Raw genomic sequence first — 249,287 nt, 5'->3', positions numbered from 1 at the left:
TTTAGATTTTAGGCCCATATTGATAGGATAGCATCTTGCAGTTGACGGAGACTTGTGGGATGCACATCCAGGGCTAAAAGGTGACTTTGTTCCACCACATCCCAAAGATGCTCTATTGGCTTAAGATCTGGTGGCTGTGGAGTCCATTTTAGTACAGTGAACTAATTGTTCATGAGTTCTTGTCATGTTCAAGAAACCAATTTGAAATGATTTGAGCTTTGTGACATGGTGCATTATCCTGCTGGAAGTAGCCATCAGAGGATGGGTACGTGGTGGTCATAAAGGGATGGACATGGTCAGAAACAATGCTCAGGTAGGCCGTGGCCTTTAAACGATGCCTAACTGGCACTAAGGGGCCCAAAGTGTGCCAAGAAAATATCCCCCACACCATTACACCACCACCACCAGCCTGCACAGTGGTAACAAGGCATGATGGATCCATGTTCTGATTCTGTTTACACCAAATTCTGAAATCAACAGAAATCGAGACTCATCAGACCAGGTAACATTTTTCCAGTCTTCAACTGTCCAATTTTGGTGAGCTTGTGCAAATTGTAGCGTCTTTTTCCTATTTGTAGTGGAGATGAGTGGTACCCGGTGGGGTCTTCTGTTGTTGTAGCCCATCCGCCTCAAGGTTGTGCGTGTTGTGGCTTCACAAATGCTTTGCTCCATACCTCGGTTGTAACGATTGGTTATTTCAGTCAAAGTTGCTCTTCTATCAGCTTGAATCAGTCGGACCATTCTCCTCTGACCTCTAGCATCAACAAGGCATTTTCGCCCACAGGACGGGTGCATACTGGATGTTTTTCCCTTTTCACAACATTCTTTTTAAACCCTAGAAATGATTGTGCGTGAAAATCCCAGTAACTGAGCAGATCGTGAAATACTCAGACCGGCAAAAACAGAGCATTACATCCTAAGGACAATTTATAGGGTTGTAAATGGACCTGTAAAACTGTATCTGGACAATTTTTGCCCTTAAATAAGCCACATACCCTCTATGTAGATATCAGAGAACAATTTGACATCTTGTTTCATCTCATTCTAGGGCACCTTTAAGCAACTGTAGGAAGGCATTCTAAAATGTTTACATGCGCATCAGAATTAATGCATCAGCGCGCACATGGGGCAACAAAGCATGCGTTACACAGGGTTTAATCAGTGAAATTAAATAAACAAAAGACATAAACAAGTTTTCGCACACAGGAAGATGAATTAGGGTAATCTTTTAAATTTATTTTAATCAGAAAAACAAACCATTGCATCAAGTTAAACAGGCCCATTGATTACTTACATAATAAACTGTTTTAAATTTAAAAGTTTCAATGCCTTATCGCGGTGACGTGACCGAGCCCGACCCGAACCCGAACGTCATTTCTAAATATCTGTCTGAACCTGGTGTTCTGACGGAACACCACACCCATTAGAATGGGATACCTTCGGTTAATGCGCATGCGCAGCAGTGAAATTTGTGGAATTGCGTATGTTATATTTAAACCATCATTTCAGCATACGTAAGATTACAAGCAGTAAGTGTTGATGTATTATATTGCATATTATATATACATTACCTAATTGCATGCCTTGTACAATCACAAGAAATGTTGACAGACGTTTTAAATACATTATTTTTTGCAAGTGGAGTCGTAAAATCGCGTAATGTTGTGTTAAAACAGGATACCCCTTTATAAACTGTATTTTTGTTATTAAACAATGTTAACATGTGGTACAGTAGCCTTTGTTTGCAAATACAGAGGTCAAACTTTTCCTGTAGTTTTCCACCAGGTTTGCACACACTGCAGAAGGGATTTTGGCCCACTCCTCCACACAGATCTTCTCTATGGGTGCTTTCACATCTCTAGTTCGGTTCATTTGGTCCGAACCAAGGGCAAACAATTATACATTGTTGCATTTTTCAGATTTTTTGGTTCCTTTTCACACCACACTGATTGCTTTGGTCCGAACCAGTTGAAACGAACCAAAACGCAGGCACGTGACAACATCCACATCACTCATTGGCCATGGCGTATTTCCTAAACTGCTTTTCGATTGGTCAGAATATACATGTGGGAAAATTCCAACAGGAGAGGCAAAGCCAGCAAACTATAATAACACTATGGAGAGACGACTGCACGGGCCAGTTTTGTCCCTGGCCATAATCTACTACACTCTGTATATTTACCACAGTATGCAAACAATACATTTCTATAATGAAGCGCCGATGCGACATGAAAACAACGTTCTAATGCACTGCAGACGGCGAGCGCGCATCGCTCGTCACTTCAAGAGGGGGCGTGCATTAATTATTAACTCCTGACATGCTTCCATCTTCCGAAAATATTGCCAACGATCTATCAGGTAATAATATCATGCACACAATGTCAGCGCAGCTAACTACGGCAGCTGGTTCAGTCCAAAAATGATCAGTACTTTTGCAGTTGGTTCTGTTCGAGGTCGGATCACGTTCTCACCACAAACAAACCGCTCCAGAGTTCGTTTGATATCGGGGGTGTAAATGTTAACGTTAAGTTGGAATTTCCCCCACTCTTCAAGGAGGTCTCGGTACGCTTGTTTGGTCCGCTTTTGGTGCGCACCCAAGTGCGATTGCTGCTTTCAGACCTGACCAAACGAACCGCACCAAAGAGGGAAACGAACTCTAGTACGATTCAACCGAACTAAATGAGGCAGGTGTGAAAGCACCCTAGATCTATCAGGTTTCAGTCTAGGCCACGCCAGAACCTTGATATGCTTCTTACAGAGCCACTCCTTGGTTATCCTGGCTGTGTGCTTCGGGTCAGTGTCATGTTGGAAGACCCAGCCTCGGCCCATCTTCAATGCTCTAACTGAGGGAAGGAGGTTGTTCCCCAAAATCTTGCAATACATGGCCCCGGTCATCCTCTCCTTAATACAGTGCAGTCACCCTGTCCCATGTGCAGAAAAACATCCCCCAAAGCATGATGCTACCAACCCCATGCTTCACAGTAGGGATGGTGTTCTTGGGATGGTACTTATCATTCTTCTTCCTCCAAACACGTTTAGTGGAATTATGACCAAAAAGTTCTATTTTGGTCTCATCTGACCACGACTTTCTTCCATGACTCCTCTGAATCATCCAAATGGTCATTGGCAAACTTTAGACGGGCCTGGACATGTGCTGGTTTAAGCAGGGGAACCTTCCGTGCCATGCATGATTTCAGGTCTTTGAGGGTCAGAATTCTAGATGATAGACAGGTGTTCAAATACTTATTTACAGCTGTATTATACAAATAAATCATACAATTAAATAGTTAAAAAATCATACATTATGATTTCTGGATTTTTTTTTTTGATTATGTCTCTTATGTCTTGATTATGTCTCTTTTTTTGATTATGACATGCACCTCCCCTCCATGATTTCCAAGTGGGAGAACTTGCAAAATAGCAGTGTTCAAATACTTATTTTTCTCACTGTATGTATGTATATATATATATATATATATATATATATATATATATATATATATATATATATATATATATATATATATATATATATATATATATATATATATATATATATATATATATATATATAGTAGACTGAGTACAATTCGGTTAGTTCCAGTTGTGGCCACTAGGGGGGTGTAAATGTTAACGTTAAGTTGGAATTTCCCGCACGCTCTGGGAAGTGTGTCTGGCTTGTGACAGAACCAGTGTGTGTATGTCAACCCTGTGCCATACACACACTGGTTGTTGTTAGTAAACTCACTTCCCTGCATTCTCCTTCCCTGTGTGGTTCTTCCGGTGACAAGTTACCAGTGAAGGGGGGATTCTGAAATCCACTGCCGCTTCAATATACCTGTATATATTTATCTCCTAATTAACTTCATAATCAAAACTTTAATTAATATTTATCTTCCTATATTACCTATATTATTATAATGATTCTATCCAGTTATGATTTTGCTTTTAGTTTCTTGTTTTCTAAAGTGTGTATTTGGTCTCTGAGGAGTGACTGAGGGTCTGGCCTAGAGATGTGTGATGTGTCACTAAACACTGGCAACAAGGTCATGTGTTTGGATTTTGGAGGTATCACACACCCCTAACATGTCAGGAGTGCAGTAACAGCATTTGCTCACTTAGCCCGGCTTCCAGATATGAAATATGGATTTGCCTTTCATTTAATTTATTATGTTTTATTCCTTTTATATTTCCTTTTACTAAAACACTAAAAAGTCAAGATGAATATTGCCTGTACTATTGTGTGTTCCTCTCACTAAAAGAAAGCACATGTTTGTAGTATGCAGTATGTTTTGGTAAGAACTAGTTAGAACTGGAGCTTAATCAGCTCCAACCTTGGAGAGACTGTATCTGTGTATGTGCGCAATATTCTATGTTACAGATCAGTGTTGAGAATGGTGTACAGTGGGCACCCTAAGAGATGGGTGGACTTGTTGTTCTGGGCAAGCTGGCGCCTGCTTCAGATCTGGAAGGTCACTACGGGCCTAATTCTGGGGTGAAAGCGTTAACAAGTGACACGTCAGTGGAAATGTGCATCAGATTAACTGAGTGGAAATTGACCATGACTGTGCATTGTCTCTGAGCCAATCAGAACCATCCACATTGCAGTAATGACGTGGATAGACCTTGAAAACGGTATAACTGTTGGGACAATTGTATGTACGATAGGGCAAGGCAACGAAACGGTGAGAGAGGGAGCGCAGCCTACGAACTCCTTGTGAGACTTGAAGCTGGCTTCTGCTTTTGAAACTGCAAACTATTCTTAAGTAAATTTTTCTTTTAATTAATTGCAATCCTGACTCTGTCTTCATTTCTTCACTACTGGTCCTGGGTCATAAGCTGTTAACCCCTAACACCACATATTTTGGCAACGAGGATATCTGGTAAACATGTGAGAGTTGTATAATGCAGTAAGGGAAGAGGACAGTGACAGTGACAGTGACTACCGAGGTGAAACATGGCAACTATTAGGACAGTAGCGGCATTTGATGAGAAAACACAAACACAGTCCTGGGAAGAGTACTGTGAAATTTTGGATTTTTTTTGTGTGAAGCGGCACCTGCTCACAGTGCCAAAATCACTAGTAAATGGTTTACTGACCAATGGTATTACTGTGCTCAATTGGCCTGCCAACTCTCCTTACCTGAACCCCATGGAGAATCTGTGGGATATTGTGAAGAGAAAGTTGAGAGACACAAGACCCAACACTCTGGATGAGCTTAAGGCTGCTATCGAAGCATCCTGGACCTCCATAACACCTCAGCAGTGCCACAGGCTGATCGCCTCCATGCCACGCCGCACTGAAGCAGTCATTTCTGCAAAAGGATTCCCGACCAAGTATTGAGTGCATAACTGAACATAATTATTTGAAGGTTGACTTTTTTTGTATTAAAAACACTTTTCTTTTATTGGTCGGATGAAATATGCTAATTTTTTGAGATAGGAATTTTGGGTTTTCATGAGCTGTATGCCAAAATCATCAGTATTAAAACAATAAAAGACCTGAAATATTTCAGTTGGTGTGTAATGAATCTAAAATATATTTTAGATTCATTGTTATATTCAAAATATAAATATATATATGTTTATCATTACATTAAGGAAAATAATGAACTTTAACACAATAATTTTTTGAGAAGGACATGCCAAGAGGGGACCTGACATATATATATATATATATATATATATATATATATATATATATATATATATATATATATATATATATATATATATATATATATACATATAAAATAAAATAAAAAAGTATATATATATATATATATATATATATATATATATATATATATATATATATATATATATATATATAGTCAACAGATATAATTACATTTATGATAGGCCTACAGACTAAAAAAAAGGCTCATGTGGGCTGTGTTTTTTATTTTTATTTTATTAATATTATAACATGGCCTATACGCCTATAGCTTTTAGGAGTAAGAACATCAGCATGATATAGAAGTGATAGGCTATTGATTATACAGAATTCAAAAACAAGACGTTAGCCTATGAAATGACTTAGCCTAGACCAGGGGTTTTCAAACTGGGGTCCGGGGGTCCCCCAGAAGGGGTCCCCAGAAAATAGCAGGGACTAAAAAGACAAAGCAAATGGTTAGAAGAAAATAGAAAAAAAGTGAAAATATGTGACCCTGGATTTTTTTTTAAAGTGATCCTTATGACTGGTTTAGTGGTGCTGGGTCACATATATAGATGGATTTTAGGAAGGGGGTCCCATAAAAGGTTTATCATATATTTGGGTTGGTCCTTGGCATCATAAAGTTTAAAAGCCCCTGGCCTAGACTTTGCTCTCACCAACTTCTTTAAACTAGCTATTATTTCCACTATAATGTATTAAAAATGGATTTCAGATGCTGAAAATTTTAATTCAGCTTTCCATCCTAGTTAATGAAAATCAACAATTAATAATTAAATTGCCCTCCGGTGGTGCAGGTTATGAAAATATTTTTTCATAACATTTCTTTTACAGTAGGCTAAACTTAGAGAGTAGCCTATAGCCTATCTGTTGGTGCTTGAGACCATAGATACATAACTGTGCTTGAGAGACTGTTGTCATTCTGTGAAAAAAGACTATAACAATAATGAGGCTAAGAATAGGTTAAAAATACTAGGCTAAATGTAAAATTTGTATCTCTATTTAACAGCATTAGGCTGCCTGTCTTACAACAGTGAAAGACGCCTTCCCTTGTACTTCATGGCTGGATGTTCGGCTCATGAACAATAATAACATCAGCTGTGCTGAAAGCCACCTATACGGTTTTAAAAACATCCAGTTAGATATAATAACCAGCGCACAAGTTAGATTAAAACATTAAAGTCTGTTAGTGTCTGTCATTGTTCTGGTAAATTATTATCCAAAACACGTGAGCCTAACAGCACTGTTGAAGATGGACCAATCAGTGTAATTATTGCATGAAGTGTTCTTTGTGCTCTAGTTAATGAGGGGGGTACATTTCCAAAATCTTTGTAGTTTGTACATAAACGACTCCAACAGTAATAAAAAAAGGGATTTCTAGTGGTTTCTGTCACTGTGTGTTCTGGCCAGCAGATGGCGCCTTTTCTCTTCTTCCCCTTCTTCCGCACTTCTGCTCCTTTGGAGACCAGCAAAGTAGCCACAATCTTTGCCTGTCTCCGTTTGCGGAAATGTATCAGTAATTTTTAAGTTGTAAGAATAAAATACAAATGATCAAATGTATACAGTAAATACCAGCTCTTAATACAATCTTGAATGAACACAAACAATCTTTTTTTTCTGGCCCAGTTTTTTTTTTTTTTTTTACTTTTAGGCGGTTAAACCATCGCGTCTTAGGACCCAATTTTAAGTGGCACATTTCAAATTTCAAAACAAACTCGTCGCGCTTGTCAACATTGAGAATGGATGCGGTGGACTGAACGCAGGACTGTCCTATTCAAACTATCACAGTTTGAATGCATGTAGCGTTTAAAAGCTTTTGTGGTAATATGTGTTTGATTTTGAACACAATAATCGCCATACCATTGTTTTTATGCGTCTCTGAATGAGACAACTGACTGTACGGTGAGACGACCGACTGCACGGCAAGTGTTCTAGTTGGAATACATTTATATTTGAAGGGATGGAAGCTCATGGATCTTCATCCGAAGGCTCAAACAGTGCAGTGAAAGCTCCCTCCATCGAGGACTTTGTGCTGGTCAAACCGATCAGTCGAGGAGCCTTCGGGAAAGTTTACCTCGCTAGAAAGACATGCAATTCCAAACTCTTTGCAGTCAAGGTAAGTTATACATACGTTACATTTACTTGTTTGCTCTTTAGTTTTCTATTTACAATACGTATTTATACTTATTACAGTTATTGTAATTCATAATTATAATGATATAATTATTTTATAATTTCATTATATTCGATTAAAGTATTTATCAATTTATCTTTACTCATTTGATGTGATTCAACACACACACACACACACACACACACACACACACACACACACACACACACACACACACACACACACACACACACACACACACACACACACACATGTTGGTCTATGTGGTTTACAGGGACTCTCCATAGGCGTAATGGTTTTTATACAGTACAAACCGTATTTTCTATCCCCTTACACTGCCCCTGCCCCTAAACCTACCCATCGCAGGAAACATTCTGCATTTTTACTTTCTCAAAAAAACATCATTTAGTATGTTTTTAAGGCCATTTGAATTATGAGGACATTTGATATGTCCTCATAAACCACATTTATAGTGTAATACCAGTGTAATACCCATGTAGTTATACAAATTTGTGTCCTCATAAACCACATAAACAGGCTCACACACACACACACACACACACACACACACACACACACACACACACAGATCAGGCATAACATTATGAGTACCTTCCTAATATTGTGTTGGTCCCCTTTTGCTGCCAAAACAGCTCTGACCCATCGAGTCATGGACTCCACTAGACCCCTTAAGGGGTGCTGTGGTATCTGGCATCAAGATGTTAGTTGCGAGTTTGGGTCCCATGGATCGGACTTGTCTGTTCAGCACATCCCACAGATGCTCGATTGGATTTAGATCTGGTCAATTTGAAGGCCAAGTCAACACCTCATTGTTGTGCTTATCGAACATTGATTCCATTGCTGAACCATTTTTGCTTTGCGGCAGGGGGCATTATCCTGCTGAAGAGGCCAGAGCCACCAGGGAATAACGTTCAAGGAAAGGCCACCTTTTTCCTTTGCTCCGTGGCCCAGTTCTGATGCTCAAGTGCCCACTGTTACTGCTTTCGGTGGTGGACAGGGGTCAGGGGGCACCTTGACTGGTCTGTGGCTAAGCAGCCCCATACACAACAAACTGCGATGCACTGTGTATTCTGACATCTTTCTATCAGAACCAGCATTAACTTATTGAGCAGTCTGAGCTACAGTAGCTCGTCAGTAGCTCGTCTGTTTGATCAGACCACACGGGCCAGCGTTCGCTCCCCCAGGTGCATCAATGAGCCTTGGCTGCCCATGACCCTGCTGCTGGTACAGAACTGTTCCTTCCTTGGACCAGTTTTAATTAGGGCTGTGCGATATTGAAGAAAAATGCGATATGCGATAGCTTGTTAAAAAATGCGATATTCGATATGTGATACGATATTGCAATTAGTGTGTAAAATCTATTTAAATTACATTAAAAAACATTTAAAAACTGAGAATACCATTTATGTGTTTCACATTCTTTCTGGGAAAAGAAAGCATTGCTACTACTTTTGAAAGGGACCAGCAGCATTTTAGAAAAAATGAATGTCAAAAATCTGACAATATAATTTTAACATCAATGTAAACAAACAAAAAACGTAATTGCAAATGTAATCCAGACACGAAACTGAACTGAATGGATCGCACTCTTTCAGAGAGGCGACTTGTGCACGTTTCGGTATGTGCGTGTGTGTCAGACAGTGCGAGATAATCATTTATAGGAAATACTGCAATGTTAAAAACAAGAATTTTTGATTTCATGGTGGCTTTAACTATGTCATCAAAATGTTCATTTAAAGGGGTACTTTAGCACTGGGTAGATGAATCTGTATTTAAACTGGGTCATCAATGTAGTAGAAATGTGAAATTATTTTTAAATTTGGTGCTTTCGAGACTGAGAAAAGACAGAAAATGTATTTTTGTCTCATGGGGATGAAAGACTACAATTCCCAGAATGCTTCGCTGCCCTGTGAGGCCATTCCCAAAGCCACCTACTGGATTACTATGATTGAGTTGGAGAAGACACTACAATTAAAAACCGAACGTGTCTGTTCAATATAATGAGTGAGTCACCGCACGAGTATCACAGCACTGAGCACTAACTGCAGGAGTCAGATAAATGAGCTGAATGAGCTCTCATGATGAGAGCTGAGGTAATCGCGACTACATTCGCGGCATACATTCACAACGCGAGTTCAGTCTGGCGCGTTTCAGTTCATGCCTTTGCAAGCTTAACTTTCATAGAAATTAATTTGAGAAGTTAAAAAGCTTACATTGCTCACCATAGCTCCATTTAAATGAGTGCCTGTAGCTGCGAGTTGAGCTCTGAGTGTGATCTCCATCCCTCATGCGCGGGTTCAAAACATGCAGAAATGGCTCCCTCTGCTGGCTGTAGTCTTTAGCCTTTGGCCAAACATTCCTCCTATGATGCAAATATCGTCAATTTGCATCATAGGAGGAATTTTTCCAGAAATAAAATGCATAAATCTCTTGTCTCAGGGAGATATGAGGGGGGAAAGCACAATCATTTGAATATACTCCAGGGTTTCTACTGATACAAAGCCATATGCTAATCGCTGAAGTAACCATTTGATCAACTGGGAAAATATGGTGATATCTATTATTGATATTACCATTTTGAAATTATTAGCATTGCTTAACAAAATGTTGCTTTTGTCTGGCAGGTGGTGAAGAAAGCAGACATGGTGGATAAGAACATGACTGATCAGATGAAAGCTGAGAGAGATGCTCTGGCTCTCAGTAAAAGTCCTTTCATTGTGCACCTGTTTTACTCCCTTCAAACTGCAACTAAAGTCTATCTGGTATGTATAAGAGTGACTCGCATGAGTGTAAAGGTTGCATTTAAAAAAGATTTGATGTGTAAAATGTTGTATTGTAATAAAAAACATTGTCAAAAACATCCTAAAACAGTCTTCACATATCTGTATTTGATTTTGGCAGGTTTTATGAAGTTCACCTCGGCATTAATGTGAAACTTTAACTTGTTCATGCATGTTTGATGCTTTCATAGGTAATGGAGTATCTGATTGGAGGAGATGTGAAATCACTTCTTCATATTTATGGGTACTTTGATGAGGACATGTCTCTGAAATACATCTCAGAGGTGGCGCTCGCTCTCGATTACCTTCACAGACACCGCATTATTCACAGGTAGGTCTGAAACTGTGAAACAGCGTAGTTTTTAGTGTTTTATTGCTCAAACTGAGTTCCTGTTTTATTTCAGGGACTTAAAACCAGACAACATGCTCATCTCGAATGAGGGTCACATTAAGCTCACTGACTTTGGGCTATCCAAGGTTAAACTTGACAGGGGTATGCTTTTCTTTTCTTTCTTTTTTCTTCTAGTTATTCTTTCTTTCTTTTTTTACAATAACAAAATGATAAAATGCTTGTGATTTATGATTTTTTTGTGTAATATTAACAAAGCTTTCCTTTCTCACTCCCCAGAACTTAACCTGATGGACATTTTAACCACACCCTCTTTAGTGAAACCTGAAAAAGGTTATTTCAGGACACCTGGTCAAGTTCTGTCACTGATCAGCTCTCTTGGTCTTGTGAGTAGATTTGCAGATTCATATAGTGGTTATGTATGTGTGTGTTGTTTTAATACATTATCATTTTTTTTTACATTTTACATTATTTTATTTATAATTGGCTCAACAATTCTGTGTGTATGTATGTACAGGTCCTTCTAAAAAAATTAGCATATTGTAATAAAAGTTCATTATTTTCCATAATGTAATGATACAAATTAAACTTTCATATATTTTAGATTCATTGCACAACAACTGAAATATTTCAGGTCTTTTATTGTTTTAATACTGATGATTTTGGCATACAGTTCATGAAAACCCAAAATTCAAAATCTCAAAAAATTAGCATATAATGAAAAGGTTCTTTAAACGAGCTATTAACGTAATCATCTGAATCAACTAATTAACTCTAAACCCCTGCAAAAGATTCCTGAGGCTTTTAAAGGGATACTTCACTGCCTTTTCATATTAAACTGTTATTCCCTTAACTTAAACGAGTTGATACATACCTCTCTCGTCTCAGTGTGTGCACTTAAAGGGATACTTTACCGTTTTTTCATATTAAACTATGTTATTCCCTTAACTAAGATGAGTTGATACATACCTCTGTCGTCTGAGTGTGTGCACTTAATCTCTCTGACGCGGGGTGACGATCTGATAGCATTTAGCTTAGCACACTAATCACAGTTCATTCCTATGGAACCAAACAGAGATCAAGTTAGAAGCAACCAATCAACTCCACGTTTCCCCTATTTAAATACAGTTACACGAATAGTTGGACGACCAAGTATGGTGACACAAAATAAAACGTGGCGCTTTTTTAACCAAGTTAAAAAGGAGAACTATAATGTATGGCGGAATAGCACTTCTGAGAGTACTTCAACTCGGCGCAGTAAAAAGTCCCGGCCGAAACATCCTCCGTCACATCTCCCCCTCCCTCTCTCATTTCCGTAAATAGAACCAACGTGACCTGCACGCCTGCATCAGTAGAAGTAGTTTGAGCAGAGTTGACGGAGTACCAGTTTGTAGGAAGATAGTTTGAACAATCATGGTTATAATGTGCGTCGTAAAAAGGTTTGTGAGAACAAGGCGAAGGTATTTAGTGCCGTCATGTTTCACCGATTTCCCATTCACCACATACGGCGGAAAGCTTGGTTAGCTGCTTTGAACATTGATGCAAGAATCTAACTGGGCCAAAACTTTTGAATGGTGTTGGAAATAGTTTATCAATTATTGATTGAATTATCTGAAGTAGTTGGTTTGACGGAAGCCCTGTATGAATATGCTTCAGCAGTACCTGATCAGGCATGTTGTGTGTGAACAGCCTCTAAGAAACGTGTGCTTGTTTAAAAATGGCTTGGAGTGCAACAGAACAGTGAGGTCTTGGTACAATTTTAAACCTTCCCGCTGTTTTAATTCAACATTCACACCACAAGATATTCAAAATAGCAGTGAGACTCAACAGAGACATCCATCTGCATGTGTATGTTACAAAAAGTAGAGCAGACTGAATATAAAAAGAATGTGTAGCCCTTCGACAGACTGATTCCACAAATAATATATATATACACACACACACATCCCCCCCCCCCTTAAAGCTAAAACATTCCCAAATTTGTCAACTGTTAATCCCCTCCACGCCTTTATGTAATAATGTAATTACATTTATATAATATATCTTCTATTACACAAGTTTCTGAATTACATTTTTGAACTAAAAACTTGTGAATTTATCACATTACAACACAAATTTTACAAGATAAAAAAATCATAAACCCGATGTCAGTGACAACACTGTACAAGTCTTTTTGTTTTTTTTGTCTTCAACCTGTTTGTAACAGCTTGTATAATACATCATATTTTGACTTGAAATGGCAGAATACCCCAGTGAATGAGGACAAGCGTCAAAGAAGCACAGTGTTGGGCAGTCCCAAATCCTGTGGGAAACTCAATCAGAGGAATACTTCTCTGTGTTCACCTCTGCTGAAGAGACGGGCTGAGTACCTGAATTCCCCAGTAGGCAAAAATCGAGCTTTAGGTATATATCAGAATGAGTTTGTCATTAGTGTTATTAAGAATGACGTGTCATTTTGGTTTTGCTGTAAATGTATAATGTAAAGCCTAACATGAGTTATTCTCTAGGATCCAACAGTGTGTTCAGTCCTGGCCTGCTGGCTATGAGTTTGACACCAAGGCTAATGAAATCGAGGAAGAGATTCGGGACGCTGAGTGTTGGAAGCACCCACTCATGCCAAATACCATCCACTACTGACTCTGAAGACTGTGTCAGCCCAATGTGGGAAGATGAGCAGGTTTGTTTCATAGGTTCATTGGTTCATAGCACATTGAGTATACTATATTGTCTGAGTAAGATAAGAAGTATTCACTATAATCAGTGAATTTATTTTTATACTGTTTATTATAATGTTCAGTATGGAATTTATTCATTTTGGCATTTTCTCAACATTTGACAGTGTTAAGAAATTCGTTTTTTTTTAAATATTAACTTTAATTTGAGCTAGCATTCATTTCTTTACAAAATAAGTTATTTTTATTATTTAAAAAAAAATCAACCTAACAATATCATGCAATTCTAGAATTTACAAGATGGCGAGAACCTTCCTCAGGTAAACAGAAGAGAAGTGGGCAATAGAAGGTCGAGAAACCTTCCCTTGACACCTCTGGAAAGAAAGATGTTTCCAGCACAAGCTCAGGATCACAACAATGTTTTGACTCCGCTCAATAACCAAGTGGACAATAACAGAAATATTAAACCAGATATTTCTGTCAAGAGGCTCCAGTTCAATGCAACCGACCACTGTGCAACTTCACTGGGTACGGCTGTTCCCCATCAGTCAGTTGGGAACAGTTTTATGAAACCAGAGCCGCCACTAGAGCTCAAATCCTCAGTAAAGAGAGCGTTTGAAGAAGTAGAGAAAAGCCCAGGTCAGGCTGAGATCCACTTCAAGAAAAACGATGCTGTGTACAAAAGGTCCTTCCATATTCCTGAGGGTAACTCAATAGCCCACACAGGCTTGACAGGAATTTTCTCAATTGTTGGGCTTGATGATGTTAAAACTGCACCGACATGTCAACAGTTCAGTGAGAGAATGGGCCCAAAGCAATCTAGTCCCATAGCCGTGGCCAAAAATCTATTCTGTGAACTCGAAGATCAAGGTGAGGGGATAGCTTTGCTTAAAGCAGAGACCAGCTTGAGCTCCCCAACCTCACGTGGCGATGACCGAAATTTTAGACGAAGCCTTAGTTTAGAATCGGACGGCTCAGCCCATGAGATGTCACTGGTTGCTAACACGTCACAAAAATCGACAGATTTCAAACATGAGTCTTTGTCATCCTCTTTCGAGGAGCTGAATGAAAATATTTCCATCAAACCGACAGCTCAGCTCCCATTAGCTACACCAAAGCTTAGCAGCTCAAAGCAACATTGGGGTGATTCTAAGCATTCTTTTCTTGAGCATCCTCATGGGTTATCTGACACTATGATCAAATCACCCGGCTTCCTCAAACCAAAGAACGTGGTTGCGTTCAGGAGCTACTGCAGCTCCATAAACCGGTCTTGTACGTCACATCTCAGCCTAGCCTCTTTGGATTCCATGGAGATGTCTGCGGCAAACTCCTTCCACAATGCCCAGTCTGCAGTGACTCCAGTTCAGAAGAAAAGGCCCAGTTTGAGCAGCTCACTTTACCAGGTGAGGATTCTTTTGGAGTATGGAATAAATTTGGATTTGAATTGGAATTGAAGGATTTTTCATTTAGTTATGATAAATTCATTGGTGGGCTAACCTTTTCAAATTAATTAGTCACATTTTATTTTTCTTTTCTAGACTCCACAGGAGATGGTTGTGTCTCACACTCCCTACAGAACACCGAAAAGTGTCCGTAGAGGTCCAGAACGTGTAGAAGGGGCTCCTATTATGGGAACCCCTGACTACTTGGCACCAGAACTTTTATTAGGCAAACCTCATGGTAAGAGTTTGAGTGGTCAGTATGTGAAATCTTGTGCTGTTGTGTGCTAGACTGGGTAAACCCAGCCTGATCTGCCAGTGATTTGATTTAGCCCTGCATTTCAGTCTGGAAACCTGTGCATTAATTAATCACTTTTGCGGGAACCAATCACAGACTGGCTTATCCATCTGGCACGCTATTAGCGGATTGAACACGATGACAGATAGAGAAATGATCATGCATTTTGTGGTCTGATTGGTTAAGGGCTATCCAATTTAGTACAGAGTTATTCAAATAATGCCAGCTGATCACGCCTCTTGTGCAGTAGAATATACTGAGCAGACTTCCCAGAACAATGTTCAATTTTAAATTCCCTTACCTCCTTAAAGGTGGTGTAAGCGCTATCTGGTAACTGATGTTGATATTTCAAATCACCAAAACAAGCACGCACCTACCCCAAAAGAGTCTCGCCCCATTTTGATAGCTCCGCCCCACATATGTGTACGACTATGGCAGAATCTGCTGTGCCAGCCGGCTGAGGGTATGATATCATCAATAAGTGAAAGGAATGTGTGTTACTATGGTAATCCAGGTTGAATGTTCAATGAAAGCGTCATCCCTTACATCCCAAAAACACAAACACCGTTCTCATGAACAACTCGATAGCATGAGCACGACTATAGTCCAACTAACGAACATATTACAATCATGACAAGATTAGACCGTTATATCGATCACGAAAAGAGGAACCAAAGGAAACAAACATATATTAGGAGTTTATTAGGCCATCCTTCATTTTTTTGTTTGTTGCAGTAACAGTTAAAAAAAAGTGTCGGTAGGTAGGTCTAATTTTTTATCCCCCCCAAAAAAAATAATTAAAAAATACAATTTTGGTGATTTTGTAGGTATGATTTTAAACAAATTGGCATATCATGACGTCACTGACTGAGTCTTCAAACCGTGCCTTTGGGCGCGTCATTGAAAACCTCATTTTGATGCAGGCTATATAGACCACAAACAAATTGAAATCTGTCAAAAGCATGTTTATTTCATGAATTTCAGATTCATTAAAAACAGGTTCCAACCAGCAGCTAGCTGTCATTGTAAGCACAACTCCGACCCGATGTAAGAGTAGCATAAGCTTAGGTGAGAGTAGACGGCTCTCACGGTTCAAACCAATAGGACTGAGCAACCAACTCAAGCTCCTCTGACATATTTTCTTTAACAATTCTTGTTTTAAACTTCTTCCACGTTTTGTTTTGCTATATCCTCTGCGCTTCACGTTCATCAAGACGTCATGTGTCGGGTCAGAGAGGTCACTCTTCCGTTGGATCATGACTTGCGTACGGCTGTTCCCAATACAATACAACAATTATGCAATACAACACAAACCGAATAAGAATGTTGTACCTGACAATTCATTTTTTGTTTAATAGTCCACATACATACATATAAATCGGGAATGAATCTTGTACTTTGCTTCATTAACAGATGTTATGTTTTAGTTTCAGGGTCTGTACATTATGGTAAGTATGCTAAAAAAGTATTCAGTTCAGATTGTAAGCCATGGAGATGTTGGTGCATGTGCGGGCCGCTTGCGCATTAGTGGCTGACTAATTCCATAATGGTTTGCAGCTTTTGTGATTTGCGGCTCCTGATTCATCACTCTTAATGCTTCAGTAATGCTGTCTGTCTCAGCTGTTGGGATGTTATGACGGTGCTTGGGAATTCTGGGGCAATCAAAAAAAAAAAATCTAAATTTAAAATATTTTTTATCATCCCAGTTTGTGCAGACAAGTTAAAGTAATTTGTGGCTTGACTTCCTGAAAAGTATGAAGTTAGTGTCAGTGACAACTTCACTCAGAGAAGACGTCGATCTCAGCTGTTAATCATGACGTCACCCCCCCCCCCCCCCCCCCCCCCAAAAAAAAGCTAAACTTAATATTTAACAAATACTAAAACTAAACTTATTTTAAAAACGAACCCTTGAAATGAAATCATCGTGATGATAACTGCCTTCAATGACATAAACTAACTTTGGGGAAAAATATTTGAGGTGTAATTTTATTGTTTTGTTTGCCTCACGTCCATTAGAAAACTCAGAGAGGCAACTATACTGAGACCGGTCACCGGGGGGCGATAGAGGCGCGAAAGCTTCAGTTTCTGAGAGGGATACTGCCATAGATATCCATAATAAAGGCTAGATTTCTCGTGCGCGCTGTTGGCCAATGGAGCTCGCCGTCCGCAACTGGCGGCCATCTTGTCACAGGCAGCTCGCTCACTCGTAACAGTGTGTTTTAATGGTGCATGTACTTTTACATAGCCATAACTTGCTCAATTTTCAACCGATTTTCAAACTGTTTCGTTTGTTATAAACGTCAGAGATGTAGTTATGACACTACATACTTATGAATAATTATAACCATGGACTTCAATATGAAAGTAACATTGAACAGAACAGATAGGTGTAATAAAAACAGGAATTTATGTTAAATCAATAAATAGGCTGCTAAAACTGTGTACCGAATGGCAACATGAGAAATGTATTAATTATATCACACACACACACACACACACACACACACACACAGCTCTGAATTTTTTTCCAGAGCTAGCTTATATATATATATATATATATATATATATATATATATATATATATATATATATATATATATATATATATATATATATATATATATATATATATCGCTATTATAATAAAAAAAAATTTTTTAAATAAAACTTTTGCGCAACTCACTGTTGGAGAGATGAGATGAGCGAGAAGGCGCAGCTGGTATTGTGTATCTATTCTGTGGAAAATTACATTTGGAAGCGTTTCTGATATTTCTGTATCTCAAAATCTATATTTGGACAGCACAGAGTTGTGTGCATCTCTTAACACAATACACACTCTTGGCATAAAACGGAAGTTGCAATAGTCTTTTCTTCCCCTATTGTGATGCATATCTGAGTGAAAACATGTACAGTACTTGCATACTTGTGTTCAATGGTGATTATGAAATGTGTTGCACACTCTATGGATAGCCTAGTGTGTGCGTAAAACTGATGTATACTTTAGACGCCCTATAGGAAAAACAAAAGTATACTTTGGGTTTAAAAATTGTATGTGTACAGTTCATGTTGCAAATTTCAAAAAACAGCTCTGCAATTGGACAAAAATGAAACTGTGCATGTGTTGACCTTCTGTGTTTGTGCATGCTTTTAAATGGAGCATGCATTTGAGTGTACACATGCTACGTTTGCATTAAAACTGAAGAATACTTACGTTTTATCAATTTGAACAAACTGCGGCATTCAATTAGTCCTGCTCTGTTTGTCCTGTAGCCATAAAAGACAGACAGCGGCTATTTGCAAATAGCAAAAAAAAGTACACAATGCGTCAAACTCAGGTCAGTTTCATCAAAAGCTAACGCCCGCTTTGATTTACTCCTACTATTACTCCATTACTTTTCTAAACAAACAGTTAAACGGGTGAAATCAGCTTTAGACTTTCATTGAAGAAGGGATTGAGTCAAATCTACAGACTTGAGGTGGTGGACTCTTTATTCTGTATTTTTGACCACTAAGGATCCTCTAGTCACTGCATAGCAACACTGGCCACCACCCGACTCATCCTGGGCAGTTGTTTTTTCGCCTTTGTTTGCGCTATACTGGCACAGTATACTTCCATGCTGATAAACTTAAAGCTGAAAAAGGTGAATGTATATACGTCTTAACTTTAAACATCCTCATTTCAGATTCATGAGATTATTTTTCAACATTTGATGACACTGCTACTCAGTTTTGTAATGTAACATCATAAGCTATCATGGTACTCGAATTGGTGTCGAGCTGATTTTGTGTTTCTGCTGTTTCCTTTTCCCCTAAAAATCAACTTACGACTGCTGCGTTCACCGCTTTTATAATAGTGGTCACATTTCTAACACATTTTGAGCCATGTTGTATGTTTGCACTTCTAAAACCGTGTGCCTGTATAAGTGGGTTTTGTTGTCCTGTGACAGATTTCATGGTGGATTGGTGGGCGTTAGGTGTCTGTTTGTTCGAGTTCCTCACAGGAATCCCGCCCTTCAACGATGAGACTCCACAGCTGGTGTTCCAGAACATTCTCAACAGAGGTAAGTTAGTCAAAGGTGATAGTTATGTACTCCTATCTGGATACAACGAATGGATCTCCTGGGTTTTTTTCTCAGCAAAATGTGAAGAAAGCTGTGCTGACCGTTTCTGATCTTCATGTTTTTCATTGAATGTGTTCAGATATACCGTGGCCAGATGGAGACGAAGAGTTAACCAAGAATGCAAGAAATGCCATTGAGATTCTTCTCACCATGGACACAAACAAGCGAGCTGGCTTTAAAGGTGAATCATGCTAAATACATGTATATCTTCAAGTCAAGGCAACTTTATTTATAAGTGTTAAACGGGAAAATATTGCAACATAATTTGATTTGGCTGTACAGTCGTTCTGGAGAAAATGATGTCATCAGCTCATTTCCATTTATCATATAGCAACAATGTGGGCAGATCGGTGATATAGTTGATACAATGAATTTAGTAATTCATTTAATTTGGAAATGTAGTTGAAAAATTTGATCAAAAATTTAGTGTCCCCAACACTGAGCAAGCAAGCCAAAGGTGACAGTGGCAAGAAACCAAAACTCCATCAGGGCATGATGGAGAAAAATAAACCTTGGGAGAAACCAGACTCAGTCGGAAAACCAGTTCTCCTCTGGCCTATTATCACACCGTGTATGATTATTATTCTGGCAACCTTACAGGACCGAAATCATATTAGATCGGAATATTCGAAAGTTCGGGGTATCACGCAAGAGACTGGTGTATTAAGGATGGTGCGTCGATTACACAAGAATATGAATATTTGAAAGTTTGGAGTCGTCGCGCCGGAGACGTATTTATTGAGGATGACGAGCCGGTGAGGCAAATTCAGAGAAACCGCGAATTGACACTCATTGGACTCAATTGGTCTCAGCAGACAATCCAGGATGCGCTAGTCATGTCTGGGCGCAGGTCCACCATCCGATCTGGACACGGCCTGGATCTGGCTGACTGCAGTAAACCTCGGGATTAACAGAGAGACTTCTTCACACTAGTAGTTCGGTTAGTTTGGTTCGATTGGTCCGGACCATAACATATAGTCCTGGTCCGCTTGGCAGTCACACTGGCATTTTTAACAGCGAACCTAAAGTTACTGAACCAAAGGCACAGAGAGACGGTCACAACCTGATTGGTCGGGTTTTATGATGTAGGGGCTTGCTTACCGAACATTTAAAACAATGCTGGATTAAACGTGATTATTTTATGCGTGTACATATGGCATTATTTTTTACCAGCTGAGAACTCATGAAGAGCTCATAAAATGTTCAAAACATTCAAAACAGCAGCCGGATTTCCTCCGCTGTATGCAGAAACGAAGATCTACTTCAAAAGAGACAGCAGTTCAGTCGTCTGTACTGACTAATGGGCAACACGGGTCCTTTGAGAAGAACCAGACATGCTTTTTGTGCGTTTTTTTCTATAATTTTCGTCGGACCAAATATTGATGAGGCACTTCCCCCTCGTTGCTCCATGTTTGCCCTCTAATGTTAAAGGAACTGTATGTAAGAAATGTATTTCAATGAATCATTAAATGGCCCTGATATGCCACTAGACATTAAGAAATCATGTTAATTTCAAATACTTAAATCACCGACAACAGTAGTCCGGCCAAGATATTGTCATTTAAAAGTTGTTGTTGCAGCCTCAACTGATGTTGATGTTGACATGTTGTGTTCTGGCCTGAAGCTCCGCCCTCCACCTATCTGCCAATCACAGAGTCAGTAGTGTTTCGGCATCCGGGTTGCCAGCTCTGTTCTAGTTAAGACAGCTGAAGCTACAAACGTTCCTGCTGGATCCTGCAGCCGATCTGGCAACCTCGAGTCAGGGGGGAGGGGGGTTAGTGATTGCAGTACCAGTTTTGGCCACAATCTTACATACACTTCCTTTAATGTTACTCATTTTGGATACACCAATCGATCTTTCCGCGTCGTCAAACCAGCTGACTTCGTTGCATCTTGTGACATTACGTCCTGTTTTTGGTTTGTTTACATGTCTTTGGTCCGTGTTGCGTTTTAGATTAAATGGATACCTTACCAACTTTTCATATTAAACTGTTATTCCCTTAACTAAGACGAGTTGATACATCCCTCTCTCGTCTCAGTGTGTGCTCTTAATCTCTCTGACGTGCGGTGACGATCTGATAGCTTTTAGCTTAGCCCACTAAGCCCAGTTCATTCACTATGGTACCAAACAGAGATCAAGTCAGAAGCGACCAAACACCTCCACATTTCCCTATTTAAATACAGTTACACGAATAGTTGAACGATCAAGTATGATGACATTAAATAAAACGTGGCACTTTTCTAAGCGGATTAAAAAGGATAACTATAATGTATGGCGGAATAGATCTTCTGAGAGTACTTCGACTCGGCGCAGTAAAAAGTCCCGCCTGAAACCTCCTCCCTCACATCTCACCCTCCCCCCTTTTGACAGAAATTAGAGAGGGAGGGGGAGATGTCTTAAAAAAAAATCGTAAAATGATCTTAATACTGGCATGTTTTCATCTTGTGTCTTTCTGTAGAACTGAAGGATCATGCGTTCTTTGAGGGTGTGGACTGGGAAAACCTTCACCATCAGAGTATGCCCTTCATCCCTCAGCCTGATGATGAGACCGACACCTCGTACTTTGAGGCGAGAAACACAGCCCAACATCTCACTGTATCCGGCTTCAGTCTGTAAACACACACGCACACGCTGTAGCACAATAGACTCACACAGTATGTTCAAGAACAGCCGTTGTAGAAGCTCTAATGAATTCAGATCCCACCGTACTCTTGTCTGGCCTTCTTCCTTCTGTCTGTTATTCATGTCAGATGTTCTTATGTTCTTAATATGCAGAATGATTTGGTGTCGGAAAGCGTTCTGAAATGCAGTAAACATGTAAATGCCGCAAAACTCGTGGTGTAAAATCTTTAGTTATCTTTGGTTGGGGAAAAAAAGTAATATATTTTGCAACACTACTCTTTCTACTTGACTCAGTGGTCAGTTTTTAAACTGTTTTCTTGAAATCTATACTTGTCTGTATTTTTAACATGCTAAATGTTTTAACTAGTTGTCTACAGCAAGTATGATTCGGAACATGGTTGCTGCTTCAAAAACATATTTTTTGTTCATTTGTAATTGTTTAATACTACATGCACAATGCCTTCAAACATTTGTGGATTATAACCATAACTTGTGGAAGTCACTTGCTTATTTTTAAGATGATTGTGGAAATGTTAAAACTGTTGTATTAATAAATGAGCATTATTTCTGCATTATTTTCTCTTTTAATCTTAAAGCCTGTGCTGGGAAGAAAGACATCTCCATAATATTAATATCAGGAAGGAAAATAATTTATTTTACGTTTTGAACTGAAGGTACACATTATTCGTATTGTTCATCCATCTGGCGTGTACCTGGCTGCGCACTTTTTGTTGGCAGGAGTGGGACAAGGTTTTGTAGAACTGAGACCGCCATACAAGAGGCTGGACGTCATGGATTGATTTTTCAGTTACATAATAGTCACGTCCACAAATGTCTTGGAATTTTTTTAATATACAGATCCCTGGACATGAGAATAAAAAAATAGATATTGGCTTGTTTTTTACTTTGTTTCCATCATTTTTGTGAAAGGGATATTCCACCTAGTGTTGTAGTCAAGACCACCTAAACCGAGACCAAGACAAGACCAAGACTTTGAAGGGCCGAGACCAAGACAAGACCAAGACTTTGAAGGGCCGAGACCGAGTCAAGACCGAGACCAATGCATGTCCCCACACTTATGATAAAATGTGGAATATGCATATGATTGGCACTTCTCTCGTTTGTGTGGGTGTGTAAGTGTACCATGAGAGAAGTTTTGATCAAATTATCAAAAGGCATTGCAGCTTTGTGGGAATTAATCTTTTTCTTTTATAAGCAAATAACACTTAACTTCTCGTCAATGGAAGGCACTGAAGACGACGTGTCCATATTGTTTACAGTCTATGGCTGACACAAACACCAAACTGACACTAACAGAGTTTTGTGTTTTGTTTTGTGAAAAGTTCCATTTTAAAACTCAAAGTTCCCTAAGAATGCTAATCTGGATGAGGTATTAATCTCAGACACAGTCCATTATGTCTTAAATGAATTTGAATAACAGGAGGTGGAATATGTATCATCCAGATATGCATTAGTATGCTGCTTAAGCTAATTATTTTATATATGTACATATTTTCATTTACAAATTGAAAATGTTATTGTGCAGCTTTATTGTGCAACAACAAGGAAAAGAAACCCTGTACTTGCATTATTATGTATGATCTCTTATCTTGATGTTTCTTTTGTTCCAACAGGTTGAATTGTTTTGGTATATAATCATATCAATATTAGAAATAGCATTAACAGTTAACAAATAGCCACATTTTCTGCCATATACAATTTAATAAAATGATCAGCTAGCTAACAAACAACTTTGTTCTGTTTTCACCTCACTCCAGTCTAAACTAAATGATTTTAGACTATTTATTTTACTACACATTCAACACACATAAGCTGAAATACTGTGGATAGTTAAAACTAATAAATCTTACTCTCCACTCTTGCTAAATTGGGTAAGCACACTTGTGTTCTCATTTCTGAGGTGTTCTGAGTAAATGATTAAACTGATTCGTTCAGTTCATTGTTGAACAGATCAGTTCTTATTACCGTCGTTAAAATGATTCGGTTCAAATGAGTCATTTGGTCGTGAATCGGACATTAGCAGACCCGTTGTGTGTGAATCACGGCTGTCAGAACATCGCGGAAGGTTTTTCACACAGAAAACACTTCATAACTGGATAGAAATTGTTTCCTGTTTATTTAATGTATGATTTATGTCAGCTGTTTAGCTGGTCAAACGTTTTTTGAGCGCAATTCACACCGAGCGGTACTTCAAAACAGTTGTCCGAACGCGCAACGTTCAACATGGATTCGGTTTTCTGAACTTTTGATTTAGCTTAATATGTGAAGTATCAGAGAGAGCTTATGTGCTTATTTTGAAGACAGAGAGAGTGCGCGCAGGGTGGAGTTCTCTGCTCTTTATATGCCTTCAGCTGTGGTCTTGACCGGTCTTGAGACAAAATCCCGAGTCATCTTCGCCCGAGACCGAGACGAGACCGAGTAAAAATGCGGTCGATACCGAGACGAGACCAAGACCTTTAAAAAGTGGTCTCGAGACCGGTCTCAAGTCCGAGACCGATCTCGAGTACTACAACACTAATTCCACCCATAAAGTAATTGTTAGAGGATCCCCAAATGACACTTGAAAAAGCACACAAAACAAACGCAATGGTAATCCATACAACCAGCTACAGATGATGAAGTGAAACTGGTCTAAGAATAAATAAAAGTTTTCACAACTAGAAAAGTATTTAAACCAGAATGTGAGTAATAATTAAATGAAAGGGATCATACAAAATGCATGTTTAATATAGTCCACAAGACAACAAAATTGCTGAATTTATTAAAAAAGACCCCGTTCAAAAGTTTATGAACCACTGACTCTCAATACTGGGTCGTTCCCTGGATGATCCACTGCTGTTTTTTTTCTTTCTGATGGTTGTTCTCGAGTCTGGTTTGTCCTGAGCAGTTAACCTGCCCAATGTTCATCAGAATAATCCCCCAGGTCATGTCAACTTTATTTATAAAGCACTTTTACAATGACGATTGTTTCAAAGCAGCTTCACAGTGTGTAATGAGGCGTCGATTACACAAGAGTATGAATCGGGTCCCCAATCTCGGTCCTGGAGGGCCGCTGTCCTGCAGAGTTTAGCTCTATCCCCAATCAAACATTCCTGAAACAGATAATCAATGTCTTTATAGGCCCTAGTAAGACATTGATTATCTGTTTCAGGTGTGTTTGATTGGGGATGGAGCTAAATTCTGCAGGACAGCGGCCCTCCAGGACCAAGTTTGGGGATCCCTGGAATACCCCCTGGAGTCCTGCACATTCTTCAGTTTTCCAGCATCTTTTGCATATTTGAACCCTCTTGAGCAGTGACTGTATGGATTTGAGATTAATCTTTCCACACTGAGGACAATTGAGGAACTTGAACACAAGTATTAAAAAAAGGTTCAAGTATTCATTGACGCTCTAGAAGGAAACCCAATGCATTACGAGCCAGGGAGTGAAAACTTTTTATGTAATTTGGTAAATTACATAGGTAAATTCTACTTAATTTTCATCTGTTGCTGTTGAGGAGCAGTACTAAATGAAATTTTATATATATATATATATATAAAATGAATTTTTGAATTGTGTTTATATATATATATATATATATATATATATATATATATATATATATATAAACACAATTCAAAAATTCAGATATCTTCATCCTGTTCAGAAGTTTCCCCGGGCTCTTAATGCGTCATGTTTCTTTCCTACATTTTAAATATCTAAACCTAAGAGAAAATCAAAACCATACATCTAAAGTTGTGATCCAAATTTGCGGTTGTCTTATCTTAAAATTAGTTTTCACTAAGATTTTGTTTGGGCACAGTACCAAACTTTTCCATTCTTGATTTGCGCAAGTTTGACAAAGGCCAAATTGTGATGGATAGGCAACTGGGTCAGAGCATCTCCAAAACTGCAGCTCTTGTAGGGTGTTCCCGGTCTGCAGTGGTCAGTATCTATCAAAAGGAAGGAACAGTGGTGAAGCACAGGGTCATGGGCGGCCAAGGCTCATTGATGCACGTGGGGAGCGAAGGCTGGCCCGTGGGTTCCGATCAAATAGACGAGCTACTGTAGCTCAAACTGCTCCAGAAGTTAATGCTGGTTCTGAAAGAGGTGTCAGAATACACAGTGCCTCACAGTTTTTTGCATATGGGGCGGCATAGCCGAAGACCAGTCAGGGTGCCAATGATGAATCATGTTTTCTTTTATATCACATGGATGGCCAGTTGCATGTGCGTTACTTACCTTGGGAACACATGGCACCAGGATGCACTATTAGAAGAAGACAAGCCAGAGGAGGCAGTGTGATCCTTTGGGCAATGTTCTACTGAGAAGCTTTGGGTCTTGCCATCCATATGAATGTTACTTTGACATGTAGCACCTACCTAGGTATTGTAGCAGACCATGAACACCCTTTCGTGGAAACGGTATTCCCTGAGGCTGTGGCCTCTTTCAGCAGGATAACGCGCCCTCCCACAAAGCAAAAATAGTTTGGAATTGTTTGAGGAGCACATCAACAAGTTTGAGGTGTTGACATGGCCTCCAAAGTTCTCCAGATCTCAATCCATTCGAGCATCTCTGGAATGAGCTGAACAGACAAGTTCAATCCCACCTCGCAACTAACAGGACTTAAAGGATCTGCTGCTAATATCTTTGTTAGATACCACAGCACACCTTCAGGGGTCTAGTGGAGTCCATGTTTCAATGGGTCAGGGCTGTCATAATGTTATGCCTAATCACTGTATAATACAATAAAACAGCTACAAAAGATATACATTTGATAATGGAAGTGCAAATATAGCATTACAGTGCAAGATGGGAATAAAAACATTGAGTTTTTCAAAAGCTTTTAATAATGCTCAAGTCTAACATATTGAATGACATTGGTGAACATGCGCTGATCATACTTATGTTGTTTTAATAGGAACATAATTAGAACAAAAGCATCAAATGAAGAACCTCCTGCTCTACAGATGATTCAAAGTAGTACAGACATGAGTAATATATGCAAATGCTACATTACAGTATAGTTCAATTAAAATATAGCCGTGTATATATTTTCACACATTTCTAATATACAGTTTTTAAAAGGAATTATTAACATTGACTAATTTACACAAACTACATTGAAACAAACCAGCTGTACTTCTTAGTTTTAAAAACACAGCCTATGTAAATGATTGATCAGATTTCAGCCTTGTATTAATTTTAGGGTTCTAAACATTAGATATTAGGTCAATCTTCACATTTATTCAAAGTGCTTTATATTTCAACTGGATCGTTTTCAATCTCCACCCTGCAAACGCTGAAAGGTTTAAGATTTCTCATGCACACAGACCTCGCAGTAACATTTCAAAAAATTCACCAAATGTGTGTAAATGTGTCGGCATTGACAAACTACAGCGGACCCAAAAAGTATTTGCCTATACGTCCGAATGTCTCTGTATCTAATGCAGTGACGTTCAGATATTTAGTAATATGTGTGGATCAGCGTCTACATAATTTTCAAGAATCATGATGGGATATTGAGCGAATGAAGAACATAAATATCTATATTACCTTCTGACCCTTTCTATAAATTTGCAAAGCAAAGGGTCACTTAAATGTGCATGAGTTTTTTATTATGGCTTTGATAAGCACCACAAGTGACTTGAGCAAATGTCAAGTCTAGATATTAACATATAATAAAAATGTTACTTAAACAGATTAGCAGGTCCTGATTTGTTCCCATCACGGTTCAAAGCCCTTGATGTGGGCTGATTTCTCCTAAACGTGCCAGGGTTCAGAGAAATCATCAGTGCATCTTCCTCTTTGCTACAGTATTAATGACAGTTAGCAGCTATGAGCACAACACTGAATGATATATAAGTGACATAAAGGTTATCCGTAACTACTATTAAAGAGTAATTCTACTATAATTACCCAAATCAGGGATTCCTCACTTCGTAAATTGTTACGTAAAAAAAAAAAAAAGTACAAAATAAATTCTTGTGATACGCTGCAATGCTGTACATTCACTCAGTCTTTCGGTTCGCTAATTCTTAAGAGTCGTCATCATCGTAGTGCAAAAGCAGGAGTTAGAGATCACGGGACAGGCAGAGAAACGTCCTCCTCCTCCTAAACGCGCAGCACGGCTCTCCTCTGCATCCAACCATCGCTTCTGGCCTTTCAGTTGATTCTTCTGCAACGAGATCATCTAATCTTAGTCACCATGGAATCATTGTTTGTTTTAATGAAATATTGCAGTATTTATTATGAATGATTTATCTGTGCACATAATTCATGCGCTATTAAATCTTTAAGGGGGGGGGGGGGGACACTCAGTTTCAGTCAATCTCATGTCAATCTTGAGTACCTATAGAGTAGTATTGCATCCTTCATATATCCGAAAAGTCTTTAATTTTATTATATTTGTAAAAGAAATATGGGCTGTACCGAGTCTTTCTGGAAAAAAACGAGCGTCTGGAGGCGTATCGTGTGGGCGGAGCTAAATAATGACGAATGCGCAAAGAGGTGACGTCCTCAAGCGTGGAGAAACTCTTGCTATCGACCTCAGCTAATAGATATGATTCGGAGGCTGAAATAGAAACAGCAACAGCAGGACGTCCGTCTCTTTGGTATGTACTGTATTTAGTAGCCTGTCAACATTTGTCTTTACTCTCAGATTATGAGGACATGATTCGGTTTATGGACTATTGTATGCGACCAAACCTTAGCAGTAGCAAGCAAAACGGTTTTGCACGTCAGACTAGTGTAACGTTATAACGTTACATAGAACAGCAATGAAGTCCGTTAGCGCATTTGAATGACGAAGTTTCGTTTACTGATGTTTACTCATGCGACGATAAGCAACAGCACAGACATTTGAAGCAGTTTTACTCACCGGCTGCTTCCAAAGAAGGACCGAACCTTTATCGCTGGGACGGCTCCGTCAAAAACACACTTCTTGGAGTGTGGAGATCCACTTTGCGATGCGACTGAAGCATTTCTGCGTTCAAATCAGTTCAAATGCAGCGCTGCCTTCCCGGAATGCTGTGCTGAAGCGTGCATGCCATGGCGTGCATTTCCTCTCTCGCTCTAGTCACGCGCGTGCGCACCCTACCGGGAGAAGAGCCCGTACGGCCCATACAAGGACCTTCCTCTCTTATTAACGTCAAGCCGACCCATACTCGAAAAAAACTCTCCGAAACTTGTGAGAAACCGGAAGGAGTATTTGTGACACAGAAATACTCTATCAAACGTCCAACATTAGTTTTTGAAACTTTGTCTATGTTTAGGATGGGAATCCAAGTCTTTAACAGTGTAAAAAGCTCAGTATGCATGAAACAGCATTTCACCGCCCCTTTAATCAAAATAACTCCCCCTCCCTCTCTTTCTAATGACGTTTACTGTCACTTACATGAGATTCACCAATAGCAAGCCACAACTATCCAATCAACTTCCAATGAAAAATCAACTCAAGTCCCGCCCTACATTTTTTCTTGTTTGAGAAGACTATCGCAATTTGTTTCATGCCAACTTTAAAGCAGCACCAGGTAACTTTTCAACCTTCATAATATATTTTCAAGACTCTTGTGATGATAAATCGACTTACAATAGGTTGAATGACACGTCTGCCATAGCCTGATGGGGTCTGTATCGTTTTTAATCGTACTTTTAACCTTTGAGTTTCGGATAGTAACCCGAGAACAAAAAGAACTACAAAATTCGACTGCTTTACGGCATATACGTCACTTCCACCAACACCCACACTTCCTTAAAGGGGTACTTCAGCGCTGGGAAGATGAATCTGTATTTAAACTGGGTCATCAATGTAGTAGAAATGTGAAATTATTTTTGAATTTGGTGTCTTCTAGACTGAGAAAAGACAGAAAATGTATTTTTGTCCCATGGGGATGAAAGACTACAATTCCCAGAATGCTTTGCTGCACTGTGCCATTCCCAACGCCACCAACTTGATTACAGTGACTGAGTTAGAGAAGACACTACAATTAAAAACTGAACGTGTCTGTTCAATATAATGAGTGAGTCACGCGCCAGTATCACAGCACTGAGCACTAACTGCAGAGTGATGAGAGCTGAGGCAATCGCGACTACACTCGCGGCATACATTCACAACGCGAGTTCAGTCTGGCGCGTTTCAGTTCATGCCTTTACAAGCTTAACTTTCATAGAAATTAATTTGACAAGTTAAAAGACTTACATTGCGCACCATAGCTCCATTTAAATGAGTGCCTGTAGCTGCAAGCTGAGCTCTCCCTGCAAGCTGAGTGTAATCTCCCATCCCCCATGCACGGAATCAAAACATGAGGAAATGGCTCCCTCTGCTGGCTGTAGTCTTTAGCCTTTGAGCAAACATTCCTCCTGTGATGCAAAAATCGTCAATTTGCATCATAGGAGGAATTTTTCCAGAAATAAAATGCATAAATCTCTTGTCTCAGGGAGATATGAGGGGGAAAAGCACAATCATTTGAATATACTCCAGGGTTTCTACTGATACAAAGCCATATGCTAATCGCTGAAGTAACCCTTTAAATTCGGACGTGCAAGCCCAACTATTGTTTGTTTGTCGGATGTTATAGTCGTGTCTGAAGCAGCACGGAAAAATACGAAAGCAAAGGTTTTGTTGGAGGAAAGCAATAAGAGGAAACGAAAAAGTGATTGGATTAAAGGCAGGACGAGGATCAACATTGGGCCAGCGTTTGCTCGTTGGCGTGAGCTGAAGGAGGCGTGCCCGACCGATCCTGACTAGGGTGTCATGATTGTTATGGTTATTACCTACCACTCAAACACTGAATTGAAGTATCATAAGATTCTGTCAAACGGTAACCAATAGACTAGGCTACTATAATGACGCTGGCTTGTAAACGTGAGCATCGCGATCATTTGGCGTTTGAAAAACCCCCCATGAAATTATATTCATATAACATGCTGAAACATATGCCACTATACCTGGGATGAAGACAATTCACACGCGACGCAAGCAGAACACCTGCATGTGAACAGTGTTCAGGGGTAACTGTTAGTGTTGGGTCCTGCTTTTATGAAATTATTTGGCCCGCCCCGCACCACTGTATATATTTTTGCAACCCGCCCCGCACCCGCGACCATTAAATAGACATACGGGGTCCGCGGGTTATGAGACGACCCGGGCATCACTAGTTCAAGGCTATCATGGTTGTCATGTCAACAAATGCACGCGCACATCCCCTGATATAGGATGACAATGTAGGGGGACCCCGAGGGCAAAAGTTACCTAGTGCTGATTTAAACAAAGCAAATTTGCCAACTTGATCTTATTTTTTTAAATACCTAAGCTATGATCAGACTATGCAGTGTTCACTGTATGCTGGCTATAAACAATTTTAAATACTATGAAAGAGGTTTTAAATATGTGAGTGTTATGTGTCAAAATGTGGCATCTAAGTATTGTATTTGTCCAGGAAATTTGCACAGTAATCATTACCGTTCAAAAGTTTGGGGTCAGCAAGATTTTTTAAATGTGTTTGAATATATATATATATATATATATATATATATATATATATATATATATATATATATATATAATATTGAATATATATAGTCAGTCAGCAAAAAACTTGTATGGCCCCCATAATATTTTGTTGTATGTATATCTGAATATGCAATATTGAGCCTCTGCTTTAAACAAACAAAAAAGTATCACGCTACTAGGGGTGACCCCTAATAGTCGAAGATTCGATGCATCGATATGCAGGACCGGATTCGACCACTGATCTCATGGGTGAATCTTCGCGGGGGTTATGAAACGAGGATCATACCATTTTGGCAATATGGGGGTGATCAATATTAGTGTTATAAAGACGTGTCGCGGCGCTGAGGGATCTGAGCTTCGCACCGGACGTGCCCCGCCTTTAAAATTCGATCACATATACACCGACGGCGGCATTCGACGCCTGTCAGCGGCGATTAAATGTATATTTCCCTCAAATCGTGACTGTAGATACTGATTTCACCCTGTGCTACAAGATACACTCATCGTGCAGCTCTTCTGTCAGAAGTCGATTCAAAATTGAGCTCGCGCTTATATAATGTTCACGTCTGCCTGGTGTGAGATACCTGAGACACGGCGCTGAGCTTCAGTCCGGAGGTGTGACCCCCTTTAGGCACAATTGGCTTAAGAACGTGCATATGAACGCACTCAAAGTGTTCTTTTCCTCTCTAGGCAGGTATATTTTTTTTAGGTTTATTTATCAAAATGTTCTTTTATATATTTGTGTGATGTTCTGTGTTTCGATAGCGGCTTTTAAATGTTATGAGAGAACGGTTAATTTACGAATGTGTAGTGTAGCCTAGTTTTGATCACTTTATTAAAAGTGGTGGCTATGTGCCGTTTGTAAAGTAAAATAAAAATAGTCTTAGCCTCCTGCTGACTAGTGTCCTGCCCTTTGTTTATAACGTTTATTTTTTTCCGGTCTATGGTTTACACACACATAGATGATTCGACTATTGGTCGACCATAGAGAGATTCGAAAATTCTGATTCGAACGTGTAAATCCTTAGTCAGGGACACCCCTACACGCTACAATACGTTTTTTTTTTTTTTAATTAACAATTGAATTAAGTTTAAAACTGAAGAAAAAACAACAACTGAGAAAGGCAAAAAAGGAGCAGAAACAATTGCTAAAAGCATTGCATAGTGTCATGCTTTGCTAAAAACAAGTCCCTTTTTTGATCCGGAGATTCTGTACCCTTTCAGAAGATGTGTAATAGCGCCCCCTACCATAAAACATTTAAAGGGGGGGTGAAATGCTGTTTCATGCATACTGATCTTTTTACACTGTTAAAGACTTGGAATCCCATACTAAACATAGACAAAGTTTCAAAAGTTAAGGTGGACGTTTGATGGGAGTATTTCTTTGTCAAAAATACTACTTCCGGTTAGTCATAAGTTTCGGCAAGTTTTTTGAGATCATGCGTCCCCTTTGACGTTAACGGGGGCGGAATTTCCTTGTATGGGCCTTACGGACAATTCTACCGGAAGCGCGTGAGAGAGAGCGAGGGAGAGAGCGAAAGCAACAGGCTACGCCCATCAAAGCGCTGGCTTGTAGGATGCTAAACAGGTGATATAACCAGTAGCTACTGACTTACCCACTGATAGGCCGGCGGTCGATCTGTATTAGCACTTTCCTCACGCGACGGGCGAATCACTTTCCTCACAGAGCGACTCACTTTCCTCACGCGGCAGGCGAATCACTTTCCTCACAGAGCGACTCACTTTCCTCACGCGGCGGGCGAATCACTTTCCTCACTGAGCGACTCACTTTCCTCACGCGGCGGGCGAATCACTTTCCTCACTGAGCGAATCACTTTCCTCACAGAGCGAATCACTTTCCTCACAGAGCGACTCACTTTCCTCACAGAGCGACTCACTTTCCTCACAGAGCGACTCACTTTCCTCACGCGGCGGGCGAATCACTTTCCTCACTGAGCGAATCACTTTCCTCACAGAGCGAATCACTTTCCTCACGCGGCGGGCGAATCACTTTCCTCACTGAGCGAATCACTTTCCTCACAGAGCGAATCACTTTCCTCACAGAGCGAATCACTTTCCTCACAGAGCGACTCACTTTCCTCACTGCAGCGCGCTGCTGCACACGTCATTATTTAGCTCCGCTCACATGACACGCCCCCACCCGCTCGGCTTTTTTCGGAAAGACTCGGAACAGCGCATCTTTCTTATATAATTATAAAAAAAATAAAGACTTTTCGGAGATATGCAGGATGCAATGCTACTCTATAGGTACTCAAGATTGACATGACACTGACTGAAACTGAGTGTTTCACCCCCCCTTTAAAACATGGATTGCTGGAAAATTCCGTCAATGGCGGGGGAAAGTGTTTGTTGTGCCAAGTTCATATATTTGTAGAAATTGTGAAAAAAGGAGTTTATTTTTAACGAATCGAATGGCATTCATTTGAAATAGAAATTTTACTTAATTTTTCATCAATTTTCATACATCCTTGTTAAATAAAATTATTAATTTAAAAAATATATATTTTTTAACAGTAGTGTACATAATAAAAACAGTATTTAAAGGGAATGAGTATTTCATGCATTCTGACTTATTTACACTGAGTTGATTCTCAAGCTAAACATGGACAAAAGTGTGGACGCAGCATTTTTATGCCTAATACACTACATCAGGGCTCTTTTTTTCCAAGTATAGGCCTGTATGATGTCATAAAGGGCAGAATTCCTTGTATGGGCACTTCTCCCGGATGATCCCGCCATTGGCCGCGCTGTCATTTTGTTTTTAGACCACAAGATTCAACAATGTAACTAAAGAAGTGTTTTTTTTTGGATGTGTGGGAAAGACAACCAAATCCCAAATAATCCAGCGTTATGGGAACAGTGGATGCAGTTTGTTTTTCCAGAGCAGCAATAGAGTTCTGCAAGTGTGTTTGTTTGTTCCCCGCATTTCGATGATGAATGTTTAATAAACAAGGCCCAGTTCTACACCGATTTGCCGATCGTTTAAAACTGAAGGATGGAGAGGTCCCAGTGTTAGAAAATCCTGGTCACGAGTCGAAACCCCAGGCAGTGAGTGAAACTGTATCAAATGTCTGTGTTTTGTTGGCAATCGGCGCATAAGTGTATATAATGTAAACAATGCAAAAAGTTATCCAGGGATTATGCCATGATGCAGTGTGTTATGTGTGTGTGTGTGTGTGTGTGTGCTCGTGACTCTTTAGCTCCGCCCGCTGCATGCCTCCAAGAACTGGTTTTGGAAAGAATCGGTACAGCGTATTTGTCTTTTATAAATATGATAAAACGAAAGACTCTTCGGAGATATGAAGGATGTAATACTACTCTAGATTTACTCAAGATTAACATGAGACTCTGTTTGTGTTATGTGCCCTTTAAGTGTTACATAGCAAACGTGACAGCACTTACCTTCTCCTGCGCTGCAAAAACAGACGAATGAGCCACTGCACCACAAATGGCCAGATGACGGCAAAGGCCACAGTTCCAGGAGACACATCAAAAGGCCACCAGGATGGCCTCTGTAAAGTGTAAGTAACGAGAATAAATAATAATATTAATAATATAAAATAAAAATGCAAATATTATGTCAGCACTAATTATATGGCAATGGCATAGAAATTAATACAAATGATCAGGGACATGATCAGTTACTGGCCGTTTCAATGAAAACGGTAAAAATTAACATTTATATATATGCATTGTGCAGAAATATGATCAGTTCATGCATTCACTGAGAAGTGAACCCATGACCTTGTCTGTTTGAACTATAGGAATGCTCTCCTCTTTAGTCTTTAAACTCTTAAAAAATACATCCCATCATCAGTTTGTTATAATGACTCTACCTTTTTAGTTTTATTTACAGGTGGTGACAGGTAGTCTGATGGCAGCGCTAAGGATCGGGCCTGAGAAGTGGCACAGGACAAATCAAAAATGTTACATTTCAGATTTAATCTGTGTTATCTTGATCTGATAAAGGTGACGGTTTGTCACCTGCACAGCTGTCAGAGCTTCTAGCGTGTGCAGCCTCTCTAACACGCTCTGCATGTCTTCCTGCAGCCTGGCCAGAGCACAGATTATCTGTTCGTTTAGATTCTCCATCACAGGTCCACCCGTCCCCCAGCGGTCCCCGTCTCCCCCACTGCCTTGCTGCGGCCCTGCTGACCCGGAGCCGGAGGCAGGTGACCTGGAGCCTGAAACACAGGAGAACCAGCTGCTCAAACAACATTCTGAAGATCATTAACAGATTAAAAAAACAAGTTTACTTGAGGACGTCAGCTCTATTCCAAAACAACTGAAGGTGTCATATGTGCACACTCTCAATGCAAAGGTCATTTTTTTTTGCCAGGAAAAGCTTGTTAGAATATTTCATTTGAAACTGACTATTTTAACCCAATATATGTGTGTGCCATGGATTTATATGCTTGTAAAGACCCGGATATATCTACAAAAGTTCCGCAATATATCCGCAAAGTTCATTTTTGTTCTTCGCTTAGGGGTAAAAAAAATGTATGTATTGTTTTATGATGTTTCTTGGGGTGCACTTATAATGTTAGAATGCTTTTAACATCAAAAATGTTCTTAATTTAAAAATAAAATGCATTTTTCCTACTCTGATTTTAGCCTCTGCTCTGAACGCTCTGTTTGAAGGGGCGTGTCTGCTGTGAGACTTCAGTGTAAACGCTCACTGCTGTGATTGGCTAACGTCTTTCCATTTGAAATAGCTAAGTATTATTTTCTCTTTTAGTGCGTTTTTACTATTACAGTTTTCATGGTTAACTAATCATGAAAAGTGTTGCATTACATTTAGATCTATGGCATTATATTCAGATCGTGGCATGAAAGGTTGCAGTGATGATCATTTTACTTTCACAATTCATCATGCCTTTAAATCCTTTTGCAGCAATATACTATTAGTCCGGTGACACACTGCAAGCGTGCCGTGAGCGTCTCGGCTGCGTGGCGTATCCGTTTTTATTTCGGCTCCCATGTTAACTGGTTGGAGCTTGCTCGGGCGCATGCTAGAAATAGAAGAGACGCCTATTTTTCACGTGTTTTGGAAGAGTTTCCAGGCAAAATAGAATAGGAAAAGATATTTATATGTCATTTTGACACAAATACATATTAATAGATGACATTTTCATGTTTGAAAGTCTGTAGGTTAACATTAATGCAGATATAGGCCTCTTTAATAAATGACATATTACTCTGAAAATTAAGTCGGCCTGATTATTGAGAGTGTTTAGGCTTTTTGAGGATAAAAAAAAGCAGTGAATGGATTTGTATCATTGTAGTTGTGTCCACTCACTGCAAAAAAACATTTATATGCAAACACCTTACAAAAGTGAATTTTGGGTCCGATGATCCCATGGAAAAAATGGAAATATGCTAAAATTACCTCTTCCCCTCCTGACCACAGAACTATTACTTCTGTTCACAGGAAGTCCGTGTCTCTGAGAACCTCCTCTGCTGCCCCGTCCGTCTTCTCCCCCATGCTGTACACCTTCCTCCCGCCCCTGCAGTTCCTCCTGTGATCGGACCTCCTCAGCGGAGGACAGCCGGCTGTGGCTCTCCTCAGCCCCGTCCAGTGAGTGGTTGACGTGTATCTCAGATCCCTGGTGTCCAGGAACAAAAGCACATGCATTGCTGGAATCCTGGCAAACAATTGCAGAGGTTCTTAGCAGAATTAAGGTGCGGTCACATTAACATTGTTCCAGTCATTTCAATAGGAATCCATGCGATTGGGATTTTCACTTGAGGGTAAAATATTTCCCAACACATATTTCGAAACATATTCAAGTTTGGCCAACCGAAAGCTGCCTTAAAAAAAAAAAAAACATTGTTAGACTATAGACTAGGGATGCTCATATTGACCGTAAGAATTAGAATTTTTAACCATTAACACTATCACTAAACGGTTTAAAGGTTTTATTTATTTATGTATTTATTTATTTTTACTCACAGGGCGTGTCAACACATGCAACAAACCACACGTGCCGACACATGTAAATGAAGCAATGGGAAAGAAGCATACTGTGTGAGACCATTTCGACAGAAAGGGTTATGAAGTTACGTGCAAAATAAACGATGCGGTATTACAAAACAGCAGTAGTACAAGCTCCTGACTGGTGGAGGAAAGCTAATGAATGGCGCTTCCCAAGGCTGGCCGCTCTAGCGAGACGTCTCTTCCCCGGGCATCAGTGCCATCTGAAGCCTTGTTTAATGCTTTTCGTAGTGTGGTATTGTCCAACAGCTTATCACAAATCTCGGGCTGAGTCCGACTGGAGCCTGTGTTTTTTGGCTTACATTGTTGCAGCCATTAAAATAGTTCAGTTTTGTTTTTAATGTCAAAGTAGTTATATTTTGTTTTGTTTATTTGTTGAAAAATGTTTAGAGCAATTTTTTGTTTGTTAAAGTTTTAATTTTTTTAAGTGATGATCAAGCGACCAGCAGCCGACAGTGAGTTAACCGTCTGTTTAATCAATTTAGCCTCTCAAATCAACTCTTGACTTGTCTTGCCTATAATAAAATTCATAGATATAAAACACTTCAAGCATCACAATGTTAGTTAATTTAGCCTACTATAATATTACCTCCACAGTAAAAGGCATTTTTGACGAGCTGAGGCAGGCTGATACTACAGCTCGCAACGGCGCTCGCAAACGAAATGAGCTAAACAAATAGTAAAAAAAGAACGTGCAGTTTGTCTTGTCTACCTTACACCTCTGCATAATGAATAGTCTAATAAATCCGATCTTCAATTCCTGCAGTATAGCCTATATCTAACGGAGTTTACATCAACGAAAGCAAAAGGTTCTAGCATTTTATTCAGCAGCTCATTTCAAATTCAAAGACTTTAATATGAGAGAGAGCGACCTAAGCACTGGTAAGATCATGTATTCATTTTTATTGAAGATCATTGTGTTTTGAGCACCTAAGACTTATTTTAAGTTTCATTTAGGGCCATTTGCGTTAGCTTGCTTTACTCATTTGGGGCGATGCGTGTTGCAGTAGCACCATCATATCTATCTGACTACAACATAACACACTCACACACGTTTATTTTTTAACCATTTGCCAGGAGTAAAATTTACACATGTGGTTTAAACAACCAGATACATTTACATTTGTCTGGTTTTGTCTGAAATGCTTTCAGACGACCTTCTGAATTGGTTTGTTTGAGTCATCAGAATTAAATACGTCTCAAAAGAATCTCGGAAGGCATTTAGGCCTACTCCTGGTCATTTCCTAATTAGATAGATACCTGGTCAGAGAAAACAAATGAAGGAACCAGTTGTAAAAAGGCCATAGCTCTAGCAGCTGAAGAATGCGCGCTGCTGCTGGACTCTATGTGCGAGTCATGTCTTGACAGTCTCGTAAGCTATTAGGGTCCCATGTTGTTTCCACCAGTGCAGCACATTGTTTCTTTTAATTAATAAAATAAATATAAAACGAAGGAGAAGCCTAAAAAAAAGATCTGAAGCCTGGCCTGCGCTTAGGTATGACGTGAAAATTGGCCCGAAGCCCGGCCCTAAAGGGGCGTAAAAAAGTCGGGTCCCGTGGGGCTTGGGCATAAATGCAGGGCTCTATTGTGAATCTAGGTTCTGTTGTTGAACTGTTCTGTATTCTGCTGTTTGCACAATAAAATAAACACTCGAAAAAAATATTTTTAAAGGGTCACAGACATGTCAATTATTTTTATGTAATGCCAATTCAATATTATAATCTTACCAGTTAACGGTTAATAATTGATTAATGAGCATCGGTTGTGAACATTACCTGAAATGAGCATCCCTACTATTAGTGTTGGGCGATATGCCTAATTTTCCAATCGTCATATCGTCAGCCTGTGAGATCACCGTTACACGATCTTATCGCGTCGGGGAGGAGCATTCAGTGGCGTATAAATAGTACGAGTGTGCAATCTCGTGGAATGTATCCGTCAAAATGAGCTTTGGCTTACAAATGGTAGGCTACGCAGTTTTTTGTGTGCATATGATACACACTTTATGGCGTATTATAAGGGGATGCATTTAAACACAATATAGCGTGTCCAGATTTTTCACGTGAATAAAGGCATAGATTTGCACACTTTAAATCCTCGTATTTTTTTCTCATTAAAACCGAATATCTCCATCAGGCTCCATCAGTTCCGCCTGACAATGAACATGTTCGGACAGATGCAAATATTGGGGGCGTGCATATAAATGATCCCCAACGCTTGCGTCACAGTTGGCCTTATGTTTAGAGTCACTTATTTTTCAGTTTTTTTTTTATTCATGAGATTTACATATGAAGGAGGAGGCAATGGTGTTTGAGACTCAAAGTATGTGATGTCCATGTACTGAACTTTTATTATTTCACTATGGCAAGGTTAATTAAGTTTTCATTCTAGGGCACCTTTAATGATTTTACCCGCGCTGGAAAGAGAACTGTGCCGCTGCATGTCATGCCCTCGCTCTCACAGCAGGTGCGCGTCTTTATGTTCAGCATGAGATCGGCCTTTTTAGAGACCGCTGATCAATCATCCCAAAGTGATTATCGGCTGATTGAGATCGGTTGGCGATCAATCAGAGCACCCCTACTATAGACCTTATTCACAGCAGCGCCATCTTTAATTTTTAATGGAAATGAAAGCGAGGCTGTGAGATAGACTGTAGGTCTCTTTAGTTGGTTCTACTATTATTTAAAATGTTTTTGGATTGTTCTGCTGATGAAACACTGCAAAAATATCATGAGCCGTGTAAAATTAAAAGTGATCTAGGAGCTTTATACAGCTTTTTATAGCAGATGCCATTGTAAGCACGGTAAGTCTATCCCTCACAGCCTCGCTTTCATACCTGTCATAGATTAACAATAGATAATGGCAACCTTTGTCCACATCATTTTTGCCAAAACGTCCCTAACATTAACACACCTGTATCTTAAGTTATCAGCATCAAGTAAATTATGGTTGGGATATGATAAAAGCGTAAACTGAAATCGGCTTACTTCTCCACCAAACTGGTCCACAGAGTCACAGTACACCTCGCTGTCCGAATCACTGGCCACATGGTGAGAACTGGATACATCTTCTGTTTCATATGCAAGACATTGAGCCGTTAAGAATTGAAGTTCAGATATCTAATGATAGTGTGTTCAAGATTATGCATCAAGTTATGTTGGTGTAAATGATTACCTTTCAAGTCCTTTTCCTCACCTCTGAGGTGTCTGTTCAGCTCTATGAGGTCTCCGTCATAGTTAATGCTTTCAGGGTCTTCTTCTGGCTCATGCCTGTTCGGATCAGAGTTTGACCCGTGTGTTCCATTGGTAAGGACTTTATTTTGACTGATATTGCCATTGGACACCGGTCCTTTGAGTCTCCCTGCAGAAGCCCTTTTCTTCGGTTGTGAGGCTAAAAACAACAGTTGTTGACAAAGTAAATGTATTATTATTGCATGTATTAAGAAATGTTGCTTACCAACGAAAAACTGCTCACAATGTTATATGGTTGCCAAGGACCTGCTAGGTAGTTTCTAGGGCAAAATAGCATCTAGAAATAGTCTCAGATTTACAGATGGGCCAGATTTACAAAATCTGTTTTATTAACGTGAGAACGCAATCCAATAAAAGCGCCAATGTGAGTGGAAAGTTCTGCGTGTCATCTACTGATGACGTGCAAATTAAAGAACAGGCACAGCCGGATCATTTCCATAATGAAATGCAATCTACCGAGAGAAGTGCAAATTAGCGTCTGGTTTAAGACATGCTTTTTTGGGTGGTAAATAATGGCATGAATACTAGTAAATTGACAAGCGTAAACCTTAGTAAATCACCTTGCATGATACATTTAAATACTCTCCTCCCATAAATTTTACGTTTGAAAGGGAATTATCCTACAAATGCACATGCAATAAGGTCAGCCACAAAAATAACCCCGCCCATGCCTTTTCAGTGCTAATATCTCACTGTGTGTCTTTAGTAAATCCTGACAGTAGTTCTTCAACGACAAAACTGGGTTTGCGCTGAAGCAAGCGGTCATTAAATCCCTGGCCCTAGATATGACTCAAGTCCCTCCTTTAATGTATGACTATTCAAGACTATTCAACTTTTAAAGTGCCCCGATTATGCTATTTTAAAGGTTCTTCATTTTGTCTTCTACAATAGGTTTAAATGCATTTTTTTTTTAAGTAAAAAAAAACCCTACGAGATCTTTACTCTCACTCTTTCCTCACAGTATCTGAGGCCCTGTTTACACCTGGTATTAAGAGGTCCTGATTTCTTCAGGGGAGTGTCTATGCACGTGTCTTTTTAGATATTTGATCTTATAGACTAAAAAGCTCACACAATTTACAAATTAAGTGCATGGAGATTACGAAAAACATATGGAGAGCAGCCGAATGCTGTGAGAAGACACCAGAAATGGTGAGAGAACATTGTGCTTGGTACGTTTCTGCTGGAAGTTAGTTATTTTAGTCTATAAAGATTTAAATATGGATATTTTTCTTACACAAAAGCACCACTTCACTTCCGGAGGCCTTTATTAACGCCTCGGAGCCGCGTGGAGCAGTTTTATGATAGATAGATGCACTTTTATGGACTTTTCACTGCCATTATAAAGCTTGGAAAAGCCAGGACTTTTTTTTTTTTTTTTATATATTCCGATTTTATTCGTCTTAAAAGCAGAATGTCATATACATCTAGGATGACTTGAGGGTGAGTAAATGATGGGTTAATTTTCATTTTTGGGTGAACTTACCTTTTAATACCAGGTACTAAAGTACTAGTAATAATAATCTTCGGCTCAATGGATGGAAATGTTAAATTCGTAACTTTAGATGGAAACATAGCTGATAACTGATAACTAATTTGTCAAGCGCTTTTTATATTCACAAACAGCTATATTATATTTGTAGGTTTATCACCCACATAACTTTAAGATAAGCTGCAACCTCATGTTAGAATGTACAAGTAGATTGTCTAATCATATTCTTTTGAATATTCCCCATAAGAAAAGTGTTTGTGGCCATTCCGCTTTCAGTTTTGCTACACCAAATGATTGGAACACAAAAATCCCTGAAAATAGAGACACATATTTCAGTCTCTGCTTGTTATTCTCCTGCCAGGCTGCTATTGTTAATAAGAATTTGTTCTTAAATGTCTTTTCTGGTTAAATAAAGGTTAAAAAAATTATAAATAAATAAATACCCTAAACACTACACAAAAGGTAATATCCGAAAAAGCATAATAGGGGCACTTTTAATGTTTCTTATGAACAAAATTTCAGCAGCACTTTATTTTACAGTTCATGCACTTTCAATGTACATAAAGTGCACTTACCCACAAAAGAAGTGAGTAAAAACCACATGAGTACCTCATTATTACCCAGTTAGTGTCATTACTACAATAATTACACAATATATTAATGCGAAACAGGACTGTAAAATAAAGTACTGCCAAAATGTTTGTGAAATTTTGCGAGCACAAAAGATATATTGTTTATTGTCAATAGTTTAGCAAAGCATGAAGCACAGCTCACACGAAAGTCACTTTAAAACCAAGCAGCTTTCTGTTGGTTAATGAGGCAAATCCGCATGAACAGTTGCGAAATGTGCATGAGGAAATTCCTGATTGTGTGGATTCCTATTAAAACGACTGTTCTGATGTTCAATTATTATTCTGCGTCAAGTGTACGCCGTAGGCTGTGTGTAGCTCGCGTAAGCCTACGACGTATCCTGACGTGCACCGCTCCAAAAATGTAACAACGCATCAATTGTACGCGCAATCGCAGTGATTGGTCTGCCAGAACCCCCTCCCTCAGGGGTTATCATGGATATCTCTGCATGTGTAATTGCACGTGGATGCGGACAAAGACGCAGAAATATAAATAAAAATCGACGCTTAGCCTACGGCGTAGAGGCTATGGAGCAGATCTGACGCAGAAGTATAAATCAGCCTTGAGTATGAACAGTAGTGATAATGATGTTTACCTTTTTTCACCTCTTTAACCTCCTCTTCTTCATTTTTCTCCTCTTCTTCCACCTCATTATCATCATCTCCATCTTCCAGCTCTAATAATTTAGTCTTTGGCATTTCTGCTGTTCTGACGGAGAAACTTTCCAGGCTGCCGTTCATCTCCATCGTCCTGATGATGCTTTTCGTGACACTTTTGGGTGGTGATGTTAGCAGACTCCCAAATCCTGGCGAAAAACAACAATACGTATTTGTATAGATAATATGTGATATAGATGATGCTTTAGGGATATGTTCTGAAACACTTTCTTAAAGGTCTGTTCCATCAGGGCTGTTTCACAGAAAGTAAATCTGCACTAGTAACACTACAACCCTGTACAGAAGCCAGCAATCTACACTAATAATAGCAGTGAGTGAACATGTTCAAAGGAAACACCTGGACTATGGCACTATTGGCTAAGGGCACGGGCCACTGGGAGAACACACTGATATTTACTTGCCTTCAAGTTTCCTAGCAAATCTTTCCAAGCGGGCTGAGCATGAAACAAAGTGGTAATTAGTTAATTAAATGTAAAAAAAGATGTTATAATTATTTACATAAATACTACCGTTCGTATGTTTTGGGTCGATTTTTTTTTAATGTTTTTGAAGGAAGTCCATTATGCTCATCAAGGTTCCATTTATTTATTAAACCACATTGATAAATTAATATATTTAAAATTAAAATGGATGTTCAGCATCATGACTCAAGTATTCTGTGTCATGATCCTTCAGAAATCATTCTGATGTGCTGATTTGCTGCTCTAGAAATATTTCTTTATATTATTAATGTTGAAAAGAGCTCGCACCCCTCGTGGGTCAAAATGACCAGAAGCCCTAAAATTATACTTATTTTTTTCTTTGTCCAGAAAGCTTATTTAATTTCATTTTGATAATATTTTTAAAACATTTTAAAGGAATTTTTTTTATTTTATTTTTTTTATTTTATTTATCTTTAAATTACTATTTATAATAAATTAATAGTATAGGCACATTCTTTCAACTTCAGATCATTGATAACCCTTTTAATTCAGCTCAGAATATCTTGCATTGGGTGTCTTTGTCAACCTCTTCTGGAATGATGATAATATAACATGATATTTTTTGACGTTGACCTTATAACTCTAAGGAGCAAATAAGCTGTTCCGCTGGGTCCTAAAGTCTTTTCACTTCAGTATGCATTCAGATACACATATAGACATTATAAAATATATAATTTTTTGTAAATTTTGAGCATTTTTAGGTTTTTCTATGCATACGGAAGCATTCCAAGCATTCCATACATTCCGTGAGGAAAGGATTTGCTCCTTTTTCAACCACAAAACTCCTCGAATCCAGTCAATTATTTTATACATTCATGGTTCACAAAAGTTGTAGGGTCTTTGAGGTCAAAATTACCTGAGGGAAGGATTAATTAGTGTTAATTGATTTTTTTTTATTTTTTTATGTGTCATCAGTTATCAATTTAATGTGTCCATACTGAATAACATAATTTTCATATCATATCCTATTAAACATATGCGTATTAGTGTAAGCAAATATAGAATATAAGAATAAAATATATATAAGTTTATAAGTAAATATATATATATATATATATATATATATAGTCGTATGTATTAATTTCTAATGAGGTTTGTCTCAAAAAAGACCTTTGAGATTGACTGAACAAACCGATTTGACAAGAAATCTGAGGTACATTTTTACAGACTGCTGAAAGCTACAGAAAAGAGAAGCAAATAGATCACTGCAATTCCCAGAAACAACTGGACTCCAGTCAGCGATGTCTCAATATGTTGAATTGTTGGGTAAATTCGTACCCAATAAATTGTATCGTTGACTCTTCAATTAAATATTTACCATCATAATCTGACTAATTCTATGTTTTTAAATAAACACTGACAAGAATGAATGATATGACAATATATAGCATTTATAATATAAATAATCACACAGTATATAAAGCCTAATTTAGGACTATATTTTTTGGCATTATGACATTTACATGACAGTTGGGCATATTTTCCTTGAAAAGTCTCATTTAAATAATCCAGCGAATAAAATGCTGAAAATGTTTGGAATTGACACCATTTTTTAAGTGCATAAATTATGCAATCAGTATTATTGTTCTTACCAATTTAAAACATTTAGAACAGAAATGATAAGGAATCTTAAATGATTTTTTGAGCAAAATACAACTTTTGTGAGATTCACCTGAGAGGGCACTGTTGATCATTTTACCTGTGCTCAAATCTGACACGTGCGTTATCCTCCTCTTTTCATCAACGAGCTCATAGAACGGTCCAATGATCTGCAGAAGCTCCTCTACCTCATTTGTTACAGGCATACTTTCCAGAATCTGTTCAGCAAATATAAAACCAAGTTACAACAAAGCTGAAACACAAACAATTACATTACACACTACATTCTCAAACGCTGCTAAAGAATACAAAACATAATACCAGTTTCAAGTCATCCACATAGGCTGCCATCGCCTCCTCTTTTGGCATTTCTCCAAGAGAATTCCACGCATCCCTAAACACAAACACCAGGAAGGGTCAGCGACAACTTTACACTGATAATCTCCATTTCAACACTGATGTTGTCATCTGTCACACAACCGTGCCTCTAGCAAGACGAGTGTATAAAAGATGGAGGATCAAAAAAACAGCATGAAACACAATAAAATGGTATGTGTGAGAAAAATTAAATATCTGACCAGGGCTCGCAAAATCGCCTGCCCGACGTCCCGGGGCTAACGTATTTTCCGGTCGGGTTACCAAAATGTATCATCGCCCTGCCCGATGAGCTATCTTAAATTGTGAAATAATTCCTTTTTTGATGTGTGTTGTTGACACTCTTGATTTGTTATCTAAAGGAAAAATATGATCGCAGAAGTTTAGATCCTGCTGATTTGAACGCAGTAAAGTTCTGCTGATCGGTTCCACATCGCACGCGCAGAAGCTGTGGAGAGCAGGAACAGCGCATGGCTGTTGTGCTTCACACAGGCAGCGTTTGTCACGCAGCTGAACCGTGGCGCCTGTACTGCAAATACACGTCCATTCTGTCACTTTTCCGGCTTTCTCCTCCGGCTGATGCCTGCCCGAAGGGCTACCAGGGATTTTTACATTTTGCGAGCCCCACTGACTCTATCGTTTACATTAGACTTACAATAGAGTTTAAAATAAGTTTTTGCAGAAGTATAAATGCGGAACTTTCAGTGTGGCATTTCAAAAAGTAATATTATGACTAAGATGTTACATACTGATACTGATCTGTTATCTCACAGAACTTTCAACAGACCAAAAGTTCACTTTCAGTAGGTCATTGACACTGGTCTAGATTATGTAGACTCATATTGGCATAGATCCTAAAATAACATTTACAAATTCTTGAATACTTTAGAGCACAGACTTAAGTTTGGTCTCTTTTGGTCAAGACTATTGTAATGTTGAAAAGAAAGTGAAATAAATAAACAAAAATGTTGTAGCAGTTTAATTTTTTGAAAATTTAAAATGTAGTTTTATTTATTTATATTTTTTTATATAGAATATATATTCCACAAAACAACTCTAAAAATGCAATAAAATGAAAGCCAAAAAAACAAATTTGAGATTGATATCTCAAAACATGTAGCCTGATGTGGTCATACTCAATTCTAGTCAGAATAGGAGTCTGAAACTGCTCCATTGGGCTGTGATTATGGGGCGTGTTTCAACCGAACCAGGAAAGACATCAATTAGATAGACCTACGACCAATCAGAGCAACGAAGCGACATCAACAGAGCTCTGCTGCACTGTGTTGCCAAGTCCGCGTTTTTTCCCGCTGGTTGTTTTCCACGGGTTTAAGCGACTATTATGTGATATATAGACCCATGAGTGCGAATTTTAGCAGGCAACCTTGCCAAAATAACACACATTTTACCCCCAAAACACCATTTTTTTTCCTGGAGAACATTATTAGTGTGTAGTATTTAGAATTAGTGTAGTAATTAAGGTTAAAATAGAGAATTCCAATTCAAAGAGGCAAATTAGAGTCATTTTGTGGCTAAAAAATACTAACGTTTATTTTTAATGGCATTACCCAGTAGGTGCCTTATGGCTGCGAGCACATGACCCAAGAAACGTTTAAAATAGTGCTAAGACAAACCAATTTTTCCTTATTATGTACAGTAGTACTACATAAATTGGTACTGAAAAAAAGATCGAAAGACCGGAACATTTGTCTCAGTCCAACCTGAACTTAAAAGTTGGCAACCCTGCAAATGATGTATAGTTTGTCAATAATTCTTTAGGTTTAGACTAAGATATTATTATTTTAAATGTATATAATGCAAATGTCCCACTGGTAGGATGGTGAGAGTTAAGGGGTTAAAGGTGTAGAAGGCCTTTCTGAGCAATCAGATTTCAACAAAAATATCTTCATTTGTGTTCTGAAGATGAACCGAGGTCTTACGGGTGTCGGACGACATTAGGGAAAGTAATTATTGACCGAATTTTCATTTTTGGGTGAACTAACCCTTTAACAGTCTATAACATTTATAACCAAACATGTCATTCAGCAGGTTCAGTACCATTTGGCTTTGCCAACGGGGTCCCAGAATCCTGGACGGGGGATATTGCAGGGGCCTTGTGTTGCTTGCTTGTAGTAGCTATAAAATTTCAGCATCATATCATTGGAAGGCTGAAATGAACCTGATAGAGAAAAAAAAAACTATATTAGAAATACGGAAGAAAAAAACATGATTTGTATATTTTTGATTATTATATTGCTATGCTATATGTGTATACTGTTTGACAACAGTTCTTCTAACCCTAGGTGATGGAGTGTGTTGCTTTTCATTTCTTTAAACAACCATGTAGGAAGACACATCATGACCATAATCCAGGATGACAATGTCAAGATTCATTATATTATACTGTAAAAGAATAGATGGGAGGAAGCATGGAGAATCTTTTTTACACATTTTGAAATGTTACAAAATGTTAAAAATTACACCTCCGAGTCCGAGTCTTAAATTCAGTGAACGCCTTTGGGATGTGCTGGAGGAGACTTTACAGAGCACTGGACTCTTGCATTGTCAATACCATAGACTGTAAAAAAATATGGATGACTCGACATCATCCGTTTCCGCTTGCCAGATTTGAAGCTTTCAGGCGGCCTGCACGGCGCTGACATCTTGGGACCGAGTCTGCGCAGTAGAGATTTCGTAAGTGATCGAGGCACGAAAGCTTCAGTTTCTGAGAGGGATACTGCAGGCTTGGTCAATACAAGATCTTGACCAAAAAATGTAAGCACCTCTTGATGGAAATAACGTCACAACATTTATTTCCATCAAGAGGTACATCAATGTTTGGTGTGGTCCTGGATTATGGTCATGATGTGTCTTCCTGTATTGTTGTTTAAGAATTGAAAAGCTACACACTCCATCACTTAGTTAGAAGAACTGTTGCCAAACAAATAGCATAGAAACTTAATCACTGCAATAATGATCCAGTCATAGACTCTTTAGCATTTGACTATTTATATCCAAACAGTGACTTTTTGGGGGGGCTGGGTGTGTTCAGTGTGATCCATTCTGAACCATGAATTCATTCCAAATTAAAGGATAAGTTCACTTTAAAATGAAAATTAGCCCATGATTTACTCACCCTCAAGCCATCCTCAATCAGAGTTATATCAATAAATATGACGCTTCCAAGCTTTATAACGGCAGTGATGAGGTCCACTGGGTTTGAAGCTCAAAAATGTGCATCTATCCATTATAAAAGTATTCTACACACTTCCGGGGGTAATAAAGGCCTTTTGAAGTGAATCGATTGAGTTTTGTATGAAAATTATCCATATTTATATCTATCGCCACTCAGTCCGTTTGTATCACTCCGCCTGTCATGGCGGTCAAGAAAATCCCCCAGTTAAAAAAAAAAAATATTACTGTTGTTGTCACGAAATGTAGTTAATTGGAAAATGTTGTTAATTGGACCTCAAATATGTGACTCATATATAAACATAGATTCTGTTTCCTGTTGTTCAGACACTTTCACAGATGTGAGCTCCAGGCCGTCAGTGACTCTTATGTAGATAGTGGGTAAACAGATATAATTAATTTGGGGTATATCAAACCGGCAGTATTTGGTCTTATTAATCTATAAATATTCTTCAATAAATATTTTTTTATATAAATATGCCGAATTTGGTGTTGAGAAAGGGTCCGTTAGTGATTGTGATTTTAAATTTAGTGACAATTACATTATTACATTTACATTTAATCATTTAGCAGACACTTTTATCCAAAGCGACTTACAAAAAGGGGAGAGCAATAGAACCAACGAAACAAACAAGGGGAACAACCTGTAAGAGCTGTAAGAAGTCTCAGTTAATCAAGCACACAAACTGTATTATTATTATTTTTATTTTTTAAGACAAACAAACTGAGTATTTTATTGGACAGTTAAGTGATAGTCTTTATTAGTCAGGTGCAGTTTGAAAAAAATGTGTCTTAATATGCTTTTTTAAAATGGCTAAAGACTCGGCTGCACGAATTGAGATCGGCAAGTCATTCCACCAGGTGGGAACGGTCCAGGAAAAGGTCCGTGAGAGAGATTTCATGCCTCTTTGGGATGGAACCACGAGGCGTCGTTCACTTGCAGAACGCAAGCTTCTGGAGGGTGTGTAAGTCTGAACAAGCGAGTCTAGGTATACTGGTGCAGAGCCAGTGGTTGCTTTGTAGGCGAGCGCCAGTGTCTTGAATTTGATGCGAGCAGCCTTTGTCAACCAGTGCAGTCTGATGAAGAGAGAGTGACATGCGCTCTCTTGGGCTCGTTAAAGAACACTCTCGCCGCTGCATTCTGGATCAGTTGCAACGCTAGATGACGGCTTTATGAGTGACTGGTTGTAAACAAGAAAGTTGTTTTAGGGCTGTCTTTGGAAATATTTTAAAAGGACAAAGATATCGCTTTCCTCAGTGAACTGATTTTTTTATTATTATGGACATTAACCTGGAGAATGAATACTATATCAGATGCAGGTATTACACTCTTTTAGTCGATCTCTCTTTCATAATACCAAAATACCTCTACTCTACATAATATAATAAGCTTCAATGAAGCGACTCAAAATTCCTTCATTACTAGTTTTAGAAGTGACATTTTAAAATTAGTAACAAAGGCTTGGGCTCAACTGTTAACCTGTCAATTTGAGATATGAATCTGTGGTGGAAGAAATTAGTTCTGCACAAAAGAGTGTTTTTAAAAACACACTGTTGTTCCTTGTTTATTTAAATGCTGTCAAACAAAAAAAGCCATATCACATTGCTACTTGTGTAATATTGCTCATTTAAAACCTAGCTTCCGTCAGATGGTCTTCCGTATTCATTCAACTTGCGCATAAAGTGTAACGCCTATCGCAGTTCAAAGCGCTTACGCCACGTCCTTCGTTACATCAGCTACGCATTTTCTTTACGTTGAATATGGAAGGTGGTCTGGAAGAAGCTAGATATTTTACTTTATAAAGTTTTACCCATACCCCCCCAAACAAAGTCATATACACATAGGATGGCTTGAGGATGAGTAAATCATGGGGTAATTTTCATTTTAAAGTGAACCAATCCTTTAAGTGAATTCATATACAAAGAAAAATTGCTGTAATTTACACATCCTTGTGTTGTTTTAAAGAAGGCATCATTGATTCTTCAAAAATTATTATTTTGTGTTTCACAAATTAAATACACTATAAAAACAGCATATTGGTTTGGAGTAACCGAAGGCTCATTTTTGGGTGAAATATCCCTCTATATAAATTCCATTAGCATGTCTTTAGCATGTTGTTATATGTTAATAAATCCCATGATGCTCCTTCCCAAATCACTACACACACATTCTACAGGGCTAGTGGCACACGATCTATTTCAGCACCTAAACCAGCTCAATGTAGGCTAATCGCGTTGACCATGGAAGCCAGTGATAATTTGTAATTTGATTAAGAAACTGCGGCGATCAAATGAAAGTAGGTGAGGAGTCGCGTGTACTGCTGCAATAACACACAATACACTGTCTATGGCTGTGACCTATCTACTCACCGTTTGAAGGTAAACTTTGGATCACTTTGACAGCAGCATTGAACCTCTCTTCGTAGACTGGTTTGTTGTCACCCTCCATCATGACAATCTAACCGCTACAGCAAGATCTGAATCAAACCTACCAGCAAAGTTACATTACATATTAATTGATTTATGAAATGCAGTTGTCACAGCTACTCATTACAAGTTCATAATACTATTTATTATTCCAAAAAAAGTCAACAAAGCCAAAAGCAACACATTATGTCTCGCCGAATCCTGAAGGACAACCAAGACATGACTGAAAGTGCACCGAATACTATTTAATGTGATATTTCTTGGTCGACTTGCATTAGAAACGATCGAAACGACGTTAAAAGCACTAGCATTTGATACTTTACCATTTGCTGCTCTACCTGCTGTGCTGGAGAGACTACGACCTCATGAATACGTACCTGACAGCCAAAATACGAAAGCCTTCCTCGTGTGTTTAATGGGAATTGTAGTTTCTTTGGAGAACGACACTGCTGAGTGTCTTGCAACACCGGTATTTAAATCCTACAAATGCCATAATTCTTGACCTGCACGCGTAGCATTCTGGGTAATAGAGTTCACCGAGGTAAGCTTACCCTAGGGAGTTTTTGACATAAAAACCGTCCCTGACTACGAACTTTGAAACTGCCTAGCAATATTTTGACGCATATTTCTAATGAAACAAATACGATTCCTAATTCTATGCGCAAAAGACGCAAAGGTAACACTGTAGCACTTAATGAAACACCAACGCTCCCCCCCCCCCCGTTACTAAATTAATTGTAACACTACAAGTCCCAATGTCCCATTCGCTCACCAACAACGTATTAGCTGTGTTGATAGGTGACGCTGTGACGAAAGCGAGGCCATGGGAAATCAGAATCATTTCCAAGAATCGGTTGCTTTGAACAAATCTTTGCAACGAACCGTTTAAAAGAACAAGCAAATGATTCTTTTGCGTAGTTACGTCAGCACGTGTCCCTGATATCCTGGCATTGCATTTTAAATGCTCATTATAAAACCATATAAGCATCCTGTTCATTGTTTTGTTTGTTTGTTTGTTTTTTCATTAAGTTTAGGTTAAAGTTTTTTATTATTGTATATTGCAATTGAACTTGTCCTATTTTGCTTCGACTCTCATGTAATGTGATCCTAAATGTAGGCTAATACGGATTAAATTAAACTACTCATATTCATTGATATATCATGTTTTTGCAGGCTGTAAACAACTCATTTCCGTTTGCTTGAAGCTAAATCTGCCCTATAATCATGTCGTCAACACATTTCCAATGTGTTTTGTAATACCCGTGATTGCTACTCGTTCACTCCAAAGCTCATTACGAGTCGCGCATGTCTCGGTTCAATGATTCAGTGAGTCATTGACTCGAGATTCTGATTCCGTCATTCGAATCGTTTTAAGAAAACTGAATCGTTCATTCCTGTTTTGCGAACCGATTCATTGAAAAGATTCGACACAAAGGAACGACTCCGACATCGTTAGGGCTGAGCTTGAGCTCTCAATCAAATCCCAAAGACGAGGAGTAGGAAGCTCTGCGGAGACATGTAAGATGGCAGAGCTGCAGATGTTACTAGAGGAAGAAATTCCAGCCGGTAAACGAGCTCTCATAGAGAGTTATCAGAACCTCACGAGGGTCGCGGACTACTGTGAGAATAATTATGTTCAGGTAAGCGCGCGCGTGTTTCTCTGTTACTCGCTGATCTCCAACACTTCTGTGGGGATCGGACAGGAAATATGGTTGTAAAATGGAAAAGCTGGGGCAAACCGTTTGTGGTAGAACATTTGGAGCACATAAAGGGCGATACTTCAAAAAGCTTGATCCTATTTAAGTGGTTTGTACAGGAGATTTGTAATCGTGTACGGGATTTGTGTCGTTTACACTGAGGGTGTGTCTAGATACTGTTTAACTTTAGACATAAGAAGTTTACTCGTATCCACCAGAATTGTCTCAAACTTCTAAAAGGAGGATGTGAGATTTGTCTTGTCTTTAGAGCGACACATTATGGACTGTCTTGACTTCGATTTGAAACACGTTAAACGGATTGTGTTTTCTTAAACTTGATGTGAGAATTGAATTAATGTGTCAAATGTGAACATGAGAGAGTCAGCTTCAGTCATGTTTTATAGTAGATTTCTAGGCTAGTTTTATAGATATCTCCTCAAATGATTCCCCTTTTTAGTCAAACTTTAAAGTCACGTAACTTAGCTTACTCGAATTTGAGACATAAATCTGATTTAACATATCATTCCTATAATACAAATATGAGTAATTAATAATAATAAATATAATTGCTTTAAATATGCATGCTACTAGTATGCATTTGTTTCTTACAATTAGAATACTTATTAATTTTATTACAGACTACAAAATATGTATTTTTTATTTTAAAAATAACTTTAAATAAGTAAAAAAAAAAACATGGGACATTTTTATAGGAAAAAAAACTAAATAAACTTGTAAAATAAATCAAAGTAAATCCTTCTATTTTTTTTCATTTTTTTGCACTCATATAATACAAATATTTATATAATTGCTTTAAATATTAATTAGGATAAAGTACATCATATATTTTAATGAAATGTATTTTGATTTGTTCTATTTAACTCATAAATTTACATTTTAAAAAAGTAAGTAAAATTGAACAAACATCTATGAGAAACTGAATTTAAAAGAGAAGGATTTATGTATTTATGATGTGATTTATAATTCATTTGACTTCATTATGTTCGAAAAAAAGCCTTTTTTAAATGTAAGTACAAATAAGCAAACATGAAAAAAATGAACACATAAAGAGAAGGATTTATGTATTTATGATCTGACTAAATTATAATTTCTTTTAACATTTTTTGCATTAATACAATACACATATTTATATGTATGTAATTGCTTTATTTATTAGTATGCATAATGCATTTTAATTTAATTAATTTTATGTTGTTCATACTATTCTATTCAGTCAAATTGAATTATTTTATTAAACTTTTTGTGTTTATTAAACTCAAATGATATTCCTTTTTTATTTGCCTTTTAAAAAGTAAACAAACAGACGGGTTTATGCATTTATGATATGATCCGGCAATTACTAGTTTTATTTATGTTTATTGCATTCATATAATAAAAACATTTACATGTAATTGCTTTAAATATATTTTAGTATATAGTTCATCATTTAATTTATTTTGTTGTAATTAATTAAATTATTAACTTAAATGTATAGATTATATTAATTATTTATTAGAGGTTGTATGAAAAATGGAATCAAAAAGAGAAGGATTTATTTATTTGTGATCTAGCAAATAATTTGTTTGAGCATTTATCAGTATGACTCTGTTGAACAGCGCTAAATGTCCTCCTCCGGTCTCTTGATCTACAGCCTGTAAAGAACATTAAAAAAAGGGACTTCCTCAGTAATCATTAGCGTCAGATGTTTAACCTCTGTCTTTCTAACCAATATTTCTCTCGAGATACAAAACATCTGCTAGAGGTGTCTAAGATCGAGCCACAGGTGAGAAATGGAGCTATCAAGATGTTTATCAAGGCTTAATTGCTTTGCAATTCCTTTAGAAAAGTTGCTCGACAGGTAGCGCCACATTTAAAGGAAAAGCTGCCCGTCAGGTTTGATGTAAAATGGCAACCTTTTCCTCCACATGACCGAGCACGCTTCGAGTCGCACCGATACTAAAGCAGCCACCACAGAAGATGACTCAGATGGGAAGCCAATCACTAGGTCTAGTGTTCAAGTCCTGGCTTGACAGCACGGCCTGCAGGCTAGCATGTGGCTTTTTTTCCACCCTGCCTGTTGTTCCTCTACAACATCATGCCTGAGCGCAGGATGAAGGCACTTCCTGTGAATGACTGTGTCACTGCGGTGATGCAGCAGCAGATGGTGGGAGTGGGTCTTTGTAACCAGGACAGCCACTGTCCCACTTTCTCATGTTGTGTGTGTGTGTGTGTGTGTGTGTGTGTGTGTGTGTGTGTGTGTGTGCGCGTGTGTGTGTGTGTGTGTGTGTGTGCGTGCGCGTGCGAGAGAGAGAGAGAGAGAGAGGCATGTGAAGCATGTAAGGAGTGTCGTGTATTCGATCGTCTCCTCCAGGGCCAGGGCAGGTCGCGCTGCTGTTTCTAGCCTGCATGTGGAAATGTTGATCTTTCTCTGTCTGGATTTAATCATTTAGCTCATCCAGTACCCTTATGTTTTACCCAGAATCCAAAGAATGTGTCAAAAGACAAGTTGATTTACTCATCATGCTGTTCCAAAACCCTTATGACTTTCTTTTTAAAGTGGAACATGAAAAGAGAAGTTTAGCAGAGTGCTATTTTCGATTAAAGTAGAGCATGAGCAATGGCTGTCAAACTCTAAAAAGCACCATATGGTGTTTTGGTCATGTCAAAAAAACACAGAATACACCATAAAAGTACTCCATGGTGGACAAAGCAATCCAAACAATTGCTTGAGTAAAAGTTCAAATGCAAAGCGCCTTATATTGGTATATTACCTTTCATGTAGTTTGTATTATCGCTGTTTGTGAATGTAAAAAGTAGGGCTGTGCGATATTGAAGAAAAATGCGATATGCAATATCTTGTTAAATAATGCGATATTCAATATGCTATATGATATTGCTATTAGTGTGTAAAATCTATTTAAATTATATTAAATTTTTTTTAAACTGAGAATGAAACAACTTTTCACATTCTTTCTGGGGAAAGAAAGCATCACTTCATCTTCTGAAAGTGACCAGCAGTTTGTTAGCAAACATTTATGTCACAAATCGTTCATGTTTCGGTGTGTGTGTGTCAGACAGCGTGAAGAGTGCAAGTAATTGTTTTTCGCAAATTATTGCGTTTAATAACTCTTTTTAATGTCAAGCAAGTCCCATAATTAAAGGGGGGGTGAAACACTCAGTTTCAGTCAGTGTCATGTCAATCTTGAGTACCTATAGAGTAGCATTGCATCCTGCATATCTCCGAAAAGTCTTAATTTTTTTTATAATTATATAAGAAAGATGCGCTGTTCCGAGTCTTTCCGAAAAAAGCAGAGCGGGTGGGGGCGTGTCGTGTGAGCGGAGCTAAAGTGTGCGCGCCGCTGTTTTGTGTTGAGTGCGTCGTAAAGCTGTGTCATCCCTAACAGCGGGAAAAAACTTTATTCAAAATAAAAATATGGCTTTTAATCAGATACAGCCATACATCTATGATCCGGAATCAGACCCAGAGGCTGCAGTTGAACAGGAGCAGCAGCAAAAACGACTAGAGCAGGACGTCTGTATGTGGTACAAGTTATACACTAACTATATAATATGCTTAGCGGCTTGTGTTATTTACATATTTATACTTGAATTATATCGTCGTATTTTTGTCTTTGAAGGTGTACATGTGGGAAGTGCAGTTGTGCACGTGTGTGTGTGTGTTTACGCGTGGTTTGTGTAGACAAGTAAGCGGACTGGTTTTGCACGGCAGGCTAGTGTTTACATAGAAAGACACGGAATAGTAGCGCATTTGAATGAAGAAGCGTGCTTATTTAGTTCAACATATTTCCCCACTCTTTGTGTAATGTTGTTTGGAGTGCTTTTACAATACACAAACATAAAGTTACACATATAGTGGCCAGCTAAACAAATGTACACGCACTACACATCGCATGCTCCATTGATCAATTACCTATACGTGATCATGTTTGGGCTACTTGATGGGCATAGGCAAAAACACAGACATTTGAAGCAGTCTTACTCACCGCCTGCGGTTCTAACGTTGGGACCTTTATCGTTGGGACTGCTCCATCCTTCAGCATTAGGCGATCGGAAAATCCGGCGTCGAACTGGGCCTTGTTTATGAAACAGTCGGCACCGAAATGCAGTGAACAGACATAAACCTTTGCGCAACTCAGTTGCTGATCCGGAAAAGCAAATTACATCCACTGTTGCCTTAACGCGGGTTTTTTTGGCAATCTGTACAGGACTGTCTTGGTCTGGCAACCAAAAACGCACTTTTTTGGTGACATTGTTAATTTCTTGAAGTCACATCTCCTGTGCAGCGCAGCCTACGAGCCCCGCTTTGATGGGCATAGCCTGTTGCTTTCGCTCTCTCTCTCACGCTCTTCCGGTAGAATTGCCCATACGGCCCATACAAGGAAATTCCGAAACTTTAACGTCAAGTGGACCCATGATCGAAAAAAAATTGCCGAACCTTATGACTAACCGGAAGTAATATTTTTGACAAAGAAATACTCCCATCAAACGTCCACCTTAACTTTTGAAACTTTGTCTGTTTAGTATGGGATTCCAAGTCTTTAACAGTGTAAAAAGATCAGTATGCATGAAACAGCGTTTCACCCCCCCTTTAACAGTCGTGTACCCAGTCTATTCTCTGCTATGCGTCAACCTAAAACATAAACTTTTAACTGTTGAAGTAGCCTATTCAAATCATTTATATATTGCGTGTCGTTGCGATATGTACATTTGCGATATTTTGATATATTGCACAGCCCTAGTAAAAAGTCTGCAAAGTTTGGAGTGACGACACACCTTTACTCTCTTCCATTGAAGAAAAAAATCCTTGCGTCCCAATGGCCATACTATCCATCCTAAATAGTATGTGATTAATTGAGAAATCAACTTTCCCTTGAGCCTTTGATATATAAAAGTAAATTGTGATATGCTGAAAACTTCCTTGTTAGTCAAAGAAAAGCTGTTATTGACACCAGACCCAGAAAACAATCGATCTCAGAATATGTCGACCATTGACGTCAAAGAATGCAGAAATGCCGCCTCAACCGATAAATATGCACGCCTGCTTCTGTAGCCCCGCCCACTGACTCGTAGAGCTAAACAGGTTGCGGTACCCAGCATTAAACATGTTGAAGATGGCCAGATATTGCGCTGTGCCTGGTTGTGGAAGAACACATCCACTGCATAAGCTTCCTTCGGGTCCTAATATTAGGAATGTGTGGTTGAACTATGTTTTTAATGAAGATCCAGCTCACATGAGTAAGACATTGCACGTTTGCTTGCTTCATTTCCCCGCGTAATTGTTTGTAAATAAGACACAGGTCGAGACTGGATTTGCAGACATATTGAGATTAAAACTGTTAACCCCTAACAGTTTTAAACTGTTAGGGGTTAACAAAACACAATGCTGTGCCTTCTATTTTGGATCCGACAGTAATGGTGCAGCACACTTATGTGAGTAAAACATGTTTTTTAAATGTGATACAATTGTTAAAAGATCGTTTGATATAGATCTATTGATTGTGTGTAAGTGTCTAAAAGAACATACCTTACCATGCTGTCACAGGCTGGAGAATCCTTTATTTTGTTGGTTCATTGTGATTAGGGGTCAGACTCGGACATGTATAGGCCAGGACTCGCTAAGCTAAGCTTCTATGTGTTTTCCAGACGGGCTACCAAAATGTAAGCCTATTGTAAGATTTAAATAGTGAAATAACTTTCATTTCTTGATCTGCGTCGTTCACTCTCTTGACTTGAAATTTGAAAGGCACGCACGTGTGTGGGTTGTGATGCCCGGTCCGCGCTTATATCCATTGATCGGGTGGGCCAAGTTAATAAAATTATATTCCAATCAATCACGGAGTGGATGAGAAATAAATAATTGTGTTTGTTTGAGAAGTTTTGCAGGCACTGTGAGAGAATCATTCCGGTTGCCACTTTCAAAACAATCCCTCATGTGAACTGACAGGGGCATAGATATGATAAGGGAGCTGAAGCTCCGTGGGCGTTTACTTCCAAGTCTTCAGTACAGCACGCACATCAAAGGAGAGAGCGTTCAGGAGAGATCCTCAAAACCAGTCCAGAAAATAGCCTATAACTTATTAGTTATGATGTTTTTGAATGTAAAAACCACACAAACGTCATTAGTTAACAACAGTATAATTTTTTTTAAAGCCAGTTCATGACACCTTTAAAAGATTAGTTCCAAATTTCTCGATAATTTATTCACTCCTGTCTCATCAAAGATGTTTGTCTTTTTCTCTTTCGTTGGTTGCAAATAAATAAATAAATAAAAAAAATTTAGGAAAACATTTCAGGATTTTTCTCTTTATAATGGACTTCATTGGCAACCAAAATGTTGAAATCGATGCAGTTTCAAAAGGCTTTAAAGTACTTCAGAGGCTCTCCAAGATCCCAGCTGAGGAAAAGGTTCTTCTTATCTAGTGCAACCATCTGTCAATTTCAAGAAACAAATCTAAATGTGTATATTTTTTAACCTAAACTGCTTGTCTTGCGCTGCTCAGCGATTTGTTACGGGTTGCGCAATCATGTCGGAAACGTAACGCTATGCGTAGGCGGAAGTACCGCCCCACGTGAACGTGCAAAGACTAATACAAAAGCCCTAATACAAATTACTCAAATAAATAAAGTAGTTATACGCTGATTTGTGCATCTGTCCCAATTTCATTGTATAGAAATGAGCAGCTTGGATATTCTGCCAAACTTGTCTTTTTGTGTTCAACTAAAGAAATAAAGTCAGGATTTGGAATGACATGAGGGTGATTAAATGATAATGACAATATTTTATTTATTTTAACTGTTCCTTTGAGACACTTGTACATTTGACACAAGTTAGATGCATTAAGTAAAATCTCTGGTTTTTAATGGTTTGTGTAATAGGTTTAAAATACCCCAGAGCTTAATTTGCATGTTTTGGCCAGCAACTAGTCACTCTTTTGGAATGCAAGACAGCATGCTGCTTTAACCTCTGTGGACAGGTTGACTTCTGACAAGGATGCATTAATGAACACAAGCCACCTGGCTTAGCGAGAAAACGCACTTGAACAGGTGGTGGACCGCCACTGCTATGCGCACAAATATGAAATTGATACAAGAATAAGAGTGGAGAAGCGTGCTCTGGTACTAAAATGTTTTGAATTTCCTGCAGTCATTTTTAGTTTTCCCAACTCCTAGCTGGTTTGCTGTTGAGTTTAGGTGCCCCGCTCTTATTGAGCTTGGCCAGCTCAATGGCACTTGTTAATCTCTCAGCGTTCTGCCCTACTCAAGCACTGTCTTCAGCAAACCCAAGTGCACTGCAGACTTGGGTTTTCCTTATAATAGGACAAGTGTGAAGATTGCTGCCCACTGTTCCAGCATGGCTTCTCTGTGGAGGATGTTGGTATTGTGTACAGAACAATAAGTCTGATTTTATTGTGATATAAAAGGCCTACGGCAGAACTTGTGAAAAGACAAAAGACACTGAAAAATGTAGCACTAGATATGTCAAATATGAATTACTGTAGCGTTTCCTTGATATTTTGGGAATTGTCTGTAATCCCAATCATGAATCAGTACACTGATTCATAACCGTTTGAATCTTTGAGGTTTGACCAACCTAATGACATCAATTTAATTTTTGGGTGAAGTAATCCATTAAAATATTGAGCACCCCCATTTTGGCAAAATAGTATGATCCTCATTTCATAACACTTGCGAAGATTCGACTGTGAGAATGTTGGTTGAATCTGGCTCGGCATATTAATGCGTCGAATCTTCGACTATTCGGGGTCACCCCTAAAAAAATTTGATCAAAATTTTAGTGTCCCCAACTGAGCAAGCCAATCCAAAGGCGACCGTAGCAGGGAACCAAAACTCCAACAGGTGCATGATGAAGAAAAATAAACCTTTGGAGAAACCAGGCTCAGTCGGGGTGCCAGTTCTCCTCTGTCCTATTAAAAAACGGTGTATTTCTGATTATTATTCTGGAAACCTTACAGGTCAGAAATCATATTAGATCAGATATCCGAAAGTTCGGTGTATCCCTCAAATGACGGGTTTATAGTAACCTGGATTTTCTTTTTTTCATGCTACATTGGCCGATGTGGGTTTTAAATAAATTCCTGTGAGAAGGACCTCAGTGGCAGTGCTGTGAGAACATTCAGAGTTCCCATAGATACAAGTTGTAAAATACTTTAGAACCAGACTGAGGTAATGTGTGTTTTAGCTTTTCTAATCTAGCTGTTTGTCATGTGGCCTTCATAGGTGTGGCTTGTTACTCTTTGGATGAGTCAGTGAGTCTGGATAAGGGTGATGCCATCCAGGGCAGTGGTATCTTGGGCTGTCCTTCTCAGCTTGGAGCCTGGGCTTTTCTTTTGCAGAGCTTAATGTCATTTTTTTTATACAGCTTTGATACCTTCCTCATTACATTCCTAAACGTCTGGCCAGACCAATATGGACTGTTTTTTCATTGCACAAACATTACGTTCAGTAAACTTGCTTCTTTTTGAGACGGACCACACTGGAAGGAATGACATGCAGTTCATTGAGTGAGTCAGATGTTGATTCAGTAACCGCTTGATGGATTTAGTGAGTTCATTCAGTGAAGGGTATCTCTGAATCATTCAAATTGGTAATTGAGTTTGCCTAGTGATTCATGAAAAAAATACTTTTTTTCAGTGCTGTTTGATAGACAAATTAGTTTTCTTGCCGTTATTTGCAACCTATGCTCATGAAAAAATATACTCAGTACAGTAACCCCTACATTATATCTTACTGATAGTGTGATAAACAAAAATGCATTTGCTGAAATGCCATTTTATCTTGCTTTTACAAGTCTTCAAGCTCTTTTATGGTGACTCGTGGTAACTCCAGAAGAGAAGTGCAATGATGAACTTCAATGTCAGGAAAAGCCATGCGCATGTAGCTGTTTATGTGATGCAAATGTGAATATGTATTAATTTACAAACCATGCCCCATGGTAAAAGTGTTTTTAGGTCATAGTATTGCTCAAGGAACTTTGCTAAAAGGAGTGTTAATTAATTGATAATCTGTGAAAAATCATAATTAACATGTAATCATAATTTGACTTTTTTCCAATATGCACTCACCTAAAGGATTATAAGGAAGTTAGGAACACCATACTAATACTGTGTTTGACCCCCTTTCGCCTTCAGAACTGCCTTAATTCTACGTCACATTGATTCAACAAGGTGCTGAAAGCATTCTTTAGAAATGTTGGCCCATATTGATAAGATAGCATCTTGCAGTTAATGGAGATTTGTGGGATGCACATCCAGTGCACGAAGCTCCCGTTCCACCACATCCTAAAGATGCTCTATTGGGTTGAGATCTGGTGACTGTGGGGGCCATTTTAGTACAGTGAACTCATTGTCATGTTCAAGAAACCAATTTGAAATGATTCAAGCTTTGTGACATGGTGCATTATCCTGCTGAAAGTATCCATCAGAGGATGGGTACATGGTGGTCATAAAGGGATGGACATGGTCAGAAACAATGCTCAGGTAGGCCGTGGCATTTAAACGATGCCCAATTGGCCCTAAGGGGCTTAAAGTGTGCCAAGAAAACATCCCCCACACCATTACACCACCACCACCAGCCTGCACAGTGGTAACAAGGCATGAACATGATCCATGTTCTCATTCTGTTTACGCCAAATTCTGACTCTACCCAGTGTTGGGCAGTAGCGTCGCTACAAGTAGTGACGCTACTAGCTTAACTACATTTTTCAGTAGCGTGGTGGTAGCGTCGCTGTTTTCTCAATGAAATAGCTTTTCAGTAGCGAAGCTCTTCTGTTGATCAAGTAGTGCGGTAGCGTCCACACAAGCTAACGTTACATTTTCCCAAGCATTTCTGAGGATCAAGCTCAAATTGGAAACACAACTGATAAGAACACGGATACTTCACTTTCTACGTTCCTTTCTGCCTCGCGCAGACGCGCACAGATGCGCGCGCAAGCCTTTCAAAGTACTCCTTTGGCAGTGAGCGCGTAAAGACGGGATAGGCGCGTGCACATTCGCACTATCTAGTTGGCGGTTTTTTTCCTATAGCGCTCAATTCGCTGTTGCACGCGCATCGTCCGCACGGTGACAAAAGAGAAACTGCGGGGTTTTAAAATCTATTGTGTCTCTTGAATAAACAGCTCTTGTTAAAAGTATCGGGGTCCAGCCTGGCCACCTCTTGATATGAATGAATGAATGATTGAAACTTGTTTCATGTGTGTGGGAGACACACACACAGGCTTTTTTTTTTTTTTTTTTGCCATGTTGGTACTGTTTGGAGCAGGGCTTAATTATTTTGCTACTGTACATTCTGGACTGGACTTTTTTTGTACAAGTTGAGTTGTAAATTAACTTACAGTTTGTCCTGCAAAAGTGCCCAAGTCTAAATTGCGCATATATGCAAACACACAGTTGTGTATGCATATCATACACACATACACACATACACACACACACACACACACACACACACACACACACACACACACACACACACACACACACACACACACACACTCGACACCAGGGGCCTATTGCACAATACTAGGATAAGGGATGAAGCTGGGATATTTTGGTGATCCTGGCTCAATTTATCCACTATTATGCAGTTATCTTTCATTATCGCTATCGTTCTTGGTATGAGTTTGCCTTCAGGGTATGTTTACATGACAGCTGTGTACTAAATTTTGCATAAAAATGACAAGATCATCAAGATATCCCGGCTTAATCCCTTATCCTAGTTTAGTGCAATAGGCCCCTGGTTTTGTTAATATTATGGATCACATGTTTTTGTTGCCGAATTGATTTCAGACAGTTTTTGTATAACAAAAAAAAAAAAAATGTGTGTCTATATGCTTGACTTTTATTGATCACTGAAATAGCATTGATTGGAATGAAGTGGGTTCAATATAAAATTAAATAAATAAAAAGTAGCTTAGATGTAGTAAACTACTTTTGTCAAGTTGCTGTAGCTTAGCTTGCTACATTTCCCAGGGGCGTAGCTTTAGTGTAGTGGAGCTTAATTTAATGTAGAGTAACTGGTAGCTTAGCTCACTACATTTTCCAAGTAGCTTGCCCAACACTGACTCTACCATCTGAATGTGTCAACAGAAATCGAGACTCATCAGACCAGGCAACATTTTTCCAGTCTTCAACTGTCCGATTTTGGTGATCTTGTGCAAATTCTAGCCTCTTTTTCTATCTGTAGTGGAGATGAATGGTAACCGTGGGTAAACCGTCTTCTGCTGTTGTAGCCCCGCCGCCTCAAGGTTGTGCGAGTTGTGGCTTCACAAATGCTTTGCCGCATACCTTGGTTGTAACGAGTGGTTATTTCAGTCAAAGTTGCTCTTCTATCAGCTGGCATTGATAGATTGATAGCATTCTTTGTAAATCCTAGAAATGGTTGTGCGTGAAAATCCCAGTAATTTAGCAGATTGTGAAATACTCAGACAAGCCCGTCTGGCACCAACAACCATGCCATGCTAAAAATTGCTTAAATCACCTTTCTTTTCCATTCTGACATTCAGTTTGGAGTTCAGGAGATTGTCTTGACCAGGACCACACCCCTAAATGCATTGAAGCAACTGCCATTTGTTCGTTTAGATAATTGCATTAATGAGAAATTTAACAGATGTTCCTAATAATTCCTAATAAAAAACCAAGATTAGACTGCAGTTTCAAAACAGTTCTCTACTTCAATGATATTCATGCATTTAAATATTTAAATGTGGCTTAAGCATCCAACTACTTTTTAAGGCCACCGTATGTTTAAATTGTGCCTAGATGTCATTGAGGGTCGCCATGGAAATGGACACACTAACCCCCCAGATGTCTCTGTTTACGGAATCGAGGTCAGAGGATAGTGCAGTTATCATGGGAGAGATGAGACTTCACTACCAGTAGCTCAGCTCCTGCTAACATATGTCCTGGAAAGTGGCGTTAGTATTGCTCATGCCAGTACCTAGATTACACCACAAGACCATAATCCTGTTCTCGCTGGCATCCTTTAGCAAAGCCACAGCAGTAAATCCTACAAATACTCATTATTTTTCCTGGAGGAGATCCTCAGCTGTCCCTTCACCCAAGCAGTGTTGCGAACCAGCATGTGCTTGGGTGGGAAGCTCTCTAAAATGCCCCGTTCTGTGATCAGACAGGGCGATTACAGCAGCTATAACAGATTAAAGAGACATCAGAGGCCTGTAATTACAATGCTGCTTCTTTGGCCTTCACTTCCATCTGTTCTTTTGCTTGAAAGAATTGACACAACAGAGACACACTTTAAACTCTCTAGAAGGCTCTGAATTAGTCGTTCGCTCACCCAAAAGTGACAATTCTTCTCACTTTTTGAGTACTAATCATTTACTCACCGTCAGAGGTGTAGTGGTAAAAAAGAGGTGGGTAAACTATAAATTCTGGGTGACCGCATCGTGGTCACGGTAAAGTGGGCCACTGCCTACCGGTGTATGCAGCCCGATCTCACGGCAATTCGTACTAATTTTACGAGGTGGCTAATATGAGCACACACTAGCATATATTTACATTAAACAAGCTGAAATCCAATAATTTTACTTTTGTCTTAAAAAATTACTCAAGCCGACTAATCGATTATCAAAATAGTTGTCGATTACAGTTTTTGCCAATTGCTAATGAGGCTGGTGCAGATTAACGACAGAAGGATGAATTTGGTGCCACATATTTTAATTTAAAGAACTCAGTTTCTGTAATTAACAGAAGAAAGACAATAGAAGATGCACTGTAGTTTCCACAAGTGTTTAGCCTAATGGCTGCCGACATTAACAGACGATTTTGCTAAACTAAAAAAACAATAAAACCAAAAATTTTCCATTTGAACACAAAATACACTGCATCATTACAGCTTTTTTTACTGGGTTTCGACATGCTCTCTACATTAAACCAGCTGCCTGTGATTAATTAATATCACAACAATGTCCAGAGTGCCTCTTTGTCCACTTGAAAAGTGATCGAAAAGTGTCACAAGCTGATTAAATGTACTACAAATGGATAATTATGTCATTTTGAAATAGCCGGTTATCCAATTTTGAATCTTGGTTGCGTGTCGTTCATGAATGATTCGTTCATTTTGAACAAATCTTTAATATGACTCGGGACTACTGAGTTGTCTCAGAGAGTGATTCGTTCATTTTGTGTTGACCGCGCATGCGCATTACGCAACATATGGGTCTGATCGTTCTGATTCTGAATTGACAGGTGAGATCCGAGTCTTTTGTTCTTCCTGTCAGTCCCATAGAGACGGAAAGAGAAAAGATTGGTTCATTTTTCTGAACGAATCTCAAAGATCCGAGTCAGTAAAATGATCCGAACTTCCCTCTACTCTCACTGACAGTTGCAGCACAATATGAAAGACTTCGTCTAACTGTACAACAAACAACCAATGAAAATGAACAATATGAAACTAAAACGACATACCGGTAAGCTTAATTTAAAATGGCTTAGGAACTGTAGACTATTTAGAGGTGGATTTGAGTTTATCCACCTCTAAATAGTCTACAGTTTAGAGGTGGATAAACGCACTTTGGAGGTGGGTAAACGCTATTTCCGAATTTTGGGAGGTGCGTAAACGGCGTTTACGTCCGTTTAGCCTCCACTACATCCCTGCTCACCGTCATGTTGTTCCAAACCTGTATGAGTTTCTGTCTTCTGCTGAACTCAAATGAAGATATTTTGAAGAATGTGAGGAACTAAAAATTTGATGGGCCCCATTGACTTCCATTGTAGGGATAAAACACTATGGAGGTCATTGTGGTCTGTCAACTGTTAGGCTACTGATTATTCTTTAAAATATCTTTGTTTGTGTTAAGAACGAAACTCACACAGGTTAGTAACAACATGAGGGTTAGTAAATAATGACAGAATTGTCACTTTTGGGTGAACAAACCCTTTAATTGCTTCAAAATGTTGAGAAGTTGAAAAATGTCTCTGTTTATTTAAGTTGAATGCAAGACCAAATATTCACGATAGGGTTTAAATCTGGACTCTGACCAAGACCAAAACATGAGCCTGGTTGATTTGTTCTCGAGCCACTTCTTGGTTATCTTTGCAGTTTGGGCAGGAGCATTATCTTGTTAAAAAATAACATCTAATCATTACTCTTTAGATAACTTGAGTAGGGCTGCACGATTAATCAACGAACCGCAATCACGATTTGGATGATGTGCGATTATGAAAGCTTAAAAGGCTGCGATTTTAATTAAATAAATAAATACCCAGTGTGTGAAGAGCGGCTCTGTGAAAAACGCTGCTCCGTCTGAAAGACTGCGAGTTTGAGTCGCTTATAACGTGCGTTTGAAAAAGCAACACGAGTAAAACATCTTCACAAACTAGTGAAGTGTTCATAAGCCTGTTCAACAAAAGACAACGTTTAATAACATGTTTTACCTCACTTCATATCGTCAGTCGAGTGTTTGTGAGCTAATGTGGCTTCTCATCACAGAGGAAGGCAGACGATGCATTATTTTATAGTATTCTACGTCAATCAGCACTGCATTATACTTTATTATTATGAAAATACTCTAGACGGCTTGAAGAACTCAAATAAACCATATTTTGCTGCAGTCGTGTTTATTGTCATCATGTTTAATCAAAGCGTTTCTATCTTCTGTTTACAGCGTTAGCTTCACATAAGGGGTTTCCTGAAAATGAACGTCATCATATCACTTCTCTGAGGCAAATGTGGCTTTTCCGTTTGAGGGCGCTCTCTGGCTTTCAGTATGAATTAAACGTTTGGGTAATAAATTATAAATAAGAAAAATAATACATAAGAAATTAAAAAACTTAACAAACTTAAAAAATAATACATTTAAAGGACAATCCATGTTTTCAATCCATGTACAGGAGTTTTTTCCCTCACAGTGGTTGCGCATAGGGATGCACCGAAATGAAATTCTTGGCCGAAGCCGAAACCGAATAATAATGAAATGCTTGGCCGAAGACCGAAGGCCGAATACCGAAACGCGGTGTTTCGCATTTTTTCCATTTATTTGGCAATTTTTTTTACCGTTACAATTATTAAATAGTAAAAATTTGCTTTTTACTATTTTGTGTTGCTTTTCTGAGAAATAAATCAAATAACAAAAATACAATTTCAAAATATTTATTTAACACTGAATTTTTTTTAACATTCCAGCAGATATTATACAAACTTACCACAACATAACTTAAAATAAATAATTAGTATGTAGAATGTAACTCTGTATGTCTACAACAACAAATGTGCATTGAATAGTGCAAAAAATGTGGATGAACCCACAACAAATAAATAACTGTCCTAGACATAAGCCTACTTAGCCTACTTCTTCAGGAAAAGTGGCAGGTTCTTCTTTATGAAAAGTAGCTTCTCTGCTTTCTCACATGAAAGTCAGTTCCTCTTCTCATCGATGACATGAGATCCAGCACTAAACAGTGCTTCCACACTGCTGACATGTTTGCTGCATAAAGCACACGGCTCTCACTCTACGTGGGTTACTTTTTGATCGCTTCATTAAAAACGTCATTGTTCGGCAAAAATTATTCGGCCTTTTTACTTATTCGGCCGAATGCCGAAAGTGCTTTTTTGGCTATTTTCGGCCGAATAATTTCGGTTGCCGAACATTCGGTGCATCCCTAGTTGCGCAATAGGTTAATATTAATTCGTATTAAAGACATAGACATTGAAATTGATATTCATTTTAACGGCACTAAATTTATTAACGACGCGCGTTAACGAAGCACGTTTTTTCAGTTTGATCCGTAGTTTGATCCTGTTTCCAACTATGCCCGTAGTTGGAAAAAGCCCGAGCAGTCAGACGCAAAGGATGCAGCAGCAAACATTAATAGGGAAAGAAAAGGGTTGACATTAACATTAATAGTCTAAACCAAAAGTGCAGTTATTGCCTACATAAGCTACCATATTTTCTGTTTAACTTTTATTAGACTCCAGAAAGAAAAGTGTATTTTTTTCACTGAGCACATTCTCTGCAGTCTGAGCGCGATGCTCTGCAGCTCACTCTCGCTCATGTCTGAGGTAAATCATTAACACCATCACCACTTACAGTACATGTGTTTTATTGAACTAAATACATTACAATCGGCTAAAACGAATGCACAGGTTACTTTCCGGAACAAGCGCGCTCCCGAGTCCGTGTTCTTCACACTGTCCACTTGAATCGGAGCCCAGTTCGGCGCGCACACGCAAAATACCGGCAGTTCAATAGGGAATGCGGATCTCTTAAAGGGGCCACACTATATTCCTACTTGTGGAATATGGACCTCCTCCAGGTATCGTGTGGTTCTGGTGCGCTCACTGGTACACATTACCAATTTTTCATACAAACTGTGCCCTGCTCTGAATTAAACTGCCAGTTTAAAAACTCCCTTTATATTCTTAAAATAAGAGAAATCACTACTTACTTACTGACATTTTACCATTGTTTCGGGGTCATTCAGGGTCTTCCTGATTGTGTAACATGCTGTCTCACATCGTGTCGAAATAAAATTCACAATAAAATTGCGCCAGTTTGCTTGTTATCCCAGATGACATTGGCTGACAGCAAGTTTTGGGACAGAATCCTCCAAAGCATAACAATCAACTGGATGTTATATTCTTTGTAATATTTAAATTAAGTTTAAATTAATTTAAGATACATTTACAATTGCAAAAAATGTGCGATTAAATTGCGATTAATCGCGAGTTAACTCATGACAATCATGCAGTAATAATAATCATAATAATTATTATTAGTCATATTAATAGGCCTAAATAAACACAATATTATATACACACACTTAATTTGTGTAAAAAAATAATAATAATCACATTTTAAATCGCAATTTAAACCAGAATAATCGCAATTATATATTTTACCCAAATCGTGCAGCCCTATTTTTAAGTTGTGGGAAGCAAGCCATTCTGCAATATTCCTGTACTCCAAAGCATTAAATTACTTTTCACAGAGAAGCAGCTCACAAATAGCAGCTAAAAAGGCTCCCACATACTAGTGGTGTTTCCACTGTCAGGCCAAGCGCAAGGGTGCATGCAAGGCCCAAGTTGTGTTTCCTGTGTTACTTCCTGGGCTTGATCAAGCCTCATTAGGACTTCCTCGGGGCCAACGGCCGAATACCTGGGTCCAAAGTGGGCCAACTGGGGCTTGAGGAGTGGTCATGAACAGAGGCGGAGTTTACCTTTACCTTTAGTCCGGAGAGGGTCAACAACGCTGCTCTATTATTACATTAGGCTACCAGCTAACTTCAACATTTAAGACATTTAAAACAATTTTCAGCTCACTTTCAGACACCAGCTAGTATTTGAAATAATTTTGTTGCGATCTGATGGAGTTTCTAATCACCTTATGAGGCAGAAAATATATTTACAGTGGGGCAAAAAAGTATTTAGTCAGCCAACAATTATGCAAGTTCTCCCACTTAAAAACTTTGAGAGAGGTCTGTAATTTTCATCATAGGTACACATCAACTATAAGAGACAGAATGAGAAAAAGAATTCAGAAATTCACATTGTATGATTTTTAAAGAATTTATTTACAAATTATGGTGGAAAATAAGTATTTGGTCACCTAAAAAAAAAGGCTCTCGTAGGCCTGTAATTAAAAAGAGGCTCATCTGTCCTCCACTCGTTATCTGTATTAATGGTAGGGATGGGCATTCGATTAAATTTTCTCAGTCGATAGACTATTGATTAATCATTAATATTTTTATAATAAAATTATTTAACTTTTATTTTTCAAAAAGGCAATGAATACAAAAATACAGCATGTTTTACCTCGATTAGACCTTTATTACAAGACTAACTTGTGGCAGAAAGTTAAACCACGTTCAGTTAGCCAAACGGAACATGTGCGCGTACATATGCGTTTCTGTTGCATGCCGTTTTCTATGTTTTTCCACACCAGAAACGTGTCTGACATATCACTGACATCAAAATGACATATAAACATCTTTTCCTATTCTATTTTGCCTGGAAACGCTTCCAACATGCTTGCGTGTCACTTGAAAAATAGGTTTTGGTTTTTTTTCTAGCATGCACGCGTTTTCAGCGCAGCTCAAGCTGCACGTCATTTAGGCATTGTCCAAGCTCTAACCTGTTAACTTGGGAGCCGAAATAAAAACGGACATGCCACGCAGCCAAGACGCTCACGCCATGAAAACAGCCGCTCTGAGGCCACTGACATTGCTGGGATGCACAGGTAAGTTACCTCCGAGCTAACTTTTCCAGCAGGCTGCACCACCACCGACATTAACCAGGGACGGATGCACTTTGTTTAAGTGGTAGATAATTTGAGTCGTGGCCATGTTGTACTTATACACGGCATCGCAATGTTTGCAGTGAACTATTTTGCTTTTTAAATTAAAATGGTCCCATGGCACACTTCGCCTTGACGTCTTCATAATCATTCTTTTGAAATCAAGACGGAAGATCACAGAACTGAGTATGGTGTCAAATATTGCACCCTGGTGGTAAAATGTTTAATTACTGCCACACAGTGAAATTCATTAAATTGCTTCAAGACTCTCACACTACGCAACGCAACCTGGATTAGATAAAAAAAATCATTAGATTAATCAATAACAAATTCTTTATTCTTTACAAATCCACAAAAACGAATTTCTTAACGATCAATTATCGATCGTTGATTAATTATGCCCATCCCTAATTAATGGCACCTGTTTGAACTTGTCATCAGTATAAAAGACACCTGTCCACAACCTCAAACAGTCAGTTTTCAAACTCCACTATGGCAAAGACCAAAGAACTGTCAAAGGACACCAGAAAACAGAATTGTAGACTTGCACCAGGCTAGGAAGACCGAATCTACAGTAGATAAGCAGCTTGGTGTGAAGAAATCAACTGTGGGAGCATTATTAAAAAATGGAAGACATACAAGACCACTGATAATCTCCCTCGATCTGGGGCTCCATGTGCAGTCAAAATTATCACAAGAACGGTGAGCAGAAATCCCAGAACTGCACGAGGGGACCTAGTGAATGACCTGTAGAGAGCTGGGACCAAAGTAACAAAGGCTACCATCAGTAACACACTACGCTGCCAGGGACTCAAATCCTGTAGTGCCAGACGTGTCCCCCTGCTTAAGCCATTACATGTCTGGGCCTTTCTGAAGTTTGCTAGAGAGCATTTGGATGACCCATAAGTAGCACTTCTGCGACTGCGCAGTGACGCTGCTGATGGGTTATCTGGAGTGCAGAAGCTTTGTTTATAGTCTGAGGGAGACTGCACAGTCCCGAACACAGATTTAAAACAAACATGGAAGAGAAGACAATGCTGAATAAAGTTGTATTTTTTGTTATTTTGGGACCAAAATGTATTTTTGATGCTTCGAGATTCTAACTAACCCACAGATGTCACATATGGACTACTTTGATGATGTTTTTATTACCTTTCTGGTCCTTCTGGAAAGGGACAGTATACTGTGCATACATTTTGAATAGAGAGACCGAAAGCTCTCGGACTAAATATAAAACATCTTAAACTGTGTTCTGAAGATGAACGGAGGTCTTACGGGTGTGGAACGACATTAGGGTGAGTCTAATGGCATCATTTTCATTTTTGGGTGAACGAACCCTTTAAGCTTTAATTAAAGACCAAACGTTTACTTCTGTCATGCTTGTGATCTAGCTGGGTTTCAGTCAGCTGATAAAACGGTGAGGTTGTATGACGTTTATATATAGAGGCATGTTGGCGGATTTTAGGGTAGTGGTGCCGGGCTACTGACCCGACAGTGGAAACACAACCCAATTTTGTGCTTCAAGTCCGAGGCTATTGGCCCCATCTGGCATACTAGTCCTGGCTTGCACTGGCCCGACAGTGGAAAAGTGGTTAATGACTCCTCCTTTTCCATGCTTCACTGTGGTAGAGATGCATTTATTATAATTCTCACCAGATTTTCGAAGGCACCACTGTGGAGCATCACCGTGCATCTTGTTTTTCATTGATTCATCACTTCCACAACTTCTCATATTCTGCAAAAAACGTAATTCTATCTTCGATGTTTATCTGAAACATAGCAAGGGCTTTTCATTAATGAGTTTTCTTACATTTTTACAAATTTACAGACCAATAATGTTTTAGTAATAGTTTTAGTTGTGTAATAGTTGTGTTTAAGGCAAGGTGTGTAAAGGTTGAATAAATGGTTTAATTTGGAAAAATTACATTTTTATGACCATTATATCATATGTCAGGCTTTACAGGCTTAAGAAGATTTTCTAGAAGCAGCAACTGTTCTCATTTACTTTCATTGTGTAATGAAGCAGTGTGGATATTCATCCTAACTTTACTTTCCTTTCTTTATGAGGGAAAAAAAGCAATACAGGCTTGAGTAAATGATGGCACAATATAATTTTTTGGACAAACTAAGCCTTTAAAGGCTATTTCACACAGTCTTAATGAATACCAAATTGGTTGAGTCAGTGTGGTTAAACCCTGTTGGTGTTTGTTGGGTGTGAAAATGACAGTATGTTTCCTGACATTCTGAATCTAAGTTTGTTGGGGCAGTGTGAACTGGACTTAGGCAGAATGCTAAAAGTAAAATACAAAAAAAGACTAGTTGGTGGTTTGCATGAATGGCTAATTTAGGTCTTAAATGGATATTCTAATATATATATATATATATATATATATATATATATATATATATATATATATATATATATATATATATATATATATATCATTTACTTTCCGTCATGACTAGATGTACTGTATGATTTTTCTTTCTTCAGCAGAAAACACACAAATATTTTTAGAGATGTATTATAATCCATCTCTGTGAGTCCATACACTGTAATTTTTTTTGTTGGTTTAACTTAAAAAAGTAAGTAACCTGGTTGCCTTAAAATTGAGTTTATTGAAATTAAAAATTTGGGTTGATACAAATGAAGAAAATTTGTTTAATAAATAGAAACTCAAAATATGATTATCTGAACCACATAAAAAATTTGATAAATCAATCAATGTTTCACTGCTTCATCACAAATAAAACACAATTACCCAATATTCTTACAAAAATAATAATAATATTTTAATAAAGGTTGTAGAATCTCAAAAATTTTTCATTGTATTAACTCAAATTTTTAATTTCAATGAACTCAACTCAAGGCAACCAGGACATTTTTTTCTAAATATTTTTTTTTTACAGTGTATAGTGAATAGTGTATAGAGTATAGTGAATAGGCACTAGAATGTTGACACTCCAAAAAGCACATTAAGTCAGTGGATGAATCATTGACTGATGTAAAATGATAGGTGTGGAAAAATACTAATATTATACTAATAAATGTATAAGTTGTTGAATAACTAGTATGCTAATTTAGTATAACAGTGAGCTAGTCTCATAGTCGAGGTAACGGAATGCCACTACACTCGCAAACACAAACTCTTAGATGTGTCATATCCCTTTACCTCTTCCTGTCAGGAGAGCAAGGCAGAGAGGAAGAGACTTCATAAGAGTTACGCAGTGTTAATGAGGGACATTCCTGGCATTTGTTTCACCTGATATTCCAAGTACATTTCCCTCAGGATATGTATTAGAGCGGCGTGAGCTGGGCTGTCAGCACTACAGGAAATCCAAACAAATCTCTACATTCTGTTCTCGAAGAGGAGAGTGTTTTGACTTGTTCTTCAGCATGAAGATGAACTCATTGCAAGTGAAACCTTGAGACCACAGACTGTTCTGTTCTTCCAGGCTAGAAAGGAATTAATTCTAGTTTCAAATGTTATAAGATACTTGGCGCAAACGTCCAAGACAGTACCTTGCCTCAGAGCTGATTATGTCCAACAAAAGTGTCCAAAAGTTCCTTCCTGTGGTCTCCACCAGCGTGTTGGGTGGAGCATCTCTCCTGATACTATTACTCTTCTCTAGGGAGGAAATGTAGGCTTTTCCTTCCTGTGCACTCAAAACCAGGAACAGCCTACGTGCTAGGGGTGAAACGATATACCAATGCCACGGTTCGGTTCATATCACCGTTTTGGAGCCACGGTTCGGTTTGGTTTGCTGTGGAGGCAGGGTTCATGCAGGGCACAAGCAACAATAACACAAGATTCACTTTAACTTTATAACAACAGCAGTAGTTTAACTCTCTGGCTTTATCTTTACTGACTTTATACATTGGCTTCATATTTTCCTTAGAGCAGTTAGCATACCTGAGTAAACTATAATGATATATGTGCCTCCACTGTAGACTATTCAGAAATAATCTGCTCATTTTACTATTTACCATAAGGTTAAAAAAAAAAATGACACACACAAGTAATGTCCCACTTTAGCCTACTTAACAAACATAAATTGTATGATTATGACTAATACTGATAAATAAATATGCCCATAGGTTAAAGCTATTAAATAGCAGTTTTTGCTAATACAATAAAGTAGCCACCATTTTAATTAAAAAATAAACAAAATGACATAATGTGAAAATAAAGTGTCATTTTGGAGTTATGGAAACTAGTTACCATGATGAATAAACAATACAGCATTATATTCTGAATGTATATGCTCCTGGTAAATGGAATGAACATCATACCTGAATGCCTTCCTAACTAACGTTACGTGATTTATTGGTACTTCACTTTTATTTTATGACTTAAAATTGACAACGTTACATTGCTCAGTTTCTTTTGTGCTTTATGAAGTGATATACAGTGCACGCCGCTGCCACATTTGCACGTGTAATTGATGTGTGTGCTATGAGCACAGTATAACGGCTGGCATGACAGGAAAGCGAGTTTACATGTCTGTAAACATTTTACAGACATGTAAAATGTTTACAGACATTTAAATTTTTTCGAACATGCAGCGCTTGTATTTATGTAATAATATAATTTTGTTTTCACTTAACCTTTTGAAGTTTACTGTTTTTATTAAACCGTTTTGTGGCTCCAAATTTAAGACTTCTTAAAATGTTAATTAAGACTTTAGTTATACCATTAGGCAAGACAAGGCAAGTTTATTTGTATAGCTCATTTCTTACCCAATGGCAATTCAAAGTGCTTTACATAGAAATTAATTAAAATAGTGGTAAAATATGCATGAGAAAAAAAGAATACCATGTGTAAAGATAAAAAAATAATGGTCAGATCCACAATAGTGGTCTGAAATAAAAAATAAAAATCCTTACGTTTACAGCCTATCTTAATTAGACCTGTTCATTCCTATAAGATATTTAAGACTCTTAATGACCATAAGATTTTTTTATCGCTCATTGTTCAACAAGGAAGTGTTGCCTTTCTCCTCTCCACCTTCTGCCTTTCCTTATCTCAGGCTTGTGACCGCGGAAGAGGTAAAAAGCAAATGTTGCCTTTGTCTTCTGGGAGTTTGCCTTTCTTGATTCGTGGGAAGTTTTTGGAGATTTCTGATGATGCCAATCAAACATTGTATCTGTGTGAAATGTCCTTTAGATAAAGCTGTTTTTCCAAAGATCTGCCTGTTTAGCCTTGATGGGCTAATGCGAGATTGGTGCATTGTGGGTCCCACAACAAGGCCAGAAGGTCATTGATGTTTTTGTAAGAGCAAAAATGGAAAGAAATGTAACAGCTGGACCAGAATAAATGACTCCTTTCACTGACAAGGCCATTTCTGTTACGCCAACACACATTTGCCTTATCAGCTCCCACAGTCTGTTGTCTTGAAGAATCCGATCCATGGGTCAATGACAAATTGTCAAGAACTTTAAACTTGTTCTTAGAAACTTAAGGCTGGAATACACTACCCGTTTTTGCCCCGATTTAGAATCTGAACAAATTGACACTAGTTGTCAAAAGTAAGAGCCAGTCTGCAGATTTGAGCCGACAGATTCCATGAAAAATCGTGTAGTATATCATGGCCATAGACTCCGATTTTTTTTTTAGCTTCAGATTTTGATTCCATCCAGTTGGAGGATATCAAACATGTTTGATATTTTGAGCCGATTTTAGAACACATGACGCATCGCTACTGAAACCGGAAATCACTGACACGCCAACGAAAATCAACAAACAAGAAATGGAGACCAGCAGGATCACAAAGTGGAACTTCACCACGGAAGAAAAACTTATTCAGCTGTGGCAGGAGCACGGGTGTCTCTATAATGTGGACGACAACTGTTACCGGTAGTAGACAAAGAAAAAAGCTGATTTTATGTCATTTTGACACAAATACATATTAATAAATGACATGTTCATGTTTGAAAGTCTGTAGGTTAAAATAAATGCAGATATAGGCCTAATTGTAATAATAAAAAACAACATAATATCGATTTTGCCTGCAAGCGTGGCGGGAGCGTGGCGTTTCTGATGCGTGTCTGCCGCGGGGCTGCCTGCCCTTTTCTCTGGATGCGTCTCAATCAGCTCCCTAGTTCAGTTCTCAGGGCACTGATCAGGGAGTCAGCCCATTGACTTATGTCCTGATCATTGCCCTGAATAGTGAACTAGGGAGCTGATTGAGACGCAGGGTCTGTCTTTGCACACCAGAAGCGTGCGTCTGACGTGCCGCCCGCTGCTGTACATTTACAGGGAAGCCATATACTTCATGTTAAATATAAATATATTGCCTATTGATACAGCAAAGACAAATAATAATACTAATAATATTTCGCAAACCAAATTCTGAGGTAAACATTTGTCTTAATTTATTCATTATGTCACTTACCATTAGCCTACGGGTTTTACATTAACGCTTTCCCGGGATACGTGTTTAAACGTAATCAAAGCTCGTCAATAGCTGCGAATTATTAATTGTAGGCCTATTACAATAAATGTTAACAGATTATTTAATAACGTAAACAAGGTCGCGTTACTCGATGCTCACGCATCTCGTCTGTGTAAGACTCCTGTAGGAATCAAAACAGCAAAACTATTGTATAAGTAACTTAAATATTGTCAACGAAAGTAGTTCCAAACAAAGCCACACCAGAGCATGTGTGCTTCTTCGAACAACAGTGTTTCTTTAATGAAAAACTCTTTTAATTTTTTATGAAATTTATTTATCTATTTATTCATGAATCCGAAGTTGTCCTCTATACATGTGTTGCAATAAAATAAAATAAAATAAAATAACAATAAACGAACAGAACACGCTTACAGATTAGACTTAATATTTTGACTCATCATCACAGAAAAACACTTAGGCCTACCTCTAACTCCCGCTGTAATCTGACCGTTACTGGCCACGTCTAGTGCGTTTTGGCTCTTTTTGTTGACTTTTTGCTCAGCGCACAGATAGTCCGTTCAAAAATTACCACGCTCATCTCCTGCACATCTCATGCTTGTTGTTATGTCTGTCATGCGTGCGTCTCCTAGCAACCAGGCGCTTGTTTCAGTTTGTGTTCCAGACGTTTTTAAAGTCTGGTAGTGCATGATGCCTGGCTTTTCTCTGTAACCATTTACAAAGTCGGCAAGTGTATGATGCCTAGTGTTTTTGAAATCTGTTCAGATTTAAAAAATCGTGTAGTGTATTCCAGCCTTTGCTCGTACACTGCCGTTCAGAAGTTTGGGGTCAGTAAATTCTAATTTAAATAAATTATGTTCTTTAGAACTTTCTATTCATCTGAGAAACCTGAAAAAATGTGTAATGGTTTCCACAAAAGTATAAGTATTTATATTTAAGTAACACAGCTTCACTATTAGAGAGATGCCACAACAAATAGGATTAAATCACTGCTCTCTCACTAATGCATTCAAATAAAAGTAATCTTACTGTTCTACTTTATTTGTATCTGATTTAGTAAGAGCAAAAATCTGAAAGAAATAAAACGACCCATAGACAAAATAACTGGTAAAAAAAAATCCTGTTATGTATGAGCAATAGCCTTGTGGGAAGCGCTTTGACATGTGCTGCAGCTGTGCACAAAGCGGCCCAAGGTCGAGTCTCAGCTCGAGGTTCAGGCTTCTCAAGCCACCATCATAGTTTGTTCACAAACTCTTGCCTCTTGTTGCAAATTATGGCATGTTGCAAAGCATTCCCATCTCGTGTTTTTATTGTTGACGTTAACTTTTTAATCACATAACTTATCTACTTCAAAAAATCTAAAGTTGTTCAACTCTTAGTAAGCAGTAGCCTGACATTATCCAGTTTATATGGCCACTTGCTCTATTATTAATGTTTTAACAGATGTTATTATTTTTCTTAATGAACATAAATGTATCTGTATCCCAACTCAAGCTACTGTCAACTCAAGCAACTGTCAAATGTACAGTCTTGTTCAAAATAATAGCAGTACAATGTGACTAACCAGAATAATCAAGGTTTTTAGTATATTTTTTATTGCTACGTGGCAAACAAGTTACCAGTAGGTTCAGTAGATTCTCAGACAACAAATGAGACCCAGCATTCATGATATGCACGCTCTTAAGGCTGTGCAATTGGGCAATTAAAGTTGTACTTTAGCAATCATATTATAGCCTACCTTTTGACATTCATATTTCGTTCTGTAACTGGAAAAGAAGTGAAAATCGACTCATGTGTAGCCTACATGATCCGCATGATGAGGCGCTCAGTCACGCTTTAGTAAAGAGCGTGACATCTACTGTTTGAATTTTGAACTTTTTGAATTTAACAGGAAGTGGTGTTATGACAAAATCAGTTTATTAATATCTCAGTCATGCCCTCATCTTTCTGCAAAATGCTTACTGTTTAAGTTTAAAAAAGGGTTTTGATTCGTCTTTTGAAAAGCATGAAATGAATGAAAGGATGGCTATATGTATTGTAGGCCTATTATTTCTTTTATTTTACAGTTAAATTATTATTATTATTTATGTATTCAGGGAGGTTTTTTTATGTCACCAATGCACTTTGTTCCTTCATGAACTGACCTCTTTGCACTTCAAAAAAAAAAAAAAAAAAAAAAAAGATTTTGTGGTATTTGGCATATTTGATTTGCTGTAGTTTTTGGGGGGTTATTTTTCCTGTAAAGATATCGAGATATATTTTTTGCTCCATATCGCCCAGCCCTACGTTCTTTTACAAATGGTTGTAGAAGCATCTGCATGCTTAGGTGCTTGATTTATACACCTGTGGCCAGGGATAAAAACATCTGAATTCAGTGATTTGGAGGGGGGTCCCAATACTTTTGACAATATTGTGTACATCAAAGTCAAGTAATTTAGATATTACCCTTGACACAGAACCACATTTTATCCTTTGAATACACTAATATGGCACACAGTTATCATGGCAACATTTGCATGATCAAGCCCCACTGACATTTTCTTCAAACCATAAGAATTCCTGACTTTATCTGCCCTACTTATGCACATTTGTTAGCCAGATGTGGACTATGAGATTTACAGACGCATCATAAGTAAAATTCAATCAACAGCCATAAAGCAGAATAACAACAGATTCTGATAACAGCACCGTACATCTAGACTGGAAATGGGCCAAATGTTCTGTTTAAGAGATACGAGACAACCTGCTTTTATGGCACATTCAATCATTAAGTTGTCTGTGGAGAATGTTGGAGCCTATTTGCACATCTTGTTCAGCACCATTAAAATGAAGTCTGAATATGTGGACAGGGTTTAAAATGCTTAGCTTTGAGTTGGTTTTCAGCTAAGTGAGTGCCCTGAAATACTGTGTAAGCTAGATGAGCATCCCCCCGAACGACCTTTCTAGTGTTAATTCTATGCCTCTTAAAGCAGTTCTCTTGGAAATACATCTCTAATGTAACAATGTCCATTGCTCTTGCCAAACACTTAAATAGCATGACTTTTGAATGAAGGACAGCTGTGTTTGCATTTTTCTGTGGAACAACTGTAAAACAATATTATTGCATACCTTCACCACATCATTTACAATGGGGAATGCCTGTAGAGCTGTAGTCCCCATGTGTAAATGTCTTTTTGGTATATGTTTATGTATTCAATACAGACTGGCTCGTGAAACTGTATATTGTGTACACCAATTCGGGCACTGGTGAGAACAGTAACTTTTCAAAAGTACAAACAGACTTGCATTATTGAAATGGAGACCATGTTTCCCTCGCTGCAGGTGCTTTGGTAAAGTGTGTCAGGTTTTTGAAGGCCTTGCATGAATGATAGTTTACCTCAGTGAGATCATGGTTTACCACAGAGGTAGGCCAATTCGAGAACTGAGAAAATACCACATTTAAAAACTGTGAGTTTCGGTTCTGTGCGGTTATGGTTAAGGCCACATGTTATTCTGTTTGCTTCAGAAAAGTTGCTGTTTAGAGTTTTTTTAAGCTAGCATGATGTGGTGAAAGATAAGACCAGTATATATGTTTTTCCAATGCTATTTATTTTTATGTCGAATTTTCTGATAATCCATATAAAGAATATCCTAGAAATCCAGACGCACACTAGCGGCAGCAAATCTAATCGGCCCGCGAGTGTCGTCTAGCAACTCTCAATACCCTTCTGAGCTGCATTCGCCAAACTCTTGCCGGGCCAATCACATCGTGTATAGAGGCGGTGGGCGGGGCCATATAATGACGACGGCCGAGTTGCGTTTGCGTGTTTCTAGTAAACACAGAAACTGGCGAACGGCGGTCTTTCGAATCAGCTTTGACCGCGACTCTGGAAGACTTGGAGTTAAGTCTCTGACAAAAGAACAAAGAACGGCACTGAAGTCATTCTTAAAAAGGGAAGATGTGTTCTGAGTTTTGCCGACCGGATACGGCGAATGTTTAATCTATCAACAAGCTCTGCTTCACCTTCGTTGCTCTGGTTGGTTGTAGCGCTATCCTATCGCGTGCAGAGGGAGTTTGAAAGACAACTGTTTAGCTCGCCCCTCGGATTGAGCCCTGTCTATGGTGAGTTTCCAGACCAAACATCTTGATGTGGGCCTGGCTTGTCAGGCTATATAAAGAAAATTGGTTTTATTTCAGTTTTGGACAGAATACTAAATGCATTTATTTATAATATATAAAAACATAGGCCTATTTTATTATTATATTGTTATTATTTTATTATTATTACTATTATTATTAATTCATATTAATCCTTAAACACCAGGGGCCTGTTCTTCGTATGTGGCTAACTCAGTTAGCTGGATTTGATTGTTGACGGTTTGGCATGTTCTCAGATTGTTTGGTTCTTTCACACTCATCTTGGACTTGATGTCATAGCAACAAGTCCGTTAGCTTAAACTTGCTCGGGATCTTATTTCATATAAATATGATTAGATTGCATCTTGAGGTAATACTTAAAATCTGTCTCAGCCACTGCTACTTTATTCCAAGAGTTCATTACTGAACCAGGGGCAATAACAATTTAAAATAATAATATTTATTTGAAAATAATATATAATGTTGTGTAAAAGGTATAATACTATAGACAGTCACTTGATGGAGCGATTTATTTTTGATGGAAAAATTACTTTATAGTTGTATTTGAGGTTTACACACACTGTACAGTTAATCTGCGTCGTGAACACTGATCTATGTTCAGTGGTTGTGCATTGATTTGAGTGATGACGGATATTATGGGAGTGGCTGGATGCTGCGCAAGAGATGCAGATAATTTGATCTTTAATACTGTCACGTAACAAATCTGCTTCGAAATTAATTCAAATTTTAAAGACATTGTTGAAATAAAAATGTAAGGGTGTACAAATACTATAAAATCGTGAATATAAATATTTGGCAATCATGTTCATCAAAACAGTGCAGATTTAATTTAACAACTTGTAGGTTTGGTCGTTTCCTTATAAAGGTCCAGAAATTCGTGTTTTTTTTTTTTTTTCTTTCTTTCTTTTTTTTTTCTTTGTCAAGTTTTTTGCCAGGTGGCTTTTTTAATTATATTATGTCATTACATTGTCTTGACGCCAGCCAATCGCTTTATTGCTGATCATGGTTTCAAATATCGATCCATCTGCCCTCTTTAGGGAACACAAGAACGCGCAGTAATCTTGGATACATTAATCCAGATATTTTAATCCAATCCGCAAATTCGTTTGAAAAACCAAATTAGCCAGAGATCAGTTATCAGGATTAGAAGATCTGGGATCTGTCAAATCATCTCCGATGTATAAGCGGGGTACGAAGAACTGACCCCAGGTCCTTGGATGCAGATCGGTATAATGCCGAAAGTCTTCAGAGGCAGACGGTGGGTGAAAAACTCCTCCATATTGAAGGGCAGGAGGTCACTAGGAAGCTGGGCTGCTACTAGTGTCCCTGATAAACCGAAAATCTGACTGTTCTGTTCAGACAGGGGAGCCCGAATTTAGAATAGTATTTTATACATGGTATTTTTATTTCTTATGCATATGTTGTGATTATTCTATCACTATTTTAATACCTTTTTTATGTAAAGCACTTTTACAATTACCATTGTGTATGAAATGGGCTATATAAATAAAAGCGCCTTGCTTATTTGTTATAAAAATATTCAAGCAATCGATTTCTAGTAGTTTTGCAATCTAGGTGAAATTGTGGAAAATGTATTTTCATTGATTAATTTAATTTGTTTTAAAATGTGATATGCTATTTGTTTTTAAGATTAAGGGGATCTCAACCATTTTGACTACAAGCCCCCTGCTGTCCACAATATCATTCGAAGGCCCGTTGACTTTGTTGTTTAGGATTAACTAGACAAGGTTTAAGGATTTAAAAAAAATACTTTTAACTAACTTTTTATATAATAACTTTTAAAATTAAAATGAAATAAAAAAGTATAAAATAACAATATACAAGGCATAACTATATATTTTTCCATGCAGTAGGAAGCCCTCTTCAAAGAATTTTATTTATTATTTTTTTTACATTTTTTAATTTTTTAATTCTTGTTTTGTCTTATTTTAAATAATTTAAAATCATAATAAGTTCCCCTAGTGGCTCCTGATCTCCTGGTTGAGAACCACTGGGTTGTTGAAAATTGTGACTCTGTAAACATTCCACATTAAAATTTCCAATAACCTCCTATGGAAATTAAAGATTAATACTACAGCAGCAGACCACTTTACAGTGGCTTATACAGACAATACTGTAGCTTTAGGTACACTCAAATTATGTTTGCTCGCTACCTATATAACGAATATACTGCAATATCCAGTGACTTGACCATTACTTTCCTTACTGTAGCATTCTAGTACCTTGTAAACATGATTTTTTCCCAAGACTTGTTCAGTCTTCCAGAATTTACATAGAAACCAGGCATGATTTTAGTCAGATATTTTTGTTTGTAGCATACATATCAGACGGCCGTGGGTGGGCTCTCTAAGGCTGAGACTGTGTATAGGGTGAAATGTTTGCTGTTATTGTAAAATTTGAAATAAAATGTTTGTTTTTTTTCTGACTTTGACCTGCAGGCACAGGATAAGAGGAAAGCCTTGGAGGAGACCAAAGCCTACACCACCCAGTCCCTGGCGAGCGTGGCCTATCAGATCAATGCCTTAGCCAACAATGTCCTGCAGTTGTTGGATATCCAGGCCTCGCAGCTGCGCAGGATGGAGTCCTCCATTAACCACATATCTCAGGTCATTTTCAATACATCTCTCTCTTTTTCTCTCTCAATCTCATTTCCCTTGCTTTGTCCTTGTCTGTCTAGAGTTTTCATTAAGTATCGTCTGTCTCTCACAGTGACTGACTTGTTAATATCTGTTTTTGTTCACCTCTTTTTCCCTCCGTTTCTCTTTTTTCTTCGCGTATGCGTCTCTATGTAGTCATCATGGAAACAAAACTCTCCCAGGGAGTCCTTGTGTAAACCTCATCCCACTTCCATATGGTGCTGTTAGTTGCTGAAGTCATTACAGGCTTCAATCAAACCCACTATTTGCTGGTGGCAGTAAAAAAGCCCTGCAAAATTGACCATAAGACAGCAATGTTGATATTTAGAACAACACTTCTGATATTATATTGTTGACATATGCGTCATGTAAGATTTTCGTCATACAGCCAATCCCTACTTTAGTTAGGAATTAAAGGAATTCCTAGATTCCTAGAACCAAAACAAGTGAAACATAAGCAACCATCTAGGCATAATTATTTTTATTAGAGACTTATTATTATTACGTAGAGATCTACTGTAGGCTACAACAGTAACCTAATATATTCTGTCAATTTCTTTACATTAAAGGTCCCGTTCTTTGTGTGTTTTCGAAGCTTTGATTATGTTTACAGTGTGCAATATAAGTGTTCATGTTTTGCGTGTAAAAAAACTCAGTATTTTTTACACAATTTACTTATCTGTACAGCGCTGTTTCCTCTGTCCTAAAAACGGCCTGATGGGTTCCTTGTTCTATGAAGTCCCTCCTTCAGAAACACGTAACGAGTTCTGATTGGGCCAGCGCTTCCCGTGTTGTGATTGGACAGCAGCTTAGTGCACTTTGCCCGGAAAGGTCCCGCCTCTTACCATAATGGGGAGATGCAAGCGCTGAATGCCGCTCGTCTCCACGTGGGAGAGAAACAAGACCACGCCCCCTATTTTGCGTGTTCTTGGGGGCGGAGGGTTAGTCAACAAACGGTTCTAGTGACGTCATTCCTGAAGGAAGTGCAGGGGTATAGTCCAAACCAGCCGTTCGCTGTAGGCTTTGAAAGGGAACTTCTGTTAAATAAAATATCTCGCTTGGCATTGAACTTTGAGCTTTATAATTTTACAGGTATTATTTATGCTCCAACAGCAACATTTCACACTAACTAAAGTTTGAAAGATGGAATCGCGAAGAACAGGACCTTTAAACCAAACATTTATTTTGACGGGTTGCCTTAAAGATTGAGTTGAGCGTCTGTGTTCATGATATGACCGTTTTCTCAAAGGAAATGGTAAATTCTCATGAAGTGGCGGTTTATAAGTTCGTTCGTGTCCTAATATAGTGACACAGCAGAGACTATAAAGACAGCGAGCGTCACGCACACGCCCGCGCATCCACACAGATGCAGCACATGCAGGAGTAATATTTAAATGGTATTTTTCAGTTTAATATTCACAGACACTAGTATATTTGGTTACAGTCTGGAGCCTTGGGCTTAGATAAACACTGAATCGACTGAACGCAGCTGCAGGTACCAAATATACACAGTCGGTAACTTACTATAGAAACATTGGTATCGTATTAAAATTTCAGTACCAAATTTCCAGTCTCAAATATTGCTAAACAGCGGACTTACTGCTAACACGTTTTCATTTTTTCTTCGCTGCTCTAACAGGGGTTTCTTGTAGCAACACAGCACAACTTCCTGTGTTTACAATGCATTCTGAGCAGCGAAAAAGAACGGTGCAGCGGTTAGGCAACATAGACATCATCTAGGGTCTATGTTAGGCAAAGCTAGCGGTCATCATAATAACTAACGTTAGGTCTTGTTTAAGAATTATGGTATCGGATCAAGTATTTTTCAAGTACTTGCCGATACCGATGTCAGAATTTGTAATTTGGTAATATTTCCGATACTAGTATTGGAATCGTAACTTTTAATGGTAAGACTTTTTTTTTTTTATCAGACTCACAAATTATATACAAAATTTGAAATCAGATTTATCTCCCAATATATCGGTTATCAGCTTTCATATATAATTTGTTATCGGTAATGGGCAAATATTCATATCGGTGCATCCCTAGACTAAATGTTTAGCCTTTTCAGAATAAATTACGAAAAATAAAACGCTGATATTTGTTGCAGTTTTGGGGGCTAATTTTTTTTTTGCCCATCACTCAGAAATGTGGGAAGGTTCAGTTTCCTATGACAGCATCAACAACTTCTTCAACCATCTAAATCATCTCAAAATTAGATCTCTTATTTGACAAACCCCAATTCTGTCTTTCTCGCCCTGATAGCACAAATACTGCCCACAGTAAAGTGCTAAACCCAGAATTATTAAACTGATATAATCTGCCAATCAAATTAGAAGTTTAATCAGCAGATATTGATGGGATTAACTGGCGTATAGTGGAGCGTATTTTCAGATCTCGTCTCCATTCAAAAGCGCGTCTGGGTATCACAGTGGGCTTTATGAATGGCTATAAGACAGGCTTATTTAGAGGGTCAACAGAGGCCTGTTCTCACGTCCAGCTCTTCACACACGCCCTCCACTACAGTGTCAATCATGATTCCCTCCAAAGATGGAGATGAGAATAATAGGACAGTTATGTTGAAAACAGGATTCTGTCTGTGAGCAAGCTTTGTCGTAGCATGTTGTACTAAAGGTGGGGGAAGAACTTATTTAGTGATGCATCACAATTCTGAATCACACAAAAAAATGATAGAACGGTATGCTTTGCTTGCTGCAATTCTACACAAAAAAATAAATAAAATAAAAACCTTAAGTAAATAAACTTCCACAAAGTTTGGAAAGAGCACAGTGAATATCTAAGGCTACGTCTACATTAAGCCAGATACATTTGACATTGGCGTCCATGTCCAGCGCTTTCCAAAAGTTTCTCATCCAAACTGAAACATTGGAAAATGTTAAATTCACCTCACTGTGTGTGCATAAAACCTTGTAAAAGCTCACTGAGATGATGAAACATGGAACACACATTATAAAGTTCTTACGCTATTCTTCTGGCAAGATCATTTTATTTACCAAAATATCTCACTATTCACCGATGCGTCTAGATTGCTCTGTCACCATTATTTGTTTGGTCTTAAATTCAACTGCTCTCATGTTTTGCCGCAGGACAGCAATTGCGAGTAAATTGCAAGTTTTCTGTCATCTTTGCAGGACTGTTATAAGCATTGTGTACAGAACATATCTTTACCAACAGTGTGAAATGAGTAAATAGCACATAATAGGCAAAATACTGGTATAAACATGGATATTTATTGGTTTAATGTGTCACATGACTAAACAGACATCATCATTTTCAAATACCTCTGTTTTCAGTTCACAAAAATCTCAGGACAAAAACGCTGTTTTAGTGTGGACGGAAGGCCAAAACGGAGAGAAAAATATGCGTTTTCAATTACATTTATTTATATATAATTCATTACATTTATATAGCGCTTTTCTAGGCACTCAAAGCGCTTTACATTTAGAAGGGGGAATCTCCTCAACCACCACCAATGTGCAGCATCCACCTGGATGATGCGACGGCAACCATTTTGCGCCAGAAGGCTCACCACACACCAGCTGATTGGTGGAGAGGAGACCTAGTGATGAAGCCAATCAGGATATGGGGATTATTAGGAGGCCATGATGGACAGGGGCCAGTGGGCAAATTTGGCCACAATCGGGGTCACACCCCTACTCTTTATCGAAGGACATCCTGGAATTTTTAATGACCACAGAGAGTCAGGACTTCGGTTAAACGTCTCGTCCGAAGGAATGTGCTCTTTGTCACTATAATGTCCCCATCACTATACTGGGGTATTAGGACCCACATAGACCACAGGGTCAGCAACCCCTGCTGGCCTCACTAACACCTCTACCAGCAGCAACCTGGTTTTCCCATTTGGTCTCCCATCCAGGTACTGACCAGGCTCAGCCCTGCTTAGCTTCAGTGGGAAACCAGTCTTGGGGTACAGGGTGATATGGCTGCTGGTATACGTGTGGACAAGGCCTGAGGCAATAGTGGGTTTTGTTCCACAGGATTTGCAACCCATGACATCATGTGCCATTGAGTACTGTTAAGATGGGCTCAGACTAGAGTTTTTAAATCCTTCCTGATTATGAAATCTGATGGCATCGCTCACATAAGGAGAATCTTCACAGATTTTTTTCTGTCAAATCTCAAACATGCACACTACAAGAATTGGCAAGCAGCTTTCTACACTCAACCGGTATGTTCAAAACCAAGGCGATTTATCCTGAGATCCTCTCTTTGTCTGTACGGTCATGTTTTCGAAGATACGTTATACAAATAAATGTGTTGTTGTAAAACTCCACACACTGTTCCGCCATCTCCGCTGTTCAGCGGACCCGCACACAGCAGCTTGACGAGCTTGTTTCGCGGTCGCAATTTCAAAAGTGCTCTCATTCAATTCTCTCATTGGCTATTGTGAAAGAACTGACATAATCATCCCGATTTAAAATCCTAAATATCAGACATGTTGGATAGAATCGGGGCAACCCTGATTTGTGAGAGCAGATCGGGAGGTACAAGATTCTCTGTGAACACCTCACATTACCAGATAATATGCAGTGAACATCAGAACCGATCAAGGTCCTCAACACCAAAAAAAAATCCTGATTCTCGGAAGGTAAAAATCAGGGATAAAGCGTCTTAAAACTCCTTTAGTGTGAGCCTGGCTTTATTTGAGCAAACATCATAGTTCAGTAGTGTCAAATCCTGTTCCTGGAGAGCCACTCTTAGTGTTTAATGAAACACTCCTGAACCTGCTAATCAAGGTCTTCAGGATCATATGAAACCAGGCAGATGTGTTGCTGCTAAACGTTGGAGGACAGTGACCCTCAATGAGCAGAATTGGAGATCCCTCTTATAGAGACCCAATTTCGGTCAGAACTCAGTGCAGTCACTGCAAACAAACTGTAATCGTGTAGCCTCAGTGCTGATTGCTGCAGATCAGTCATGACTGCACTGTTCTGCTGGAAGGTGACTAATGGCTGTAAAGTGGCTCTAATCTCTCGGCTGAGGCACACCCAGAGCTTTGCTGACAGTGGATATTCCCGTCTTTAAAGCATTTCTCACTCTTCCCTATTCCTCTGGATGCCTATTAGACAGACCGCACTGCCAGCATGTGGCCAAATTAGATTAGAACATCAGTGCAGCACACTAATGGGCCAGCAGGCCAGGTCTGGAGTTCACTGTTTTCATCACAGCTCTACACTGAATGTTTTGAGTTGTGTTATCACGAACATGTCTTGTTGGAGCTGACCCTGAGCGTGGGAGGCTGAAGTGCTGCTACCTAGACCAGTGCATGGAGTGGCTGCTAAGAGACTGTGAACAGTAAGAGCTTTGTCTGGCCAGCTAAAGACTTGGCAACACAGTAGAAGTCTCGTTTGCCTTTTTTCTCTCTTCATAGCTGCAAGTAAATCCTTGTTTGTCTGTTGCATCTGAGGAACTACAGAGATGATAATTAAAGGCAGCTCTGAGTAGCGTTCTGAAGCAGCATGCTTAGAAATGGTTCCATCAGTACAGTATACTATCAGCGGCTGGTCTCCCATTAACTCTCAATGATGATACATGTTCCTCTAAAAGGTAGGGAAGGCAATTAAGGGTATGCATGTGACGGAACCATTGGTCAAAGTTACTGCTGTTATACCAGCAAAGAGTGGCAAAGCATTGGTTTTCAGAGTGAATTTTTAGATTCCCATTCCCACTTTCCCATTTTAGATAGAACTTTGAGATTTACTGTACAAATAGATTTGACAAGAAATATAGGTATAGTTTTAAAGACTTTAAAGACTAAAACAACTGGAATCCAGGCATTTGTCTCAGTATGTTGAATTTTTGGGTAAAAGCGTATCATTATATATTGAATTGACATATCATCAATTAAATGTATACCATCTTGCATATAAATATCAGGAAACATGATTGCTGGCTGCATTTCAATTTCCATGGATCACTGGATCATTGCCAAGTTGTAAGGAACACTATATCAACTCCAACCTGCAGTTTAAACTGATAATGTTTTTTTTTTTTACTCAAGTTTTTGCCGTTTCCCCTATTAAATCCAGTCAAGCAGCTCTTTTGCCACTCTTTTGCCATACCCTCTATTTCGGAGAGGATAGCGATAGCAAGCTTTCAAAGCATCAGATCCCACCATCCCTACAGAATGCTTTCCAAAGCCACGTCTTCTTCAAAACACGTGAACACACACAGCAGAGTCTGCAAAGTGTCACAATATGAGGGACCCCGTTAAATTATCTCATGTTGTCTCTAAACAACTTGCAGAGCTCTAGTTCTGCTGCCTGACTGCTGCAGATTCATTTTGGCATTGATAGTATAGACAAAGGTTAGAAACACATACTGTAAACCCGAGTCTGAGCACTTGAACCGCTCCGGGTAGAAATTTCACAGGTTGCCATCTTGTAATTAAGGTTATGATGGTGTGAACGCGTCATACGTTTGGTTCATGAGGGACTGTAAAAGATGAGTGCTGTTTTTTTTTTTGCGACGCTCTGTAACTGTCTGTATACTCCATGAATTTTCTGTAAAAGTCTTCTTGAATTTTCTGAACGAAAAAGTTGTCTTCCAATAATAGTATTGTTATATTGCTTATTGTTAAATTTAACAGGAACTGAGACCACATTTTAATAGATGGGATATCGTCTATGTAACCAGTGGTAAGCATAGTCCCTGAAAGACCTCTATGCATATAGCACCTTAGTGGGGCCCCTTCATAACTGGGCCTGGCCCATCTTCCGCCTTGCATCTTTTTGGTACTTATTATTTATCTACTAGATTTAGTAAAGAGTTAAGAGTTTATTTCACTAGTGAACTAACAGCTGTGGACTGTGGGTGCGTTTACATGCACACCAGTAAGCTGATAACTCACAAAATCAGCTTATTGAAATAATCAGTTTTCCCCTGTTTACATGCAAACCAGTAAACTGACAATGCAAGTAAACTGCGTTTACATGACTTTATTAATAAACCGGGTTATTTCCTTGTAGTGACGTCAAAAATAATAATGTTTGTATCTGACTCTGAGTTTTTCAAATGTTACGTCAGTTGTGATGTTAATTAAAGCGTGCACCGTGTCAGCGGAGATACGGCTCATATTATCCCTCATGCAGATACAGATGCACCGTTTTGACTGAACCTCTTCTACTTCTGCTGCATGAGAAGAGAACACATATTTGCAATTTTCTGGGCCTTAAAAAAGTCTGTTTGTGATATATGTCCTTATTTCATGCAAAACGCTAACTCCCTCTATCTGGATGTGTTTAAATCTGCTCTAAGTTTGCGTTTTTGTCACCTATCACACATGTGCACTTTAATAAGCCGACAGTAAGCTGGTTAATGCGTTTACATGTAGTGCAAAATCGAGGTAAGAGTCAAAAAACTACCTGTCCCGACCGGTTTATGCTTACGCCATTTATAACCTTACTCCGATAAAAGAAAACGGATTACCGCGTTTACATGACCATGTTCATTGTCGGCTTATTAGGCATAATCGGCTTAAGAACGTGCATGTAAACGCACCCAGTGAAAGACTTCAGAGGTCAATGTGATGCTACGTAACATTGTTTACAAGCTGTTTTATTGATCTGTCTTTCCATGGTTGAAACATCGATTGAGGGATTATGTATTAAGTTGTAATATATTCTCAACATACCTCAAGAGATATTAATTCATGTTTATTCTTTAGGAAGAGATGATCGCGTTCACTCGTGCGCAGAGCCGCTGCTTGAACTGACGCTCCAGGAATCTGTCATGTCACATTAAAGAACGTCAAAACGATATTATCATTTGATTTTGTGATAATATGGACTGAATACTAAGTATGTTCAGTGGGAACTCGGATTCAAATGTCGCGTGAAAAAAAAAAGCCAACTGTTAACTTTTAAAGATTAATTCAGAACCGCTCTGTACACACATGCACCGTACCGAAAGCCCTGTACCGAAACAGCTCGGTACGAATACATGTACCTTTACACCCCTAGTATATGCCTTCCTTTGGGGTGAATGAAGCCTGATTTTGAATTAACGTTATGAACACCTCTGCTGGACGTACCGTCTTCTGTATTTTACTAAAGTTGGGTTTCATTGATCTATCCCAACTTTACAAATTCCTTGTCTGTTCTTGAGAACTTTCAAGTAGTTAGAGAATTCCAAGTTCTCTGTCGTCTGCTATGCAGCAAAGTTTGTGCTCAAGTTTGTCTTAAGACTTGTCCGTGTAAATTGGTAAAAGCTCTATTTTGCGATGCATCTCTAATCATTATCACCAAAGTACACGTTCATAGTGTATGGTACTTGGCTAAAGAATTCTGCCATGCATACTTGGTTGTTGCATGTGAAGTATAAAAATACTTAGCCCCCCACTTTGAGTTAGCAAGATCAACTAGAAATTCTTTTGGCCTCTCTCTCCTGCCTGTCTGCCTTGGTTTGCTCTTGGCAGATGAGCTTAATCCAAACAGGAAATGGAGTTCCAGAGATGAGATTGTGGGGAAGACCTGCTCCCCCTCTGTTTCCTGACAATAAAGTTTGGCATAAATGTGTCCTTTGGGAATGAGTTTGTGTGAATTGTGACAATTAAATAGGTTACATTAGGGGGCAGGGGTTCCTTCAATCGTGCAACTTTTCCCAACTCCCTGACCGACTAGACCTCAAATGGAACATGCTTTCCTACACAAAAAGCTCTTATTCCTCTCCAGAATCACTGCTACAGATACAGAGAGCAGTTTGACAACTGATTACAACTAATTTTCCAGTGAGAAGACACTGGCAAAGAAAAAGTTCCTTACTTCGAGGTGCTATTTAGACCATCCCCGTAACCTGACCTACAGTGGTTTAATTCTGGAACCCTTCCACACAATTTGTGTGCAAATAATCTTTCTTCATTGGCAAGTAGAAGAAGAAGAGAGAGACACATTGAGGGCACAGTATATATTTTTTGTTCTCAGTTGAAGGGATTGATTTCTTAACTTCAATCATGTTATTCACTTGATTCTGTCTAACCTGGGCACAAAAACCTTGTTATTTTTACACAGGAGGGAAAAGAGATTATATTTGTTTCAGCAGATTATGCTTGTTTTCGCTGTTCACTGTTGGAAAGCTTAAATCCTTCTTAGAGTATGTTCCTATTGTCTTGTTTAATAATGAGAGAATTTAGAGTCAGATAGTCCACATAGAGTTCATTTTCAGTAGAGCTGGTCCATTAAGCTTTCCACTGAGTTGTGTTGGCTTGTGAGCATAGTATGTTTCTTCAACTGTCATTTTCATGAGGTTGATTTGCAATGGATGTACTTTTGCAAACATTTTCAAAGTAAAGGCTCACTCTTGAAGAAGCTGCTCAATTGAGCAAACGTTCATCTGGCTCGCTGCAGAGATAGCTACTCTCAGATGCTCGTGGTCACCCTGTCGGAGAGAAGCCAAAGCCAGATGGAGCATAACAGCCGTAAATCTGTGAAGGGAACGCCTGTCCTCACCCTTCAGCTGTGCTCGTAATGTTGTTAGTGAGCTGCAGTCTAAACGAACTGAGCTGCGTCCTTGCTTTAGTCACCAAGTGTTTCCGTTAAGCACTGGAGGTGCGACAAAGAGCTGTTCTACATGTTCTGTTGCATGCCTTGTTCGGTTTTTTTTCACTGCTTTGTATTGGTTATGTGCTACGGATGCTGGTTCACAAGCTATTTATCCTGCTGTTGGGCTCCAATTCTTACAATAAATAATAATAATAATAAAAAAGCTTGTAACCAAAACATCAGGGTTTGGTCCGTTTCTCATTTCAGAAATGATCGTGTGGTTTTGCACTATAATTAAATGCTGACATGGAAGTCCTATTGACATAACCACATGAAGTAGAAGTGTGTGTGTGTGTGTGTGTGTGTGTGTGTGTGTGTGTGTGTGTGTGTGTGTGTGTGTGTGTGTGTGTGTGTGTGTGTGTGTCGTTTTGGGTGTGTGCTACAGGGCACTGTTGCTACAGATATGCACAACACGTCTATCTGTTTGTGCATAGCTGGCTTTTCCGGAAGCCATGCCACCCCAGGGTCGCTTCGGTAAACTGCTGAAATGACTTTTTTCTTTTTTCCTGTCAGATGCTGAAGTGAAACTGTCTGTCTGACCAGTTTCAAAACCTCTCTCTTTTTGTCAGCTTCTCCACAAAATTTACTTCATTTAATTCAGCTGTAAGCTGTTAAATTTCAAATACATTTAAGTGATGAATAATAAATGTAGCACTTTATTTTACAGTTCTGTTGTGCATGTGCTGTTTACTTATTATAATAGCACATATTAAGTCTACGTATTGTAAAATAAAGTGCAACTAAATACATTTCCAATTTAGTTTTATAGTACTTAGTTTTTTTGTTGTTTTGTTTTTAATAAAGATGTGGATTAAAGATTTTAATAAAGATGATAATAAAGATGTGTACTCGCATATATTCAAGGTTTATCAAAAATGTTAATACTTTTGACTTCAATGTTACATCCCATGACATATTTATTTTCATTTAAATTCAAACTTTGCTCAAATAGTATAAAAGATTTAAAAATCAACATGAATACAAATAGCACATTTCCAAGAAATTGGTAGATTTGTAGATACAAAAAGAAGAAGAAAAAAGAAATGTGTCAAACTAAACGACAATAGCAACCCTTCAGTAAAACCAAATTCTCTTTTGCAGTTTTGGTATGCTTGTGTGTCCTGTGAATGGTACATGCAGTAATAGCATCGCTACGTGCATATCAGGTCAAATTTGCCTCTTGGTCTGAATGCTCCTTTTTAGCGAGTTATTAATGTCAACACACATTAACCAAAAATATTCTGTAATTTACTGACAACCATTTAAACCTAGCGCTTCAGTTTCTATTTCAACCATCCTTGTATGTATGCGGCTGCTCTCTATCATGCACTTTATTTTAACACTTTTTAATGCAAAATAATGCAGGTAACTTGGCACGCTACTTAGACAAAAACAAATACATTGTTTTACAAGGTGCTTCTCAACCACACTATGACAGGATTAAAGTGTTATTTGTGGAAGTTCTAAACCTATATATATATATATATATATATATATATATATATATATATATATATATATATATATATATATATATATATATATATATATATATATATATATATATATATATACCTGTAATTTATTAATCTTAATTAATTACGCAAAAAAAAATTAAAAAAAATAACCACACTTATTTTTGCACCGCGGAACGTTTTTCAATGAATGAGTTTCGACGGACTGATTATACTGGAACACCAACTAGCGCTCAACTCACGAGTCACGACAACAACAAACCATAGTGAACATGAACGAAGAAGCTGATGAGACCGCTTTGCTTGGCCCCGTGGATGGGAAATTTTGTTTTTAAAAACGAAAGGAGTGAAGCGTCGACAAGAGCATGGTTGTGTGCAAGCTATACAACAAGGAATTTGCGTATCACCGCAGCACATCGAGCCTCAAATATCACAAATGTGCTTTTGGTACACTTAATGGCAAACGTTGCACTGGTCTGCTGGACTGAAATAAATAAACAATATTTTGTTGATTAAGCTTATGTATTCAGTCATTATTCAATGGCATACTAAAAGTCCATGTGAAAAATTATTTCTCATTGTTCTCAGGTTAAATATTTATATGCAATAAAAATGTGATTAATTTCGATTTAATTAATTACAAAGCCTCTAATTAGATTTTTTTTTATCAAGTCCCTATATATATATACTGTATAACTGTATATAAAATGTTGTTACATGTTAAGCAGTTATGTTTTACATTTGATTTACTAAATTAATATCTTTGTTCTGTTGATTTGAAATTTGTTTGCATATTACTAATGGTGAAATTGAAAATATTTAACAGTAGTTGCGTATTTATTTTACTAATTATTTGACAAATACTTGGGCTATATTTAATTGTTTTAATATATATAAATAAATGTAGCCCTATATATATAAATAATACTTGCTGTGGTTTAGTAAAAGATATCAAATCACTTTTACTACATATCGGTACCACACCCTTTTGGCCTCAGACATGCAGAGAGAAGCAAGTTTGGTGGGAACCATTCTTTTACTGTCGAGCAGTTTTTGAATGGGATCAAAGCAATCACTATCTCGTGATCATCTTCTGAGGGTGGTGAAAGACCCTTGAGCAAGACATTGCTCCAGGATTGTTACTGCAGAAACTTTACATTGAGTTTCTTAAGATGGGAAACTATATACTAAATGACAAATAACACAGTAAAGGCGTTTACGTGATTCTCCAGTGAACTAAGTGTAAAGTCACTTCATGTTGAGTTGTGATGCATCTTGATGCATCCTTTTTGTAAGACACAAGATTCAAGGCATACCATTAGATATTCAGTGTGGATTCAAAATTGAAGGGCTGGACAGTTAGTTGTAATAAAGCACAAAACAAGTAGATCATTATCAGTGTCTCAGAGCCGATCACAGTAACTCATTATCTTGATCTTATCTGATTTGGGTTCACTTTAACGTGTCAAACATCTTCATATACTTGCAATTAGAAGCACTTAACAAGAAAAGCTATATGTAAATATAAGTTATATGTTTAAACACTGACGGAGATGGGGAATTCTAGATTTACAACCTAAGATCATCCACTTCTCCTGATATGGGACATTTTTAGGATTGTGTAATGTAATTTGAAGTGTATGAAACCTAAAATAAACATAAAAGACACTGAGCTCAAGTCAGTCTCTCATTCACTCTGGGCAACTTCCAAAAGTATGGCTTCACAGATACGACACAGAGATGACCTACTGTGATTTGTAATTAATTAGATCCACATCCTGATTAGCAATGTGTGAAAGCCCTGCAGGGCTGAAGGTATGAATGTGAAAGTGATGGAGTGTGCATTTGAAGGGTTTTGGCACCAGGCTTGGCCTTCAATACATGATGTTGAAATACTCCCAGTTGGAAACCAAGCAGGCATTTCAATGAACCCGAACTCTTGTCAATCAGGAGACTGCTCTCGATACTTGATTCCAAAACAATGGCACACGTCATTGGGGTTTTTGCGGACCTTTGATAAAGTTGGACCTGCACACATTGTGCAATATTTCAGCACATCTATTTTTCAGCTTACAGGAAGGAGATGAAGTCAGATTGTGCTGCCCTCCCACTTCCCCAACTCCAGCTGCACTGCTGAATGTAGAGCTCAGTTTACTCCAAAAAAGAGCTGCTGCTTTTTACTAAAAACAATTCCCCAAAGTCTACATGTATTTCTCTTTCATTCACAATTACAACTGAAAAAAAGATGAAGACTAGTAAGCAGTTTTATATTTCTTTCTTGACTTGCTACTGTTAAAGAGACCTAATGTAGCTGAAAAATAAAGCACTGTTTTTGTCATATTGTTTGTAATTAGCATTTTTGCTTTTTCAAAAAAAGAAAACTACAATTTTAAATCTATTATAATTATAAAATTACACAAAAATATAAAATTACTCATATCATGAAGTAAGATTTTGGTCATCCCAACCTGTTGAGAAGTGAAAGGTTAGTGAATGATAATGATTGATAATGATGATCTCTGTAAGGATGTTCACAATGGCATGTAGTTATTATAGCAATAAGAGGAGGGAATGGGCAAAAACCAGGGCAGGAACATGCTGGCCAAGTGAATTTTTAGTATAAAAAAAATAAAACAATGAATAATACGTTTTGTTGTCATATTATTCATATTATCTTTTTGTTTTGTTTTTTTACCGTGGTATCGATTTAGTATCGGTATCGAGGTATTTTGATTTGGTATCGTATCGAAGTGTAAATTTTGGTATCGTGACAACACTAATTCCCGGATGGTTTACTATTACCGGTCAGAATTTGAAGTCCGGATCGATGCGTACTCTAACAGCTGATATTGCCCACAACCCATTGGGAGTTGGACGAAGATTCAAGCTATGTGAGGCTCTGGTATCAGCGTCCTGCCTCGTATCAACGGTTCAGGCTGCTGGTGGTGTAATGGCGTGAGGGATATTTTCATGGTACACTTTGGCCTCTTGAGTACCAATTGAAAATCATTTTAAATGCCACAGCCTGCCAAAGTATAGTTTTTTGGGAGTTCCACAGCTGTGCGTGTAAATCAAGGGCTCCTGTATCTAATATTACACCAGTGTCTTTTGAGATGACTAATTAATACGCAGATTAATTTAAATCTCAGAGGTTTTAAAGAGCGCAGTGCACATGCCCCCTTCTTCCTGATGTTGAATAGGAGCTGGAGCTGCTCTGACTCCACATCTTCAAAAAATGAATAGGATCCTCTGTGTTTCTGCATTGCAGACACTGGTGCCCTTTCATCTCCAACAGGAGGCCTGCCGCATCTGCTCGGAGTCTCTCGTGTGCCAGAGAGAGTACTGTTCCCTCTCACAGCACTGCGGGGCCGAGAGAGAGACTACAGATCAAGCAGATGGCAATAAACATTTTAATTGCTGCTGTATGGTGTGTTACTGGTAAACTTGTTGGCCATGAAGCCTAATTGAGGAATCCGTAAAGTCAAGTCTTTATAGGGAGCTGAAACCTCAGGTCTTCTGTGTGCAAGTGATGCAGAGTCATTTCGGATAAGCACCCAGAGTTCATTGTGTCAGCGCTTTACGCTAGTGATTTTGGCCGTTAATGAACTGTAGATAGTCAAAATGAGTTGAAAACATGCATCTTTTTAAGCCATTCATTAGACCAAAAATATAGTGACATTCCATTTATGAAGGAATTTTCTCATATTTTTTCTTAGAGCTATATGTCAAGTCAACTTTATTTATATAGCGCTTTTACAATGACTATTGTTTCAAAGCAGCTTCACAGTGTTAAGCAGGAAAATATTGCAACAAAATTTGATCCGGCTGTACAGTCGCTCTGGAGAAACGTGATGTAATAATTTCAATTTATCATATAGCAACAATGTGGGCAGATCAGTGATATAGGTGGTATACATAATTTAGTAATTAATTTTATTTGGATATTTAGTTAAATCGAAATGTTAGTGTCACCAGAGTTCAATACGTGATCACATTAATAGATTTCCCATGTCTGTGTGTTTCTTTTCATTCCATTGTTTAAATGTATTACCTTAAGTAATGATTTTTATCTCTTTTTTAGTATGTCTTGCATACTTTTAATGTGTAGTACAAATAGGCAAATTAAGACACAGCAGATCATTTGTATGCCCTATTAGTTTGAAAAACAGAGGCTGCCTGATGTTTTATACACCATTAGGGGTATTTTTCTCTTTTAATGGTGTCTTTTTAAGGTCAAAAATATTTAACTTCTTCACAAGCTCCTTTAAAATACCCGGAGGATGTCTCGCCCAACAGGCTACAGACACTGCAGTGAATCACACCGCCCAAGAAACCCTTCCGTGTCCGGCACTTAAAGCTGCACACTCTTCCCAGCATCACCACACTCACTTCACATTAACAGCATGTAACGCCTGTGTGCACGGTCCGACTGTCGGGCATGCCAGCTCATAAAACCCCATAGTCCCATAGCTGTACTTTGGTAAACATGTAATCAAATCATACACTGGGTTTCTGGATCTTCTTGTCAATCTTTCATCTTGTTTTTGTCTGTTCTTTATTAGACGGTGGACATCCATAAGGAGAAGGTCGCCCGGCGAGAGATTGGCATCCTGACAACAAATAAGAACACGTCTAGGACTCATAAGATCATCGCTCCAGCCAACATGGAGCGGCCGGTGAGGTACATCAGGAAGCCCATCGACTACACAGTACTGGATGATGTGGGCCATGGAGTTAAGGTAAATCTTTTAGAACTGTATCCACTGCTTCCAACTTACGTGATTACTACTTTCTTTTTATTCATATTTTTAACAATTTTTTTATTTTTATTATGAAATCTCATTTAGTTAATTTCATTTCAGCAATTGTTATGAATGTGTTTTTGTTATCTTTAAATTAAATAGTGTGATATCTAGGGATGTCACTAACAATTATTTTAGTAATTGAGTAATCGGTTGATTATTTTGATTATTTTATTTTTATCACTACAAAACAAAACTCTGATATCCATATATATATATTAGGGATGCCACAATTCTCAATATAATATTGACGATATATAGTATATATCGTTCGGTACGGCATTCACGGTTCAATATGTGCTTGTGAATTGCGGTTTTGCATTGAATTAATTATTTATATTTATCTCCGTTTTAAATCTTTCTCTCAGTTTATTTCAGCTCTGAGTGTGCCTGTGAGTCTACGCGCTGATATGAGCAAATACCCAATCATATGCACAAAAGATAGGGGGTGTTTAGACGTCCTTGAAATGCTGGTGACAGAGAGTTATACTCACAACAATATAGTTATTCACAATCACCAAAGTTCATTATTTGCATGCGTTTTAAAGCCATGCTGGTAAAACATTTCATTCGCGTGCTTGCACGGTTTTAACATGCGCACGCACTAAAAGCCTGACAAACATACGTGATTACTGGAGTAAGTAATCTTACTGTGCTAATACTGTCAAATACACACAAGGTTAACATATATAAACACAGTCGGTTACGTCTAAAGTGAAAGTAAATCGCGTGTGTCTGTATCATGGGCATAGGTTTAGGGGGGGACGCTAGGTACTAGTCCCAATCAATATTTTTAGATGGCAAAATTGTCCCCACCAATATTTTAGCAAACTCCTTCGTGCTGCTATATGGATCGATTCCGTATCGTCCCGTATTTACAAGCAAAATGACGCGTCCCGCCGTATCAAACCAATACGGGACGCGATGCACAAGATTGGGTTTTAGCGGTTTTGCTGCCATAGCGACGGAATCTTGAGAACATGCGCTGGAAACTTGCACGGTTTTTTAAAAACATGTCGACGTGCGTCCACAGTTTAAACGCAGGAGGATTTCCAGATATAGGGCTGAATAGAAAAAAAAAAGATCAGTGGGTCTGTCCAGTAACTTAAGATGAACCTAAGACAAACTGCAACCTTTGCAGAGAAGCATTTCAGTGTCTCAGACTGTCTGACTGAAAGCAGCAGTGATGACGGACACATCCGTGCTTCTAGGTAGGCCTATTGTTTTTTTAATGGATAATATATTAATATAATTTTCCAAACATTATCAAAGCTTGGCTTATTTTTCTAGACATTAGACCGGGTAATTAATAGATTATAGCCTAATTAATGTTATTAATTTATCATTTAGCTATATTAATAATAAATAATCCTGTCATATAAAGTTTGACATTGAAAAAATATTTAGATAAAAATGGGACAAATAATTGCATAATAATATAGTCATAATGGTAAATTAATAAAGAAAATTTAATTTAATTTTTGAATTTCAGAACAAATTAAAGTGGTTACTGGTTCAGAATGACTGCTTAAAGAGACAGTGCACCCAAAAATTAAAAATCTGTCAATTTCCTCACCCTCAAGTTGTTCCAAACTTGTATACATTTCTTTGTTATGTTGAATTCCTACCATGGAAGTAAATGGTGCCCCAAAGCAGCCTGGTTACAAACTTTCTTCAAAATATCTTCTGTTGTGTTCAGCAGAACAAAGAAACTCATACAGGTTTGGAACATCATGAGGGTGAGTAAATGATGACAGGATTTTTATTTTTGGGTGAGCCATCCCTTTAAAGTGCACCAATATAGGCTACTAAATAGTTCTTTAGAAATAAATAAAATAATCAAATGTAAAATAATATAAAATGTGTTCTGTTGCAAGTTTGCATATGCCTACTTGATTCCATGTTTATTGTTGAGCTGCTGTCATTGTTTAATTGTCACTCTTATCACTACTATCACTCTTTAAATGCTAAGATCATAAATGATTTTCAAAAACTGATTCAAAACTGATTTGGAAAAAAAAACGTACAAACAAAATAACTTATTTTCAATATAAAAAGTGATTGTGCATGATTATGTAGCATTATGGCTTTACAGTCAAAAAATGTGGTTATAATGGAAGTCAATGGGGCAAAAACAGCCACGAACGGTAAATGAGGGAGAAACAAAAAATGATTTTGTACAAAAACTAACAATGCATCAAATCTAAAGTTGTTACTAATCTTTGACATGCTCAATAATGTGATAAGAGGTAAAAAAAAATCCAGTCCACAATCATTTTTTATATTGAAAATAAGTAATTTTGTGTGCATGTTGTGTTTTTTTCCAAATCAGTTTTGAAAATAATTAATGAACTTGACAATTAAAGAGTATTTTGTCTTTTATTATTATTATGGTACTGGATTGGGCTGAAAAGCCTCATAAATTAATAATCGTATTCATTCCTAAACTATGGTGCATTTCCATACTCAGTAATAAATAATAATCTGGGCAAACCTGGTGGGATGTCCCTACCAAAGCTGAGACCAAACCTACGCCCTTGGTCTGTATATGAGATGCAAGCACGAGCATGCAGCAGCGCAGCCAGTGAACATGCAGCCGTTTGTCCTTAAAGGGACAGTTCACCTCTAAAATGATGTTACTAAAACAACAAAAGACAGAGAAAATCACTTGAATCTGCTCTTGAATAAAACAAAATTAAAACAAACTTAAATACAGTAGCTTTTAATAAATGTATATTGAAGACTATATAGTTTTAATTTTAGCCTACATTCATTCAATCGCATACTTAAATGCTACTGTACATCTCTGAGCTGCCACTTTAAATCTTTATATATATAATATTATATAATTATATTAAGTTTAAGTAAGACCGTGGAACTGTTTTGTTGCATCCCTTATATTTATTTTTAATATAATATCAGCAATGCAGTGCACATTCCAGCCCTCAGCGTATTGACAGCATGCCTCTGTGTTATCTGATGTGCTGAAATGTAAAAACATTTGACCTAGTGACAGCGTCGCCCTCCATCTGTGATTCATCTTGCAGGATTGTGAGTGTTGGCGTTCACAAGGGATTAGGGCTTAATGATGCCTGCGACCCAACAGCCAATCGATTACAAGCGTTTATAGGATGAGCCTCACATATAATCAATATTAATGTATGCTGTGTTTACATTTATTGGGGTTAAAGCTAACCGCTGTTTGTTTGTCTAGCTTTAGTATCTATTTGGACTATAGTCACTGGTAGTTCAGCCATATTAATGTACAAAACTTGTTTCAGTGACCTGGAAATTTGTCATTTGAGTCTCACTAAGGCTGCATTTATTTATTTTAAAAAATCCAGTAAAACTGTAATGTTATAAAATATATTAAAATAGAAAAAGTTATTTAAAATTTATTTGTAAAGTTATTTTAGCTTGAAATATTATTTTAAAATGCATTTATTCCTTTGATGAATAGTGCATTTTATGAATTTTCAGCAGCATCATTACTCCAGTATTCACTGTCACATGATGCGTCAAATCATACTGATATGCCGATTCGCTGTTTAAGAAACATTTCTTATTAATGGTTAAAACTTAGTATTTTTATGGAAATTGTGTAACACTTTTTTCAAGATTCTTTTAAGAATAGAAAGTTAAAAAGATTTAAAAAAAAAAAAAAAATCGTAATAATAATTTAAAAAAACTCCCACTCCCAAAGAGAAATGGCACATTCAAGTTAAAATTATAACTGCATGATGAAACCACGTTGTGTGTGTGTTTACGTATGCTGTACAGGTCTGGTATAAAACATTTTTTTGCTCAGGTGACCTAAATGTCTGCCCAACAGAGAAAAGTTTTGCTCAGCGTGAAAAGAAATTAGAGGGAACATACAATGAAGATTGTTTAGTGAACTATCCCTTAAACTATTCATCTATACCAGGATGACAGAGTTTGTATCATACTAACTAAAGCCAAAATTGTAGCATTATGCTGACCGTACAGTGTGTATTCTGTCACAGAACGTCCTGGCAGTGTTTTATTACACCTTTAATGTCGTTCGGTAAGAGAAGCCTTAACCTTGAGTCACCTGACGGGGATTGCAGCGTCCCCAGCCAAATTTACTGTGTTTGCAAAAGTTGAGATTTATTTTCAATGTCAGTTGACACTTAATCTAGTCAGCGGCCGCAGGAATGCGCAGGAGTCCTCAAATGTTTTTTTGACTAGTTTATTTTACTTTTCCCTGTTCAGGAAAAATGTCAGGATCCTTTTCTTTGCCTGCTGTATCTGTTTCAGTGAACATTAAGCGCTTTCACAGTCTTAAACACAGAGGATTTTGGCGCTGTCAGGGTATGATGCATTAAGCCGTATTTCTGTCTGGCTGAGGGAGGAGTTTTGCTCTCAGCTGATTCCACAGAGATCTAAATGAATCTGTTTGCTTGATCTGATCCTGGAGCTGGTGCTGTGCAAGATTTAGGAACCGTTTTCAACTAGAATCGGAAAACGCTTTGTGTGTTTTGGCCGTTCATTTAAACGACAATGTTTCAGGGGCCTGAAAATGCTAACTTTTAAAAACATGTTTCAAAGTGCATGTTTTTGAAAATAATACTGTTACCGTCTTAAACTGTGAATTTGTGAAAACAGCGACATGCACATACATATTACATGTTCAGTCTATAGGCGCATAGTGTTTCCATGAAGTATCATGATTAATCACAGAATTTTATTTGATCTAGTTGACTTTTTTTAATCAATTGACAGCACTATTATTTTATTTTTGTTTATTTATTTTTATGTTAAGTTTTTTATTTTTAATAAGGCATTTCAGGCCCTGTTATTTTGTGAATATAGTGACCGCTGAATCGTCATTCACAGCATGTTCTGCCCATAGACTGGAAAAAAACTGTCCGTGACGTCACCCGTAGGTTTCTGAAAAGCATTATTGAAGCGTAAAGACGGACTCGGCCGTTGACATCTTGGCAGCGAGTTGCTCCCGAAAAACTGACAATGGGCCAAGAGGTGGGACGTGGGCGGAGCTAAGGGAATGTGATGACTAACAGACAGCATACAAACAGCAATCCACCTGTCACTCAAAGTGACTACGCCCTTTATTATGCAGAACTTTAAGACTTAATATAATTTAAACTAATGAGAAAATGCACTCCCCTCACAGTTGTCATGAAGGGCAAAATGAGCTGTATAGAACAAAACCACAATAGTTTTTCTTCTGTAAAGTTGGGCATTTTAACATGGGGCTCAATGAGATTCTGCTCCCTTCTGGAGCCTGTCCCTAGTGGCCAGTCGATGAATTTTAGTTTAAGTTTCTTCCATATTTGCTTCAAGAGAAACTGCTGCTTGGCTGTGCCACATATCATCCTTTATTCTCACAATATAGCCTGGCCTCAAGTGCCTTATTGCTGCAATAAACGATTGTTCTCAGGTCTACACTATGGTTTATTTTTTTTGCCAACTTAATGTATGAGCATTGTCTGGGTTACTTTAGCCCTCATTGATCATACGGGACAGCACATTAATAATGCCACACTTTGCATGTAGTGCAGAACATTCACTACACATGCAGCCCTTTGTTGTTATGAGTCGTGTTTCTGCAGGACGATTTTAACGTTTCTGTGTGAAATCATTAATACAGTCTTTAACTAAGTTATGTTCATATAGATAAACTCACTTTTTTTTGTGGTAAATCCAAGGGGGATTAATTATTTTTTAAAGTTATTATCTACTTATTCTCAATTTATTTGTTATTTGCAAACGCACTGCAGTTCAACATGGTATGAAATGAGACCTGAGGGGGGCAGGGGTGGAATTACTGTCTGCTTCAAACCACACAATCAGAGAAAGTGTGAAAACAGGAAAAAGCATTTTAGCATCGACGCTCGTAGCCCTAGAGCAGTCAAATGTGGGTTTTGAGATTTAAAATGCTTTTGTGCTGCTTCAAGAGCTCTGAACTGAGACATGCCAATTTTTGACATGCCTCTCTCTTTCTCTCCCTCTTTTTGTCTTTCTCTCTTCTTCTGTAAATCACACTCTTTTTTTTTTTCCTGCCCTCGCTAGTGGCTTAAAGCCAAGGTAAGTGTACTTGTCCCATGAACCCCTCCTGGTCTATTACTGATCAACTGATTCAATCTTCCTTGTGATCCTGTTACATATTCATATTCCTGAATTCATCATTACCTCATAACTAGGTCTGTCACAATAATTCATCTGGTTATTCAAACTAATCGCAATTATTTGAGAAAATGTACATTTTAAGCATATTTTGCCATCCTTATAAGGGAAATCCTAAATTAATTATATTATATTAATTACATGATATTATATTAATTAAATGATATGATATTTATTATATTATATTAAGTGCTGTCAAATTGATTCATTACAAGGATTCGCATCCAAAATAAAATTGTGTACATAATGTGTGTACACGTATGGTATGTATGTATGTATGTATGTATGTATTAGTGGTGAGCCGTTATCGGCGTTAACGTGTTGCGTTAACATCAGACTCTTATTGGGCGATTAAAAAAAAACAAAACAGTTAATCTATTCTCAAAGTTGGGTTGGGAGCTGGGTCGACTTTATACCCTATACCTTGCGGTGCCGTGTAAAAGGTGCCGGCACGCACTTGCACCGCGGTTCATCTCGCATCTAATGACGTAGCTTTAATATAGGTTGTAACTTGAAAATAATGCTTTATGTATGTTTCTGTCGATGGATACACGTGCTGGCTCCTCAGTGATACATTACACATAAGGAAGCAATCTCAAAAGTAATCGGGTTAGGTCTTTTACATGGGGATTTTTTTCGCTTGATCAGTTCATGAAAAGGTTTATCCCACCCCTCTCAAACAGGTTACAATTTCATTCGGTTTGGGCATTTTTATTCCGATTGTGGTGTTTATATGGAGAATTTTCATTCGGACTGGGCTTTTAAACCAATTACAGTGCTCCATGAAAACACACCTATTATTTGGGTAGCACACACATTCTAAAAGCCTTCGGCAGAATTCAGATTTTCAGCCATTTTAGGGTGCTTTCACATCTCTAGTTCGGTTCATTTGGTCCGAACCATGGGCAAACAATTATACATAGTTTGAATTTTTCCGCTTTTTTGGTTCCTTTTCACACCACACTGATTGCTTTGGTCCAAACCAGTTGAAACGAACCAAAACGCAGGCACGCGACAACATCCACATCACTCATTGGCCATGGCGTATTTCCTAAACTGCTTTTCGATTGGTCAGAATTTACGTGTGGAAAAATTCCAACAGAAGAGGCAAAGCCAGCAAACTATAACACTATGGAGAGACGACTGCGCGGGCTGGTTTTGTCCCTGGCCATAATCTACTACACTGTGTGTATTTACCACAGTATGCAAACAAAACATTTCTATAATGAAGCGCGGATGCAACTTAAAAACAACGTTCTAATGCACTGCAGACGGCGAGTGCGCATCACTCGTCACTTCAAGAGGAGGCGTGCATTAATTATTAACTCTTGACATGCTCATCTTCCCGAAAATATTTCCAACGATCTATCAGTTAATAATGTAATGCACACAATGTCAGTGCAGCTGACTACGGCAGCTGGTTTAGTCCAAAAATGATCCGTACTTTTGCAGTTGGTTCTGTTCGAGGTCGGATCACGTTCTCACCACAAACAAACCGCTCCAGAGTTCATTTGAAAGCGCACCGAGACCACCTCTTCAAGGAGGTCTCGCTACGCTTGTTTGGTCCGCTTTTGGTGCGCACCCGAGTGCGATTGCTGCTTTCAGACCTGACCAAACGAACCGCACCAAAGAGGGATAACGAACTCTAGTACGATTCAACCGAACTAAATGAGGCAGGTGTGAAAGCACCCTTAATCTAGATTAATTTCAAAATTAAACTTGATAAAAAAACAATCTCTGCCTACCTCTAGTATGTATATTTGTGTATGTGTGTGTGTGTGTGTGTGTGTGTGTGTATATATATATATATATATATATATATATGCAAAACAAATTAAAATATATACATGTACAGTACAGGCCAAAGGTTTGGACACATTACTATTTGTAATGTTTTTGAAAGAAGTTTCTTCTGCTCATCAAGCCTGAATTTATTTGATCAAAAATACAGAAAAACATTTTATATTGTGATATATTATTACAATTTAAAATAATTGGTTTTCAATTTATTATACTTTAAATTATAATTTATTTCTGTGAAGCAAAGCTGAATTTTCAGGATCATTACTCCAGTCTTCAGTGATCATGATGATCCTTAAGAAATCATTCTAATATGATGATTCATTTTCAAAGTTGGAAACTTAATATTGGCTTGGCTTAATATTTTTTCATAACCTATGATACTTATCCTTTGATGAATAAAAAAAAAAAAAAAAAATAAAATAAAAAGTTTTAAAAATAGAAATATTTTGTAACAATTACTGGTCAGTAATTTGGGGTGTCTTTTTTTTTTTTTTTTTTTTGGAAATAAATCATTAATTTTATTCAGCGAGGATGTGTTAAATTGATAAAAAATGTATAGTAAAGGAGATTTTTATTTTGAATAAATGCAGTCCTTTTGAACCTTTTATTCATCAAATATATTAGGCAGCAGAACTGTTTCCAATATTTATAATAAATCAGAATATTAGAATGATTTCTGAAGGATCATGATCACTGAAGACTGGAGGAACGATCCTGAAAATTCAGCTTTGCATCACAGAAATAAATGATCATTTAAATACCAAATAAATTGAAAACCAAATATTTTATATTGTAATAATAATATATCACAATATTAAAAAAAAAAAAATCTGTATTTTTGATTAAATAAATGCAGGCTTGATGAGCAGAAGAAACTTCTACTTCAAAAACATTACAAATAGTACTGTGTCCAAACTTTTGGCCTGTACTGTATGTGTATGTATTCAAATATAATTATACACAGTACACATATTATGTAAACACAGACTTTTGTTTTGGATGGGATAAATTGCGATTTAATCAACTTGACCTCACTAACTATATTATATTATATTATATTATATTATATTATATTATATTATATTATATTATATTATATTATATATTATATTATATATTATATTATATTATATTATATTATATTATATTATATTATATTATATTATATTATTCCAAGTTTAATAAAAAATAACAAAGGCTTACAGAAGTAAAATGTTTTTCCTTTTTTTTTAATGAGAAGTAATCATCAATACAAAATGTATGATTGTGACAGGCCTACTCATACCCTCGTCATGTGCAGTAGTTGTAGATCAATCCCATTGCAAAATGATCTGTCATAGCTGTATTATATAAAGATTATATTATTTTAACACTAAATCAAGTTAATATGCGGCGGAAACACAGTATTTGGGCTTCTGTTATTTTGTTTGTACTTTATTTACTGTCAATATTAGGTTTTTAGTCTAAATGATAGTGATGGACTGATATTGGCAAGACATTGTCAGAGATTATTGATAAGTCAGGTTTGTTTCAAAATCAGCTTATAATTGTTATAATAAACATCACCTGTCTTTGTTTTAAATTGAGTACACACTGTGTACAATTATTTACCTAATTAAAAATGATTTAAAATTGAATGCAAATAAATATTCCTATTTGCTATTATTAAAATATGCCATTATTAATTATTATATCATTTCGGCTACCTTGTTGTTTAGAAATAGGCAATTGATCAGCCACTAATTGTCTGTTAATTTTGAATCAATGGCCCTCATTCATGAAACATGCGCAGAATGATTTTTTTCTGTGTTAAGATGTTGAGGTGAATTTTTGAATTCATGAAAGTGTATCGAAAAATGTACACCTGCTCCCAACCATAAGTAAATGGAGCATAAAATATCCAAACATTGTGTTCTTTTAGGCAAAATGGCAACATGGCAATATGACAAGACTTAGACTATTTACAATAAATATAGATATAGTGAGTTAATTAATTAGTTAAAAAAAATGAAAATAATTTGGTAAACAAAACTGATTAAAAAAAACAGCTATGTGGTCCATTTTCCTTTTCATCATAGATTTCTATTGTACTGGAGCCAAACCTGAGCAGGGAGTTCAGAAGTTTCCACAGTACATGTAGTTCAAGTAGTTGTAATTTGAGAGGATGCTTATTGTGATGGGATTATGCTTATTGTGAATGAGCGTGCACGCACACCTTATTTATCTCAATATTGTTTTTATTACGCACACCTTATTTATCTCAATATTGTTTTTATTACGCACACCTTATTTATCTCAATATTGTTTTTATTACGCACACCTTATTTATCTCAATATTGTTTTTATCACGCACACCTTATTTATGAACTATCAAATCTAAGGTTACGAATCGTTTGCAAAAAGAGTTTTCGGTAAAGTCTGTTTTACATGCAAATGACTCATATATTTATTATATATTCATGAATAAGGCCCTTTTATTGCAGTAGCAAACTGAACGTTTGGATGAAATGTTTTGTCTGGTAAAGCCCTCTTCTCTGCTCCATTCCTTTAGTCTTATTTATGTAACCTGATGGTCAAGCTCTGGTCAAATACTTAAACTGCTTGTTTTGCTTGTCCAATCAACAGCATGGCAACAATCAGTCAATCAGAGTGGGAACTCTCTCCAGGACCAATCCCCCAACACAGAAACCTCCCAGCCCACCCATGACGGGACGAGGCACTCTTGGGTAAGATGTGATTTTTATCAAATATGAAACCGTTACTGAGCAGCAGTATGATAAAGCTGCCAGACACTACTTCTGCACTGATATAATTTTTTGGTAGCAGTCAGAAATCACACATTATGTTTTGTTTATAATATTTTTGCCTGTTTGTTTTAAATGCATATGCAGACGTAACACTCCTTATAAAACGCTTGAGCCGGTGAAACCTCCAACCGTGCCCAATGATTACATGACGAGTCCAGCTCGCATGGGCAGCCAACACAGTCCAGGACGCACCGCGTCTCTCAACCAGAGACCGAGAACCCACAGGTAACACACGTCTGTCTGTCTGTCTGTCTATAGGTCTGTCTGTCTGTCTATCTGTCCATCTGTCTATCTCTCTGTCCGTCCGTCTGTCTGTACGCTTGTCCATCTGTCTGTCTATCTGTCCGTATGTCTGTTTGTTTGTCTGTCCGTCCGTCCGTCTGCCTGTCCGTCTGTCTGCCTGTCCGTCTGTCTATCTATCTGTTTGTCCGTTTGTCCGTCCATCTGTCCTTCTTTTTGTCTGTCTGTCTATCTGTATGTCCGTCTGTCTGTTTGTCCGTCCTTCTGTCTATCTCTCTGTCCGTCCGTCTGTCTGTACGTTTGTCCATCTGTCTGTCTGTTTGTCCGTCCGTCCATCCGTCTGTCTGTTTGTTTGTCTGTCTGTCCGTCCATCCGTCTGTCTGTTTGTTTGTTTGTCCGTCTGTTTATCTATCTGTATGTCTGTCTATCTATCTGTTTGTCCGTCTGTCTGTCTGTTTGTTTGTCCATCTGCCTGTTTGTCCGTCCATCTGTCCTTCTTTTTGTCTGTCTGTCTATCTGTATGTCCGTCTGTCTGTCTGTTTGTCAGTCCCTCTGTCTGTCCATTGTCTGTCTGTCTGTCTGTTTGTCCGTCTGTCTGTCTGTTTGTTTGTCCGTCTGTCTGTCTGTCCGTCCATCTGTCGTTCTTTTTGTCTGTCTGTCTGTCTGTTTGTCCGTCCATCTGTCTGTCTGTTTGTCTGTCCGTTTGTCCGTCTGTTTGTCCGTCTGTGCGTTTGTCTGTCTGTCCATCTGTCTGTCTGTCCATCTGTCCTTCTTTTTGTCTGTCTGTTCATCTGTCCACCCGCCCGTCTGTCCATCCGTCTGTCTGTCTGTCCGTCCATCCGTCTGTCCAGAGAATTTATTGAAAAGGTTTTAATTGAAAGTTAATTTAATTTAAGTAATTTTGTATTCCTTATTGCCCTCTGTGCCTGCAGACACACTGTGTGTGCTTATTTGTGTAAGGGCTTTACTGATGAATCATATGTTGCTTTTTCTCTCTTAATTTAGTTTTTTTTCCGCTAGTCCTCTCCCACACTTTTCCATCAGCCTCCAGTTTTATTTCTAAATGTCAGCGCATATTTGACATCCTCTAGGGGGTATAACATTTCCACTCCTGTTCTTGATGCAGCTAACATCTAAATGACTGGCCTGATCTGGGGGTTTCTGAATGTTCCCAGTGTGTGATCAGTACTCTTCACACCCACTCGTCTAACATCTGTAAATAATGTAATCACACCAACCCACACCACTACCGCACTCCAGACCAGAGGGAATAACCCCTCATCCCAGCCTCACAGCGCTCACTAAACGCAATCTGCACTGCAGCGGCTCATGCTGAGAATGACTCAATGAATTGGCCTCATTAGTTAATGCTGACTGTGATGCCATAAATAATACACAACTTTTGATTTGTGCAAATAGTGGCACCACAAGGCCAGGTCTTGTGCGGGGGGCTGTTGAATCCATCAAATTGCTTTTCTTAAAGGGGTAAACGAATGTTGTTCCAAACCGTCCATCATAAAAACACAATGTAGAAATTTTGAATGTAGACCTATATCATACACCCGGTACAATGCGGCGACAGGCTAGTTTTGCTAGTTTCAGCCCTACGCAGTTATTATTTACATGTCCAGTGTTGTTGCACGTTACACTTTGTTTAAATAGCAAATACACTCGTGCCCATCTGTTCGCCCATGGTCTGAAAATGAGGTGTGTTCAGGCGCATTGTTTGCGCGTTGCTATTTTGAGGAACTGAAACTGCAGTATTTTTTGTGTTACTTAAAGGGCTTGTTAGTAATGTGCACTTATAGACGGGTGCACAACTTGCGTACACTCAACAGCACACAAACATTTTTTTAATATCTTAAAAATAAATAAAAGGATTACTCTATGGAGAAGCGCTCAGTCTTTCGCAAATTCCGCCATGGTGCAAGCACAACTGGCTTTCAAAGGGAATGGGAGATGACACTGATTTTGATTATTATTTAGATATTTAGTGTACATTACACCCCAGAAACACCCATGACTCATTAGGAGAATAGGTACAACCCTTTTAGATCATGCGTCTGGCGCACAGACCGTTTTTTTTTTTTTTCATCTTTAAACTAGCAGTGGATTCGGACATGACGTGAGTGCACCTGCGCCATGAGCATCAGACCATGTGCTCAGATTATTAAAATAGGGCCCTTAGTCTTTCAAGCAAAAAGCACTATTCACCTTTCACTGTTATTTGACCACATACAATATTGTTCACAAGTTTGAGAAATTAATATTTTATTTAGCAAGGATGCATTAATTTGAAAAAAAGTGACTGTAAAGACATTTATAATGTTACAAAAGCTCTTTTTTTCTAAAAAAATAAAAATAAAAATTCACCATTGATAATAATCATAAATATTTCTTGAGCAGCAAATCCTCATATTACAATGATTTCTGAAGGATCATGTGACACTAAAGACTGGAGTGATGAGGCAGAAAATTCATATTTAAAATATAAATCTGTTATTTTCAATTATAATAATATTTCACAATATTTGTAACTTTTGATCAAATAAATGCAGGCTTGATGAGAGATTTTTCAAAAACATCTTTAAAAAATGTACCCAATCCAAACGTTTGAACGGTATGTTGCTTTGAGTCACTCTTGACAGCCTCGGCCCTTGGTCACTGTCACTGTATAAAAAAGAGTGACTTGCAGAGAACGGGGGTTCATTAATTTAACTTCAAATATATATTTTATTGAATAAAATTTGAATGTTGTTCTTAAATACTGATGTGTAGCCGACAGTGTTTATCAATCACATCGATTGTGGCAGCGTCAGCAATTTGTACATGCAGTTGTGTGTGGTTAAGATGAAGTATGAGCCATTATCTGCTCTCCAGAAGCATTCACTGATGCTTATTCAGCTCTCTTTATGCTGCCCTCATCTAAACTTCATCTTTGGGTACCCGATGCATTATGGGTTACGACAGTTTCAGTTAACCATTTTGTTTCTCTAAGGTTGAATTTACAAATGGATCTAGTAGGGATTTATTTAATCTTTTTCTTGAAACACTGGTAAGCTTTTAGATGTTGGTCAGATGACCAGATTTCAAGTAAAGTCAAATTGATTTGTTTGGGGCCTTTCACAATACACATTATTTCATATCCGAATGTTTATAATATCCATCTTTATATAGTCACATTTAGCAGATTAGAGCTGGGTGATGGTGTACTTACATTTTGCATCAATACAAGCAATCAAACAGTTTTAAAATTTGTTTCCGGCATAAACAAAAAAAAGCTATTGCAAGTTAATAATTCGAAACTGCAAGAACATCACAATTATGAGACAACCCACAGACCAGAAGATATGTAGTTTTGCACATCTCTATTTAAAATCCTATCATTTAACTCAATCTCTGTTAGACAATGGAGCAATAAAGCCTGGGTGCTGTGATAATGAGATCTGTTGCAGTGCAGCATGGAACCCCTGCTGCTCTAGTTTCTGACACACAGCAGACACAGGATCATCTAAAACTGTGCTCATGTGGGGGTGTAATACTGATGCAATCATGTTCGTAGCTCCACAGTGTTGAATAATCCATAAATTGATCTGCGTTGAATGTACGCATAACTACGTATGGCTAACGTAGTACAATGTGGCTCAAAGCCAAGTGTGTATCTAGGTCACTTTACCATGTGAGCCTTTAAACTCAGAACAGAACACTGGCATCTACTCACTGAATACTACACAGTATACTATTTTCTGGTTGTTGTTCTTTTAAAACACTATGTGAAACCGTATGCATGATGTAATGAAACACATTTCAAATTACATCATGACCTCATTGTGGCACCCAGTGATCTTGGACATTAATATGTAGGGCTGCATAATTAATTGGAATAAAATCCAAAATTGCGACATGGATTTGTATGATTATCAAATCGGAAAAGCTGTATGTAACACATTTTTGTGTTTATATATATATAATTACACACATATATACATACATACATACACAGGGGTTAAAGTGGGCTGGAACACAGTGCCAGACCATTTGGCATACACTATATTGCCAAAAGTATTGGAACACCCCTCTAAATCATTGAATCCAGTTGTTCCAATCACTTCCACAGCCACAGGTGTATAAAATCCTTCCGATTAGCTCCAGAACAGTGCTTAGAGAGCGTCATGGAATGGCCAAGCAGCTGCATCCAAGCCTTGCATCACCAAGTGCAATACAAAGCGTCAGATGCCACCACTGGTCACTCCAGAGAACACGTCTCCACTGCTCTAGAGTCCAAATGCACTTCTCTGTCTGGCAATCCAATGGACGAGACTGGGTTTGGCGATTGCCAGGAGAACAGTACTTTCCTGACTGCATTGTGCCAAGTGTAAAGTTTGGTGGAGGGGGAATTATGATGTGGGGTTGTTTTTCAGGGGTTGGGCTTGGCCCTTTAGTTCTAGTGAAAGGAACTCTTCATGCTTCAGAATACCAAGACATTTTGGACAATTTCATGCTCCCAACTTTGTGGGAACAGTTTGGGGATAGCCCCTTCCTGTTACAACATGACTGCGCACCAGTGCACAAAGCAAGAATGGTCAACAATTCCCATAAAAACACTCTTAAACCTTGTGGAAAGCCTTCCCAGAAGAGTTGAAGTTGTTATAGCTGCAAAGGGTGGGCCAAATCTGTATTAAACCATAAGGATTAAGAATGGGTTGTCATTAAAGTTTGTGTTTATGTAAAGGGAGGCATTGCAAAAGTTTTGGCAATATAGTGTACATAAATATATACAGTATAGGTGTGTGTATTTATTTATACACACACACATATAACAGAAACTTTTATGTTCGATTTAATCAATGAATCAATTTGACAGCCCTAATATAGAACTAATGAGTTGAGAAAAAAATCACTGTTGATATTGATATGATAGTATGCTGAGAACTTTAAGCATACTAAGCCTTCATCTGACTTCTTTCTCTTTCTCTCTGTAGTGGCAGCAGCGGTGGAAGCGGCAGTCGAGAGAACAGTGGCGGCAGCAGCATCGGCATTCCAATCGCTGTGCCGACTCCCTCCATTCCCAACTCAATCCCAGGTGAGCTGCAGCCCACATACAGCTGCTGCAAATGCACAGCATCTGAAGCACAATGCCCTGCAGGTTAGGGCCAACACGAGATTTAGACGTACTCTCCACATGTGGGTATTTAACGCTGCAGTTTTTCCTGCTCTCTAGAGTGAGAAACAGAGCAGGATTAGTTGTTCACTGTATGCCTACAGCTCTCATGGCCTGATTCTTCCAGTTAAAGGTTTGTCAAAGTAGGCCACTACACAGCACAAGGACAGGTAGAAAGAGAGGAATTGGAAAACTCTATAGGGTGGTCTGACTGAAGAGTGAGTTTAGTGAGAAAAGAGGTCACTGTCCTGTTCTCTTCCCATATACAAAAGGAGGAGCAGAAACCCCCCACCACCTCCTCCTGAATTCTTACAGTCACCATAGCAACACTGCATCAGCACCTCTGATTTCATTTTCCTGGACTAATGTTATTTAGGTGCTGACAGGACTTTTGAATGCAGCTTCTCTGTCCTTGTACCCTTTTATTTATCCATTTGTGTATTTGTCTAATAAAATTGAAGGTTTTTCCTCTAGGTTTTTCTTCTGTGCTCTGATGAAGGACAAGTTTGCCATCCAAAACCTAGTGAGCTACCTGTTTAGGCAGCATTTTTCAAGCTTAAACACATTTTGGAAACTTTAAAGCAGATTCCTCACTTGAGCTCTAATTAGGCAGCATTAGTTGTACCCTTTATGGAAAATTTGCATTACAAATTGAATCCAATATGGTGGTCAGAGTTAAGGGAATGTTGATTATACTTGCATCCATTCATTTGTGAATATTTAATAAACGCAAACTAGTTTATACAATAAATAGGTTGATCAAAAATATCAGTTCAGATGAGTTTTGTCGGATTACAAATTGTTTATGGGGTGTTTTGTTTTTTGTCTTAGCAACAGGCTAAAGTCAAACTATTGTAAGTATAAAAAAACTGTCCCGTTGAGTCCTATTCACGGAAACAAGTTAACATTTTCACCCTTCTGGTTCCATTGTCAAGAAGTCAATGGTTTTTTAAATGGTTTTTAAATGCCTGAAATAAGGTCTGTGGTTAACAAAAGCTCTAGATATTCTCATGTTTTATTCCACAAAAATATATCAGTGAAAGCCATTTGTGAGTAAAACCCTTTTAAGGCTTTTATGTGCCTTGATGAAGAAAATTCACAGGAAATTAATCTACTCACTCAACCTTTTACTGCCTAATTGTGTTTCTAATCACGCTCTTGCAAGCTAGAATAAAGACTGAAAGAGTTGACAGAACCTAGAGATGAAGGCGTTGAAGTCATCCCAGCAAGCAATAGCCAAAATTTCACCTCAGTTAATTATAGACCCGATATAGTCCGGCTGTGAGTAACCCTTAATATATGCAAAATATCTTGAGAGATGTATGATATTCCATCGTGTAAGCAAAGTCAACATTAATTACAGGGTGTTTGGTTGCATTTCCTTGATTCTGATGACTAGTTTATTCTTGGGCTAGGGTTAGACATCTATTACATTTTCACTGTCAGGCCAAATTTTGCCTTATTTTAGCCTAGACATCAGGGCTGTGTTTGGATGGCTATTAGATGTCTTTTAAACTCAAAAATGCTTGCTAGGATAGGGCCGTGGTATTGTTTGTTTATGCCCTACATTTAGCTTTTTATTTTTGGCTATTGTATTTAGGCCTTTAAGTTCCATTCTGTTCATTTGTCTAGATCATCATGGTGGATAAAACATGAGAATCATAAACTTTTGTTGTTCAAAAAGCTTCTTTCGCCATAACCCAAAAGCCAATGGAAAAGTCCTGTTGTTTTTTTAACTAGGGAATCGGGGATCACCGAAACATCCAGGGTGGTTGTCAAAAATGTAATCACTGCAGCGCTCTATGGGTGCATCTCTATCAGCAGTCTGCCTTTTTAAGGGCCGTCTCAATCGTAGAATCCAGTGCACTGAAACGTTTTCTCTCCCTAAAAAGTCCCACAATGCACCGCAAAACCCAGGGTGCATTGATGCTCACTTTGCTCCCTTAATGGAAGTTCTGAAGCGCGAAACTTAAGTCACGCGAGCCAACTCACTAAACATAACGACCAGTAACGACACGCGATATGCGTTTTTAAAAATATAAACCATTCGTTTATTATACTTCAGCATAAATGTACATCATTAGAGAGTAATGAACACAATCTAGCTAACATTTATTTACAACTGAAATGTTGCACGAATATATGTAACAAGCAAAGTATGTATCATAATGTACTTTAAGTAACATTATAATTTATGTCAGAAAGATATCAGCTCTGCTGTTGTTCGTAAATACCAGTAATGATGTTGTACAATGAGGACGTTGTCACGTTGCTGGAAATAAGTCATCAGTGTCACAATGTGCAGTGAGTCAGCGTCCTTTACTGTCCATACCAGTGCCTGAATTTGTGTACACGATACACTGATTCACGAGCTTGGGAGCTAGGGAACTGAATGAGACGTGCCCTGTCTGTTACCGAGTTGATGTTTTTAGCATCATGCTGTTAGCTTAGCATCATTCTAACATCAAACTCCACTAGAGTCAATTTAGAGTAAAGTCTGCCATCGTGTATCAAGTGCTATTCGTGTGCCATGAGAAGTTGCTGTTCATGTGGAAGAGTTCAAATCAGTGACTAACGAGGGTATAGGATGGGTAGGATGGTCCTGTCTATGTAGACAGCAAGGTGGCTCACTGGGTTTTGGAACCAAGCTTACATTTTTGTGCATTATTAATGAATGAATCGCTCTCGAGGTGTTTTTTTCTAAATGACGGTTCTGACCCCCAGTCGAACCCTCATGGGCTGCTCCTCCCCCAGCCCCTCCTCCTCCTCCACCCCCCCTCCCCGGTCAGGGTCCACCAATGCCAGCCGCTGCTATAGGTGAGCCCCTCCTCCAATCCCATCGCCAACGACACAAAATCCGTTCCGGCCAGCACCGGCGTTACCGTCCCACCGTCCTCCTGTCTGTCTGTGGGTGTCAGAATGGGTCACTGTTGGGGATGGTGGTGGTGATTCATTGTTATTTTGGGTGGTGGTTTTGTTCTTAATCAACCTTTAAATCAATGAACTATGGAGAAGTTTCCGAACTGCATGAGTGTATTACTCATAATTCATAAAGGACATATGGGCAGATTGTGTTGTTTGATAGACTTAATCACGCCAGAGACAATAACTATAAAGATAACTATAACGTTTTAATAATCATTCTAATTCCCCGAGAATAGGGAAGTCCATATCATAACTATAGAGATGATGTGAAATAGGAACAATATTTTTGGAATTACTTTCAGAATATTTTTTTTTTCTAGCTGATTAACGATAAAAACAGCCATTCAGAATCCACCGGACTTTAAAGAGCTTGAGCTTTCGACGACAAAACAGAACCTTAAGTTAACATCATGTTCGCCTGTTAAAAAATACTTGTGTTCCTCTTTTGTAAGTGCTTTGGATCAAATCTAAAATGCTTAAATGTATTTAAACATCATATCCCATAATTCTGTTCATTAGAACAGGTCTTCACTGGCTCCACCAGGACACAGTGGAATGAGCGGTTCATCTTGAAGCGAGATGTTTTAATGTATTGTGTTCGTATCATATGTCACTGGTGAAGGCCTGCGGGGCCACAGTGATGTTTGTCCACTCTGTTTGTTGTTCGCTTGGTTCCGGCCATCTCTATCAGGGAGACCGTGTCTCTCTGGGGCTTCTCTGTTATCTGCCACTGTCAACAGGAAATGTCCCTGTAGAGGAAATCCCATCTGCAGACTGTAAACACACATTATATTACCAACTCAATGTGGTACTCTTTCTCAGGGCATTTTCTAACTTTGTTCATTTTATTGCAGGTCCTGTTGTAGTGTTGTGTAATTATTATTTGTAGTTATTAAAGTAAAATGGCTGTTTTCTGAGGTTTCATCTGATGTTGGGTTTCTCAAGCCTAGATTTTCTTTGTGAATCTGGTGAAACATGTCCAGGCCAAAATCAAAATAACATAATATAACATAATACGCGACCCTGGACCTTAACATGAGTCATAAGTCGCACGAGGTATATTTGTGGCAATAGCCAACTGTATAGGGCAAAATTGTCTTATTTTTCCAAAAATCATTAGGATATCAAGTAAAGATCATGTTCCATGAAGATATTATCTAAATGTCCTACCGTAAAAAAAAATATATATAACAAAAACATGCTAGTAGTAGTAATATGCATTGCTAAAGACTTCGTTTGGACAACTTTAAAGGCGATTTTCTCAATATTTAGATTTTTTTGCACCCTCAGATTCCAGATTTTCGGCCAAATGTTGTCCTAGCCTAACACACCATACAGCTATGGAATGCGTAATTAATTCAGATTATGTATAAATATCAAATTCCAAAAATCGACCCTTATGACTGGTTTTGTGGTCCAGGGTCACATATAATATAACACAATGTTTTACTTATGAGTTATAAATTATTTTAAATTATTCAAATTAGTAAATGTTTTATAAAACTACTTTTTTGCCTTATTTTGAGGGAAAATACTTACTTAATGTTTGTGTAATTAAAATAACGGCACAAATGGCTTCCCTTTTTTAGCCAACGTGTGGTCAAATCGATTAATACAGATTATTCGCATCTAACTTAAGTTTGTTAATATAGTTTGTGTGTGCGTGTGTGTATATATAGTATATTCTGAATGGGTATGGAAAGTATTCAGACTCTCTTACATTTTTCACTTTGTTATATTGCAGCCATTGCATAAAATCATCATAAATAAAAAAAATATATATATGTTCTGTGTTTTTCTGTCAATATGGGGTGCTGTGCGCGCATTAATGAGACATTTTTTTTACTTAAATGATTTTAGTAAATGGCTGCAATATAACTGAAAAATGTAAGGGGGTATCTAATATTTTGAAGAAATACATATTCTTTAAAATATATTTATTTTAAGTTTGTTTAGCAAAAGAAAAATTCATACAGGTGAGTAATGATATAATTTTCATTTTAGGGTGAATATATAATAGTTTATTATATATAATTTTAAAGGCAATTTTTATTTTGGAAGTAACTTTAATTACTTAAATTAATTAAAATAAAAGTTTGTGTGTGATTTATATATATATATACACATAGCAGAATAAAGAAATTGTGTGAGAGTACAGGTTTGTAAATGATGAACCAACCCTTTAATCACCAGCACTATAAAAGTATGCGAAGTATAAATTATGACCTGGAATTGTGCTCGACATGTTTCGCTAGATTCACTCTTCTGCCTATTAGTTATTTCCTCAACTGAATCTGTTAAACTATTCTCTGGAAGCTTTCCTTGTCTGCTGTATGTTTGTAATTCACTGGCCTGTCCTGGATTTTCTCCTGTCTTTGTACCTCCTTCTCTGGGCACTAACAGCTGTGGCAGCCGGGCCAGGGCTCGGGCCCATCCCCATGTCGCAGTTCGGCACGATATCTCGACAGATCTCCCGACACAACTCCTCCACCTCCTCCTCCGTCTCCATGGTTTCCGCCACGGGTACATACCGCCGAGCCCCGTCCGTCTCTTCCCAGTTCTCCCTGCAGCAGCCGCACGTTAACGGGGGCACAAACGCAAGTAAGAGACGAAGAACGCTGCACGAATATACAGACACGTTCAAAGCCACATCAAATTCAATCACGCACTTGACAGCTGACTTCCTGTAAAATTTCAAATCAGCAATAGCTAGTGGAAAGCCAAGCATCTTTAAACCCAGTTATTTTAGGCCCCGTCTGTGGTGAAGGGAACAGCCTGTCTCTTCCCACAGGTGTGCGGCCGTACACACTAATGTCATTATGACCAGAAAAGCCTCAGATTTATGATCAGTGAGAGCACAGGGCCAGTGGCCACCTGTTTATGAATGGAGATTTATCGTCTCCTACGCTTTAATGCCGAGACTTTAAATCCCACTGTCAGATGTCCATGAGCATTAGAGTGAATGACGGTCATATCGGCAGCAGACATGAATGAGAGCGTTAATGAATCACATCATTCATGCATTCATTTGAACAAACTGGCCACTATCCCATCGTCTGCTCACAATGTGGACGGTGGGATTATATTATATGTTCATTTCGTCTAACTGTGCAACGTTTTGTTGTTTTGTTTTTCTGAGGTGAAGTGTTTGCCTGCCGTTAGGGGTGGGCGAAATAAGAACAATTTAATCACAACTTTTTATTTAGATTTATGATGATTTACAGCACCGTTCCAAAAGTTAACGGTCAGTACGATTTTTTTTTAAATAAAGAAATAAATACTTTTAATTCACAAGGATTAAATCAAATAAAAAATGACATTTATAATATTACAAAAGATTTCTAATTCTGAACTGAAAAACTAAAGGTTTCCAGCATTGATAATCATAAATGTTTCTTGAGAAGCGAATCATATTAGAATGATTTCTGAAGGATCATGTGGCACTGAAGACTGGCGTATTCAGCTTCGTATCACAAGAATAAATTACATTTTAAAATACAAAAAAAAGTTATTTAAAATTACTATTATTTTGATTAAATAAATGCAGACTTGATGAGCATAAGCACAAAATCTTACAGACCTAAACTTTTGAACGGTGTTTATCATGATATGCAATAATCATTTATGGGGAAAAATTTAATAACCATTTCACTGCAAAGTAAAGGACTTTTACATAATTAAAAAAAAAAAAAAATTATATGAAGCAGATTTGTCAAAAATCTGGAAAACCTCAAAATATTTTTTTATTTTATTTGTATTTTTTTTACATTTAAACATTCAGTCCTTGAAAAAACTATGGAAATGAATACAATCTTAAATGGCAATTTTAATATATGGAATTAGTGTTTATAGTTATGAAAAACAATAATTTACCAGATTAAAAGGACTTCTTGTGATATAATGATTACACCTTTATTTGGTAACGCTTTATTTACAGTGTTCTTGTTGCACGTTACATGTAATTATGCATAATTTACTGTTGTTACTCAACTAACCCTATAGTAAGTGCTTGTAGTCAATTAAGGGGGGGGGGGGGGGGGGGGGTGAAATGCTGTTTCATGCATACTGAGCTTTTTACACTGTTAAAGACTTGGATTCCCATCCTAAACATAGACAAAGTATCAAACTAATGTTGGACGTTTGATGGAGTATTTCTGTGTCAAAAATACTCCTTCCGGTTTCTCACAAGTTTCGGAGAGTTTTTTTCGAGTATGGGTCGGCTTGACGTTAATAGAGCGGAAGGTCCTTGTATGGGCCGTACGGGCTCTTCTTCCGGTAGGGTGCGCGCGCGCACGACCAGAGCGAGAGAGGAAATGCACGCCCATAAACACTGCTCTCACTGCTGTCTCAGGACTTCACTAAATCAACAACGTCACTAAAGAAGTGTGTTTTTGATGGAGCGGTGACGATAAAGGTTCACGATCGTGCTTTGGAAGCAGGTGGTGAGTAAAACTGCTTCAAATGTCTATGCTGTTGGCTATCGTCGCGTGAGTAAACAACACGATCGTATAGTTAATTTATCAATGGAGCATGCGATGTAACTTATGGTGTGTGTTTAAATACATTTGTTTAGCTGACCACTATAGGTGTCTGTTTGTTCATTGTTAAACCACCCAAACATAAAGCTAGTGGACGTTCACACAATGCACATTCAAATGCGCTACTCCATTGTTTTTCTATGTAGCACTATAACAGTCTGACGTGCAAAACCGTTTTGCTTGCTACTGCTAAGGTTTAGTCGCATACAATAGTCCATAAACCAAATCATGTCCTCACAATCCACAAGTAAACAAACACAAATGTTGACAGGCCACTAAATACAGTACATACCACAGAGACGGACGTCCTGCTGTTGCTGCTTCTCCTGTTCAATTTATTTCAGCCTCCGGATCTGATTCTGGATCATATATGTATTAGTTGAATCTGATTGATAGCCATGGTATATTAGAGTAACGTTTTATTTTCCATGCTCGACGACGTCAGCTTTCAGAAGCTCTCGTGCTGTTGCTGCGCGCTCGTCATTCTTTAGCTCCGCCCACACGATACGCCTCCAAGCGCTCGGTTTTTTTCCGGAAAGACTCTGTACAGCCTATATTTCTTTTATAAAAATAATAAAACTAAAGACTTTTCGAAGATATGAAGGATGCAATACTACTCTATAGGTACTCATGATTTACATGAGATTGACTGAAACTGAGTGTGTGTCTCCCCCCCCCCCCCCCCCCCCCCCCCAACATTACTCAGTACTTTAATATAATTACACTAACAATAACACTTCTAATCCTTTTACACTTTTTTCACACTTTCACTATAATTGCACAAACAATTACTGGGTAATATTAATTGTTTACTTACTATAGGGTTACTTGCTTGTAATTATGCATAATTTACAAGTATTACTATAGCAAATACATGTAACTGTCACCTTAAAGTGTTACTAGAAAGTCAGAAATTCATTGTTTAAAAATATGAGAATGCTGCTGATTTATCTGTTATTTGAGGTCAAATGACCGGTCAGTCTTTCTATATCTATCTAGGTTTCATATTCCTACAGGATTACTTTCCCCACCTTTATTATGTGGGACTGATGTTTTTTTTTCGTCTCTTCCTCTTCCTGCTTTTTTCTCTTTTCTCTTTGTTTCTCCTGCTCTTTGACTGTGTGTGTGTGTGTGTGATGGGTGGTGTTCAGTGTCTATGGCCCCTCCTCCTCCGCCCATGCCCCAGCTCACCCCACAGATACCGCTCACAGGCTTTGTGGCCAGAGTACAGGAAAACAGTAAGTCTGACGGCCACCGCTCCCCGGCGTTCTCACCCTAGCATGTGGATGCGTTAGAGGTTTACTGCATGCTCCGCCCGTCTGTTTGTGCTGAAGTAGTCATTGTTCATTGTCGTAGCGACTGCAGGTCAGAGTGCATGCGTATTGCCATTGTATAATTCAGTACACTACAACAGATCGAAACAAAGCCTTTCTTAATGCCTTAAGCCTGTTTTCTGCACACAAAAAGTGTGTCACACATTTACATAAGTGTGTATTGCTTTATGTAACCTTAAAGAGGCTTACTAGACTGTTTGGAGCAAGATTTTGTACTTGAACGTTTTGTACTTGAGGCGCTCATTGTTTTGTTTTTCTGCTTTACACATGCTCTACATTTTCTTTTCCATTGGGTTATATTCAATGGCAATAAAGCGTGCCTCATATATAAACTTCCCCTGTGTGTGATATTAGACACCGTTTCACAGGCTACTTTTGTTTGATTTGTACCCAGCAAGCTTCAGGTAGGGCTGAACCACACTGATGCACCATGGGAAGAACTGAAAGCTTTTATCCCGGCGTTTCGTCAGTCATCAGAGCAGAGCCCTTTGAGTGCACTATCTTACAGAGAGAAGCATAGGTTGATGAAGTTGTCATTGTAGGTTTTGTCTTAAACGTCTATAAAGTGTTTTTTGCTGCCCTCTCGTGATGCCTTCTGGAACTGTGATGAGTTTGCGAGGTAGTCTCACAAAAAATATGAGCACAAAGTCTGGTCAGTTTGCTATTTTGTGTGATTTTTGAAAATGGAATTAATTTTTTGATTAAGTTCAGTTCATATTGTTTTTTTTTTATGTGCCATACAGGGCCAAGTTTATCTAAAATATATAGAAAAATTCAAGAAAAAATTGTTATTTGTACTTTGGACCCAAAAATATAATGCTTTTCTAAAAAAATAAAGGCAGCCATATATTTCCATGTATAAAAAACAACAACATTAATATAGGGTGAGAATGTTTTAGGTGTCATGTTATAAATAATTATATAATAATATATATAATCATATATATAATTTTATTATTATCATTATTATTTAAAGAAATTGACAGATGAAATTAATATAATTGGTTAAATGAATAATTAAAAACTGTTGATTTTTTTTTATCAAGCTACTGTATGAAAATAAAATGTATGAAATTTGAATATTTAATATGTATTAAGCTACTATTAGAGTATTTAATAATCTTTTAATAGCTTTTATTTTTATGTTTGTCATTTTTGTTATTTATTTTTTGTAATTGTATGTGCTTTGTAATTTTATCAGTTTTTTATATTTCTATTTAGACTTCATTTACTTAAATATATATATACAGTCTTGTTCAAAATAATAGCAGTACAATGTGACTAACCAGAATAATCAAGGTTTTTAGTATATTTTTTATTGCTACGTGGCAAACAAGTTACCAGTAGGTTCAGTAGATTGTCAGAAAACAAACAAGACCCAGCATTCATGATATGCACGCTCTTAAGGCTGTGCAATTGGGCAATTAGTTGAAAGGGGTGTGTTCAAAAAAATAGCAGTGTCTACCTTTGACTGTACAAACTCAAAACTATTTTGTACAAACATTTTTCTTCTTCTGGGATTTAGCAATCCTGTGAATCACTAAACTAATATTTAGTTGTATGACCACAGTTTTTAAAAACTGCTTGACATCTGTGTGGCATGGAGTCAACCAACTTGTGGCACCTCTCAGCTGTTATTCCCTCCATGATTCTTTAACAACATTCCACAATTCATTCACATTTCTTGGTTTTGCTTCAGAAACAGCATTTTTGATATCACCCCACAAGTTCTCAATTGGATTAAGGTCTGGAGATTGGGCTGGCCACTCCATAACATTAATTTTGTTGGTTTGGAACCAAGACTTTGCCCGTTTACTAGTGTGTTTTGGGTCATTGTCTTGTTGAAACAACCATTTCAAGGGCATGTCCTCTTCAGCATAGGGCAACATGACCTCTTCAAGTATTTTAACATTTGCAAACTGATCCATGATCCCTGGTATGCGATAAATAGGCCCAACACCATAGTAGGAGAAACATGCCCATATCATGATGCTTGCACCTCCATGCTTCACTGTCTTCACTGTGTACTGTGGCTTGAATTCAGAGTTTGGGGGTCGTCTCACAAACTGCCTGTGGCCCTTGGACCCAAAAAGAACAATTTTACTCTCATCAGTCCACAAAATGTTCCTCCATTTCTCTTTAGGCCAGTTGATGTGTTCTTTGGCAAATTGTAACCTCTTCTGCACATGCCTTTTTATTAACAGAGGGACTTTGCGGGGGATTCTTGAAAATAGATTAGCTTCACACAGACGTCTTCTAACTGTCACAGTACTTACAGGTAACTCCAGACTGTCTTTGATCATCCTGGAGGTGATCATTGGCTGAGCCTTTGCCATTCTGGTTATTCTTCTATCCATTTTGATGGTTGTCTTCCGTTTTCTTCCACGTCTCTCTGGTTTTGCTCTCCATTTTAAGGCATTAGAGATCATTTTAGCTGAACAGCCTATCATTTTTTGCACCTCTTTATAGGTTTTCCCCTCTCTAATCAACTTTTTAATCAAAGTACGCTGTTCTTCTGAACAATGTCTTGAACGACCCATTTTCCTCAGCTTTCAAATGCATGTTCAACAAGTGTTGGCTTCATCCTTAAATAGGGGCCACCTGATTCACACCTGTTTCTTCACAAAATTGATGACCTCAGTGATTGAATGCCACACTGCTATTTTTTTGAACACACCCCTTTCAACTAATTCAACTAATTGCCCAATTGCACAGCCTTAAGAGCGTGCATATCATGAATGCTGGGTCTTGTTTGTTTTCTGAGAATCTACTGAACCTACTGGTAACTTGTTTGCCACGTAGCAATAAAAAATATACTAAAAACCTTGATTATTCTGGTTAGTCACATTGTACTGCTATTATTTTGAACAAGACTATATATATATATATATATATATATATATATATATATATATATATATATATATATATATATATATATATAAATAATAGAGAGTAATATAATCTTATTTCAGTGGTCAATACAACATTTCTAATTTACATTTAATCTAATACTTATTTTTCAGCCTTTTTTCCCCAAATAATAAATAAAAAATTTGTACAGTTTTAGCTCTAGTTAACAATACCGACTCTTCTGTCAATAAAAAGAATACAATGATTTTAATTATTTCCAATCATACTTATAAAAGCAAACTGAAATGAAAATACATTATGTATTAAAATTATTGTTAAAAAAAAGGTTTAATTAAAAAAAACAATTCACCGTCACACTTTCCACAATTCATCAAACAACCCTAAATGGCGTTCTAGGTTGAATGTATGGAGTGTATACTGTGCATTATGAGGCATTTTTTTGGCTGCTGTGTTTAACTTCCCTGTTCCGTCTGGTAAGTATTCATATTCATGAGTTCCTTCATACAAATACAATAATCTCCCCAGATCCCATAGATCATAGATGTGTGTGTGATGTGTGTAATCCAGCGTCCGGCATGAGTGTCTCCAGCGGACATGAGCGTTGCTCATGATTTGCATGTCTACTAACCAGTCTCTGCATGAGAGCGTTTGCATGGATCTCTGCCTGGATGGCATGGCCAGCGCAGCTCCCAACCGAATGAATGCCTCTGATTGTGTGTTAATGATCTGACGGTGTTGTTTGATGGGTGTGCAGTTGCAGATACTCCGACTCCACCGCCTCCCCCTCCTCCAGATGACATCCCCATGTTTGACGAGGCTCCGCCTCCACCACCGCCGCCTCCAGCCGACTATGAAGATGAAGATGCAGATGCAGCTGTAGTGCAGTACAGTGACCCCTATGCAGACGGAGACCCTCAATGGGCCCCCAAGTCCTACATTGAGAAAGGTGAAGTGTTTCATATACCTAGGGCTGGACGATATGGCCAAAATTTATATCACGATATATTTCTTAATTTTGGTCGATACGATATAATTTCGATATCGATATGAACTATGTAAAAGCTTTAGAAAAACTACCAAGAACTGCCACAAAGGATTTCTGTACCTACAAACTTCTGACAAATTAATTTGCCAAGTCTATGAAACCTCCTCCTATAAAACTATATAATATTTTAGAAATAAAAACGGTACAAATAAATTAATGTTCACCTTTTATTTGTATTTAGCCTTTATACGAACAAGAAATGTGAAATCACCATCAAATAAACAAGACTCTCACTTCGCAGACGCAGTTTATTGAGCATTTTCTTTTAAGTTATAAATTTCAGTGAAGAACGATTCATAGCTCTATATTCTCCTTTTATGCAAAACTATACCTTTATCTACTGATGCACAAAAAAATAAATAAAATAAGACTCAATTCAGTGGCCTATTTGTGCTCTGTTTGAGATGAGTGCACGCTGCTTTTTGCAAGGCTTTAAACAGGAGAAAATGATACATTTTCGTGAAGCCATGTCTGACCGTCTTTCACAAGCTTTGAAAGGTAATTTAAACGAGAATGAACGCATTGGTGTTAATACATGACATTGTGTGCAAATGTGGAAAGTATTAAAACAAATGTGCCACTTTCCTCTTACATAAATAGTCTACATGGATTATTTGTAACGCTTGGCATCGTATTGTTAGACATTAGATTGATGCATCTATGTCGATGTATTGTTACACCCCTAGTCGGCACCTCTCCGGCACAAGTTTAATATCAGCCCCATTCGCACGGGATTCGTATTATCTGGGGACCTCTGGTGATTTGTAATAATTGCAGAGAATGTCTGTGATCTTAATCCCGTGCGAATCGGCCATGTCTGTAATTTGTAAAGTAAAAATTCCCCCGCAAATTAGCCTACTACCATATTTCGCCGAACACCGAGGTCCTGTGATAACATTAGTCCCGTGCGAATCGACATCTCTGTGATTTGGCCAGGATTAGGCGGATTGTATATACTTTTTGCAAGCTTTTTTTCTCCCTGTGAGCATTTCTATCTTTATCTTTCACGAAGAATAAAGTCTGCATTCATAATGCGCACCGTTAATTCCCGTGCAGCCGCGCCCACACGGATTATACTTTCACTTTAGAATGAGTATCAATTTGAGAGTAATCTGATTGAATGGTGTGTTTAATATTAACATCAATACTGTTCTGAATGAAAAACATAACAGAACAGTATAGTACAATGACAATCTTGTTTAAATAGGCGCTTTTACATTTAGTTTTGAAACTGAATCTTCCGCCGTATATTGTCAGCTTCCTACTCGTGATAAATGAAATCTGATTCCTGCCGCTGGTCTGAGCTCAGTTCATGGCGTCTGTTCGCTAACTGAACGAAATTATATTTATTTATTAGGCTACTGTAAAATAATCAAAACGATATCTATGCCTGTTTATGATTTCATACAGCTATCTATAACGAACATCATATCCGGGAGAAGTCAGTAAATTCGAGTAAAATCACAGGCTTTGCTTATCCCGTGCGAATGCGCCACGCAAAACTCAGATGTGGAGGAGTCATTTCTAAATCACAGAGGTCCCTAGATAATACTAATCCCGTGCGAATAGTGCTTTAGATAGACGAACCACTTCCACGCCACTAAAGAAAGTTAGTCTTTCTTCTCTTATCAACTATTTATTTCTCCTTACTTGTGGAAGCTCGTTCAGTCACATTTGTGTTGCGGTCAGGGAAACTCTCTTTGTAGCTAGAACGTGCCGCGTTGGATCTATCAGCCTACTACTACTGCTGAGCACTGGCTGCGTGTCCGTGGTGTAGGCCTACGTCATCACGCAAGAAGCCAATCGTGTTCTGCTCTTTCTGATGGCATGCGCCCTGAACGTCAGTCATATCGAAATATCGGAAATGTGTTTAAAAATCATATCACCGTTATTGAAAAAAATTATATCGCGATATATATTGATATTGAATTATTGTCCAGCCCTACATATACCTTATTAATCTGCAACAAAACTAGGGATGTGCGCAGTGACGAATTCATTCATGTTTCAATTTTGCAGCATACTAGTCTGAAACCGCAGGAAAAGCTCGACATCCTGCACTGACAAATAGCATATACATTATTTAAGCGTATTCGCTTCATTGGGATGTTGATATAGAAACTGTAATCCGATATAATATTTCATACCGTAGTGTACTGCATAATCAGTAATCATTTTAATCTGAGGTTAAATTAAATTTGGATTTCCGCTGCATATATACACTTTTCAAAATAATCTTTTTAAAAATCTTTTTAAATTGTTTTTAACATAAATATTAATATTTTAATTGATATTAACATATTAACGTATTTTGTTTATATTAACATTTATACATGCGTATTTACAATTACAATTTTTATATATTCATTAACATACATTTTATATATATATATATAGTTACATAATTTTAAATTGACAATAACATGTATTTTGTTTGTTTATTTTTATTAACATATACACATATTGACACATTGAAAACATTGTATTTATTAACATGAACTAAATATATTTTTCATTATTGTTTTTTATTATTATGTTTATTTGTATTTGTTACTAATTATTTTTATTAACATTTTTAATTGTATTAATGTAACGTAACAATCTCTTTGTTCTATTTTTTGTATTATTATTTTTAACATTACTTTTTTTAGCATGTGACATTTTATTGATATTATTATTATTATAATATTATGTTTATTTCAATTGATTGACAGTTTAACAATTATTTTTACCGTTGTTTTGTTTTTGTTATTTTATGAAACCAACATGTAATGATTTATGGACGAGTTGTAGTAGTTACACTTTGTTTTTATTGTTATTTTATTAACATATGTAACTAGCATTTTTTTGATACTGTTCATAATAATAGTATTAATACTCAGCCAATCAGATTCGAGAACCAGAATGAAGTGTTGTATAATAACTAATATCGTTCATCGTTACAGTGGTCGCCATCTACGACTACATCAAGGATAAGGACGACGAGCTGAGCTTTATGGAAGGAGCCATCATCTACATCGTCAAGAAGAATGACGACGGCTGGTTCGAGGGCGTTTGCAACGGCGTCACGGGTCTGTTTCCTGGAAACTACGTCGAATCCATCATGCACTATGCCGACTAAAGGGACTGAACTATCATCATAGATACCCGAACGATGATATCGTGAACACAGTATAAACCGTGAACAAGGATACGTGTTTGTTCCTGGCCGATCGTGAAAATCGATGAACTTTACTTTGTGGTGATGGGTGGATGCGGGCAAACGGGATGGACCAACTATTCGGAGGAAGTCAGTGTACATAAAATGAGAGTTAGCCTGTGGGGTTTCCGTAGTGAATGTCAATCACATAATCTTCAGCAGTCAATAACATGTGAACATGTAAAGTAGATGATTGTTTCCACTTCTTTTGACATGTTCAACTGATTTATTTGTTTTTTTACCTCCTCTCTTCAAAAGCATTTGTTTGGACATTTTGGATGCTCATTTTACAAACTTTTTCATTTTAATGTTTTATCTAAAGCACCATGTCATTGCCCCAAAGTGTATCAAAATCTTAACGTAAAGCATGCATACAAATTTTCAATATGTAACCTAAACATTAAATTCCATTCAGCTTCCATCTTTGTATTATTTACAGAACACTTTATTTTAAATAGGCATTTGTAGACTACTTGTGTTTATGCTCTAATTTTAGTTAAACATTGATATGAACGTTTTTATTAATTTGGTTAATGAATGCAAAGCACAGAAAGTTTTTATGTTTCCACAAAGACTCAACACCGTCTCCCTCCATGTTCATAATTTTAGTTAGTTAATGCCAAAATGACTCAAGTATTTGCTGCAATGAACAAACATGAATTCTATGTAGATAGCTTTAATGTGTAAGCTGTAAAGTATCTAAAGTCTCTAATCAGTACAATTCACAGTTCTTAATATGCTGGACTCATCTTTTGTGCCATGGTCTGTAGCGAGTGACTGGCGTGCCGTATCGTACAGTACAGTACAGAGAGCAATGAACGGACGAGTCTTGAGATGTGAACTGGTGTAGTTCCTGGACTCAGGTCTGGCATTAATCACCCTTTCTTTGAGCTGTTTTAGGAGTCGAACTGTCTGAAGCGATTACAGAGATTTCATTAACCGCGTCTGACCTCTGTCAGTCATTTCAGGAGTTTAAAGCTAATGCCTTGAGACTTTTTTTGTCATACTGAAACATTTGAAGTGTTCCAACTGAATTCCATCTGCGCTGAAGCTCGTCTCAGCACAGAAATTGTATTTATAATGTTAATTGAAATTTAATTGTACAGTCTTTTATAATAAATCATTCTATGTAAAACCTTAGTCTGTGAATTTACTTTTTTTTTGGATGTTTTGTTACTTTCATGAGCCTGAGCCAAATGCATGCACCATACATCAAAGATATTCATGAAAAGCTATAAAATAGAGCTAATAATTGTCTTTATAACAAATAAAATGGTGGTCACACTAAATATAAGATGTTTTGTGAGATTTGCAGGTTTTTGAGTAATGCGGTTTTATTTGCTATAACTCATTTATGTTACAGGCAGGCGGTAAATAGTGTTTTTGAGCTGCTGGTGCTGCTCTAGATGGATTAGGAAAGCATGAAATATAACAATTATTCAAACCTTTATTGGAGAAACACTAAATAGATCTACACTACTTTTCAATATGAATGCTTGTTTCTGCCTAAAGATAACGGCAACTTTATCTCAAATGTTCTTTTTTTTTTCCGACAGAATTTGCACAAATATAAACTACATAACTCATAATTCAGAGAGAATTTAAAAAAATTGAGGAACAAAAAAAGTCCAAAAAGTTTTCATGGCTCAAGTTATACATTTATTTAAACAAATCTGGAAATAACTCACTTTTTTAAAACAAACATATTAAAAAAAGCTGATTTGTTTTAAATTGTAGTTTAAGAAACAAATACACTTATAATTATTTCTAAATTGAAATTTACGTTTCATTTATATTTTAAAACTTCTCCATATCACCACAAATCAAACTGATATTGTATTTTGCTTAAAGAAACATTACAACTTTTTTTTCTTTATGACTTTCATCATAGAACATTTCCACATCAAAACTTTCCAACTCAATACCATACTGACAGAAAATAATCCCATTATCAATCATGTGATACAATATAATATTTACAGGTATGCATATTTGTGTAGTATTTGTTCCACCATCTTCATGATTTAAATACTTTACGCACAATTTGTTATGTATACAAAAACTGTTTATTTCTATAAAGTATGTCATATATTTAACTAACTTTCTGATAATCTTTTATTAGTATTGGTATTCATTTTTAATAGGGTTTTTATAGGTTACTATCACCGTTCTCTAAAAATATCTTGTGGTACTATATGCACATATGTTTTGAATTATTGAATACGAAATATGGACTAAAAATCATACTTACCAAATCCCTCCAACATGGCAAGTGATCATCCTGTGGATCCAGTTCAGCATGGCACAATTTCTCCTTTGATAATCAGAAATGTTTCTGAGCAGCAAATCATCATTAGAATGATATCTGAAGGATCATGTGACACTGAAGACTGGGGTAATGATGCTGAAAATTCAGCTTTAATCACAGGAATAAATTACATTTTAATATACATGGCTTAAAGGTGGGGTAAGTGCTATCTGGTAACCATTGTTGATATTTCAAATCACCAAAACAAACACGCCTCTACCCCCAAAAGGGTCTCTGGCATATTGTGATAGCTCCGCCCCACACATACGTAACCCAGGCAACGACTATGGCAGAATCTGTGTGTAACTAATCCAGGTCGAATATTCAATGAAAAAGTCACCCCTTCCATCACAAAAACACAAACCGTTCTCATGAACAACTCAATGGCCCTCATTTATCAATCTTGCGTAGAAACGGGCGTATATGTTGGCGTAAGATTATGCTTACACTCCTCTCACCGCCTGATTTATGAAGCTGTGCGCACCTCTGCAATCCAGGTGTACGCAATACTTGCCCTTGATAAATGCCGCGGCTGAAAACGATCGTCATTAGAATAACACGCCCCTATAGATTCAAGTCTCCACCTCCCCCACGCCCTCATTTTACACCATGGACAAACAGAAGACGGCAAAGAAGCGAAACTTCTCCGACGTGGAGATCGGGCGCGTCTCAATCATCTCACTAGTCCACTAGTCAGGGCACTGATTAAGACATAAGTCAATGGGCTGACTCCCTGATCAGTGCCCTGACAACTGAACTAGTGAGATGATTGAGACGCGCCCATCGAGACATTTACGAGGGAAGTGGAAAAAAGCGAAATTGTTTTATTTAGGAGTTTAAAGAGTGGGAAAAAGACACCCACAAAAACAAAATATGGACCTAAATTACGAGTAGGCCTACTTTAAAAGTGTGGGAGTTGAGAAGCGCACTCCAGCAGTTTAAATAGCTGTTTGGATGAGAAATTATCAATGAATTATTTTCCAGAGCATGTTTTGAAACAATTAGCATTTAATTTCGTATCACGGCACGTGTTGGCGTTTACGATATAGTGATGATGATGTGATGTGGAGTACCATTCATTCACATTAATAATAGCATGACAATTTGTAAGATTATTCTTCTTATTGTGATTTTTATTATTAATGACACTTATTGTTATTTTTATTATTTTGTCAGTCTGAATTATTTTCAGTCCCAGTCCGCGCGCAGCTGCCGGGCCCAACCCTGAACCGTCAGGTAACGTTAAAGCGCACAGGCTCGCGACTGGAGGAATACAGGTCTACAAATCAAATGCTTTGGTATAGTCACACAACTTAAACATTGCAGTTCATGTTGCACAAAAATAAACACTAACAAAAATTATAATTACTATGTTGTTGTTGTTTACAGTGGGTCATAATATAGCATATCTTTGTGCGTTTTGTGGTGTTAGGAATTGTTTTTCTGCACATTTTTTCTCTAACTCAAACGTGCATACACCACCTCCTGAGCTGGCGTAGGATTTGAGCGAGCCGTACGCCGACGTCCATATTGATAAATCTCAAAGTCCCCGTGGGTTTGTGTGTACGCTGGAAATTTGGTGTACGCACTTTTGATAAACGAGGGCCAATAAGTATACAAGCTCGATAGTCCACCTAACGGCATATTACAATTATGACCGGATGGGTTATATAGATAAAAAGAGGAAAAAAACAGGAGTATAGTATCTTACCTGTCGGACACATTTTGTGAGCTGACGCTTGAAACACTGAGGGGATTTAGATGCTCCATACGGTGTGGAAATGAACGTGTCTTTATCATCGCTGAAGTGAGCCACAATACGATCGCAAATGGACCAAGCCTGCAGTCTCCCTCTCATTTACTGAAGCGTTCGCCCCTCGATCGCCCCCCGGTGACCGGTCCCGGTATAGCCGCCCCTCTGTGTTTTCTAATGGACGCGAGGCAAACTAAATAATAAAATTATACTTCAAATATTTTTCCCCAAAGTTAGTTTATGTCACTGAAGGCAGTTATCATCACGATGATTTCATTTCAGGTGTTCGTTTTAAAAATAAGTTTAGTTTGAGTTAGTTATTTGATGCTATAAAAACGGGGGGTGTGACGTCATGATTGACAGCTGAGACTGACGGTTTCTCTGAGTGAAGTTGTCACTGAGGCACTAACAGACTTTTTTCGAAATTTTTGGGAGCAGATTAGAGCTTTAGCTTTAATTTCTACATTTCCATAACTGTTTATTTCACACCAACATTATTAATTGTTCTGCATCTGCAAGAGTGTGGGCGGGCTTTTGATATCGCGACTGTACTTCCTGCGCTCTACTGCGCAACTCCGGTCCCGAAATCGCTACTGCGCAGACTCGGTCCCAAGATGTCCGCGCCGTGCAAGGGCGCCTGAAAGCTTCAAATCTGCCAAGCGGAAACGGATGATGTTGAGTCGTCCATATTTTTTTTACGGTCTATGAAATGGACAAACAAGCGAACGTGGCACACGAGCATATTCATGTCCGTCCTGTGTGACTCCTGTGTGTTTTAAATAATGACGTGCACTGAGCCTCTCTTCTCACCATAGACACGCCCCTTACCTGCTGATTGGCTACAAGTTTGTTATTCCACTCAGCCAGAGTCCTTTTTCTAAAACGGTTTTGAAATCACACTTACCCCACCTTTAAAATAGAAAACCTCTATTTTATATTGTAACAATATTTTAAAATGTTAATTTATACTGTATTTTTGATCAAATAAATGCTGCCTTGTTGAGTATGAGATTCTTTGGAAAACAAAAAGTGATATATATATATATATATATTTTTTTTTTTTTTTTTTAATAGGAAAAAAAAAAGACAATCAGGCAGTTTACTTTAAAAAATACCTTATTTAATTTAAGTAAATAGCCAGAGTGGTTTAAGGCCATGGTTGTTATTGAGCACTTGATGCAAAAGTACATTAAGAAGAACATCTTACAGTGAAATCAAAGACGTTTGGCCTTTCGATGTGTGGACGGATGTATAAGTGAGCATCTGTTACAGATCCACACACACACATGCGCGCGCGCGCTGTGCTACAGCTGGAATTACAATGATCTCGCAGAGTTCGTCCTTCTGTACCGGTCGAACACCTCGCACAGAGGTTAGGGCTCTGCGATTACAGTACGGTAAAGCATACAGTGACAACAGCGTAAATTGTATTTTTTGATCTCTGAAGCCCCGGCGTCAGGAGGGCCCTGCAGAGGTGTAGCTGCCTGAGTGTGGAGCTCTGCGTCCAGCCTCACTTGTCTCTCCGCAGCACCAGCTCGGTCAGTCGGATCAGCGCGTCTCTCTCCGTTGACGGCCGCAGCCGGCTGATCTGCCGAATGGCCTCTTGGCAGTAGTGTTGGGCGAGGTAGTTAGTCTGTTCCACACCGTCACTCTGAAAGCGGGAACACAGAAAACAAGCTGACGAGTGGAGTTTTACCAACTAGTTATAGAAACTTCTGGAACTGATATAGTTGGATGAATCAGAAGAAACTTGACTGGATCAGATTTTTTTTGTAATGGTTTATTTTAAAGTGGAAATGAAGCAAGTCAGTCAAGTTTACATTATATAATCAATCTTAAAGCGAAAAGGATTTTTTGTTAGAGCTTTTGGAGCAAGGGCGCGCCATCTTGCAATACCACAGCGTGTTAACCTCTTAAACTCCAGGACCATTTGTTGGGATTTCCGCCTGGATTTGGGCTAGCCAAATTGAAAAGCCTCCCATACACACATACATCATTTTACAGGAAACCCTTTGAAGTTACATAAAACACTGCTAAAAGTGATAAACATGTAAGTATATGTTGACTAAGCTGTAATAATTTTACAAAATAAAATTTGTAATAAATATAAATGCAACATCCCAGTGTCATTAAATTCATTATATATGCTGGAAACATCCCAAACTGTCTGCAGGGTCCTAAAGCACACAGGGCCTGAGTTACACACTTTCAAAAATTCAAAAAGCGCCTAATTTTTGGGAGGGGTTATTACAGCTTAGACAATATATACTTACATGTTTATCACTTTTAGCAGTGTTTTATGTAACTTCAAAGGGTTTCCTGTAAAATGACGCCAACATTTTGAACCTAGACCACTGTATGTGTGTATGGGAGGCTTTTCAATTTGATAGGCCAAATCCAGGCGGAAATGCCACCAGAGTAATTTAGTGTAAATACATTACTTTGTGTAAAGCGACTGCCAAAGTGATGCATATCTCCAGAAAGTAGAGACTCTAATCTTTTAAACGGTACCACATATGACATCATAGCTCCTCCACAGACAAAACAAATAGAAAGTATATACATGACGATGTCAGTGCCTGTACAGGGTCCACAGAGTTTTAGTCACAGGTTTGCTCTGTTGGCCGGTGAAGTAATATAAGCATTTCTTTACTTTTTTAAAACACACTTGTTTTGAAATGGAGGAAGACAATCTTGAAAAGACTGTTGAGCCCATATGTCAAATTGCTTATGTATTTGAGCCGATATGGTGAGAGGACGAGCAGTACTACTGTTACAGGTGGAAGAGTCATGACCCCACTGTTTTGGGGTGAACAGTGGGCCAGAAACACTGGTTTAAGTCGTGCCCACCGTGTCAGAACCCATCTGCTGTCAGGAGGCTGATCTGGGCTGTGTATTGCATACATTTAGCACACGATGACGGGAGACGGACGTGTTGGAGGTGGCAATGCTTTCTCTTAAAGAACACAGAGCTATATAGAAACTAGGGGTGTCAACAATAATCGATTCGGCGATGCATCGCGATGCGGGGCATGAACGATTCAGCATCGATGCGGCAAAGTGCCATAATCGATTATGTCACTGTTTATTTTCTGGCGGACGATAAAGTTGTGAAGTTTCAAATACTTCCGGTTCAGGGAGAATAACAACAACAACAAGGAAGATGGCTGAGGCGGAGGGAGATGCCCGCGATAGACGGGTTATTAAAAACGCGCTAACGACCCGAGGTGTGTAGGATTGTACGTATATATTTTTTGCACAATAATAAATTAATCTATCATGACGAAATACGGCACAATTCACCTTTATTCCACAAGGTGGCAATGTCTGATACCCAATGATGAAGTGACGTTTCACTCATAGTTACCTCTGACAGAAAACGAAACAATAATTATAATCTGCGAAAAACTTGAAATGGGTTAGTGATTTACTTCAGAGAGCAAGTACTAAACACAATCATATGTTAGTGTCACTGTCTCTTGATGATGGATGTGGTCAAGAAGCTGTCAGTGATCAAAATATTGATTTTGAAGACATTGAAAATGAGTTTGGAGAATATGCTGGAGATCGCGAATATGAGGCAGATGCTGAATATACTGGTAAACGAGCTCTGACGAGGACAGATGATGATGGTATTAAACATCTGCTCAAACTGAATCCTTCCAAGCTCCAAAAGGTAACGAAATAAGTTTTATTTTATTCTTCTGTAGCTGTTACTCTAAAATCAGGAGTTTTATATATTATCACCACAGGTAGAGGTCTATTCATGTTAAATATAGATCTGGGTCGCTAACGACCTGAATATGTAAGAATGTTTGGTGAAACAGTCATGCATTTAAGGGTTAATTGCATTTTATTTAATTTTATTTAATTACATTTTATTTTATTTAATAACTTTTATGTCAAAGATACAGGAGACACATAGCAGCCAATACAATCTGTTGTTTAATATCTGCTTGTATTGCCTCATGACTGATGAAAAATTTGCTTTGTGTGCAGTAGATTTTTGATGCATTACAATACATCGTAGAATCGAATTGAATCGAATCGTTACCTGGTGAATCGTAATCGAATCGAATCGTGAAGGCAGTGCCAATGCACACCCCTAATAGAAACTGTGCTATAACTCTTATAATCTGGATAAATATCCAACAGCCTGTCTACATCACAAAGTTTTGATTGTGGCATGTAGTAACTCATAATGTAATAACTGCACATAATGTAAAAACTACACAAAGTAATAAGGATTACATTATTATTGTAATAAAATGTTCATAATGTTATAATTTTCTCAAAATGTAATCAAATGTTTTAAGAAAATTATTACATTATGAACATTTTATTACAATAATAGAGTTGCTACATGGTATCCCCAACATTGTTTTCATAAGGCGAGGCGGAACATGTAAACCAATGACACTTCATACAGTATCATACATGTGACATCTTATTATTGTCATACCTTTCAGACATATTTGCATTACCCGGCCTCGATCACCAGTAGTGGTATGTGACATTTTTTATGTTCGCCTGCAAATACAATTAGCTTACCTGCTGTTAACCGTTTCCGCTCAGACATCTTTAAGAGATTTGCATAAGCAATTTGACATATTAATAGCTTAACAGTCCTTTCAAGTTAATCTTCCTCCATTTCAAAACAAGTGTGTGTTAAAAAAAAAGTGAAGAAGCTTATATTACTTCACTGGCCAACGGCGCAAACCACCTCCATGACGTCACCGCCCTTGCTGCAAAAGCATTAAAAAAACATCCTTTTTTCTTTAAAGTGGTTACATTAATCATATTTGTTACATCATTTTTAATTAAAGTGGAAATCAGTTTACTAAATAATGTAAACTTGACTGACTGATTCATTTCCAGTTTAAGGTGACGTAGTTACACCCACTTACTATAGTTATAACAGGAAATGATGCATAATTACAAATAACTAACCCTAAAACCAAACCCTAACCATAAGTCTATAGTAAGTACGTGTAGTATTTATTTGTATTTTGAGAGAAAATGGTGCAAATCAAACTACCCAACTGACCTAGGTAAGTATCAATCTCTGCTCTTTTCCTTTTCAAATGATGTCCATGCAGCTAAATCGTCATATTTCCACAACAAAATCAACAGTACCTCAGACACACACACACACACAAACACACTTTTCAGAACTTTCAACTCTCCTCTGTCCCCCTCCACCACATCTTTATCTGCAGATGATTTTGCCCATTTTTTCACAGATAAAACCACAATCATCAGCAGTCAGTTTCCACCTCCACACACATATATTCTCTTCTCCTTCTCTACACTCACTGAGACTGAAGGATCTAAACTTCTCCTCTCCTCTCCTTCCCGGTTGGTGGAACGATCTACTGACCTCCTCATGGCAGAATCACTGACTTCATTCAAAAGACAGGTAAAGACTCATCTCTTCCATGAGCACTTTATATTATCATTAAAAAATATAAATATATTTTTAACTCTTCCTCCTCTATTTTTTCTCTTTTCCCTCCCTATTCTAGCTTTTGCTACTCTTCATGAAAGAGCCCTTCCTGTACTCCTCAGTTGTAAGTCACTTTGGATAAAACCGTCTGCTAAATGCATAAATTTAAATTTATATATCTAGTATTTGAATGAATCAAAAGTAACTTTTGTCAACCTAAAATAAAGTGAATTAATTAATTAATTCAAACAAAATAGATCACTTTTTTTTAAAACTAACATATTTAATACACTTATTTAATTAATGTTTTACTTTAAGAAACAAATAAATTAATAAAAAATTATTCTAAATAATAATACAAAATTATTAGCGCCCATTTTTAGAAACATGCTAATTTCCTCATAGAACATTTCCACATGAAAACTTTCCAAGAGTAAACTCGCAAATGTGAGGAAAAAAGTAGCAATTATCTTTGGCCGAAAGAAATGTGACCTGGGGCCAGTTGGATAAACATAGACATTAAGTTAAGACTGTGTCTTCAGAACTAGTATGACCAACTAGTTTGGGGAAATCAGCCTTACTCTTCAGTGTCAAATTAGTCATCCAATTATAATTTCTTTTTATATATTTGTCTAACTTGTAAGACTAGTCTTAGTGGTTTATGCAACCACGTGTTCATGAGATTCACCCATATACAACACAAATCCTCCTCACCTTCAGGACATATTGCCAGGCTCGATCCACATCTCCATCAGAGCTGAAGCGCCTCATTATCATTGCATGTAGCTCAGGAAACTAAACAGTGAAAGAAGAGTGAAACTGTTAGGGAGGTTTTACAATTAGGTTTACGGCTGTAATAAACCAAGTGAACCATTAGACTTGATTCCCCTTTCTGTACTTCAGGGATTTGGCATCATTGTGAGAGCACAGATGCGTTCAGCTGCCATTAGCCTAGAAACCTGCCCGCGAGTGTCGTCTAGCAACTCTCAATACATGTCTGAGCTGTAAAAAACTAACTCTGGTCAGGCCAATCACATCGTGTATAGAGTTGGTGGGCGGGGCCATAATGATGGCCGAGTTGCGTTTGCGTGCTTCTAGTAAACACAGAAGCTGGCGAACGGCGGTCTTTCGAATCAGCTTTGACCGCGACTCTGGAAGACTTGGAGTTAAGCTTTTCTCTGAGAAAAGAACAAAGAACGGCACTGAAGTCATTCTTAAAAAGGAAAGATGTGTTTCGAGTTTTGCCGACCGGATACGGCGAATGTTTAATCTATCAACTAGCTCCGCTTCACGTTGCTCTGGTTGGTTGTAGTGCTATCCTATCGCGTGCAGAGGGAGTTTGAAAGACAACCGTTTATCCCGCCCCTCGGATTGAGCCCTGTCAATGGTGAGTTTCCAGACCAAACATCTTGATGTGGGTCTGGCTTGTCAGGCTAAGCTGCCGTACCTGCTGGCAAGCAAACAGAACGGGCCCGGTGGCCAGACCAAGTTTGAGATCGGCAGCTGACGGCTTCCCCAGGCGGTTTGCACACGACGTGAAGTCCAGAATGTCATCCACAAGCTGAAAAAGACAACCAAGTTCTCTTTTACTTGCCTTTAAAAATATATATTCAAAGACACAATCAATGCAACCTGTAATGAATAATTTGTAAAGAAGAAGTCAGCTATAACAGCACAGATGTCTGTAAAATATGCAGCCACAACTTAAAAGTTTGACTTATGATTTTACTGCTTAAATTTGCCACGTAAAATTTCTGTACCATTAACAGAACTGCAATCTATTAGACTGGGGTGAAGTGTTTGAAACATATTCATCTTTATTTCTGCAATCCTATTTAGTGTTGAAAGAAATGACACATTGCAGCTTTAGCAATTTCCGAATGATCAACTTTCAAATTTTATCACAAAATTCAAACAATAAATGTAATTTTGGCCAATGCTCCAGACTTAGCTAAAGAATTGTTCAGCGCTGTTGGCGCTTTCGGCGGTGGACAGAGGTCAGCATTGGCACCCTAACTGGTCTACAGCTATGCATATAATTTGAGCTACAGTAGCTTGTCTGTTTGATCGGACCCCACGGGCCAGCCTTCGCTCCCCACGTGCATCAATGAGCCTTGGCCGCCAATGACCCGATCTACGGTTCAGCGTTGTTCCTTCCTTGGACCACTACTGATAGATACTGACCACTGCAGACCGGGAACACCCCACAAGAGCTCCAGTTTTGGAGATGCTCCAAAAGTTTGTCAAACTCGCTCAAATCCTTACGCTTGCCCATTTTTCCAGCTTCTAACACATCAACTGAGGTCAAAATCTTTACTTGTCGCCTAATGTTTCCCACCCACTAACAGGTGCCCTGATTTAATTCTGATGCATCACTAACCAGAAGACATATCTACTGCTGAAGCTTCTATTATAATTAATAATTAACAGCAATTACTTTCTACATCTGTAACCGAAACAAAACAACAATTATTAGCTAGTTGATCACAGACCACTGCACTACAACTAATGTGCAAATAACAACAGATGCCATTTACACTGTGTACATAGAAACAAAAAGTGCAAATAGCATTAAATGCTATTTATAGAAAATTGAAATATAAAAAGCTCTATAAATAGCATCTAGTATTTATATATAGCTACTTTGCAAAACCAGCTGGTTTAAGTCAGGTTATGATGCTGCTTCTGTTTTTTTTTTCCCACTAAAACAAGTACAAGTAGGTAATGCTAATGTGTGCTTCCCATATGTAAATTACACAAATTAAGAAACAAAAATAATAATATCTAATATCATACAAAAAAAAAAATGGAATATTGAGATTTTTTTAAATGATAACTAATCTTGCAGCTGTGGGTTTTAGTTACTAAGACTCAACTCAACTTTATTTCTAGAGCACATTTAGAAACCCCAATGGCTACCAAAGTGCTGTACATGAGCTGTTACAACAACAAAAACAAAAATACATACAATTTATAACATATTATTAAAACCTAAAAAATAAATACATTATTAACTCCCTCTGAAATGACATGGCATTAAAGTTTACTTGTCAACTATTCTACTCTTTGAGACTACTAACAAACAGACATATAAATAATAAATCCAACGTTTTACAATCAATATTAAATATTTAATCCAAGAGGAATTATTCACAAATAAATGAAAAAATTACCTGGAATGCAATGCCAACGTTTCGTCCATATTGATAGGCTATCTCATGCACCTCAGGATCAGAATTCACCAAAATTGACACCTAGAATTCCAAAGAAATAATTCTGGTGTTCAACTTCTCTTTCAGCTCTGAACTTAATCTTATGATTGTTAAATGGGACGTACATACTGCCTTACAACTGTTTGCAATGAGACTTGCTGTCTTCTTGAAGGTTTTCTCAAGGTAGTGCTTGAATCTCTCGTTTTCATTCTCTTTAGACCCCAGCTGCATGAATTCACCTGCAAATCATCAATGAAAAATATAAATAACAGGTCCACTGTAGAAAACATAACAAAAGAAAAGTCCCATACATAAATCTTGAGTGTCTTACCACGTACAAGGTCTTCTATAACTTGTGACAGCACAGAAACTACTGTATTGTTCCCAATACGCGCTAATGCCATGGACGCTGCAGACAGAATAAAATCTCCAGCCAGGATAGCCTAACAGATTTTACAGATAGAAATATTATTGTTTATTTACATTTAATAACAACATTAATAATTTCTCTATAAAAGCTGGTTTCTGCCAATGAATAAAGCAAAGGTAAATTTATTTATTTTTCAGAAAATTCTGACCTTTATATCTCACAATTCCGAGAAAAAAAGACACTTGCAATATATAAACTTAAAATTATGAGAGTTATATAGTCATAATTGTGGGACATAAACTTGCAAATGCAAGAAAAAATTCTCAGAATTCCGTCCGCGCCTCTCAGAATTGCGACCGCGCATCTCAGAATTGCGACCGCGCCTCACAGAATTGCGACCGCGCCTCTTAGAATTGCGACCGCGCATCTCAGAATTGCGACCGCGCCTCTCAGAATTGCGACCGCGCCTCTCAGAATTGCGACCGCGCCTCTCAGAATTGCGACCGCGCCTCTTAGAATTGCGACCGCGCCTCACAGAATTGCGACCGCGCCTCTTAGAATTGCGACCGCGCATCTCAGAATTGCGACCGCGCCTCTCAGAATTGCGACCGCGCCTCTCAGAATTGCGACCGCGCCTCTCAGAATTGTCACGGCCCCTCTCAGAATTGCGACGGCGCATCTCAGAATTGCGACAGCCCCTCTCAGAATTGCGACCGCCCCTCTCAGAATTGTCACAGCCCCTCTCAGAATTGTCACAGCCCCTCTCAGAATTGCGACCGCGCCTCTCAGAATTGCGACAGCCCCTCTCAGAATTGCAACAGCGCCTCTCAGAATTGTGACAGCCCCTCTCAGAATTGCGACCGCGCATCTCAGAATTGTGACAGCCCCTCTCAGAATTGCGACCGCGCATCTCAGAATTGTGACAGCCCCTCTCAGAATTGCGACCGCGCATCTCAGAATTGCAACCGCGCATCTCAGAATTGTCACAGCCCCTCTCAGAATTGCGACAGCGCCTCTCAGAATTGTGACAGCCCCTCTCAGAATTGCGACCGCGCCTCAAATTAGATTTCAAATTAGACATCAACAAAGCTCCAAAAGGTGAAACCAGCTGAAAACCACCGATCTGTTTTATAATCAGATGAGTTACTTACTTTTTTCTCCCCCCACACTTTATTAATGGTATTTTTCCCACGCCTTGTGTCCGAGTCATCAATAACGTCATCGTGCACTAGACTGGCAGTGTGGATCATCTCGGAGATCATAGCGATGGATCGCTGTGCCGGCAGCAAAACCCTGAGGACATCAGATGTGCCTTATTTAAACTGACTGATGCATCACAGTATGAATACACACACACAGCACTGAAGTGCTTTCTCACCCCTCTTTATTGCTGTGGACGTTACAAGCTCGAGCCATCAAGATCACAATCATTGGTCGAAAGGCTTTTCCCTTCCCATCAAAGTAATAATCACAGAGTGATTTCAGCTCTGCTTTAGAGACAAGCAACTGCTGAAACAGAAATGTAAGAAGGTCAGTTTCCATACTTTGCATTATAATGGACATTAAATAGTATACAACTTATAAGAGAAGTGGTTGAAAATGTTTGGGCATTAATAATAATTGAATATAATACTTGATAAAGCAAAAAATAAAACATTGCATAGTGCTAAAATGCTATGCAATACTGTGCAATATTCTCGCTTTACCTTTTTTATATCTTCATATAAATCTTGCAAGTCCTTTTGTGCAAGCGAGAAAGGATCTTTTAACTTTGCATCACTATGTATACATGAACAGACCTGTGGTGTTGAGTACAGACATCTATACCTGTGCCTGAGACACAAACAAATATTCAGTAAACACAATAAATAAATATGTGCAAAATAAAGGAATACATGTTTTTGGTTATTAAATGTGTTTGAAAAACTTCTTTATTTACACAAGTGCAAAAAAGTGTTCGGTGCATTTTAAAATTTCAACAAACGTTTTGGTCACGCAGGATCTTTCTCAGTAGCTTTAATATTTCAAAAATAAATTTATGGAATTATCCAATAAATAAAATCATTTTTTTGTACAAATTAACTATGTGCGTATGTTACACAATCTACATTACACTCAGGCAGATGTCACAACTGGAGGTGCCACAACATTAAGAGACAACAAAGGCCAACTGCCATGTGCCAGTGGATAATGTCACTAAAACCTGTGATGTGCCAATGGATTGCCTCACGTGCCACTTGAATAACAATTAGCTTTATGCTCTCGTGATTTATCACTACACTGAGTTAATGTGTACAACATTATACATAATTCGATAAAATTATTTTTGAAATATTAAAGCCACAGATGAGAATCCGGGGCTGGTCAGTGTTGCACTCACTTATACCGACAACATAATGGATGCGACTGTTAATGCGTTATTCGTAGTGACCCATGATATATTTATTTTGAGTCTTTCCTAGAATGGGCAGTTTGTGACGTATTACAAAACATTCAGTTGCACATGCTAATCAAATACAGAAGTGACATAAAATATAAAATATTACTGACTTTAATGCGTTTAAATTATATTTAAAGGAAGTGTATGTAAGATTGTCGCCAAAACTGGTACTGCAATCACTATCCCCTTCCCCCCTGACTCGAGGTTGCCAGATAGGCTGCAGGATCAGCAGGAGCGTTTGTAGCTGCAGCTGTGGTAACTAGAGCAGATCTGGCAACTCGGATGCCCAAACAGTACTGACTTCGTGATTGGTAGATCGGTGGAGGGTGGAGCTTCAGGCCAAAACACAACATGACAACAGGACTACTGTTGTCAGTGATATAAGTATTTGAAATTAACATGATTTCTTAATGTCTAGTGACATATCAGGGTCATTTTATGATTCATTGAAATACATTTCTTACATACAGTTCTTTTCAAACATCACAAAATTATGCTATTTATTTAGGATTTTGTGTCACAATTTGTGCTCGATTAATCTGTCAGTCACTACTGGAGGTGTCACAACACCGCGACATGTTTCGCAACTCGGTGTCAGTGTGTCGCAATTATTTCAGTGACACATCCCATTATCCACTGGCACATTGCCAATGAAGAACACCGGATTTGCCAATACGCATATTGGCGTGTGATTGGCTTCTGAGAGTCAGATGCCATGTCACTTAAAGAGATAGTTCACCCAAAAGTCTCCTAGAAAAACACCCCATTGACATAAATTATACGAGCAACGGTTGGAGTTAAAAATCTTAATTTGTTCTACTGAAGAAACAAACACACCTACATCTTGGATGTCCTGGGGCCTATTGCACAAAACTAGGATATGGGATTAAGCCAGGATATCTTGGTGATCCTGGCTCAACTTATCCACTAATATAGAGTTATTTTTTGTTATCGTTCTTGTTGTGAGTGTGCCTTCAGGGGACGTTTACACGACAGTGGTGTACTAAATTTTGCATACAGATGCCAAGATCACCAAGAAATCCTAGCTTAATCCCTTATCCTAATTTTGTGCAACAGGCCCCTGGGTGTAAGCAGATAAAAACATAATTTTCATTTTTGGGTGAACTATGCCTTTAATGTTAATACTGCTTCTGAATATTTTGTAAGATCTTAAAAATCTTTCTTTATCTAAAACTATTTATGTCTTGCAAAAAAAGATCCTACTAACCTAAATCTTCAGTAATCAAATTATTTTGCTTCAATACTACAAAAACAACACAACTACTTAGGCTAACTGGAACTGTAATAAGTAATACTCTGTACTCATAAAATCATGCAAATTAGACTTTGACCCTTATAGTTATTTTAATATAGTCCATGTGACACCTTCCCTGTGTGACAACTAGCCCCAGTGTCCCTACACACATATGTACACTAGTAGTAAACATTTATAATGCATGACATAGACATACCTTACAAGGATCATTGGTTTGTTAAATTTATGTACAGGACCCTGCCGGAATAAAACCTGAAAAACATAAATACCAGATCACATAAAGCTGAAAGTAGTGCAGAACACATCAAAACAACAGTAGAAAAACTGTGCTCAGGATATAGCGTGTCTTAACATTACAACTTAAACATGCACAACACAAGACTTCCTGTGCACCAGTGACATTCAATGCTGAGTGTCTCAACTCTCACATCTAATGCATGACAGGAGTTCTTGACCTTTAACACAGAGTAAAGCAAGACTGCTGTAGTCATTTATGACTGCAATCATCTAATCTATGACTTTTAACACCATTACAGCGAAAGTCATTCGCACTCTTCTCAAACCTAGAGTCCTAAGGCAGTTATCTGTCATTCATTGGCTCACACCGGTGACCTTCATCATCTCTCAGTGTGATCGTTACCTGTTTCGCCGCGGTGGAAGACGCTGTTCTTCTGCTTGCTGAAGCCGCGTGAGTAAAAGCTCTTCTGCTGAGCCCACAACACCAGTCCAGTAATACAGCAGCAGCTCCAGCACTGCTCCTCCAGCATCGGCTCCACGACACCGCCATGCTGCCCCAACCAAGAGCGGCACATGCCCCGTGACGTCACGTTACGTAACCAAGGCATGAACCGGAAGATATTGTCACGTGATGTACTGCTGTTAGAGAAGTAGAGAAGGCGAGAATAATCGAATACAAATTCCTGTGCTAGAAATAGAATAAACGGGGAAGATAGGCAGTTAACAAAAAATGTTCTAAAATGGGCGTGGCATAGTAGCCCATAACTCTTTTTTTCTTCTTTCTGAAGCAGCAGACATCTCACCGTATTTTACATTAAAAATCACATTATTATTATTACATGAATTCTTTCTTCTTTTTTTAGACGGCTTGTCACATAGTCCCACAGTTACTTTTTACAGCGCAGTTTGAGATGGACCAATCACAGATGCGTAATCGTTATAGTGAGAAAGTTCTGAGTTTCCATTTGTACGAGAGCTTCTAAATCCATAATTAATATATTTAATCGGTTATAATATATAGCACGCATACATTTCCAAAAAGACAAAAAAAAGTCCCGACTATGTCATAAATGGAGCATTCGGGGGTCTTGGTTTTGACCATAGACCGCAAAAAAAAATTCACTGCTTGAGCCGATGAGCGCCCTCTGGTGGAACATTAAGGATTGTTTGCATAACATAAGAAACAGTTCTGACGTATTTCGTATTTCTCTAGTCACGTGATGTAAATAAGTAACGTTACAGGATACAAATAGTAAGAAATTGATGTCTGTGACTGTGAGTTTGATGTAATGACAAAACATGGTTTCACATTATTTTTATTTTTATCGGCCGTCACCAGCGCTACAATCACGGACGAACAAGAAATCAGTGAGAGTGAAAGTTGTAGTGATACAACGTTAGAGTTTGATGCTAACTGTGGAGAAATACCACTGGTATTATCACATAAACGTCTAGGTAAGATACAGATATGCGAGTCAACATGCTATTTTACACGGTGACTATAACTGAGTCACTTTCTGTGTGTTTTCAGATGCTCTGCCTGTTGATGAGGTTGATGGTAATTTCATTCGTACTGTGAAGGGATGTGTGTTTTCAGAGTCTCAGCCCACCCCTCTGAAAGAGCCCTTGACACTGGCTGCGGTTTCACAGGTCAGTAAACCTCTCGAAAGACTTCAGCATACTTATAAAAAGAGAACTTGCGGAAAGAAAATACTTGAAAAGAACATACTTAGGTGAAAACTGAATATAATGTTTCAAACAATTAATTAATTACAATGAAATGAACATTTATTGTAGTTATAATTTATATTAAAAGCAGAACTTATGAAATTAGTAGTTTGTGGTATACTAAAATATAATTTGATATAATTTATATTGAAATTTGCAAATTTAAATCGTGAAGTCCACATTTGTAATGATAAAGTTGCAATTTAGTATATTATTTAAATGGAACACGAACACACTACATTTAAAATTATAGTACTTCTTATGTACTTTAGTCAACACATCGGAATAAGTGTACTTTTTTAAAGCCTAAAATAAAATATTAAGATTTTATTCAACTAATATATTATATTATCTGCAAGTACAGTTTTTTTCTCCAACAATAACTTGTGGCCCACTTGGACTCCTTCACAGAACCACCAGTGGTCTGTGGATCACAGTTTTAGAAAACTACATTAGAACAAAAAGTTTTTAAGGTCATGAGCTCATATTAATTCAGTCAAGTTTGTCCAAACGTTTCACTGGTACTTTACATATCATTGTATTTATGAGAATACCATGGCATTACTATCTAATGGCACTACCATCACTACACTGGACCATGGTACTGCCACAGTACTTTTTTGTAAATGTTGTTGCTGCATATATTTAGGCCCTTTTTGTGTATTTCAGAATGTGCTGAGGAATATTTTGGATCTGAGTGAGTCTGTGATTCAGAATGAAGAGTTTGTTCGTTGTGTCAGTGGTGGAAAACTCTTTCCTGGCTCTATTCCACTTGCACACAGATACGGGGGCCATCAGGTAATGCTGACAGTCATTTCAAAGCTGACAGTGATGGCATAAGACAACCAACAAACATGTAAACCATGTTTTATTAGGGGCCAAGCACCGAAGGTGCGGAGGCACCTATTGAAATCGTTAGTGTTCCTATTATTATTCTGCTTCTTCTTCTTTTTCCGCCATAGGAGTCTCTGGCAGCCCATAGAACCGTATGGTAAAAAGTTGTGAAATTTGGCACACTCATAGAGGCCAGTCTGAGCTGTCACTATAGCAAATTTGGTGCCTCTAACTCAATCCCTCTAGCGCCACCACCTGTCCAAAGTTTCACTCATATTTATGCTTATAACTTTTGACCCCTAAGGGCTAGAAACAAAATTCTTTTTTCATCGGATTCCTTGGCTCAAGCCGATTCGATTTCACCCTATGATGTCATTTTCCGGTATGCAAATTTTCCCGCCATTTTGAATTTTCTGAAAAACCTACTTTTTCGAACTCCTCCTAGGCCGTTGCTCCGATTTTCACGAAAATTGAAACAGATCATCTTCAGAGCATGTTGACAAAAAGTTATGGAATTCAAGTTGATTCGTCCAATCGTTTTCAATAAACGCACAAACAAATTTTACGTGGAGGTTGCAAAAACACACTAAAGGCTATATCTCCGCAACGCTTTATCGTATTCAAACCAACCTTGGTACATGTCATCACAAGCATGACTTGAAGCAACATGCAGCGTTTCGGCGCAGCGCCACCTACCTGTCCGGAGATACGAAAAATGCCTATTTTGGCTTATAACTTCTGAACCGTTTATCCAAAAATCATAAAATTGGTCTCATTAGATTCAGGGCGTCATGCCGAGTCGACTGATATCCAATTTTACCATGTCGGCCATTTTGGATGTCGGCCATTTTGAATTATGTGCAAAAATGCTGTATTTTATGAACGCATGAACAGATTGTTATGAAACTTGGTATGGGTCATCACCACGATGCCCTGAAGTAGCCTGAGAAGTTTCGAAACAGCGCCACCTAGTGGAGAATTTTTTTTTTCAAACGCTTATAACTTTGGGTGTGGTTGACATATTTTGATGGGAGTGTGTTTTTTGGTCTCCTGAATCCTTGCCGACTCCAACGATACCAGACTTGCCAGGTTTCGGCATATGGTTTGCGCAGAGTTGTAATTTAGTGCTTAAAAAACATTTGCTGATATCTTCGAAACCGCTAGTCCGATCGAGACGAAACCAGCCTCAGAAGTTCGGAAACATAGGTCGATAGCTATACGCTAATGCCCAAATCTCAAAATATTGATAGTAAGGGGTAGTAAAATCCAATCAAAGTCAGGTGTCAGTCATTTTTTACGTGTTTTTTCATATAAATGTCTATAACTCCAAAACAAAATGAAATATTTTCACCAAACTTGACACACATATGTATGGGCTCACTACGAGGACACATAAAAAAATTGGTGGGATTGTGCCTCTTGGTGGCGCTATAATAAAACAAAACATGAAATTCCCATTGACTTCAATGCAGTATTACGGTTTAAAATGCTAATGCTATAATTTAAGAATGCACTAGTGTATCATTACAAAACTCGGTATGTGTCTTCCGCTCTATGTCCCGAACATATTCAAAAAGTTTCGGGGCAGCGCCACCTTGTGGTCAAAAGTTGTAATAAAATGTACAAAAATGCTAATAACTTTTGATTAAATTAGCCTATTGTAATGAGACTGGTCATAATACATTCATTGGCTCATGCCGAGAAGATAGATACCAATTTTGCCATATTTTGCAAACATATCTGTGCTCCATCTTGTTATTTGTTAAAAATCTACTTTTTCAAACTCATCCTAGACCGTTTGTCCGATTTTCACCAAAATTGATCCGTATCGTCTTCAGACCATGCTGACAAATAGTTATGGATTTCGGATTGATAGACAAAACAGTTTTCATATACCACTGCAACAGAGTTGAGCCATGATGCAAAAATTACTCTTGAGGCTGTATCTCTGCAATGCTTTGACATATTGACACCAAACTTTGCATGTGTCATTGTCATCTCAATCTGACTAAACCACATCAGTTTCGTAACAGTGACACCTATTGGTCGAAAGTGATAAACCATTAAACCATTATTATTGACTGTATTTAAAATTTGACTGCTATTTTGCCTAAAATCAACTTAATAGGTCCTTAATGGCTCATTGTTGCAGTTGGCTTGAGACTTCCAGCCATGCTGGCATGTCTTGTCTTCTTCTTTGCGCTTGGCCCCGATAATGGCTGCTTGTTAGGGGCCAAGCACCGAAGGTGCGGAGGCACCTATTGAAATCGTTAGTGTTCCTATTATTATTCTGCTTCTTCTTCTTCTTTTTCCGCCATAGGAGTCTCTGGCAGCCCATAGAACCGTATGGTAAAAAGTTGTGAAATTTGGCACACTCATAGAGGCCAGTCTGAGCTGTCACTATAGCAAATTTGGTGCCTCTAACTCAATCCCTCTAGCGCCACCACCTGTCCAAAGTTTCACTCATATTTATGCTTATAACTTTTGACCCCTAAGGGCTAGAAACAAAATTCTTTTTTCATCGGATTCCTTGGCTCAAGCCGATTCGATTTCACCCTATGATGTCATTTTCCGGTATGCAAATTTTCCCGCCATTTTGAATTTTCTGAAAAACCTACTTTTTCAAACTCCTCCTAGGCCGTTGCTCCGATTTTCACGAAAATTGAAACAGATCATCTTCAGAGCATGTTGACAAAAAGTTATGGAATTCAAGTTGATTCGTCCAATCGTTTTCAATAAACACACAAACAAATTTTACGTGGAGGTTGCAAAAACACACTAAAGGCTATATCTCCGCAACGCTTTATCGTATTCAAACCAACCTTGGTACATGTCATCACAAGCATGACTTGAAGCAACATGCAGCGTTTCGGCGCAGCGCCACCTACCTGTCCGGAGATACGAAAAATGCCTATTTTGGCTTATAACTTCTGAACCGTTTATCCAAAAATCATAAAATTGGTCTCATTAGATTCAGGGCGTCATGCCGAGTCGACTGATATCCAATTTTACCATGTCGGCCATTTTGGATGTCGGCCATTTTGAATTATGTGCAAAAATGCTGTATTTTATGAACGCATGAACAGATTGTTATGAAACTTGGTATGGGTCATCACCACGATGCCCTGAAGTAGCCTGAGAAGTTTCGAAACAGCGCCACCTAGTGGAGAATTTTTTTTTTCAAACGCTTATAACTTTGGGTGTGGTTGACATATTTTGATGGGAGTGTGTTTTTTGGTCTCCTGAATCCTTGCCGACTCCAACGATACCAGACTTGCCAGGTTTCGGCATATGGTTTGCGCAGAGTTGTAATTTAGTGCTTAAAAAACATTTGCTGATATCTTCGAAACCGCTAGTCCGATCGAGACGAAACCAGCCTCAGAAGTTCGGAAACATAGGTCGATAGCTATACGCTAATGCCCAAATCTCAAAATATTGATAGTAAGGGGTAGTAAAATCCAATCAAAGTCAGGTGTCAGTCATTTTTTACGTGTTTTTTCATATAAATGTCTATAACTCCAAAACAAAATGAAATATTTTCACCAAACTTGACACACATATGTATGGGCTCACTACGAGGACACATAAAAAAATTGGTGGGATTGTGCCTCTTGGTGGCGCTATAATAAAACAAAACATGAAATTCCCATTGACTTCAATGCAGTATTACGGTTTAAAATGCTAATGCTATAATTTAAGAATGCACTAGTGTATCATTACAAAACTCGGTATGTGTCTTCCGCTCTATGTCCCGAACATATTCAAAAAGTTTCGGGGCAGCGCCACCTTGTGGTCAAAAGTTGTAATAAAATGTACAAAAATGCTAATAACTTTTGATTAAATTAGCCTATTGTAATGAGACTGGTCATAATACATTCATTGGCTCATGCCGAGAAGATAGATACCAATTTTGCCATATTTTGCAAACATATCTGTGCTCCATCTTGTTATTTGTTAAAAATCTACTTTTTCAAACTCATCCTAGACCGTTTGTCCGATTTTCACCAAAATTGATCCGTATCGTCTTCAGACCATGCTGACAAATAGTTATGGATTTCGGATTGATAGACAAAACAGTTTTCATATACCACTGCAACAGAGTTGAGCCATGATGCAAAAATTACTCTTGAGGCTGTATCTCTGCAATGCTTTGACATATTGACACCAAACTTTGCATGTGTCATTGTCATCTCAATCTGACTAAACCACATCAGTTTCGTAACAGTGACACCTATTGGTCGAAAGTGATAAACCATTAAACCATTATTATTGACTGTATTTAAAATTTGACTGCTATTTTGCCTAAAATCAACTTAATAGGTCCTTAATGGCTCATTGTTGCAGTTGGCTTGAGACTTCCAGCCATGCTGGCATGTCTTGTCTTCTTCTTTGCGCTTGGCCCCGATAATGGCTGCTTGTTATTATTATTATTATTATAGTTTGGTTATTGGGCCGGACAGCTGGGGGATGGAAGAGCACATTTGCTGGGTGAATACACAAACAGGTAAAATCATCCTGTTCCACAGAAATCATCTGTTGATATTGTCATGACCAGAGTTGGACAGCAGTGAAGTATTTTTACTCTGCTTAAGTACATTTTTCAACTGTCTATACTTTATCAGAGTGTTTTTCTTTTGGAAAACTTTTACTTCACAACATTCCAAAGCATAATATTGTACTTTTTACTGCACTTAAAATGTAGTACTGTATACTTTTACTCTAGTAAAAGTAATTCAAAGTAATTTTACTTGAGTACAAGTTAGAAAGTACTACAAGTATTTAAGGTAAAAAAATATATATATTTATGCACCTTTCTTTATGAAAATGTAGTACAGTAAAAAAGTGCATATACTTGAAAAAGGTACTTGAAAGTAAAAAATACTTCACTACTGTCCGCCTCTGGCCATGACTTGATCACTTTTCCCATAATGTTGTTTAAGATTAAAGAATGGAAATTGTGATTTGTGATCTACACCTCTCGGTTTTTCAGTAAATAAACATGATTATGTGATTCTTAGACTATACAATCTCACTTAATGCTTGAACATGCATCTGAACAGAAATTAAATGTGACAAGTGTTAACCGATAGAATAGACAAAGTAGTCTAAAAAAGAATAAATCTCTTTTTTTTTCAGAAAAGGTGAAAGATGGGAACTCCAGTTGAAAGGCTCAGGAAAGACACCATACTCAAGGTGAATATCATTTCCTTCTGCGCAAGATTTTTTATTATAATTTTTAAGTAAGAAAGTCTGATACATATTTACCGGGTTACTACACAGTTTGGAAAAGTATGTCATTTGATTTGAATAATTTCCAGGCCTGGGTAAACAAATGTTTGTTTTCTAAAATAGAAAATTAAGAATTTCTAAAATAAATGTATCATACAAGCAGAGTGAAATCATGGCAAAAGTTAAGTGATCCTTTAGTGATTTTTACAAAACTGTTTGTAACACCGAGTCTCTTTTGAACTTCTCTAAACTAATGTGCATGTGCTATTCAAACCAGACTCAGATAAAGGAGCAAACCATCATTTTATTCAGACTGTACTTTGCTCTTTGGTGGTCGTGCAAACCACAATGACAGCATCAAACTGTGTGTCCGAGGTGAATACATGCAGGTTATAAAGCGTTTTAGGTTCTTCTCATCATCTAAGTCTATGTTATTGCTTCGAGAAAACCAGTGTGGACAAAAACTATATACCACATATAATGATGCATATATAATTTATTTTAAATCTATTCTAAAAAAAAAATCTACAGAAGTTTGAAAATTTGAGTTTTGGAAAAGAGTTATGGAAAGTTTTGTAGGAACCTTGTAATTAATAGTAAATGATCTTGTATTATGATTCATAGTGTGTCATTTTCTTGTACTTTGTAAGACTGTACGGCAGTAGTTTAATCGTTATACTGTACATTATGTTTTGTGTGCAGGTCTGGTGATGGACGGGCTGTGATTCGCTCCTCTGTGAGGGAGTTCTTGTGCAGTGAAGCCATGCACTTTCTTGGAGTTCCAACCAGCAGAGCCCTCAGGTATATATATATATATATATATATATATATATATAAATTTGTTTATTTTATTAAAGATCAAAAAACATGATTCAGCAGACCAGGCCATCTTCTTCCATTGCTCTGTGGTCCAGTTCTAATGCTCACGTGGACTAAATGATTTAAAACAAAAGCCAGAGCAAATACTTTACATTGTATTTGCAATTTTATATAGAATCAATAAAGGAACAAACTACCTGTGAAATTAGAAAGACCTCCGCGGATTTTCCGTATCATAACAACAAGCAAGTCTCAACTGAGGAGAAAAAACGCTGCCTGCCAAAACGCTCTCAAGCGCTCACAGTGAGGAGTTTTCAGCAGAGCTAAAACCCTTTGGTGGACACACGGCCTAACGTTACACAGCCGTTCTCACTGCAGCGCGCTCTTACTGCCAAGGAAGTTGTAATGGCTGCGTTGTCATGACGGCGTGCGACAGCACAGCTCTGGAAGGGGGATTGTTCTTTACGACCATCAATACTCCATTAATTTGCAGTTGAATGTCTATAATAATAGTATCAATATGTTGCAACTACAGTCCTGTAATTCAGGTAACAGCTGGAAAAAATGCTTTCTTCAAAAACACTTATCTAAATCTCGAAGATCGGATCAGATCGGATCGAATTACATAATGATAATCGATTCAAGATCTTGAGAATCGGAATCGAATCGATTCTTGACATTTGAATCGAAACCCAGCCCTAGTCTGAAGCGCACCGTGAAATAATTCTAGCAATTCATACAGGGTAATACAGCTGTATATACAGTTACACACACAGGTATCGGATCAGTACTCTGTATCGAATCTGAGCCCAGGTATCGGGAAGGGAAAAAGGATATCGGAACATCTCTATTTTTCATAATACCTGTCAGTGGTCATAATGCTATGCCTGATAGGTGTGTGTGTGTGTATACACACAAACACACACACACACACACACACACACACACACACACACACACACACACACACACACACACACACACACACACACACACACACACATATATTCATATTCATATTCATATATACATACTGTATATATGTGAATATGAATGGACATGCACAAGAAGAGTTATATATGTATTTACCGCATTCAAATGTTTGATGTTGATTTTTATAGTTTGTTATTTTTTGCCTTTGTTTGTCAGTCTGGTTCTGAGTGAAGAATCTGTTTGGAGGGATCCATTTTATAATGGCAGTTTCGTAAAAGAAAGAGGTAAAATACGATCAGAATTTTAAATAGAGTTAAAAAAAGAAGTTATTTTTCCGTCTTCTGCTTCATTAATCATGTGATTGTTCTCTATATCTATTAGGTGCAGTTGTTCTGCGTCTGGCCAAGTCCTGGTTTCGTATCGGTTCACTGGAGATATTAAGTAGAACTGGAGAGTTAGATGTCCTACGGTAAATTAACTAACTTGGGAGGGTAGTATTTTTTTTCACCCTCACTGTCATTTGCTTATATAGGAATAAAAATGAAATAAACAATTAAAAAAAATATTATTTTCAGGACATTGTTGGACTTTGTAATGAAAGAGCATTTTAAATCTATTGCAACAAATGACCCTGACAAGTATGTGGTGAGTATCTGTGTCTCTCTGCTGTTTAGTTGAAATACAAGATTATTTTATACTGTCTGAGCGTCTTACTATATTTGAATGGTTTTCATGTTGTGTTAAGGTGTTTTTCTCTAGAGTGGTGAATGAAACGGCACATTTAATTGCCCACTGGATGTCGGTTGGGTTTGCTCATGGTTAGTTCACCCCGCTTTACTAATTCAGTTATCACATAGATTTATCATTATAGATTGAATTTAATATGCAAAATGCACAACCATATGATTTGCATCTTCACGCAGGAGTCTGCAACACAGATAACTTCAGTCTGCTTTCTATCACTATCGATTATGGCCCATTTGGATTTATGGAATCATTTAACCCAAGTAAGTTTCTCTTTATATTTTTTTTTTAGTTTTCTGTCACAACATTAATATCATCACACACACACACACACACACACACACACACACACACACACACACACACACGTCTGGTTCACTATCTTTGTGGGGACTCTCCATAGACATAATGGTTTTTATACTGTACAAACCATATTTTCTATCCCCCAACACTGCCCCTGCCCCTAAACCTACCCATCACAGGAAACATTCTGCATTTTTACCTTCCCAAAAAAAGTCATCCTGTATGATTTATAAGCCTTTTGAAAAGTGGGGACCGCTTAATGCTCCCTACAATATAGGTGATCTCAGGTTTTACTATCCTTATGGGGACATTTGGTCCCCACAATGTAATATATACAAGGGCACACACACACACACACACCTCACTAAAAGTGCAAAAGTGGAGGAAAATTTTATGAATAGTAAGAAACTAGTATAAATGATATATAAACATATACATGTGTAAGTACTTTTTAATGCATTATTTATTTTATTTTAATTTATTATATTCATCAATAATAATAACATATAATATGTTATTGTTAAAAGAGCACTATTGCTACAGCATTGTTTCCTCTTTATAGATTTTGTCCCTAACACGTCTGATGACGAGGGCCGGTACAGTATAGGAGCTCAGGCTAATGTCGGCCTGTTTAATCTACAGAAACTTCTAGAAGCTCTTGAACCACTGCTGACCTCAGATCAGCTGTCACAGTAAGAGATTGTCTTATTTTCTGTTGGTATTGTTCTGGAATAAAGCAGGTGATTTGTGTTGTTTCATTTATTTCAGATCTCAGCAAATATTGAGAGAATATCCACAAATCTACCATCAAAGGTGAGCATGTCATTAGACGATAAAGAATACTGTATTGATCTCTGATTCATCTCTAATCTCATTTCACCCTTTCTGTTATAGATTCCATGAGCTATTCAAAGCGAAGTTGGGATTTCTGGGAAACGAAGAAAATGATTCATATGTGATTGCATTTCTTCTAAAGGTAAATGCAAGCTGGTTTGTTTGTTTTTTTCTCTAATTTTAGACCCAAATAATGTTGTATGGTACATGATCTGTTGATTTGAGCTAATGGAGGACACTGGAGCAGACTTCACTATGACTTTCAGACAGCTGAGTGACGTGACCCTATCCCAGCTTCAGAAGGGATCCATTGCTCCGGTACATTTGCTCTCCATTCACACCCACAGCAGCTGCAATATCCATAGTCATGATTTCAGTCCATTAACTGTGACTATGTCTCTCTTGACAGTCATTGTGGGCTCTTTCAGACCTCTCATCACATGAGTATTTCAGAGACTGGGTTCAGCTGTATTTACAGCGTCTGTCAAGGTAATGTTGCAGTAATGTAAACTCGCACACTTAGAGAATTAAAAATGAACATCACTTGATGTTTCAAGGGTATTTTACAGGCTAAAAAGTGACTCAGATGCAGCACGGCAGCACAGAATGCAAGGTATGTTTTGGTATGTGTTATATGACGTACAGTACACCATGGTACAATGTTATAAATTGGTAAGATTTGTATATGGAAGAAGTCTCTAATGGTCACCAAGGCTGCATTTATTTGATCATAAATAGAATAAAAACAGTAATGTTGTATTACTACAAGATATTATTAAATTATGAGATATTATTACAACATATTCTATTTTTTCAGCATCATTATTCCATGATCTTTCAGAAATCATTCTAAAATGCTGACTTCCTTACAACCTAAACTTTTAAACTGTGCTTTGCGATGTGTTATATTATATTTAATGGTATTTGTAATGTTTGTTGAACTTATTGTTTCTATTGTTCAGGTGTAAACCCACGGTATGTGTTAAGGAACTGGATGGCTGAATCAGCTATTAGAAAAGCAGAGAAAAATGACTTTTCTGAGGTATTACTACATGTGATGTCAAAAGAGCATTCTCTCATGATCATGCTTATACTCATCTTATGATAGTATTTGGTTTAATATATTACTTTGAAATGAAGACTTGACAATTATACATACAGTTAAAACAAAAATTAATCACACGAGATATACTTTTTTTAACAGTGGGTGCAGTGGGGACACTATAGTTCATTTATGTAAGTGAGGATAGCAAAATAAAGTACATAACTTGGACATATTATAAAAACTAATTATTTTTACAGTGACCATCAGTAAAATTGATAAACATTTGGGACCAAAATTATTCAGACACTTTGACCTGACCATGTTTTGCTTAAAGCTAGTGTATGTACGTTTTCCTTCCGCTAGAGGGCGCCTATTCAAAACAAAGGCGTAGTTTGATGACGCCACGTTTGAGTGCAGAATCTTGGGGGCATGTGGTTTTTACTTCACAGCCGGTGGAAAAGAATCGGGATAGGACCCGGCAGAAATCATGTTCATGAATGTGATTATTAACGTTACTGTAGTGTGAAGCAGAGCAGGACCATGTGTTGTGGGAGATGAGCAAGGCCACTGGAGCGATTGTTATGCAGACACACGCCTCGCAAGCAGCTGGACTTTTATTATGACAGGACACAGTCCCCGGCACCATTTCTGCTTTTCATGAGTAATGCATCTCTGTTTATCATATTAGATACATTTAAGTGTGTTTAAAATGTTATGACGTTACTCTGTGCGTTTGCTCAGCGGCTGCAGTGACATGTTCACACTGCTAAGAGTAAAGTGCTTTTGCAAAATAAAACCAGAAACCGAGGGTAACGCAGAAATGACGCAATTGACAGGCGACTCCCTCAGACGTCCCGGGTCTTTGGTTAAAATAGCAATTTTATCACAATTTACAACTAGTAGAAACATTTGGGATATTGTGAGAACTCAACTGAACAAAATATATAACACTGGCCTGGTGGTTTTTGGATATTTTACTGCAAAAATACTACTACAAAGTGCACCTTTAGGTGTTTTTCTTTAATTGCTAATGCGACCTTTTGCACCACAGACTGAACAAAATTAAGCATTAAGCACATTATCTAATTGTGTACTTAAATTGAATAGCTTACAGCTGATTGGAACTGTATGTAATGAAATGTATTTCAATTAATCATCATAAAATGTCCTGATATGTCACTAGACATTAAGAAATCATGTTAGTTTCAAATACTTAAATCACTGACAACAGTAGTCCGGCCAAGATATTGTCATTTAAAAGTTGATGGATAAACTGTGATAATGTGAGAAAATGTTGAAGGTGTCTGAATACAGTTAGGTGGTTTGACTGTACAATGTAACATCTTCAGACATACTATTATGGCTTGTGTTTTTCTAAGGTCAGTGGTTCTCAAGCCTGTCCTGGACAACCACCAGCCCTACACAGTTTGTATGTCTCCCTCATCTAACACACCTGATTCAACTCATGAGCTCATTAGTAGAGACTGCAAGACCTGAAATGGGTGTGTCAGATATTGGGAGACATACAAAAATGTGCAGGGCTGGTGGTACTCCAGGAGAGGTTTGAGAACCACTGTCTTAGGTGACAGTATTTTTTATGTATTTCTAGGTGGCGCTGTTGCAGAAGACTCTAAAGGAGCCATTTATGGAGCAGGCTGAGGCTGAAAGAGCCGGATATGCCAGTAAACCTCCATCCTGGGCTCAGCAGCTGAGGGTCAGCTGTTCTTCCTAATCTACTTGGGGACGAATTTCACAACTATTGTTTATAACATTGTGAACACATCTAAAGAACTGAACAACCTAATGGATGATCTGTAGGATCGTGAGTCACTCTCAACATTATATATGCACATATGCTATATATGTTATACATATGTTATAAATGGACATGGTTGTCTTTTGTCACATTTCTGCATTTCTACATAAAGTGCAAAAAACTGTACATCATACATATTCTGTTTACAGTAAAAAAAATAAAAAAAGAAGAACAAAAAGAGAGAACTCAACCATTAGGCGTGCCAGAAAGAATCTATTTAACAGTTAACTCTGCAAAACCTTATTTATTATGAAATGTGATCAGCAATTATGATTTAGCATATTTGTAATGCATATTACAGTATATAATCTGGTTTGGAGCAAATGAACAAAGTATTTATATAATTTAGTTTGGTGGCGAAATATTGCAAGCATATTGAACAATAAAATAATTAAAAGATGTGTCCTTATCACATGCCAATAACAAGATCATTGTTGACTGCGCTTTTTCATCATTGCTGTCATCAGTTCTGACATGAGGTCTCCACCTTGTGGTGCTGTTAGTTGAGGTGTAGTTCTCTTTGGTGGAGGTGGAGCCGTTTTTCTGACTGAGCCGGTAGATGGGTTGGCAGCCGGTGCTGGAGCTGGTGGTGGAGGCGGGGGCGGAGGTGGTGGTGGTGCTCCACCTGCAGATGCAAAGTTTTGGGGACCAGGAGGAGGTGGTGGAAGGGACGCAATGGGGTCTGGAGGTGGTGGGGGGAGCAATTCTCCTCCGTAAGATGCAAAAGTAGGTGGCGGTGGAGGAAGAAAGTCAGGGGGCAGCTCGGCTTCTTCTGGAGGAGGTGGTGGTGGAGGCAGGTCATCCATGGGTGGGGGTGGGAAGGAGGATTGTGGGAATCGAGTTTGAGGAGGAAACTTGTTGACTTTGGCTGTGCTGGCAGGAGGAGCAGGGGGAGGAGGAGGAGGCAACATGGGGTCGGGTGGTGGAGGAGGCAGCATTTCCATTGAAGGCGGAGGTGGTGGAAAAGATGTTTGGTTGCCAGGACCCTTTAAAAACAAACCAAAAGTAGCATTCAGGTGAATTTCAAATAAATTATGAAATTACAAGAAGATTAAACAACTCTCAGGGAGCCATCACTCTTTCATGTTTGTAAAAAAAGTAATACAATATAATATAAATTAAATAAAAGGCCACTTAAGTGTACTTAAAGAGAGTACACTTTCATGACTATTTCTTAACACAATTAAATGGTTAGTTCACCCAAAAATTAAAATTCTGTCATGACTTACCCTCACATGGTAAACCCATACCTTAGTTCATCTTCAGAGCACAAATTAAGATATTTTTTGATGAAATCTGAGAACTCTCGGACCCCTCCATAGACAGCATTTTAATTAACACTTTCAAGGCCCAGAAAGGTAGTAAAAACATTGTTTAAATAATCCGTGTGACTCCAGTGGTGTGATCTTAAAAGAACACTACACTTTTCTTTGAAAATAGGCTCATTTTCTAACTCTCCTAGAGTTAAACAGTTGAGCTTTACCGTTTGTGAATCCATTCAGCTGATCTCTGGCTCTTACTGTAGAACTTTTAGCATAACCTAGCATATGAAATAGGAAAAATATCGAAACTATTTGGTCATTTTTGAGCGACATGCTAACGGTCTAATCAGATTCAATGATGTATGCTAAGCTATGCTAAAAGTTCTCCCGTCAAACCCAAAGATCGTCTGAATGGATTCAAAAATGGTAAAAGTCAACTGTTTAACTCAGAAAATTAGCTTATTTTAAAAAAGTGCAGTGTTCCTTTAATTTTATGAAGCGACAAGAATATATTAAAACAAAAAAATGACTTTATTTAAAAATGTCTTCACATCTGTGCCAGTCTCCTACACAGTTTACATTTTAAATACAGTGCAGCTCCCACGTCATCATCACACGCATGCATCGTGGTGCTCACGTGAACCGCATCGGCTGCCATATAAGTCGAAAACGCTTCACTGTCGCTTAAATTGCGTTGGAGACTGACACAAAAAGTATTCTCGTCGCTTCATTAAATTAAGGTTGAACCACTGGAGTCACATGGAGTATTTTAACATGTCTTTACTACTTTTCTGGACCTTAAAATTGTTATAGCTTTCTATAAAGGGATCAGAGAGCTCTCGGATTTCATCAAAAAAAATCTTAATTTGTGTTCCGATGAACGAAGGTCTTACAGGTTTGGAGCGACATGAGGGTGAGAAATTAATGACAGAATTTTCATTTTTAGGTGAACTAACCCTTTAAGTACAATTGTACAAAGTGCACTTTGTTTCATTTTCTTTTCACATCATGCCATATTTCTATATTCATAATATTATATTCAAATCATGAATCCCTTGTGACTTGACCTTAACTAGACTTCACTTGATTGAACTGAGCCACTGACTTGACTTGCTTGGTTTGTGTGCACTGCCACTTGAGAATTGACTTGAACATTTGTGATTTGCTCTCACCTCTGCTACTTAGGGTAGACTTTGTTCAAATCCCTGATCTTAAGTGTGTATGAGCAATGGTTATAGTGACACATGCTTTAGAAAACCCCATTAATAATCTAAAACTCACTGCTTATTAACAGTGCCCTTAAAGGTAGGGTAGGTAAGAATGAACTAAAAAAATGTTGTCCAAATTTGTTTAAACTTTCTTTATATGTCAATACATAATTAAAATGTAAGTACTCTGAAAAAGAGAGTATAAAAATAGAGTGACTCTAGACTTTTTAATCTGCAATAAACATTATTTTCGCTCGGGCCGAAACAAGTGATTGGCACTGTCACTCTCTCTCGCGACTATGGCTACCACCCCTTTTGCTACAGGATATGGCCACATGCGTACGCCCCTAGGAAGAGCGAAAGCATTCATAATTCACAGTGCTGGGTTTTGCAGTCAGCTAAGGCAAACAATGCAAAAAAAGGAAAACAGTACAAGAAAAGGCAATGCACAAAAAGTCTTTGGATAAACAAAGAAATCAAACGCGAGTAAATATCGGCGTGGCTTTTCAACAACGGTGAGAACTGAGGGACCTGAAGGCCCCTTTAAAGGATGCATTAAAGGAAAGCAACTTCTTGATGGCTGTATTGATGGTTTATGTTTTCATGAAGCATGTATCAAGCACACGTAGCTGCCTAATATAGCTAACATAACATTACTTAGCATAAAGTTACAATCTTATACACTTACGTTAGCGAGCCATTAGTAGAGATGTTAAATACTCAATATGCTTAGCTCAAGTTGATTGCTTTCGTGTTGAATTTCGCAAAATGTAACTTTAGATAACAAAATGTGTGTGTAAAAGCTAGTACACCGCATCTAGGAACTTTTTTTTTGAACTAAGTTAGCTTTAGCTACTAGCCTACTAATCAACAATGCTTTCATAATGGAAACTCTTACATGCAAAACACAGTATATGTTATGAATCTTACACGAAATTCATCTTCATCACAGTATAACTGATGTTATTGGAAAAACAATGTATCGATGCTACCCGTTTTTAGCTTTGCCTTATAAATATAATTAGCTTGTTACTGAATCAAACAAAAATATATTTTAAACTTTACCAGTATTGGTATTCTAGCTTGATAGTAAGTACTAAAAGACATCTTATTTGTTTATATTCATACTGATAAAGTTAGATGTTTTATTACATGTGATTCTGACATGATGTCACTACATGCACTCCGCTTCTCTCCGCTTCATAGGTAAATAATGCGTCTTCCAGCTGATTGGTCAGTGAGACACGTTCATGTATTTTGGGGGCGTGGCTTTGGAAAGAGCCCAGAAGAGAGAAGGTGGAGTGAATGGAAATGAGCTGTCTTTATAACAGTCGTGAGGTCTACAGACACTCAATTTTTATGCACTCTTTTTCAGAGTACTTACATTTTACTCATGTACTGATGTATAAAGAAAGTTTAAACAAATTTGGGAAAAAAGTTTTTAACCAATTCTTACCTACCCTACCTTTTATTACTAAGGCAACGGATAGATTGAGGGGTACCTTGATGTCCTTTGAAGGCTGAGGAGCATGTCCATTCGCAGCTTTGGCTGAAAGATAAACACAAACCTATCGTCAAAATCCTTTAATATATCAAGATCTGATACATGAATGATTTATCTAGCTCATTACCTTTAGGTGTAGGGGAGGGTGTGGGTGTGGATGCACTGGAGGAGGCCTGGATAGTGCGGCTAGCCCACGTTGCAGAGCCAGCGGCTTTCCTTACAGCGGTTTTGTAATTTTCATATAACTGCTTACCATACTATGAAAAAATCATGACAAAAGACTGTTAATAAGGTAGAAGAACTTAATACTTTGGACAATGTAGACTTCTTGCAAGAGGACTTAATACAGCTGTACATCTTGTTTATAAAATCATGATCTACTTTATAAATATATTTGGCAGAAAACATGTTTGATGTGAGGCTTGGCAGCTGCTCACCTTTGCAATACGTATCCCAGTCACCCACAGAGTCATGGTCAGCTCATCATCACAGCACATATACTTGATGTATTGTGATTCTTTTTGAATCTGAGGATGCTGAAAGCAGATCACAGCAACCATATGAACATGACACAAACCGGATATATATACATCTGAGAAAGCCAAGATAATCATTTGGTTGTATTTTGTTGTATTCCCTATTTTTTTATTCCCTGCAGATTTGTGGAATGACTTATTTTCAGGGGTTGTAACTTTTATCTAATGTTTTTTGTTGTTCTCAAAACAACAAAGGGTTGTGTAACAACTTACTAGGGTATTCAGATTTAGATTATGCTTTGCTAATATAATTTTTTTTCTTCAAATAGACAGTTGATGATATTAACATTGCTTGCTTACAGATGTTATTGAGCTGCAGTTGCAGAACAGAGACAGTAGATGGCACACTAAAATAACAAATTGATTGCCAATACCCATCTAGTGCCACACTTTAGGATTGGTCCTAAATATTGCTCAAAAGGACCAGAAATATTGTGCTTTATTAGGTTGCATTATTGCATACATGCAAAGAATGCATGTTCTTTTCCTGTTGGAATCCAGCGAATGTACTATATTTATTGCTTGACAAACATAAAACACGGACCATCCTAACCTAAACACAGCCTGAAACACCCTTGATGATTTGATGATTTGTCATGCTTTCTTAGCAAGAGATGAGCATGTCAGTGGACCTGGTTTTACTATAATACTAAAGGGTATTTTTGTTTCCTGTGGGTTGATGTTGGTAAAATAGTTTTTTACAGTAATCATTACATTGTCCAAAAAACAAGTCTTTAGCTAATGAAATGCTTTCCATGCCACGTTTATAATTTGGTAGAACAATAACCCAGTATTAACACTTTCACCACATACTCATATTCTTAGGAGAGTGTATTAAAGTTTAACACCGGAAAAAATGACAGACACATCTAAGTGTCTAAGTCTAAAAGGCTTATCCCTATTACCTTAATACAGGGTTCCTACGGGTTTTGGAAAAGTATGGAATTTGATTTGATTAATTTCCAGGTCTGGAAAAGTATGGAAAAAATAAATCAGAGTACGGAAAAATATTTATGTTTCCAGACTATTGTCCCTATTTCATTTTATAAATATAAAATTAAGAATTTCTAAATGTAAATAATATATACAACAAAAAAAAATTCCATTCCATTTGGATCAATCTACCACATAGACAGTAAAAAAAAAGATTAGGTCTAAAAGTTTTATGTAACATATAAATATAGTCATACGCTTTCAATAGGTTAGCTACAGTGCCTTGCGAAAGTATTCGGCCCCCTTGAACTTTGTGACCTTTTGCCACATTTCAGGCTTCAAACATAATGATATGAAACTGTAATTTTTTGTGAAGAATCAACAACAAGTGGGACACAATCATGAAGTGGAACGAAATTTATTGGATATTTCAAACTTTTTTAACAAATCAAAAACTGAAAAATTGGGCGTGCAAAATTATTTGGCCCCTTTACTTTCAGTGCAGCAAACTCTCTCCAGAAGTTCAGTGAGGATCTCTGAATGATCCCATGTTGACCTAAATGACTAATGATGATAAATAGAATCCACCTGTGTGTAATCAAGTCTCCGTATAAATGCACCTGCACTGTGATAGTCTCAGAGGTACGTTTAAAGCGCAGAGAGCATCATGAAGAACAAGGAACACACCAGGCAGGTCCGAGATACTGTTGTGGAGAAGTTTAAAGCCGAATTTGGATACAAATACAGCTGTAATCGCAGCAAAAGGTGGCGCTACAAAGTATTAACTTAAGGGGGCCGAATAATTTTGCACGCCCAATTTTTCAGTTTTTGATTTAACAAAGTTTGAAATATCCAATAAATTTCATTCCACTTCATGATTGTGTCCCACTTGTTGTTGATTCTTTTACAAAAAAAATACAGTTTCATATCATTATGTTTGAAGCCTGAAATGTGGCAAAAGGTTGCAAAGTTCAAGGGGCCGAATACTTTCGCAAGGCACTGTATATAGGTTCATATAGGTTATTTTATGTAAGTCCTGCCTCATGGACTTACTTCCTGTCTAGCTACTTTCCTATCCTAATAAAAGGCAAAAATGCCAATATTAAACCTTTAGAATGTAACATACCTGTTAGCAGTTGAATTTTAAAACAATTTATCAGAACAAGTTAAATATGGTTGGAAAAATCTGTAGGGAAGTCTGGAAATTTGAGTCTGGAAAAGTATGGAATTTTGAAATGAAAATTGCGTAGGAACCCTGTTAATAAGTCATGGGTGTGTTTTTGGCGTAACATGCAAATCAAACCAATTAGACTCTAATCTCCCATTCCCTTTAAAGGGGTGATGAATTGAGGAATCAACTTTTCCTTGAGCTTTTGATATATAAAAGGTCATGGTAATATAAGAATATCCTGTTAGTTTCAGAGCTGAAAACTTCTCTGTTAGTCAAAGAAAAGCTTTTATAGACACCAGGCTCAGCAAACGTTCCTGTGCTTCATACTGACATCAGTGCGCGACGAAACACCGCCTCTACAGAATCTACAGCACGTCTAATCCAGCAGTCCCGCCCACCGACTCATCCAATCCTAGCCGTGGGCGTTTACTTCCAAGTCTCCAGTGCTGCACGCCCATCAGAAATATGAAATTGAATTGTAAGTTGGTGAACAGTATTGGAAAATTTGATGTTTTCTTATTCAAAGAGCTGCACTTGCATGGCCGAGAGGCATTTCAAAGATGGCCGCCGAGTGAAATGGGACTTTGCCATAGACAGTAAAAGAAATGGACACAGCAACCCCATAGACTTCAACTGTGAAAAATTGAAGTCTATTAGAAGCACTCACTTCCTGATGGCTGAGCGTACTGCGCAGGCTCAGACTGAGCTTGACGACGTAGATGTGACGTAAGCAACCTGTCTGACAGTTGTAAGTCTTCTAGTAGTTGTGGAAAGTGAAATCTGAATCACGTTGTTTAAATGTTTTGTCCCGTTGCTTTTGGCTCACTATGGGCTTTCCCCCATTCTTCTCCCTTGACTTTATCGGACTTTATCAGACTTTGTCTCCACGTCTCCCCAACTGTCTGATGGACAGTAAAAGATTGCTTCTGAGCGTCTCCTCCTGTCTAAACCGTATTTCTCGACTGTGCAACAGTTGCGTTGGTTATGACACATATTGTTAGCCTTTTTTTTTTTTTTTTTACAAAAACAGCTTCTATAGGGCGATAGTGTAAGATACAAGGTAATGGAGCCTTTTATGCATTGTCGTGTTTCTTTATAAATAAACAATGGACAAATGGAGTCTTTAAACGCTTTAGATGTAAAGTTATTCACTGTCAAAGTGACGCAAAATGAATGGGAGTCAATGGGATGCTAACAGCAGGTGATGGCTTGGTTAGCAATGGCCCCCCCTATGGGTGTTATGCGTTCTGAGTGCTAGATTACCCCTTTGGACTTTGCTTGTAGTTATAGTTTCTCTTATCACTATAAGTATGTAATGTGTAACAAGGGCACTGTAAAATAGTGTTACCATTATATTTTATAAGATGCTGTTTTGTATAAACTATTAAATACTGTACCATTTCCTGAATGTAAGCCCTTGCTACTGTATCTAACAAAGATTCACCATATCTGTGGATCTTCAAAGCCCCATCCCTTATGTTTCATGTGTCAGCAGCTAACGTCAGCTCTCATTCATGTACACTAAACAGGAAAAGATGCTTTCCCAACCACTTCCTGCATTCTGGTTCAAATAGAACACATTGGCTTTTATCTTTAAGGGTAGTAATTTGGCTAATTATATATTAAAGAGCCAGGCATAAAAGAAGCACACACCTTGAAATAATTATTGTACAATTTGTGTTTAGCAGCCTAGGTTTAGGGGTTACACCTACCAGCTTCAGTAGGTCTTTGAGTGGACATTTATGAAAGAGAACCAAGCAGATTTATGGTGCGTAAATATCAGATAAAGGCCCTACTTCCTGGAGTACCAAGAGATATCTTATTATTATTATTATTATGGCAAATGACTTGAAATGCTGCGGTTGCAACTTAACACTGGCCCGAGACTAGGTTTGCCATTTAGTAATTAAATAGGAATATCATTTGTGGGATGGACCAGTGGAGCATTTTGAAGGGTTGTATAAAGGTCATCTTTAAGGTTCTAACCCAGTCACACTATTGTACCACTCCTACTTGCTAAGGGGAAATGGGTGGTTTTGAAGGGGTGTAATTTACAGCTTCTTGAGCTCTAAGCCTCACGACTCCTTTCATGTCCATGACTAGCCTACTGCTGATTTTGTTGCGGAAATGATGAGAATTCACTTCACTTCAGAATTCAAGTCACAAAGGTCAGAAGCAGTTTTTTTTAGCATTCAGAATGAGAAGAGAAAGCTATTTTCCCCCATTTTATTTCAAGTTAGTAAGCATCTCAACATAGCTGAGATTCTGGAAAAAAAAACACCGGGAAAGCAAGTACAACTACCCTTGTTCTCCTGTCGGTTTCTCTCTGTTTGGGTCTTATTAATATCCAAAATCAGAATTGAATATACAGTGGGACAAAAAAGTATTTGGTCAACCACTAATTGTGCAAGTTCTCCTACTTAAAAAGATGAGAGAGGCCTGTAATTTTCTTCATAGGGAGGGACACTTCAACTATGAGAGACAGAATGAGAAAAAAAATCCAGAAAATCACATTGTCTGATTTTTAAAGATTTTATTTGCAAATTATGGTGGGAAATAAATATTTGGTCACCTAAATATTTTAATGTAGGTGAATCTTTGTTGGTCACCTACAAAAAAAAGAAGCAAGATTTCTGGCTTTCCCAGACCTATAATTTCTTCTTTAAGAGGCTCCTCTGTTCTCCACTCATTACCTGTATTATGACACCTGTTTGAACTTATTATCAGTATAAAAGACACCTGTCCACAACCCCAAACAGAACAAGATTCCAAACTCCACTATGGCCAAGACCAAAGAACTGTCAAAGGACACCAGAAAACAGAATTGTAGACCTGCACCAGGCTGGGAAGACGGAATCTGCAAAAGGTAAGCAGCTTGGTGTGAAGAAATCAACTGTGGGAGCAATTATTAGAAAATGGAAGTCATACAAGACCACTGATAATCTCCCTCGATCTGGGGCTCCACGCAAGACCTCACCCTGTGGGGTCAAAATGATCACAAGAATGGTGAGCAAAATCCCAGAACCACACGGGGGGATCTAGTGAATGACCTGCAGAGAGCTGTGACCAAATAACACGCCGACAGGGACTCAAATCCTGCAGTGCCAAACGTGTCCCCTTGCTTAAGACAGTCCATGTTCGGGCCCATCTAATGTTAGATAGAGAGCATTTGGATGATTCAGAAGAGAATTGGGAGAATGTCTTATGGTCAGATGAAACCAAAATAGAATGTTTTTGGTAAAAACTCAACTTGTCGTGTTTGGAGGAGAAAGAATGCTAAGTTGTACCATACCTACTCTGAAGCATGGGGGTGGAAACATCATGCTTTGGGGCTGTTTTTCTGCAAAGGGACCAGGACGACTGATCCGTGTAAAGGAAAGAATGAACAGCCCATGTATCATGAGATTTTGAGTAAAAACCTCCTTCCATCAGCAAAGGCATTGAAGATAACACATGGCTGGGTCTTTCAGCATGACAATGATCCCAAACACACCGCAAGGGCAACGAAGGAGTGGCTTCGTAAGAAACCTTTCAAAGTCCTGGAGTTTCCAGATCTTCACCCCATAGAAAATCTTTGCAGGGAATTGAAAATCCATGTTGGCCAGCGACAGCCCCAAAACATCACTGCTGTAGAGGAGATCTGCATGAAGGAATGGGCAAAACTACCAGCAATAGTGTGTAAAAACCCTTTGGCGACTTACAGAAAACGTTTGACCGCTGACATTTCCAACAAAGGGTATATGACAAAGTGTTGAGTTGAACTTTTGTTATTGACCAAATACTTATTTTCCACCATAATTTACAAATAAATTCTTTAAAAATCAGACAATGTGATTTTCTGGATTTTTTTTTCTCATTCTGTCTCTCATAGTTGAAGTGTACCTATGAATGAATGAGGCACTGTACATGAATGAATGAGTACTGTACACCCAAAGTGCTTTACACTATGGTGACATGATGAAACCTATGGTGAAAATGACAGGCCTCTCTCATCTTTTTAAGTGGGAGAACTTGCACAATTGATGGCTGACTAAATACTCCCCCCCCCCCCACTGTATTTAGTATTACATTTAGTATTTCATTGATTTTCTTTATAAACAAACATCTCAAGAAAATTTGCATACAAACTAAAAATTACCACATTCCTATAAAATATGTGATAGTCTGTCCCACTTTATATATGTAGTAAGATTTAAATGAATCATTTAATACAATTAACTTTTTTACGTTTTAACGTTAAAACATTGTACTTGTATTTAAAATACCTGCGCACAATTACAGCTGTAATTAATTTCTGTAATTACATATATTCATGTAACTGTTGACTTTTGCCTTACCCCACCCTTAAACAGACACATAAAACCAAACCTAACCCGACTCAAATCCCACCTCAATAGGAGCCAGAGTGTTTTATAAAACATTATTAACACAATAAGTGTCACGGTTGGGATCTGGTTTGAGTTGTTTTATGTTGAGTGTTTGTTTCTCTGTTCAGTTAATGTCTGAGTTTAAGGCCCTTTCCACACAAACAAGGATATTTTCAGTATTTTTTAAAACTCCTGCCAGGGTGAAGATTTTTAGAAACTCCGGATTTTGGCTTGTTACTTAAGACCCGGAACCAGAAATAACCTTTTTTCCAGGCTTCTGATCGACCAACATGGCTTTACAGTTAGGGTTATATCGCCACCTGTTGGTCTGGCATGCTCTTGACAGCGCTTCGTGTTTTTGCTTTTTCATGTAGAGGGTTTTATAAATATATATATTCTATTTAAACTAAACTTATATGTTGTTTTTCATGTATTTAAATATATCTGCAAAATTGCACATTTGTAATGATAAAGTTGCAATTTAGTACATTTAAAATATATTAACTTTAAATGTAATAATGAATAACACACCTATGTAAAAATAATAATATGTATGTACTTTACATGTGCTTTAGTATGTTAGTCAACACATTGAAATAAGTGTACTTCTTTAAAGCATGACAACCGATTATTAAAACATGATCTAAAAGGTCTTTATACTAAAACGTTTAATTTGACATTCTAGGAAAGTGCACTTTTTAAGTTTACTAAGCATTTTAAGAAACATTTAAGAGTAAACGTAAGTGGGTTTTATTTCATGTATTTATTACCACAGCAAATACAGTTTTTAAAAAAATATACTTTTAAGCTGTAAAGTACACTACAAGTGCACATTCAATACAATTAAGTGCACTTTGTTTTAACAAGGGTGGGCTTTCTTCAGGTTTTACTTTATTCATAGTTTCACACTGTTTGTTTCTGACCCAAACTCTGTATTAATGTTAAAGTAAGAGTGTTTTGCCATGATAAGAAAACTGTACCTTGAGAATGAAGCAGTGGTCTGTCGGTGCTTTGTATTTAGTTTTATATTCTTTGCAGTAGTAGACGTTCACATTATCGAACTGCACCAAGCACACAAGGTCCCGTGATGCCTGATGGAGAGAGAACCCCATAACACATTTTCACCAAACCAGTTATTATTTAGGTCTGTTGTGATTAAGTATTCAATTAAATAGCAATCTGATGTCCATTGAGCCAATAAGCAAGGATTTCTCTGAACTTAAAATACACTGTATTTTATGCTGTCTGGGTTGCCTGATCTCACCTTTGTCTTGCCTTTGGGTGAGTAATACAATCCAGAGGCCCGCAGCAGGAAGTAGCGCTGTTTCCAGGATTTCTTGCCATCCTCCTTTAGATACAGAACACCCTCAAGGTCAGGCACAATGACAGAGGCTCCACAGAAATTCTCCTGTACACAGAAATACAGAACCAGAAATGAAAACGTTCATCATTCATTTACACTCATGACATGTCAGTATTCTGTTTACCACCAGACATGACATGAAGGTGAATAAATGATAATAAAATGTTCATGTTTGGGTCAGACTTGTTTAAATGGTTTCAATGATCACATTAAATCCATAACATTATTTTGATAAATATCTACGTCTGTATGTTTACATGAAATCTCTCAATTATATAAAAGTTAAAGCCAGACGCACCTCCAGAAGTTGTTCTTTGTCTTTTTCTTTCATGTCCATTAGAGATTTCTTATCCTTTTTCCACATATAAAATAACTGTAAAAGAAATTGAAATGGACTTCATTTTAATCAGCATTCAACAAAATGTCTACGTGACTTCTATTACAGAAAGTTGTCTGTGTGCTAGCGGTGTTTCTAATTTCTGTTCCATTTTTTTATTATAGAGAAGTCAGAGAGCAGTTTTTGCACTGGAAATATCACAATTGTGCAGGCAGAGGAAACGGTATACTGTAAGTGAAAAGCGGTATTTTTTGTGCTTGTGTATTTTAATTTGATATTATCATAAGCTGTCATTCATACTGTATTGGCAAGAAGCACACATATCTATCCACACACTTGCCTGAGGGTTTCTGAACACTTCATATTTGTCTTTTTTCTCCTGAAAGACCACTTTGTTTTCACTGTCCCTGGTCCACGTAGAAAGCGGCTCCACCATATTCTCATGGTCCTCAAAGCCTCGTTCTGTGGAAAGATCAACCTCAATTCAGATGTCATAGTTTTTTGTCCACTCTGCTTTCTCCTGTTTTCATAAATAAATATTGAGAATCAATATTGCCCATCTGAATTTATGCACACTTTGTGTAAGGATTGATTTGACAGACTCTTTTATCCAAAGCTACTCAAAATACAGTAAAGGTATACATGTGTATTCTCAAGGAACTGAACCCTAATGGGTTTACCTTGCAGCTTACCAACAACAAGCACTGATGGATAATAATGTTTAAAATTGCACACCCACACATACATAGTTCATGAAACAATAATGAATCTCTTCAAAGCAGATAGGTTCCCCTAAAGCCACCTGCATGGTATATATATATTTTGTTTCTATGTGAACTATTTATTCCCGTCCCAACTTGGCTCAGCTAAGTGCAGCATGCCATGGGTTTTTTCCTAGGCCTCCTCCTTCCCCAGCACCGCCTGCCTATAGATCTGCTAGCCTACATTCATTGCAACAGCTTTTATCCTGTTCCCTGCATTTATGTGTGCATGCTTTTGCAATAGCCTCATGCCAGAAGCAAAAGCAAAATGTCTACTCTTTATAGTACATTGCATTCTTATCAATAAAATAGTTAAAATGTCGAGTTATGATTGAAATACACAATTTACATGCATAAATACATACATACATACAGTTTTAAATGTTCATTTTATAATATTTTAAAACTTAAATCGCACTGAAATAAATAATTAAATAAATAATGTTTTAAATCGTTTTGCTCAAGGTCTTTGTTTTACAATAAAGTGCAGTGTAAATTGTAAAATAATTACATCGTGCATCTATACTGATTGAAGCTGAAAGATCCTTTGAAAATATTAAATACATATTTTTAAATAATTATAATAATGATAAGTAACTTAAGCAACAAATAGGAGGTCTCCCCTTGCTAATCTGTGTTATAAAAAAGTATAAAAACACAGCAAGCACAAATATAAAATAGAACTTCCTCAAAAGGTCAAACTTCTCTTTTAAGCCATTAGCTTAACTTGACTATTGTATTGAAGCTGAACGTATTAGCTGAATAGAATAATAACTTAAAAAAAATATATATTATCATAAACTTATTAACCAAAAGGGAAGTTTTTACTGTATGCACCTCCCATTGCATTGAAGCCAGACTAGACAATGTGGTCTAATATGCATATGCAACCTCTCAGATCTTCAGTTAAAGACTATATATACTAATTAAAAACTGGAATTACGAGAGCTTATGGGTGGTCTGGTGTTTAGTGTGGTTTCTGGCGTTCATAGGCAGTAAATGGAAGCTATTTTCCATGAACATATGTATGATTTCCTGTCCTTCAACTTGATAAAAGCACACTAATGGTTGCAAACAGGAAGAAACAACAAGAGAGTATGAGAGTATCCATCTTATTTTGGAACACCAAAGTGTAATTTTCTGTGAATGTTTTAGACTTCTGATTAATTAGCCACTATAGGCAAATAACTAGAAGGATATCAAAGCATAGTAAACCATACAACTTTTGAGGTAACGCTATAGAATTCTGTCCCATTTTTAATAAATAACTACACAGGAACAAATTATAACACAATATTAACTTGCTAGTAATTATAAACCCGATTCCAAAAAAGTTGGGACACTGTATACATTTTGAATAAAAAAGAATGCAATAATTTACAAATCTCATAAACTTTAAATTTATTTATAATATAATATAGATAACATATCATGTTGAAAGTGAAACTTTGAAATGCCATGCCAAATATTGGCTCATTTTGGATTTCATGAGAGCTGCACATTCCAAAAAAGTTGGGACAGGTAGCAATAAGAGGCCTGAAAAGTTAAATGTACATATAAGGAACAGCTGGAGGACCAATTTGCAACTTATTCGGTCAATTAGCAACATGATTGGGTATAAAAAGAGCCTCTCAGAGTGGCATTGTCTCTCAGAAGTCAAGATGGGCAGAGGATCACTATTCCCCCAATGCTGCGGCGAAAAATAGTGGAGTAATATCAGAAAGGAGTTATCAGAGAAAAATGGTAAAGAGTTTGAATTTGTCATCATCTGCAGTGCATAATATCATCCAAAGATTCAGGTAATCTGGAACAGTCTCTGTGCGTGAGGGTCAAGGCCGAAAAAATCTACTGGATGATCTTCAGGCCCTTAGACGGCACTGCATCACATACAGGAATATTACTGTAATGGAAATCACAACATGGGCTCAGGAATACTTCCAGAAAACATTGCCGTGAATACAATCCACCGTGCCCTTCGTCATCGCCGGCTAAAACTCTATAGGTAAAAAAAAAAAAGCCATATCTAAACATGATCCAGCAGCGCAGGCGTTTTCTCTGCGCCAAGGCTCATTTAAAATGGACGGTGGCAAAGTGGAAAACTGTTCTGTGGTCAGACGAATCAAAATTTGAAGTTCTTTTTGTTAAAACTGGGATGCCATGTCATCCAGACTAAAGAGGACAAGGAGAACCCAAGTTGATAGCAGCGCTCAGTTCAGAAGACTGCATCTCTGATGGTATGGGGTTGCATGAGTGTGTGTGGGTAGCTTACACATCTGGAAAGGTACCATCCATGCTTAAAGGTATATCCAAGTTCTAGAACAACATATGCTCCCATCTAGACGTCGTCTCTTTCAGGGAAGACCTTGCATTTTCCAGTCAATATCCAGACCACAAACTGCATCAATTACAACATCATGGCTGGGCAGAAGAAGGATCCGGGTACTGAAATGGCCAGCCTACAGTCCAGATCTTTCACCCATAGAAAACATTTGGCATATCATAAAGAGGAAGATGAGACAAAGAAGATTTAAGACAGTTGAGCAACTAGAAGCAAGAATGGGACAACATTCCTATTCCCAAACTTCAGCAACTTGTCTCCTCAGTCCCCAGATGTTTGCAGACTGTTATAAAAAGAAGAGGGGATGACACACAGTGGTAAACATGGCCTTGTCCCAACTTTTTTGAGATGTGTTGATGCCATGACATTTAAAATCAACTTATTTTTCCATTAAAATGATTTCCATTTTCTTAGTTTAAACATTTTATATCATCTATGTTGTATTCTGAATACAATATTGAAATGTAAAACTTTCACATCATTGCATTCTGTTATTATTCACAATGTGTACAGTGTCCCAACTTCTTTGGAATTAGGTTTGTACTATTAGAAACTCTGATTAAAGAATAAGTTTGTTTTAGCACTCAGTTGAATGAGGTATTAGCCAATTAGAAACTTTTTTCATATCTTCCAGAGGACTACTAAAACAGTATAAAGGTTGATAATTAATGAGAGTAATGCATAATATAAGGTAAGGTTAACCCACTGGTATTACCAAACCCTTTAGAAGGAATTACTTATTATTTGAATCAGTATTCTAAAGTAAAAAGCATGATAACTCTCTAGTAAATAATTTTGAGGTTTTTGTAAGGTGTTGGATATGACTCAAGTGTAACCACATCTTTCTAAAGAAAGTGACAAATTATTTCTAACAGTATGCTTTAAAGTAAAACTTATTGTAACCCACTCGCAAGTGTTACCGTATCCATAGGAAGGAATTAAAATCCACAACTTACAAAAAACTCAAAAAATACTTTCAGTAATTACTATTGATTAACTACTTGTAATATATGAGAGGGCAAAGACTGCAACAAACACATGACTATAAATACACAGAAAAACACTAGGGACTAAACAAGATCTTAGAAGAAAGGGTTCTATATAGAATCCTTTCTCCTAAGAGTGAATCTTGTTTAGTCCCTAGTGTTTTAGTTGGAACCCCTAAAAAGGTTCACTGCAAAATATGCTTTTCTTTGTCTTGTTTCTAGTTCAAAACTCTAAACATTCTTAAAACAAGAAGTATTTACTAAACAAGCAAAAGTAATTGTCTTATTTTGGGAAAAAATAACTCAAAATGAAATAGTTTTTGCTTAAAAAAATTTAAGCAAAATAATCTGCCAGTGGGGTAAGTAAAATAATCTTAAAACATTATTTTGCTTACCCCATCGGTGAATTATTTTGCTTATTTTTCCCCAAAACAAGACAATAATTTTACTTGCCCCTTAATTATTTCTTAATGTAAGAATTTTTTGATATTTAGACTAGAAACAAGACAAAAATAGTAAATAAGAAATGCATTTTTGCAGTGTTCTATATAGAGCCCTTTTTTTAGTGCTAAAAGGGTTCTTTCTTGTCATTATAGAACCGTTTATCATAAAAGGTTCTTTGGAGTATACTCAACTATACTTCTATATAGAAAATTGGAAGGGTTCCAAATACGTAGCGCTGATAGGACCTTTTCTTCTAAGAGTGTAATTAACTACAGGGGGAACACATGGTAACTGATGAGTACTGAACAGGGAAACTTGCATATCAAACAAGATCACAATTCACAAAACTAAACTTAAACCCAGAACAGATGTGACAATGATACTGGAACACTTGCAGACACATTCAATTTTCAGTAGCAGTGCCTACTTGTACATTAAAAATAAGGTGGATTGTGTGTGTGTGTGTGTGTGTGTATATGTGTGTGTGTATATGTGTGTGTGTGTGTGTGTGTGTGTGTGTGTGTGTGTGTGTGTGTGTGTGTGTGTGTGTGTGTGTGTGTGTGTGTGTGTGTGTGTGTGTGTGTGTGTGTGTGTGTGTGTGTGTGTGTCAGAGCTGCTTAGATGTTCTCTCATCAGTACTTTTCTCATGATTATAAGTCACTCACAGTAGGAAACATCATCATGCGAGGATGATTCTTCTCTAAAATTAGCTTGGATGTTACACATTTCCAAAGATCTTTAACATAGTTAAACATTGACTCTAAAAAAGTTTGTTGAGTTGCTTCATACTATTTTACCTGGGTAACTTGCTTTTAAATGGGAGGCACACCACCCACAATATTAAGATTAGTGGTCAGATGATTTAAGGTTTTTCAGTTGTTTATTTGTTCCCCACCACACCCTTATGTGTTACTTACTTACCTTACTGCATTGAATGTGTACTTGTAGTGTACAATAATAATATAATATTAATACAATAAAAGAAGTGTACTGTGAATACACTTTCATGACTGTTTATTAACTTTTAAAAAGTGTACTCTGTAATAATGTCAAATTAAAGGTTTTACTTTAAAGTACATGTCAATCATTATATTGTAATAACATTTTGAAATGCTTTAAAGAAGTTTTTACTATTTTGAAGAATGTTTGTAACCAAACATTTGATGGGCCATATTGACTTTCATTGTAGGCTATCTTTGCATGCTATTTACAATTCAATGAAAATGTATTTCATTTTAAAATTATTTAAAAAGCAATTAGCTAAACTTAAGAGCTTTGGGGACTTAAGTGCTGAGGTCTTAAGTGTACTGTAAATGTCATTTCTATTGGAACTTGTTTCATCAAATTTATATTATATTTAAATGTAATGTAAAATAAGACACTACAGTTAAAATTAGAATAAAGTACTTTATATGTGCTTTAGTATGTTAGTCATCACATCTAAATATATTGATATTGTATTGTTATTGATATTAAAACATTGATATTAAATGTACTTTAAAATAAAACCTTAATTTGACATTTACAAAGTGCCAGAAAAGGGTTAAAGGGTTAGTTAAAACAAAATTTAAATTTATGTCATAAATGACTCACCCAAATGTCGTTTCACAGCAGTAAGACCGTAAGACCAGTTTAAGATATTTATATGTAGTCTGAGAGCTTTTCTGTTCCTTCAATGAAAGTGTATGCACGCTATACTGTCAATGTCCAGAACAAGAATAAAAACATCATCAAAGTAGTCCATACGTAACATCAGTTAATTAATTAGAATCTCTTAAAGCATCAAAAATACATTTTGGTCCAAAAATAACAAAAACTGACTTTATTCAGCATTTTCTTTTCTTCAGTGTTTGTTTTCAATCCGCAAACAAAGATTTGAACGGTTGTGAATCAGCGTATTGATTCATGATTCGGATCGCATGTGAAACTGCTGAAATCACGTGACATTGGCATTAAACAGTAATATTCGGTTTAAAGTACACTGTCCAATACAATTAAGTGAACTTCTTTTTCATAAGGGAAAAGAACAAATTGAATAAGATAAATCCAGTCTCTTTAAGTCTATTCATCTAAACTTTGGCAGCCAGACAGCAAATATAATGGCAGTAGATGAAGCCTCACTGCAGCAGATGGAGAAAGAGAAATGGGGGATTTCGATCATAAGGACTATATTTCCTCATGATAGGGAGGTTGAGTGACAGTGTCTGGGACAGTAAATTAAACCAACCTGTCTTTGGTGTGTGAGAGTGAATGTGTATGGTGGTACGTCAGCTCTGTACTGTGAGCTCACTGGAGCCTGCCTGTCAGCACGCCAATGAAAACACACTTCATCATCTTCGCAAAATCCAGTCCTGTAAAGCTGATGATGACTGAATGGACATGTAGGTGTGTGTGTGTGTGTGTGTGTGTGTGTGTGTGTGTGTGTGTGTGTGTGTGTGTGTGTGTGTGTGTGTGTGTGTGTGTGTGTGTGTGTGTGTGTGCCCTTGTTTATATTACATCGTGGGGACCAAATGTCCCCATAAGGATAGTAAAACCTGAGATCACCTGCCAGCGGTCCCCACTTTTCAAAAGGCTTATAAATCATACAGGATGAGTTTTTTTGAGAAAGTAAAAATCCAGAATGTTTCCTGTGATGGGTAGGTTTAGGGGCAGTGTAGGGGGATAGAATGTAGTTTGTATGGTATAAAAACCATTACGTCTATGGAGAGTTCCCACAAAGATAGTGAACAGTGCATGCGTGTGTGTGCATGTGTGAGCGTACATGGATGATACTCACCAGTCTGTAATTCAGGGTTGGTCTCACACACACACCAGTCCACATTGCAGTCACAGTGTGTCTTCTCAAACAGGTTGTCCATCACCTCTCTGACTGTTTGTCTCTCATCCACCATCAGAGTCTTCGAGCTGCCATCCATAATCTCCACTTTCACGACCAGCTATCACAACAAATAATAAATAACTTAATTAACAGGACAACTACATGCTTTTTTTCATGTAATTATAGCATGATTATTTAATCTTTACATTTATTTACATTCATTTACATTTACTGACATCAGTGTGATACAAGCCTGCAGTCTCCCTCTCATTTACTGAAGCTTTCGCGCCTCGATCGCCCCCCGGTGACCGGTCCCAGTATAGCCGCCCCTCTGTGTTTTCTAATGGACGCGAGGCAAACTAAATAATAAAATTACACTTCAAAAATGTTTCCCCAAAGTTAGTTTATGTCACTGAAGGCAGTTATCATCACGATGATTTCATTTCAGGTGTTCGTTTTAAAAATAAGTTTACTTTGAGTTAGTTATTTGATGCTATAAAAACGGGAGGTGTGACGTCATGATTGACAGCTGAGACTGACGTCTTCTCTGAGTGAAGTTGTCACTGAGGCACTAACGGACTTTTTTCAAAATTTTTGGGAGCAGATTAGAGCTTTAGCTTTAATTTCTACATTTCCATAACTGTTTATTTCACACCAACATAATTAATTGTTCTGCATCTGCGAGAGTGTGGGCGGGCTTTTGATATCGCTGCTGTACTTCCTGCTCTACTTCCTGCGCTCTACTGCGCAACTCCGGTCCCGAAATCGCTACTGCGCAGACTCGGTCCCAAGATGTCCGCGCCGTGCAAGGCCTCCTGAAAGCTTCAAATATGGCAAGCGGAAACGGATGATGTCGAGTCGTCCATATTTTTTTACGGTCTATGGTGTGATACAATCTTTGCATCCCCCTGCCCCCCAATAAAAAAAGGAAAGAAAAAAAAGACACTTTGCCTTTGATACTTTATACTGTAAGTATAAAGATGGTTTCATTCAGTTTAAGTGTGCAGTTCTTCTGCAAAGTCTATCAAAGTGCTGGCTAAACAAAGTAGTTGAAGCCTGGTGGGAACACCAGCATAAGCACATACTGGTGACAGGCCATGCTGGTGTTTTCAACTGGGTCTATTCACAAATGTTTGGAAGCCGAATGGTCTTATAGACAGATAGGCTCTGACAATGGCATGTGAACTGCAGAAGGACATCTTTGAATATCAACAATCTTACTAAAAGCAGTTTAGCTCATTCAAAACAATGTCGCGTTATTGCAGTTATAGCTACAACTTTATATCTGTCCTTGCAACCACTATTACAAAATGTATGTGCACTTTGACCACTTTAACTAACCAACTTCATTCAGTGGTGACATTAAGCAAGAGTGGGTCATGTAGCCTTTAATCAGACTTTTTAGAGCAATCTGACCCGTGACACACTTGCTTTTTACAATCTATTGAGACGAAAGCAACTGCATGCTTATTGTACAAAATTAAGTACATACAGTCCCTGACAAGTCTTGTCGCTTGTGTACAAATTGACCTAAAGTGCCGCTGAAATATATTTCTAATCAAGATTTTTTTACAAGAAATTGCTCATTTTAATCCCACCAGCTTTTGCGATAATGTTTCAGTGAAAAACTAAACTTTCAAAAAGTATTCTAATATTCACAGCTTGGTAAAGCCCATTGAGTCAATTTTTGCAAAGACATAAGTGTTGTCACCTTCTCATATGAGCTTCACCTGTGACTAATAATGGATCAATTAGGTCTCAAGTGTGTATAAAAAGAACCCCAGTATGCTAGACCTTCACATCAACTGCAACTAGACCTCTGCAAACATGCCTAAGATTCACCCTGAGACTAAAGTTTTGATTATCAAGTGGATAATCACTGCTGATGTGGCAGACACCTTCAATGTGTCTCAGCGTCAAGTACAGAGGATAAAAAAAAGATTTGAAGAGACTGGAGACGTTTTTGACAAGCCCAGGTCAGGCAGACCCCGCAAGACAACTGCTCGAGAGGACCGTTTGTTGGCTCGAAAATCCAAGGCCAGCCTATTTTCCACTGCAGCAGAGCTCCACGGGACCTGGTCACCTGAAGTCCCTGTGTCAACCAGAACAGTTTGTTGGATTCTGTCTCGAAATGGCCTCCATGGTCGAATCAGTGCTCAGAAGCCACTAAACAAAAGACAATTGAAAAACCGTGTGGCATTTGCCAAGACCCACAGCCTGCTAAAAGGATGGACGCTGGAAAAGTGGCAGAAGGTGGATTTTTCAGATGAATCTTCTGTTGAATTACACCACAGTCGCCGCAAATATTGCAGGAGACCTACTGGAGCCAGAATGGATCCGAGATTCACCCAGAAAACAGTGAAGTTTGGTAGCGGAAAAATCATGGTCTGGGGTTACATCCAGTATGGGGGTGTGCGAGATCTGCAGGATGGAAGGCAACATCAATAGTCTAAAATACCAAGAAATCTTAGCTACCTCTTATATTCCCAACCATAAAAGAGGCCAAATTCTGCAGCAGGACGGTGCTCCATTGCATACTTCCATCTCCACATCAAAGTTCCTCAAGGCGAAGAAGATCAAGATGCTCCAGGATTGGCCAGCCCAGTCACCAGACATGAACATCATTGAGCATATGTGGGGTAGGATGAAAGAGGACGCATGAAAGACGAAACCAAAGAATATTGATGAACTCTGGGAGGCATGCAAGACTGCTTTCTTAGCTATTCCTGATGACTTCATCAATAAATTGTATGAATCCTTGCCAAACCTCATGGATGCAGTCCTTCAAGCTCATGGAATTCATACAAGATATTACATTTGGATCTCACAGCGCCACAACTTAATTTGCTGACATATTTTTGTATTTGCAGTAAATTTGTTCAATTTCTGTATAGGCGACAAAACTTTTGTCTTGCCAAAATATGACCTTTCTGTCTTGATTAAATGATAAATATTTTTTCTATGAAAATGATTTATTTCAGTGCATTAAACATCATTTGGGAGGGTTTTAGCTTTTCATATGAGCTATTTCTAACACCAATGAATTAATTAAAAGTCAGGTTAATATCAGGTATTTCTAGAAAATAGATAAGCGACAAGACTTTTGTCAGGGACAGGCTTCATGAGATTTAGATGTTTATCCTATCATTCCTTATGAGACATAAAAATAGACACATAATCATTGACATATACTATGATTATGGATCTATACATGTGTAACAATAATTTGGACAGTTAAGTAGCAGTTAGAAACAGCTCTTTCGATTCAAGGTCGAGAGTACACTCTAAATAAAACAATGCTATATAGTACTGAAAGTGGTTCTTTGGCTTGTAATCATAGGGGAACCACACCAACTCTTGGTGATTCAATGGTTCTTCAGCTGTTCTTCACCAGTTCTTTGGGATGACTGAGGTGCTATATAGCACCGTTACCATATACAGAACCTGTTAAGCCCCTGTATGATTCTTTAGCGGTTTTTCAGTGTTTCTTTGGGATTGTAAAGGTGATATATACACTGTAAAAAATTATTTAGAAAAAAAGTTACCTGGTTGCCTTAACATTTTGAGTTCATTGAAATAAATTTTTTGAGTTAATACAATGATTTTTTTTTTTGAGATTCGACAACCTTTATTAAAATATTATTAAAAGATTTAGTAAGCATATTGGGTAATTGTGTGTGTTTTATTTCTGATGACGCAATAAAACATGCCAAATAGCACTATTTTCATGATTTATCAAATTTGTTATGTGGTTCAGATACAATAATATTTTGAGTTTCGATTTATTAAACAAATTTCCTTCATTGTATCAACTCAAATTTTTAATTTCAATAAAACTCAAAATTTTAAGGCAACCAGGTTACTTACTTTTTTAAGTTAAACCAACAAAAACCAACATTTTTTTTTTACAGTGTAGCGCCACTGGTGTACAAAGGACCTTTCAAGACCCTTAAAAGGTTCTTTACATGCCAAAGTAATAGTGTTGGTACCATTTAGCACCATTATTGAGGAAGAAATAAAATGCAATATGGCACCTCTTATGGGTTCTGCATAGCATCATTTGACAAAGGTGCTATAGAGCACCTTTAAAGCAGCACTTGGCAACTTTTGCTCTCGGGGTCCCCCTACAGTTGGGAAAAAATGATGTCCTCAACTACTGTCGTAAGCTGTCATCGTACAACAGGGGATGCCATCGCGCGTGCATTTGTTGACATGACAGCCCTGATAGCCCTGAACTAGTAATGCGCGAGTCGTCTCATAACCCGCGGACCCCGTATGTCTATTTAATGGTCGCATACGGGTGCGGGGCGGGTTGTAAAAATATATACAGTGGTGCAGGGCGGACCAAATAACTTCATAAAAGCGTCCCCACGGGTTGGTGCAGCACTAACAGTTCCCCTGAACACTGCAGGAGGAGTTCACATGCAGGTGTTCTTCTGGCGTCGCGTGTGAAATGTCTTCATCCCAGGTACAGTCAGTAGCATATGTTTCAGCATGTCATATGAATATAATTTCATGGGTTTTATTTTATTCAAACGCCAAATAATCACGATGCTCACGTTTACAAGCCAGCGTCATTATAGTAGCCTAGTCTATTGGTTACCGTTTGACAGAATCTATATGATACTTCAGTTCAGTGTTTGAGTGGTAGGTAATCACCGTAACAAGCATGACAGCATCGGTCGGGCACACCTCCTTCAGCTCACGCCGACAAGCAAACGCTGGTCCAATGTTGATCCTCGTCCTGCCTTTAATCCAATCACTTTTTCGTTTCCTCTTATTGCTTTCCTCCAACAAAACCTTTTCTTTCTTATTTGTCTGTGCTGCTTCAGACATGACTATATTATCCGACGAACAAAGTTGAGCTCGCACGTCCGAATTTAAGGAAGTGTGGGTGTTGGTGGAAGTGATGTATATGCCATAAAGCAGTCGAATTTCGTAGTTCTTTTTGTTCTCGGGTTACTACCCGAACCCGGAAGTTTAAAAGTACGATTAAAAACGATACAGACCCCATCAAGCTATGGCAGACGTGTCATTCAACCTATTGTAAGTCGATGTATCATCACAAGAGTCTTGAAAATATATTATGAAGGTTGAAAAGTTGCCTAGTGCTGATTTAAAGATATGGTGCTATTTGGCACCAAAAGTAGTTCCCCTATGATTACAAGCCAAGAACCCCTTTTAGTGACAAATAGCACAATTTTTTTAGAGTGTAGGTTGTGTCAGAATTAAGACAGAGACCTTAAGAGGGTTAAGTACAACTCATGACTGAGACCTGAAGAGGTTGGGTCAGAGTCAAGACTAAGACATAAAAGGGGTGGTTCTGTGTTTTTTTTTTCTAGGCTTGGTTGTGTTTATGGGGCTTAGTATAACATGTCTTAATACTTTTATTTTTTTATTTTATTTTATTAAACGCCCTATTTTTCTTATATTTTACCTTTATTCCACACCGCTGTCTCCACTGTATTTTTGAACGGCTCGTTTGCTTCCTGCTTCTATGAAGCCCATCCCTCGGAAAAACACAATGGTCTTAGATTGGTTCGAGGGCCAAATGTAGTTTAATGTATTTTTATTGGCTGAAGTCCCAAGCACAGTTGTCCGGAAACGCCACGCCCCTCACCATTACGGGCAGAAGTCACATCTGCGGTGTAAATAATGGTGTCAATATTGCCATACCAATTTGAGCCCGAATCAGACCCAGATATCTGTGATGAAGGACAAGCAGAACCTCTGCACGCAAGGCTTTTAATGGACGTTAGTGAATGGTAAGTATTTTCGTATTTCAAGCATTTTTGTGTGACTGTCATATGCTGGTTAAAGTTTTACTGTATTCGAATACACGACTGAGTAGTAACTTGTTTGTAAAGGTATTGTTTTATTTTTTAGCATGAAATCTTGTTTATATATATATATATATATATATATATATATATATATATATATATATATATATATATATATATATATATATATATATATATATATATATGTGTTTGTAGCCGTTTGTTGGAGAAGTATGAAACAATTTAGTTAACTGCGTAGCCAAACCGTGTTGGTCTTGATGCAACCAAAACACACACAGAAGCTACACATTTAAAAAACATGTACTTATAGGTTTAGGCCCATAAACAGCAGCTTCTCCCTTTAAAGTGGGAACTTCTTCATCTTTTAGTTTAGCCTTTGAGCAAATTCAGTATTGAACTTGTGAAGAGTCTTGAAGATTCATCTTCTGTGAAATGTGCCGCACAGATGGCTAAATTTACATTGTAATCAGCAGGAACTGAATTAAACACAAATTGTAACCATTGCTCCCAAAGTCCAGTGTCCCAAGGAAGGCTGAACACAGAAGTCGAGCACTTGCGGTGAAAATAACTTCATTTCGATGGCATGTCTGCAACACTTTAGCCTACAGGAACAGCTCTCTCTCGCCCACTTTGTAGCGTGTTCACGGGAGCAAGTTACGCTATGCATTTCGCCGCCTTCACGCTGGCTGTCGTTACTAAGCAACGGTGTAAACAGCTGCTGCTTTGATGACACAAACAAACCCCGGTTAGGAGTCAAATAATATAATATGAACATAGTCCAGCAGGGGCAAGGGGAGGGGCGAGCAATCGAACTTGGGAAGTGTAAAAGCACCCTAAGTCAAGAAAAAGGTTGACTGCCAGTCAACACAGAGACCTGAAGAGGTTTGAGTACAAGTTAAGACAGAGACCTGAAGAAACTTGAGTCCAAATCAAGACCTAGACCTGGGGGTCAAGTCCAGGTAAGGACAGAGCTCAAAAGAGGGTTGAGATTGAGTTCAGCATATTTTACAAAAAGCAAAGTATATCTAATGGAACAATTATTGCACAAAGCTTGCTCTTTTATTGTTGAAGATGCAATTTAGGCGTCATTAGATTCAGATGTTTCTCCTAACATCATGAGACACAAAAATAGACATATTTTGCCATTAAGAGGGTCAATTTCAAGTCAAGACAGAGAACTGAAAAGGGTTGACTGCCAGTCAACACAGAGACCAAGACCTAAAGAATGTTGAGTCTAAGTCAAGACAGAGACCAAAATGTGGTAGAGGGGGAGTCAAGTCTGAGAGCTGAAGTGGGTCGAATCCGACTCAAGAGCGAGAACTGAAAAGGATTGAGTCAGAGTCAATAAAGAGACCAGGAGAGGGCAGAGTCTGAGTCAAGACCGAAACCTGAAGTTGGTTGAGTCCAAAGCAAGACAGAGACCTGTGGCTCGGTTGAATAAACTGCTTAGACTAGTTAGTCATCTAATTTTTTCTTTAAGACAATAACATTTTTAAGTCAGTTACATAAAATACGAAAAGTAAGACTGATTAGCTTACTATTGCTAGTTGGTCAGACTTGTTCTTGAGACACAGTCTTAACTTAGCAGATATGTTAAGCCAAAAGTTATAACAGTCACAACAGTTACACAACTGGGCCCTGAAGAGGGTTGAGTCAAAGTCAAAACAGAGACCTAAAGGTAGTCGAGTCCGAATCTGGTTTACAGTATTACAACATTAAATTTGGAATCTTGATTAGTAATGTGCGAGTCATTGTTTATATCTCCTTTCAGACTTATTAGACAGTTGGTACTCCGGATTTTTTCTCAGGAGAAACATCTGAGAAGTATTTGACCTCAGTGAAAGTTTCTAATAATTCTTATGGATTTCTAAGATGTCTTGTGAATTTTCTTAAAAGTGCACTATGCAACTTTCCGTCCACTAGAGGGCGCCTATTCAAAACAAATGCGTAGTTTGATGACGCAAAGTGTGAGCGCAGCATCTTGGGAGATGTGGTCTTCACATCACAGCCGGTGGAAAATAGGACTCGGGCAGAAATCACGTTCATGCAAGCGGTGATTAACGTTACTGTAGTCTAAAGCAGAGCAGGACCGAGTGTTGTGGACCTGAGCACAGCTGCTGGAGCGATTGATAAACAAATACCCGCCTCGCGAATACCGGGACTTTTATTATGACGGGACGGGACACAGTCGCCCGGCGCCTGTACTGATCCACTCTTCCGGTTATGATTTTGAGGTAATGTAGCTCTGTTTATCATATTAGATACATTTAAGTGTGTTTAAAATGATGTTATGACGTTACTCCGTGCGTTCACTTGTTCACACTGCTAGAGTAAAGCGCTCCTGCCAAATAAAAGCCAAAACCAAGCGTAGCGCAGATATGACGCAATTGACAGGCGACTCCCTCAAACGCTATGCTGAAACGTCCCGGTCCTTAGTTAAAATAGCAATTTTCTCACAATTTACAAATAGTTGGAAACATCTGGGATATTGTAGGTACTCAACTGAACAAAATATATAACACTGGCCTAGTGGTTTTTGGATATTTTACTGCAAAAATACTACATAGTGCACCTTTAAGCGATGTTCTTTTTATGCTTGCATGCGGTTATGCATGACCATGCAGCAGATTCCTGCCATGTTTTAGAATACCATGATCTCATTGACATCATTACTGTTTTATAAATGGGTCAGTGGTGGATCTCTGCTCACCCAGACCAGCTACAACAGCCAGCCGTTTCTTCGGCACAGCACTGAACGATGCCATGAAAAGCGCCTATATGTTTGCAGTTAAATGGCTCACATCCTAGATAAAGGGATTTAATATTCTCCAGCTGTTTTAGAACAGCCAAAGTCAAGCATAATATTATTTAATGTGCATTCAAGATGAAACATTTATTAAATTATTAAGTTGAATTCATCACTCACCTTTTTCACTTTGGCCTCCTTTAACTTTTCCAAAGCAAGCTTGATTTTGTCTGCTTTCTGCTGTTCTTCTTGTTCTTCCTGGGGGAGATACACAACTATCATTACTTAACAGACAAAATATACACCTATATCAATGATTTTTCGAGTGATATGATCTTAATTAAGGTTTTGTGGAGACAACGGGGCATTAAAAGGCTCCACATATGGGAAATGCACGGCTTAAAACTGACAAAAATAAGAGTGTTGTGCATCTTAACTGAAATGGAACTTCATAAGCGACTGATTTGGAATAATCCGCACAGAATACAAATAGTGTTGATATGTAAAGTTTGACATTAGAATAATGCTAATGTGATTAACTAGAATATACACACATACTAATGTAATTAGACTAAACTATATCTATCAATACTTAATTGGTAGTTTTGATTAAAATATATTAATATATTAAATATATTAAGTAGGCCAGCACTTTATTTAAAAAATTTACTTAAGTGTTAACCAAATGCGATGTGCAAGTGTGTAAACTGTGTGAAAAACTATTAAGGTAGTCGCCTTTTTTCACATATATTTGCAAATACAGTTTTTTAAATATTCTTTTTTAAGATTTGATGTACATTACAAGAGTGCATTCAATACAATTAAGCACACTTCTTTTTACAAGGGTATAGCCTGTACCTCGCAATATGACATCCATCTTAAATAAAAAATGAAAATAAAGGAAATAACTGAGCGTGATGCAAGGCATTCTAGGATTCAAAGAAGGATGTACACAATACTAGTTAAACAGCCTTTGCATCTGAAATATATCTGCAATGCTTTAAAGTGCTTGCTAGGTTGGCATCTCACTTAAGGTTGTGAAACAGAGCTGATCTACATTAGAAATCCGTCTGGATATCTACTGTTGTACATTCCTTCAAGCACTGGGCTAGACATAAAATAACATTCAGTGAATATCCGGCTGAGCTAACATTGCAATCATGAGGGTAATTACATTTCATGGTTGGGCTTTTTTTTACATGCAGAGAAGAAATGGATATTGTAGACATTCATTGGGTTCATACTTTATAAAGTTAATGCAGTTTTATAGTGTTGGCTGCACTTAAATTCCTTTATATCCATTCACATCTGTTGTTTGGCCTGGTTTGTATTAAAATAAACCCTGTAACCTTCCGCTAAGGATGTGTTAACCACATGAGGCCTGTGGGTGTGGGACTATCTAGAATGATACTTACTTTTGAGAGTTTAGAGGCGGGTGGTGGGGGAGGAGCTGCAATGGAGTTGGAGGAAGTTGCAGTTTTTGAGGTGTCAGTTGACACTGGAAGGCCAAAGTTACTCTGAGGCTGTATGGGTATTGGGGCAAATGGAGCTGACCCCTTTGATGTATCTCTTTCAGTGGCAAACTTTTCCTCTGTGGCACTGATATCTGCCACCAGGTCAGCCATCAAGGCATCTAAGTCATTGTCTTCCAGATCATTCAGGGATGATGCTTTAGAGAAACATATAGGGAAACAATGGGAAACAAAAACATCACATTGTTGACAACCTACGAAGGCCCCAAAAGTGGGGGGCGGAACAAGAAATTACAATCCTATCTCATGGGAATATATACAGTAATTATGAAGTAGAATTTGTACAATGAGTTCCTAAACTTGTACCTTCAATCCAAGGTTAATGCATCACAATGATATTTTACATAGACAACTGAATACATTCTGGTAGTATCTCCCAATTTCTTTGTTGTCACTGTAACTGATTAATTGAAAAACAAACCATGATATTTCTCCATATCAAATCACATATTGGTATTAACATGTTTTGGGGTTGAATTTTAAAAATGTCTTATATACAATCAATCAATCAATCAACTTTATTTATGTAGCGCTTTTACAATCACGATTGTGTCAAAGCAGCTTCACAGTGTCAAACAGGATAATATTGTGACAAAATTAGATTTGGCTGTACAGCCGTACTGGAGAAAACAGTGATGTTATCAGCTTATTTTAATTTATCATATAGCGACAATGTTGGCAGATCAGTATTATAGTTTATAGAATTAAATAAGACCTAATTCATACATTTTATTTGTATAATAAGTTGAATAACTTTAATCATATTTTTAGTGTCCCCAACTGAGCAAGCCAAGCCAAAGGCGACAGTGGCAAGGAACCAAAACTCCATCGGGGCGTGATGGAGAAAAATAAACCTTGGGAGAAACCAGACTCAGTCGGGGTGCCAGTTCTCCTCTGGCCTATTAACACACCGTGTAAGATTATTATTCTGGCAACCTTACAGGTCAGAAATCATATTAGATTGGAATATTCAAAATTTCAGGGTATCACGGAAGAGACAGATTTACAAACATCATATATAATTGCACCATACCACATTATTACACTGGAAAAGCAATATATATATATATATATATAATTAAACATCATTGAACCAATTTATATATATATAAACAAATTTTTGGTTAAATCAGGTAGAAATAACAATTACATGTTACCACTTTTTACAGTGTGTTTACATGTAATCTTCTTGTGCTAAGAACACCTTTGTTTTTTGTTTTTTCATACTTTTGAGCTTGACGAGGCCAATATATAAGTGGGTTATTCAGTCTTTAATCGCAGACATACTGTAGAGAAACATTCTTCACTTCAAACAGCCCCATCTGTGCACATTTGGGCTGCCTTCAGACACAATTTTAAGCAATTTTATGGTTAATTAGTCACAAATTTTCTCACAAAAATTCTGAGCACACTTGATGAATTGAGCCTTTCAGGTGAAATAACTTGGTAAGAAAGCAGACACTGGTGAAACTTATTAGGTTGAAATATTGTTTACCATTTATATCTGTAAAACCACTGGAATAGTTCATTTCCTGGGGGGCAGGAATGGAGGGAGGTTTAGGCAAAGGCGCAGACTCTGCTTCTGCTCCCAAGCTCTGTGAAAAGACAAATGAGGAACAAGCCAAATGATAGATACCAAATATGGAAGCTATTGTTTAACTACTGCATCAAAAGAACTATGATCTTATTAACATGCATTTGGATGCCTGGAAATGCAGCCTGGTGGTCAGTCTTCACTTATTTTACATTCCATCAGTAAGAGCAGAGTGTGAAGGATTGATTTAGCAGAGCAACAGCATAGCTATCCATAAAATATTGCAATTCAAATAACATATTGGGAGACATATCAGAGTTAGGCAGAGGTGTAGTGGTAAAAAAAGAGGTGGGTAAACTATAAATTCTGGGTGACTGCATCGTGGTCACGGTAAGGTGGGTCACTGCCTACCGTTATGCAGCCCGATCTCACGGCAATTCATACTAATACGAGGTGGCTAATATGAGCACATATGAGAGAACACACTAGAAGATATTCACATTAAACAAGCTGGAATCAAAGAATTTGACTGTTGTCTTAAAAAATTACTTAAGCCGACTAATCGATTATCAAAATAGTTGTCGATTTCAGTTTTTGCCAATTGCTAATAAGGCAGGTGCAGATTAACGACAGCAGGATGAATTTGGTGCCACATATTTTAATTTAAAGAAAACTGAGTTTCTGTAATCAACAGAAGAAAGACAATATAAGTTGGACTGTAGTTTCCACAAGTGTAGCCTAATGGCTGCCGACATTAACAGACGATTTTGCTAAACTATAAAAACAATAAAACCAAAAATGTTCTATTTGAACACAAAATACACTGCATCATTACAGCTTTATTACAGGATTTCGACATGCTCTCTACATTAAACCAGCTGCCTGTGATTAATTAATATCACAACAATGTCCAGAGTGCCTCTTTGTCCACTTGAAAAGTGATTGAAAAGTGTCACAAGCTGATTAAATATACTACAAATGGATAATTGTCATTTTGAAAATTTCTGGATATCCATTTTTGAATCTTGGTTGCGTGTCGTTCATGAATGATTCGTTCATTTTGAACGAATCTTTAATATGACTCGGGACTACCGAGTTGTCTCAGAGAGTGATTCGTTCATTTTGAACGAATCTTTATTATGACTCGGGACTACCGAGTTGTCTCAGAGAGTGATTCGTTCATTTTGTTTTGACTGCACGTGCGAATTACGCAACATATGGGTCTGATTGTTCTGATTCTGAATCGACAGGTGAGATCCGAGTCTTTTGTTCTTCCTGTCAGTCCCATAGAGACGGGAAGAGAAAAGATTGGTTCATTTTGCTGAACGAGACTCAAAGATCCGAGTCAGTAAAATGATCCGAACTTTCCACTACTCTCACTGACAGTTGCAGCACGATATGAAAGACAACCAGTGAAAATGAACAATATGAAACTAAAACGACACAAGCTTAATTTAAAATGGCTTAGGAACTGTAGGCTATTTAGAAGTGGATAAACTCTATTTAGAGGTGGATAAACACACTTTGGAGGTGGGTAAACCCTTTTTCTGAATTTTGGGAGGTGCGTAAACGGCGTTTACGTGCGTTTAGCCTCCACTACATCCCTGGAGTTAGGGTTAGGTTAGGTTAGGGTTAGGGTTATCATATCAGAAAAACTGTTGTGCTGTGTTTCTCTGACTCATCTGTGACATCACAGCAAGTCTTGCAAGTGTATTGAGAGCTATGGTATCCAGCTATTAGTTGCTTAAAACCAACGGAATAGTACAATGCATAATAACAATGGAATAGGGGCGGCAGTGGCTCAGTGGTTCATGTAGGTTGTCTATAAACCGGAAAGTTGGTGGTTCGATCCCCGGTTCCACCTGACCAAGTGTCGAGGTATCCTTGAGCAAGACACCTAACCCCAGCTGCTTGATAACTTACTTTTAAGACTAGTCTAAGTGGTTGATACAACCAGCCCCTGGCTAATGTCGGCAAACTACCAGGTAGGACTAACTACACCCAACAGGAGTAAATGCCGACGTAAGAAGAAGCTGTCTGAAAGGGATGTCCAGGGAATAACCAGGATTGTATCCAAAAACATTAAACCACAGCTGCCCAACTCACTGCAGAAATAAATGTGAACCTCAGCTCCCCTGTTTCCAGCAAAATTGTTAGTTGGGATCTTCTCAAGGTCCTTATTCATGGCCGGACTGTTATAACTTTTGGTCATTTTTTCCAATGCCAAATGTTAATTTCATTGGTGCTAACCTTGCAATATTGGGCTGTGGACAAAGTGAAACATGTATTGTTCTCTGATCAGTCCACCTTCACTGTTTTTCCCTCATCCATGGGAGTTACGTCGTGGAGCCCAAAAAGGCTTAACACGTGGACTGTTGCATCCCCAAGTAAAGCACAGGGGTGGATCAGTAATGGTTTGGGCTGCAATATCATGGCATTCCCTACTTGATGGGCACGTCACTGTCAGGGTCTACCAAACCCTTCTGGAGGACCATGAGCACCTAATGGTTCAAACATTGCACCCTCAAGGAGGTGCTGTGTATCAGCATGATTTTGCATCAATACACACCGCAAGACTTGTGATAGAAGTTGAACATCTCTCATGGTTTGCACAGTCTGCAGATCAATATATTTTGTGACACTTTTACGTATTTTGGAGGTCAGAAATTGTTTTACTCCACCACTTCCTCTGGCCACTGTAAAGGTCTTGTATCTGTCTTTCCTAAGACAAATTGATGCTGGAAAACCTGGAAACCTGTCTTTTTCAGTTTCATTGTCCAACCACTGTATATATCAATGTTAATATGTGTGCTTCCTGCTATCCATTATTTTGTGTTCCGATTATTTGCAGCTGCTGGCTCACAGACCATCACTAAGTTATATTGCATGAATATACACATTTCAAACTCATCATACTCATTAACTAAATAAAATGAACATTGCCATTTTTTGAATGGATAGTAACTGTTGTCTTCTGTTAAAGTGACCATAAACATAAAATGAAAATTTGGGGAAAGGTTAATGTTAGAAATATTACTTTATTTATTTATTATCTAGAAAGTCTGTCTTAAGGATATTAGACGTATCCACACAGGAAACATACCTGCGTTAGGAGATCCATCTCCTGCAGCATGTCGCTGAACATGGCATCAATGTCATCCATCTAAAACAGAAACAGATGGGCGATAGGTAAGACATAAGATAAGACTTTTTTAGGATAAGTCTTACAATATTATTGTTAAAAACTCTGCTTAAAGACTGTGAATAATAAAAATAAAGCACAGAAACTATTAAATGCAAAAACAAATAAAATTTCAACAAATTATTTCATTTATTATCATGTCCATATGTAATACTTTTTTTTTTTTTTTTTAAATAATGATTTCTGTTTGGCGAATGGACCATTTCTTTTCTTATTTCCGGGATTATCAGACGTGAAATTCGTCATAGTTGGTTTAACTTATGAAGTGGTGAATGTAAAATACAAAAATACAACAAATATATGCATAATTACAAGTAACTAACTTCTGAACCAAACCATAACCTTATTATAAGTATATGTTGTTAATTAATGTTACTCAGTAACAATACTCAGTAACAATTTCACCTTAAAATAAAGTGTAACCAAATATTTTTATATAATGGCTACCAGACTAGATTTTTTCATCGTCATCCTTGGCAATATACCAGTACTACTTTCATGTCACTATGTTCTCTCTCTCTTGTTGTATATCAATAGAGTCATATTGTGAATTAAATTGCTACTACGAATGACGTATGGAGGACATTGTTTATTCTAAAATGTATCTTTTAAAACTTGGCAATAAGCAGGGTTATCCTCCACTTTATGTTGGGATGGAGTTGTATGGTTAAATCCAATCCTCTGTGATGGAGCGGGGGCCTGGCAGAAAGGGGCGACACCAGAGGGAGTGAGGACCAAGTTCAAACTGGAGGGAAGAAGGAACCAAAGGGGTGGAGGACTGAGATGCAGATGGAGGTCTGGAAGTCCATGGTGAAACCAGAATGATGAGAGACCAAGGTGAAGCCGGAGGGATGAGGGTGCCCTGTGGAGTCTGAGTGACGGCGGACCATAGCCGAGCTGAAGGAGCGCAGAGCCAATACAGAGACAAAGGGTAATAACGGGTCAGGAGGCCTGAGGTGTGGTCCGCTTCACAGAGCCATGCTGGTGGTGAAGGTTCCCAAGGCAGAGCCAATGAGCTTGCAGAAACTAGCGCAGAGGACCGAGCAGAGGAGCTTAGAGGTACCAGTGGGACAGGCTAGTGCAGGGGACTGAATGGAGTGGGAGGGAAGGGTACTGGGTGTGATTGGATTGTCCATAACCATAGCTGGCTTAACCAGATCCAGAGTGCAGGAAAGGGTGGGAGTTGGCTCCGCTGTAATATCAATGAGCCAGTGATCCCCTTCTAACCCTGGGGTGGACTATGCAAATGGTATTGTCTTTGTTATGGACCTAAGGACAAAGCCTAAGGACAGATATGGCAAGTGGCACTGGCTCCATGATGAACTGAATTCATGTTTGGAAGGGGCTCATGCTCATGGTCCATGACAGGCACTGGCTCAGTCTCTGGTTCTGTGGTAGGATCAGGCATCATCAGGTGTGTGCAGAGGTTTTCTTTTGCTGTCCAGGAATCTGGGACAACAACAGGTGTTAAAAGTCCCTGGAGAGTCAGAGTTGATGCTGTTGTCCCCCACAACACCCACATTGAGGGAGGATCCACAAACCCATAAGGCATACTCCACAAACTCAGAGAAGAGATGCTGCTCCTCCCTCATCACCAGCATCTATCCAAGAATGTTGGCCATTCCACTCCAAAAAAGCTGTTTAAGGGTCTCATTCTTCCAGCGTGCCTTGTTTGAGATCTCCAAAAACTCCACAGATATTCCTCCAGCGAGTGACCATTCTGCGGGGGACAGTCCCATTCAATTTTACACCATTTTTGGTTGAATCCAACACAAAGGAGTCAAGCATACACTCAAATACTCTTTAATCCATGAACAGAATTACACAGGAGACTCTCAGGAGAATAAACATGTTCATCACGCATAAGCAACAACAGTAATCCAGAAGGAACAGGACAAAATAGGGTGTGTGTATACACAATTAATAAGGGAAGCATTATGAACAACAGCTGAAATATATCAAAAGAAATAAAAGAGCCTCTGCTTTTAAACAACAACAACAACAAAGATTTTGTCTTAATGCATTATTTTTGATCAACACTTGAATATGTGTAAGTTAAAAAAAAGACACATTTTGAGCAAAAAGCTGAGAAAAACATGTTTTTGTCAAAGACTTCATTCCGATTCAGAATGATGATCTAAACAGATGGAGTAGATTGAGTCCTTCAACACCCCCAAAGATTTACAGTCTTATACAGTACCTTGTCCTGGGTCAGCATTTAATTCAGTAACATTAGGCATTTTTTTTTATTTATATGCTGTTTAATGTTGATGATCGCATTATTTTACATGCATTCTGCTTATCTGCGATCAGTGTTGGTCCCTCTTTTGCTGCAAAAACAGCCCTGACCCATCAAGGCATGGTCTCCACTTGACCTCTGAAGGTGTGCTGTGCTATCTGGCAACAAGATTTTAGAAGCAGATCCTTTAAGTCCTGTAAGGTGCGAGGTGGGACCTCCATGGATCGGACTTGTTTGTTAAGTACATCCCACAGATGCTTGATTGGATTGAGATCTGGAGAATTTGGAGGCCAAGTCAACACCTCAAACTCGTTGTGCTCCTTTAAACCATTGCTGAACCATTTTTGATATGTGGTACGTGTCAAAGTAACATCCACATGGATGGCAGGACCCAAGGTTTCCACAAAAGAACATTACCCAATGCATCAAACTGCCTCTGCCAGCTTGCCTTCTTCCCATAGTGCATCCTGGTGACATGTGTTCTCCAGGTAAGCCACGCACCCAGCCATCCATGTGATGTAAAAGAAAATGTGATTCATTAGACCAGGCCACCTTCTTCCACTGCTTCATGGTCCAGTTCAGTCCAGTCCAGGCATTCTCACATGCCCAGTTTCGGCAGTGGACAGTGGTCAGCATGGGCACCCTGACTGGTCTGTGGCTCATCTGCGGTTGCGTTTGATCGGAGCTCACGGGCTAGCCTTTGCTCCCCACGTGCATCAATGAGCCTTGAACCATGACCCTGTCACCGGTTCATCACTGTTCCTTCCTTGATAGATAATTTTGACCCAGTTGTCTAGCCATCACAATTTGGCCCTTGTCAAACTTGCTCAAATCCTTATGTTTGGCCCCTTTTCCTGTACCTAACACATCAACTTTGAGGACAAAATGTTCACTTGCTGCCTAATATATCCCATCCACTTACAGGTGCTGTGATGAAGAGCTAATCAGTGTTTTTCACTTCCCCTGTCAGTGGTCATATTTTTATGCCTGATCAGTGCATGCTATTGCTTCTGCTTCTTCTTCACATGTATTTTGATCAGGAGATTCAGTACTCTTTAACTACTGGAAATTTCCGTCAATTCCGTTGAATAGAGTTAAATGTTACTAGCCTGACAAGCCAGACCCACATCAAGATGTTTGGTCTGGAAACTCACCATTGACAGGGCTCAATCTGAGGGGCGGGATAAACGGTTGTCTTTCAAACTCCCTCTGCACGCAATAGGATGGCGCTACAACCAACCAGAGCAACGAAGGTGAAGCAGAGCTATTTGGTAGATTAAACTTTCGCCTTATCCGGTCAGCAAAACTCTGAACACAATTTTTAAGAATGACTTCAGTGCCGTTCTTTGTTCTTTTTTCAGAGAAAAGCTTAACTCCAAGTCTTTCAGAGTCGTGGTCAAAGCTGATTCGAAAGACTGCTGTTCGCTAGTTTCTGTGTTTACTAGAAGCACGCAAACGCAACTCGGCCATCATTTTGTTAAGCCCTGCCCACTGACTCTATATATGATATGATTGGCCTGATCAGAGTTTGTTTTTTACAGCTCAGAAGTATATTGAGAGTTGCTAGCCGATACTCGTAGGCAGATTAGATTTGCTGCCGCTAGGGTGGGTCTAGATTTTAAAGGGTGGGTCTTGTTTTAAAATGTTTAGAGAACATTCAAAAGTAAAAATCCCATTACATTTGCTAAATTTAATGTTCACTTAACATTTGCATAACCAAAAAATAAAGTTTTTTAAACATGAAACATTTCAAAATAACTTGATAGGACCATTAGCTAAACATTCTTAGAATATATTTTTGTTAGCTGGGGATGTTGTCATCTGGATAATCTGGCCTTGAACTAGTTTGTAACTGCTGTGCAGAATTGATCAACTGGATGGAGTCATTTTTACTGGTTACACTAGCGTAAAAGATGATGATTGGTAATATAGAGTCCCTGTGCACATATTTATATATACATTTTTTTTAACCCAAAGCTAAACATTGCACAATATCCATCCAGAGGCTAGAGATAAAAGCCTGGCTTGCATAACTCTTTTACACATTCATTCTTTGCCAAGACATGCAGAATCCTGCCCATGAATGCTTAGTACAGCCTGAGCATACAATATTACAGAAAGTATAACTTACATGCACATATATCATTCTCTGACTCATTATATTGTAACGTTGGTAGTAAGTGTATAAATCAGTTAATGTTCTACAACAGATATTCCTTTTCTTAAAGTTAATGTACAGTATATGAACCAGTAGGAAAAAAGATAGATATATTAACATATCTGCTGATTATTCCAGCTATAATTAGACAAACAGTATCTGGTAATCGTGGTCCAAAATACCCAACTCTCTCCTACTTCCCTCTTATTGTCCCGTATTCAGCAAATCGTTTGCACAACAGCTTTGAATTAATGCACATGTTAACATTTTTTTGTTGCCTAGCTTTGTTTTACTCGGCTTGTATTACAGACATGAATGATTCCTCTTTTCTAAGTGAGACTTAAGTTTTTCCTCTGGTGGATAAAACAATGGACAAAGGACTCAAGCCATATTAAAAGCAGAATATCATAGAGCACTAGGCCAAACCCACTCAAAACACCTTACCAACCATTTTTATTCATTTGGATTTCAATGAAAGGAACAATACAACACAAGTGAATATTCATTAAAAGATGAGCAGTGCTGCAATGCTCCTCAAAAACAAATACATTTTTCAACTGATATGTCAAACCAAACCGGCAGAGTCTGTACCACCAGCACCTGCGAGTATAACAATGTGTTGTCTTGTTTAAATGAAGCACTGCCATGCAGCCAATCAGAGAGCTGTGTGTGCTGCCTGCTACACGGGGAAGTGGTTTCAGCAACTTCCTCTCATAAGATTTTGAAAGCATTTTGAAAGTTTCCAACAGGAAACAGATGACACTCTTTATCTCTCTGCTGGTTCTTATATGTCTCTTATGTTTCTTTTTTTCCAAACAGTTTCACAGCTATATGCATGCCATCAATATATCATCAATACAAGCTCACATTAAAATTTAAGCATGTGTTTTGTTAGATTTATGCTACATATATTTACTGTAACACTACAGAAAGAAATGAAATAATAGTCATGTTAGGACCTTGTGTCAGAATAAATCTTTATTTAAACAGCACTAGGTAACTTTTCAACCTTCATAATATATTTTCAAGACTCTTGTGACGATACATCGACTTACAATAGGTTGAATGACATGTCTGCCATAGCTTGACGTGGTCTGTATCGTTTTAATCGTACTTTTAAACTTCGGGTTTCGGGTAGTAACCCAAGAACAAAAATAACTACAAAATTCGACTGCTTTACGGCATATACGTCACTTCCACCAACACCCACACTTCCTTACATTCGGACATGCGAGCTCAACTTTGTTCGTCGGATAATATAGTCATGTCCGATGCAGCACAGACAAATAAGAAAAAAGGTTTTGTTGGAGGAAAGCAATAAGAAGAAACGAAAAAGTTATTGGATTAAAGGCAGGACGGGGATCAACATTGGACCAGCGTTTGCTCGTCGGCGTGAGCTGAAGGAGGCGTGCCCGACCGATGCTGTCATGCTTGTTACGGTGAGCTACCTACCTACCACTCAAACACTGAACTGAAGTATCATATAGATTCTGTCAAACGGTAACCAATAGACTACTATAATGACGCTGGCTTGTAAACGTGAGCATCGTGATTATTTGGCATTTAAAAAAATAAAACCCATGAAATTATATTCATATGATATGCTGAAACATATGCCACTGAGTGTACCTGGGATGAAGACATTTCACACGCGCCGCCAGAAGAACACCTGCATGTGAACTCCTCCTGCAGTGTTCAGGGGAACTGTTGGTGCTGCACCAACCCGCGGGGACGCTTTTATGAAGTTATTTGGCCCGCCCCGCAGCACTGTATAGATTTTTACAACCCGCCCCGCACCTGCGACCCTTAAATAGACATACGGGGTCCGCGGGTTATCCGCGCATTACTAGTTCAGGGCTGTCATGTCAACAAATGCACGCGCGATGGCATCCCCTGTTGTAGGATGACAGCTTACGACAGTAGTTGAGGACATAATTTTTTCCCAACTGTAGGGGGACCCCGAGAGCAAAAGTTGCCAAGTGCTGCTTTAAATGACATGTTTGAGGTGATGATGTCAGCCATTCTATTTGCGGCATAGTATCCTCCTCTTTTCTGTTAAGCGTTATGGTAAATATAATATTGCATCTCTGTAAGATTTTATGTCTGGAAAATAAATTAGCTCATCGTTTTCTATTTGTATATTATTTAGTAATGATGACGTTGCAATTTAGTACATTTAAAGTATATTTACTCTAAATATAAGATTGAAGAAGAAACTACAGTTAAAATTATAACTAAGTACTTTACATGTGCTTTAAGTTAGTCAACACAAATAATGAACTTCTTTAGAGCCCAATATAAGATAAAGTAAAACTTTCAATGTTATATTATAACAAGGTGAACATTTTAAAAGTGTGTTAATAAACAGTCATGAAAATAAGAGGTCAGTGTACATGAGATCAAGAGATCACTGTGCGCTGAAGGCTGTTGGACATAGTGGTGTATTAGAGGTAAAAAAAAAATATATATATATATATATATGTAAAATTTGTTTAGTATTTCGCACAAACTGATCGTTTCGTGTCACTGACATCACTGTGTCGTCACGAGCCGCAGGGTTTAATATGGATTTGTCTGTGCATGGTTTTTTACTCTTATAGATTTTGTTACCATTCACACGCATTATGTTACAGACAGACTGCAACGGATGGAGTTAAAAATCTTAATTTGTGTTCTACTGAAGAAACAAAATTCACCTTTATCTTGGATGCCCTGGGGGTAAGATAAACATAAAATTTTCATTTTTGGCAGACCTATCCCTTTAGGTACACTACAAGTACACATTCATTACAGTTAAGTGCAATCCCTTCTTAGTGGTTGCATACTGGCCAATGTCAAAAGTCAAGTCAAAATGTATTTTTGTAACACATTTACAAGCAACAGAGTTGCAAAAGTGTTGTACAATAAAATGTTGAGCATATATAAAAAAAGAGTCCACATATAGTTTATGGGATTTTTTCAATAGTATCAGGAAATGGTATCATGTGGAAGTCTGATCACTTAGAAAAGTACATCAAAAGTACATAAGATATCCATCTTTAATATGAGGACAAACAATATGACACATAAATGCGTATAAATAGTACGAGTGTGCAATGTCGTGGAATGTATACGCCAAAACTCATTTTGGCGTGCATATGATTTGCTGTTTTTCACGTGCATATGATACGCACTTTATGGCGTATATATGACACGCTCTCTTGGGTAGGTTTAGGGTAGTGGGGTGGGGGGTTCGTATGTATAATACGCCATAAAATGCGTATCATATGCACGCCAAAATGAGTTTTGGCGTATACATTCCACGACATTGCACACTCGTACTATTTATACACATTTTTCGTGAGATCGGCTGGGTCATTCATATCTTTGACATGAAAAGTGTCTAAATTTACTTTGTTGAGTTTGTTCAAATCTCCCTCAAAACTAATACATTATACTAAAAGTGATGCTTCCTTTAGCAGGCACTATTAATAAAAGTTAATTCCTGTATAAACAGACTAAATATATAGGACTTTTTGACATTTAAATGTCACTTATGAGGCTACAATCTTGTTGGCATTTACCACAGGACTGAATGCTAGTTTTAACAATGTATCTTACAGCATTCCACAATTGAGTAAAAAGCAGTTCATTCCCAGTTCTCTGAATAGCCTAGCAGCTAATGTTGTCACAGTAATGCTTTTTAAAATCACCGAGATGCTATCATTCTTTAGTAGTTATTTCAGTCTGAGGAAAACAGTCATTATAGAAGCAGACAGACTGTTGACTTTAGTGTAACCTGGTAGAAAAGCAGTCTCCTGTTTGTTTCTTCCTAAAACACTTGGACAGTGTTTTAGTTCAGCTGGTGTGCCATTCTATGATTCCTGCCACAGTGTTGGTATACGTTAATAAGTAAGCTGTTCTATTAAAAACACACCCTTTATTATTATTTTAAAAAGTTTTTTTTTTTTTTTTTTAAAGTGTGCTTTTAAGGCTAGAACTGCTTTAAGGCTATGCAGGGGTTCATTTTTGTGGATGATTTTCTGGATGATTTTCAGTAGATGAGCCCAGAAACAAACGTACTTTAGCGAGTATTGTACAAATGACTGTTATTTGCTAATTTAGAGAGCTGACAGCATGTGTTATTCAAAATTTCCAGAACTATTGGACTGTTGTAGTCTTTTAGTGAATGACAATATCATACTAATATGGGTGTTATTTGTGCTGTACTTATGATAGTGAAAATATAATATCTGGCCAGTCACAACAATATAATGAATTCATTTTAAAGGAATCCAGTTAGAAGACAAGAATTAGTCTAGGATTTTCTCCACAAAGCATTGCAAATAACCCTTTGTCCCAACATATTAGACAACACATCAGTCAGAAGCAAATCTGTCCATGTCTTCTTCATTTCTGATCAATAATCAAATATACTGACTCACATCCTCACTACAGACAAATACAGGTACATGTAGCATGTTAACATTTTTCCCCCCATAAAATTAAGTCAGTAAAGTCATTAAAACACAAAACCCAGTCCTAGTTGTCAACCACACTATTTGTTTGAGAAAAACATAACTTACCTTGGTTTATCTTTTAGCTTTATTGAGTAGGTGATGGGGTCATAAATATGTTTCCAGTAAAATGCCTCTCTTTCCTGTTTAACGGTGGACACCACCCAACCCACATGCAGCAGGCTGCTGAGCTGTAGCACTTGTATGTTAGTCACTGATAGTTCTCTTACTTCCTGCCTGACACGGAAGTTCAGGTCTAAACCTGTCTTTGCATTCCATCTGACGCTGAAAAGCAGCAAGTGCACAGCTGAGATTGTGTGCGGGACAGGCCAACCAGTGCTAGTCTCTTATTTCTCTTTAGATTTCATATTGGTCAATGATTGACAAGCTTTTCTTTCTGTTAATGATTAATGTCTACGTTATGCACGTTTGCTTTTTTCAGTAATGCAATGAAGCTAATGTAATAGTGGATATTTGTTGTGAAGCCAGTTGCATATCTAAATTAAATATTAAAATAGTAAAAAAAAAATTAATTTCCCCTATTATGCTTTTCCAGGTTGTACCTTTCATGTAGTGTAGCTGTTTGTAATTCTAAAAGGTCTGCAAAGTTGCAAAGATCAAAGTGCACGATAAATAGAGATATGAATATGAAATAGAATTTTTCATTTCTATCTTCCCGGCGGATGAAAATACATTCAAACACATCCATATAAAGTATCAAAACTTAGTATAGTAATAATTATTATTGACATCATCATCATCTTGGATACATTTTTTCATTTGTTTTGCAACAGCACTCAATACAGTTCACCAAATCGAACTGAATCGATTGTTACAACATCTACTTCAAGATATTAGTTTTATTTCTAGTTTGAGAGACTGTCACTGTCACTGTCATGCAAACACTGATGTTTTACACGGATTAAATAAACTTACATTGACATAATACTTACACAAATCCTCAGTGTTCACCCGGGCTCATGTATTATCAGCATCAGCACTCCCACTCCGAGAGAAACAGTTTGGTTACGACGCTATCACACATGCTCAGTATCTCAGCTCACCGGTTCTCAGAATCGAACATGTCCGAAAGATCGAACGTGTCCGATAGAAACGGTTCTCGATTCTGTATTGGTGATCTGTTGCAACCCGGTCGATCTGACTCGAGAACCGCTGTATCAGTGTGTGTGTGTGTGGGTGCTGAGCTGCTAACTGCTGCAAGCTGAATTGTCTATATTAAACCTACGGTTTTGATTACATTTTAAAATGTGTATCGACTTAGAAATTAAATAAGGTAAAAACTGTTCCTGAAAATATCATGCATTATTGATAAAACAAATAAATGTTTAATTTGACCGTTTTACAATCCATTGTTTCCAAAACTTTAAAATAATACAGATGAGACAGCTGTGTTATGATGTTTCCAAACGTGATTAGTTTTATACACTTAACCTGTATTTCGTTCCTCTTAACAAATAGCACGCATGCGCAGCTCATCGGCTCATTGGCTCATCGGTTCTCAGTATCGAACGTGTCCGACAGAAACGGTTTTTGATTCTGTACTGCTGATCCGAGGATCCGAGAGCCTCTCGTTCGGTTACACGCGCATGCTCAGTATCAGCTGCTCGTGAGTTCATCAGATCTCTCAGCAAAACATGTCTCACTTCAGCAAACGATTGGAGTTACAGCATCTACTTCAAGATATTAGTTTTATTTCTAGTTTGAGAGACTGTCACAGATGTCAGAAAGTTAATAAATACAGTAACTTGTGGGATCAGCCCTGATTTGAGATGCGAACCGTTTAGAACGATTCAGTTCGATTTGGTGAACTGGTTCGACCGGTTCACTATAAAGATCTGGTTAAAAAGAACGATTCGTTCGCAAACCGGACATCACTAGAGCCCATTGCACAAAGAAACACATGACAAACCATGTGCTTAACCAAACATGACAAAAAAAAACAAGCACATGGCCAATGAAAGCAAACTCACAAGCAATTCAACGTGTCTTCAAAGACATGAAGACATAAAGCCAATGAAACTTAAAACATAACAACATGAAAGAACGGACAGAAGAGTACACAGCCGAGCGAGCTTGAACTGCATGCTCATCCAGTGCGCTCCATACAAAAAGACAAACACTTGGAGTCAGAGTCCTGCACGGGTTCGATTTTGTAAATCCGCACCTGCCTGTACCCGCGGTGCGTTAAACCGCATCCGACCCGTTTTCCGACACGGAGCACTAATTAAAATCAGCACCCGACCCGATCCGCTTAAAATAGAACACCCGACCTGCACCCGAAATAAAATCAGTTTAGCATAACATTATATAGGCCTACACATTTATTGCCAGGTCATATAAAAGTAAATATAGCACCGCACCACGCCTTTAAAATTCAAACACATTATTTTCAATGAGTGTACGCACACCGGCGGCGGCATTCAGTGTCTGTCCGTGGCGGCTCAGGAAGTTGTTCAAATTTATGCCGCGCCACAGAGCGCCAATGTACTGATTTCACCCTGTGCTACAAGATGCACACATTGTGCAGCTCTTCTGTCAGAAGTGGATTCAAAACTGAGCTCGCGCGTGGCATATATAATGTGCACGTCCGGCGCTGAGCTTCCCCGCTGGTGTGTGACCCCCTTGAAGCCTTGAAAAGGCTTTGAAGTCTTTGAAAAATCAGATAATCCTGGGAGGGCGTGCGGCGGCAAATAACCTGATATTATTTTACAATTATTTGATTAACTTGAAATACAGGCAAGACATATTTTTGTAGATGTGTTCCTAAAAATATGCATATATTTTTACGTTGACACATGACTGTTTTAAACCCGTGTTAGACCCGTGTTTCCCCCTTGTCCGACCCGACCAGCACCCGTATCCGACACAGTTGGATGTTTTTCACCTGTTTCCGCAAAATTGTATGAATGTCAAATCCCAACACAAAACCAACATGTCTGCAGGGTGCTAGAGCTCACAGGGCCTGAGATATACACTTTCAAAAATGAATTTATAACCAAAAGATAAAAAAGCTTCAAACTTCAAAGGGTTTCCTTTAAAATGTCACCAATGTTTTGTATTTAGACCACTGTATTTAGGTATGGGAAGCTTTTCAATTTGGGTAGGCCAAATCCTGGTGGAATTGGTACCAGAATAATTTAGAGTACATAAGTTACTTTGTGTAAAACAAATGCCAAAGAAAGTAGAGACTCTAAGCTTTCAAATGGTAACACAGATCAGAGCTCCTCCACAGATATTTAAAATGTAAAGTATACTTGATGATTTCATCCTGGATCCTGTACAGGGTCTGCAGAGTTTAAGAGGTTAAAATAGTATAAAGGCACTTTAATTAGAAGGTTTTACTCATAATAAATGTTCTTTTATGAACAAAAAAAACAACAAAAAAAACAGTTCAGTTCCTTGGGGCTGACATTGAGATCACATGATTGGCTGAACATTACAGATTTTGGACACTTTCATTTGCGGAATGAGTTAATCATCGATGACAGTAAATAGCACATTTCTACAATGGTGTCAGTATCTAAAATACTAAAATATCTATACTATTGCTTTAGTGTGATGCTGCATCCATGCTGTTATGTGTCAGTATAATTCCAAGGTGACAGGCACATCAATCAGCACAACTTGCGTAAGTGCATGAAGATTTGGTGCAGTCATATTTTTCTTTAGAAGCTGTGTGATCTGGAAATTGGGAGGGTGAAAAAGTTATCATACAGATTTTGCTCATGTTAAAGTTGGTCATATTTATGAAGACTGATTAGTTTGTAAGTGGCCTTTGTATAATCTGTGCTTTTCCCTGTCATTGACAATAAACAATTAACATTATTTGGCAATTAAATGTTTCTGAAAGTTCACTAATGTGACCGCACCTTTAGATTTGCATTAACAGATAGAGACTGGAATGTAGTGTGTTTGGATATTGGGCTGGAATTCAGCAAGGCATATATTGCATATTCACAAACTGATTTATCAGAAGGCATGTGTTTAGACTTTGGTTTTGGTTTTCATTCTTTGTCTGAATTAAAAGGGGAAATAACATTGGATAAAATACCATGCAATGAGGAGTGAGGTTTTCGTTCCATTGTTGAAATATTTCCCATTGAAATTGGAAAAGCATGTTACTTTCATAAATATATTATATTAATAAGATAATTTTGTTAACTTTTAGGAATGCACTAGCATTTACTCATAGGTTCCAAAAGTGAAGGTTCTTCAAATAACCTTTCTTTTTTCTTAATGTAAGGTCCAGTTTAATAATCTAAATTACCTTTTTCCACTATAAAGTAACTTATTTTTTTGGAGTGTACACTGTAGATGCGAACAGCCACAAAAGTCCCACTTTGACTTCATGGGGTCTGTAGGGTCACCAAGATATCTGTTCCACAATTCTTTATTTTTCCAAACTAAACTTGGAAGAACTTCCAAGTTTCAACTTAATCATGTCCAGAAAGGGAATGACTGATGATTATTTCTATCCATGTGGCAATGTAAACAATCTTCGGTCCATGTTGTTGTGGTGAGTGGGGAGGCAGCTGAATGATACATTTTTTTCAGGGCAATGCTAACTTAATTTGTTAAGTCCTAGAAAGACACAGTTTTGTAAGGGCCATTCAAGATAATGACATGCTTATTAATCTCATCTTCACATGACTCTAATTAGAAACACTAATTTTGGCTTATAACAAAACTATCCAGAATTTACACTTCCTAAAATAAAGAGTACGGTCCTAAAAAGAGTCCTAAAATAAAGAGCTCACCATTCGCTAATGTCACGGTCACCAGCTCACTCCCCCTCAGCACTACACTTCCTAGAATCCTCTTATCCTCTTCACTCACATCCTTGCACACACCCCACGACCACCAGCACCTTCCTCATCACACTCTCTATTTAAGCAGTCACCTTTCACCTTACAATGCTCTGGTCTTGTCTTTACTGCATGCCACAGACTCCTTTGGCGATCCTTACCTGAGACATCTACCTGTTTGTATCCTTCTGTCTTCTACAGTCATCTGCCTGCCACTGCCATCATCCTCTGATTTAGCCCTCATCTCTGGTTCAGCTCCTGCAAGAACACACAAGTGACCCTCTGTCTACCATCTGGAACGTATCGTCATTATTCAGACTCACCTGCTTCTCCCGAATCCCCACAGACTTCTGCATATATCAATAAACTTATCTGATTTCACTCACCATCTCTGTTCTCTTAGGTTGCCTGAATGAAGACCAGATCACCTAAATTGATAACAAGATGAATGTTCACCTCACCCATATTAATCCAGCTGATCACCTAATCACCTGTCTTTAAGATGGCCGCTTGATCGAAGACTATGGGTGCTTCTTAATATCCCTCCTCGTTTCGTCGCTCCTCCGTCCTCCATCCTATGACCCAGAAACCGATGGAGCTCAGCCATCTTGTACGACATCTCAATTCTCTAACTGCACCCTGAGGAGGCGAGGATGGAGGAGTGAGGAGGCTTCCTGAGGAGTCATGAGCGAGGATACACAGGTGTATCCTTTGCGGAAGTGTTTTATGGGCTAAACGTAACGCATGCATTAAAGCAGCACTAGGTAACTTTGCAACCTTCATAATATATTTTTTAAGACTCTTGTGATGATAAATCGACTTACAATAGGTTGAATGACACGACTGCCATAGCCTGATGAGGTCTGTATCGTTTTTAATCGTACTTTTAAACTTCGGGTTTCGGGTAGTAACCCGAGAAAAAGAAAAGAACTACAAAATTCGACTGCTTTACGGCATATACGTCACTTCCACCAACACACACACTTCCTTACATTCGGACGTGCGAGCCCAACTTTGTTCGTCGGATAATATAGTCATGTCCGAAGCAGCAGAGACAAATAAGAAAGAAAAGGTTTTGTTGGAGGAAAGCAATAAGAGGAAATGAAAAAAATGATGGGATTAAAGGCAGGACGAGGATCAAAATGTGACCAGGGTTTGCTCGTCGGTGTGAGCTGAAGGAGGCGTGCCCAACCGATGCTGTCCTGCTTGTTACGGTGAGCTACCACTCAAACATTGAACTGAAGGATCATAGATTCTGGAAAACGGTAACCAATAGACTACTATAATGACGCTGGCTTGTAAACGTGAGCATCGTGATTATTTGGCGTTTGAAAAAAACAAAACCCATGAAATTATATTCATATGACATGCTGAAACATAAGCCACTGACTGTAACGTTACCTGGGATGAAGACATTTCACACGTGCCGCCAGAAGTGCTGCACCGACCCGCGGGACGCTTTAATGAAGTTATTTGGCCCGCACCGCACCACTAGTATATAGTTTTACAACACGCCGCGCACCCGCGACCTTTAAATAGACATACAGGGTCCGCGGGTTATGAGACGACCCACGCATCACTAGTTCAGGGCTATCAGGGTTGTCATGTCAACAAATGCACGCGCGATGGCGTCCCCTGTTGTAGGATGACTGAGCTTACGACAGTAGTTGAGGACATTATTTTTTCCAAACTGTAGGGGGACCCCGAGAGCAAAAGTAGCCAAGTGGGGCTTTAATTCTCCTCCCCCTTCACATATTGTCACAATTTATTCATTATTATTATATTTACATGTACAAGACACAAATGTTTGTCAAATAACAACACCTGACAGTCAAAGATTTATATCAAAGCACAAGAAAATGAAAGAAACAAATAGAGAAACAAATAGAAACTAATACTATACAACAAATATAAGGCAGTTAATGACTGGAATTTGTTGGTTATATTAATTAAAATATGGACAAATGTGGTATTTTGTAGAGGTTGAAGCTTACAATATAAATAGTTATCTCTAATGTTCAAGAATCCCGACTAAATCCAGCGGTGCTGAGTCATCATTAATTGACGACACTTTGAAGTGACGTTAAAGGGAGCGAGGATATATCATTTCACTTGATTCAATTCCTCCGTCCTCGCATCTATTCCTCGCGTCCTTCCCTCGCATCCTAATGGGATGGAGCTAAGGCGCGAGGAAAGGAAATTGGGAAAGGAAACGAGGATGCACAAATAAGAATTGGGAAGCACCCAATGTAGGGGAGTTCCTCAAGCTTTTTCATCTGGTTACCTTGAACGAGGACACCCTTAAAAATGTTTTTTGGGTCAGATCACCGTCAAGTTCCAGCGACAGTGACAACATGTTCCATGGTTCAGTATATAGAATATGTGCTGTGGTTGAGTGGTTCTTCCCTCACTGTTAGGACTTCCAACAATGCAATGCTGAATAAGGCTTGTACCAGCTGAACACTGATGTCCAGAAGATACACTATATTGCCAAATGTTTGGGCACGCCTGCCTTAACATGTACATGAACTTTTATGACATCCCGTTCATAATCCGTATGGTTTAATATGGAGTTGGACCACCCTTTGTAGATATAACGGCTTTAACTATTTTGGGAAGGCTTTCCACAAGGTTTAGGAGTGGGTTTATGGGAATTGTTGACCATTCTTTTTAAAGCGCATTTGTGAGGTCAGGCACTGATGTTGGACAAGAAGGCCTGGCTCACAGTCTCTGCTCTAATTCATCCCAAAGGTGCTTTATCGGGTTGAGGCTAGTCAAGTTCCTTCACACCAAACTCGCTCATCCATGTCTTTTTGGATCTTGCTTTGTGCACTGGTGTTGGAACAGGAAGGGGCCACCCCAAAAGTGTTCCCACAAAGTTGAAAGCAGGAAATTGTCCAAAATGTCTTGGTATGCTGAAGAATTAAGAGTTCCTTTCAATGGAACTGAGGCCAAGCCCAAACCCTGTAAAAACAATCCCAGACTCATCCATCGGATTACCAGACAGAGAAGCTGTTTGGTCACTCCAGGAAACACGTCTCCACTGTTCTAGAGTCCTGTGTCAGCGTGCTTTACACCACTGCATACGATACTTTGCATGTTACGTGGCCTACCACTTTGTGGCTAAGTTGTTATTGTTCCCACTTGCTTCCACTTTGTTATAAAACCACTTACATTTGACCTGTTAAAATATACTTTTTCAAATTTAGTGTGTGTGTTCAGTTCTGGCATCATCTCCATCAGTCTAATCCTAAATCAGTCGTATATAAACCTCTCCTCGCCAATGAAACCTCACCAGAACCACATCCTCTAAACACATTTGCTCTCCAACTGTTACTGTGATTTTGCCAAGACACATGTTTCTGGATCAACATATTTTGTTGATCCTGGATCAACATTCCTGTCTGAAAATTTAGTCCTGACCCATCCCTACACCTACCCATAACGTCTTCCTAAAATCATAGGGAATGATAGGAAAAACACTGATGTAGAAGCACCTAACCCTTAGCCTGACGTGGTCATATTCTATTCTAGTCAGAATATGAGTCTGATACTGCTCCATTGGGCTTCAATTCGAACCAGGAAAGACCTCAATTGGATAGACCTACAACCAATCAGACCAACGAAGCGACGCATAACATTAGTTGTCAAATGTCAAGAGAACTCAACTGCACTGTGTTGCCAAGTCTGCGTTTTTTTTTCTGCGGGTTGTTTTCCATGTCTGTGTGTTAAAGCAACGTCAATTATGTGATATTTGGACCCAGGAATGCGTATTTTAGCAGGCAAACTTGCCAAAAAAACACACATTTTACCCCCCAAACACCATTTTTTTCTGGAGAGCCCCCCTGATAAGCTATTGTTTTGGGCAAGTAGATGGTGAGTTTTGTTGTAAAAAAAATCTTGCCCATTTTTTCACAGATAAAACCACAATAATCAGCAGTCAGTTCCCTCCTCCACACACACATGATTTTAAATCAGCCACATCCACAGCCAAACACATTCTCTCCTCATTCTCTACACTCACTGAGACTGAAGTATCCAAACTTCTCCTCTCCAGCCATCCCACTACCTGCCCTCTAGATCCCATCCCCTCACATCTTCTACAAGCCATCTCCCCTACACTCCTACCAGCTCTCACACACATCATCAACACATCTCTCTACACCGGCATCTTCCCTACCACATTCAAGCAGGCTCGGGTAACCCCACTGCTTAAAAAACCCACATTAGACAAATCACTTGTAGAGAACTACAGACCTGTTTCTCTCCTACCATTCATAGTGAAAACACTTGAACAAGTTGTTTTCAACCAGGTTTCATCTTTCCTCGAACAGTTTAATCAACTGGACGTAAACCAGCAGGTTTCAAAAAGGGCCACTCAACTGAGACAGCATTATTGTCAGTTACTGAAGCCCTGCGGATGGCAAAAGCTGCTTCCAAATCATCAGTCCTCATCCTCCTTGATCTATCTGCTACCTTTGACACTGTGAATCATCAGATGCTTCTGTCCACCCTCTCATCACTGGGCATCACAGGGACTCCACTCCACTGGTTTGAGTCCTGTCTCACAGGTAGGTCTTTTAAGGTGACCTGGAGAGGAGAGATATCCAAAGCACATCAACTGACCACGGGGGTTCCTCAGGGCTCAGTGCTTGGACCTCTCCTCTTCTCCATTTACACTACATCATTGGGACCCATCATTCAGTCACATGGCCCTTTTATATCATTGTTAATAATAATAATAATAATAATAATAATAATAATAATAATAATAGATTTTATTTATAACGCACTTTTTCATTCCGAAGAATCTCAAAGTGCAACAATGGAAAAGGGAACAAAAAGATTAACAAGTAAAAATATAGAATAATACAAACAATCAACAACAATCAAATCATTGTTATGCTGATGACACACAGCTCTACCTCTCATTTCAACCAGATTATCCCACAGTACATGCAGGAATCTCAAGCTGCCTGGCAGATATCAATGAAAAAAACATCACCTGCAGCTCAACTTAGCAAAGGCTGCTCGTCTTCCCTGCTAATCCGACCCTACAACACGACTTCACCATCCAGCTAGGTTCATCTTTGATTACTCCAGTGGCGCCTCCAGAAATGTTTCATAGGGGTGGCCAGATGGGGCCACTTAAAATCTTGGGGTGGCACACCAAAACTAGAAACCATAATTTCAGAATTGTATTCTACTGGTGTAGTAAACCGGCCTGTAGCACGTCACCACACATAATTCCGCGTCGTCTTTTACTAAAAAATATTTTTTTACTTATTTACTTACCAGTAGTCTTCGTCTTCTAACGTTAACTTCTTTTGAAGTTGTTGACTGACGGGCATGAGCTGACCTGTTGCTGTCTGAGCGCGCAAAGTTTATTAATAAGTCTATTAATTTATGAGGCTCTTCAGTTCAAATTATCCAGTACCAAAATAATAATACTCTTTATTTTCCAAGTTCATAAATGATTTTCGAAACGGATTTGAAAAAAAAAAACCATACACACAAAATGACTTATTTTAAATATAAAATACATATATAAAAGTCTTGGGCATGTCAAAGATTTGTAACAACTTTAGCTTTGATGCATTGCTAGTTTTTGTGCAGCATCAGATTTTTTTCTCCCTCATTTACTGTTCGTGGCTGTTTTTGCCCCATTGACTTCCATTATAGCCACAAAAAAATTATTGGAAAGCCATGACACCATATAATCATGCATTCTTGATTGTTGGTGGTTTTCCCAGTTGGGAAGAGGTAAAATGTGTAATTTTTACAGTTGATAACCAGGTGGCACCATTACCCCTTTAGGTAGGCCTGTGCTGAAGAAAAAAAAAAGAAGCTTAGTTTCTGGCATTTGTATAGAGTATAGTATAATAACTGCATATAAATGAGGGATTAAAAAAATGTAAATCTGATGCTGCACACAAACTAACAATGCATCAGAGCCAGTGTTGTTACTAATCTTTGACATGTCCAAGACTGTGATAAAAGGTCAAAAAATATCCAGTCCACACTTTTTATATTGAAAATAAGTTATTTTGTGCGTATGTTTTTTTTTTTTCCCAAATCAGTTTTGAATCCGTTTTTGAAAATAATTTATTAACTTGGCAATTAAAGAGTGATAAGAGTGGCAATGAAACAATGACAGCAGCTCAACAGTAAACATGGAATCAAGTATGTAAACTTGCAACAGAACACATTTTAAAGTATTTTACTTTTGATTATTTTATTTATTTCTAAAGATCTCTTTAGTAGCCTGTATTGGTGTACTTTAAAGGGATAGTTCACCCAAAAATGAAATTTCTGTCATCATTTACTCTCCCTCATGATGTTCCAAACCTGTATGAGTTTCTTCGTTCTGTTGAACATAAAAGAATATATTTTGAAGAACGTTTGTAACCAAATGTTTGCTTTGGGGGCCACATTGACTTCCATGGTAGGAATGTGTCTTGTACATAAAGAAATGCATACAGGTTTGGAACAACTTGAGGGTGAGGAAAATATGACAGATTTTTCATTTTTGGGTGCACTGTCTCTTTAAGCAGTCATTCTGAACCAGTTACCACTTTACTGACAATTCTGAAATTCAAAAATGTTTAATCCTCTTTATTAATTTACTATTATGACTATATTATTATGTAATTATTTGTCCCATTTTAATCTAAATATTTTTTTAAATATCAAACTGCTAAATGATAAATTGATAACATTAATATGCTATAATCTATTATTTAACCGTTCTAATATCTAGAAAAATAAGTCTGCCAAGCTCTGATAATGTATGAAATATTATATTATCCATTAAAAAAAACAATAGGCCTACCTTTAGTTCACGGATGTGTCTGTCATCGCATGCTTTCAGTCAGACAGTCTGAGACACTGAAATGCTTCTCTGGAAAGGTTGCACTTTGTCTTAGGTTCATCTTAAGTTACTGGACAGACCCACTCATGATACCTTTTTTTTCTATTCAGCCCTATATCTGGAAATCCTCTTGCGTTCAAACTGTGGACGCGAGCTCGACATGTTTTTAAAAACCGCGCAAGTTTCCAGCGCATGTTCTCGAGACTTCGTCGCTATGGCAGCAAAGCGCCGCTTAAACGCAATCTTGTGCATCGCGTCCGTATTGGTTTGATACGGGACGCGTCATTTTGCTTATTCTAAATATTGATTGGGACTAGTACCTAGCGTCCCCCCCAAACCTACGCCATGGCCAGCGGGGTGGCCAGTGGGGTGGCCAGGGGTTGGCCAGGGGTGGCCGTGGCCACCCCTGGCCACCCCCTGGTGGCGCCACTGGATTACTCCTTCAGGATCGGTCAGAAATCTTGGAGTAATCTTTGATGACCAGCTGTCTTTCAAAGACCACATCTCAAAGACAGCTCGGTCATGTAGGTTTGCGTTGCACAACATCAGGAAAATCAGACCGTTCCTTACAGAACATCCAACACAGCTTCTTGTCCAAGCCCTGGTAATTTCTAGACTTGTCTATTGCAATGCGGTTCTGGCTGGACTTCCATCATGTACAATCAAACCACTTCTTGTCTTCAATGAGCCTAAAAGGTCTCATGTCACATCCATTTTCATCTCTCTGCATTGGCTACCACTCGCTGCCTCTTGCTTATGAATCCACCACAATCTCAGCACCCGCATACTTCAACTTGTTCCTATGAGTCTACACCTCCACCAGATTATGTGAACATTTTGATCTGGAAAAATAGAGTGAAAGACATAAACTGTCACGGAACACTCGACAGCACCTCCTCCTGGTTTCACCAGATCCCTCTCTCCTGCGTATTAGAGTGCATTTCCCCTGATTAACCTCATTATCATTACATCATTATCACCTGTGGACCCTCAGCTCACCTTTATCTGGACTGCGCTGTTCATTGTTCATTTGTGAAGTCTTGATTTACCTATAAGCTGTCTCTAGCTGTTTTCTCATGGTTGCTCTTTTGTTTTTTACTTGGACATTGATATTGTTTTTGTACCTAAGCCGCCTGCCTCTGACCTATGCCTGTTGGATTTCTTGGATTGCCCTTATTTGATGCTGTTCGAACTGTATGTCTGCATTCCTCTGCTGGCTCACCTGTGTTAATAAATTCCCGCAGATGGATCCGAACGCCTCAGTCTCTTCGTCACATTAACAAACATGGATGGCGAGAGGGCAGAGGAGACACTGTCATCTACAGAAAACATGAAAAACAATTTCTATTCATCTGAAATAAATTTCATACTGTGAAGAAACATTTCTCACCAGATTTGAAACATTTATTCCATCACGGAACTTGGTGATACTGAAAAACATACCATACATAAGATGATACAACTGCACTGGCTGCAAAATATGTGTAATCTGGCATTTTCACACCTATACATTGTATGTTTTTTTGTTCTGAAAGAGGGACTTTCCCCTGTAATTTGTTACAATGTTGCATTTTCTTCTCAGTTTGGTTCACTTTCACAATGCAACCTTTCAAAGTGTACCAGAATGTTTATGCAAGTCACATGGGAGTGCAACTGTCCTCTTTATCATCAAAATGATTGACGAGTTCACTACATGGCTTTATTTGTACCTGTTGAGACACATGCGGACACAAATATAGCCACCATTCCTGCTGTTAAATAATATACTACATTTGTATTAATACTGCAAAAAATAAATAAAAAAGCTCTCTCTGCATCTCCCAGAACTGTCTAGAATTAACAGTGTCAAGACACACAAACAGTACATTTTCAAATGCAGCAAGAGCAGGAATCAAGGCTTCATCAGGACACCATCCTCACACAGAGAAGCGCAATTACACAATATTTTAAGATGCATTTTAAGAGGTGCTCTTTTGTTTTTCAACTATGATAATTATATGTGCGGACTTACAGAATCACTGCTTTTATATAGCACATTTCCCATTATGGATTATAATAATTTGGCTTGTTGGGTCGGATTGCTTTCACACCTCAAGAAAACCATCCCAGAGTTTGTTTGCAATTGGGCCGAGAGCAGCTCTTTCAGGCGATCTTGGAGTGATTGTTTTGGTGGGGATCTGAATGCAACTGCCATGTTCACATATTCCTAAAAGAACCTACCATGGGAGAAAACGCACCATGCTCTGAAACAAACGCTCAGATGTGAAAGCAGACCCACTTTATTTATTAATTTATTAAGATGGATTTTATTTATTTATTTATGTTTCTTTAAATGTTTTTTTTATATGTTAATGCTTATGTCATAGTTGTAAAGCTCATATAAAATAAAAAAAGAAAGATATGAAAGATGCTTGTGAATTACCTGCATCTGTTCAGTATCTCTCTCTCTATTGACAACAAAGCTGTGAGTTTAAAGGGGTGATGAATTGAGAAATCAACTTTCCCTTGAACTTTTGATATATAAAAGGTATTGGTAATATAAGGATATCCTGTACGTTTCAGAGCTGAAAACGTCTTTGTTAGTCAAAGAAAAGCTTTTATAGACACTAGGCCCAGAAAACGATTGTCCTTCATCCTGATATAATCGTGTGACGAAACACGCCTCTACAGAATAATAAGCAGGTCTAATTCAGTAGCCCCGCCCACCGACTCATGGAGCTTTTCGGACTTCGGATCACGCTAGCCAGCAGCAATAAACATGCTGAAGAATATAGCAAGGTGTTGCACTGTTCCTGGTTGTAGAAGAACACAGTCGCTGCATTCAAGTCAAGCTTCCTTCGGATCCTAATACTAGGAATGTGTGATACTTCATTTATTTTTAATGAAGTTTCAGCTCACGTGGGGAAGACATTATAAGTGTGTTCGCTTCATTTCACTGCAGGATCGTTTGTAAACAAGTCTCAGGTCGATGCTGGATTTGCAGACATATTGAGATTAAAACACAATGCGTGCTCTCTATATTGGACCCGACAGGAATGGTGCAACACAATTATGTGAGTACAACGTCTTTTTTATATGTAATAGTTTTGCATTGTTACAGATCGCTTTGCTTATGTGTACGTGTCTAACAGAACATACCTTTATCACGCTGGACTCAGCCATGTATGGGCCAGGGCTCGCAAAGCCCAACTTCCCGGGACGTTGTGTTTTCCAGACAGGCTACCAAAATGAAAGCCTGTCGGCAGGCCGGTGTATCTCAAATAGTGAAATACAATTTATTACTGCTGAGAGGATCACGGTGCTGAGGAGATCGGGCAGGAGGAGCTGAGACCGTGAGTGGCTGCCCGAGGCGTTGGTGCTGGAGCGAGTGAAGACACAGTGGGAGGGAGAGCTCGCTGCCGTGTTCAATTCAATTCAATTCAATTCATTTCAATTCAATTCAATTCAATTCAATGAACTTTATTGTCCCCAATGAGGAAATTTGTCTTGGACAAATTTGTCTGGGTTAAGGTGGGGTCGCTGCCATCCAACAGGGAGCGGAGGAGTAACACGCGTTTGCTTTGGGCTCAGAGCCTGATGCCGTCCGCCATGATTCGCAGGGGACAGGGAACTCGCTGCCGGCTGCCCTCAGCTGGAGCAGCCACTAGGGGGTGTAGGAGGATCGAGCCATCCACCGGGCGTCTAGTACCATTGCATGTCACAGCGAGTAAGAGCCTCTCGGTAGTGGCAGTGTGTCTGGGAACCGGACCAAGATTTTTTTTTTTCTCTCTTCCCTCTGTTGCTCCACATGCTTCCGGCTCCTTTTCTCTAGCCTCGTCTGTACTTACCCCCAGGAGCCGAAGCCGCCACGATTGGACCGTGGAAGAGCGCAGTCTTGGGAGTACCACCGGTCCTGCAAGGGGCGATAGGGTTATGTGGTAAGCAGTCAAGGCAGACGGACCATGAGAGAACGGCACAAGGCTGGTGGTGATTGATAATGAGCGCCAGCTGTGCGCAGCACCAGTCTCGTATCTCTCACGGAGGAGCTTGGATGCAAAAAAGGAGAAGTGACAGTTAAGGACGAGAGAGGACCAGGCCTGGACTTTTACGTTGTGTTTTGTTTATGTGGTATCACTTTACAATACGGGTTGAAATGCATGGCTTTGACCACTTGATGTAATTAACACATTCATTTACATTATTAGTTAATATAATATGTTATTAAGGAATGAATACATTATGACATATTTAACTAATAACAATTGTTTGATTTAATGTATAATCTTCATTAGTTGCTGATGCAGTAATCATTAAAGGTGCCCTAGAATGATTTGAAACAATATGTTAAATTGTTCTCTGATATCTACATAGAGGGTATGAGGCTTATTTAAGGGCAAAAATTGTCCAGATACAGTTTTACAGTGAGTCCTGACCGTCTTACAGAACACAGACCGACTGAATGACACTTTAAGCAGAACATCTCAAATGGAGATTGCTAAAATGCAGCTTACTTGTTTATTGGTGTTTTCAGATCATCCGCCCGCGAGAGAGAGCTTGTGTGCATATGGTTGCCAGATTGTACATGTTTATGTAAAACACTGGATAGTATACGTGTTCTTTTTACAGAAAAGCTCTGTTTGGGGGATTTAAATGACTGAAATCTGGCAACCGCAAGCACGACCACTCTTCATTCCCTCAGACAAAACCATGGATTTTAGACTTAGACACGCATCATACGTACGTTCTCAAAAATCTAAATATATATATATATTTACAAAATGAATAGCCTTGTCAAATGACTATCGTTTTAACTTATATGGTGGAAAAGGTGACGTTTGCTAGAAGGCTCGAGTGAATGACCTGTAAGCAACGTATCTACAGTTGTATTTTGTAATACAAAATAATATTAACCTTTGTCATTATAGACACTATTTAGTTTTGTATGGTACTTGGAGTTTTTGTTAGTGTACTAGCATCTTGCGTTATCTAGACAATGCGGTCTCTCTAAGAAACTTTCAGTTGAATCAGAAATTGTTTAAACAGTCAATAAGTGGATAAATCGCTACTTACTGCTTGCAGGAATACAGTTGTAATTGCCCCTTTCTTCAGTTTAAGACGCTGAGGGAAGCTTGCTTGAAATGGGCCAAACAAACGAATGATCTTGAATTAAATTGGTGCGGTATCCAATTATATACATCAGCCATATGACTGCTGACATTTTTTTTCTGTGGGAAGAAACTTTTTTTTTCTTTGAATGTTTGTCGGTTCCCATCTCCTTCTTTCCATAAGAAAGAACTGTTACAATTAAGATTAACATTAGCTACAATTAATAAATGCTGTAGACGTATTGTTCAGCGCTATTTCATATGAACTAATGTAGTTTAAATGTTACCATTGTTTTTTATGTTGAATTTAAAAGTGTTGATTTTGGTGATTCAGTCCAATTCAGCATTTGCTTTATTTCCGGAATGGGATGTGGACTCTGTCAGCTGTCGGATTTCTGTCAATCCCTTGTGGTAAACTGTTTAATATCAGTGTGCTTTGATTGATTGTGTGGCTCCAATCAGAAAGGCACATACATTCTCATCTTACTGATGATATCCCCTCTGTAACATTTATAAGCGGTGGATAAAAGCAATCCACTAAACAGCTGGAGAGGTGGGCAAATTTGGCATAAAGTGAAGGCTTAGCTCATAACAGGGTCACAACCTGGTCTGACAATGAACAGACATACTTCAGCTCTTTATAAAGGAAGTACATTAGGTCTCAAGTGACTCTAAAAGCCCATATGGTGAGGTGTGAGCGGAGACGCTCGTTAAAAACCATTAGGCCACAGTAAAGTCATTATTCTGGCTAAATGTAGGGGTCTGTATACTTTTCAATACAGTCAAACACACCGGTCTTTCATATAGCAGTCGTTAGAAACAAAAACAAAAAAACTGATTTAACCATCATTGTCGACAAATTAAAGTGTCTTAACAACTCAAACACATTTTAAATCCTGATGCTGTGTGCAAATGTCTCCAAGAATACAAATAGCACCCCCTGCTGAACAATCAGCTGAGATAAAATCATCAAAAGAATGATGCTAAAAAGATCATCAAACCGGCTAAACATTCGTAAATTAGTAAAATAAGGAGAATAAACCATTTTGCCAGGCACTTTCAGACATTGTCTTTTAAACATCCCTATTAGATGTTTTAAGTAATCATTATTAGCCTTAATTTGATGTTTAATTGCAAGCTGGTTGTATAAAGCACAACATTATAGCCAGCAATAACTGAATTTGCTTCATTTTCTTTTATTTATTTTAATTAACCAACACTCCATGAAAAAAAGAAAATCCATGAAAAAGCCATGAACATGCAAATGAAAGCTCTTTAATTATCAAGCACCAAGAGCTTTGGATTCCCATCTCTCTCCTCAAAATGTGTGTCTAGCAGCATGGCCGGCTGAACTCTAGCAAATAAACTTTGACCCTTTAAGACTTTTTCTTCTGCATGACAGATTCTGAATGACAGACAACAGCTGTTTAAACAATCAAAAGCCTGTCTATCTTTAAAAAAAAACAGACATGACCACAAACAAAGGTGACATTGGTCGTAACAAGTTTCCATTACTCATGAAGACGCCTCTATTAAAAACTTGCACTGCATCCACTGAATTCCTGTCTGCATCCAAATCCCTATATTGGAGGATATATTTAGCTTAAACAGGAAGAGCTTGGCAAACCCTTGCGAATAATCAGTGTGCTTAATTGTATTAAATGGGCAAAAATGTAGTTCTACTACTTGCAGGTATTATATTATTAATGCAAATGACAATGCAAGTGTTTCATGACTTTAAAAAGTGCACTTTGTAATAATAAATACATGACACAAATTTCTATTGAAATGTAAATGAGTAAATTCTGCAGTACACTTTAAAGGAACACTCCACTTTTTTGAAAATAGGCTAATTTTTCAAGTCCCTTAGAGTTAAACAGTTGAGTTTTACCATTTTTGAATCCCTTCAGCTGATCTCTGTATCTGGGAGTAGCACTTTTAGCATAGCTTAGCATACATCATTGAATCATATTAGACCAGCGTTTCCCAACCGGAGTGTTAATTCACCCTGATTGGGGTGCTTTGAGTAAAAACGTAGTTTCTTGTTTGAATCTACCGGTGTTTTTATATCTATGGTTTAGACCAGTCAACCATTGATTCTTTCGTTACGTGATTTTCGTTGGTATTCTGTGAAGCATGATGTTAGAAAACACCTTCGACTCACTATCACAGCTCTTTACAACACACAGAACCATGGCTAATCGCACAGTAAATCCATTACATAATTTGCAGGGTGCAACTCTGCATTATCTGCAATGACACAAACTTAGTGACGGTCACATTGGAAGTTAGCTATCTGAGGACTACTTTCAGGCGCTGCGTAATATCACTGCGCCGCTGAACCCATGGTACGACCGCAAAGTTCCATGATTACTACACAGGAATCAGAAAATAGTTCCTATCTATATTGGTATACAAATCAAAACTTTTAATTTTCCGTTGGTCTTAGTACACGATGTAACTACAGAATAGTCAAGTTTTAATTAGGAAAAATATTTTCTTTGAAAAATTAAAGTCTTTGATCATTTTTGAGAGCGATGCTAATGGACTAATATGATTCAATGATGTATGCTAAGCTATGCTAAAAGTGCTACCACCAGATACTCACCAGATGAGATCGACTGAATGGATTCAAAAACGGTAAAACTCAACTGTTTAAAGGTGGGGTAAGTGTTATTTCAAAACCGTTTTAGAAAAAGGACTCGGGCCGAGTGGAATAACAAACTTGTAGCCAATCAGCAGGTAAGGGGCGTGTCTATGGTGAGAAGAGAGGCTCAGTGCACGTCATTATTTAAAACACACGAGTCACACAGGACGGACATTAGCCAAGAAATAACTAATATATGCTGGCTTTTGCTTGAATATGCTTGTGTGTCACGTTCGCTTGTTTGTCCATTTGCGATCGTATTGTGGCTCACTTCAGCGATGATAAAGACACGTTCATTTCCACACCGTATGGAGCATCTAAATCCCCTCAGTGTTTCAAGGTTTCCTCTTTTCATCTATATAACCCATCCGGTCATAATTGTAATATGCCGTTAGGTGGACTATCGAGCTTGTATACTTATCGAGTTAGGGTTTGTGTTTTTGTGATGGGAAGGGGCTACTTTTTCATTGAATATTCGACCTGGATTAGTTACACACAGATTCTGCCATAGTCGTTGCCTGGGTTACGTATGTGTGGGGCGGAGCTATCACAATATGGCAGAGACCCCTTTTGGGGGTAGGGGCGTGTTTGTTTTGGTGATTTGAAATATCAACAACGGTTACCAGATATCACTTACCCCACCTTTAACTCTGGGACTTGGAATATGAGCCTATTTTCAAAAAAGTGGAATGTTCTGGACAACAAAAAAGTCTAATATTTTTACCTTGCCCTTAGGTTACACTTTATTTGAATCTGTCATTGTTACAGTTTAGTTACATATTTAAGTACTGACTAATATGAATTAACGATATGTACTTACTATAGGGTTAGGTTAGGACGAGGGTTTGGTTGAGAGCTAATTACATGTAATTATGTACAATTAACGGTTGGTAAGTATATGTAACAAACACACTGCAAAATAAAAAAGTGTTATCAGGTCCTTATAACGAAAATAAGAAATACATAAGTGTGAATGTTGAAACGTTTTTGGACACTTAATTGTATATTCTGTACAATTACATGAATTTGTTTTTTTTTTCATTTAAATTTATATTAAAAGCAATTTGTTGAAGTCTTTTTTGACCCACCCAAGACTAAGTACATCTTTATAGGTAATTTCATAATTACCTATTACTCATAAATTATCTCTTAAAGGAATGGCTTTTTCCGCTATTTTAGTGTTAAAAGTGTCAAGTCGAACATTGTACAACATAGCACAATAAAAGAAAAAGGGAAAATAAACATCAAAGGAGGAAAAACAGATGCAGGAGAGTGAGGGGTTAAACTCAGGCTGGAGAAACCTGATGCTAATTAAGTCTTTGGAATGCCACATACAGGCTGTGTCCTGAAACCTAGCAAGCCGCCTAACTAGACAGCAGTTTGGGCCATGATTTGCGGATACAGCAGTTTTGGGACATCGTCGGTGTGTGCAGCATTATTGAGCATTACAGGCACACATGGAACATTTTTGGACATTATGTCTGCATGTAGGATGATTTGGGCAAAAAAAAGCATATTTTGGCCCTCACGCATTAGGTTTGGGCATTATGTGCAGGATTTTTCTAAACACTTCCGCTGGAGAAAGACATAGAGTGTACTGTCTCAAAACTAAAACGAAATTCATATTTATCATCATCACAACATTCCTAATGTGGTCAAAAATACAGCATAGGCTAATGATACCCAAAATTGCTTCTTGCATTGCCCCCAAATTATTCAAATGCAGATGCTCAAAAATATTGCACGTGCAAAAAGATGATCAATTGTCAATCTGTGATGCCAAAAAATACATAATGTGAACCAACAATGCAATGCAAAACTGCACATCTATTTAGCCTACATTGTGATGCCCCCAAAATGTTGCCTAGATAGGGAGCTCACTAGTTTTATAGACACAGCCTATGGCATTCTCCTTCAGAAGTGTTTAGAGTGGCTCACACACACATACACACTGCAGTAAAGTAGAGATGCTCACCTCCTGCTGTTTATATTTTCACTGACATTCCAACAGAGGACAGCTGCAGGTAATATCATTTAACTGTTTTAAGAGTGTATCCGCGGATTTAAACATACAAGAACAAAATCAAATAATCTTTATGTTTCAAAACATAAAGTTGACGTACTTTCTTTGCTTTATGTAACTTCAGTTAACTCTTTTAATATAAATCATTGTTTTTTTTGTTTTGTTTATTTATTTATTTTTGTTTAAGGAGATATATGAATTAACAATGTCCTCATCCATAAAGACGCTATTGCTGCTGGTTTATGTATTATGCACGTTCCGCTCCGCGCGCTCGGGGGACTCTGGAGACACCAGACCCTGCTCCGGATCACACTGCCCGGGAGGCAGATCGCCCAGACCGCCGCGACCACACAGTCCGACATCACAGAGCAGATCAACAAATCAACATCATGCCCCCTTCAGCTTTCCATCCGAACATCACACAACGTTTCTGTCTCAGCGCGGGCGGTCTGGAGACCAGACAAGGGAAACCGTCCAGACGCGCGTCGCTGGAGTTTTTGATCCTGTGTGCGCAGATTGCGTTACGCCTCAAGGATCAGATCATGTTTTGAACGACACCAGAGAATGTAAAGGGATTGAGTGCCGTCTGCCTTTGAGGATACGACAGAAGCCCCGATCGAGACCCTGTGCTGGAGACGGGTGTGTACCCGAGCCCAGCCAACCAACCCTCATCCATGTGGCAGACAGAGCCGCTCAGTTTCTGGGGGAATTTCCGGACATTCGATACCCCGCTTCAGAGGTCGGAGCTCCTCTGGGAGTTCAGCTCACTTGTGACATCAAACCAGGTGAATTCAAACAGTGGTTCCAGCTGTTCTGCACTTGAAGGGATGTAACACTTAATCAAATAGAGTAGACTATTGTATTACTATAGTTTATTAAAAAGGAGCAGCCAAAATGTTGTTACTTTGCAAAAAGTAACATGGTATTATCATATTCTTAAAAAATAAAAAAATAGAAGTAATACCATGGTGTTATTTGAAACACCTTGAACCATGGTGATTAACTCATTTTCATTACTTTTTTACTAAACACTAACAACAAGTTTTTTGTGTGTTTGTAATGTACTTTAATACCATGGTTTTCTTAAAAGTGCATTGGACTGTGAAAATTCCATAGTAAACATGATAATACTAAAAATATGGTAATTAATTCAGTACCATGTAAAACAAAAATGCTTCCAACCATTGTATTCATCTGATTATTTTAGTTGTACATATATTTTTATTTTTTAATTATATATTGGATAATTAAATTATTTTATTATTTGTGATAATCTCACAAAGCCCCTGAAGACATCTGGGATTACTTTACAATGAATTCCATTTCATACAATCACGCTATACCTTAAAAAAACATCTAGAGATTAAATAAAAATAATGTTGTCTGGTAGTCTAATCCAAACTGCACAGAGGAAATCTCTGTAATGCTTGTGTGAGACGTCTGAGTAAATTTACAGACATCACAGAGGAATTCTCTTTGTTGTCCTTGAACAATATGAGATGTATGCTGCAGGGTGGGGAGTGTACACAAACTATCAAGCTCCATAAAACTCATACTTTATTTGATTTTCACATCAGTACTGGTTTTTCCATACATCAATGAATAGTGGAATTTGACAGCTGGCCCAAGAACTATTATTGCAAAAACACATCTGCTTGGCTTCAGTCAACTGTCAAGAAATTGCAGACTTCTTTGATCTATTTCCACACGATTTAAATAGTTCTAGCAGAGAAAAAAAAGTTCTTAGTTTTAAAGTTACAGTGAGATATCAAAAAAAAAAAGTTAACTCTACAACTTTTTACCAATTACTTGTTTAAATATCCTTTTCTCAGATCACACAAAAAGCTTTAAAGCAAGAACATGTTAAACTGTATGTCTCTAATTACTCCAAAATAATCCAAATTATTTATACTCCGTGGTAGATCCATGCCATTCTTAAAGGGATAGTTCAATGAAAATTTGATGTTTATCTGCTTACCCCCAGGACATCCAAGATGTAGATGTGTACTTAGACCCCATTGACATGCATTATATGAGCAACAGTTGGAGTTAAAAATCTTAATTTGTGTTCTACTGAACAAACAAATACACCTCTACATCTCGGATGCCCCGGGGTGTAAGCAGATAAACATCACATTTTCATTTTTGGGTGAACTATCCCTTTAAAGGTACATTATGCAGGATTTTCAGTTCTGCCTGTAAACGATGCCCTCTCCCCGACATGACGCGCAGCCCAACCGACGCAAAAGAATACCAGCAGGAAGATTTTATTTTTAATATTGTGTTTATTATACATAAATAGCATTTGTTTGTATATGAAAGACATTTACTCTAATAGTTAGATTAGTTGCTGTAAATTGCACCATCATCAGTCTAGCTCGCTAATAAACAATTACGTGTTATCATAAAAATGTAATTACAATGCCTAGTAATCTGTCAAGTTAATAAGTTGTCAATAAGACAAGAGCAACATTAGTGAATTGTTTTGTGTCGAGAAAGAAGCAAAGCTTCCCGAGCTTAAGACACACTCAATAAAGTCCCGCACTTTCAACTGCATGTTGTTATTGGCTAGGGCAACTTTAAAGATTATTATACACTTGTTGAGTTATAGCCACTTAGTCTTATCTGTTTTGTTCTTTCACAAGGAGAGAATGAGGTCCCTGCCGAGGACGCACTTATCCTACACCTACAGCTGGCGAAGGGTCAAGAGAAGCTGGTGGAGGCTTTGAGAGCTCAGCAAGCGGTTATCCGTGATCTGCAGCAGAGACTGGTGGAACAGCAGGGGGCTCTCCTCTCCCAGCAGCGTGAGATACTCAGCCAGCAGCGCCGCATGTTCGAGCAGATGGATGTGGTGAAGGCTCAGTACGGTCTGCTTTCTGAGACGGTCAAGCAAGTCTCTTTCCAGGGTCTGCAGGGAGAACTGCAAAGCTATTTTGAAAGTCACTTGGTCGATCTTCATAACCAAGCACGTAGCCACCTGCAAAAGTCCTATGCTGTGCATAAGGTAGATGTGGATACTAAAGTGATGAATATAGTTGGGGACACAGGGGATCCATTGTTGGGCTGTCAAACTGCTTGTGGACCTGAAGAATACTGTGACTTCCAAAAGGATCCACCGCAGTGTGAAAGGTGCACTACGTGTCCCCCTGGATTCTTCCTGGTGTCACAGTGCTCGCCCACTGCTGATAGGATGTGCCAGGTGACACTGTGGCAGAAATTACTTTATGCATGCAATACATAAGATTTTAGTAAAGAGCAAGCAAAGGTGCATGTCTTAATCTTTAACATGTGAGTAACAAATATCTATCAACAGGACAGGGACGAATGCCTTGAATTACCGAGCTTGTGTGGGGAGCGAGTAAAATGTTTCAATACCCCAGGTAAGAACAATTAAAAACATGATGCCACTCCAATGTCTGCCTTTGAGTGGTCTCTTCTTGGAATTCACCAAGCTTATTTTTTTTTATTTTATTTTTTTTCATCAGGAGGGTTTCGTTGTCTTGGTGTCTCTGAGAGGGAGATTTCTGCTGGGCTGTGTGGGCATGAGTACTTCTACAATCAGGAACTTCAGGAGTGCCAGGCCTGTTCAGACTGTGATGGCAAGCCTGTTGGCATTCCCTGCACGTCCACCAGTGATGCTGTATGTGGAACGGTCTCTGAGAACATGCTCTCACAGTCTTGGGCTGCTTCGATTGCCATACCCCCAACAAAATCGAAGAGCACTTCCATCTATCCAGGGCTACAGCTTAATATTCGTGGCAAAGAAGGAAACAACTTATTGACCAACCATGATGATTACCTCAGTCTCCAACAACATGGACTAATCTGGATAGACTACAACTTTGCACTAAAGCACAGCTGCAGGAACTTTCTCCAGGTCGGGATACGGATAAACGGCAGTGAAGAGGAGGGTCGAGACTTCAGCGGGGTTCGAATTGAGCAACCAGAGAGAAAGTTCTTCCAGGGTGTGACTGTAAGCACAGCAGTTGAGGTGGAACCCAGTCATATACTCACACTCGTGCTGAAGAGTCCCAACCAATACTGCAACCAGAGTAAAGATATTCAAGCCTATGAGCTTGGAGGGGCTTCGTTCAGCTTGGTGTGGCTATCCCATGACACTGGGGCTGTGGCCATGACTGCTCAGATGTTAACAGCAGCCCACTATCAGGGTAACCATCGTCCGACCTTCCGTATAGCCACGGTCTCTGATCCCTATATAGTGTCACTTACCCATGACAGCCGTGGAGTGCGTTTCATGGAGAGTGGCGTGGTGAAGTTTGTGCTCCAGCAGGCTATCTATTCCATGGGTCAAGCTTGTGTTCGAGAAGGTTTCTCACTGATTGCTTACGTCCACCGCAATGGCACTAATCAGGAGGTGCTACGCTCCTTTAAGTCTGGCGTTAACTACAGGGACACTTCCATCACCCTTTCTGGAGCCACAAGGGTAGACAGAGAAGACTGGCTCAATTTTGAGATTGTTGCCCCATCTCAGTGCAATGTCCGCTACTTTGGCGATAGTTCTGGGATTAGTATGCTAAGCTTGATCTGGATCCCCACTGCGGTCTCCTCTACATTCACAGCCACTGTCTTAAGAACAGGTCTACCCTCTGGGGCAGTACGAAATAAACCCCTGCTCTTCAGGCAGATCAGCTCAATTTCAGACCAAATGCGGCTAGCTGGTTCAGGTGAGGCCCATGCCCAGAGGAACTTTGTGTTTTCTGAGGCAGGGACAGTCAGTGTGGCCCTCAACCTAAAGCTGATCCACTCCTGCAATGTGGTGAAGCTGACCCTTTACCGGCAAGGTAAGGATGGAGGTCAGGCCACATCCTTGGCCCAGCAGGTGGGTGGACATATGCCTGAAGGTAGTGAGTGGGCCAGCGTGGGGCTGAGAACTTCATTCCAAGTGCAGAATGGTACTGCCATCTATGTTTCTTTGGACTGCGTTCGTGGGCGGATCAACCAGATCACCCATGAGGGAGGCACCAACATCTCCATTCTTTGGTTGGCATCATGATCCCTGATATTCAGATCTATGGTTTTGTAATTAAGTGGGGGGAAAAAGAAAAAGAAAAACTTTTGAAAAACTGGTGCTTTCATAAGGTGCAGTCATACAATAAGGTAAATTTTTTTTGGTTCAAATGCACAGGTGGTATTAATACTTCTCTGGTATTCAGATTCTATCTGTATTGGAATTATATGAGGAGGAATGTATTGTACTTTAAAAAACAATGGCTGAAACAATGAACTTTAAAAAAGTACTTTTTAAGTGCTTTGGCTGGTTGAGCAGTGACCAATTTTTCGGTTTTCGGTTCGGTTTGATTCCGCAAACAGTATTTTCATGCATGTGTGTTTGTTAGAGAGTGTGTTTGTTAAAGAGAGAGTAAGAATGTGTTTTTTATGTGTATTTGTGAGCTGATGTGATGATTTTTACTGCACTTTATCATATTGAAGTGCAGAACGCTGTACAATTTACACTTTTATGTTTCTCTTTTTTAAAATGATTGGAATTCAAATAATATAGCTTAATCTATATGAAAGATATACAGTCTTGTTCAAAATAATAGCAGTACAATGTGACTAACCAGAATAATCAAGGTTTTTCGTATATTTTTTTATTGCTACGTGGCAAACAAGTTACCAGTAGGTTCAGTAGATTGTCAGAAAACAAACAAGACCCAGCATTCATGATATGCACGCTCTTAAGGCTGTGCAATTGGGCAATTAGTTGAATTAGTTGAAAGGGGTGTGTTCAAAAAAATAGCAGTGTGGCATTCATTCACTGAGGTCATCAATTTTGTGAAGAAACAGGTGTGAATCAGGTGGCCCCTATTTAAGGATGAAGCCAACACTTGTTGAACATGCATTTGAAAGCTGAGGAAAATGGGTCGTTCAAGACATTGTTCAGAAGAACAGCTTCTGAGAACAGCTTTACTTTGATTAAAAAGTTGATTAGAGAGGGGAAAACCTATAAAGAGGTGCAAAAAATGATAGGCTGTTCAGCTAAAATGATCTCCAATGCCTTAAAATGGAGAGCAAAACCAGAGAGACGTGGAAGAAAACGGAAGACAACCATCAAAATGGATAGAAGAATAACCAGAATGGCAAAGGCTCAGCCAATGATCACCTCCAGGATGATCAAAGACAGTCTGGAGTTACCTGTAAGTACTGTGACAGTTAGAAGACGTCTGTGTGAAGCTAATCTATTTTCAAGAATCCCCCGCAAAGTCCCTCTGTTAAAAAAAAGGCATGTGCAGAAGAGGTTACAATTTGCCAAAGAACACATCAACTGGCCTAAAGAGAAATGGAGGAACATTTTGTGGACTGATGAGAGTAAAATTGTTATTTTTGGGTCCAAGGGCCACAGGCAGTTTGTGAGACGACCCCCAAACTCTGAATTCAAGCCACAGTACACAGTGAAGACAGTGAAGCATGGAGGTGCAAGCATCATGATATGGGCATGTTTCTCCTACTATGGTGTTGGACCTATTTATCGCATACCAGGGATCATGGATCAGTTTGCATATGTTAAAATACTTGAAGAGGTCATGCTGCCCTATGCTGAAGAGGACATGCCCTTGAAACGGTTGTTTCAACAAGACAATGACCCAAAACACACTAGTAAACGGGCAAAGTCTTGGTTCCAAACCAAAAAAAATAATGTTATGGAGTGGCCAGCCCAATCTCCCGACCTTAATCCAATTGAGAACTTGTGGGGTGATATCAAAAATGCTGTTTCTGAAGCAAAACCAAGAAATGTGAATGAATTGTGGAATGTTGTTAAAGAATCATGGAGTGGAATAACAGCTGAGAGGTGCCACAAGTTGGTTGACTCCATGCCACACAGATGTCAAGCAGTTTTAAAAAAATGTGGTCATACAACTAAATATTAGTTTAGTAATTCACAGGATTGCTAAATCCCAGAATTTTTTTTTTTTTTTGTACAAAATAGTTTTGAGTTTGTACAGTCAAAGGTAGACACTGCTATTTTTTTGAACACACCCCTTTCAACTAATTGCCCAATTGCACAGCCTTAAGAGCGTGCATATCATGAATGCTGGGTCTCATTTGTTTTCTGAGAATCTACTGAACCTACTGGTAACTTGTTTGCCACGTAGCAATAAAAAATATACTAAAAACCTTGATTATTCTGGTTAGTCACATTGTACTGCTATTATTTTGAACAAGACTGTATATGCATTGTTGACTTTATTTTTTTTAAACCTTTTTATTGTATGTTTTATTGTTTTGTTTTAATGTTATCATAGAAATCAAATAACAAAAAATCCTTATGCATCTTTCAGATCATAAAAATGTATATTTAGTACTATGAATGAATACTGCTGACCATAATGTCCTCACATTGTAATTTATATGAAGGAAAAAAATACAAAACAGACACAAATTTGTCCTAAGTTACAGTGTAGTATTATTAACTGTAACTGGCATACGTCTTCTATTACTCAAATACTGTTGCCATGTGCTGCCTTTGCATACCATGTTTAATTGCTTCTGTATGTGCTCAAACTACAGATCACAAACAGTGAAGTGAACAAACATTTGGCAACATTAATGCCATGTCTGCTTTGGACTAGGGCATTTTGATTCAACGACTGGTAATTCATTTACTGTAGACATAATGTAGAAGTGTAATCTTTTATAAAACAAAAATTAAAGTTGTAACTATTTTGCCAAAGAACAGAATATTCTTTTTAATTTTTTATTAAAAAAACTTTTTAGCGATGCCTAGATTTATAAAATACTACCTATGGACTGAAATTTGTAATATTCTTATACTTGCTAAAACATGTTCTAGATTTTTGTGGTTGTTATCGATCAAGTACTAGTACACTGGTTGCTTCGTAAATGCAAATAAAAATATATTTACCAGTTTTTGCTAACCCATATGTTCAGGATAAGGGTGTCCCATAGTTGATCCAAGATGGATACCAGACAATCTTCTATGTGTCAACTTCAAGAGGGCAGTAGGTTGGTGAAACCTGGTGTACAGGACATCTTCACACTTCATTTCATTGGAGCAAATAGTGTTAGATATGTATTTGCGATAACCTTCTTGAGGAACTTGATCATAAAAAACAATTGAATGTCCAAAACATTACTAATAATGCTTACATTTTTTTAAATGCTTAAAAAGCAAGAACATTTATTGTGAGAAGCAAAAGAATGGGAATGGTAAGCAGGTGTGAGGAGTGCTGAACCAGATGTTTCTGGTGTCGATCAAATTAAATGTTGCTGCATGCAAGAACATTTCTATATAAATAGTATAGTTGGGAAGAGAGACAGAACATATGCACAAAAAATTAACATACACACACACACACACACACAAAAAAAAAACATACACATACACATACACCTCTCTTCCAGATGTGAAATCTATTTTTGCATTATAGGCCATTGTATAGCCTGTAAGACTGCCCAAAATTATTTACACATGTAGACCCAAACCAGTATGCATACTATATGAATTAACTTTAATGCTGTGAAATTATGCTAACAGGGTTTTATTTTTATTATTAGGTGCCAAGCACCGAAGGAGCTTGGGCCACTATTGTATCCGTTCCCTTATTATTATTATTCTTCCGCCATTGAAGTCTATGGCAGCCCATAGAACCGTTTGCGGGAAAGTTGTAACGATTTGATATTCTGATAATCTTGAGGACAGTCCCAACATTAAATACACAAACTTTGGTGTCTCTAACTCAATCCCTCTAGCGCTACTACCTGTCCAAAGTTTCACTCATGTTTATGTTAATAACTTTTGAACCCTTAAATCTAGAAACAAAATTCTTCTTCTTATTCCTGAGCTTATGCCAAATTGATTGCACCATATGAAGTAATTTTCCGTCATTATAGATTTCCGCAATTTTTAATTTTCCCAAAAACCTACTTTTGCGAAACTCGTCCTAGATGGTTTGTCCAATTTGCATGAAAATTAAACCAGATCATCTTCAGGCGGTGGCAACAAAAATGTATGGAATTCAAGTTGATTCGTCAAATCTTTTTTCTATAAACGTGCAAACAAATTGTATGTAGCGGTTGTGAAAATACACATAAGGCTATATCTCCACAACACTTTACTGTATTCAAACCATAGACTGTAAAAAAATATGGACATAGTGTCCGTGACGTCACCCATAGGATTCCGATAAGCCGCTCTGAAGCGTAAAGTATAGACGAGCTGGCCTTTGCCTTCTTGCGAGCGCGTCCAATCGCATGTCACTCCCGAATATCAGAAAATAGGCAAATCGGTGGGATGTGGGCGGAGCTTAGGTGATGCAAAGACTATAGACGGCGGATAAATGGCTATCCACCTGTCACTCAAAGTAACCACGCCCTTAATTATGCAGAACTTTAAGGCTTTATATAATGTAAACTAATCAGTTATCAAAAAATTCCCCCCTCAGTTATCATGAAGGGCAAAATTAGCCGTATAGGCAAAAACCACAATTTGTACCAGGCTGTAAACATGTTTTTTTCTGCTGTAAAGTTGGGAATTTTAACATGGGGCTCAATGAGATTCTGCTTGAGGAATTGCAGTTTACATTATTTCCGTATTGGCTTCAAGAGAGATCACGGGAGGTTGCCGCTTGATTCAAACCAAACTTGGTACATGTCATCATGAGCATGACCTGAGGCAACATGTATTTCAGTATTTCAGCACAGCACCACCTACTGGTCCGGAGATACAAAAAATAGCTATTTTTGTTTGTATTTTTCTGAACTGTTTGGCCAAAAATCATAAAAGTAGTCTTGTTATATTCAGGATGTCATGTTGAGTCAACGGATATACAATTTTACCATATCGGCCAATCTTGGCTGTCAGACATTTTTAATTATGTGATTAAATGCTGTATTTTATGAACACATAAATGGATTGTTACGAAACTCTGTAGGGGTTTTCACCACGATTCCCTGAAAGAGCCTGAGAAGTTCAGATTTTTTCCCCAAATGCTTATAACTGTGGGTGTGGTTGAAATATTTTCATGGGAGTAACTTTTTTTGTCTCCTTGCTGAGTCCAACGATACCAGACTTGCCATGTTTCGGCATAGGGTTTTCTTACAAAACTTGGCAGAGATGATCTTTGGACCGAGCTGCACAGAAATGACTGAACAGAATTTTTGTCCTAATAGCAAAAAAAAAAAAAGTTATGATGTCGCGAACTTAAGGTCAAATTGGTTCAGAGGCTGTATCTTGGCCAAACTCAGATCAATAGAAACAAAAAATGGTGCCCTTTATCAGACTCATGATCTGAGGGTCCATGCCAAAGTTGGGAACAATGCCACCTATGGGTCATGAGATAAATATTTGAATCTTAGATTTTTTCCCCACAAATGCTTATAACTTTGGGTGTGTTTGAAATATATACATAGGAGTCATCTCCTTAGACTCCTGAATCGTTGAATCGTCCAATGATACCCGACTTGCCAGGTTTCGGCCTATGGTTTGTTCAGCATTGTGATTTAGCACTTAAAAAATTATCTCTGATCTCTGATCTCTTCGAAACTGCTAGTCCAATCAAGACGAAACCAGCGTCAGGAGTTCAAAAACTTGATAATTCCATGTTTGAGAGAAAATATCGAAATATTGGTAGTAAGGGGTAGTAAAATCCAATCAAAGTCAGGTGTCAGTAATTTTTTATGTGTTTTTTCATATAAATGTCCATAACGAAATAAGATAATAATAATAAGATATTTTCACCAAAATTCGCACACACACATCTATGGGCTCACTCCGAGAACACAGAAAAAAAAAATTGTAGGATTGTGCCTCTTGGTGGTGCTATCATTAAACAAAACATGAAATTGGCTCTATACAACTCAATGTATTAATGCAGGGTTGCAACATTTTTGCTTAAAATTTTCTACAAAGTTCTTCGCTCATTTTTGCAGTTGGTCTGCTGTTAGCTTCCTTGTTTGCTTCTGTTGTGCTTGGCCCCGGTATTGCTGCTTGCAGCTATATTTATTATTGTTGCTTATTAGATTTCCAAATAACTGCAGTACTCCAACTCTGCCACAAGGAAAAGTGCATATGCCTGATTAGAACCTGTCGCCATTATGTTCATTTTAGTTCTATCAGAAAGACTCGAGAGGCAAGATAACCAGCAGCTGTTATCGCAGCCATATCACCCTGTAGCCCAAGACTGGTTTCCCACTGAAGCAAAGCAGGGCTGAGCCTGGTCAGTACCTGGATGGGAGACCAACTGCTAAAAACCAGGTTGCTTCTGGTAGAGGTGTTAGTGAGGCCAGCAGGGGGTGCTCAACCTGTGGTCTTTGTGGGTCCTAACGCCCCAGTATAGTGATGGGGACACTGTACTGTCAAAGAGCACCGTCTTTCGGATGAGACATTAAACCGAGGTCCTGACTCTTTGTGGTCGTTAAAAATTCCAGGATGTCCTTCGATAAAGAGTAAGGGTGAAACCCTGGCATCCTGGCCAATTTTGCCTATTGGCCCCTGTCCATCATGGCCTCCTAATAATCCCCATATCCTGATTGGCTTAATAACTCTGTCTCCTCTCCACCAATCATTTGGTGTGTGGTGAGCGTTCTGGCGCAATATGGCTGCTGTCGCATCATCCAGGTGGGTGCTACACATTGGTGGTGGTTGAGGAGATTCCCCCTTCTATGTAAAGCGCTTTGAGTGCCTAGAAAAGCGCTATATAAATGTAACAAATTATTATTAATTATTATTATTATAACAACAAATGAGTGACTAGTCATACCTGCTCCCCCTTTGTCAGACGTCACACCACTTCTGCTGCGCTCCTCCCCTTCTGCTGCAGCAGGTTCCTTCTTCTCGCTGACATCGCCTCTGAGCTTATTCACACCGGCATTGCCGTAGCCCTCGTGTACTCTGGATCCACCGACAACGGTGCGTTATCGCCTGGGTCTCCAGCACCAGGGATACTGTTTTGCTCCCTCGACCCTCGGTCTGAGCTATCGGATCCACCAGCTCTGTCTCCGTTGGTCGTCACCTAGATGTCAGCAGCCAAATAGCCAACAAAATCTTGGGTCCTTCCTCCCTCGTCTTCGCCGTGGGCTGTCCACACTGGAATGCTCTGGGTCAGTGCCATCAGGATCTCTCCATCTTTGCTGCTGCGGTGTCGTCATCTCACCATCACCATCCCTGTGTCACATCCTGCCACCATCCCTTCTCTTCTGCCTCCCCTCATCATTTTCCCATCTCCTCGTCCCCCTCCAGAACCCCCTCCATCCATCCATCCCTATTTGACACTCTGCTGTGGTGAGGGGTCGCGCCTTGCCGGAGGGGGCGTTCTGTCACAATTATATTTAAATTAGTTCATGGACTTTGATTTTATTTTCATTTGTCATGTGTTTCTTTATTCAGATTTCCGCCACTCATCTGTTCCCTTGGTTACTGTCATTAGTAGTTTGTCAGCTATGTGCATTTATCATCCTTGTTTATGTTCACTACTTAACTTGTTTACTTGTCCTGCACTCCTTGTCCGGTGACCATTATGTTGAGTTCTGTTGTGCTATTGCCTGTCTGCCCACTTTTGGATCACTTGTGATTAAACTACATCTGGAACTGTATTTGTTTGTCTTCATCTTCCTGCCTGCACGCACCCCTGACAATGTGAAGCTAAGCACTTTTCAAAGACTGAACATTGCCGTGGATTTTAACGTATGCACACTTTAATATCAAATCTGTGCAAACACGTTTTGTAAGTGAGGCCCCTGTTTTTATGATTTATAAGCGGTGGACTGACTGCACGATCATTTTGAGATGTCGTTGCCCATATACCCAACAGGTCACATGAAGCAGAACAAACCAAATCTTCAAGAAGATCTGCAAAGAAACCATTTGGTCTAATATGAAATGACAATGAATTACAGCTGTAGCAAAAACCCAAACGCAAAGACAACCTCAAAAACGAATACCGTTTGATTGGATGCACTCCCAAATAAACATGCTCTGTCAATGATTGAGAATGTTTACATTCTAGTCAGACATTTGTTTCCTTTAAAAATATATCCAAAACTAAGAAATTTAATTTAAAGGAATATTTGGGACGAAAATAAACAATATGTACTTTATATTAGAAGTTTATAGCTCCCAAAAAAAGAAAGAAAAAAATAATAATACTTTTGACATAATTAATGAAATTCACCCATTTAATAACCCATGCATAATATAAGAAAAAAACGAATTAATAAAACCAGTTAGGCATTTGTTGGTTCCCATGCATTTCATTTTGGGACAAATGAGACACAGAAACAAATTGAAAGATGCAGTTATTCCAGTCTATCAAGCAGGTTTTAGATGCATACCCTTTAAATGTTTGTAATGAACTCTTTTAGCCTTTTTAAAATCAAAACAAACAAACAAAAATGATGATATTTGTTACTGCTATCTCACACACCTCTTACTTTTAAATCCCCAATTTCGTCCTCTCACATTTAGGACTCTCCTCTATCTCCTTTCTGTTTGCTCATTAGGCTGTTTACTGAGGCATGTTAATGAAGGCCAGCAGGTCACCACGCACAAACAGAGAGAAATTCACAGTCTGCAGCTCATGAAAGCCTTTTCAGTCTCACCAACCACAAAGACCGTCCTCCCACTCAGCAACATTTTCCAATGAACTCATAAAGATGATCTTACTGTGTTTCCTACAGAAAACATATTAGGTGTCCATGCGATATAGTAATCATTACCCAGATGGCACCCATTTCACACTGTTTGGGTTTTTGGTAGAACACTGGCAAGAACTTGTCCAGTTAATGAAATCTAGATTTAATAAGTGAGTTTGTTAAGATGCAACTATTGTTTTGCCACTGGCCATGACTCCATATTTCTATGACTCTCACAATTAGTATTACTTAAAGGTCCCATTCTTCGCGTGTTTTCGAAGCTTTGATTATGTTTACAGTGTGCAATATAACATGAGTTCATATTTCGCGTGTAAAAAAAACAGTATTTTTCACACAATTGACTTATCTGTACAGCGCTGTTTCCTCTGTCCTAAAAACGGCCTGATGATTTCCTTGTTCTATGAAGTCCCTCCTTCAAAAATACATAAGGAGTTCTGATTAGGCCAGTTTGTTATTGCAAAAATGTCTATATTGCCGTCTATACTGCCGGAATCAGACCCGGAGAATATCGAAGAGGATCGATTACAACCCGCTCAGGAAAGACTTTTGCTGGATGTTTCAGAATGGTAAGCTGTCTATTCAGAAGTTTAAAGTGATCATTACAAACACCAACAACCGATGGTGTCAGAATGAATTACTACACTTTTATATGCTAAGTTTTTCTGATTAGTTTCAATTACCATCTAACGTTAGTTAACAAAGCTAAACAGCGTTGCACTTTGTGTAATGAGTTACATAAACTGTTAAACGGACCGACTTAAATAATAAAATACACTTACCGGTTGTGCACCGTAAACAACGCCTTCTCCAGACAAAGAGGGAACTGCATCATCTTTTAAGAATAATCTTTCTGCGAATCCGGCATTAAACTGATTGAGATTGAGGAAGCAGTCCTTAGCAAAATGTGCTGCACATAGTTTTAAATTGTGATTATAATTTTCCGGAACCGAGTTAACCATAAACTGTAGCCACTGATCTCTACGTACAGCATCTGTGGGAAGGCCAAACAAAGGTGATTTGACTCCGGGATGAAAATAACAGCGTTTCAATGGCATGGCGACAAACACACTCTACAAAAACAACGCTTCCTATTCTCGACCTGCGAGAGCAAAAGGACAACACCCTCGAATTTGCGTGTTCTTGTGGGCGGAGGGTTCGTCAACAAACGGTTTTAGTTGCGTCGTTAAAGCAGGAAGTGCAGGGGTGTAGTCCAAACCGGCCGTTCGCTGTAGGCTTTGAAAGGGAACTTCTGTTAAATAAAATATCTCGCTTGGCATTGAACTTTGAGCTTTATAATTTTACAGGTATTATTTATGCTCTAACAGCAACATTACACACTAACTAAAGTTTGAAAGATGGAATCGCAAAGAACGGGACCTTTAAACTCAAGGTAGATTTCAACAAAATTATGTTTTCTAATGTTTTCTGGGAGGAACATGTTCAACTTGCCTAGCTAATCAGTACGAGATGAGTCCTATATATATATATATATATATATATATATATATATATATATATATATATATATATATATATATATATATATGTATACTGTGCAACAGTCTTAGGCACATTAGTCTTTTCACCCCCAACTAATGTTTTTAAGCCAGTTATTTATTTATCCTTTTCTAGATGTGGGGTGGGATTGTCTCCTGCTTGTATCGATTCCATCCTCACAGCCGTAAACAAGATGAAGCTAAGCCATTCAGATGGAAGCAGGTTCAGATGGAAGCAGTGTCCAACGTGATATCTTTTGGCCTGCTGTACATGAGACACTTGCAGTGGTGGCTCAAGACAAATGGGTTTTGCCGATGCGTCACCTGCTCCACATGATCAAAGTTATGTGCAGGTATCGTTGTAACTTGGAACAAACTTTGAAAGAAAATTTGGGTTCTTGTCCCAGGGTCCCGTGCTGGGAGTTCCTTGTCGTTAAGTAATGTTTATGATGGATGCATGGATCTCATGGGCTGGTGAGCAATCATGAGTGAATCCTCAGTGCTCATTCTGCTGGATCTGTCTGCTGCTTTTGACACAGTTAACCACCAGATCCTCCTGTCAACACTTAAGAAGGCGGGGATCTCAGGAACTGCTCTCCAGTGGTTCAGGTCTTACCTCTCTGGTAGGTCCTACAGGGTGTCATGGAGAGGTGAAGTGTCTAAGTCACATCATCTAGATACTGGGGTTCCCCAGGGCTCAGTGCTTGGACCACTTCTCTTCTCCATCTACATGTCATCATTAGGTTCTGTCATTCAGAAACACGGCTTCTCCTATCACTGCTATGCTGAAGACACTCAACTCTACTTCTCATTTCAACCATATGATCCTACAGTCAGTGTTCGTATCGCTGCCTGTCTGACAGACATTTCTGACTGGATGAACGAGCATCATCTTAAACTCAATCTTGCAAAGACAGAATTACTTGTTTTCTCAACCAACCCAGCACTTCATCAAAATTTCTCCATTCAGCTTGGTTCATCGACCATAACTCCATCAAGGACAGCCAGGAACCTTGGAATTGTGATTGATGACCAGTTAAACTTCACTGACCACATTACTGCAACAGCCCGGTCCTGCAGATTTGCTTTATACAACATTAGAAAGATTAGACCCTTCCTATCAGAACAGGCTGCACAACTCCTGGTTCAAGCTCTTGTTCTCTCCAGACTGGACTATTGTAATGCTCTTCTGGCTGGGCTTCCAGCATGCACTATCAAACCCTTGCAGCTGATCCAGAATGCAGCGGCGAGAGTGGTCTTTAATGAGCCGAAGAGAGCACATGTTACGCCTCTCTTCATCAGACTGCACTGGTTGCCAATGGCTGCTCGCATCAAATTCAAGGCACTAGTTATCGCCTACAAAACAACCACTGGCTCTGCACCAATATACCTAAACTCACTTGTTCAGACTTACACACCCTCCAGAAGCTTGCGTTCTGCGAGTGGCGCCTCGTGGTTCCATCCCAAAGAGGCATGAAATCGCTCTCGCGGACATTTTCCTGGACCGTTCCCACCTGGTGGAATGACCTGCCGATCTGAATTCGTGCTGCCGAGTCTGTAGCCATTTTTAAAAAACATCTTAAGACACATATTTTCCAATTGCACTTGACCAATACAGAATAGCACTTACTGATCACCACAGCAACGACCAAAAAGCGCACACTCCTGGATCATATCTACGTCTCTCATCCGGATTTGTGCCTTCAGGCGGGTATGTTACATAGTTATCATAACTTTTAAAATCCAGTGTTCTGTATTTTGCGTACGTGAGTTTTTGTTGTAGATGGCTATTGCTGCGCGTTTAGCTAGAATGCCATACAAAACCAACCCATTGGGCCACTGAATCTGCATTAACAACAACAGTTGGGGCAACAGCCTTAGTCCTAATGGGTTGTTATCATAGCTATCAAAATCCGGTGTTTTGCATTTTGCTTACGTGAGTTTTTGTTGTAGATGTCTATAAAATAAATAAATAAATAAAAAATTTGTGTACTGTGCTAATTAATTGAGATTTCTTACATCTCTTACAGGTTGTTGGCTTTGTCTGTTTCATTGCTTCTATTGCTCTCCCCTTTTTTGTAAGTCGCTTTGGATAAAAGCGTCTGCTAAATGATTAAATGTAAATGTAAATGAGTGGTCACTCAGCACACTGCCTGTGGGGGAATCATGTTTCATGGCACATAAAATGCCTGGAGATGATGGCTGTCTTTCTGGCATTGAAACACTTCTTCCTAGACCTAAAGGGGCATCATGTGCTTGTCCGGACAGCAAACATATCTGTGGTCTCCTACATAAATCATCAGTTCAGGTAGTGGGGGTTTGTGGTGGAGGTTGAACAAACTGGTGCACCAGATCCTCCTGTGGGCTCAGGGGAAGCTGCTCACTTAGAGAAGTCTACATTCATGGGCACCAAAACCTGAGAGCAGACATCCTGTCGAGACAGGCGCAGAGGCCCGCGAAATGGAGGCTCCACCCCATTTGGTTCAGTGGTGGAGGTCCTTCAGGATAATTTTTTTTGTGGGCTTTCCCCTCTGTGCTAAGGTTTTCATAGTGGCCATAGCTATTTAATATACACCTTAGGTGATGGATATCTAGGGAGACAATCTCTAGTATCCTGTTTGCTTCATGGCGGACTGAGGGTAAGTCCTGCTATAAAGGCAATAATTCTGGGGCTAACTCATTCAGTAATCTTGTAGGCTTTTTAATTCATTCATGTTGGCGGACCAAGGGAAGCTCCAGGGTCCTAAGGTGCGTATGTCCAAAGCTGTGCTCAACATAATTCACACTTAGACAGGCACTTGCATGGCATAGTGGGTATTATCGTTCCCCTAGCGTCACTGCTTCTGACGCTGTGTAAGTTCCCTCTCAGGAACGTCTCAGGTTATGACTGTAACCATTGTCCCCTTAGAGAGGTGAATGAGATGTTGCGTCGCTCTGCCATACTTCCTTCATGCCTGTGAAACACTTACTTCAGAAGCTGACTACGTTTGGTCTGTGTATCCTTTATTGCACCAATAAGTGATTACACAGGTGCGTTAGATGCAGTAACGTAGTTGCTACACAGAGTATTGTTCCCCAGGGACAATAATTATAATTTTTACATAATTAAATTACATTGCAGATGATAAAATGGGCAAAAAAAATATCTAAAGATTAGAATATCATAAAGACTTGGAGGTGGCTTTACTTGGACCATTAGGAAACCAAATAGCCATATCCCCCTTCCCCCTAAAAACACTTAGAACATCTTACCAGCCGAACAGCACTGCCTTATATATTAGTGAGTTTGCTCCAGCAGACACAACAAACCAAGTTTGCAATAAAAAACTATTCTGGTCACAATAACTGAATGACATTGATTGATTTCCTTTAGTTAGCTGAGAATGAGCCAAGAATATAAAACAACTGAGTGAAAAAAAGGATTGTTTTAGCATTGTTCCAAAACATGTCAGGAAGATTGCTTTTGTCTTGAAACAATAGGCAGCTCAGCCTCTGACAGGACACAAGATGTACTTGGTGTACTTTTAAAGAGCTGCGATCAAATCCATTCCCCTGTGAGCACTGAGGTTAATTGCCTTCAGCAACAGGAACTGAGAGATTAAGTGTGTGTAAACAGCTGTAAACAAATTACCTTCAATATACAATCTCAAGCTGGCTACTCTGAGCACAGAATAAATTGTGGTGTTAGCATATTAGCTATAATCATCAAGAATGCATTTATTTGATTAAAAAAATACAGAAAGAGCAGCCATATTGTGAAATATTAATATTAAAAATGATTTTCTATTTGAGTATATTTCAACATTTAATTTATTCCTGTGATAGCAAAGCTAATTTATAAAGTCGTAACATATATGTGAGCGAAAAAATTGCCCATTGGGAATTGATGATGGTTGTGTTTTGCTATTGGTCAATCTAATGTGAGTGAGAGGATGTCCCGCCCTCACGCCAGGGATGAGATGTCGCTGCAAGAGACAGGGGAAGTTATTTTGATTAATGTACTGAGGGCACATGACATTGCCAGATTACTTGCCTGGTATTCATAAAACAGTGTTTTATCCACGTGAACAGGAATGATTTTGATAATGTCTTCATCTGCACAGAGGAAACAACTTTTGGTCATGGAAAAAAATGTTGTCGTGAAGCCTTTGCAGGGGATAGTCTAGTTGATATGGTCTCTGCTGACACTTCAGTGCTGAGTTGTGGTCGTGTCTAGGCGAAGGTCCTTCATCTAATCTGAATACGGCCCAGATCCGGCTAAACTCAGGATAAACAGAGAGACTAATATTAGAGTAGGTTCCATTCTTCTTATGATGTAACAAATACATCAGGTGTTATGTGAAGAGGTAATGACCTAATTTATGTTGCCTAACAATCATTTTACATAGATATAGAAATGGATAATCTGTTATGTGTATGCCAAGTTAAAGAGATGTGTTTTTAGTCTAGATTTAAACTGACAGAGTGTGTTTGCTTCCTGGACAACTGGCCAAAATTTTTAGATTGCAGTAGACGTGAAGCACTACAATGTGTTAAGAGCTCATCCAAGCACTGGGGAGCTAAACCATTTAATAAGTAATAAGCACGATTTTAAAATGAATGTGCAGTGTTGACAGAACTGGGTTAATATGACCATATTTCCTGCTTCTAAGAACTCTAGCTGTTGCATTTTGGACCAGCTGAAGTTTGTTTATTAAGCATGCGGGACAACCACCCAGGAGACTGTTATAA

General features: G+C 38.2%; 7 protein-coding genes and 2 pseudogenes across 21 annotated transcripts; 5 read left to right on the top strand and 4 right to left on the bottom strand.

Annotated features, from left to right (window-relative positions):
* Positions 1-7,360: 7,360 nt before the first annotated feature.
* Positions 7,361-22,869, top strand: mastl (microtubule associated serine/threonine kinase-like). 2 transcript variants are annotated; one of them, XM_067435349.1, is made up of 13 exons: positions 7,402-7,495; positions 7,633-7,790; positions 10,454-10,591; positions 10,801-10,940; positions 11,014-11,102; positions 11,238-11,344; positions 13,202-13,361; positions 13,466-13,635; positions 13,921-15,033; positions 15,169-15,310; positions 19,315-19,428; positions 19,568-19,669; positions 21,948-22,869. In XM_067435349.1, exons 1-13 carry the CDS (start codon positions 7,468-7,470, stop codon positions 22,103-22,105), a joined length of 2,619 nt encoding a protein of 872 aa, XP_067291450.1. In that variant the 5' UTR covers positions 7,402-7,467; the 3' UTR covers positions 22,106-22,869. The 2 variants fall into 2 exon arrangements, with proteins under 2 accessions (XP_067291451.1, XP_067291450.1); XM_067435350.1 differs by having other exon boundaries at positions 7,361-7,790; positions 21,948-22,868.
* Positions 22,870-26,939: 4,070 nt separating this feature from the next.
* On the bottom strand, positions 26,940-52,223 carry acbd5a (acyl-CoA binding domain containing 5a). Of its 4 annotated transcripts, none has more exons than XM_067434577.1 (13): positions 52,142-52,223; positions 51,708-51,825; positions 48,204-48,324; positions 46,092-46,164; positions 45,871-45,988; positions 43,608-43,817; positions 40,817-41,032; positions 40,630-40,712; positions 37,037-37,253; positions 35,632-35,831; positions 35,484-35,543; positions 35,050-35,159; positions 26,940-28,290 (listed from the first exon to the last, which is right to left on the bottom strand). In XM_067434577.1, the coding sequence occupies exons 2-13, from the start codon at positions 51,787-51,789 to the stop codon at positions 28,278-28,280; spliced, it is 1,503 nt and encodes a 500-aa protein (XP_067290678.1). In that variant the 5' UTR covers positions 51,790-51,825; positions 52,142-52,223; the 3' UTR covers positions 26,940-28,277. The 4 variants fall into 4 exon arrangements, with proteins under 4 accessions (XP_067290678.1, XP_067290676.1, XP_067290679.1 ...); XM_067434575.1 differs by lacking the exon at positions 52,142-52,223 and adding an exon at positions 52,088-52,140; XM_067434578.1 differs by lacking the exon at positions 52,142-52,223 and adding an exon at positions 52,088-52,140 and having other exon boundaries at positions 40,838-41,032.
* Positions 52,224-53,178: 955 nt separating this feature from the next.
* On the top strand, positions 53,179-134,049 carry abi1a (abl-interactor 1a). 9 transcript variants are annotated; one of them, XM_067435610.1, is made up of 12 exons: positions 53,179-53,404; positions 84,762-84,929; positions 100,578-100,754; positions 106,872-106,886; positions 111,414-111,514; positions 111,680-111,820; positions 116,818-116,918; positions 119,721-119,813; positions 122,325-122,522; positions 125,611-125,697; positions 129,422-129,613; positions 132,658-134,049. In XM_067435610.1, the coding sequence occupies exons 1-12, from the start codon at positions 53,288-53,290 to the stop codon at positions 132,831-132,833; spliced, it is 1,566 nt and encodes a 521-aa protein (XP_067291711.1). In that variant the 5' UTR covers positions 53,179-53,287; the 3' UTR covers positions 132,834-134,049. The 9 variants fall into 9 exon arrangements, with proteins under 9 accessions (XP_067291711.1, XP_067291712.1, XP_067291714.1 ...); XM_067435611.1 differs by lacking the exon at positions 106,872-106,886; XM_067435613.1 differs by lacking the exon at positions 119,721-119,813.
* On the bottom strand, positions 88,816-88,932 carry LOC137064303 (5S ribosomal RNA; annotated as a pseudogene).
* A 4,027-nt stretch (positions 134,050-138,076) lies between the features above and the next one.
* On the bottom strand, positions 138,077-150,556 carry pdss1 (prenyl (decaprenyl) diphosphate synthase, subunit 1). Of its 2 annotated transcripts, none has more exons than XM_067434609.1 (11): positions 150,357-150,556; positions 149,913-149,968; positions 147,707-147,833; positions 147,379-147,509; positions 147,152-147,293; positions 145,962-146,073; positions 145,760-145,869; positions 145,592-145,672; positions 143,866-143,979; positions 143,133-143,213; positions 138,077-138,623 (listed from the first exon to the last, which is right to left on the bottom strand). In XM_067434609.1, exons 1-11 carry the CDS (start codon positions 150,501-150,503, stop codon positions 138,483-138,485), a joined length of 1,242 nt encoding a protein of 413 aa, XP_067290710.1. In that variant the 5' UTR covers positions 150,504-150,556; the 3' UTR covers positions 138,077-138,482. The 2 variants fall into 2 exon arrangements, with proteins under 2 accessions (XP_067290710.1, XP_067290711.1); XM_067434610.1 differs by having other exon boundaries at positions 147,379-147,506.
* Positions 150,557-151,161: 605 nt separating this feature from the next.
* On the top strand, positions 151,162-164,364 carry LOC137063512 (protein adenylyltransferase SelO-like). The gene is made up of 19 exons (XM_067434671.1): positions 151,162-151,408; positions 151,485-151,603; positions 152,351-152,479; positions 156,955-157,019; positions 157,652-157,708; positions 158,447-158,545; positions 159,713-159,780; positions 159,878-159,965; positions 160,072-160,141; positions 160,242-160,314; positions 160,420-160,503; positions 161,106-161,235; positions 161,312-161,356; positions 161,438-161,519; positions 161,603-161,695; positions 161,787-161,866; positions 161,947-161,990; positions 162,340-162,419; positions 164,032-164,364. The coding sequence occupies exons 1-19, from the start codon at positions 151,243-151,245 to the stop codon at positions 164,152-164,154; spliced, it is 1,695 nt and encodes a 564-aa protein (XP_067290772.1). The 5' UTR covers positions 151,162-151,242; the 3' UTR covers positions 164,155-164,364.
* Positions 164,365-164,467: 103 nt separating this feature from the next.
* Positions 164,468-208,952, bottom strand: apbb1ip (amyloid beta (A4) precursor protein-binding, family B, member 1 interacting protein). 2 transcript variants are annotated; one of them, XM_067434670.1, is made up of 14 exons: positions 208,931-208,952; positions 198,986-199,045; positions 195,844-195,943; positions 194,232-194,485; positions 192,997-193,074; positions 184,225-184,384; positions 177,260-177,381; positions 176,881-176,955; positions 176,484-176,627; positions 176,200-176,310; positions 168,650-168,748; positions 168,340-168,469; positions 168,211-168,257; positions 164,468-165,224 (listed from the first exon to the last, which is right to left on the bottom strand). In XM_067434670.1, exons 2-14 carry the CDS (start codon positions 199,043-199,045, stop codon positions 164,667-164,669), a joined length of 1,938 nt encoding a protein of 645 aa, XP_067290771.1. In that variant the 5' UTR covers positions 208,931-208,952; the 3' UTR covers positions 164,468-164,666. The 2 variants fall into 2 exon arrangements, with proteins under 2 accessions (XP_067290771.1, XP_067290770.1); XM_067434669.1 differs by lacking the exon at positions 208,931-208,952 and adding an exon at positions 208,047-208,309.
* Positions 208,953-229,336: 20,384 nt separating this feature from the next.
* On the top strand, positions 229,337-234,969 carry nell3 (NELL (neural EGFL like) family member 3). The gene is made up of 5 exons (XM_067434971.1): positions 229,337-229,429; positions 229,616-230,213; positions 232,074-232,627; positions 232,742-232,808; positions 232,914-234,969. Exons 2-5 carry the CDS (start codon positions 229,634-229,636, stop codon positions 234,440-234,442), a joined length of 2,730 nt encoding a protein of 909 aa, XP_067291072.1. The 5' UTR covers positions 229,337-229,429; positions 229,616-229,633; the 3' UTR covers positions 234,443-234,969.
* Positions 234,970-245,040: 10,071 nt separating this feature from the next.
* LOC137063797 (uncharacterized) lies at positions 245,041-246,158 on the top strand (annotated as a pseudogene).
* The last annotated feature ends 3,129 nt before the right edge of the window (positions 246,159-249,287 follow it).

Source organism: Pseudorasbora parva, chromosome 24 (assembly GCF_024679245.1).
Source record: "Pseudorasbora parva isolate DD20220531a chromosome 24, ASM2467924v1, whole genome shotgun sequence".
Classification (NCBI taxonomy): Eukaryota; Metazoa; Chordata; class Actinopteri; order Cypriniformes; family Gobionidae; genus Pseudorasbora; species Pseudorasbora parva.
This window is presented reverse-complemented; position numbering and strand designations above follow the sequence as displayed.

Coding starts and splice junctions, on each gene's coding strand:
- mastl (XM_067435349.1), top strand. CDS start 7,468: ATGCATGTAGCGTTTAAAAGCTTTTGTG. Junction 10,941..11,013: donor AGACACCGCATTATTCACAG/GTAGGTCTGAAA, acceptor GTTTTATTTCAG/GGACTTAAAACCAGACAACA. Junction 11,103..11,237: donor CAAGGTTAAACTTGACAGGG/GTATGCTTTTCT, acceptor CTCACTCCCCAG/AACTTAACCTGATGGACATT.
- apbb1ip (XM_067434670.1), bottom strand. CDS start 199,045: ATGGATGACATTGATGCCATGTTCAGCGACATGCTGCAGGAGATGGAT. Junction 195,944..198,985: donor AGATGGATCTCCTAACGCAG/GTATGTTTCCTG, acceptor GTCTTTTCACAG/AGCTTGGGAGCAGAAGCAGA. Junction 165,225..168,210: donor AGCCTTCAAAGGACATCAAG/GTACCCCTCAAT, acceptor TTGTTTTTAAAG/GGTCCTGGCAACCAAACATC.
- abi1a (XM_067435610.1), top strand. CDS start 53,288: ATGGCAGAGCTGCAGATGTTACTAGAGGAAGAAATTCCAGCCGGTAAA. Junction 111,515..111,679: donor ACGGGACGAGGCACTCTTGG/GTAAGATGTGAT, acceptor ATGCATATGCAG/ACGTAACACTCCTTATAAAA. Junction 116,919..119,720: donor CATTCCCAACTCAATCCCAG/GTGAGCTGCAGC, acceptor TCTGACCCCCAG/TCGAACCCTCATGGGCTGCT.
- nell3 (XM_067434971.1), top strand. CDS start 229,634: ATGTCCTCATCCATAAAGACGCTATTGCTGCTGGTTTATGTATTATGC. Junction 232,628..232,741: donor CTGCTGATAGGATGTGCCAG/GTGACACTGTGG, acceptor ATCTATCAACAG/GACAGGGACGAATGCCTTGA. Junction 232,809..232,913: donor AAAATGTTTCAATACCCCAG/GTAAGAACAATT, acceptor TTTTTTCATCAG/GAGGGTTTCGTTGTCTTGGT.
- LOC137063512 (XM_067434671.1), top strand. CDS start 151,243: ATGACAAAACATGGTTTCACATTATTTTTATTTTTATCGGCCGTCACC. Junction 157,020..157,651: donor CTGGGTGAATACACAAACAG/GTAAAATCATCC, acceptor TTTTTTTTTCAG/AAAAGGTGAAAGATGGGAAC. Junction 160,142..160,241: donor ATGACCCTGACAAGTATGTG/GTGAGTATCTGT, acceptor TGTTGTGTTAAG/GTGTTTTTCTCTAGAGTGGT.
- acbd5a (XM_067434577.1), bottom strand. CDS start 51,789: ATGATGGAGGGTGACAACAAACCAGTCTACGAAGAGAGGTTCAATGCT. Junction 43,818..45,870: donor CGTGTCAGATTTGAGCACAG/GTAAAATGATCA, acceptor GTTTTTCGCCAG/GATTTGGGAGTCTGCTAACA. Junction 35,544..35,631: donor AAGCTCTGACAGCTGTGCAG/GTGACAAACCGT, acceptor GCCACTTCTCAG/GCCCGATCCTTAGCGCTGCC.
- pdss1 (XM_067434609.1), bottom strand. CDS start 150,503: ATGGCGGTGTCGTGGAGCCGATGCTGGAGGAGCAGTGCTGGAGCTGCT. Junction 149,969..150,356: donor CTTCCACCGCGGCGAAACAG/GTAACGATCACA, acceptor TATGTTTTTCAG/GTTTTATTCCGGCAGGGTCC. Junction 147,834..149,912: donor AAACCAATGATCCTTGTAAG/GTATGTCTATGT, acceptor TTTGTGTCTCAG/GCACAGGTATAGATGTCTGT.